The sequence below is a fragment of the Rhinatrema bivittatum genome, chromosome 7, assembly GCF_901001135.1.
Source record: "Rhinatrema bivittatum chromosome 7, aRhiBiv1.1, whole genome shotgun sequence".
NCBI classification, from domain to species: Eukaryota; Metazoa; Chordata; class Amphibia; order Gymnophiona; family Rhinatrematidae; genus Rhinatrema; species Rhinatrema bivittatum.
Genome location: NC_042621.1, coordinates 10481216 through 10745175, shown reverse-complemented (window position 1 = coordinate 10745175; position 263960 = coordinate 10481216). Strand labels below are relative to the sequence as shown.

Here is a 263960-nt window from a genome sequence, read left to right as displayed (position 1 = left end):
CTCCTTTGCGTCTTCTGTGGACCCTCGGAATCTCGACAGTGAGGACCCCCTGTTGCAGCACTCGGCAAGGGAGCATGGGTGCTCCCCGGAGTCGAGGTTTCCCTCAGCCCCCGAGAACAGGCTCTTCCACTGGCTGATCAACGCACCCCCTCCAAAGACGCCGCCGAAACGCTGGCAAGTATACTGATGCTGGCGTCTGTGCGGGTGGGAGACGAGGACATTGCCGCGCCTACTATTACAACTATGTTGGCTTCTAATGGAATGGAAGTGGCTGGAACTGCTTCTCCTTTGTCCTCCAAAAGTACTGGTCTGGTGAGAGGACAGGTTTATTCTCCTTTCAGGGCTGTTTCCTCTTCGGTGGTGCCACTGTTGCAGGAGTCCTTTCAGATGCCCGTTAAGCCGGCAGTTATTACTTTTTAATCATTCTGGGAATTTATGGAGAATTTGGCCAAGATTTTGTCTTCTTCTGTATCTAAAGTGGACTTGGTTATTACTAAACTGGATCCTATGGTTGCGGAGCATGAAAGGTCCACCCAAGAGCAGCAGTTCAGCAAGACATTGCAAAAATTCAGGCGGTTCAGTCTGTCTCTGTTTGGGTTAATGGAGTCCTATCCCGTAGGCTTGAATTGATGGAGAACTCTTCTCGTTGGCTCAATCTCAGAATTTTGAATTTTCCTAAGATTTTGAGCGACCACCCGATGGTTACCTTAAAGTTCTGGGTATTCCACCTGAAGAATCTCCTCTTATAAATAAGTTAACTTTACTGCTGTCATCTTCTCATGCTTCTGCAAATACTTCAGCTGGGAATCAATTTCCCCCTTTGAAGCTCACAGAATTTCTTGAGTCATCTGGTCCGGAAATAACAGACAGGGCTACTTTGCTTGTGTCTTTTGTCCCTGATTTGGATCTTTCTAAAGTGATGTCCCTATACTTTCGGAATTTAAATTCTCCTTTCTATGGCCAAAATCTATGGATTTTTCCTGATATCTCTAGGCTTACCCAGCAAAGGAGAAATGGTTTTTTAGCTCTCAGGAAAGATACCCTTGATATAGGGGCTTTGTTTGTATTTCGTTACCCCTGTAAATGTTTTGTAAAGTTACATTCAGATACTTTTTTTTTTTTTGCTCCTGAGCAGCTACAATCCTTCCTTAATGCTAGGAAAATAATTGCTTCTCCAGTTCTGCCTGATTTTTAGTTATTAGAAACCTTTATTAATGTACTGGGGTCCTTTCTCACTATTAGCCTTTCCTGAGTTCTCACTCCCTAGATTTACTTCCCCTCTCTTTTTCTTTCTGTTTGGGGATGATAATAATGATGATATGTGTTTTTGTTTCCAGTATGTTTTACCAGATATAATGGCAACGTATTTATCTTGAGTTATGATTGTTTCCTTTTCTTTTTTATTATCCTCAAATTGCCTTTGCAAAGATTTATGATATTTTGTATTTTTAAAATTGCATAAATAAAAGGTTAAAAAAAAGAAACAGATAAAGGGGAAAGAAGGGATAGAGATTCGGAGGGAAAGTTTGGAAGTTCTGCTTGGCCATGTGTAGTTTAAAGTGGTGGTTGAACTACTCTTAACAGAAAGCTTGAAAGTAACCTGCATAGAACTATGAACCTTTAGGTTCTTTCCACAAGACACTAATTTTTTTGCACAATAAAGCCTCTGCCATAGGCAGTCTTTCCTCTGTTCTAAGTTGTTCGTGTCCTACCAGACTGGCCACATAGGAAGCCAATGCCCCAAGCTTGAGACTAGGCATGGAGGAGCAGTGGGCATTGTCATAGGTGAACTGTGGTTCACCCACTTTGAGCTCAGGCCCGCCCAGTTATTGTTGCCCAGCGATCTTAGAAGAGAGGCCCTGTTGCAGGGACCCCATGAACAGGCCCGGTGCTGCCAGGCGTGCACCCAAGCAGGGCAGCAACCAAAGAGGGGAAGCGGCCAGGTTACCACTGGTGGACCTGTCACATCGGTGGCCGGGAAGAGAACATCACCGAGAGAGACAGTTCGCCTGCTCCACTACATATGCCGGCCTTATGCAATTCAAACCTCTTGCGGCTAGCACAAGCTTTATGGTGATCTCGCGATGCTGATGTATTGTAGTTATGATATTCTCTGCATTTTTGGAAAGAAGATTCATAAAAGAATAAATTGATATTTGTTTTATTATCTGATTGGATCTGAAGTTTCTTTTAAGTGTTGTTTACTTTTTGCATGATGTGTATTTATAAACTGCAATAAATACAAAATATATTAATGCGGAATAAACAATTTTAAAGCATTAGGCATGATTAACTTCTTAGAAATTAATTGTCAGCTATACTCTAAGGCCTTATTTATCGATAAGAATACGAGTTGTCTGTTAACTGCCCACCCATGTTAACCTTGTCCCCCCTCCCCCCGAAAAAAAAATTCATTTCTGGGGCTACGCCACAGCGGAGGAAGGGGGATAGCTGCGCTACAAGGTTTAAGCCCACCGGTCTTCCCCATCACCCACCACGATCCAACTCCTCGGCTGGCAATCTGCAGCCGCCGACTCTCCCCGCCCCCTAGGAAAAAACGTGCAACCAATCAGCGCCTCGGAACACAAGGATCGTCCCCTCTCCCGTACCGGCCTCCAAAATTAGCCAATCAGCGCCCTAGGGGGGGGGGACGGACGGGACGGACGAGCAGCCTCCCTCTCCCTTTCCCAGCCCGTAGGAAGCCAATCAGAGGCACAGGAGGCGTGGTTTCGAAACCTCTCGGCTGCCCGCCCGGGAAGAAATGAGCTAATCAGCAGCGCCAGAGGGGGAGGGGCTTCCTCCGCTCGCTAAGCAAGGGGGGAGGGGATGTCCTCGAGGCTGTGCTTCGAGGAATTTGCCGCTGTACTGCAGGAGGCTACAGCGCGAGGTTGCTGTGCAAACCGCCCTCCCCCTCCCCCCCGAAACTGGACAGTTAGTGTCACCTAACGCCAGTTCTCATGCGCGCGCGTACACGGCAGCGGGTTTATTATTCGCCTGCCCTGGGCGCAGGCACTGGAGGGGAAGCCCCTTCCCCTCTGCCTCGGGGATGGGGGAGGAGCTGCGTCAGCAGCGCTCCTGACGTCACTCGGAGCCCGGCAGCAGGCAGCATCCCCGCCCCCCCCCCCCCCCCCCCCCCCCCCCCCACCACCTGCCGTCATCCACTAACAAATTCCGCAGTGCCGGCGACGCTGCCGCTGCGCTGAGAGCTCGGGTACTGGGACCTCGGAGCCTCCGAGCCCGGGATCATGCGCGACGCCGCCGAGGTCCCATTCCCGACTGCACCCCGGGCGCTCCCGGCCGTCATTATTGCCTGCTCTGCGCGGGGTTGTTGCACCCCGGGGACATCCGGTGCTAAGTGATGCAGGTCAGCCTGTGACTGCACCCCCAGGGACCCCCCCCCCCCCCCCCCCCCCCAGCCCTGACTACTGCCAGCTCTGCATTTGACTGGACTAAGCCAAGATTATTCCCGGCTCAACCCGTGATTGCACCCTGGGGGGGGTAAACTGCCCTGAATGCCACCAGCTCAGCCTGTGACTGCTCCCTGAGGACTCCAGCCCCGATTACTGCCTGCTCTGCTGTGACTGCACCCCCAGGGGCACCAGTGCTAATTACTAATAGTTCGGCATGTGACTGCACCCCGAGGACACTCCAATTACTGCCGGCTCGGCCTGTGACTTCAACTCGGGGACTCCTGGCCGGGTTTACTGCTGGCTCTGCCTGTGACTTCACCCCAAGGACAACGAGTCATGCTTACTGCCGGCTCACCCTGTGATTGCACTCTGGGGACACCTAACCCCGATCACTTCTGGCTCTGCCTGTGACTGCACACCAAAGTCCAAGCTCCTTTTTTTTCCCCCAACATTCTTCTTGGTGCTTTTAACTCGAGCCACCCCCACACCACTTCCCCCGGGGGTGGACAAGATGGAGAAGGCATCAGTGCACTCTTCCGTCCCTGTGCCGGCCCCACGCCTCTACTTACCTCGCAACTTCAGCTGCAGCGCCGCACTCTATGGCAACCCGTCCGAGCAGCCACCCTGCAGTCCCCAAGCATGTTCAGCGCTGGCTGATGGGGCCCCCCGGCAGCCTCAGGAAGAAGAAGAGGAGCCGCTGTTCTCAGCCGGGGGCCGGCCCGAGGCTAGTGCCCCAGAGAAGCCAAGCCGAGGCCGGGACCCGGGCCCAGCACCGCAGAGCCCAGGCTCCCGCCGACGGGCCAAGTCGCTGCCCACACCGGGCCAGCGCTGTTGCCAGGCGCCCCTGGAGATTGCGCACAGCCCATCACGTCGCAAGAAGGTGCGCTTCGCCGACTCGCTGGGACTAGAGCTCATCGCCGTGCGCCACTTCTGCGATGCCGAGCTGCCACAGGTGCCAGCCCGGGTCATGGCTGGCCTGCGGTGCCGTGAGCCGGCACCAGCTGGCTGCGAGCTGAGTGTGCTGCCGGGGGCACTGCAGTCCGTCTGGCTCGAGCCGCTTTTTGCCACCAGCCCTGGCGCGGCACCCGACTTCATAGAGCGAGTGCGGCAGCGACGGGTATGCCTGGAGGCGCTGCGCACCGACGGCTTTGGCCTGAGCGGCCTGGTGCGGGTGCTGAACGTATCCTATGAAAAGACAGTGGCTGTGCGCTACAGCCTGGACCGCTGGGCCACGTGCACTGAGGCGGCCGCCTTCTACCAGCTCGGCCCCTCTGGCAGCAGTGAGCGCGCCACTGACACCTTCTCCTTCCGCCTCGTGGCCCCGGCGCTGCTGGAGCGCGGTGGCACGCTGGAGTTCGCCATCCGCTACTGCGTGGCTGGTGTGGAGTTCTGGGACAACAACGATGGCGCCAACTACAAGGTGCGCAGCCACAAGCTTCGGGTCTCGCCGCCTGGAGACCTGGAGAGCGCCTGGATTCACTTTATTTAATGCCCTGATCCGCGTCACCCCCTCTCAGGACCTGGAGCCACTTCGTTTAATCCCCCCCACTCCGAGAACATCCACGTCTGATTCATTTAACCCCCAGGGATCTGCCTCCGCTGCCAGCGTCCTCTGGATCGCCTACGATTCCTGTCCAACAGGTGCTTGCTGGGGCTGACGGAGCCTAGGCAGCATCCCCCCCCCCCCCCCCGCCCCTGCTGAGTTATTCCATGCTCGCCTCCTTTCAGTGCATTTCAATCCATCACAAAGACGGGTTTGCTAAACTACCAGCATCGCCTTTTCTCTCTCAGAAGAGCCTATAATTACGTACAATGAACTCAAGTCCATTTTTTTTTCTCTCTCTGTCAAGGAGCTGTAATAATTATGCTTCTAAATTGATCAGTTGAAAGAAAGGGTTTCTGTTAGTTTATTTTTATTTTCTCTCCCACAATGTACATTAAAAGCATAACTGCTATTTCTATAGAGGACCAGGCCGCTGCATACGTCTATTAGATGTCTGTGAAAAGAGAGATGAAGTTTATTTCCTGGTAGGTAGGCTATTTTTGTATGTAACGCAGTTCTCTTATAGAAAGTGCATATATTTTTGAAACCATCGAGAGATTAAACAGTGCGATGATGAGCGACTGGAAAAAGGGGTTGAAAATCCTGTTCCTGTGGTACCAAATAATCTGTCTCTTGTCATCCGTAGACCTCCAGACTAAGGTCGGCAGACTGGGGGAGGCATCTGTGTGTCCTGTGTCAGTGTGTCTGATGGTTCTTAAAAATTCAAGTTTATATATGAGACTAGACCATACTTTGTGTTTTTAAGTATGATTTTTCTATTTTAATATGTTTATTAGAAAGCTCTATATAGTCTTTGTTTCTATACTTGACTGTAACATATAAACTCATTAGAAAGCTAGGATGGAACAGCATATTGAGTAGGGGCTTGTTTCTTACAAACTGCACGTTTACTGTAGAAGGAGAGTCTGGGGGAGGGATCACTATGGTTTTTGTTACCAATAATAATGTGTATTTAAGCAACTGGTAAATGATAATGAAAGAGAAGGAACAAGGGACCGAAATGAGGAGGGGATAATGGGAAAGATGCACACCACTGTTCTGTAGTCTGAAAAATGAAGGGACAAGCGGAAAAAACCCCACACTTTATTTTTTTAGCTTATCTGTGCACAAGTGTAAACTTCCACAAGACACAACCAAATATCCTCGAGTCTATTCAAATATATATATCTGTAAATATATATCTCTATATATTTTTTTGCAGCCCTGGTTAAAAATGGTTGGGGTAGGGGGCAGTTTCCTGGACGGTATAGCTGGCCCTTTGCATAGGGAAGCTGAGCCTGCTGCTGCTAAGACAGAGACCTTTACAAAGTTTAATCTCCTCTTACACAAGCTGAGCCAGCCTCTTCCTGATCTTAGCCGATTAAACATTTAAAGGGAAGGCGCTTACAACATTTGGCAAGCCCAGTAGATGACGGTACCTTCCTCTGCCTGCTTGCCGCCTGTTTTTTTAGCAGAAGTTTGTGAAGTCGGCCTGGGAGTAGAGCTGAAGTCTGCCACGTAAAACCTGGACTCCGATGCTCCATGCTATTTGAGAGAGAGAACATGGAACTTATTAGGCTGAATGTTACAAATTTGTCGTAGAATGCACCTTATAACTTCATGCCAGTCTTGAAACTGTGTGTGGAAAATGAAATCTAGCATGGTTGCAGGGCGCCAAACATGCAGCACACGACTTTAAATTGCATACTCCAGGAAAAGAGGAGGTCCATATTTAAATGGAGAATGTAATAGTTATCTGTCTAAATGGCTTACCTGGCTATATTCAGCTCTTATCCGGCTAAATTCTAGCTGGCTAATAAGTTAGGGGGCTCGAATTTAGCCTGATAAATTAGGGGCGGTCCAGGGGACTAACTGGGAGAAGTTGAGTTAGCCGGCTAAGTCTGATATACAGAGTTAACAGGAGTCAAAGAGCTGTCCTAAAGTTATCCGGCCACAGTTAGCCGGATAACTAATTAAGCTAGCCGGCTATATTCAGTAGTGTGGCTGCACTATTAAATATGCTTTGCAAAGTTAGCCAAACAAGTTTTATCTGGCTAACTTTGCTATCCGGACTGTGTCTGAATATAGACCTTAAGATGTCTTTTATCCAACTTATAAAGTCTAGGGGATGCTCAGTCAAGCAAGCGGTTTGATTGGAGATTCTCCTTCCTAATCCTAAATGCAGTGTGCTCTATTCCTCTGCCAGTCCCATTTTTTTTTCTTTAATTTAACAAAAACTCTCAGCCTACAAAGCTGCCATACCCAGATGCTTTAATATAGGTGAAGGCATGCTGGTACCTGTACCTCTTGCTGTATAAGAGCGTTACTGCTCCCACATTTACCTGACAAGCTCATGCCTCGCTGCACTTCTTTCCTGGTCCTCTCATCCATACAGCGACACTCTTATGCAATAAGAGGGCCTGGTCCCAACATTAATCTACTATCAGCTGGACATAGCATCGGCAAGATGAGAAGGCTGGAAAAACAGAGCAATTCTCCTAGACCCATATTTCTGGTTTTTTTCCCCTCCCCCCAGCATCCTCAGAAAATGTCTTGTTTTGCCCCATCAAAAAAAGTGACAAAGATAATGGTTTCAATTAGATACCAGAAGACAAAATTATTTGAGTAATGCCGTGCGACTGTTTCAGCACGTGAGAGGCACGCGTGTCGCCTGCTGCCTCGCTTGGGCTTCGCTTTGCTTGCACACGAGACCCAGTGCCCTTCCAGTTTGTGCACCTCATTGGCGTTGATGGTATATGCCACAGGGCATGCGTGCATATATCTATCTCGCGTGGGTCTCCCAGGTTGTCTTTGTGGAAGTAATGTCTTGAAAATCCGTTCCTGGTATGCAGTTAGTGTGGTTTTGAAGGCAGCTTAGGGAGTTGGCAGAGAGGGGTAGGGGAAACGCTGTAATGAATGCTAAGGTCCCAGCTGCCTTGTCTTCTGGTCTCTTCTCTTTGAATCCATTCTTGGCATTCACGCTGCGTAATTGCTTTCCATGTGCTGCCTGCGTGAGGTTCTGCTGTTTTTACGTGTATGGGAACGGATAAATTGGGCGTGTAAAAGCGCCAATAGGTCCGTAGAAGGGAAATGAAACCCAGAGAGAAAAAGGAGGGAGTTGTTTTGGTTTTAAATGTCAATTGAATTGTCTTAAAATATATATCTATTTATATATAAAATATATAACATTTTCAGGTCTCTCCCGTGTCTTATTGTTTTGTGCTTTTGCTTTTCAGTTAGGGGGGGAAGGGATAGAGCTCCTGAAAAGTTCCTTCAGCCTGAGCACTCCGGTTTACAGGCGGGATAGTGTGTGTGTGTTAGAGAGAGTGCGTGTGTGTGTGTTAGAGAGAGTGCATGCGTGTGTGTGTGTGTGTTAGAGAGAGTGCGTGTGTGTGTGTGTTAGAGAGAGTGCGTGCATGTGTGTGTGTTAGAGAGAGTGCGTGGTGTGTGTGTGTTAGAGAGAGTGCGTGTGTGTGTGCGTGTTAGAGTGCGGTGCCGCATTGCTTGCTGGAGGTCGTGGTGTTGGCAGCCTGGACTCAGCAGTTTACAAATCTCTTTGCACCAAGCTCAGCACTTAGATGATCTTAGTTTCTTATTTAGGTTGGGTTTGGGAAGATAGGAATTTAGTTTAAAATTGTTCCTTTCTGTCGCTGTAATAAGTGCCATACTTTTTTTTTTTTTTCTGTTTATGTTATTAGATAACAAGCTCTGACCCCTCTGGGCCATATCCATATCATCAGGCATCTTAAAAGCATTCCTGCTTCTTGTATGTGCCACCTGTGGAATGCTGGCATTGGCGAGGGAAGAAGGACTAATAAAGCCACTCGGAATTCAGGCTGTACAACTGGTTTTGCTCAGCATGTATTTCCTGGGTCTGAGGCCTAGACATTCAGCGGTTGAAGGGCCACTTAAATAGAACCTTTTCCTGGAGGTCACTGGCAGTATTTCTTACTGTGTTATGTGACTCTCTGATCCATATTTCGGCAGCTGTGTGTCTGTGGGAAAATTCTGTAGATTGGGCCACCCTGCTTGCTCTGTGGCCATGTGGAAAGTCTCCGGTTCGATCCCCAATTTGGGTGTTCTGCAGCCCCGGGTTGACTGGAGCTGGGGGGTGCTGTGGAGGCAGCTCCTGGGGGGGGGGGGGGGAGTGATAGTCATTGTCAATGGCAACAGCTGGTGGGCAGATGTAGAGCTCCTGCTACAGGGCTCTTGAAGCAGGCTTGGTGCCTGGCTCCCGATCTCAGGATTGTTGTTGCAATGAGCAGACTAGGAATAGAAGGGTGGGGGAAAAATAATCAGGTCAAGGTAAATGGCAACAGAATTCCAGCTCTTAGGTCCAGTTGAGCTGGAATTAAAAGGAATAACTACCAGTGCAAAAAAAAAAAAAATCCATTCTAGACAAGATGCTAGCAAGCTTTCTTGAGCCAAGTGCCAAATAAGAAAAGGGTCGTCCTCCCTCACATCCATCTCCTCGGCCCAGCCACAGCAAAAGCACTGTGCTGCCCCCAGGACGTCTCTTCCCGACAGCCAGTCTCACAAGATTATCAAAGCTCGGCACAGTCAGGAAGTGCTTATGGACGGCACAGAGCTTTGATGGCAGTCAGGAGCCAGAGTTTAAGGGAGAGAGGCGGAAGTATCTTTGTGTGCCGGGGATTGCTGACCACTGCTTTAGACTGTAGGGTCTTTTGGATTTATCCAGTTACTGAAGCATGGTTGGTGGGTTGATCCACTTGGATACATAGAAATTAGGATCAACAGAAAAGCTGGAGGCAAGACCATTTTATTTATGACAAGCTTTTGAGAGCTACGTTCGTTGACCCGAGGAAGAACATAAGAACATGCATTGCTGGGTCAGACCAAGGGTCCATCAAGCCCAGCATCCTGTTTCCAACAGTGGCCAATCCAGGCCATAAGAACCTGGCAAGTACCCAAAAACTAAGTCTATGCCATGTTACTGTTGCTAGTAATAGCAGTGGCTATTTTCTAAGTCAACTTAATTAATAGCAGGTAATGGACTTCTCCTCCAAGAACTTATCCAATCCTTTTTTAAACACAGCTACACTAACTGCACTAACCACATCTTCTGGCAACAAATTCAAGAATTTAATTGTGAGTTGAGTGAAAAAGATTCAAGGTGTGGTCTCACCATGGAGCGATACAGAGGCATTATGACATTTTCCGTTTTTATTCACCATTCCCTTTCTAACAATTCCCAACATTCTGTTTGCTTTTTTGACTGCCGCAGCACACTGAACCCACGATTTCAATGTGTTATCCACTATGACGCCTAGATCTCTTTCTTGGGTGGTAGCTCCTAATATGGAACCTAACATTGTGTAACTATAGCATGGGTTATTTTTCCCTATATGCATCACTTTGCACTTATCCACATTAAATTTCATCTGCCTTTTCGATGCCCAATTTTCCAGTCTCACAAGGTCTTCGTAACTCTCATAGGCCAGTCAAAAATAAGTTGCTCCAATAAAATGATGTTGCCTAAAACGTTTGTTGACCTGCATTGTGCGATATTTTTTTGGAACATCGGGACACGAGTCTCTTAAATTATTTTTGTTTCAGTATTAAAACTGTGTCATGCAGTATGAAATATTGAAAATGTATATAATCCCAAGTGTAACACTATATAGTGTGCCATTGGAATGGAACAGGTGCAAAAGGGCTGTGAAAACTCCATCACGGGGGAGCTGGTGGCAGTAATGCCAATGTAATTGCAGAAGCACTCCCAGCACGCAAGAGAGGGGACCAGCACCGACCTTTCTCAGGCTGTGAATGTGAAATAGCCAGCGTAAGAATGTTGATACAATTGTTCACGCAGCGTAAAACCCTTAGAGGTAGATCTTCAAACGATACGCAAGCGCGTACAAAAGTACGCTGGATTTTATAAGATACGCGCGTAGCCGAGCTGTGCAGCCTGCCTCCGTTCCCTCCGAGGACGCTCCGATTTCGGAGCGGCCTCGGAGGGAACTTTCCTTCACCCTCCCCCCACCTTCCCCTCCCTTCCCCTACCTACCCCCCCCCCCCCCCCCCCGGCCCTATCTAACCCCCCCCCTACCTTTGAAAGCAGGCGTAACTTTGCGCGCGTCGGCCGGCAGCCCCGCTCCGTCCTCCGGTCCCGGGGGCTGGTCCGGGGGCCTCGACCACGCCCCCGGGCCCGCCCCCAAAACACTGCGTCGTTTCGAGAATGCCCCCGGACACGCCCCCTCCCGCCCCTTTTCGAAAGCCCCGGGACTTATGCGGGTCCTGGAGCTTTATGCGCGCCGGCGGCCTATGCAAAATAGGCCGCCGGCGCGCGCGGGCCCTTTAAAATCCGCCCCTTATTGTGCATCATAACGTGACTGGAGCTGCCCTTGCATCTTTGTGTCTCTGGTCTTGTAAGTCTTTTATCCTGGGTCAGGAATTTTCTCTTCCAAATGACAGATTGATCTCGCATTTTTATTTCATCTTCAGTTACACCAGAGTGGAAAATGGCTTTTGAAAATGAAGGAAAGTTAAGTAATGATTTGATTTTAAACCTTTGGCCCTGGGTGTGGTCACTGCTGCCCTCTCCCTCCCCACCCCCACCCCCATGCGTTTGCTAAATCAGCCAATTGGAGGCGAGCAGGAAGTTATGACATGGATGAGCTCGAGCCTCCAGGTTTACATAATGAAGAGCAGAGCCTCAGAATAATTCGGGTCACTGGACCTGTGGACCACAAGCCCTTTGCTAACAATAACTGAGATATTGTATTGTTTTCCTCATTATTTATTAATATTCTAATAGAAGAAATGATGCAGTTTTAATCTAAATAAAGTCAGTGGTTAAAAAAAAAAAAAAAGCCTCTCTTTCGATTGGATGGAGGGCTTTTCATAATTATGGCTTCCAAACTGCTTTAAAAGAAAAATTGCATAACTTGCTTTCTGAAAAATGACCTTCATGCCCGAGACAAATCTCCAATATTTTTATATAGCTTGCAAAACTCCTAAATATATGGCACCTACCTCAGCCGTGGCAGAATTAGTAACGGCCTTTGCATGTTAATAAGCTGTAAGCGGTGGCCAGTGGTCCTGTGTTCAATCATTGGAGATTTTTCTTACAATCTGCTTTTAGTTAAAAGCAACTTATACAACTAACTTTTATTTCATGTGCAGAGCAAAATCGAAGCAATATCTCTGCAAAGCAGTCTGTAAATTAAAATACTTTAGCTTTTATTTACAAATACCTAAATTGTTTTAAATTTATATTGCTAATACTAACAAAGTAATGACACATTGGACATTGCTGGTTATTTGTATCAGTTAATCTTTATAATATTGTAAAAGCATTAGCTTGCAGGATTTAAGTATCTTACGTTCCAGTATTCTGTCTTGCTTCCTGTGAACTGCTGTGATAATCATTAAACGTGTTTGCTTAATCTGCATTTGCCCCAGATCACTGCACTTTTAAGCTGTCCCAAGTCTGTCTTCTGCTATATTTTGGGGTTCTTCCCTTGCACTGTGATTTGACTTGCTAAGGAATCAGGCCCTACAGATGCTCATCAGGAAAATGGAAACTGTAAATCATCAGGCAATAATTAACAAGGACATACCTGACAGATCTGTCCTTAGCCAAGTGTGTGCAAAGTTTAACAGAGCAGAAATCGTCTCTGCCAGGTATTCTGGAGGCTTGCTATGATGGTATGCTGTAGGATGGCAGAGATGGGATGGGAGCTGTGCACACGGGCAACACCAACTTTGCTTAAGAACACTGCGATGCCAAATGATCATTTGTTTCTGTAATAAAAGTAATTACCTCTGGGTTTGCTGTTTCAGGCAACGTTTTCCCTTTCTAGAAGTTTGGTTAGCTGATACTTAAAATGAAAAGTCAGAGCCAGGATTGATAGTTTATTTTTATATACCGACATTTGATCTGAGATATCACATTGGTTTACATTCAGGTACTGAAGGTATTTCCCTATCCCCAGAGGGCTTACAATCTAAGGGGGACATTTATCAAAATGTGGTAAGGTGTTTTGGCATGCGTTAAGGGCTTATTGCATGCGATAGCACCATATTGTATGGTGCGATGCAAATCTGAAAAAGAGGAGTTGGCTTGCCAGTCTGTGAAGTGCTATCACACAGATGTAACACTGATTTTTAACTACACCTTTTAGTAGTGTTAAGCTGTGTGATAGGGTGGTAAGGTGTTAGCACAGAGAGACAGAGAGAGAGAGACTAGCCATAATGTCCTCTCCCTAGATAGGTATTTGTATCCCTATGGTAGGCCCACCTAGTAACTCAAGGTGAGGTTTAGGTATTAGTGTAGGGGGTTAGGGGCCACTTTGACATTCAACGTGAGAATTACGAACAGAACAGTGGTCTCTTGTGAAGATTTGATGACCTTCGAGGTGAGGAAACTCACTCCAAGATGATATTTGTGCAAGGTTCTCTCAACCTAGCTTGATGGACTCTCTACCTGGGTAACATCAAGCTAGGTGGAGAGAACATTGCCCAAATCTCATCTTGGAGTGAGTTTCCTCTCTCTGTAGGTCATCAAATCTTCACAAGCGAGCACTGTTCTGTTCGTACATCTCCCTTTGAATGTCAAAGTGACCCCTAACCTCCTACACTAATACCTAAACCTCACCTCGAGTTACTAGGTGGGCCTCCCATAGGGATACAAATACCGATCTAGGGAGAGGATATTATGGCTAGTCTCTGTCACCCCCCCCCCCCCCCCCCCCCCCCCCCGGTTGAATGCAGGAAATCCAATGTAATTTGCAATAACTTAGGTCTTTGCATAGGTCATTAGTGCAAATTGCAATAAACTGTATATTAGCATAAAACACACCCCTTTTGCTATTACATGCAATACTTATCACATTTTGCTAAATCCAGGCCTAAGTTTGTACCTGAGGCAATGGAGAGTAAAGTGACTTGCCCAAGGTCACAAGGAGCAACAGCAGGACTCAAATCCTGGTCTCCTGCTTCGTAGCCCGCTGCTTTAACCACTAGGCTATTCCTCCTCCCTGTAGTGGAGCTACTGTGAAGTAGGGAGCTGCTCAGTTTCCCAAAACTTTGTACCTGTTTCTTGGATGGGTCATTGCAGGTGAGGCCTTGTTTCCAGTCCACCCCGGGGACACACAGAATCGCTCAACAGCGCCACCCACTGACCGTGCTCACGGTGCAGGTTCCTGGCTAAGGTTTGTTGCTCCCATGGTTGAGCTGGATGGGGAGAAGAGGAGCATTACAGATGGGGGAAGGAACCCCAGGGATATTCTGAATACAGATGTTGGCTATCGTTATAATGAGTTTCATGCTTATATTTTCAAGGGCTCTTTTTCTCAAATGCTTCTTCTAAAATCCCTTTTATGTGAGTGCCTGGCCCCAAGTTTGTAAGTTATTTTTAAAGATACAAACATGGTAACTGAATTGCAGGAGTAAGATAACCTCCCAGAACTAAGGAACGATCAGTTCTCAAAATATAAACTCAGTGTTTAAACTTTGTTTAGAGTAATCTGAGAAAGAGTGTCTATTTTTAACATATATATATTTTTAAATGGTGATAATGAAACACCGTGAAAGTTCATGGAGCAAGAACTAAAGAAAGATAATTCGCTGTATAGCCAAAAAAAACCCAAAAAAACAAAAAGCAGACAGAGCATGTCTAATGCCGGAATTCATCTTCCAGACTATCAAATTCAGGGCTTTGGCACCCTGTCAGATGCTGCTGAATAGACCTTTGTTTTCAGCTTCCTACAATAGGACACAAGCTGTGTGTGAAAATATATTACCCACCGGAGAGGGTACAAGTGAACAAGTACTTGTTCCCATGTAATCTCAGCAGTTTTAGAGATACCTGATGTAGAATTTGATAGCGCCTGCAGTCAAAAATCTGGTAACCCTATATAGTCCTGAAGTGTGAGGGAAGCACGGATTAATTTGCAGTTGCGTTCAGTCTTGGGATATTTTGGGATGTGATGTGATTTTTGTGTGTGTGCCTTGTTAAAGAATATGAGTGGGGGTTTGTGTGAGTGTGTATATAAATATGTATATATAAAATTAGTGGATATTTTTATAAGGTTAATTAAAAAAATTAATAAGTTAGTACGACAAAGCTATTGTAATGACTCTCACATTAAATCGTATTTTTCGATGGTAGTGAAATGGCAGTTGATGCCTTAGTTCACGTAGGTATGAACATTTATTGAGGCCGCTGGTCTGGAAGCCTGGTGACGTGCTGGGGGATGTGATCACAATCTCTTACCTTGAAGGACGTGCCTCGGGGTTGTTCCGGTCAGCACATCGAGGTGTATAATGTTCTGAGTGAAGAGTGCACCCATTCCTTTTCTCAGGGGTGTTGAGAATGGTTGGGGTGGCCACTGTTGGGCCTTGAGTGCCTGGCCCTTGTGAGCAGGTGGGCCTTGCCTGTAGAGGGTACGTGTATTGAGACTGCAAACAATTTGGTGCAATTGTAAATAGTATTTTGTCCCACATGGGGTTTACTCTATAGGTTCTAATCACTTTAAAATTAGAATACTGTATATTCTTTTCCTGTTACAGTGAAGTGTGCCCTACAGGCAGCTTACATTGCTGTAATGAATAATTGGTTTTGAACTCAGAGAGCATCTGTGAGAGGATGTGGTTAGTGCAGTTAGTGTAGCTGGGTTCAAAAAAGGTTTGGATAAGTTCTTGGAGGAGAAGTCCATTAATGGCTATTAATCAATTATACTTAGGGAATAGCCACTGCCATTAATTGCATCAGTAGCATGGGTTCTTCTTAGTGTTTGGGTAGTTGCCAGGTTCTTGTGGCCTGGTTTTGGCCTCTGTTGGAAACAGGATGCTGGGCTTGATGGACCCTTGGTCTGACCCAGCATGGCAATTTCTTATGTTCTTATATAATGGGGATAGGGAAGGTCGTGGCTGACCCATCCTATGTTCCTCATTTTTGTGTGTCTCTTCTGTTTCCATGAAAAACAGGAGTTTATCATTAGAGGATATAATTGTAATTATCCCACCCTGTGCTAAAATGGCGAGTTGGGAGTCCATTGAATTATGTGTGCATGGATTACAGCGTTCACAGTAACCTTGGGTGAGGGGATTATTTCCATTCCTAATACGTCCCCCGGCTGACATGCAAAGAGAGCAGGAAACCACTTTAGTTAGCAAAAGTACAGCAAGGACAATTTGGTATCGCCCTCTGCGCCAGATGCACTAATTATTATTTTTTTCTCATTTTCTGTCAATGGCATGAAAGCCTTAGTCCTTCTTTACCCTTGGTGAGTAAAGCAAGGCTTCTCAGGCTGATCTCCATGGAAATCCTGCTGAGAGAGAAGTTGTGAAAACGTGCCACGATGCAGGTTCAGCCTGTCTTGTTCATTGTTACAATAAAACGGATGCAGCACGATGGGAACTCTGTGTGGTACTGTTGCCCAGCCGACGACACAGTACACACCGGTGCTATATTATTAGAATGATGATACTCATTATCTCTGCTGAGGATCCATCACGATGTTCTCTCCTGTGATTTTATCTGTCGGTCTCCTGCAGCTGACTCGCGGGTTTGAGAACCAGTAACCAGGGTTTCCCCCAGACCTGTTCAGTTGGGTTTTAAGGATATCCTCAATGAATAGATTTAAATGTATCTTGTGCAAAATTCATTGTGAATATCCTGAAAATCCAATTGACCGGGGGGCTACCGGGACAGGTTTGGGAAGGTCCTGCAGCAGGATAAACCCTTTGACGTAAAGACACTGCTACTTCCAGGTTATTAGTGGCAAATGATATGGGGATAGCCTGAAACATCCTAGTCCCACCCCCCAGCTAACAGTATCTGGTTTTAAAGCTGTGCTTGGGTTATGAAAAGCTGATGTCTCTCCAATGTAGTTCCTCTCTAGTGTTGCCAGGGCGATCAAAGTGTCTTAATTTTTCGAACTAGTAAAACTGTCCCCACATCCGTGTGTTATAAAAAGGGACCATGGTGTTTGGGGACGTTTTAGAGTACTAACTTATAGACTTCTACTTCCATCTTCCTTCTTTTGATGATGGCCTCTGTCTCGAAAACAGGCGCCCGCCTATCTGCTCTCCCGTACACTGTCGCAGCCATTTCCATAGCAGCAGGCTCATCTGAGAAAGGGAGCTGGGCTGTCTCGAAAGCTCCCCTCTAACCTCTTTGGTTACATCACAAGTAGATCCAGTAAAAGGGGTCTCAGCCTGCAAGAAATCCAGTGGTCTTCAGGACCAATGCAGCAACAGGCTGTCATGTCACAAGCAGAGCGACCTTACTTAGAGGCACCATCAGTAGTGCTACCATGAGAGAATTTGGAAGAGATGGGTCTTGGTTATTATTATTATTTTTTTAAACACCATTTTACTGGAGCCTTGTGTGTGTATGCATATACATAACTTTATTTTTATACTTTGGGGCTTTTTTTTGACATTGTCTTTTTTTTTTTTATCTTATATAAATGTGAAGGATGTGGAGCCTGAGTGCCCCATGGTGCAATAATGGCAGAGCAGCATTTGCACCTCAGGGTAAAGGGAAGGGCATCCCAACCATCACTCAGCTGCAGCACCTATCGGTCAGACTTGCGAGACCAGGACTGGCACTGCAGTGGCTGCACTGGATGGACCGGGGGGTTGGGGAGAGGAAAGGGTGAGGAGAGAACGCTGGGTAGCTGCAAGTGAAGACTGAGAGCTAGCTGAGTTTTGAACTGGAAGCTGCAGGCTCAAAAAAAGTCAGCCTGTGCAATGCAAGTGCATTGATTTTTACTGCTGCCACCTTCTTTCTGTTTGTATTGTTTGACTATGCAGTGCTTCCCGATATCCCTCTTAGAAAACATTGTGTAAGGATTGTTTTAATGATTACGGTGTAAATGACTGTCCTAGTAAAGGGTTTAATCGGAAACCATGGCAAAAGATGAAAGCTTTTTGTGCGTACACTGTAAGGAAACATTTTCTGTAATGGTTCTGTGCAGCCAATAGAAATGTTGCTCTGTTTCTGTCAAACTATGTCTGTTTGCATTATTTGGTTACTATTAAAATTGTTAAAACCATTGACTGGTTGTCTGCTAATAGATGTTGTTCGTTATTATTATTTTAGCTTTCTGTTTAGCCTATGCTTGTTTCTTCTTGCTTTCTGGCTCGTGATGGTCTTGAGTCAGACCCATAGTGCTGACAAGCCTGGCCCTTGGGAAGAGTACTTACACAATAGAAGAAGTTGAATTGGTCCTTCTGATTGAAGACGTTTCTCCTGCATAGTTAGGCTTCAGGTAGATGTAAGATTGCACCCTGGTGCTTCTTGTAGGCTTCCTTCCATTTTCTGCTGGTTTTATGGGGGATGGGAAGAGACAATTCTATGTAACCAAGATGTCATGCCCGTTACCCCTGCAGGCTCAATGGATGCAGTGGACATCACATCAAGCTTCCAGCAGGGGTGTGAGGGGAAGAATATCAAAGGATAACCAATCTGCCAAATTCCAATAATGACCAACCTGGTAGAGTTAATAGAAACATAGAAACATAGAAATGACGGCAGAAGAAGACCAAACGGCCCATCCAGTCTGCCCAGCAAGCCTCACCCATTTTTTCTCTCATACTTATCTGTTTCTCTTAGCTCTTAGTTCTATTTCCCTTCCACCCCCACCATTAATGTAGAGAGCGGTGATGGAGCTGCATCCAAGTGAAATATCTAGCTTGATTAGTTAGGGGTAGTAGGGGTAGTAACCGCCGCAATAAGCAAGCTACACCCATGCTTATTTGTTTTTACCCAGACTATGTTATACAGCCCTTATTGGTTGTTTTTCTTCTCCCCTGCCGTTGAAGCAGGGAGCTATGCTGGATATGCGTGAAGTATCAGTTTTTCTTCTCCCTTGCCGTTGAAGCAGAGAGCTATGCTGGATATGCATCGAAAGTGAAGTATCAGCCACATTTGGTTTGGGGTAGTAACCGCCGTAACAAGCCAGCTACTCCCTGCTTTGTGAGTGCGAATCCTTTTTTCTTCTCCCCTGCCGTTGAAGCTATGCTGGATATGCGTGAAATATCAGTTTTTCTTTTCCCCTGCCCTTGAAGCAGAGAGCTATGCTGGAAATTCGTGATGTATCAGTCTTTCTCCCATGCCGTTGAAGCAGAGAGCCATGCTGGATATGCATCGAGAGTGAAGTATCAGGCACATTTGGTTTGGGGTAGTAACCGCCGTAACAAGCCAGCTACTCCCCGCTTTGTGAGTGCGAACCCTTTTTTCTTCTCCCCTGCCGTTGAAGCAGAGAGCTCTGCTGGATGTGTGAAGTGACAGTTTTTCTTCTCCCCTGCCGTTGAAGCAGAGAACTATGCTGGATATGCATTGAAAGTGAAGTATCAGGCTTATTTGGTTTGGGGTAGTAACCGCCGTAACAAGCCAGCTACTCCCGTCTTTGTGAGTGTAAATCCTTTTTTCCACATTTCCTCTTGCTGTTGAAGCTTAGAGTGATGTTGGAGTCACAGTAACCATGTGTATGTTTATTGAATAAGGGTATTGTCTCCAGGCAGTAGCCATCATTCTGGTGAGTCACCTACTCTTCATTAGCGGCCTCTTGACTTTATGGATCCACAGTGTTTATCCCACGCCCCTTTGAAGTCCTTCACAGTTCTGGTCTTCACCACTTCCTCCGGAAGGGCATTCCAGGCATCCACCACCCTCTCCGTGAAGAAATACTTCCTGACATTGGTTCTGAATCTTCCTCCCTGGAGCTTCAAATCGTGACCCCTGGTTCGGCTGATTTTTTTCTTATGGTAAAGGTTTGACGTTGCCTTTGGATCATTAAAACCTTTCAAGTATCTGAAAGTCTGTATCATATCACCTCTGCTCCTCCTTTCCTCCAGGGTGTACATATTTAGATTCTTCAATCTCTCCTCGTACGTCATCCGATGAAGATCCTCCACCTTCCTGGTCGCCCTTCTCTGTACCGCTTCCATCTTGTCTTTGTCTTTTTGTAGATACGGTCTTCAGAACTGAACACAGTACTCCAGGTGAGGCCTCACCAAGGACCTGTACAAGGGAATAATCACTTCCCTTTTCTTACTTGATATTCCTCTCTCTATGCAGCCCAGCATTCTTCTGGCTTTTGCTATCGCCTTGTCGCATTGTTTCGCAGACTTCATATCATTAGACACTATCACCCCAAGGTCCCTCTCCTGCTCCGTGCACATCAGCCTTTCCCCCCCCCCCATCGAATACAGTTCATTCGGATTTCCACTCCCCATATGCATGACTTTGCACTTCTTGGCATTGAATCTTAGCTGCCATATCTTCGACCACTCTTCCAGTTTCCTTAGATCCCGTCTCATTCTCTCCACTCCTTCCGGCGTGTCCACTCTGTTGCAGATCTTAGTGTCATCCGCAAAAAGACAAACCTTACCTTCTATCCCGTCCGCAATGTCGCTCACAAAGATATTGAACAGGACCGGTCCCAACACCGATCCTTGCGGTACACCACTTAAAACCGCTCTCTCTTCAGAGAAGGTTCCATTTACCATCACACACTGTCTTCTGTCCGTCAACCAATTTGCAATCCAGGTCACCACCTCGGCACTCACTCCTAAGCTTCTCGTTTTATTCACCAGTCTCCTGTGTGGAACCGTATCAAAAGCTTTGCTGAAATCCAAGTATATGATATCGAGTGCTCTTCCTTGATCCAATTCCTTGGTTACCCAGTCAAAAAAGTCAATCAGATTTGTCTGACAGGATCTTCCCCTGGTGAATCCATGCTGCCTCTGGTCCATCAATTCTCCGGACTGTAGATAGTTCACTATTCTCTCTTTCAGCAGTTATCATCAGTAATCATCAGTAATCATCAGTTATCATCAGTAATCATCAGTTCTGTGTCCCTCTGCAATGGGGTAGGCCTTTGAATAATGTAGGCCACAGACTAAATGAATCTGGTCAGTATGAGTTGGTAGTGCATGACTTTAAATATAATTTGTATTATGTTATAGGCCAAAGTATAGGTGACAGAGTATTAACCCGGAACACAAAACATGACATCACATGGCAAAGAGGGCAGCAACATGGCTGTGGCCCCTAGAAGTCCTGATGAGGGGGCAAGGATGGCAGAGAGCCATAATCCCCCCAAAGAGCAACAGAAGATTATCCAGATGGTGCTCTGAATAAAATAAAAATATTCATTTGGAAATGAGGTTCCACATGCCTTTTTCTTCTATTAATATTTTTCTTCACTTTCATTTTTTCTGCCTATTTTATATTCCCCTCTCAATGAGTTTCCATGCACCAGGTCTCCTTCTGGAACTCTGCCAACCCGGGCCTTAAATGTAGCCCCTAGGTTTCGCCGTTGTGTGATGTCTCTCTGCCCACCAGGGACTGTAAATGCCGCTTCCAAGGCATCCCCCGCGCTGGGGAAAACAAGGTCCCTCTTCACAGTGGTGCCACCAGGCCGGCACATCATGTGTAGAAGCCAAATTTAGTTTTAATCTACGGGCTTTGTTAAGGCCCTCCCGATAATTGTTGCACCATCGGGATCAGTGCTTCTGAGCACTGGTCCCTGGGAGAGCCACCCCACTTATCTAGTTTTTAAGGAATCCTACAATGAGTATGCACGAGAGAGGTTTGCATGCATTGCCTATTCATTGTGCATCTCCTGAAAACCTCACTGGTTGGGCAGCCCTCCAAGGAAGGGTTGAGAACCACTGCCATTAATCATAGCTGTAAAAGGGAAAGGTGGAATGTCCCCCGAAACACGTTTTTATACTTATGATAGCATCTAAAATATCTTTCTTGGCCTTTTACCGTTACCCAAATTTTGCTTCTGCGTTTTGGCAGTCTATTAAATCCACGCTTGCCTCCATTTCAGTTACAGCCCCAGCATACAATCATGGCACAGTAACTTGTTCCTTTTAATGAAGATATTGAATACAAAGTTATTGTTTCCAAGCAGACAAAATAAGCCATTGCTGTCACTTACAGCAACAAAGAGGAATCTTTTTACACTACAACAGTATTTTTCAGCAGGCAGCAAAGGTCCTCCATATCTACACTTTTTATTTTTTACTTATTTTTTTTTTTTGTATTCATTTATGAACTAAACTAACTGATCTTCCTGATCTGGCATTTATATGTGCTTCCTACAGCTTTCTGCAGTAGCATCACCTGCAAAAACATTATGGGAACTTAAGGCTCATAGAAACTAAGATGGCCACCTTCCTGTCAGCATTTTGTGCTCTTTATATTTAAAATTTGTCCTCTAAAAGAGGTAACAATATCAAAATACTTGAGACCTAAACCGTGTAATGATTTTTATTTTTATGCTTTTGTTATTTGTGAAACCTTCCTTTTCAGGCGTTGTTGTGTCTTACAAAATGCGCACGGTCTGCTGTCACAGCCTTCTAGCCATACAGTCTGGAATATCTGTACCTCAGGGGAAGGGGGGAGAAATGTCCCTGGACTGGGTGCTACCTGCTGCTACATTGGAGGTTTGGGAGATAAAATGCAGAGTAATTGAGAGAAGTGATCTAGTCACTGGCTCTAACTGGTTTTTTTTTTTTATTATTATTCTAATTTTGGGTTTTTTTTAATTTTAGTGAAGAAAGTCTAAAAAGTTCTTTAAGGGACCAGAATGGCTCCACGAAATGGTCAAGTTGGTAGGGACTTATGTTTAACCATTTTTACTGCGTTTTCCAAAATAAGATATATAACAGTACATCATATTGAATACCGTGTTCCTTAGGTATTCAGCATATTAATGCAATAACATGTAAGGTTGCTTAGCCACATACCTCTGAACCAAGACCCAACCTCCTTACCCACCCCCCACCCCTAACCAGGAAGTTGCCATGCTGTGACCATGAGTGTCTGGGCATCCAAGATGAATCATAGTGATGAACTTTGAAGTTCAAGCAGTTAGTCATTCAGGATCTGACTGCACGCTTTATGTGGTAGAGCTTGACTATAAGGATCCCAAATCTGCAGGAACTTGCGTCAAAGTCTTGGAGAAGTACGGGCTGTCAGATTCTCCATTTGCATCATGTGATGCAAGTGATTCCGCCAAGCCCAAAAGGAAGGTGCCATCGGTTCCTTCCAATTGAGGAGCATTAGATTTTCCCCCACAAAGCAGGCTTTCATAAACAATAGGCGATGGCCCACCACAAATTCTCAAGGGGGGAATACATTCAAAAAGAAGCAATAAAAGTGCTATTTGCAAAGAAATGCCCAACAAACCAGCCAGGTAACATACAATGCGTCCCCAAAACCACTTAATGAAAAAACAGCCCCAGAACAAATGGGAGAGGGTGCCAACTTCTCGTTTACATTTTCCACAAGTTGCCACCGGTACCAAGGCAGTATGAAATGCCATCTGCGAGGAGATGTACGCTCTCCAGAGGAATTTATACTGCATTTCTCGATAGTAAGAATTAGGGGAGACCACTGCTATACATCTAAAGCAGGCACCCAATTGGGCTTTGGTAATCCAAAATATTCCATCTTTGTTCCATCGTTCCACTAACACAAAATACGGATTCTGAAAGACAGCTTTCCTTAACTTTTTATAATAGTGCGAAAGTGAAGGCACCGTTGCCTTCTCCAAAAGGAAAAAAATCTGCCACTGCTTGGAACACAGTTGGTAGCATACTGGCCCCTGGTAGCGATTTAACATAGTGTAGGATTTGCAGATAGGAAAACACAGATAAGTTCTTCAGACCATAGAGTTCTGATATCATTTGAGGAGTTAGTAATGGCCCTGTGTCATCTAAAATATGACCCAATTGTGTGATACCCTTTACCGCCCAGGTTCTAAATTCTAAAAACTGCAGAAGAAGAGCCCAGTGAAAAATCTAAATTACCTCTCAGAGGCAGAAAATATGCGCATACCTTGGGTAACGACAGCAATTTAGTAAACTGGAGCCATGCTTGCCAGATCGGAGCGATCAGGCAAACTGAAGGCTCAGGTAAGTTCAGTTTATCCATCGTGATCTGCAAGGAGAAGCGCAAGTCCAGGGAGCCAAGAAGAGTTCGCTCGGCTGGAAGACTGATGTAAAAAGCCTCCCCCCAACAGCCATTCCCTCACCACCCGTAGATTACTGGCCAGATTGTATAAATGAAAATCCGGAATGCTAAGGCCCCCGACACCCCATTTGTCCTTCAGCCGTCGGAATGCTATTCTAGATTTTTTCCCCTTCCAAAAAAAATCTCCACATCCCTTGTTCCAGTTTTTTATCATCCTTAGCTGTCAGGAGAAGCAACAAGTTTTGAAAAACATATAGCCACATAGGCAAAATGATCATCTTAAAAAGATGTAAGCGACCTCCCAAAGAGAGTGGAAGAGAATGCCATCTCTGAACTCGGTCTAAGGTAAAGGCCACCAGGGGAAGCACGTTCAACTCATAGAGCTTAGAGTGCTTGGTGGATAAGTTGATACCCAAATATCTTAACTGATCTGAAGCCCAAAATAAAGGAAAGTGACCCTCCCACCTATCGCGCAGCGCATCGGTAAAGGCCAGAGCCTCAGACTTTTCCGGGTTTAGTTTAAAGCCGGAAAAGGGCCCAAACTCCCGAAAAAGAGACAACAGATGGGGCAAGGAATGTTTTGAGTTGGTTAGAAAGACCAGAATATCATCAGCGAAGGTTGCATATTTAAAGGTATTGGTTTGAAAGCCAAAAGAAGGGGCTCAAGTTGTAATATAAACAATAGTGGCGAAAGAGGGCACCCCTGTCTAGCCCCTCGATATATGGAAAAACTCTTGGACTGAGATTGGTTGGCCACAATTAACGCCCTGGGGTCCCGATACAGGAGCTGGATCGCCACATGGAAACGACCCATAATGTTCATCACCTCTAAGGTATGGAACAGATACTGCCATTCCACCCTATCGAAGGCTTTTTTCATATCGAAGCTAATTGCCAAATAGGGCTCCTTAATCTGTGTGCACAGGGCCATTGCAGCCAATACTCTCCGAATGTTTGTGAGCACATAGCACTTCTGCACAAACCCTACCTGGTCAGATCTAATCAAGGAGGGTGTAATTGAGGCCAACCTATCTGCTAGAATCTTGGCTAACAATTTCTGGTCAGCATTTAACAGAGATATAGGTTGATAAGATGTTGGGGATTGTGGATCCCTTCCCGGTTTGGGAATAAGTGTTATGTGAGCCTCATTACTTTGACCAGGGTAGGAGCCTGTGTCAATCAGGGCATTAAAAGTGTTGGTTAGCGGGCCTATCATAGCATCGAGCAAATTTATATAATACTAGGCAGTGAAACCATCAGGACCTGGGGTCTTATAACACTTCACCTGCCAAATAACATGTCTGGTCTCTGCCTCCGAAATCGGCTGATTCAATTGGGTTTGCTGTTCAGGTGTCACTTAAGGGATATCAATCTTATCACAAAACTGTTGACAAGACTCCTTATCCCAATGCTCTGCAGTGTATAGGGTAGCGTAGTAATCCCTGAAAGTCTTTAAAATTGCGGGGCTTTCTGTTATCAGGGGTCCCATCATGGATTTCAGTGTAGCCACATAGCGAGAAGCACGCCGTGCTCTAATTAAATTTGCCAATATTTTTCTGATTTATTTCCCATTTGAAACCGCTTATGTTGATAATACAACAAGCTCTTCTTCGCCCTTTGATGCAATAAGGAGTTTATAGCACTCTGTATGGATAAATAATTATTCCTCTGAGCTGGGGAATTATCGTGTAGTAATGCCTGCTTAGCTCGCTGTAACTGAGAGCTTAAGCTAAGGATCAGTTTGTCTATCATTTTCCTCCGATGTGCGACATAAGAAATAATCTCCCCCCGCATAACCGCTTTAGAAGTGTACCAGTATAGCACCGGGTCCTTCACATGTTGTTCATTGTGGAGAGCGTACTCCTTCCATTTAGCCTGAAGAAACTCATGAAAACCCAAATCTGTGTCTAGATGGTAGGGGTACTGCCATTTCAATGGAATGCGGTTTGCTGTCAACCAGGTCAAATCCACCCAGACAGGTGCATGGTCTGAGAGTATTATAATCAACTATTCCCACGGAGAACAGGCCGGTGCTAATCAGAATGTAGTCCAGGCGAGAGTGAGTGGCATGAGCATGCGAGAGATGGGTAAAATCTCTCGCCGTGGGGTTTAAAGTACACCATGCATCCACGAGATCCAGCTGCGTTCTAGAAGGGAAATGTGCTTACCCCAAGGACCTCGACCCTAGCCCGTCGCACCATCTCTATCCAGCTGGGGATCTTTAATAGTGTTGAAGTCCCCCCCCCCCCCATTATGATGTTATGCTTCATATAAGGCGCCAACTGATCATGAACAGCCTGAAAAAAATATATACACGGATTATTGGGGGGCGTATAAGTTACACAGCCCCACTGTGTTCTGAAAGATTTCAGCTACCAGTATGATGTACCTGACCATGGGATCTTTAAGGTCATGTTTAACAGAGACTGGCAATCTCTTATTTATCAAGATGGCTACGACAGCAGACTTGGTGGTGTCAGAGGCAAAATGTACTGAACCCACCCAGTTACGACATAGTTTCCTATGCTCCAAGTCGGTTAGGTGTGTTTCCTGGAGGAAAACCAGGTCAGCCGATTTCTTTTTGAGAAGGGTGAGAATTTTCGTTCTCTTAATTGGGGAGTTAATACCACATATATTCCAGGAAATCAATCGCACCTTCTGATTAGCCATCTACCCCTGCACCCCAGAATTTAACTGGATTTATTAGAAATAAGTGGGGAGCAAGGACCCTCCCAGCTGAGATCCCCGTTCCATCCCTCCCAGTTTCCCAAGACTCGTTAGTACACAGGCAATTCACATTCGCACCCTGGTCACAGCATGTAAACCCAATGAGAACAGTAACAAACCCCCGTCCTCCCCCAGTCCCTCCCCCCTCCCCATTCTGAAACAGAATCTCATCCCTTTAACTGTTGGAGATCACATCTGTGCCGACAGCTTCTCCACCCCCAACCAACCCACCCGCCCCCTCACCACAATGAACCATTATCTTGATCATATTAACATAACACCCAACTTACAGGACGATACAGAAAAATTCACGGGAGAGCGGGCGAGCGCCCAGGCCACTCTCCTGGGCGCGCCATCCAGTAAATTAATTTATGTAAATGAGGGCCCGCGGTAAAAGGAGGCGCTAGGGACACTAGCGCATCCCTAGCGCCTCCTTTTTGACAGAAGCGGAGGCTGTCAGCGGGTTTGACAGCCGACGCTCAATTTTACTGGCGCCGGTTCTCAAACCCACTGACAGCCACGGGTTCGGAAAACGGACGCCGGCTAAATTGAGCGTCCAGTTTTCCAACCCGCGGGCAGATTTTTAATTTTTTTTTTTTAATTTTGGGGCCTCCGACTTAACATCGCTATGATATTAAGTCGGAGGGTGTACAGTAAAGCAGTTTTTTCTGCTTTTCTGCACACTTTCCCGGTGCCGGCTGAAATTAACGCCAGCCTTTGGGCAGGCGTTAATTTCTGAAAGTAAAATGTGCGACTTGGCTGCACATTTTACTTTCTGTATCGCGCGGGAATAACTAATAGGGCCATCAACATACATTTGCGTGTTGCGAGCGCTATTAGTTTCGGGGGGGTTGGCTGTGCGTTTTCGACACGCTATAAGGGGTAAAAATAGCGTGTCAAAAACGCGCTACCAAACGCGGGCTAACAGTGTGCTCCACCGGAGCGCACTTTACTGTATCGGCCTGTTACAGAGCTTGTGAAACAACATGAGTAGCTTAGGTACTAATACAGCAATGCTTAGGAAGACAGTCCCTCTGCCATTTATCTAAGATAGAACAGCTAAATGGTATTGTAAAATTGTTGCTGATTACTTTCCCAGCAGCGTTAAAACAGGCTGGGAAGAAAGGCTCCAAACTGTCTCACTTGGCAACTTAACTCTAAACAAGAGAAAACATAGAGTACCAGAGAAATGAACCACTCTCAGTGTCTCACCACAGAACCCACAGTAAGGCCCCGAGTTTGTAATTTCAGTGGCTGATGATAGCCCGCCGTGTGAGAGAAGAAACACCCTCTTCCTCAGAAAGCAAAGCCACTCAGAGAGCTCCCGACACAGCTGATGAAGATGCTTCAAAGGCTTTGAGGAATTCCTGGGCTTCTGTAGGATTGTTAAGCCACCGAATGCCTTCCAGAGTGGGCACACGAAGATGAGCCGGGTACACGAGAGCTGCTCTCACCTTCAGAGCGTAAAGCCTGTTACAAAATGGCGCTAGTGCTTGCCACTGCTGAGTGAGGCCGGCCGAAAAATCTTGAAAAACAAGCACCTTAGTATTTTCATATTCCAGCCCTTTCCCGGCGCGATTAGCCCAAAGAATCTCATTTTTATGTTGAAAGTTCAAAATTTTTGTGATCACAGTAAAGCAGTTGCCAAGTCCCGTTTAGGGCCGAGGCAATGGGCCCGCTCGATCCGTAGTGGCCCATGTGAGAGGGGGAGCTCCAGCACTCGTGGCAGTCATTCCTCTAAGAAGGCAGCTAAGTCTCGCTCTGTTACCGTTTCTGGCAGCCCGACGAATCGCAGATTTGATCTGCAAGACTGATTTTCAAGGTCTTCCAAGCGCTCTGATTGCTTTGTGAGCGTAGTTTTAATTACCTCAAGCTCCGTTTGTACTGCAAGATGGTCGGCCTGTACATCTGATATTCGCTGTTCTATGGCCGAGAAACGGGATTCAAAACCAGTGATAGATAGCTGATTGGAAATTGTGAGTAGTTCAGACCCTAAGGCATCTTTTACCGCCAATCGTATCTCTGCCAGTGCCACAGCCGGGGCTGCTTCCAACAAACCACTCTCGTCCTCTAGGGCCTATTCAGCCGAGCAGGCCTTCTGCTTTTCTTTTTCTTTCTTAGTTGTTCTGGAGACCATCCTTCAGCAATCTAGCTGGCAATGTGGTCCTGGCGCTGGGTTGCTTCTATGTATGTTTTATTTCATGGTGGGGCACTTCAGATGGGATGGGATGGGATGGAGGTGGATAGGCTGAGAAGGGGAATCCCATGTCTGATCCCTTCACTGCATCACTTAAGTCTCCTGGTAGGGACTTAAAAAGGTGATCTATGTGAAAAGAGTTGGTGATCTCAGTCTAGTTGCCAGTGGACAAAATCCACCATCATTAACTCAACTATTGTTGGCCGTCTCCATATAAAATAGATTTAAATTCATAAAATGTAACATTAAAAAATAATACTGTTGCGATCCAAGATGGCGGCACGCTGATTTCCAGTGTTAGCAGAGTCTCCTGCGCCTATCGTTTTTGAAATATTTTCTCATCAAAAAATGCCTCCTAAAAGGAAAAATGCCTCCTAAAAGGAAAGGGAAGGTTTGTGTATACCCGAGCGCTTCCCTACCGTCACCGATACAGCAGCAGCCGATTACCCGCTACATGGAATCACCAGCATTTCATCCGGGAACCGAGGAATCCGATGTGCAAGGTGGTGTGAGAGGGCCACTTTTCCTTGCGGAAGAGTCATCACTGAGCCCAGACCTAAGACAGGCGCCCGGGGAAAGGTCGACGGCGAGGTCGGGATCCAGCGCATTGAATGGGAGTATTGCTTCCGGGTTAGAAGCCGAGAAGTCAACGTCGACCGCAGCCTCCTTGGAAGTGCAAGCAACGATGGCGGTCCTCCCGGAGAAGCCAGACACTGCGGGACCATCAGGTACTGGGTCAGAAGAAGGGGTTACGGGGGGACGGGACTCCCTGTGAAGAAATCCTGCAACCTACCAGGGAAGAATACCCCGAATATAGACCCTTGACAATTCCTGTTTGTCCTGAAACCGTAACCCTAAAAGCCCTGTGGGACCTGGTAGCTGGGTTTGTAATTACTTTGAATAATTTCAATTCAAAATTGGATCATTCGGTGAAACAAAGTGACAACATTTCTAACGAGGTCCAGCAACAGGTTACCAATTTGAATTCTAAAGTATTGGGAGTAGAAGCACGAGAAACTGAATCGCAGAGTTTTAAGGCTGCTACTGTAAAAGATAGGGAAGCAATCTCGAGAAGAACTGAGGCATTAGAAAATAACACGAGGCACTTGAACTTGAGGTTTTTGAATTTCCCCAAAATAATGGGGGAAAAGATTTCTGTCTGAGACGCTTGGATTTACATCAGAAAATTCACCATCGATTAACAGCTGTTATTTTTCGCCTAAACCTCGAGCTTCTGCATTAAGGTTAAACATCCCTGGAAACTTGACTGAGTTTCTTGAGGATACTTCTCCCGAAGTGATAGATCGAGCGACCCTTCTTGTTTCATTTATTACAACTGCTGACATACAACTTGTTATGAAACAATACTTTAGTAAATTTCCTGTAAAATTTATGGATGAAGTAATCAAGATCTTTCCAGATTTAGCCTCAGTTACTCAGGTACGTCGTAGGGGTTTTTTATCCCTACGTCAAGAAGTTTTGGATTTGGGATTTACTTTTCTCCTACGTTTTCCTTGTAAATGTTTGCTAAGAAAAATGGAAGAGTCATATATCTTTTTTTCACCAGACCAATTAAAAATGTGCCTAAATTCAAGGAAACCCACAACCTCATCCCCAGTAGGCTTCCATTATAAATATGATTTTTGGTAACAATGGACAAGAGTTTCTAAATTATGTACGATTAATGTTCTATTTATTTTCTCCACGTATTGCTGAGCACAAAATGGTTGTTTTGTGCTAATATTGAAAATTAATAAAATTCACAAATTCCTTTTGGGACCAGCATTAGCTGCTTTGGTACAAATCCTATTTTAGCATCTAAATGCAATCTCCTTGGTGAAAGGGTCATTGCCCCAGTGGTCAAAGGCAGCCATATAAAGAATGTGATGCCTATTACCCCTGCTTTAGGGATTAAAGCTTTAAACAGTTCTGGCAGTCACTAATGTGAGACATTCCCTTTCCTGAGCATTTTATGTCTCCGTGCTTAAAGTATGTCAGGTAGGGTAGGATTGGGGGTCCTGTTTTGCTATCAGAAAGAAAGAAATCTGGATGCTTTCACGCTGATCCCCTGCTGGGTTAGGTGCAGGGCCGGCGCGTCCATTAGGCGAACTTTTGCGGTCGCCCAGGGCGCCGAGGCGTAGGGGGGGACGCCGAAGAGCAGCCTCGTGGTGCCGCAAGCGGGGCCTATCCCGCTCGCGGCAAAGAGAGGCTCGTGGCCCCGAGAAGGTCACAGTCTTTATTTCTCTTTGCCGCGAGCCGCTTGCGGCACCACGTGGCTGCTCTTCGGCGCCCCCTACGGCTCGGCGCCCTGAGAAGCGCACAGTCGGCGCCGAAACAGGTGGTGGGGGGGGGGGGGGGCGGCAGCTCAATGGTCGCCTAGGGCGCCCAATACCCTTGCACCGGCCCTGCTTAAATTGTGTGTTGATGTCTCTCAGATTGAAATTATTGATCTGGGTAAAGATGTTAATGAAATGCTTCACTGGCTCTCTTGCCCGATCTTGAGGGATGGATAGGAATACATAAATGAGCCAAGGTGACGGGCAGCCAAAGTCAATACACTTTCAACCTCTTCAGCAGTTTCACTAGTTCGGCCCCTGGGGAATGAAAGACAAAAGGGGACAGAGAGCCTGGTGCATCAAGCATGTGCCAAACGAGAAATGTTCAGATGCAATGTCATTTATTCCTTCCTTCAACCAAGTCACGGGGCCCCTCGGAGGCAATATTGCAGAGTTTCCAGCACCTCCCTCACTTTACGCCTGTTTAATGCATTTTTCTGAATTTCTTGTGCTTTTAGTGCAGATTTTCACCTTCACTCACATTTTTAGTGTGCGTTGGCCATTTAGTGTGCTTTTTTTTTTCACTCCTGGTCCCTTTGCGTGCCATTAGCTTACTCCATCCCATGTTAACATGATTTTTTTTTCTTTTAGCACACAAGTAAAAGAAAATCTGCGCCAAGTATGAGCACGGGTTTTAACTGTCTGGTTAGGGAGCTATTCCAGGCTTTTGTGGCAACCTGTCACAGAGCCAGTAATAGCTCTTTTCTGCAACAAGCCCAGTGCACCCCTCTCCTGCCATGGTATAAATCTGATTTGTGATATTTTTAATCATTCAGAGGTGTTCACCCCCAAATGGTTCCTGGTTTCACTTTATCTGTTAAATGCCTTTGTTTAATGATAGCTGTGCCCTATTTAAATGGATTTGTGGGTTCAGTTATGCTTATGCTATTCTGTTGGGTGATTTCGACTGTATTGTAATGCTAAATGTTTTGTTATCACAATTTTTAAGCAATGGATTTTATATGTTGATACTGATTCATGTCTCTTGCACATTTTTAGGATCCGATCCTTTTCATCTAGGTAGGTGCCGTGACACAATGCTTTGGTGCTCAGACAGCAGCTTGGTTGTTTTGCTCTAGAGCACTGCTTCTCAACCAGTGGGGTTGGGGAAAAGTTCTCCCTGTGCCCCAGTGCTCTCACCCTGACATGCTCCTCCCCCCTGCACCCAGGCTCCATTCCATTGGACTTTTCAGCTTGGAGAAGAGACGACTGAGGGGGGATATGATAGAGGTGTTTAAGATCATGAGAAGTCTAGAACGGGTAGATGTGAATCGGTTATTTACTCTTTCGGATAGTAGAAAGACTAGGGGGCACTCCATGAAGTTAGCATGTGGCACATTTAAAACTAATCGGAGAAAGTTCTTTTTTACTCAACGCACAATTAAACTCTGGAATTTGTTGCCAGAGGATGTGGTTAGTGCAGTTAGTATAGCTGTGTTTAAAAAAGGATTGGATAAGTTCTTGGAGGGGAAGTCCATTACCTGCTATTAAGTTCACTTAGAGAATAGCCACTGCCATTAGCAATGGTAACATGGCATAGACTTGGTTTTTGGGTACTTGCCAGGTTCTTATGGCCTGGATTGGCCACTGTTGGAAACAGGATGCTGGGCTTGATGGACCCTTGGTCTGACCCAGTATGGCATTTTCTTATGTTCTTATGTTCTTGCTTGCTGCTTCAGCCCCAACTTCCTGTCCCCATGGTAACCAGCACCCAGGAAAACCAGAGAGGTGCGGCAGGAGCAGGGAGTCCAAATAATAAGCAGAGAATGGCAGGGAAGAGCCTCTGCTCCCTGTTCCAGGCCCTCCCTTCCTATCCAATTCCCCCCCCCCCCTCCCCCGCTGTCTGGAGTGCAGGGCTCTCCTGAGCTGTGCTCTGTTTCCTTGAAGAGTTGTTGCTCCAGGCCCTTGATGGCCGTGCAGCAGGGTCTTGGGACTCAGATGACAGCAGAGACGTCAGGCAAGGGTGCAGCCAAGTGAGAATAATTTGTGGGAAAGGAAAGTGGGGTGAATGCCGAAAGGGGGTGAGGGGACAAGGGGTGAAAGTGCAAAAGATGGTGAGTGTTAAGGGAGGATAGGAGTGTTGAATGTGTGGCGGGAGGCATAGGATGCTGACCATTAAGCACTGCTGTTTCTGCAGACAATGAGGATGGAGGGACAGGGATAGGATTGAAAGGACAGGCTGGGACATACTAGGGAAGGGGGAAGGTGGGAAAGGGGGAGGAAGGGAGAAAGAGGATCATGTGTGAAGAGGAAGGGGAATCAGGAGAGGGGGGGACAGAAAAAGGGAGAGAGAGAAGATTACCAGCTACTGAGGAGGAAGAAGGGAGAAAGGACCCTTGATAAGGGATAGAGAAAGAGGACCCAGGATAGAAAAAGAGAGAGAGAGGACAGGAAGACAGAGATGGAGAATTGACTCAGGAACAGGGAGACAAAAGGGAGGAGAGAAAGAAAGGACTCTGGGTTTGACTGTGGGGAATTTTGAGAAATAATGGAAGAGAAGAGGAATGATGAATGGAGGAGAGAAAGAGGAGGAGAGCATTAAGAAAAGAGAAAGTATTGAAATATTCAAGGAACGAGACAAAGAAGATGGAAAAAGGCACTAGAGAGAAAGATGAAAACAGCAAAAGGAACAAAGAGAAGATCTGAGAAGGAGGGGGAAAAAGGCACAATTGCCCTGAAAAGCAAGCTAGAGACATTAAAGGCTGGAAACTATTGCCTGATAGAGAATATTAGTAACTCACCAGTATAAAATATACTGGAACACAAATCAGTCTCTGACCTGGAAGGACTAGAACCTGGTAAATGTGAATTGGTAATTTTACTCTTCCAGATAATATAAAGACTAGGGGGTATTCCATGAAGTTAGCAAGTAGCACATTTAAAACAAAACAGAGAAAATTCTTTTACACTCAATGCACAATTAAGCTCTGGAATTTGTTGTCAGAGGATGTGATTAGGGCAGTTAGTGGAGCTGGGTTTAAAAATGGGTTGGATAAGTTCCTGAAGGAGAAGTCCATAAGCTGCTATTAATCAAGTTGACTTAAAGGTGAATTTTAAAAGCCCAATGTGCGCCGAAATTTGGGGATGCACAAATATCTCGGGCTTATGCAAGCATAAATGCTGTTGAGTGCACATCTTGGAACTTCTCAAAAAGGGCGGGGTGTGGTCTGGGCGGGCCATGAGCAGTACATGGGTTTTTGTTATGGTTTTGAGGTGTTTGAGTGGATTCTTGGGTACTGTGGATGATGACCACGCCCATGGGGAGGAGCCCCATGGGGAGCCACAGTACTGGGCTAGACTCAGAATGCACAAACACTGAATTGGCTTTTATTATACAGCAGATGTATACCACCAGAGGTGGCAGTAGTGAGCAGGTCCTGAAGTAGCAGTCCAGGGACCCTCGGCAGAGGGGACCCGTCTCACCAAGCTGATATAGGGAGGTTCCAGTGTAGGTTCCCCAGCACAGCAAAGCTGTAGATGAGACAGACTGAGAATTAGATTACTCACTAGATGGTAGCTATAATGTTGAAGGTTTCCACCAGGCAGATGTAGATGGTTCCAGGCACCAAGGCAGGGAGAGCAGGCCCACGAGGAGCATGTACCTGAGCCCAGTAAGGCACCTGAAAGAAAAGGAAGGGCCCCCAAGGAGCGGGTACCCAGGTTAGCAATTACCCCGAAGGGCAGAGAGAGAGCTTCCAGTGGCAGCACGAAAGAGGCAGAGCAGCGTAGACTGGACGAATCCAGTCCTTGCTAACTCAATGAGCTAGCAAACAAGCGAAGGCTAAATACCCGGATGTTGTGACATCACTCGAGGGGGATGCCCCCGAGGTTCGCGCCAGAGCTGGAATAAAGACATGGGTAGCACGCGCGCATCCTAAGAGGCCCTTGGGAGGAACATGGCGGAAGGCGACACCGGAGAGAGCGGCTTGCAGACACGGCGGTGGCCATCTTCCCAAGGATAGCGGGGAGAGCAGAGAAAAAGGTGAGGCACAAGGGTCGAAGCCGTCTGAGACCGATGGACGCAACAATACCCCCCTTCAAAGGGCCCCCTCCAGACCTCCTACCTGGTCTTGGTTTCCGAGGATGCATTCTGTGGAATTGTTCAGGTGTCTTGGTTGAGAACTCACTAAGGATTAATGGTTTCAATAGTGAGACATGGAACGCATTATGAATTTTCAATGCTGGTGGAAGTTTTAGACTGTAAGTAAGAGTACCTAGTCGTCGGAGAATGGGGAAGGGTCCAACGAAGCGAGGAGCAAAATGAGCTGAAGGTAGCTTGAGTCTTAGATGTTTAGTAGACAGACAGGCTTTGTCACCAGGCTGGAATTCTGGAGCCTTGACGTGATGAATATTATAGCTTTTCTTTGCTCTTTGTCCTGCTTTATGAAGCATCTCTTTAGTTTTAGTCCAAAGTTGTTGAATATTTTTGGTAGTAGATTGAGCTGCCGGGGATGACACTGAAAGTGGAAGCGGTAAAAGTGGTGATGGTAGTCGTCTGTTGATCCAGTGGATGTTGCTGGATGAGAATTGATGGCAAATTCAGCCCAGGGCAACAGTTCAGCCCAATCATTTTGATGTGTGCCAACATAGGCACGAATGAACTGTTTGAGGGTCCTATTCATTCTCTCTGTTTGCCCGTTTGACTGAGGATGGTATGATGAGGTGAAATGGAGAGAGATATCAAACTTCTTGCACAATGTCTTCCAGAATTTGGCTGTGAATTGAGTTCCTCTGTCAGAGACGATGTGCTTAGGCATGCCGTGTAGGCGAAAGATGTGAGCTATGAAAAGTTTTGCAAGCTCTATGGCTGAAGGCAAGCCAGGAAGGGCCACGAAGTGAGCCATCTTCGAGAAATGATCCACTGTTACCCAGATGGTGTTGTTTCCTCCCGAAAGTGGTAAGTCTACCACAAAGACTGTAGAAATGTGAGTCCAGGGCTCGTCTGGCACTGGCAGCAGTTGGAGAAGGCCCCAAGGATGTCTGGGCGGCGGTTTCTGTCTGGTACAATTGGAACAAGAAGCAACATAGGAGAACGTGTCTTCCTTCATGGTGGGCCACCAGTAGTACTTCTGTAATTTTGCCAGGGTTCTGCGTTGACCAGGATGTCCAGCCAATTTAGAGTCGTGAGCCCAAGCTAATAGCTTTTTCCTTTGGTTCCTGAGTACAATGGTCTTACCCACAGGTACAGGGTGAGTAGCTGACAAGATACCTCTTTTCGGGTTAATGATATGTTGAGGTTCATCTGGTATGTCCTCGGAGAGGAATGAGCGAGATAGGGCATCTGCTCTGACATTCTTATCTCCAGGGCGGTATTTCAGCACAAAGTCAAACCTATTAAAGAACAGGGACCATCTCGCCTGCCTATGGTTTAGGCATTGAGCGTGGTGGAGGTATTCCAGATTCTTGTGATCCGTGAAGACTGTGATCTGATGTTGAGCACCTTCAAACCAGGGTTGCCACTCTTCGAATGCCATCTTTATTGCCAGTAATTCTTTGTCCCCTATGCCGTAGTTCTTCTCCGCTGGCGAGAAGCAATGGGAGAAAAAAAGAGCATGGGTGTAAAGTCTTGGAGTCACCGGACTGGCTTAACATGGCCCCTACGCCGACGTCATAGGCATCGACCTCTACGATGAAGGGCCGGTTTGGATCCAGATGTCAGAGGCATGGCTTGCTTGAAAAAGCGTCTTTCAATTTCTGGAATGCTGTTACTGCATCCGTAGACCAATTGGCGACGTTGGCACCTTTCTTGGTCATTGCTGTCAGTGGGACAGTTAGTGAGGAGTAGTTCTTGATGAAAGTTCTGTAATAGTTAGTAAATCCCAGAAAACGTCTAAGAGCTTTGAGACCTGTGGGTTGTGTCTATTTCTGAATGCTCTCCAGCTTTTGTGGGTTCATCTGGAAGCCTTGATTGGAAACAATGTACCCTACGAAAGGCACTAATTCCTTGTAGAACTCACATTTAGACAACTTGGCATATAAGCGGTTCTCGCGGAGTCTTTGCAACACCCTTTTGACATCTTTCAGATGAGTGTTCATGTCTTGGAAAAGGACCAAGATGTCATCCAAGTACACAACGACACATTTATAGAGTAGATCGCGCAGGATGTCATTCATCAGGTTTTGGAAGACAGCCGGGGCGTTGCACAGGCCGAAGGGCATCACTAGATACTCAAAGTGCCCATCCCGGGTATTGAAGGCTGTCTTCCATTCATCACCAGAGCGAATGCGAACTAGGTTGTAGGCTTCCTTGAGATCAAGCTTGGAGAACATCTTGGCTCCCTGTAGTCTGTCAAATAGCTCTGAGATGAGTGGTAAGGGATAGCGGTCTTTCACAGTGATCTTGTTTAGACCTCTGTAGTCAATGCATGGACACGCAATGTTCCGTTCTTCTTCCCCACAAAGAAAAAGCCTGCTCCGGCAGGAGACTTGGAGGGTTGTATGAAACCTTTCTGGAGATTCTCCTGTATGTATTCAGACATAGCCTTGTTTTCTACCACGGAGAGAGGGTAAACTCTTCCTTTGGGTGGTTCAGTATTAGGCCTCAAATTGATGGCGCAGTCGTAGGATCCATGTGGAGGAAGTATGTCTGCAGCTTCTTTGAAAAATACATCTTGAAAAGATGCATACTGAGGCGGCAACCCAGGCATCAATGGGGTAGTTGGCATGCAGGGTATAGGAGAGACCTCCATCAGACATTTACCCTGGCACTCTGGACCCCAATGTGAAAGCTCCAGAGTGGCCCAATTGAATTGAAGCATATGCTGCTGCAGCCACGGTAGCCCCAGTACTATAGGGTGCATGGCCTTCTCTAGTACAAAGAAGGAAATAGTCTCTGAGTGAAGAGCACCGGTCCGTAAACTCACTGGTTCAGTGAGCTGGGTTACTTCGCCTGGTAAAGGCTCCCCATGAATTGAAGAAAAGAGTAGTGGAGTCGTCATGATGGTGGTGGAAATCCACAAGTGCTCCACTAATCGTTTCAAAATACAGTTGCCTCCTGCCCCTGAATCCACTAGGGCAAGAGTCTGGTATTCTAAAGGTCCGCATATTAAGAATACAGGAAGAGAGAGTGGAGGAGAGGGTGCAGTTAGACCTAAGAAGAGTCCTCCCGCAGGACTTAGGTCTGCCAGTTTCCTGGACATATAGGGCATGTTTGTACAGCGTGGCCAGCTTGTGCACAATACATGCATAGTCCCAACCTCTTCCATGTTCTTCTCTCTTTTGACGTCAGATGACTGTGGCCTAATTGCATTGGTTCTTCATCGCCAACAACTGGATCCAAGGGAACAGGACTGGGAGTAGACTTAACTCGAGTCTCACTCTGAAGGACTCTTTGGGGGGCTTGGCTTCTTGAACCCTTTCATGAAGCAGGCGATCAATCCTGGTTGCCAACTTCACCAGTTCAGCCAAGGTCTCGGGCATCTAACGAGCTGCCAGCTCATCCTTCAAACGAGAATTCAGTCCTTCAAAAAAGAGGGTCTTCAGGCATTTAGGGTCCCAATGTAATTGAGACGCCAGTGTCTTGAATTCAATGGCGAAGTCTGATAAAGGTTTATTACCTTGCTTCAAGTGAAACAACGAAGATCCTGCGATGGTGTGCCGGTCAGGGTCATCAAAAACTGATCTGAACAGTTCAAGGAACCCGGCAAGATCATGTAGGATAGGATCATCACGCCCCCACAGCAAAGAGGCCCAAGCCAGCGCTCTTCCATCCAGATAAGACAAGATGTAGGTGGTCTTGGCATATGCTGTAGGGAAATGATTAGGTTGCAGAGAAAAGTGCATGCAACATTGGTTGATAAATCCTCTACATCTCCACACTTCCCCTGAGAAGCATGTTGGAGCAGACAGAGGTACAATTGTCTTGACTGTCACTTCAGGCGGTGTAACTTCTTTACCTGTGGTGGTTGATGAATTCATCTGTGCGTGCAGCTGATTAAATGCAGCAGTCAAACTCTCCAGCGCGTCCTATTGTTCAGAGATTTGCTGAGCCAGGCCTGCAATGGCCTGTAATGTGGTGAGCTGAGCCGAATCCATGGAGTTAGCAATCTGTTATGGTTTTGAGGTGTTTGAGTGGATTCTTGGGTACTTGTGGACGATGACCACACCCACGGGGAGGCCCCGTGGGGAGCCACAGTACTGGGCTAGACTCAGGACGCACAAACATTGAATTGTCTTTTATTATACAGCAGATGTAAGCCACCAGAGGTGGCAGTAGTGAGCAGGTCCTGAAGTAGCAATCCAGGGACCCTCGGCAGAGGGGCCCTGTCTCACCAAGGTGATATAGGGAGATTCCGGTGTAGGTTTCCCAGCACGGCAAAGCTGTAGATGAGACAGACTGAGAATTAGATTACTCACTAGATGGTAGCTGTAATGTTGAAGGTTTCCACTAGGCAGACGTAGATGGTTCCAGGCACCAAGGCAGGGAGAGCAGGCCTTCGAGGAGCGAGTACCTGAGCCCAGTAAGGCACCTGAAAGAAAAGGAAGGGCCCCTCGAGGAGCGGGTACTCAGGTTAGCAATTACCCTGAAGGGCATAAAGAGAGATTCCAGCGGCAGCACGGAAGCGGCAGAGCAGCGTAGACCGGATGAATCCGATCCTTACTAACAACAAGCTAGCAAACAAGCGAAGGCTAAATACCTGGATGTTGTGATGTCACTCGAAGGGGACGCCCCTGAGGTTCGCGCCATAGCTGGAATAAAGACGTGGATAGCGCGCGCGCACCCTCGGAGGCCCTTGGGAGGAACATGGCGGAAGGCAACGACATAGCTGTTCCGGGGACGCCGGAGAGAGCGGCTTGCAGACGCCACGGTGGCCATCTTCTCAAGGCTAGTGGGGAGAGCAGAGAAAAAGGTGAGGCACAAGGGTCGAAGCTGTCAGAGACTGACGGACGCAACAGTGTTTCAGGACTTGAACCAGAAATTTGCAGGTAAATATTGATGCGATCTGGTGCACGCCAAGGCCCACTGCCGTGTAACTTTACTTCTGCTGTGGATGGCGTGTAAGTCAAAAATAAAAAATAACAAACCATTTTGGAGGGGTTTAAAGGATCTTGGGTAATGGGGGTGTACAGGCTATCAAACCAGGGGTGGTTGGAGGACCTATCTATTAATTGGGCGAACTGGAAATGAACTGGTAAAACGGGCAAATGTGTCGGTGTGTGTCTCTTTTAAAATCCTCCCACAGATGCATTAGAAGTGGGATTTGTGCGCACAGGCGTGTGCACACTTAGGGGCGGATTTTCAGAGCCCTGCTCGCGTAAATCCGCCCAAAACCGGGCGGATTTACGCGAGCAGGGCCCTGCGCGCCGGTGAGCCTATTTTACATAGGCTCACCGGCGCGCGCAGAACCCCGGGACTCGCGTAAGTCCCGGGGTTTTCGGAGTGGGCGTGTCGGGGGGCGGGGCCGGAGCGCGCGGCATTGCGGGGGCGTGTCGGCAGCGTTTTGGGGGCGGGTACGGGGGCGTGGCTACGGCCCGGGGGCGTGGCTGCGCCCTCCGTACCCGCCCCCAGGTCGCGGCCCGGCGCGCAGGAGGCCCGCTGGCGCGCGGGGATTTACGCCTCCCTCTGGGAGGCGTAAATCCCCGACAAAGGTAGGATGGGGGTTTAGACAGGGCCGGGCGGGTGGGTTAGGTAGGGGAAGGGAGGGGAAGGTGAGGGGAGGGCAAAGGAAAGTTCCCTTCTAGGCTGCTCCGATTTCGGAGCGGCCTAGGAGGGAACGGGGGTAGGCTGTGCGGCTCGGCGCGCGCAGGCTATACGAAATCGATAGCCTTGCGCGCGCCGATCCAGGATTTTAGCCGATACGCGCAACTACGCGCGTATCTACTAAAATCCAGCGTACTTTTGTTTGCGCCTGGAGCGCAAACAAAAGTAGGCTGTTCGCGCTCGTCTGAAAATCTACCCCTTAAAATTCAGCACACACATGTGTGCACGGCCAGGCTATTTATTAACATGCGTGCATATTTGTATGTGTGTTATAGCTGCATCCTGGATTTGGGCTAACAAATGCGTGCATGTGTGCCCGCATGCCACTTTAAAAGTTACTGTCCCTGGGAATAGCCACCGCCATTACTTGCATCAGTAGCATGGGATGTACTTAATGTTTGGGTACTTGCCAGGTACTTGTAACCTGGATTGGCCACTGTTGGAGACAGGATGCTGGGCTTGATGGACCTTTAGTCTGACCCAATATGGTAACTTCTTAAGTTCTTATATGTCTCCTACATTGAATTTGTGTGTTGGGAAGAGTTTTATTTTGTTGGCTGATTTTGACTTTCTGGCATGCAGGACATGCTCATTAGCATGGAAGCTTTTGTAGTGGGCCCAAAAATATTTTTGTGCTAAGAAACCTTAAAATTGTGCCATGAAATACAAAAGGTTGAGAAGCCTGTTCTAGAGGGTCAGACTTCACTTTCGATACCGGGATATTGTGACAGAAGTTGTGATGCTTTGACATTTCATGGGACATCTGTGCCTGCTTTGACCTGATTGATTTTGTCTCTGACACTGTTGTTTGATTTTTATTAATGATTTTTCCATGGTTCCTATTTTCTGGTTGGCTTACAAAGACCTACCAAAGTTATTCTATAGCAATGTCAAGTGATCCAGTTCAAGAAGAAAGATTTTTAACCCAAGCCCAGAAGTTTGACATCTCCTTCCTGATCCGTTCTGCTGTCATACTGCTATTAAATGGTAGAAGCAGGCATTACGCCTACCACAATGCACTGGGATATATGTCCAAAAGGTCAGGAGCAGCCTGCTCCCCCCCGTGGATTGCATCTCCTGACAGCTCTGCATAGCGCACAGATGCATCCATCTCCCACGGTGCATTAATGGCATTTGCAGCATTGCCAGAATTTGGGAGGGTAGGAGGGGTAAAGGATGCTCTGTGCCAGGATTTCGTTCATGGGGAAAAAAATTTGATTGAACACCCAAGTCCCCAGTACAATTGGGGTCTTCCATTTCATTTGATTTGATTTATATTCTGCGTTTTCAGGAACTTTAAAGCGGATTACATTAGGTATGATATGCATTTCTCTGTCCCTTTGGGCTCACAATCTTAAACTTGTACCTGAGGCAATGGAGGGCACCCAAGGAGCAGCAGTGGAATGTGAACCCTGGCTCATTAGTTATTTATTTTGGATTGAAAATTTAAAACAAAAAGAAAAGAAAGATGGGTCTATTTCTGCGCAGGCGGCTCTTGCTGGACCAGCTACAGCGTCTTCTGCCCTCGACGGTGGGGGTCGGATCTGCTCTGTGCTGGCACGTGCCACCCTACTCACTTCTCTTACACCTGAAAATAGATCACAGGAAAGAAAAACAAAAAACGGAAGCATGATATAAACTGTGCCAGAGCCATCCAGATCAATCCCCCCCCCCCCCTCTCTTCATTCTGCCTTTTGCTGCAGTACAGGCAAGCGCTGTGAAGCCCAGGGTCTCGGATTCCTGAATTGTGAAAAGCTTTCCACAAAGTCTCAGTCTCCACGCTTTCTCACGTTGGCACTTTGCTAAACGAGAACCTCAAGGGGTGACCTTGAGACAGTCGCAGTGGCTTACCAGTCCCTTCCTCCCCTTCCCTCTAAGCATCCTTGTCTTTCCATCCCCCAATCTGCTGCAGTGTGCCAGCAAGTCCAGTGATTAAAAGTGCTCTAAGCCTGGGTGTAAATTTTAGTCTTCCACTGCTGTGACAGGCTATAAAAAGTAAGCACCACACTATAATTATATTAGCACTGTTTCTCACCTGAGTGGAAGCAGCAGGGGCAGGAAACCAAATAATTAAGAAAGAGTCAAGGTGAGAATCTTCCCAGTGCCGTTTCGCAGTTTATTCTCCAAGATGTGCTGGTCCTTAGAGATGTACATTCGTTTTAGATGAATTAGATAATTTCAACGATATTGTCTAATTCATCCTGTTTCGGGAGCACCCCGAAACGAACAATAATTTGCTGAAATTCTGGAAACATTTTCATTTTGTGTTAGTGCCATATGAAAAAAACAACCCCGAAACGTGGAATAAACTAAGTTAACCGCATGAAAAAAGAAGTACGAACTGATACGATATATAAAAATGATACACATCTCTTGTTGGAGCCAAGGCTGCAGGAGATCATTGGCAACCTGCAACAGAGCATCTCTAGCCTGAGAAGGACCGTGCAGCAATGAATTACAGGGAGGGCTTTTCATAGACTCCCACACGATCCCTGTCACCCTGCCACCTCAGTGTTCTCCTAGCAGCTGGGCCTCATCTATGGCCCCCAGCAGCATCCTCCACTTTGGGAGAGAGCTGGAGGAAGCTGGGGCCCTTACACCTGACCCCGCTCTTTGTCCTGCCACCAGTCCACGATACAGGGTCATCTTTAGACCTCTGAGGTGCAACCTCCGCAGGGCTCCCCTCCCCCCAACCGCAGGTAGGATTGCCAACTGGCTCCAGATTTTCAGGATAGGTTTATCTACTTACCCCACTGCAGCGGGGCCTTGGTAGTTCTGATTTCCCTATTGCCCGTTTCAGGCAGAAGTGAACTTGGCAAGGGTCTGCCGCGGATATTTATCTTGGGATCTGTTTCCGAGTTCCCTACTGCATTTCTTAAGAAAGGCAAGATGAGAGACCCTGTATTAGTGGAGTAAATCCAGGACTGGATCAACATGTTCTGAAAATCTGGAGCAAGTTGGGCAAACCTAGCCATGGGGTCCTAGTGTAGGGAAAACCGTTTGCAGCTGCCTAAAGCCAGCCCTGTCTGTGAATGTGATGGCGCTGCATCCAGATCATAAGAACATAAGAAATTGCCATGCTGGGTCAGACCAAGAGTCCATCAAGCCCAGCATCCTGTTTCCTACAGTGGCCAATCCAGGTCATAAGAACCTGGCAATTACCCAAACACTAAGAAGATCCCATGCCACTGATGCAATTAATAGCAGTGGCTATTCCCTAAGTAAATTTCATTAATAGCAGTTAATGAACTTCTCCAAGAACTTATCCAAACCTTTTTTGAACCCAGTTACACTAACTGCACTAACCACATCCTCTGGCAACAAATTCCAGAGCTTTATTGTGCATTGAGTGAAAAATAATTTTCTCCGATTAGTCTTAAATGTGCTACTTGCTAACTTCATGGAATGCCCCCTAGTCCTTCTATTATTCGAAAGTGTAAATAACCAAGTCACATCTACTCGTTCAAGACCTCTCATGATTTTAAACACCTCTATCATATCCCCCCTCAGCCGTCTCTTCTCCAAGCTGAACAGCCCTAACCTCTTCAGCCTTTCCTCATAGCGGAGCTGTTCCATCCCCTTTATCATTTTGGTTGCCCTTCTTTGTACCTTCTCCATCGCAACTACATCTTTTTTGAGATACGGCGACCAGAATTGTACACAGTATTCAAGGTGCGGTCTCACCATGGAGCGATACAGAGGCATTATGACATTTTCCGTTTTATTCACCATTCCCTTCCTAATAATTCCTAACATTCTGTTTGCTTTTATGACTGCTGCAGCACACTGAGCCGACGATTTTAAAGTATTATCCACTATGATGCCTAGATCTTTTTCCTGGGTAGTAGCTCCTAATATGAAACCTAACATCGTGTAACTACAGCAAGGGTTATTTTTCCCTATATGCAACACCTTGCACTTGTCCACATTAAATTTCATCTGCCATTTGGATGCCCAATCTTCCAGTCTTGCAAGGTCTTCCTGTAATGTATCACAATCCGCTTGTAATTTAACTACTCTGAATAATTTTGTATCATGCGCAAATTTGATAACCTCACTCATCGTATTCTTTTCCAGATCATTTATATATATATTGAAAAGCACCGGTCCAAGTACAGATCCCTGAGGCACTCCGCTGTTTACCCTTTTCCACTGAGAAAATTGACCATTTAATCCTACTCTCTGTTTCCTGTCTTTTAACCAGTTTGTAATCCACGAAAGGACATCGCCTCCTACCCTGTGACTTTTTAGTTTTCTTAGAAGCCTCTCATGAGGGACTTTGTCAAATACCTTCTGAAAATCCAAATACACTATATCTACTGGTTCACCTTTATCCACATATTTATTAACCCCTTCAAAAAAATTGAAGCAGATGTTGGCTGTGTTCCATTAAATCATGTCTTTCTATATGCTCTACGATTTTGATCATAAGAATAGTTTCCACTATTTTTCCCGGCACTGAAGTCTGGCTCACTGGTCTATAGTTACCCGGATCGCCCCTGGAGCCTTTTTCAAATATTGGGGTTACATTGGCCACTCTCCAGTCTTCAGGTACAATGGATGATTTTAATGATAGGTTACAAATTTTAACTAATAGATCAGAAATTTCATTTTTTAGTTCCTTCAGTACCCTAGGATGCATACCATCCGGTCCAGGTGATTTGCTACTCTTTAGTTTGTCAATCTGGCCTACTTCATCTTCCAGGTTCACAGTGATTTCGTTGAGTTCGTCTGACTCATCACCCCTGAAAACCATCTCCGCAACTTGTATCTCCCCAACATCCTCATTAGTAAACACGGAAGCAAAGAATTAATTTAGTCTTTCTACAATGGTCTTATCTTCCCTAAGAGCCCTTTTAACCCCTCTGTCATCTAATGGTCCAACCGACTCCCTTACAGGTTTCTTGCTTCGGATATATTTAAAAAAGTTTTTATTATGAGTTTTTGCCTCTATGGCCAACTTCAATTCAAATTCTCTCTTTGCCTGTCTTATCAATGTTTTACACTTAACTTGACAATGCTTATGTTTTATCCTATTTTTTTCAGATGGATCCTTCTTCCAATTTTTGAAGGATGTTTTTTTTGGCTAAAATAGCCTCTTTCACTTCACCTTTTAACCATGACGGTAATCATTTTGCCTTCCTTCCACCTTTCTTAATGTGTGGAATACATATAGACTGCGCCTCTAGGCTTGTATTTTTAAACAATGTCCAAGCCTGTTGAACACTTTTAACCTTTGCAGCTGCATCTTTCAGTTTTTTTCTATTTTCCTCATTTTATCAAAGTTTCCCTTTTGAAAGTTTAGTGTTAGAGCTGCAGATTTACTTATTGTCCCCCTTCCAATTATTAGTTTAAATCTGATCATGTTATGATCACTGTTGCCAAGTGGCCCCATCACCATTACCTTTCTCACCAAATCCTGTGCTCCACTAAGAATTAAATCTAAAACAGCTCCCTCTCTTGTTGGTTCCTGAACCAATTGCTCCATAAAGCAGTCATTTATTACACCCAGGAACTTTATATCTCTAGCAAGTTCTGATGTTACATTTACCCAGTCAATATTGGGGTAATTGCAATGTTAAGTGGCTCAAGGGAAGCCCCTCCCTTAAGGGGGGATGCCAAAGTCTCAAAACGCAACTCGCTCAGTAGCACAGCTCTGTGGCAATCAGCATCAGACAAAGCTGGGCAAGGGACGGGCTGATGGGAGGCTGCAGGAGGCTTTGAGGGCTGGGTGTGCAACTGCTGTTAGCCCAGGCATGCCTCAGAAGAGCATTCAGGTCCGTAAGGCCCTAATTCCCATGGCCAAATGAGCCATTCTTGGAAAAAAAAAAAGTTGCCTTTCTAGAAACTACTTGTACTTTACATCAGGCCTCTTTATTGCAGGTTCTCAATGTTGTATGTGCGCTGAATGGTTGTGGATGCAACTTCACATAATAATAACTCTGAAACTGTTTCCTGCACAAGCAACTGCAGTCAGGATTTCTTCCCAAGGCAAAAATATATTTTTGATTCAGTTAGACCTGAACTGAGATCTTGGGTCATAAGCCATCATTTGCAACTGTTCAGAGAATTTTATTTCTACAGTTTTATATCCCATCCCAGCATAGTTTAGTCCGGTCAACACAGCAATGGTCCTTGGCCTGGCAGCCGTCCTCTAGGGCTTCCTCCAGAATCTTATAAACTTGGGCTCTAAATTCCCCCCACTAGGTGTCGCCGTTGCAGAATGATGAAGACTCTCTTGGTTCCCCAGCATCCCTGGCCAGGGCTGGTCCAGGAGGCAGAAGAGCTGACCGGGAATGGAACCCAAGTCCTTCACATAGCAGCACCCAGCAATGCCACTCTGCCACTGGGCTGGCCCTCAGCTCTATGCCAGGTAGCTTTTATCATATAAGAATCTAACTGCCTGTATGTTTGGCAAGAGGACAGTGAAGACCAGAGGAGCAGTGCCAGGCATGGGCTACATTAACTTACTAATAAATGTCATGCTTGTTAGGTGTTTTTAGTGTTTAATGTTAGTGATTAAAAATAACTGGCAGCCAGGAAAACTCCATCTGTAGTAGAATGGTTCAGTTTGATTTAACTGAATGGTGCCACCCCCCGCCTCTCCCTGGCACCTCTCTGGGATGTGGCAGAGCCTTCTCCAGTAGCTGCTGGTCTGGTAAGTGACTGTGCTGCGTCTGCTGAGTAATCTTTGGTTTCATCCTCTGGAGATTGCCTCCGTTTGTGGTGTCATTGTGTAACCTTTGGCAGAAATTAGTTCACTAGAGTCGATCTATTTTATTCTTCTTCTCGGCAGCTGGAGCCATTTCCAGTAAAGAGGGTGTTGGAATTGAGTTTTCCTCATGCGGGTGTCTGATTTCACAATTGCTCGTCGTTCTGCAGAATTCCAAGGTGTGCAGAAATTTATACTCCTGGAGCAAGCATCCATGGGATGGAGCTGAAGATCCCTCGAGCTAGCCTGAAATCACAGTAAGAAGAGAAAAGAAAAGCCACTTTAGGGTGAATGTCTATTCTTCAGCCAGCTGGATAAACAAGGGAAGCATAACTGGAAATGTCTGAAACAAAAATGACAATTAAATAAGCTTCTTCATTCAAATCCCTTATTTAGGAAAACAAGATTGGCACAGCGGGAATTTATAAGTTAACTCAAGTAAATGAAATCTCTCTACAGAGCAGGGTCTTGTGTTTCCAGTGAAAGGAGCGTAGCTCTGGAACGTTAATCATAGATATATTGAGTTCATCCAATGAAAAGGTATACCTGTAACTTATTAACTGACCCTTATTCTACACGATAGAAGACAGATCTCAATAGCCATGTTGCTGGAAATTTTTTTTTTCAGAATGTGGAATATTTTGGGCTGGCTCGATGCCATATGGAAGATCCCTGGTTCAGGCCCTGAATCGGGTCTTCTGCTTCCTGGACCAGCTGAGACTACTGATGCTGCAGAGTTAGTGCTCACAACCCCTCCCCCCAGGGGGGGGGGGGAGTAGTGGTCATTGCTTAACGGCGATACCTAGTGATCAGAGTCAGGGTTCATGCTTGTGGGTTTCCAGGAGTCCTGGTGCATGACCTCATGCTCGGTATTCTTGCTGAATGAGCCAGACTAGCTATTTGGAGGGCAGATATAAAATAAAAGTCTTCAGGTTTGAATGAATACGCATGGTGTCAGAGAGAACGTGGAATATTTTAGTTGGAGAACTCAACCCTTGTTTATCGTTATCTTTATTAAAATGTATTAATCACCTAAGAACTAGGCGATATACAAAATAAAAATATACACAAGAATTCAATCAAAACATGTACAGACAACATATCAACATGTTAAAAATTCTTAACAAGTTAGTAACATACAAAATGAACAATTAATAGAATGCCTGCCTGAATAGCCATGTCTTTAGTGACTGCTTAAAGGTCTTTAGATGTCTGCCAATTGAAGCGGTTCAGGGAATGTATTCCAGAGAGCCGCGGCAGCGATCGGAAATGCACGGTCTCTCGTATAGCTGAGCCTGGCATGTGCAGGTGAGGGTGCATCTAGCAGGCCCCTCTGCGAGGAGCGAAGTTGGCAAGAGGGACAGTACAATCACAAGGCGTTGCACCATGGGGTGACAGCAGAAATTAATTGAAAGTGATCACTGCAACCTTGTATTTATAACGCTCAGCTGTGGGGAGCTAATGTAAGTCAATGAGGCCCGGGGTAATATGTTCCTGTCTTTTCGTGCCAATGAGACGCACAGCAGCATTAAGAAGCAGTTGGAGAGGTTTTAGATTAAGGGCTGGTAAACCCAATAAGACAGAATTACAATCGTCCAATATTGGAAGGATAGAAGCCCCTACTACGATTTGAAAAACAATGTGGCTGAGAGGGCTGACCCTTGTGGCAGCCCAATTGGCAACTTGGACCAATCAAAAAATGTATTCTTGCTCAACTTTTATGAAACGATTTGAGAGAAAAGAGGATAACCAGTGTAGAACTGTCCCATATATACCACATTTACGCAGGCGATGTAAAGACTCGCGTGATCGATGGTATTGAATGTGGCTGTAATGTCTAGGGAAACAAGAATATAACTGTTTTCAGAATCTAGAAGGGATAGTATTAACAATTTGGCACTAAAAGATTTTCTGTCGCCATACTGGTGGGGATCCAAGATCTGTTTGTTTTCGATGTAATCAGTCAGTTGAATAAGGGCACAGCTCTCTATCAGTTTACTCAGGGCTGGAAGGGAGGAAATGGGCCTATAATTGTTACGATCGGATGAGTCCAGATTGGGTTTCTTTAAAAGGGGTTTGGCAGATGCTTTTTTTCAGATCATTTGGCAACACCCAACCTACAGCTCGATACTGTAAGGCCGCGGTAGAAACAGTGCGGCAGTGTCAGGCGCACCCTCGTTCCCCGCACGCACAGTTCTCTTCACTAACTCCCCGATACTCTCTTCTAATTGCATGCAAATGCATGCCGCAGCTGCGAAGCCTTAGGCAGGCGTTAGGACCGCGCAACCCATTTTACTGTATAGAGCGCCTATACAGTATCCTGGGTTCGCGGGCCTAACGCTTCACGGCCGCGCTGGTATCTGTTATTTCAAATGACATTTGAAATAACAGATACCAGATGTTCCCCGATGCTCAGCAAACTTTCCCCCAGCCCCCGCTTACCTGCCCTGGCCCCGTCCGGTCTCCGGTCCAGCCCGTCCGGTCTCCTGCAGCCCCGTCCGGTCCCCTCCTCACGAAGCAAAAAAAAAAAAAACAAAACCCGAAAAAGTAGCAAGGCTCGGGCCTGCTACGGTAGTCCCTTCTCCTCTCCCTGCGATTCTCCTCCGTGCGATCCTCCCCTCCCCTCCTCTCCGTGCGATTCTCCTCTCCTTGCGATCCTCCCCTCCTTGCGATCCTCCCCTCCTCTCCGTGCGATTCACTTCTCCGTGCGATCCTCCGCGCCCCTCCTCTACGTGTGATCCTCCCCTCCCCTCCTCTCCATGCGATTCTCCTTTCCGTGCGATTCTCCCCTCCGTCCCTTCTCCCCTCTCCTCTCCGTGCGATTCATCCAGGCAGAGGCTCCCTCTGCCTGGATGAATGGCCGTGCGATTTCAGCGCTCAAGGCAGTCACGGCATGTGACTGCCTTGAGCGCTGAAATCGCACGGCCATTCCTTCACTGCCGTGCATTCATCCAGGCAGAGGGAGCCGGAGGCCGTTTTCGCCGCTGGCTCCCTCTGCCCGGATCCCGCCGCCTGTCTGAGACTATCGCGCGTCCACCCGCCCCCGCCGCCGCTTGGAACAGGCGCCCACCCGCCCGCGGCCTAGATTTTACACGCGACCACTCGCTCCCCGGCTCCCGCCGCCGCCCGCCTGGACCCACGCGGCCCTCCAACAGGTATTTAAAAATTTTTATTTTTTTTTCTGACAGGTTTTATGTGTCCCACAGCATTACATTTTCTCGATCATCTCTGTATCGCTTTTTTTTTTATTGTGTTTTATTGTGTTTCAGTATTTTAAGTGATGTCGATGGGTTTGCTACAAGACTCACAGTCCTAACACCTACTAGGGGGAGGCGGTAAACTAACACGTTAAGGCCGTGGCAAAACAGCGGGTTACTAAGGAGATAATATCAGCGCCCGTTACAGTATCGGAGGGGAATAGCTAATTCCTTCATTATACAGCTAATTCGTTCATTTACATGCTGGGTGCGGAAAGGGTTATGAGTCTATTTTAGGAAGCGCTAAGGACGCGTGAAACTGGAGACTGTATCGCTGGATGGCCTTACTCGTCTGTATTCTGCGCTCCCAGCACGTTACAGATGGGAAATCTTCAACCGCACGTTACTGTATCGACCTGTCTGTAAGCAATGCAAACACAATCAAGAAATATAAAACATTAAACATACCAATAAAAAGAATGTCAAATCTGCTGATAAATTCAGACAATTAAAAACATATAAAAATGTTTAAAATATTACCAAACACTAATAAAATATTTCAAAACAGCAGATAAATCACATCCAATAATTAAAACTAACAAGGATAAAAAAAATCTCTCACTCTCCATACCTGGGAACTTCAAATTTCCAGTCCTCCTGAGACTGTCGTAGATTGGAGGAGGGTGCACAAACATTAACTTCTCTCATACACATATATACAGGTACTCTCACACATGCACATGTGCACGAGCACTCTCCTTCATAGACACACACATACACATATAAACACACAAAACCCCTCTCATACACACACACATACTACCCCTACCCCCTCATACACACATATACACACACACACACACACACCACCCCCACCAACCTCTCATACACACACCACCCCCACCAACCTCTTATACACATATATACAGGTACTCTCACACATGCACATGTGCACGAGCACTCTCCTTCATAGACACACACATACACATATAAACACACAAAACCCCTCTCATACACACACACACACTACCCCCACCCCCTCATACACACATATACACACACACACACACACCACCCCCACCAACCTCTCATACACACACCACCCCGACCAACCTCTCATACACATATATACAGGTACTCTCACACATGCACATGTGCACGAGCACTCTCCTTCATAGACACACACATACACATATAAACACACAAAACCCCTCTCATACACACACACACACTACCCCCACCCCCTCATACACACATATACACACACACACACACACCACCCCCACCAACCTCTCATACACACACCACCCCCACCAACCTCTCATACACATATATACAGGTACTCTCACACATGCACATGTGCACGAGCACTCTCCTTCATAGACACACACATACACATATAAACACACAAAACCCCTCTCATACACACACACACACTACCCCCACCCCCTCATACACACATATACACACACACACACACACACCACCCCCACCAACCTCTCATACACACACCACCCCCACCAACCTCTCATACACATACACACTGTTGCGGCTCCCGGCCGCAACAGGCCTCGGTCGGTGCCCCCTACCTTCGCTGTTGCTGGCCGCAGCCCTGCACGGAGCACCCCGCTCCGCGGCAGGACGACCGCGGCCTTACACGTGGCTGCAAACGCCGTCCTCTTCCGACCGGCGGGGCTTTCCCTAGGCGTGCGCAAGCGGGAGATTCCGCCCTTTAAAGGGGCCGCGCCGGGAAACCTCGGCCCGGCCCCGAGAGATGACATCACTCCAGAGGGGTATTTAAACCCCACAGCAGTCTCCAGCTCTTTGCCTTTGCAACAGGTCGTCTCCTCGGAGTGCTGGTTGCTGTTCCAGAGGTCTCTCGTTCCTGTTCCTGCCTTGATCCTAATCCTGGATCCGTTCCTGCTCCTGCTCCAGTCCTTGAGTTCCTGAGTCCTGTCCTGGCGTTCCAGTTCCTGCTTTCCTGCCCGTGCCTTCGTTCCTATCTCCGGCCTCCTCCTCGTCCTCCAGTTCCTGTGATCCTTTCCTCGCCTTCATCTCCTGGTTGGACCTCGGCGTGTCTTCTCGTCTCTGCCTGCCTGCTGCCCGTCTCGACCCTTGGCCTGGTACTTCGTTCTTGTCAGTCTGCTGCCTGCCCCGGATCTTCGGATTGGGCTCCGTTTCGCACCTCCGCTGCCTGCCCTGACCCAGACCTCTGGCCTTATCTTCATCTTCAGCTTCACCGTCTTCAACGAGGCACCCGCACCTAAGACCTGCCGGTCCCGGCACCCAAGGGCCCAACCTGTGGGGAACGAGGGCTGGTATAATTGAAACTCCTACCGGGTTGTCCTTAGTAGCTCCACCTGCCGGAGGCGAGAGCCATTGGGGGCAATCCCTCAGTGGTGACATCATCACTCGTCCCGGCCCAAGGGTCCACAACCATAACACACACACACACACACCACCCCCACCACCCTCTCTTACACACACACACACACACCACCCCCACCACCCTCTCTTACACACACACACACACACACACCACCTCGATCCCCGGGACTCTGGGCTGCAGCCGTCGCGCTTTACCGCTCTCTCTCTCTGCCATGCTGCACTCTGCGCCAGCACCGCCATGGGACCTTTCTTTTGCCGGCAGGGAGAAACCCTGCCAGCATTGTCACAAAGCTGTGCTGCTGTGGGATGCCGAGAACTATCTTGTGCAGGCAGGGAGACCAGCACATCATAAAGCCTCGCCGCTGCAGGACTCTGGGACCTAACATTTGCTGGCAGGGAGCACAGCCGCTGCACGCTGGGACCTTTCTTTTGCTGGCGGGGAATGGGAACCCCACCAGTATGTCGCCAGAGTTTGCCTGCATGAAGAGTGAGGCAGCTGTGGCAGGAAGGTTTCAGGGGGCAATTTTGCCACCTCAAAATCTTGCCGTCTGAAGCGGCTGCCTCATTATAGAACCACCCCTGGTAGGAGTCACTTCTTGTTCCCTCTCCCCTCTAGTCAGTAGGCAGAGCAGAGCCTGGGGAACCATAAAAGCAGCAGACTGTGTCACCTGCAATCATAAGAACATAAGAAATTGCCATACTGGGTCAGACCAAGGGTCCTTCAATCCCAGCATCCTGTTTCCAATCCAGGCTACAAGTGCGATCCCTATTGCGAATGCCGGTATAGAAAAACACTAAATAAATAAATAAATATAAAATAAATAAGTACCCAAACACCAAGTAGATCCCATGCTACTGATGCCAGTAATAGCAGTGGCTATTTTCTAAGTCAGCTTGATTAATAGCAGGTAATGGACTTCTCCTCCAAGAACTTATCCAAACCTTTTTTAAACCCAGCTACACTAACTGCACTAACCACATCCCCTAGCAACAAATTCCAGAGTTTAATTGTGCGTTGAGTGCCCCCTAGTCCTTTTATTATCCGAAAGAGTAAATAACCGATTCACATTTACCTGTTCTAATGATTTTAAACACCTCTATCATAGCCCCACTCAGCCATCTCTTTTCCAAGCTGAACAGCCCTAAACTCTTTAGCCTTTCCTCATAGGGGAGCCATTCCATTCCCTTTATCATTTTGGTCGCCCTTCTCTGTACCTTCTCCAGTGCAACTATATGTTTTCTGAGATGCGGTGACCAGAATTATACACAGTATTCAAGGTGCGGTCTCACCATGGAGCGATACAGAGGCATTATGACATTTTCTGTTTTATTCACCATTCCCTTTCTAATAATTCCCAACATTCTGTTTGCTTTTTTGACTGCTGCAGCACACTGAGCAGACGATATCAATGAATTATCCACTATGATGCCTAGATCTTTTTCCTGGGCGGTAACTCATAATATGGAACCTAATATCGTGTTTCTATAGCATGGGTTATTTTTCCCTATTTACAACACCTTGCACTTGTCCACATTAAATTTCATCTGCCATTTGGATGCCCAATTTTCCAGTCTCGCAAGGTCCTTCTGCCATTTATCACAATCCACTTGTGATTTAACTATTCTGAATAATTTTGTATCATCTGCAAATTTGATTACCTCACTCGTCGTATTCTTTTCCAGATCATTTATAAATATATTGACAAGCACTGGTCCAAGTACAGATCCCTGAGGCACCTCACTGTTTACCCTTTTCCACTGAGAAAAATGACCATTTAGTCCTACTCTCTGTTTCCTGTCTATCGACCAGTTTGTAATCCATAAAAGGATATTGCCTCCTATCCCATGACTTTTTAGTTTTCTTAGAAGCCTCTCATGAGGGACTTTGTCAAACGCCTTCTGAAAATCCAAATACACCTTTATCCACATAGTTATTAACCCCTTCAAAAAAATGAAGCAGATTTGTGAGGCAAGACTTCCCTTGTGTAAATCCATTCTGTGTTCCATTAAAACATTTCTTTATATATGCCCTGTGATTCTGATCTTTAGAATAGTTTCCACTAGTTTGCACTAGAGTGGTGGGAGGGTTGTGGATAAGTGGAGGCAGGCTACAGCACCAGTCAGAAAGGGGTAAGCTAGGAGAAAGTGCCTATGCAGTGTTGGGGAGGCTTCTGTATGAGGTGACTGCACTGAACTCTGAGAGAAGCAGCTGGCTCTGGAACCAGTGAGTCTCTTAGAGAATGAGATTGGGAAAGAGAGGGGGGCTTCTGCAGAATGGGGAATGGCTGGCAGCAAGCAAGAACTTTACACCATGAAGCAGCTGAACTGGACTGGGGGCACTCACTGTCAGGCCAATATAGTACAGTGCGCTCCATTTAGCCGCGCGTTTTCAAAGCGCTAGCTTTACCCCTTATCCGGTAAGGGGTAATAGAGTTTTGAAAACGCGCGGCCAAACCCCCAAAACTAATAGCACCCGCAACTTGCAAATGCATGTTGACGACCCTATTAGTTATTCCCGTGCGATCCAGAAAGCAAAATGTGCAGCGAAGCTGCACATTTTACTTTCAAACATTAACGCCTGCCGGCGCCGGGGAAGTGAACAGAAAAGCAGAAAAAACTGCTTTTCTGTACACCCTCCGTCTTAATATCATAGCGATATTAAGTCGGAGGCCCCAAAATTTAAAAAAGTTAAAAATTAAAAAAAAAAAAAATGTAAAATTGGCCCGCGGGTCGCAAGACGAATGCTCAATTATACCGGTGTCCGTTTTCCAAACCCGTGGCTGTCAACAGGTTTGAGAACCGATGCCGGCAAAATTGAGCGTCGGCTGTCAAACCCGCTGACAGCCGCCGCTCCTGTCAAAAAAGAGGCGCTAGGGACGCACTAGTGTCCCTAGCTCCTCTTTTTACCACGAGCCCTCATTTGCATACTAAATTGTGCGCACAGGAGAGTGGCCTGTGCACGCGTCGGGAGAGTGGGTGCTCGCCTCGGAGCGCCAGCTCTCCCGCGGGTTTTACCGTATCGGCCTGTGTGTGAGCACATAAGCAGCAGTACAGCAGTAGTATGTCAGAGAGTGAGCGACACATACACCCATACACACTTTGTGAGAGAGTATGTGTGTGGGTATCTTTGTCTCTGACACACTCACCCACACACTCTAGAAAGAGTATGTGTATTTGTGGTTGTTAGTGGGTATGTGCCAATAAAGTTTCTGCAATCTAAAAAAATCTGTTTGGGACGGAGCATGTGTGTCTGATACTGGCATGCAGGGTCAGACCAAGAATCCAGAATATATCTTTGTGGATGGAGCGGGGACTGCAACTCTGCTCACCCATTGTCTCTAGAAAGTATTAAACTTCCTAGTTATTTAGAAAAGATGAAGTTTATTTTAGCTCAGTTCTGCTGGGTTCCAGGGTTGACTTTGTGTACTTTCGGGAGCTGTTGATACAGGTACTGCAGGGAAAGTGCATGAAGTCGTCAGATACCCCATGGGCCAATTTTGAAAAAAATCCCCCCCCCTCCCCGGGCCAATGTTTTCCTGCAATCCGTCCCTGAATACATTTTATTTTGGTCGGTTCAATAAAAAGAAATGACAGTCTCCAACCCATTGCGTTTTTCCTGGCATCTGCATGGAACAAATACTTTTGATCCATTCTGAATCTCTATGAAAAAGAGCAGATCTCGCAAAGCTCTTTAAAATTTCCCTGACTGGTTTTTGAAAGCTCTTAGAATAAAATAAGAGTGGCCAAAAAAACAGGTTATTACCCAACCATTAAACAGCGGTCAACATCGGCACCCCTCCCCCCCCCCCCCACCCCTACCAACCAAAGAACAGCTGCCTTCCTTAGCAACCTGGGCGGGTCCCGACGAGAAGCTGAGCTCCGCATTGGATAGAGCCGGGTGGGCGGTGCTCAGCTGCCCTCTTCCCAATCTCGCATTTATTTCTAATGTCGTTCTGCGCATGTGTGAGCCCGTCCTCTGTCAATCTGCACGTGCCACCCGGTTTATTATGTAAATAGAATCGTGACGTCGAAGCGAGGGGCGGGGCCGAGCTTTCGGTCTGCGAGGTGATTTGCTGCTGGGTGGGGGTTGCGCGTAGCTCGTGTGGAAGACTTAGGTTTGACTTCCTGAGCGTGGTGGAACGGCTGAGGTGGAAGCGTTCAAAAGTGGCTGCTGATCCTGGTCAGATGCTGACTAATTATGTCAAGGAGGTAAGACGGTTTCCTCCTTTTGCACGTGCCACGAACTAGCTGGTAGGTAATACTTGCTGCCCCACGAGACGGAAACTGATTTTTAGGTCTGGTTTTGCTCTATAAGCAGTCTTGCCTTTCTTAGGAAGCGCAATAGGGAAATCCTAGAACTACCAGTCCCTGCATGCAACTGGGTAAAACCAGGACTGGATCATCCTGATATGAAAATTTGGGGCTAATTGGTATTTCCCAAGGCTGGTTTATTAGCTGTTTTCTTTATTATGATCTATCATGATATGCAGTTAAATGGTAGGTTGGTTAAAATTTTTCTTATTCTCCATTGCCTGCCATTTCATTGCTACCCAGGAAGGAGGCTGGACTGCAAACGAAATATAACACAAGACTTAAATGAGTCTGATGGGGGGGTATAGGTTCAGTTTGAGATATTGTTGGGTGAGCAAGATCAGGAAATGTTGTTTTTTCTAAATTCATCCATATTTCTTGTTACCAACATTGTAACTAATGATTCAATGGCTTTATAGTTAAAGATAGCAATCATTTAACGTTTATACTGTATATTAATTAAAATACAAATAGAAGAGGGAAAATCTTTAAACTCCTGCCAATTAACTAGAAAAACCCGTAGAGCTAGATAAAAGAAAAAAGTAAAGGTTACTATTTTATAAAACAAATTACAAATAAAGCATGAAATGAAAAATACCAAGATATAATTTTCTAAAATGTGAGGAAATGGGAATCATATAATTCACCATAGTAATTATATTCCCCCTAAAAAGTTACTGGAAAAAAATTACTTACTACGTTACTTTTGTTAATATTGTTATTGAAACAAGACTAAAAGAGAAAAAATCCTCATACTTAGATGCTAATATTGAATGAAACCAGGAAAGATCATACATTTCAGCATTCATATATCCAATGCACTGTTACATAAAGCTTTATTTGATACTCCCATCTTCCAACATGTTTCTCATCAAAGATATGATTTTAACATTGTACTTGCAAATGCAAAAATTGTAACTTGTGATCTTTATATGGTTTCATTGAAGATGGACACTTAAATGTGTGGTTTCCTTTGCGTTTTCTTCTTTCATCACTTGTATAAAAATATTTTGAGTAATACTTTTTTTTTTTTTTGTAGGGATATACAATTACAGTTGATAAATACCCCATGACTTTACTGTTATATGACAGTGTTCTTAAAATATAGATGGAAAATATGTTGGTAATTTTTTTTGTTTCAGAACTAAAAAAAAAACACAAAACAAAAGTCACCTTTACTGTTTTGTTTAACCCAGCTCTGTCATTGTTTCTTTCTATTAATTAATCCTTCTAGTCTGTGCAAGATGAGTTGAGTGCATAGCTAATTATAATCAGAAGGCTCCTTGGAGATGAGGTCATTTTGAGTGCGATTCATCACATCTGATACTCAGGGGGCGGGCTCTTTGGATGACTCACATGAAAGGTTGATATGTGGTCTAAAAATAACCCGCAGAATGATAATTAGGCATGAAAAGGTTTGGGGGACAGGCAAGTGTATTTGCCCTGTCCCCACTCCCCCCCCCCCCCCCCCCCCCCCCCCACACACACTTCTCAGTAGGAAGAGAGCAGCACTCTTCCTGGCTTTTCATCCACTGCCTGCCCACGCTTACACAGGGCTCCCCTCGCCCTCCCCGAGTTTGTCCCTGCTTCCCAGTTCTTTATTTTTTTTTCTCCATTGTGCTATATTAAACTGGAGTAGTGTTCTGTATCTTTTCAGTCTCTCAGACACCCACTCAGTGGCACAGTTATTGGCACTTCACTTGTTCATTCATCTAGGATCTGTGCTGTGGCTTGCTCTCGAGGAAATAAATTACTGTTCTGTCCTTCAAAATGATTAGCTGAATGTCAAACACACAACTGTGCCGAGCAGTCTCTTAATCTTTCAGCTGAAGCTGTATTTCAGTCTTGAAAGGTTAAATCGCAGGCAGAAAAGAAACGCTCAGCATGGGCTTCATCATGTGGGGGGTTATTAGGGGGTGTGTAGGAGACACATTTTGGGGTCTGACCTCATTGTAATTGTGGCAGGCACCTTTTAAAAAAAAAAAAAAGAAAGCTGCTGTCTATTTTACAGCTCACGGTGTCAGCTGCTCAGTGTAGAGCTGCTGATGAATAATATAAAATATGATAAGCCATAAAATATGTGACATCAATCTGGCCTTGAAAGATATACCGACTCCCTGTCATCATGTAGATAAGATGCTTTGTTAGTACAATTAATAAAGAAGGGTCCATGTTTTAATACCTGCTTTCTCTTTTTTCTTTCAGGTTTCAAAGGAGAGGGTGATTTAAAAAACTGTAATAAAATCAGTACTAAAAGCGTGATCTCTGACATCTCTTTTTTGTTGTTGTTTTTTTGTATTCTCTCCTCCTTGGGCTACAATGAGGAACTTGAGCTCACGTTAGCATCCTTCCTCCACGGGAAGGCTTCAGTCGCACAAGGTCCTGGGGATTCTTCTGTAGTGCAAATTGATTGTGACTCTTTTTTTTATTTGAGCTAATAAGGTTACCTTTTTCCACTGTGACCAAAAATATTGCAGCCGAAAAGAAGACTGTGAGCAGAACCTCTTCACCGGACCCAGAGGGGAAACCGTTTAAACAGCAGGTTGAAGCCTGCAGAGTTTTCCCAGAAAGGCACAAAGATTATATTCCGAGCAGCATGGGATTGGAGAGGCATTTTTTCCAGTGGAGTCACTAACTGAGACAATTAAGAAATGTAAGGGGATGTAAAAAGAAGGCAACTTCTCTGTCGCGAAGACCTGTGCCTCTGAAGCCCATTGTGGCCTGGTTCGGTAGAGGCCTGCGTCTTCATGACCACCCTGCTGTAGTAGGTGCTTTGGAGCTTGGTGTGCCGGTTCTGCCTGTGGTGCTTCGCCAAAGAAAATGGGCACCCTAGTCATCTGGCTGTTGTGGGAAACAGAAAATACCAGCTGTGCCATGCTTTGGGTCGGCTCATCCAGCAGGTTTGGCAGGCCTAGTGTCTTTCGGTCAACTCTATCGTGTCCAGGAACTGAGATCTATTGCACTTGAAATAAGAGCAGGTATCTTGATTGTGAATGTAGCATACGAGCCTTGGATTGGATGACTTGATATTTCTGTCCCTGACAGTATCTCTCTGTTATTCACACAGCTTCTACGAGCCTCACTCAGTAAGTACAGGAGGCATAGGAAGAAGCTAAGTTGACTTAAGAATTATTGCAACGACAATCTATGAAATTTTATATCGTGTGTGTCTGTGTTTTGTATTTTACATCCTCATGATACTGGGGAAACTTTTAATAAAAAGGCTAAAAGCTCAGGTGAGGGGCTGAGGAGGTAGTTTTTCCCTAGACAGGCCTCGTGTCCAGTTGCCCATGTTAATATGGTGCCAGGCTCACTTTGTGAGCAGGCCATGGGAGGGAGGGGGGGGGGGGGGTTAGTGTGATTGGATCTCCATTCAGATAGTGTAGGTCTGAGCATGGTTTAAATTTTAAACCATGGTGGACTGGGAGCTGATTGGCTCCTGGGGGGCTTTGCCTGTAGGGAATGTCAGGAGTTCTGGGTCTTGTGAGGTGGGCCAGAGTTTACTTACTCTGCCATCTCAGTTGCATCATGGTTTGCGGCGCAGTCTTTCTGGTCCAGTTTGCAGTCTGCTGGGTTGTGTTATGGAGTCGGAGGAAGTGGCTGTGGTGGCTGAGGATGTCGTGGAGGAGCGCAGGTTCCTAACTGCAGCAGCCAGGAGTCGTGCTGAGATGAGTGTCTCTGCAGGACCTGCTGGGGGATCTGGCCTTCTAGTAAGGGCGCCCAATGGCGCACTGCCCCGACTTGCAGTTTCAGAGGGGGTGGCAGTTAACCCCGCTCAGCCGGGCCTGGAGGGGAGAGGGTTGCCAGGATGGGCCCGGAGGACAGGGTGTACGCTCTCGCTCCCGTACTTGCGCTGCTCTCAGAAGCTCGTGCAGGGAAAGGTTTTTGCGGCAGAGGCCGCTCACCCCTTCCCAGTGCTGTCAACTCGTTCTGGTGGCACTAGAGGTGTTTCTGGAGCAGTGCCAATAACTCCAGAGACTTCTGCTCAGTGTTTGGCTGCAGCTATCACCGCTGTCAATGTCCCCAATTGCACGTTACCGGCCCCCTCAGTGAGGCGGGCTGTGGATGGTGCTTCAGGCCATTCGATTGATTTGGGAGTTGCAGGGATGGGTAGTTGGGGGCTTCAATGTTAGGGTGGCAATCCATGGGGGATGTCTCGTTCTGGCGCTGAGGGTCTGTTGGGGGAGAGGTATACTGTGGGGTTTTCTAATGCTGCCTTTCCTCTTGAGTGGGGAATGGGTGTTAGGGTACAGTCCACTAATTGTAGAGGTCCATGGGAGGGTTTAGGACTTTATTTTACTGCTTTGGAGGAGGGTCCTGCAGCGCAGAGGCTGAGTCTGGGCTTCCATGGAAGGTTTTCTGCGCAGGGTGGAAGCAGCTGGGGAGGCCCCCCCTTTCTATTGGCCATTTGGGCCTGATTATGAGGGTCCCTTGTTCAGTATCCCAGGCCATAAGAACATGCCATACTGGGTCAGACCAAGGGTCCATCAAGCCCAGCATCCTGTTTCCAACAGTGGCCAATCCAGGCCATAAGAACCTGGCAAGTACCCAAAAACTAGGTCTATTCCATGTTACCATTGCTAGTAATAGCGGTGGTTATTATCTAAGTCAACTTAATTATTAGCAGGTAATGCCAGAGTGGGTAGTGGTCTGTTCCTGGATTTTATTCAGGTTGGGGTCTTTCAAATGCGGGGACTAGGGTGGAAGGGAGTACGGGTATGGCAGGATTTGTTGGCCCTTTGCTTTGGCTCCTTGTGTTCCTTCACAGGATCATATATTGCGAGGCTCGATGGATGGTCTGGGATCTTCACACCAGGAAGGGTGGCGTAATGATCCAGTGTCAGCGGCAGCCAATGCACCTGGTCCTCTGACCTAGGATCCTGGAGCAACAGAATTGAGATCAACACAGTTGGGTGAATTGACCACTGTTTTGTTTACCTGGTTCCAAGGATGTGGCGGTTACATCAGTCCCGTCTTCTTCAGGGGTGAGTCAGTCGGTGGGCGTGTCAGGTATGGGTAAGTCTCTTGCTGCTGGGGACAAATCTGGAGAGTCTGCTAAGAAGCGGGTTAGGTCTAGGCATAGGAAGAAGCAGGATAGGTCTAATTCGTCTGCTTCTTTGTCGTCTACCTCCTCATCATTCTCTTTGGATTCTTCGCATGCTTCATCTTCGGACAGTACCGCAACAAAGGATAAAGGTGATGATGGGTAATTCCTGCATTAGTGACTTTTCTGGAATTGCGGGAGGATGTGCCCAGGTCTCTTAGGAAGAAGCCTAGGTATCATAAGTATATTGATGCTTTCCAACTGTTTAGAGGGTCACAGAGGGAAGAGGAGAGAGAAAAAGAAGAAAAGGAGAGCCAAGCGCTTCCCAAGGACTCAAAAGAAGGTTTCGCGCAATATTTTGAATTGGATACGGTCTTTTCTTCGGTAGTGAGTGTGGTAGGTCATCTTGACTTCTCTCAGTATGGGCCTTTTTTGGCTTACACTGGTGCAAGTTTGACCATCAGTACAGAGTATGAGTTGTGGTCCTGGCTTAATTATGACAAGTGGTTTCAGGACCGTATGGAGGAGAATAAGTTTATGTCCTGGGGTATTCAAGACGTGGGTTTGTGGTTGATGCAGATGAATACAAAAGTTCCTTCTGTGAGCAATGCCGATCATTCGGTTAACGTGAGTGGTCGGCCCTTTCGGGCAGTTCCAGCATCGGGTGGCGATTCAACCATTCTGTGTGTTACTTCTCGGACTGCAAGTTCAGAAATGTCTGTTCTAGTTGTGGAGCAAGTCATCCTGCCTCTAAATGCCTTAAGCAAGCAGGAGATGGAGCCTCTGGTGGACCGTCCATGAAGGGACCTGCAAAAGGAGTCTTTGGAGCAGGAGCCTACCCTGATTCGCGTGGATGCATTTTTGCCTTGGCTTGAGGTTTACTCCAGAGTTGAGACTGCAATACTTAAGAACATAAGAAAATGCCATACTGGGTCAGACCAAGGGTCCATCAAGCCCAGCATCCTGTTTCCAACAGTGGCCAATCCAGGCCAAGAACCTGGCAAGTACCCAAAAACTAAGTCTATTCCATGTTACCATTGATAATGGCAGTGGCTATTCTCTAAGTGAACTTAATAGCAGGTAATGGACTTCTCCTCCAAGAACTTATCCAATCCTTTTTTAAACATAGCTATACTAACTGCACTAACCACATCCTCTGGCAACAAATTCCAGAGTTTAATTGTGCGTTGAGTAAAAAAGAACTTTCTCCGATTAGTTTTAAATGTGCCCCATGCTAACTTCATGGAGTGCCCCCTAGTCTTTCTACTATCCGAAAGAGTAAATAACCGATTCACATCTACCCGTTCTAGACCTCTCATAATTTTAAACATCTCTATCGTATCCTCCCTCAGCCGTCTCTTCTCCAAGCTGAAAAGTCCTAACCTCTTTAGTCTTTCCTCATAGGGGAGCTGTTCCATTCCCCTTATCATTTTGGTAGCCCTTTTCTGTACCTTCTCCATCGCAATTATATCTTTTTTTGAGATGTGGCCACCAGAATTGTACACAGTATTCAAGGTGCGGTCTCACCATGGAGCGATACAGAGGCATTATGACATTTTCCGTTTTATTCACCATTCCCTTTCTAATAATTCCAACATTCTGTTTGCTTTTTTGACTTCCGCAGCACACTGAACCGACGATTTCAATGTGTTATCCACTATAACGCCTAGATCTCTTTCTTGGGTTGTAGCACCTAATATGGAACCCAACATTGTGTAATTATAGCATGGGTTATTTTTCCCTATATGCATCACCTTGCATTTATCCGCATTAAGTTTCATCTGCCATTTGGATGCCCAATTTTCCAGTCTCAGAAGGTCTTCCTGCAATTTATCACAATCTGCTTGTGATTTAACTACTCTGAACAATTTTGTTATCTGCAAATTTGATTATCTCACTCATCGTATTTCTTTCCAGATCATTTATAAATATATTGAAAAGTAAGGGTCCCAATACAGATCCCTGAGGCACTCCACTGTCCACTCTCTTCCACTGAGAAAATTGTCCATTTAATCCTACTCTCTGTTTCCTGTCTTTTAGCCAGTTTGCAATCCAGGAAAGGACATCGCCACCTATTCCATGACTTGAGTTTGGTTTTCATATTCCCTTTTCTGGGCCAATATCAGTAGGGGATGGCAAGAATTGTCCTTCGGTGCAGAACATGGTTAATGTGGTCAGGGATAAATTACAGGGTAAGATTGAATTGAGTAGAGTTATGGGACCTTTTGGGGATCCTCCATTTCAGGGGATGGTTTTGTCGCTTTTGGCGGTGATCCCTAAGAAGGAACCAGGTAAGTTTAGACAGACACATAATTTGTCCTTCCTGGAGGGTAATTGTGTGTATGATTGTATTCCGTGAGACCTTTTGGGTGTGTTTCATTTTGATTCAGTGGTTTGAATGGTATTGCATAATGGTCATGGGGCCTTGATGGCCAAGGTTGATATTGAGTCTGCTTTTCGGCTTTTGCAGGTTCACCTTGATAGTCTTTGTTTCAGTGAGTCCTTTGATTTTGACAAATGCATGCCTATGGGATGTTCCGTTGCATATGTGTATTTTGAGGCTTTTAGCACTTTTTTGTGCATTGGTGGTAGAGCAATAGTCTGGGTTAGCTAATATTGTTCATTACTTAGATGATTTCTTATTTGTTGGAAAGGCTGATTAAGTGAGTGTGCAGATCTTTTGCAGTGCTTTCAGGAAATTGCTGACAATTTTGGCGGGAAAACGGAGGGTCTTTGCACACGGTTGATTTTTCTTGGGAACGAGTTGGGATTCTGTAGACATGATTTCTTGGTTGCCTTCTGACAAAGTGGTAGGAATGAGGGGATTGGTCAAGAGAGTATTGCTTCGTATAAAGTTAACTTTACAGCAGTTGCATTCGCTGGTGGGCAGTTTGAATTTTGCCTGTAGGGTGATCCCTATGGGAAGAGTGATCCTTTGTAGATTGTCGTTCTGGTGTCAAGTAGAGCAATCACCATATTCACATTACATGTAAGATGCACGAGGATTTGCATATTTGGGATAGATTTTTGTCTGATTTTAATGGGTCTTCCTTTTGGCAGTTGGACTCTTTATCGAGCCATGATTTGGAATTGTATGCTGATGCAGTGGGCTCCCTAGGCTTCGGGGCTTATTGTCAGGGTTCCTGGTGTGCGGCGTCATGGCCAGATGATTGGAAGTCAGCCGGAACTACTAGGAACATTACCTTTTTTAGAATTGTTTCCAATAATGGTTGCGCTTTTTTTTTTTTTTTTTTTTTTTTTTTTTTTAATGGAGGTTCTTGCCAGGTTCTTTGGATAATTGCCAGGCTCTTGTGGCCTGGTTTGGCCTCTGTTGGAAACAGGATGCTGGGCTTGATGGACCCTTGGTCTGACCCAGCATGGCAATTTCTTATGTTCTTATGTGTTTCTGAGATAAGGTTGTTTATCTGGTGCGATAACCAGGGTGTAGTTGAAGTCATCAATAAGAGATCGGCTAAATGTGTGGTGATTTCAGACTTGTTGCGGGAGCTGGTGCTCCGTTGCATGACATTAAATGTGATAGTTTGGGTTCGTCATGTCACAGGTGTGGCTAACTGTGTGACTAATTCTCTTTCTCGTTCCAAGTGGCACTGTTTCAGAAGCTCTCTCCAGAGGCAGACCAGTATGGAGCATGGAAGCTGCTGCGAGCATCATTAGCCTCTTCTACTTGGACGAGTTATTTGAATGGTGCTAACAAGGTGGTATCTTTCCTTGCATCCTTGGATTGGCGATGGGTTCCTGTCCCAGACATTTTCTTGTTGCATTTTATTGAAAAAGCTAAGGTGGAAGGTACCTCTAAGGCAGCAGTATCTAGACCAGAGCTTTAAGGCTTTAATGTGCTACATTTGCGCGACGTTAGTGTGTCGCGCGAATGTAGCACATTAAAGCCTGCGTCACAAGCATTTGATGGCACGTGATGCCGCGCCGTCAACTCCGACGCGAGTTTGGGCTTTTTTTTTTTCTAGCGATTCGCTCTTTTTTTTTTTTTTTCAGTTCGCGGGTTGCTTATTATTGGGCTATTTTTTTTTTTGTTTTGTGTTTGGTTTTTTTTTTTTTGCTGTCAATCGCGGGGTTTTTTGTGTTTGGTGGGAGGGACTTGAGCCCAGCTGTCCCTGTGATTGGCTGCTGCTGCCGATGAGGCCTAACCACAAGGAGCACGTGGGCAGACAAGTACTGACTGCAAGCAACAGTGTCTGGTGATCATGGAAGGTTTTATGTAGCTCGGCAGGCTTGAACGCTGAGGGGAGTGAAGCACTTAACTGGCAACAATCACAAAGAAGAGGTACGTGAATGTGGGGGCCAGATGTGCTGGGGTGGGGAGAGGAGTGTGTGGGGGACAGACATTGTTACTCATAAATTATAACAATAACATTAATCTTGGAATATATATTTTTAATATAAAAGGTTTTCATGAGATAGGTTGTGTCATGAAACACTTTATTTATGTATATATTTAAGGAAACATAAATTGTCGTAACACATTTCGTTCGTTTAACCTTTAACTTCTGGTTTGCTAGTAGATTGAATTACTGTGTTATGAAATTATGTTTGTGTAAAAAGTGTGTCGCCAACATGAAAAGTTTGGAAAACTGTGATCTAGACGGTTATCAGGGTTTTCGTTTTTTATGTGGGCTCATGGTTGGGGCTTTCCAAAAGGTTGTTTCCTGGTTCAGCGCTTGTTGCTCGGATGGTTCAGAGGTGTTGTGCGTGGCCTAGATAGGCGGCTGCTCATTACGCATGATATCCTGCTCAAGCTGTGGGATGTTCTTTCGAGCATTTGTATATTTCCATACGAATGATGCCTTTTTCATGTGGCTTTCGTTCTGGCGTGTTAGTGGCCAGGGCGTCAAAAGGGGCAGAGCTGACAGTATTATTAGTTCAGCATGTGACCTTAAGTAATGATTCAGTCATTCTCTATGTCCCTAGATCTAAGGCTGATCAGGGTGGTAGGGGAGTTTCTGTGGTTTTGCAGGCTGTTCTGGGCTTATGAACATGTCCAGTGGCCAGTTCATTGGTTTTACTTGCCCAGATTCAGGCTGGGGGTGCGGGGATGCTCTCAGTTTTTAGTTCATTCTGACCTTTGCCTGCTGACAAAGTATCAATTTGCTCTGGTGTTGCGGTCTAGTTTGTCTGCAGTTGGGACTTGCTCATTTAGGATTGGAGCCGCAACTTCGGCAGCTCGTTCGGGCTTATCTGATGGGGTAGTTCAGAGGATTGGTAGGTGGAGGTCTGATGCATTTAAGGGTTATGTCCGTCAAGGGCCTTTTTATTATTTGTGAGCATGTTTCTAATTGTTTCTTTTCAGGTACTGCATGGTACATGGATTGTTAGACCTTCCTATATCGTGTGGGCTTATAGAAATGCATGCAGACGCCCCTACGGGTCTCAATTGGATTTAATGCGGCGTGATTGTTCACTGGTTGGGGGGCGTAGGGGGATGCTGTGGGACGAACTGATCTCTTGTTTGTGACAGAGTTTGGAATGGCTTGGTCAACCGCATGTTTTGATTATTCACTTAGGGGGGAATGATTGGGGAAGAATGCTGGGACACAAATTCATCAGCCTGGTCAGGAAAGATTTGATGTTTGTTTCCTATTGTTTCCAATCAACAGATTGGTTCTTGGTGGAGCTTGTTGGGTGGTAGTCATATCTGTCATGAGTGATCACGGGACTTAGATTCAGGGCTGTTCCAAGATGAAAAGGTCCATTTGTTTTTTAGCGGTTTTGAATTTGTTCTTGAATTTTATTTCAGGAGGCCTTGGAGGATTTGTTCTGTTTAGGAATTGGGGGCCACATCTTTGGGGTTCAACGTTATTCTGAATTGTCTGCTGACTTTGAAGGTGGTCACGTCTGAACTCTTTGAGGAACAATTGAGCGCAGTTGTCTCCATTCAGCTCCTTGCTGGGCAGTGGCAGGGGTCGTGAGTGTTTGTGAATATGCGGGAACCTGCAGGTCGGGTGGCCTGGTGGTGATCATCGTGCTGGCTGGTGGCAGATGTTCACTGAGAGTTCCTAAAGTTTTGGTTCTGGTGGGCTCGGACACCTGCTTGTTCATGGTAATAAGGCTGTGGCCTGTTGATTCCATTCTGTCTGTCTATTTGTATGGTTCTTTGTACAGGGAGATTCACTCGAAAGAAGCCCCAAATATTCTGTTGTAGCTTCCGTTAGGATGAAGCAGTCTGAACCAATAAAATACGCTACATACCTTGACGTATGTGCAATCTTTTGCATGACATGCAATGCTGTTTTCTGCCACATTTCGAGGCGGCACTCCATGTTCCTGACCGTGTCTAAGCATATCGGGGGGAGTAGCAGCAATTTCACTTTGGATGTTTTCCTTCAAATCTTCCACAGCGCGAGGCTTGTTCCAATAGACCTTTCCTTTGAGCATACCCCAAAGGAAGAAGTCTGACTGGGGTGGCGGATGCGGAGGGCAGTGTATGTCCTGGCTACCCATATTAAGGTTAAAGTGCATTAAGAAAACACTGTGATTTTTTTTTTATTTATTTTTTTTTTTTAAACAGCATTTTGCTGGGTTGTGAAAACAACACCTTCATCTTTGACTCTTGATTGGGTTGGCTGTCAGGTTTCTTTCAAAATATTCTGTTCACAGAGATCTCTTCCCAAAGCCTCTGTCTGGACCCCGAGTCTTAAATGCAGCCAAGCTCCATCCTCCCACTGCCATCCGTGTACGGGCTGAATGTGCCAGCAGTGTTTTTGTCACAATGCCTCATAAAATCTCACAAGCTGCTACTCGGTGCTGATTCTTCCTGCCATGTAGTTTATTGCCAGCCCCCCCGCTCCATCATCCGAACATGCTCCTGCTGGGTTTTTAAGGAAGCAGGCTAATCTTGTTCCTTGAGAAATACTGTATTTCAGATACGTGTGCACCACCCTGCAGCTACCCAGAACATCACGTCAAAGAGATGGCAGTATTGTAAGCCAGCCAGAGAGATGTGGATCTCCATGTGTGGGAGTTTACTTTTATATATGATTGAATGCCAGCATTGGAATATTACAAAAAAAAAATATACATTCAAAGTGCAGTGCATTAGGCAGAAATCTGAAGATTTAAAATTGAGATAGCTAAAGATATCCCTAAACATTTTGTATGTCCTTGAAACCTGCAAGACTTTTTGTCATGGATATATGTGAAATAAATTCTGTGTATACATCTGTCTATATCATGCATTTACAGTCCTATCAGTGCTTGTGATAAATCACATGATTACCAGGGCTCTGTCAAGACCTTGCATGCTTAATTTTTGACCACAGATGGTTGGGCTGTGCTCAAGGTCACGCAGCACTCGAGCCTTGCTCTCCATGCTTCACGCCTTTTGGGCGTCTGGGCCAGCTCTTTATAGCTGTGAGCTGTTTCCTGCATCTTAAATAATCCATGCGATAGAGACCCAGCTGAACATATGCGCAACACTTTTAAGCAGCCATGCCTCCTACTCACACTGGAATCCAAAATATGCCAAAAATGGGATGGCAGGCTTAGCTGTAATGCATGCAAAGAATTGCTGGCGAGCATTTTATTTTCTAGAGCAGTCCCCCTGTTAGAAAAGGACTTTTTTTTTTTTTTTTTTTTTGTTGAAGCCACCTCGTAAATGGGTCTTTTCTGCCTTTGCTCCCAATCCTGGTGCCCAGCCAGCGGTGGGGAAAAGGGAGACTGCAGCCCTGGTGCCTGTTTTTTTCACTTCTCTGCTTTAGTTCTGAGGAAGATGCTTTATATTCTAAAGTGAGATTCCTGCTACTTTTCCCCTGGGCCTGGCAGGGCTGAATCTTCTTGCCAGGAGGTTGACTGTCTGCATTAATATGCAGTTGGGCCTCAATTCACCCAAATTTTATTTTTTGGCTTCTGCATGGCAAACCATGAGAAAAGCTGAATAGTAATTTTATAGCAAAGCAGATAGAAGGGAGATCTACTGGATAATTGGGGCCCAGGGGCAGGGTTGCTTTTAGTGCCCCTTTCCCTGTGCAGGCTTGCAAGCTCACAGATTCACGAACTCACTCAAAAGGGCAGCATGGTGTCTGCTTGGAACCCAGGACAGTCGCCCTGCTTGTCCTCCTCTGGGATAGGTCTGATCACAGCTTAAAAAAATTAAGGTATAGTGAGTACAGGAGGCAGAGCCACCATGGATGCTCCAGTCATGCCCATAACCTCCTAGTCACCTGCAGTCATACACGTTTGCCTCCACCCCAAGCAAATTTACTGCTGCTCCTGCTGTAGGTGGTTTCAGAACACAAATCTCCACCTTTTTTTTTTCTTTCTCACAGTGTCCAGTCCAGTGCGTTCTGACTGCACACAAAACATGTAGCTGTCCGTTTTTTCTTTTTAAGTCTGGTATCCTCTAGTGGTGCCCATTTTGGGTGCTTTTATCCTACCAGGCTGGCATCGGATGAGCAATTTTCTGCAATCTTACAGAGTAGGGCTTCAAGCAACTGCAGCAAACATCCTGCTCATTTCATGGACCATAAACTTTAGAAAGAATAAAAAAAACAAACCACAATTACAGACACATCATAAAATCTTTCAGTCAAGGTTTAATGGTGGCTTATTCAACTACTCTGTCTGTGCAGGGTTGGGTTTTGAGGGGCGCCTTCCCTCACAGGTCTCTAGTAGCACTTGCCGGTAGCATTTTTAGTCTCTGATCGCCTCCTGTCTGCAGGACAGCAGTGCTTTTTACCTGCATCTTCTTCCTTTACCAGCTTCACTTTGCAATCTGAACTGCATAGAGCCAGGGAAGGGGGGAGTTGCACCACACTAACCTCATAATGGAGGAGGCGGACACAGATAAAAAGTGCTGCTCTCCTGCAGGCAGGACCAGAGGGAAGGCTGACGCAAGCGCCTGTAAGTAAGAGGAAAGTGCACGTCTCTGGCTGGTGTGATGGGTACAGGGCCAGTGCAAGGGTAGCAGGTGCCCTGGACGACTTTTCCCTTGCACCTGCCACTCAGGCCCAACTCCTTCTACCTCATTCACACTGCCCACTGTATGCTGCTCACGGCCCGACGAATCTCTACTCCTCATCGCTGAGAAAGTACATCCGCCAATTTAAATTCTGCACCCAGCAATTACAGCTGTGTGGAATTGTGGAAGCTTTTTATTTAAGTTATTAAGTCAAGCTTGTAAGGCTTTCACCCATTTTGGGGGAAAAAAACATTTTTTTATGTGCATTAGAAAAATAATATAAAAATCAATCCATGCATAGAATGTAGCCATTGAGCCTAATGGTAAATGATTAAGACCTGGTGGGCATTGTGTTGAATTCATGCTCCTGAGCGAGGACATTGGATATATTTTCAGCTACTAGAGAGCAGTGCCATTTTTTGCCATTAGGCAAACTAGCTTACCCCTTTTTCAGGCACGGCACCACAAGAACGGATGCGATAAATTGGGGGAGGGGGGGGGAGTTGATGAGATGGCAGGGGTAAGAGAAGTCTGGTCAGTGAATAGATTGGAGTGATGCTGTGCTGAGCAGGCACGGAAGAGGAGAGATGCTGGGCCCTGTGGACGGGGATAAAGAGAAGGGGGATGCAGGACTTGGCAGACTGTGAGAGGTGTAGAGGGGGACACAGATGTATAAGAGGGAGGGTACAAGGTTGAAGGTTCAACTAGGATAGCTGATACTTTGGCAGCTGCTAGAGAACACCACGTTGTAGGATACCATTGGACTTGGTTAATATTGGTGCTATAGTTTACATGTAAACCTCATCCTTGCTTTTGGATTTTATTTATTGGTGAGGTCAATTTTTCTTCATTGTGCATGTTCAAAACATATCTGGTAGTTTGCAACAAGATAGATGGCATGTTTTCTGACCTCTAAAGCAATAAATACGGTGTAGCATGCAGTAGTTTACATTTTCTCTTATACAGAGACTTCCGCATGGTACTACAGGCCATCATACTCCCAAAACTGGACTACTGCAACTCCCTCCTTCTAGGCCTACCAGCATGCACCACAAAACCACTTCAGATGGTCCTTAATGCCTCAGCAAGAATCCTCTCAAATGCCAAAAAAAGAGATCATATTACCCCAATCCTTCTTCATCTCCACTGGCTCCCGATTAAATTCAGGATCCAATTCAAATCCTTAATGATGATACATAAAGCTTTGCACAACATCGCACCGCTCAAGTTAACATTCCAAATTCAACTACACACATCTACAAAACCCACCAGAAGCGCTTATCAAAACAGACTAACCACCCAACCGGCTAAATCCTCGCTGAGGAAACGCGCTCTATCCACAGCGGGCCCTTCACTCTGGAACTCGCTTCCTCCTGACCTTCGCCTTGAACCATGCCACGCTACATTCAAAAAGAAACTTAAGACTTGGTTATTCAAACAAGCATTCCCATAGAACCAAGAGCAGGAAGAAAATCAGTCACATATTTTCCGATCACCCCAGCATATTTCACATAACCTTGTTATTTAACCATGTTATTTTCTCATTAACCCTCATGTTAATTTTACCAACCGCTATTGTATTTTATTTATTGTCATTTTTTATTGCCATTTTTCATTGATATTTATTGTTGTTTATTTATTAATTATTTATTAATTGTTGTTGCATTTATTTTCATTTATTAATTGTTATTTATTAATTGTTAGCATTGTTATATATATATATATATATTTTATTCTGTTTCTTGGATTAACTATGTTCATTGTAAACCGCTAACTTGAAGCGATAGTTACTGTTCATTGTAAACCGGGGTGATATGTATATTATACAGGAACCTCTGGTATATAAATCCTTAAATAAATAAATAAATAAATTTTAAAATGAGCTTTATTTTCCAGTAGAGTCTTAGAAACTCTCTCCCTTCCCTACAAAACACTTGTGGATGGTGTTGCCAGCAGAACATTGACATGTCTGCCTTGATCTCTGGAACTTTTCATTCAGCCCCATTGATACTGCATTGAGACGTGGCCCCACAGCTCTTCCATCCAGAAATGATGCCTGGACTGTCAGACAAATATATTCAACCCTAACAATGCACTCCTCCACTTCTTAAGGCAGGTAAGGAGAGATCCCAAGTGCATCTCATCTTATGTTGCAAGAATGTGCAGGGCAGCTGCTGCAAGTTCCTGACAAGAGAAAGGCAGAGGTCTTTACAAAAGGCGGGCCTACGTGAGAGGCTTTGTGGTAGCCCAGGCTACTTGTGCTCTTTTTTTGCCTGTTCACTCTGTGGGTGCCTACAGTGAGGAAATTCAGCAAATAATTCACATGCACTTGAACTTAAATAAGCAACTGGCATTCCTATTCCTCCAGAGGTGGGTTTTGCTATGTGAAATCACTTTTCACTAGTCTATTTTATAACTAACTGAGCCCTTGCTAGAATATAACATTATGCCTGGCTTTTCAACTATGTAAAACTCATAGTGGTCTGTGAGGCCCTGTCCAGATATACGTGTTGCGGAATGAGTCTCTATTCCGACTTTCACAAGCATTAATTTTGTTTTTTGGTAGACTGGACCTAGTTTGTTTGTTCCTACTGCAGCCAGCTGGCGAAACACAGCCATGTTGGGGGGGCAGCATGACGTATGTATAATATTTGAGAACAAGTGAATAGACGTCGCTTCTTCATGAATATGGTAATTGAGTGATTGATTTACATGGCACAGATTTATTGATTTTTCACACATCAGCACTTTATTATTTGATGTGAATGTGTGTCCTTTACTCCGTCTTTACTTACATTTAAAAAGCAAACCGTTTTTTCAATTAAAGAAAAAATAACCCTATATTATCATAAGGTAATTTGGTGTTGAATAAAGAGCCAACATCAGCCATCACGTTTACAGACTGGCACTCTGAGTTATAAGCTTATGAACAGAGTACTGCAATCTACAAGACTCAAAATAGTCAAGTAAGAATAATTCTTAGGCCTGAGGCAGAAAAAATTAATGCATAACCCTTTAACTTAAAATGACATAGTAATGACGGCAGAAAAAGGCCAAATGGTCCATACAGTCTGCCTAGCAAGCCTTTTATGGTAGGAACTGCTGCACCGTACAGGTTACCTTCAAGCTTTATATTAAGTGTAATAATATTAAAAATCTAAACCAAACAACTGATTACTGCTAGCTACATTTTTACATGGTGAGCAGCCTTCCTGATAATTCAGACAATTGCTGCTGCTTGAGTGAACTTTGCTTTTGGACTTAGCCATAGAAGCAGTCCTGGGCTTTTTCCCTGTCTGCGTATCAGTACCCTGGACCATAAGACTTAGGGCCCAGCGTTGGGTGTCATCTGAATCCAGTTCCCCTTTTTTCTCGAGAGCGATGTTGCAGTTGGGTCAAAATCACGTAAGCTAATTGGTTAAGGGTAATACTCTCCATGCCTATTGTTAGAGATAACAGCTGCTGGTTCCCTTCCATGCACCCTTTTCTAATTTCCAACTCTAGCCTTTAGGGATCCACAGTGTTTATTCCATGCCTTTATAAGTTTGATTACTGTTTTTGTCTTCCTCACCTTTGCCAAAGGGCATTACAGGTATCCACCACCTTCTCTGTGAAGAAATATTTCCTAATGTTTTTCTGAGTTGTCCCCCTTGAAGTTTCATGTTGTGACCCCTAGTTGTACTGTTTGCTTTCCTCCACAAAAGATGCAAGGACCATGCATCACTATCTCCCCAACACCTTCTCTCTTCCAGGGAATACATGTTCAGATCCTTCAGCCTCTCCTTTTAAGTCTTCCAATACAGACCCAACACCATTCTGGTCCACCCTTCTGTGGACAGCCTCTGTCCTGTCACTTTGCTTTTTGAGATAACGGGATCCAGAACTGAACATAGTACTACAGATGAGGCCTCCACCAAGGACTTACACAAGGTCATTATCACCTTTTTTTTTTTTTTTTTCTTACTGGTTATTCCTCTCTCTGTGCAGCCCAGCATTTTTCTGGCATTGGGTATTGACACATCAGTTCATTAGACATCACTCTAAGGCAGTGTTTCTCAACCTTTTCCCCATCGTGACACACTGCTCATTACAATTCACGGCGGAAATAAAAAAATAAAGGTCCAGTATTATTTTTATTGTTAAGAATGACACAAGAGAAAGATAAGTACTCTGTCTGAACAGAAATTGCATAAACAGTAATCATCCCATACCCAAACAGCACCAATTTCCAGCACTCAAACAGTAACCACCTTATCTAAGAAAAGACAACACTGAAAATATTACAGCAGGAGTTAAGACACCAATACACCTCCTATTAGGAAAACGAACCAAGTCAGGCTGCTATAGAGCCCTACACAGAAACTACACGCCAGCAGAAAACCTCACCTGAATCACATGTGCTGACCCTCACCTAACAAAGAATAAAGAGACCAAAACGCATAACAAGAAGCATGCAGACAGAAACTGAATTGGAAACTACAACAAGTCAGAGTCTCTGTATGCAGTGTAATAAAGGAAAAAAGAAACTTATTTATTTATTTAATTTTATTTATTAACTTTTATATACCGACGAACGTTGGGAACATCTCGTTATCCTTATAAAACGTTGGGAACATCACCCATCCTTATAAAACAAATCAAGAATATAAAATTAATAGCAGTAAAACCATAATAATAAAAAAAAAACAGATTTCAAAACAGCTAATGAGTAGAATATCCAATAATGAAAAACTCATATCAAATTTCTAGATATCAATAAAATATTTCAAAATAGCAGACACAGACCCAATAATGAAAAATAAGGACAAAAATGCTTTGCTCTGCATACGTGGGAATGTTTGATATCCAGGTAACCTGAGATTGTTTTGGATTTGCAGGAGGAGGGATGGTTTGCTTGCACCTTTCTCCTCTGTCACACACAAGTGCTCTCTCTCACATTGGCTCTCAATCACACACATACACATGCTTTTTCTCTCTCACTTACAGGCCGATACAGTAAACCACACGGGAGAGCGGGCGAGCGCACAGGCCACTCTCTCCTGTGCGCGCGATTCAGTAACTTAATTTATTTAAATTAGGGCCCGCGGTTTTTTTGATGGAAGCGGCGGCTGTCAGCGAGTTTGACAGCGTCGGTTCTCAAACCCGCCGACAGCCACGGGTTCGGAAACTGGACGCCGGCAAAATTGAGCGTCCAGTTTTCAACCCACGAGCCGTGGGTCCATTTTACTTTTTTTTTTTTTGTTATTTTTAACTTTAACTTTGGGGACCTCCGACTTAATATCGCCATGACATTAAGTCGGAGGGTGCACAGAAAAGCAGTTTTTACTGCTTTTCTGTGCACTTCCCCTGGCGCCGGCAGAAAGTAACTCCTACTTTTGGGTAGGCGCTAATTTCTTAAAAGTAAAATGTGCGGCTTGGCTGCACATTTTACTTACTGTATCGCGCGGGAATGACTAATAGGGCCATCCAACATGCATTTGCATGTTGTGGGCGCTATTAGTCTCGGGGGGTTTGGACGCGCGTTTGACGCGTTTTCGACTGCTTTTCTGTGCACCCTCCGACTTAATGTCATGGTGATATTAAGTCTGAGGCCCCCAAAGTTAATAAGGGGTAAAGCTAGCGCGTCAAATGCGCATCCAAATGCCGGTTAACAGTGCGCTCCACCAGAGCGCGGTGTACTGTATCGACCTGTTATATAGGCTTTTAATCACACATTTACACAGGCTTTCAATCAACACACATGTATGTCTCTTACACACACAGATTCTCATTCACACACACGTGCTCTCTCTCATACTATCATCTACACCGGATCTCAATTACACACAACCACACATGCTCTATTTATACACACAGGCTCTTAATCATACATACACATGATCTCTCTCACAAGGTTCTCAATCATACACTTACATTCATGCTCTCAATCACACACACACATACTCTTTCACGTTAAAAATCTGTTTCACACACTCACTCACATACATGCTGTCTCACACACACAGGATTTCAAACACATATGCTTGCTCACGCTCTCTTTTCCCACCAAACTAGCGGCAGCAGCAGCAGCCTCCTTCACTTCCAGGCCTCGAGAAAGGACTCCCACCTGCTGCAGGGGCTGATGTTGCTCTTTTGCTTCGCACCGTGCTGCTGTTCTTCGGCCCCATGCTGCCTGCACCTCTTCTTCCCATGCGCACGGCCCCTGCGCACGACTTCCTCTTCCGAGCTGTGGGGTGGGGGAGAAGAGATCTGGCTGGTGCGGCTGATTCCAGCTCTCCTGCCACATTCCGCCCAGACTGTTGGCATTTTAAGCCCGGGCAGAGGAAGAGTTACTATTTTGCTGGGGCGGGGGACCGGGAAGTGTGGCGACATCTGTGTGTGCTTGGTGAGTCATTGGTGTGTCGCTGCACACCAGTTGAGAACTGCTGCTCTAAGATACCTCTCCCAGTCCGTGCACATTAATCTTTCACTCTCCCTCACCTACAGCTCTTTTGGATTACCGCACCCCCAGATGCATGACTTTGCACTTCTCAGCATTGAATCCTAGCAGCCAAGTCTAGAACGGGTAGATGTGAATCGGTTATTTACTCTTTCGGATAGTAGAAAGACTGGGGGGCACTCCATGAAGTTAGCATGGGGCACATTTAAAACTAATCGGAGAAAGTTCTTTTTCACTCAACGCACAATTAAACTCTGGAATTTGTTGCCAGAGGATGTGGTTAGTGCAGTTAGTATAGCTGTGTTTAAAAAAGGATTGGATAAGTTCTTGGAGGAGAAGTCTATTACCTGCTATTAATTAAGTTGACTTATATAATAACCACCACTATTACTAGCAATGGTAACATGGAATAGACTTAGTTTTTGGGTACTTGCCAGGTTCTTATGACCTGAATTGGCCACTATTGGAAACAGGATGCTGGGCTTGATGGACCCTTGGTCTGACCCAGTATGGCATGTTCTTAGGTGTGTCCATTCTGTTGCAGATCTTAGTATCATCCGCAAATAGACAAACTTTACCTTCTATCCCTTCTGCAATATCACACAAAAATATTGGACAGAACCGGTCCCAAAACAGACCTCTGTGCCACTCCACTTAACACCGTTCTCTCTTCAGAGTAGGTTCCATTTACCATTACACACTATCCCCTGTCAATCAGTTTGTAGCCCACTCCCAGGCTTATTTTATTCATGAGCCTCCTATGCGGGACCATGTCAAAAGCTTTGCTGAAATCCAAGTAGATCACATCAAGTACTCTTCCCTGATCCAATTCTCTAGTCACCTACTCAAAAAATAAGATTTGTCCAAGAAGACAAATCCATGCTGCCTCGGGTTGAGCAAGCCACCGGATTGTAGATAGTTCACTATCCTTTCCTTCAGTAGCGTCTCCATTAATTTTCCCACCACCGAGGTGAGGCTAACCGGCCTGTAGTTTCCAGCCTCCTCTCTGCTCCCACTCATGTGAAGACCACCTTTGGTAAGTCCCTTTCGGAAAGGAAACCTGATTAGGAAAAATAAGGGGAAAAAAATGATACATTTCCTTACAACGGCAAAGAACTTTATGCCGTAAGGAAAAAAAAATCAAAAGTATGTCAATAAGGAGTAATAAATACAGGGATGTGACTGAAGGATACTTGCAGTTCAAAATGAATTTTACATGATGGGTTTAGCCTGAGCAAGCGAAATGTGCGTAGACAAGAATTGTAAGTAATTGGAATTTCTGCTTGAGATGAGTTCATCTTTGCTCTGCTAACAGTAGTGAAGGCTGTTTTATGACTGCACCGGGAAGGCTCTTTATGGTGCAAGAGCACTGTGTGTGCACCGAAACCTCTGCTTCACTGTTCCACAGCCTCTCTCAAGCAGATATTCCCATTTATACGGGAATGTGTCGGAGATTAATGTCCACAAAGTCAGGCCTGTGTAGCTTTTGGCCTGCTGAATCTCCTGCCCTAGAGAACAGCCGTTTCCTGCTTTTAGCCTCTCCCCTCCCAAGAAGCAAGCAGGGAAGAGGAGTTTGGGAGGGGGGGGAAGGCTATAGGGGACAAAGGAAACATACTTTCCTCCCTAATCCAGCCCCTCCTTTCCTGTCACTGCTGTTGCTCTGTGGGCTGGGGAGGAGAGAGGGAGCACTGGTAGGGAAGTAGTAATGGAGAGATCATGGGGGGGGGGGGGGGGGGATCAGCTTAGGGGGTAAAAATAGGCTTTGGGAGCACAGGGGGAATCACTTGGACAAGTTAGGAGGGTACAAGGGGATCATTGGGGGGGTATGGAGAGGGGCTGGGTGCATGTGTCTGTGTGTGCCAGAGAGGGGGAAGGGTATTGTTTGTATGCCAGATGGGTGGGAGGATAGAGAAGGGGCTGTAGATGCTAGTGCGGAGCAGGGGAGGAATACATCAGTCCCTTGATCTTGGATTTTGTCCCCTAGTGCCTTCCTACATGTCCATGCCCCTTCTACCTCAAATCCATCTGATTCCCAGTTCTCTCTCTCCGATTCTCCCCCTCTTCTCTTCCTTGAAATTTTCCATTTCCCACCCTCTCACACTCCTGCCCCCATTTTTTTTCACTCTCCTGCCTTTCCCATTTCATTGCCAGTCTTCTCACCTCTGCCTCTTCCTATCCAAGATCTCTGTGCTAATGCCTGATATCCGTTTTTCTCATCCAGTAAAACACAAAATACAATGATACAGACACAAGCAAGAGAAAAACTATTGTATTTCTATAATGTAAATAAGAGATGGAAATGTTCACCAGTCTGCTCCAGAATTTTTTTAACTCTAGCTGCAGAATCCCGGTGCTGCTGCAGGAAATTGTAAGGCTGTGCCCTATACCTAAATCTAGGGATGGCTAACTCCAGTCCAAGAGAGCCATAAACAGGCCCAGTTTTCAGAATATCCATAATGAATAGGCATGAGCTAGATTTGCATGCAGTGGAGGCAATACATGCAAATTATCTCATGCATATTCATTGTGGATATCATGAAAACCTGTCCACTGGAGGCAATGCATGTAAATCTCTTATGCATATTCAGTGTGAATATCATGGAAACCTGGCCTATTTGTGGCTCTCAAGGACTGGGGTTGGCCACTCCTGTTCTATTCCTTGTTGTCTGCCCTGGGGGATGGGAGACACACAATAGCACCTAGTGGGTAGCAGAAAAGGAAAATTGGTTCTTACCTGCTAATTTTTGTTCCTGTAATACACCAGATCAGTCCAGACAAGTAGGATTTGCATCCCTACCAGCAGATGGAGGCAGAGAACTAAAAGCTTTGAGGTACTGCTACATACCCGAGATTTTATGTACGTTTTTAATTTTGTAAACCGCCTAGATCCACCACTGTGTGTATATATGGTATATAAAACTTTTAAATAAATATATACATTCTGACAGTTCTTTCCGGTAAGCATGCCAGAACACTGATTTGCTGTAACAGTCTTGAGAACATTAAGGGGGCCAGGTCTCTGGACTGCTCTGTGGAACTCCAGGAACAAAAATTAGCAGGTATGAACCTTCTTTTAAAAGGAGGATTATAGAGCTGAGACTCGGACCACATATCAGCTGACCAATTCCGCAGCCACAGCAGATGTCGAACCAAGACCACCGCGACCATATTCCTGGCCAAAGTCTAGCTCAAGTCATAAAGCACATCAGCCTCATATGCAATCCTGGTCTCCACCTGAGATGCCTGGCTATTAAAGGCAGTGTCTGCTGAAGATTTCTCCTAAGACTTCCAGACCCAGCGTAAACAGACCCTCTACATCAGATTTCCACAGAGCGCTGCTCACAGGCTTGCCGCCAAATTCGCAACCAGAATGGTCATCTTATTAGTGATCGCTGCGACTGAAGCGTGCACCCTCAGCAATACCAGCAGTGGCAGGATATCTTTAGTGAGGGGATACAATTTTGCTACAGCACTAGCCACCTTGGGACTCGCCTCTAGAAAGTCCCATTCCTGGTTCACCAGGTTCTTGATCCTTTTAGGGAAAGGAAAGGCTTTTGGTGGGCCCCAGAGTCCAACCAACACCGGATCCACCCCTTCATTGCCCAACTCCTCCTGGACCACTTTAATTTTCAGTTCCTTCCAAACAGGGAAATAAGTGGTCTCAACTCCTCCTTAGGGAACAGACGAACCACCCGCTGGTCATCTCCCTCCGTTATTGAGGCCTCTTCCAGATCAGCCATGTCCTTATTCCTGTCCTGATTGACATCTGCCGTGAGATCTGCTGGGTCATCCTGCTCCACCCTCAGACCAACCCCTAAAACAATCTTCCGGGTCATCCAGGTCCAAATCATCTGAGCCACCAGGCCCCTCACGATGGTCCAGGCCCATTCGGTGAAGGAGATCCCCTGACCAAGAAGACCCTCGGCCTCTTTGCAGCAGGATGAGACAGCTGACAGAAATGCCCTTTTATAACCAGTGTATTTTCTGGTTTAAGAAGGCCCTTATGCATAAGCAAGACAAATTCTGAGGAAAACTTGTCATCCTCTTCCGTCCGGCCCAGAGCTCGCATTTCCACCCCCCCCCCCCCCCCCCCCCCACCAGGATCGCCGGAGACAACAGGGGAGAGGGGAGTCCCTGGGCTCTGGGGAGTCCATCACCTTCCATGCTGTTGCCCTTCTCCTGCCTGACAGGCTGTTTAGGCTCCCAGTATTGATCACGACAGGGCTTTGGGAACTTGTGGCTCTCCTACCAGCCTCATTCCCCCCAGAGGGGCCCCTCCAGAAACAAATCGCAGCATAGCGCCGCTGCATTCAGCTGTCCCCGAGCCAGGCCACCGGCCCGACAAGCTTTCCCGAGGTGGGAAACCGCTGTTGGCACCATCTTGTCTCCTCACGGCTGGGCCTGGCGCAGAGGAACAGAAGCCGCGTGATTGTGGCATGCGAGAGAGAGAGGAGGGGAACATAGCTGAACGCAGCCTCCAGCTCTCTTGAGCAGCCCTGCGCTAGGAAAATGCTGTCGGAGCCATCTTGTCTCCATGCTGCTGGGTCTGCTGCAGAGGAATAGAAACCACGTGATCGTGGTGTGCAGGAGCGAGGAGGGGAACACGGCCCAACGCGGCCTCCGGCTCCCTGTGGAGCCTGAAGCTGCGAACAGAGAAGCTACACTACTCCCTTCTCCAGCCCTGCCCCGATGATCAAACCAGAAACAGCCCAAGCTGATGCAGCTGTAAGAAAAACGTAACACTTTTTTTTTTTTTAATAAAGAAATAGCAGCCACGGCAAAGGAAGAAATTCAAGCGAAAAAAAGGAATACTTCCCTGCTACTGGCACCACCTCTGGGAAGGAGCCTTCAGGGGATAACAGGGAACCAGGACCCCTCGTCGTCAGACCCCTGGATCTGTTGCGGGCTAAAGCTGATCAGGGATTACTAACCCCCTGCTTGCCCGGCTCAACCTCAGGGATGGCCCACAAAGGAACCTAACACCTAAGGGAGCATCTAACTTTTCTTCTGTCCCTTTTCTTTCTTTCTTTTTAACTGCAGGTTTGCACCTCTGCCATCTGCTGGAGACAGAGAAATACTGAGGGACTGCAGGTGGCACTCTGTTATGTAGCAGTGCCTCAAAGCTTTTAGTTCTCTGCCTCCATCTGCTGGTAGGGACGCAAAACCCACTTGTCTGGACTGATCTGTGGTACAAACAGGAACCTAAATTTCTCACTATACAGAGCCTTAATTAAAAAGAAAACTCTCCATGGCAGACCAAACTTACAGGCCGATACAATAAAGGCACATGGAAAAGGGGCACTCGGTGCCAGCTTTCCCAACCCGCATCCAGCCCCCTCTCCTAGGCACGTGATAAATATTTAAATGAGGGGTCACGCTAAAAAAAGAGACGCTAGGGACAAATTGCACACCCCTAGTGCCTCCTTGGCAGGGCACGCCCAGGAGAGGTGGCTGGACGCACTTTAGGAAAACAGATGCTCCATTTTACGAGTGTCTGTTTTCCTAACCTATGCGCAGCTATGGGTTAGGAAAATGGATGCTTTTTAATAGAGCATCCCTTTTCCTAACCTGACTGCCAGCACTTATTTTTTTTTTTAATCTTTTGGTTCCTCTGACTTAAGTTGGAGGATGTACAGAAAAGCAGTATTTTCTGCTTTTCTGTACACTTTCAGGCTGCTCAGAAATTAACGCTTGCTCTGGGCCACGTGTTCATTTCTGAGCATTAAAATGTATCTGGGGCGACTAGTTAATAGCCTCATCAACATGCAATTGCATGTGATTAGCTCTATTAGTTTCAGGGGATTTGGACGCATGTTTTGAACATGCTAAACACCTTATGATATAAGGGGTTGTGGACACACGTCCAGCCAACCACGGGTTAAACAGCGCGTGCAGCTGTGCACACTGTATTGTATCGTGCTGTTAGTCCCTTATTAAACAAGTAAGGGTTACTCCACTCATTCATTACACCACCCCCACATCTCTTTTCTACTGCAATTAATCCACAACTCTCTGAAGGTTTAGTACTGCATTCATATTATTAGAATTTAAGTGAGCCAGACCTCACCCAGAAATTTAGCTTCATGGCCTCAGCTCCCACAGAGTTGATACTTCCATTAAGCAAACTAAGCAGTTTCCTAGTTGCCAAAATCCCACCAGAAGGATGCCAGAACCAATACCGTCAACGAGCGCTGTGCTGGAGTCTTTGCCAATAGCCGGGGGGGTGATTGACTAAAGGTTTGCCTAGGACACCAAATACTCTTGGCACTGGCTCTGAACTCACACCAATCGCTCACCATAATCTGGTGACTTCCTAGTGCTGTGGACTGCTAGGTAAAGGTGGGCAGCAGTAGGCAAGGCCTGTGAAAGGCACGCAGTTAAAACAGAGATCCAATTGCACCGTGGCAGGACAGAAGTTTAACCTCAGCTGCACGCTGAAGAGACAGCACTGTTCAGGCAATTAGGCCTATACAAATAGACGGCGTCGATCCCAGTGCCCTTTATAATCCAGTACTTCAAGGAAGGAAGGAAGGAAGGGGAAGTGGACAGAAATGTATATGTAACATATTTGAATAGGTTGTGTATATTGAAACAAGGTCTTATTCCCACAGGTGTTATTCTTGACTAGAAATCACCCCTACAGAATCACTGTAGATGTAGGAGAGATGAAGGATGTGACTGACCTTCAGCACCGGCAGTAACCGATAACTGGATTTGGTTGCTCATTGCGATTATGGTGCCTGCTCCTGACCAGCTTCTTGCTATCACCTTGCGTCGTGGCCACGAGGAGGATGGTGGTAGAAGCCAAGACTGCTGCCCCTCATCACTCTCAAGGAGTTTAACGTAGAAAACCTTGAGCCCCCGAATCAAAGGCCAACCCTTCCAACACGGAACGGAGGGGGCTCTGTCATCCGAAAGTGGGACAAGCCCACTGCATACATGAATGATTTAACAGGCAGCAGTGTTGAGGAAGGGGCTCTGACAACACAGAAGGCAGGAAAGGATGAGCAGTGTGTGATGGAAAAACTCCCACAGGGCAATGAATACAGAAACGGAAGACAAGGGCAGGATCCCTTCACAGTTAATACCGCCCGCATTCTTCCACCTCCCTAATTTAAACATAGAGCTTTCTAAAGCCTAAGCCATTAATCTGGCTTTTGCCAGGGGTTGTGTTCATAAATAATTTTCTCCAGTAAACCTGAAAGGACAGGAACAAGCCAGAGGGAGCACAGCAAGTAATTACTGTAGTTGTTGTCTATGAACTCATCCTTAACAGTTTCCTATGAAAACAGAAGCAAGGGGATTTGCCCCAACAGCAAATAAATTAGAACACAGAGTTAACTTAAAACAGCCTTTTAGCCCCGCCAATTCAAATGCTGACCAGATTCAAATGCTTCCTATAGATATGCAATATTCATAGTACTATACACTCCTTGCAGCCCCCACTGGCATCCCTCTCAGACAATCACTTATGTGCTGGGCTGGTGATTACCCCTTCTACAGCTTCTCCAAGGACCCAGCTGATAGAGGAAACAGAGTGCATGGAACCCAAAACAAAGAATTTCTAAAAACGATTTTATTGTGTGACAGACGCACACCATAAACCTGTAGTGAAATACAACTGCACAGAAGAAGCATTTCACCCCAAGTGGTGATTATGGTTCAAGCACCACAAATGTGCTAGCAGATGGCTGTATGCAGGTTTCTCAAGTACTGAAATATATAAAGCGCTTTTATAATTGTGTTTGGACAAAGTCAGGTTGAAGTGCTGCAGTAAAGGAAATTGGTTCCTACCTGCTAAATTTTGTTCCTATACTAGCACAGATCAGCCCAGACAAGTGGGTTTTGCATCTCTACCAGCAGATGGAAGAAGAGAACTAAACATTTTAAGTCACTGCTACTTAACTGAAAGTGCCACCTGCATTCCCTCAGTACTGACCTGTACCCAAGCCAATGTAGAGCCAACAAACTCAAATAGTCTCCCTCATAGGGCAAACAGAAAAATAAGTTGGAGCACCCTGAACTGGAGTCCTTCCCTCCAAGGCTAGAGGCCACCAAAGGTCCTAGAAACCAAACTAGATATGGCCATAATTTCTGCTGAAAAAGTCACACAAATACAGTCTTTCAGAATCAAGGGAATGGGTCCCTGGCCTGATCTATGGTACTAAAGGAACGAAGAGTAGCAGGTAAGCACCAGTTTTCCTTTCCTGTTCATACCCTAGATCAGTTCAGACAAGTGGGATGTACCCAAGCTCCCCTATACTGAGCGAGATCCCGAAAGACTCGCTCTCAGAACACTCACAGATCGCCTCCTCTGGCACTCGTACATCTAGGCGATAATGCTTGGTGAAAGTGTGCAAAGATGGCCAAGTGGCTGCTCTACAAATCTCCTGTGTGAAAACAATTGACACTCCGCCCAGGAGGCTGCCTGCGCTCTAGTCAAATGCGCCCATAACCCCAAATGGAAAGAATGACCTTTGCAAAAAATAGTCTCCTTTAATCAAAACGCTATAGTGGCTTTAGATGCCTTGGTTCCTTTCTTTGCGCCACCAAACAAGAGAAAAAGATGGTCTAACCGCCGAAAGGTATTCGTAATCTTATATCACAACAGAGTCTGCCGAACGTCCAGCCAGTAAAGATCCTTCGCTAGCCATCCTTCCCCCTCCAACCTCGGGAACATCGGAAGTTCCACTGTCTGGTTAAGGTGGAAAGAAGAAACACCCTTCGGTAAGAAGGAGGGCACAGTCCACAGAGAAACCCCATCATCTGAAGTTTGTAGAAACAAAGTCTGCAACTCCAAAATCCGCCTGGCTGAGCAAATTGCTACCAGGAATACTTCCTTTAAGGTAAGGTCCTTCAATGATACCTTCCACAATGGTTCAAATGGAGCACCACAAAGGCTCCACAACACACCAAGTTCAAATTCCACGAAGGACATATCCCATGAACCGGAGGACGCAGATGCTTGACTCCCTTGAGAAAATGCACTATATCCGGGTGAGTCACCATGAAGTTTCCCTCGAAAACGACCAACAGCCGCCACCTGTACGCACAGGGAATTAAAGGAGAGTCCTTTCGACAAGCTCTGCTGCAATAAAGACAGGATGTGTGAAACATCCACCCACAGCACATCTACGTGCCTGTCAACACACCAAGCCTCAAACACTCTCCACACCCCGACATAAGCCAGGGATGTGGAGGATTTCTGAGCCTGCTGTAAGGTAGTGATCACCGGCTCCGAATATCCTCTGGATTTTAAATGTCTCCTCTCAAAAGCCAAGCCACGAGACAAAAGCGATCACCTAATCCGAGAAGATAAGGACTTTGTCTGAGAAGACCCTGCAGGTGAGCCAACCTGAGGGGTCTGTCCATGGCGAGATGAAGCAGATCTGCAAACCAAGCATGCCGAGGCCACTCTGGCACCATCAACCTCGTCTGGATGCCGTTCGATGCACCGCAATACTCGGCCTATTAATGGCCACAGAGGGAACGTGTACAGAAGAATCCTGGTTGGCCACAGAAGAACCAGAGCGTTGATTGCTTCGGCTCCCACCTCTCTTCTGTGACAGAAAAATCTCTTCGCCTTGGCTTTGCAGCGCGAAGCCATCAAATCCAGTTGGGGATTCCCCCATCGGGCCCAAATGAGGTTGAAGGCCTCAGTCAACATCCCCCATTCCCCCGGGTCCAACTGTTGTTTGCTGAGAAAATCTGCTTGCATGTTCTCCACTCCTGCCACATGCAATGCTGCAATCCCCTGCAGGTATTGTTCCACCCAGACAAATAATTCCTGGGCCTCCAGGACTACTCCTAGACTCTTTGTTCCACCCTGACGATTGTCATATGCCACCATTGACGCATTGTCAGAAAAAAACTCTCACCATTCAGTCCTGGACCTGTGGAAGAAAAATTTCAGTGCCTCGTGTGCTGCTCTTGTTTCCAGCCGGTGATCTTCTACTGACTATCACCGTCCTTGGGGTGTCCGCCTTTGACAGACCCCCCCCCCCCCCCAACCGCTGAGACTGGCATTTGTGGTCACCAACACCCAGTCTGGGACATCCAGATCCACTCCCCTCTCCAAATTGGGTCATGACAGCCACCATAAGAGACTGGACCTGGAGGCGGTAAAGGGCAAGGAAACTTCTCCGACAAAGGATCCCAATGGGACAGAAGTGCGCTCTGGAGCGGCTACAAGTGAGCAAAATCACATGGTATCAAATCCAGAGCAAATGCCATGGACCCCAAAATCTGCAGGTAATCCCATGCCCTGAGAACCAGCGTGCGCAACAGGCAGACCACCTGAGACTGTAATTTCAGAATCCTCGCCAGGGTGAGAAACACCTTGCCCAACCAGGTATTGAATCTCACCCCTAGCTACTCCAAAGACTGACTCTGAACAAGATGACTCTCTGCCAAGTTCACAATCCAGCCCAGAGAACATAACATCTTTAGAACCCTCTGAACCGATCGGCCACATTCTATCTCCGAATTTGTCCGAATAAGCCAGTCATCCAGAAAAGGGTGAACCAGAACACCTTCCTTTCGCAACTTGGCTGCTACCACACCATAACCTTTGTAAAGGCTCATGGAGCTGTAGCCAGTCTGAAAGGGAGGGCTTGGAACTGAAAATGCTGACCCAGCACTATAAATCAAAGAAATCCAGGGAGACCTGAAACTCTCCCTGACACATGGCCACTATCACCATCCGTAATGTTTCCATTCAAAAAACGTGGAATCCCCAACACTGCATTGACTTTCTGCAGGTCTACAATGGGCTGAAACATACTCTCCTTCTTGGGAACGACTAAGCAAACTGAAAACCTTCCTTGACCCTGTTCCGCTATTGGTACCAGCACGATTGCTCCTAATCTCTGTAGCTTAAGAAGGGTCTTGAACTGTTTCTTGCCTGCCCAGGGACGAGCAATGAGACTCCATGAAGGCGTCCCTGACTGGGCGAGAAAATTCTGAAGTGTAGCTGTCTCTTATTACCTCCACAACCCACTGATCTGAGGTAATCTTAGTCCACTCTCCGTAAAACTGAGTCAGTTGTCCTCTGACCGCCTCTTCAAGACAGTGAACCAGCCTGGCTTCATCATGAGGTCTTGCCTCCTGTGGTCCCCTGACCAGCTCCCTCTCTGGCCAGTCTTCAGGACCCTCGAAAGGATTGCTGCCTCCCGGAACCTGGTTTCTGCGAGGACGAAGAATCTTTATTGGGACGAAAACGTCTCACATCCCAAAAACACGAATGAGCTGGAAAAGACTTCCTACTGCTCTTCTTATTTATATCGAGTTAATTTTAAATCCTGCAACCTACAAATGCCCTTCCCAGTTCCCCCTGGTCATTCCCCCCATAGCTATTGTTCATTGTTATCATCCTAGTTCCACTATAAAGCATTTCTGCTGTTATGTTTCATTGTAAACTGAAGTGATGTCTCCAACAAATGTCTGTATAGTAAAAACTTTAAATAAATAAATAAATTTCCTTTAGACTCTCTCAAAGGAAAATTGGTTCTTACCTGCTATTTTCATTCCTGTAATACCACAGAGTAGTCCAGACAAGTGGGTTTATTCATCCCTACCAGCAGATGGAGGCAGAAGACAAAAAGCTTTGGGCACTGCTACTTATCCGAAAATGCCACCTACAGTCCCCTCAGTATTGACCTGTACCCAAGCCAAGATAACATAACACCAGCGTGAACCAAAACCCCTGGGATGGATACCCCTAAACTGGATAGCCACCAACCAAAGTAAATACCACCTCCACTAAACTTTGAAACTGTAGAAAAACAAACAATCTTAACAGATTTTTAAAAATACTCTCTTATGAGCGCAAAGGCCCAGCAGCAAAACAAGCAGACTTTCGGCAGGAATACAAAGGGTGGGCTCCTGAACCGATCTGTGGTATTAAAGGAATAAAAATTAGCAGGTAAGAACCAATTTTCCTTTCCTGAACATACCCAGATCAGTCCAGACAAGTGGGATGTACCAAAGCCCCCCTATACAAGGCGAAAACCTGAAAGACCCGCTCTCAGTACAATCTCAAAGGACGTCGCCTCCGGCGTGCCAATCCAATTAGTAATGCTTAGTGAAAGTGTGACATGAGGACCAACCTGCGGTCTTAGATATTTCCTGAGATGACACCAATTGACACTCGGCCCACAATGCCGCCTGAGTGCGAGTAGAATGAGCTTTAAGACCCACTGGTACCGTGCAGCCCTTAGAAACATAAGGCGACGTAATAGTTTCCTTTAACAAGCAGGCTAAAGAAGCTTTTGATGCTTTCTCTCCCTTCTTAATTCCACCAAACAAAACAGATGATCGGATCTTCTAAAAGAACTGGTGACCTTCAAGTAGTGTAACAGCGCGCGTCATACATCCAAGAGATGGAGATCCCTACCCATAGAGGGATCACGAGACCAGTCCGGAAACCCCGGCAACTCCACCATCTGATTCACTTGAAAAACAGAAACCACCTTACGAAGGAATGGGGGCACTGTACGTAAAGACACCTTGTCGGTAGAGATTCAAAGGAAAGAATCACGGCAAGAGAGGGCTTGTAATTCTGAGATTCGCCTGGCCGTCAAATGGCAACCAAAAAGACCTTCAAGGTAAGGACCTCTACAGATGTGCAGCTCAAAGGGAGCCTCACAGAGTACTAGCAACACCAAATTGAGATTCCACTCCGGTCATACTTTCCGTAGAGGTGGAAGCAGATGTTTAACTCCTTTCAAGAAGCGCACAACGTCAGTTTGGGAGACCAACAGCTTGCCCTGCACATTTCCTCAGACAACCCAGGGCCGAGACCTGGACCCCAAGCAAGCTATAAGCCAGCGCCTTGGACAAGCCCTGCTGTAAAAAAGGACAAAATATGCGGGACTCAGACCAGCAGTGGATCCAAACTCTGCTGACCACACCAGGTCTCAAAAACCTTCCACACACTAGAATAAGCAATGGAAGTAGATGGACGTCTAGCCTGAAGAAGAGTAGCAATAACTGGCTCCGAATACCCCTTCAGATGCAACTGCTGCCTCTCAAAAGCCAGGCTGCGAGACAGAAGCGATCCGCCCGATCCAAAAATATAGGACCTTGATGCAGTAGCCCCTGCAAGTGAGCCAGCTGCAGAGGTTCGTCCATTGCTAGATGTACCAGATTGGTGAACCATGGCTGTTGCGGCCACTCCGGCGCTACCAGAACCACCGAACCTGGATGACCTTCTATCCATCTGAGCACGCGCACTATGAGGGGCCATGGAGGGAAGATGTAGAGAAGGATCCCTGTCTGCCATGGACATACTTGAGCATCTAGGCCTACCACCCCAGTCGCTCACCTGCGACCGAAGAACCTTTCCATCTTGGCATTGGCCCGCATCGCCATGAGGACCAACTAAGGAGTCCCCCAATGGGCATAAATTCGATTCCAGGCATCCGGAGAGAGTTCCCACCAACCCGGATCCAACTGTTGCCGGCTGAGATAGTCCGCTTGAACATTGTCTACTCCTGCGACGTGAGAGGCCGCAATGCCCTTGAGATGAAGCTCCACCCACATAGACAAGAGCTGAGTCTCGCGAGCCATCATGGCAGTTGATGTAGGCCACTGTTGTTGCATTGTCCGAAAACACTGTCACCATCTGACCACGAACCAAGCAAAGAAACACCTGAAGGGCCCTGTGCACCACCCGCATCTCCAACCGATTGATGGATCAAGACTGTTCCAAGACTGACCAAAGGCCCTGGGCCAATTTGCCCAGACATACTGCACACCTCAGCCCCTAAGACTGGCATCCATGGTGACCACCACCCATTCTGGGACTTCGAGTGTGCCTTTAGCCCCAAAAGGTAGAGGTCGACCTCCCAAGAGATAAGCAGAATTGTTACCTTCAACCAGCGCAATATGGACGTCTTAAACGCCATATTGCCCTTTTTAGGACCGTTCCAAAGAACGAAGAGATGATCCGACGTCCGGAAGGCATTTGTAACCTCAAGGTAGCGCAAGAGGACCCTGCGCACATCCAACTTCTTCAGGTCCATGGAGGACGTATCTGAGTGATCGAGATGAGTAAAAGCTGGAAGATCTACCGACTGATTCAGATGAAACGCCGACACCACCTTGGGAAGGAAAGAAGGGATGGGCCGGAGAGTGACTCCAGACTCAGAAAGCCGTAGGAAATGTTCCCTACACGAAAGGGCCTGAAGTTCCGAAACCCTCCTGGCGCTGTCCCCCGACGAGTGCCGAACGGTCTGGCTGGGGTGAGTGAGCCGGGCTCCCCGGTATCACCCCGGCTGGGCTCTGGAAAGTGGGGTCCTCAACCCCTAGCCCCAGCAATCTGCTCTACCAGGAGGGATGGCCCTCTCAGGGCCTGGCAGCCTTCTGGGAGCACAGACCTGAAAGAAACAGAAAACTCTTAAGGCTTTTTTTTTTTGTTGAAACTTAGAAACTTAATTGAGCCAGCAAGAAAAAAAGAACAGCACGAACCAAAAACCTGCCTATTTTTCAAATTTGCTAGCCCTCTTCCTTTAAATATTTTCCCTATCCAGGCTGTGAGCTATGCACCCATACCACCTGCTGGAAACAGAGAAATACTGACAGGCTGTGGGTGGCACCCTGGTATATATAGTGGAGCTTATCAAGTTTTGCTCTGTTTCCACCTGCTGGTGCGGTACGTACAGGGAACAGGCCTTCTGCATCAGGCTACTACACGTAGGCTTAAGGCCAAGACCTCAAACACCCTCTTCAATCCTGGATTTCCAGCTTTTCAATCCTGGCTGATCCCATGACCAGGATGGTGGTCTTCTTGGTGTCTAGCGACACTGAAGCGTCCACCTTGGGTAATACCAGAAGCTGTAAGATAACCTCCGATAAGGGATGTAAACTCACCTTTGCCCTTCACCTTTAGCTCTGCCTCTGGGGCATTCTACTCTCTGTTCACCAATTTCTTCAGTTTCTTGGGCAAGGGGAATGTCGTAGGACCAGCATTGGATCCACTCCGTTATCCGAATCCTCCTGTAACACCTTAACTCCCAGCTTCTTCAGGACTTGAGGAATAAGAGGCTTCCACAGCCGGAATCTCCTCCACCTCAGACAAATCTTCTGATTTATCCCTGTTCTTCTCTGGCTCACAGTCAAATGTCTCATCCCTCTGGTTAGCAACAGGGTCTGCTACGTCGTTGTCCTGATTGTCCAGCCAGCCTTCTGACTTATCTGACTCCACTGCCCCATCTGGGAGATTGAGCCCCCATCGCCAGAGAAGGGTCCCCGAATGCCTGACCGGGGACCTCTTTGCTTTCTTAGGATTGGGCTGCTCTTCGTGGTGAACAGTGCGTTTATTTCCCTCATATTTACTGGCTATAAAGGCCTTGTGCAAAAGCAAAATAAACTCCGTGGAGAACTCCTCTCCTTCACTGTTCTCAACGCCAGGCAAATTCAGAGCCTCCTCCCCATGCTCTTCAGCCCTGTCCTGAATCGCTGGAATCAGAAGGGGAGGGAAGTCCTGGGCCTCTCGAGCAGGTCCTTCCATTCTGCTCTTGGCAGCCTTCCTAATCCTTGCTGCAAAATCTCCTCCAGAGCCCTCCTTTACAGGACCCTGGTATTGGGTCCGCAGACTGCCCGCCGAAGGCCCCCACTCCCCCGTAGCACAATCTGCACAGCACATGGCAGAGTTAAGCTGCGATCGTGCACTGCCACGGACCCTGCAGGCTTTCACGCGTTCCAACATCGGCACCATTAGGGAGGGGAAACATGGCGTAGTATGCACCCTGCCTCAGTACTGATTGTAAAAGACAGCAGATCGAGATCTGACAAGAACTCAGCTTAGCGACCTGTTTCCCCATACCAGGCTGCAGCCCTGCTCACAAATAGACTGGGTCCTCGGGAAAGGAGGGAACCAGTACCCCTGGCTTTCCTGCCCCTGGAAGGTGCGGGCTAAAGCAGCCCAGGGATCACCAACCCCCCCCACTCACCAGGCTCAACCTGAGAGATGGCCCATGAAGAAACCTAACACTTCAGGGAGCTCCTCAATTCTTCTGACCTACTCTAATCTCTAATATTTTTTTTTTAACTTCTAACTAGATATGAGCTTTGTACCTCTACCATCTGCTGGAGACAGAGAAATACTGAGGGACTGCCAGTGGCACTCAAGTCCCAGAAAGAAGTACGGAAGACAGTCTATAAGAGCCGGGAGGCAGATAAAAAGCTGTAGACCAGTCGTCTATGTTCTTGGAAATGATTTATTCAGGAGAATATTTAGAAAATAAGTTGGAAATACAAACATCAGTTTTCCAAACGCCCTACTCTGGCCGAGTTTCACCTCTAGAAAGGGCCGCGTCAAGGGCTTTGGCATCCTTTAAAATATGCAAAAACAGCTTTCTTGATTCAGACAGTGTCAGTTCATTAATTAACAATTCTGCTTAAGGAATCAAGTGTTGTTTGGGTGTTACCATCTAGAGTAGTCAAATAGCACTATGACGACCAAGGTAGTTCAAAATGGCCTTGCACTATGTAAGTGGCCATGTGTGTTTACAAATCATATCGTGTTTTTGGAGACAGTGGTGAGAGGAGAGGATATGGTTAATTTGCCTGCCTCCTGATACTGCAAAGCCACTTTGAACTACCTTGTTTGTCATAGTGCTATTTGACTATGCTGATGCAGCCCTTTCTAGAGGCGAAACTCGGCCAGAGTTGGAAAATTGATGTTTGCATTTCCAACTTACTTTCTAAATATTCTCCTGAATAAATAATTTCCAACAACATAGACTGGTCTATGGTTTGTTTTTTTTTATATTTAAACAATTTTTATTGGATGATTTAGCAAATACAAATTAGTAAATACAACCATAATAGCAATCATCAGAGCTATAGAAGACCCACAACCCCCCTCCCACCCTGACAACAGGAATTGAGAAAACAAATGAATAGATGAGTGGCAAAAATACATAACATATCGTTATTTGTTGTGAAAGGTGACAGAAGTACACAGCTTGAAGTGGATCATTCGACCGATGCTCGTCGGGGCATCCCAAGCCCGGAATGGTCTATGGTTTTTTATCTGACTCTTGGTTAGTAGCAGTGCCTTAAAAGGTTTTTGTTCTCTGCCTCCATTTTCTGGGTAGGGATGCCAAACCCACTTGTCTGGACTGATCTGGGGTACGAAGAGGAATATATTTTATGTGGCGTGTAGGTTTTCTAGTCTCTGAAAACACAGTTGGGGGGGGGGGGGCCTTTGTTGGAGCCATTTGGTTTGCTTGCAATTTCTCATGTGTATGCAAAAAATTACTCCATTTTGCCACTGTGATTAGCCCCAACATGGTTTTTAACTTCACCCCCCCCCCTCAATGGTTCCCAGTTTTTACCCTCTCTAATTAGACCCAGAGTCATCTTACCCAAGCAAAAACTCTTACTACTCTCCCACACGCTGCAAAAATACATCCTGGTTTGGTTAGCAGACTGAAACAGGCCTGAAACATCCTTTGCTCTCCCTTCTTGCTTGCAGGATAATCTGGGAAGCAGAGAACGCGCTGCACTCCAACTGCTTCCATTACCTGGCCCGCTATGAGCTACCATCTCGCTAGCTGAAGACCTGCCAGGTAGCTGACACAATGCTGCAAACACAGCCAGCATGGGGGGGGACCAGTCATTTTTTTATTAAAGCAACGAATCCGTCCTCTTCTGCAGCAAGATGGTGGCTTTATCTGTCAGCTGTGTGACTATAGCTCAAATAGTATAATCTATTAGGAATCAGAGGTTCAAAGCAAATTTTGTGTTAAGGAGCTTGTTGTATTGAATACATTTTGTACATAATAAAGGATAAGCCAGGGCACAAAATTTGCTTTGAACCTCTGATTCCTAATAGATTGTGTATTTTCAGAGGGTATGCATGATGTATTTACCTGTATAGCTCAAATAGCTCATGTTTAGGTGGGTAACGACAAAGTCTGCCTTCAAAAAGCACCCACATAATTACTCTGGTATACAATTAGTCATTTATGGGTACTGATAGACAGCTGGAGTATCAAAAGGGAAAAAAAAAAAAGAAAAAGGTATTTTACAATTAGCATAATACCAAAATTAAGGCTATTGCATATCACAGTGTTAATTTCTTTTTTTTTTCCAAGTCCATCCACTCCTGTATTCTATTCTCCTGCAAACAGCATTAAGCATTTCAAACATTTCAATTACAAAATAATTAAGCAGATTAGTCTAAGAAAAGAAACCACTAATCAAGGTGCGCAAGAGGTGCAGATTTTAAGCATTTCTTGTCCACGATCGCTCACAAGCGGTTCAAGGGCTGGTCCTTCACACAGACGCGCCATCCAGGAACTTGGTCGTCTTCTTAAAAGGAAAAACCTTCTTAACTTGGTATGCAAACTTTCAAGTCTTCAAAAATGTCAAACCTTTTGTACACCACTAATAAGGGACAAGCTACGCAAGATTTAAGCGCGTTACACCATCTCGTTTTCAAAAGTTCCAGGTCAGTCTTCCATGGATTTTATGTATTTCTCATACCCTTCTTCGCTCATCAGTTCGTGGAGCTCAGAGGGGTTATCCACCGTCATTTTTATCAGCCAGCCTACAAGATAAGATGCAAGGGGGGGGGGGGGGGCTCATTAAAAAAAAAAAAAAAAGTCATCCATCCTAAAATTATTTTGGTATATATATGCATCCCATTTTACCTAAGCACGCTGCAGCGACTGCCGTGGCAGCTGGCTCAGGAGCTCCAGCTCAGAGCATTAGTGCTTGGACTGGCCCAGAGAGATGGTCAGCAAACCACCGAGCTGGTGGGTCTTGGAAGTCTCACTCTTCAGAGAGCAGTGCCCAGAACTCGCACCAAAGCACGAGAGACTCGGACAGACAACACCTCTGGGTTTCGTTATGGGGGGGACCTGGGTAAGCTAAGAAATCCCAAGGCATATTAACAACTAATCAATTTGGTTCCAAAAATAAGTGGGCCAGAACCACACAATTCAGATTTGGCAAGTGAGCTTGAAGTGATACTACTCTGACCTCTGTGTTTAAATCTACCTTGTAGGCCAGGGGACTTTGTGACCATGTAAAAAGTGTGCAATACTTTTTTTTTTTTTACCTCGCTACGTAAATAAGTATTCACATGAGAAAGTGAGAGGGAAAGCAGAGTTGCTTACCTGTAACAGGTGTTCTCTGCGGACAGCAATATGTTAGTCCACACACATGGGTGACATAAATCGGATGGAGCCTGGTCCACAGCTTTGATCTCAAAGATTCATAACTTTCAAACATGCCCTTCTTAGCATGTGCAGCTGTAGTTATTACACTGACCCCTAGGCAGAGTCCCTCAGTCCATGCTATTTTATTTATTTATTTAACAGTTTTTTATACCGGCCTTCATAGTAAATTACCATATCGGATCGGTTTACAGATTAACAAAAGGGAAAAACAACAAGAGTAACAAATCCACGTAAACGAAAGATAACAATAAGTAGGAATAAGTCAAAAATTACAATCAACAAGGGGAGAGAACTTGGAAGCTTGCAACAAGCTGGAAGGAAGATAGGCCGGTAAAAGAAATTTTACCATAGAAAGTACAAGTTAAAAACTTAGACGGTGTTTTAACCTTAATGACTCAGCTCATAAGTGAAGAAACCAACTCCCAGGGGAGGCGGGTGGATTTTGTGAGGACCAAGCTAGAGACTGTCCAAGCAGGACAAAGCGGGAAACCGCACCGTGCTGAAAACACCACCTCTCTCCCTTTTGCATGCGAGGCAGCTGACCCATAAAGGAGTCCAGGAGGGAAAAGAGTTGGGTTGTACAAAGAGAAAACCGTAGAAAAGACAGACAGACAACCCCAATGCATAGCAGAGGCGCCTATGGCAGGGAAGTGATGCGAGTGTCAACAAGAAACATACTCTGCATCACAGAAAACATTACAAGCAGGTTTCAGATCAGTAAACTCTGACGACAGTAGGTCCAGAACCTTCTGGATACAAGAAAAAAATCTAGAAATGTAAACAGAGAAGAACTCTTGGGCGAAGATCGCATAGTTTCCTTCAGTTTTGCAAAACCACCAAAAAACCACCTGGGGCCCCCGAGAGCTTTCCAGAAAGAAGCGAAGTTCCACTGGCTTCTGAAGGACAGAATGAATCTGCAGAAACGTGCTCCATGTTTGGCTGGTAGGCACATTGCGCAGAAAAACCCAGCCAATGCTTGGAAAAATAATCAGCAATAACTGCAGGGTCCGTGACAGACCCTACGTGCCAAAGCACCAGACATAGCTCACCATGCAGGATAGCATCAAGTTTCAGGGGATGAAGGGCAATCCCTGAATGAGACTGCTAGCCCAAACCCCCAAGCAAGGAGATAAGTTAGGCCTGAAGTTCACCCACACTGCACCCTGTCAAGGGCAGGGCTATCCATCCTGTCTACAGGATAGTTCAGGTGAACAGGAAGGCACTTTGGACAACCCAGGGAAGTGAGAAAAGCTAAAGGCAGTACTGCCAGAACTTGGCAAAGATATAGGGAAAAAGTGGTGTATCTTTCCCTGCAGGTACACACCAAGATATACCATAAATGCCAGAGCTTTTTTTCCCTTCCCCTTGACATTCCAACTAGAAGTTGGATGGAGCGAAGAACACAAGGAGCCAGACCACTGGACTGCAGGGGTAACAAGTCACTAGGTTGTATATCAGAACCCCAAGCAAATAACTCACTGCTAATGCCAGTAAGGAGTTACCCACCGAGCTAGAGCCCTCAGCCTGCTTAGGACAGCTGAAACAGAGCAAATTCCCCAGGGGAAGAAATCCAGGAACACTCCACCAAGAGACAAGAAACTGGAATGCCTCAAGTGCAAACCCCTGTAGAACAGAATTTCTTCACCGGCCTGGATACTCAAAGGGTACCAGGGCAAGGTCAGTGTGATCTCACAACAGACTTTCCACCAACCCGGCTTAGGTATTAATACCTTACTCATGATTATATATACTTCCCCCAAGAAAGCACGCAGTCCAGTAAACAGAACAATCGTTGCATGAACCGCAGACAGCGTTATCCCTAAAATGGGGAAATACAGCTTGCAAGCCACTACAACCAAAGAATAGCATCTCTGCTGCGGGGTCCCTCGTCCCCCCAACTCCTTCAGCCATGGATAGGTTGAAAGGCATATTTGCCAATTAGATGGATTAGAACCCTCCTCACTGAGGTAGGGTCCCGCAGACTAGAATGACTGGCAATAGTGGTCCCACAAAAACCGCCCATTGAGCTCAGCAGGTATCAAAGGTGACTCCTGAATGGGAGAAACCCCAAAGAGGAGACTCCTAGTATGATGGGGAGACTGAATCTGGAATGGCTCCCTTGCAAAACAGACCTGCTGTGAATTCAAACTAAGGAGAGTGCTACCGCCTGACCGGCTCTCGGATCCCATGAGGAACAGAGCGACTGCCAGTCAGAAGCAGTGACATCCCTTCTTCAAGAAACGGAGAACGAGGGACACACATTGTAGGGGTAAACAACCAGGGTAAACCCATAAGGGTCACCCTGGAAACCCAGTTGTATCTCCCCTTCCTGAAGGGACAGGAAAGCAAAGGGAATCGGGGTCTCCTGATCAGGAAAAACTTAACTCTCCAGGTAAGAGTTGAGTTTCAGTCACTGATCGCCGAGGTTCAGAAGTGACCAAATCTGCCATTTGCAGCCACCCTCAGCTGGGGTAGACCACCATGGTAATCAGAGGGACTCCAGCAAAAACAGACTAATGACCTCTGCTGCTGTCCCCCAGCCTACAAGGAGATGCACAGATTCAAAAGAATTGAGGCTCCAGTTCGACAAACTTGCAGGAGCTGGAGTCCCACAAAGGGGATTTCTAACAGGAGGAGTCGAAAGAGCTTTTCTGAGGAAAGGGAAGCCTCCCGACACTACCCTCTTGGTATCCACAGAGTTTTGACCAGGAACGCAGTCTTAGGTCAGTCCTGTATCTGCGGCACACAACCTGTTGTGCTCGCCACGAGGGAAACACACACTCACACGATACAGGACAACAAAGAATGGTGCCCTCCGCTGTAAAAGCATGCTGACTAGTACTCATACAGTGGTATCCCTTCCTATGGATGGCAGCACTCCTATGAACCCACTTGCAGTGCTTGACAGTAGAATCCCATGGCACAGCAAGGTCGGAGCGCCACTTGCTAGAGTCGGCTGCGCACTGCCAAAAAGCAAAGTGAGTGATGGTGCCTTCCTCGCGCTCCCTAGCACCTTATAGTGCAGAACAGACGAGGCCAATACCCTTGACTCGATGATGGCAGAACTCAGACATGGCTGTGTATTGCACCAACAGAGAGAATGCCGCCTGCCAGTGCCCGAGGTGCTTGGAGTAGATGACCCCTGCCGTACCAGACATGCATGCTGTGCTCCACTGTTGCACTAACTCCCAATGGAGTGAATAGGAACAGTACAACGACGGCATCCCCAGTACCACTGGGACTCTGATTATAGCATACTGGTGGGTGGCATTCTAGATGAACACATTCCCTGAAATTGCGTCTAGAATAGCTCACCACTGTTTCCCTCATGAAATGAAAGCAGCGAAGTCCACATCAACCAATGGTGCCCGTGGTGCTCTGCGGTAGTGACCTGTGGCATCTGACTGTACTGCCATTATCACAGAGTGTAAGATTTCCATGTGGAAACTAGTCACTCGCAAATGATGCCTGACCTCAAGACCAGGATGGCATGAAAAGAACCCTCCTCGGGCACAATGAAATAAATAGAATAACGGCCCATATTTTCTTGTGACTTGGGCACTGGAATCAAGGCCCATAAGCTCAGGAGCCTCAACAATGTAATCTCCACTGCCTGCCTCTTTTGTGGGGAGCTGCAGGGAGACGCCATGAAGACATCCCAAGGAATGCTAAGAAACTCCAGGCATAGCCATCCCTTATCACCTCCAGAACCCACTGGGCTGACGTGATCCGGACCCAGCTCTGCTAAAAAAGATAGGATGTCGCCAATCTTCTGCTCCAGGAGATGGGTTGGCACACCTTTATTGAGGGAGGGGGGTGTCGGGAAGCACCGCCACCTGAGCCCTGTCTGGGCTGCCTAGGCCGAATGGACAGGAGACCTACTCAAAGGTCTAGCCCTCTGAAAAGTTGCTCCTCTGTATGGTCGAAAATGTCTGACACCCCTAGCATGGCCTCTCACGCCAAACGAACGCAGTGCATGCTTCTTATCCTCTAGCAATAGAGGAACTTAGGACTCACCCCATTTATTGGCCATTTTTTCTAACTCACTTCCAAATGAGAGATCCTTTAAAAGGTAATTTTGAAAGACTAGATTTTGAAATTGAATCGGCTGACTAATTCCGCAGTCACAGCTGATGCTTGGCCGCTATCACTGAAGCCACCCCTCTGGCAGAGGTATGGACCAGGTTGCAGCCCACATTCACCAAAAAGGCAGCTGCCGGTTCCATCATTGCCCTGGAATTCAAACCAGACTCATCGACCTCCTGAGATAGAAGCACACAAGCATGAGCCATCAGGGAGCAGCAAGAGGCTATCTGCAAATTCATTGCCACTGCCTGAAAGGCCTGCTTGAGTATCCGTCAGTGCCGTTTCTTCTACCAGAATGGTCGTCCACTTGGTGACAGAAAACACCAGCATGTCCACTTTTGGAAAACGCAACTGCTCTCTTGCCACTGGATCCAGGGAGTACAGACCTTTCAAGGCTTGTCTCCCTTTAAAATTAGTTTCCGGAGGTCCCATTCAAGATCAACCTACTCTTGAATAGCATCCATAATGGGGAAGAAACATGATGCTTTATGCAAAGTGACCAAAATAGGATTCTTCTTTGGCTCAGACATGGGATCAGCACCCAGCACTTCTAGCATCTTCAGTGTGAGAGATCAGCACCGGCAACTCGTCTCTATGAGAACATAAGAAATTGCCATGCTGGGTCAGACCAAGGGTCCATCAAGCCCAGCATCCTGTTTCCAGCAGAGGCCAAAACCAGGCCACAAGAACCTGGCAATTACCCAAACGCTAAGAAGAACCCATGCTACTGATGCAATTAATAGCAGTGGCTATTCCCTAAGTAAAATAGATTAATAGTCATTAATGGACTTCTCCTCCAAGAACTTATCCAAACCTTTTTTGAACCCAGCTACACTAACTGCACTAACCACATCCTCTGGCAACAAATTCCAGAGTTTAATTGTGCGTTGAGTGAAAGAGAATTTTCTCCGATTAGTCTTAAATGTGCTACTTGCTAACTTCATGGAATGCCCCCTAGTCCTTCTATTATTCGAATGTGTAAATAACCGAGTCACATACCTGAGACCATGAAGCTAATCTGTGGAACTTAATGGTGACCATATTTTCATATCTACTATATAAGCAAACAGAATTCCACCAAAGTGCTCATTAAGCAATTCACAGTGCTTCCAGAAGGAGAGTATTAAATGTATGGTAATGGCAAGCAAGAAATCAAAAAGCTTACGCTGTGGAAAGGCAAGCTGAAAAGGCAAGGCAGCACTGCGAAGAATTATTATATGGTAAGTTAATGGAGCATTGATATGCAGAATTTGAGAGAGAATGTTCCAAATCTGATTCCAGAAGGCAAGTACCAGATGGCAGTAATATAACATATGAGACAGGGAAGCACTGGGTGCGGGACATGACCAGCAAGCGGGAGAGATTACCAAGTTTGCCCTATACAGTTTCCATGGACTCCAAACCGCTCTGTGAGCCACAAAAAAGGAAGTCTGAGTGAGACCGGAGGACAATGAAGTACATATTAAAAGATCCCAAAAGGACTGCCAGTTAACTTTCTGTGTTAGTGCTCCATAACTTCTGCAATTCCACTGGCAGTCTGTATAGTGTACCTCTAAGGGTTTTGTATATCCAAGAGGCTAGGTGACCCAGTGGACCATATTCATGGTATAGGATATATATGGCAGGATAGTCAGATGCAGATTACAGCAGAAATCAGAAGACAAGGCTCCTCTGAGTTGAAGCCAGGCATAAAACTGAGATTGGGGCAATGAGTAAGCTGCCTTAATATCCATAAAGGAAGAGAGGGAATCCCCTTTTATGAGCATAGATAGATACCAAATACCACAATTTTGCCATATTTTCCAATTAAGACTGTGGTCGCCAGTTTTTAAATAGGGATGAACCACAAAGAGGCCAATTTAGAAAAATGCCAAGGAGAGGGGCTGGAGATGACATTATTCGGTCATATTCAAGGAAAGCTGAAAGAAAGAATGGGGTTATCTCCTAGGACAGGTGGCGAACTCATCCCAACAATGCATTCTAAAGGGAAGGGGAACACCACATCACGCTCAAAGGAGACCCATCTTGGTAAATCTGTCAAGGAAAATAAGTTGGAAAGCCAGTAATACCCCTGTTGCAAAATGTATGCTTGGTGATATCGGAAAAAATCTGGAAAATTAACTCCACTGGCATGCCTCTCCGCCTTCAATTTGGCTACTGCTATACAGGGAGTTTTATTTTGCCAAAGAAAACATGAGAGCAGGCGATCTACCTGTTTATAGAAATCTCTGGAAAAATAAATAGGGATCATGGATAATGCGAAATTCAAGCACTGAGCTAGCACCATTTTAATGGAATCTAATCTACCCCACCAGGTTAAATGCAAAGGGGACCATTGAATAATGGCGTCTTACAGCATTTGTAGCAGGGACGTTTCGCAGTGGGAGATTGTAAGAGGTATATCCATGAAGGAAACGTGAAAGAAGTGCAACATCGTTCTATAAGGTTCTAACCCTAGAGGAATTTCCTTATCCTCCAGGGAGTAAGGATCACCTTCCTCATTTGTGTCATCTGGGTCCCCATCAGCGTGACCCGCAACAGGCCGAGATGTCTTCCGACATTTACCTGCGGCACCAGCTTTGTGGGATTCTGCAGTCTGCGATTCTGAACTTTCAGGTTTGGCCAATTCTACCGAACGTGCTTGTAGAAGGACTGCAGTCCCTAAAAAATTCCACCCCAACTCCCTTAGCCATGGACAAGGCAAACAAGTGAAAGGCATGTTCGCTCAGGTGATGAACTGAAACTCTCCTCAGAGAGGAGGTTCCCACAGGCAAGAATGACTGAAGATAGCAATCCTTAAGGAAGACGCCAACAGAGTCCAGCAGATACCAAAGTGACTCCTGAACGGGGGAAACCTGGAGGGTTACTGGGAAGCAACACTGGATAGACCTGCTGCATCTTACATCCAAGGGAGAATGCTACTCTCGACTGGTGCTATCCCTTGTCCGGGAACGGAAAACGAGGGACACACCTCGAAGGGGTGCACAGTCAGGTGTCCAGAGGGGAACTCAGTCAAATCTCCCCTTCCAGATGGGAAAGGGAAGCAATGTGATTGGGGCCTCCCGATCCCAAAAGACCTACCAAATCCCCAAAGAAGAGTTGAGGCACAATCACCGAGGTGCCGAAGCGACCAACCCACCCACAGGCAGCTAGCCTCAGATAGAGGAGGTCACCACTGCAATCCCCGGAGGGGCCCCAGCTGAAGACGGTCCAACGACCGCTGCCGCCGCTCCTAGCCTCCAAGGAGACGCACTAAGTCAGAGGATCAGGGCCCCGGATCAGGGAAAACCCCCCCCAAAAAAACAAACCTTTCCAGGGACTGAGCCCCAGGGACTGTTCCACAAGAAAGGGGAGTTGGACATGGTAGAGGTCAAAAGATACATTCCTCTGCCGAGAAAGGAGAAGACTCCCGAGGCACTCTCCTCAGGATTCAACTAGGAATGCACTCCTAGGCCAGTCCTGCAGCTGCAGAACACAACCTGTTGTGACCATCCAGAGGGATACCCCCCTCCCCCACACACACCCACAAACACCCAGGCGGTAGAGAGCAACTGGAAGTCCTTTGCTGCAAAAGCACGTCGGGCCGTACTCATGCAGTGGTAACCCATCCATGGATGATGGCACACCTATGATCCTAAGCAAGGTGCTTGTGGGAGAATCCCACGCCCCAGTGAGGACCGAGAACCACAAGTCGGTGGCTACACACTGCCTCATTACCAAGCACAGAGTGCGTAATGATGCCTCAGCAATATGAGGTGCAGACTGACACAGAGGCTGAGACCATGACGAAAAATGGCAGAATCCTAGTATGGCTGGAGGTCTGCACAGCCAGGGAGAATGCCACCTGCCAGCATCCGAGGCACTTGGAACAGGTGCCTTATCTTTCGCAACTGCGCAACCTGAGCTTCAATGTCACAGTAACTCCAGCAGAGTGGAGAGAACATTGTGACGGCGCCCTCAGCACCACTGATGCTCTGGGTAAGGCATGGTGGAGGGTGGTGGTCTATGGCGGCACCCCCTCCAATACCTGATAATGCTTCTCGAGGCGGGCCCTTGAAACTGTGTCAGAACCGGCTATCTACGAGTCCCACAGGGATTGAAAGCAGCGAAGTCCCTGGCGATTGCAGGTGCTTATGGAGTACTGCAGACATGTCCAGTGATCTCCAACTGCAGCCACAAGTGCCCAGAGCAGTGATTGTGCCCGAAGGGCCCAGCGGTGACTATGCCCGTAGGGTCCACGGCACTTTTGTGTTCACCAACGCGAAGCCACCACAGGGCACCCAACGTCTCTGCATCCAGGGCCTTGACTGCGCTAAACCAAACTATAATCACTTTGAAGGTATATAGCGCCGTCCCTGGCACCACAGGTACCCATGGGCGTCAACCACCTGGGGGCCCCCGATGGGGACTTGGTGCCCGAAGGCAATCAATCAAAGAAGCCATGGGCATCTGCAGGGAAAGGCCCTGCAGCCTACCCACAGATCACAGATGCCAAAAAGAACAGATGACTGGCAGTGACAATGGCAGTTGCCCTCAACTCACTTATTCGTCCAGGCATGTTGATGTTACAAGCTCGATGGCCTCGCAAGCATTACGGATCACGAGAGCCTCGCTAGCGCCTATTAACACTGACGGTGTACGCATCCTGGCAGGTCCTCCAATGCTGGGATCGTCGGCTGAAGGGACAGCTCTGAGCTTTTCAGTGCTCCGAGGTGGACACCACCCAGGAGCCTTGAGGTCATCGACCAGTGCATACAGATGCACCAGTGCACCTTGAGTAGATGGCTACCCCTGCGCTCGATCTGTAAGAGGCCAAAATCCCTTGCCACCCGAGGGCTGCAGGGTCACACGGGGGCTTCAAAGAGCCCCGGCAGTCGATTGGTCTCAGGGGCGACAAAGGGTGCTCAGTGGCGACCCCAGTGCCTGGTCAGTGGAGCTCGATGTAGTTGAGGTGGTAATGAGAGGCATCGGTGGTCCGAAGGCCCCTACAGTGGCCCCACACATCGATGGCCTTAAGGGCGTCAATGGTACTGGGGCAATACCACATTCGCAATGGCATTGGGGTCATGCTGGCACCGAGGCAGCGCACATCAACGACCTAATCGGGGGGGGGGAGGGGGGGTGTCGCAGCATGAAGGGTACGCGTGCCTCGACAGTATCAAGGGCTGCTGCATCAAGGATGATTCACACCTTGACAGCTTCAAGGGTGGCCATGCACACACCTTGAAGGATCGAGGGCCCCGCAGGCATTGAGAGCAACACGGGCATTGATGGTACCATGGTCATTGCGGCATCGAATGCAGCGAGGGCTCCGCGGCATCAAGTGTGTCACACTGTGGCACACTTGATGCCGCGGTGTGCCACAGTGTGGCACACTTGAGGGCATTAACTTGTGCTGTATTCCGCCCCCTCAATGCCCAAGCTGGTGCAGCGAGACTCCAGTTCTACTGATGCCAACGGCACAGAAGGCCACTAGGGATCATGGGTGGTCACGCAACCTCGATGGCAATGAGGGCAACCCTGCACCTCAACGGTGTCAAGGGTGATCATGGTACCTAAAGGTGGGCCTGGTCCCAGATATCGATGCGTTGGATGAACGGTGCATTGGTCACAGCTGTGCACGGGCAGCCGTTCATGGGCATGGCACCGAGTTGCAGCAGCAAGCTGCTAGCCCAAGCTCCGCTCACCCTCTCTCCCAAGGAGACTGCATTGCTAAGGCTGGCAAGCAGGAGAGGAGGCAATGTCATCCAGGGCTCCCGCCCGTGGAGACTAGCTCCTTGAGATGTGGAGAGGATGAGCTTCCCCCCCCCCCCCCCCCTCGAGAACAGCATGGTCCTCAATCCTTCCACCGTCCAAATCCATCGATGCCAATCGATCGGTGAACCGCCATAGAACTCCAGCCTGGGTAGAACTCAGGCGAGTCCCCAGGCTCAGCGGCCTACACGGATCACCGGACTGCACAAGTCATTCCTGTCAGCACAGTGGAAAAAGAGAAAAAACAGACAGAGCAGGGAAAGGACTCAGATACTTAAAAAAAAAGTTTTTTGTAACAGACTCTACCATGCTGCACAGGAGAAAGCCCACCATGTGGCCGGCAGACATTTGGAAAGAAGAGGAAAAATAGAAGAATAAAACTACCTTAAGAAAAAAGGGAAGAAAACAGCTGCAGCTCTAGAAAAAAAAATCACTTACAAAAACTGTGAGAAGAGAGCAAAGCTGAATACCGTGAGCACATGGGGAAAAAAAGAAAAGAAAAAAAAAAAAAGAGAGACTGAGGAATTCTGCCTAGGGGGCAGGTTGATGACAGCAGCTGCAAATGCTCAGTAGGGCATGTTTGAAAGTTTTAGAATCTTTGAGATCAAAGTTCCATGCCAAGTTCCATCCGATGATGTCACTCGTGTGAAGACTACATCCTGATGTCCTTGAAGAAACAGGAGTATAGCAAGAATAGGTAAGGGAAGAAACTAGTGTGTGTGTGTGTGGTGCGCGGGGAGAGAGAGAATGCGCCCATACCTGTGAAAGGAAAATTAGTTCTTAACTGTTAATTTTCGTTCCTGTAGTACCACGGATCAGTCCAGACCGTGGGTTGAGCCTCCTGTCCAGCAGATGGAGACAGACCAAAACTGAAAGGGTATCCTATATCCGGATAGAGCCCACCCTGCAGCCCCTCAGTATAACCATTGTCAAAACAGAGAAACACAAAGAACAAGATCAAGCAACCCAAAAACTCAACTGAGTAACTCTACAACCTTTGAAGGAACTCTGTAGGAAAAAACGCTCTTGCATATACTTGGTCAGCAAAACCAATGCTTCCGTGTCCTGAAGATAAGAATACAGTCCTGGTATCTGGAGATCTGTAGGAAAAGCTTCGAGTGGACGACGTGAAAGAAAACAGGGAAGGACGTCTGGACTGATCCGTGGTACTACAGGAACGAAAATTAACAGGTAAGAACTAATTTTCCTTTCTCTGTAGGTACCCGGATCAGTCCAGACCATGGGATGTACCAAAGCTTCCCTAAACCCGGTGGGACAGAGACAGTCCCGCTTGAAGCACTTGCCGACCGAAAGAACCAAAACCTGGTGCTTGCACATCCAGCCAGTAGTGTCGAGCAAAAGTATGCAGGGACGTCCATGTAGCGGCCCTGCAGATCTCTTGCGGAGAAACAGATTGACTCGCTGCCCAGGAAGTAGCTTGAGAACGCAACGAATGAACCTTTAGGCCCTCAGGAACCGCCTGACCTTGACAAAGATAGGCCGAGGAAATTGCCTCCTTCAACCACCGAGCAATAGTAGTCAGAGGCCGGTTTGCCCCGATTGGGACCACTCCAGAGAACAAAAAGATGATCGGAGACCCGAAAGTCATTGGTAACCAGAGACCCGAAAGTCATTGGTAACCTGGAGATACCGAAGTAAAACGCATTTAACATCAAGCCTGCGAAGATCGCCTCCAGCGGTACCTGCAATCTCCTCTTGAGAGAATGTGGGAAGCTCCACCGACTGGTTGACATGGAAAGTGGAAACGACCTTCGGCAAGAAGGAAGGAACCGTTTTGAGAGAGACTCCTGAATCGGAGAACCGCAGAAAAGGCTCCCGGCAGGACAAATGCTTGGATCTCTGAAACCCGCCGAATGGAACAGATAGAAACGAGAAAGACCGCCTTGAGCATGAGATCCTTTACCGTAGCCCGACGGAGGGACTCGAACGGAGCCACACAAAGAGCCCGAAGGACGAGATTAAGACTCCACGACAGACAAGTGGAGCGAGCGGGCAGCCACAGGTGCTTGACGCCCTTCAAGAACCGAACCACGTCCGGGTGAGCTGCCAAGGGATGACCTTCAACCCTACCGAGAAGGGAGCCGAGAGTGGACATTTGCATGCGCAAAGAACTGAAGGAAAGACCCTTGGAAAGACCCTTCTGGAGGAAGGAAAGTACCAATGAAATCGGAGCGGAGCGTGCCGAGACACCCGATTCCGCACAAATGGTCTCAAAAACTTTACAAACGCGTACGTAAGCCAGAGAAGTAGACTGCTTATGAACCTGCAGTAGAGTGGAGATAACTTCCTCCTTATAGCCTTTATGCCTCAGGCATCTCCGTTCAAAAGCCAGGCCGCTAGACAAAAGCGATCGGCCTGGTCAAAAAATATGGGTCCTTGCCGAAGCAGACTAGGAAGATGGCCGAGACGAAGAGGCCCGTCCGTCGCCAGGTTGACGAGATCCGCGAACAACGATCTGCGAGGCCATTCGGGTGCTACCAGAACCACTGGCCCTTGGTGGAGTTCTATTCTTCGGAGAACTTTTCCCACCAGGACCTGGAGGTAGTCCCACGCCGTCGGGAGCAGAAGCGAGAGAAGGTTTCGCACCTGGTCGATAAGCTTGAGAGCCCGAGCGCAAGGTAGGGACAACTTGCCGATCCGAATATTGAAGCATGCCCCCAGGAATTCCAACACCTGGGAAGGTTGAAGATTGCTTTTGGGAAAATTGACTATCCACCTGAGGGAGGTGAGGAGAGAGTTAGGACCCGATCTACCGCCTGCCGGCAGCGAATCTCCAACTTGGCCCAAATGAGCCAGTCGTCCAGATAAGGATGGACCAGGACACCTTCTCGGCGGAGGGCAGCCGCCACCTCCACCATGACCTTGGTGAAGGTGTGCGGCACGGTGGTCAAACTGAAGGGTAACGCCCGGAACTGAAAATCCTGGTCCAGGATGTGGAAGCGAAGATACCTCTGGTGATCGTGGCGAATCGGAATGTGTAAGTAGGCCTCTGTCAGATTGAGAGAGGCAAGGTATTCGCCGGGATGAACCGCCGCAATGACCGTTCTCAGAGTCTCCATGCAAAAATGCGGGATCTTGAGGGCCCGGTTGACCCTCTTGAGGTCCAAGATCGGACGAAAAGCATAGTCTTTCTTGGGCACCACAAAGTAGATGGAATACTGGCCTGCGCAGAGTTCCTCCTCCGGAACTGGGACAATGGCGCCCAGACTCAGGAGCCTGGTGAGTGTTTGGTCCACCACCTCCCTCTTCAGACGACCGCAAGGAGAGACTACGAAGAGGTCTGGTAGATCTTGAGCAAATTCTAAAGCATAACCTTCGCGGACAATCTCGAGAACCCACTGGTCCGACGTGATTTTGACCCACTCTTCGAGAAACAGGGAGAGACGACTACTCAAAAGGGACAGAGGAATGGGTCTACCGAATTTCATTGTGGGGCGGGCTTTGGGGTAGGATGCTGGGAAGCCCCCTCGCGGAAGGGCCTACTTCCACGAAAGGGCTGGGACCAAGATTGAGACCGGAAAGAATAGCCTCTAGAGGAACCACCACGCCCGCGAGGCGTATCTCTCTCTGTTGACCCCGGAATCGAGGACGGGAGGGCGCAAACGACCGAGATTGTTTCGGACGGTCCTCAGGCAGCTTATGAACCTTGTTTTCCCCCAAGGAATTAATAAGCTGCTCAAGTTCCTCTCCAAAGAGCAACTTACCCTTGAAAGGCAACGTACCCAATAGCACGGGCATCTTCTACTGCTGCTTCTGTTATTGGCCTCCTCCCGTCTGCCTGTTTTCACAGGCCAATGGGAGGCCTCCTCCCTTCTTCCTGCCAGCACAGTCAGGAAAAAGGGAGGTGGCATACCACTGGTCCGCAAGTGCAGGAAGAAAGGAGACCTCTGATTGGTCACAGGGAAGGGAAAAGGAAGGAGGCATTCAATTGGCCCATGGAGGCCAGACACCTTCTAAGCTGGCTACTTCACCAGGATTGTGGCCTAGTCGATGGCTGTCTTTGTCCCACAGGCTGTGGTCTGCTCTGACTACATCTCCGTTAGCCACGGAAACGTGATCGGGTGGAAGGAAAACCCCTGGAAGGTTTTAGCCTGTCCTCCGGGAGCTTATGACTCTGCTCTCACCCAAGGATTTAAAATCAACTGCTCCAAGTCATCCCCAAAGAGAAATTTTCCCTTGAACAGCAACACACCCAACTGAGCTTTGGATGATACATCTGCCGACCAGTTACGCAGCCAAAGGAGCCGCCTTGCCGAAACTGCTGATGACATGGTGCGAGATGAGGTACGAAGGTCATATAGAGCATCAGCCCCATATGCTATAGCTGCTTCCAAATGTTCCGCCTGCTCAGATTCGCCCGGGAGGTCGGTCTCTGGACGTTAACAATTGTTGGACCCAGCGGAGACTCGCCCGGAGCATGTAGTTACTACATACCGCCGCTCGTATGCCCAGAGCGGACACCTTGAAGATACGCTTGAGGAGAACTTCCAGTTTCCGATCTTGAAGATCCTTGAGCGCTGCTGCTCCTGCGACTGGGATTGTGGTCCTTTTAGTGACAGTTGAAACTGAAGCGTCTACCTTAGGGGACTTTAACAGCTCCAGAGACTCTTCAGTTCAGGGATACAGCTTATCCATAGACCGACCTACTCTCAAGCCGGCATCTGGAAGATCCCACTCCCGGGTCATTAGCTGCTGGAGCATGGGATGAAGAGGAAAGGCTTTGGTGGGAGCCCTTAGCCCTGCCAGGACCGGGTCCACGGAATCCTGTGAAAGAGGATGCTGAGGAAGGTCCACTCCCAGCTCCGACAATACCGAGGGAATCAGAGGTTCCAACTCCTCCCTGTGAAACAGACGGACCACCTTCGGAACGTCCCCATCCAAATGAGCCTTCTTTCCCAGGTCCTCCTCTGATGCCGTGCCGGGCGGAGGCAAGCTAGCCGACAGCGCGTCAGTAGCTCCAGTATCCGCAGTATCTGGAATGGTGGATCCAGGTGCAGTAGAAGGACCCCGCAATTTAGAGACCTGCAGGGAAGCCGGAGCATCCAGTCGCTTGGCCACTTTGTTGGGAGGTCCAGAAGGGTGGTTCAAAGATGAAGCCGTACCCTGTGAAGCTAAAAACGCTTTGTGCATAAGGAGCACAAAATCCAACGAAAAGGCATTAGAGCCAGCCTTCCCCCCCCCCCCCCCCCCCGGGGGATCTGGCACCCCGCCATCAAAATTGTCCTGTTCTTGATCAGAGTGATCCCCAGGACTGGCAGAGACAGGGGAAAGATCGGGCGGAAGCTCTCCTGTCCACATTGCTCTGGTGTGAGCCTCTGCAAAAGTACTCAAAATGGCTACCATTCCCACGCTGAGGGGAAACAGATTGGCCCGAGGCTCCAGAGGTGCTGATCTTTTAATTCAGTGGGGGGGGGGGAGGGAAGAGGGAGAAAGTGCACATGTACTTACACAGGGGAAATGAGGAAAGGGAGAGTGGATTCTCCTCCCCCCCCCACTGCAATACCTACACACTCCCTCCCGATACCAGTTACACATCCACCACAACACATACACACCATTCCCAGACAGTGGGGAGGAGAGGAATAGTAGAGAATGTGGAAAGTGCAATGAAGAAAGTGTGCATGGGGGTAACTTGCTGGTGTGGTGGCTACTATCCTTAGCAAAGTGCATGGAGATTTCTACCCTTAACCAATAAGCCTTGATGCTTTTAATACAGCTGCAACCTTGCTCCCCACTTTAACGGCAGGGGGAAGAGAGGAATTGGATTTAGACAACCACCAAGAGGGCCCAGACTTCTATAGCCTAGGGATACTGATACTCAGACATAAGTGAAAAAGCACAGGATTGCTTCTATGGCCAAGTCCATAAGCAAAGCACATTAAGCAGCAGTGTCTAAAGTTTCAAGAAGGCTCATCACCCAGTAAAAAAAATGTTGCTAGCTGAAATTTTTATGGGTATCATAAAGCTTGGGATAAGTGCAGGGAATGGCAGTTATGGCCCCTTAAGAAAAACATGGGGGTGGCCTGCACAGAGTGGCAGTTACTAGCTTGAAAAGCTTGTTATGCAGACGGGATGTGACCCTTTGGCTCTTTTTCTGTCGTCATTACTACCTGGTTAACAAAATCATAAACAAGCAAGGGGAGTCCCAAAAGTGCAGCTGCAATTTGCAGAAACGCAGAAGGTAACCTACGGCTGCGTGTTTAGTCTCAGAGAACAAAGGGAAGGGCTAGGACGTCCTCTTACCGTCCTTGTAGCAGGATTTGTTGACTAGTCCTGGATTTTCCACGAGAGCCGTGTTAATTTCGGTTACTTCTCCCGTTAGAGGGGAGTAAAGCTCGCTAGCTGCCTTCACGCTTTCCAAAGCTCCAAATTCATCTGGTGGCAGCAGAGGAGGGGCAGACACACACACAAAAAAAAAAAAAAGACATGATAAAACCCCGTTTATTTTCTGCAGGAGGCGCAAATACAGAAAGAGTTTCAAAAGAATGAGGAAATGTCGACCAGAGCTAAATTAGGTAAGCGGTGGCACGGGACACAGCTGGCACAGATGCAAGGCTGCAGCTTTCCATCGCATCTGTAATGGGGAGGAATATACTAAGATTCACCGCAATAACCAGCATCTTTATAAACGTGCTCCTGTATAACAGCGCACGGCCCAAGGAGAGCGAATAATGGGTGTTAAAGCACTATCGCAGGGTAATTCATATTAAAAGGAAAAGCCACGCTGTGTTTGATTTATATTCTGCTTTTTTGGCACCTCAGGGTAGACTACATTCAGGTACTATAAATAGATAGGCCCTTCACATAAATAAATATAAAAGTTATTAACAGAGGTGAAAGAGACGGGCAGGAGGAAAAAGGTCCCGGGTATGGTAATAGTTCAAGCACTGAAAAAATAAATAAATAAATTCAACACATACTCACCTGCTTTATTCAATTTTGTACCGACTTCTGGAAGACCGCAGTACACCACATCTCCTAATGCTTCCTAGGGCCAACATAATGACGTCAGCAGCCACCATGGAGTTAATGCTACTAAAATGTTAACATGGAACGAGGAAGTCTACTGCCTGGGAAACAGATACTGAAAGCTGGCGAGCATACGCTGAGTCCCTGCTGCTTTCTGAAAACATGAACAGGATTTACTCTCTAGGGCCTCCACAGTCCTGGCCTGCAGGAAAGCGATGCAGAGATGGACCCAGGTATTCCTGAAAGAGAGGCACAAAGACCCCAGCCAGCCGTTCTGTCAGCTTCAACCCGGGCCAAGGCAGCTCCAGAAGCCTTGACTAGCCCGTGGCTCACAGGACTGCAGACGAACTTCTCTTCCGCTGGGCAGCGCTCAAGGCAACATTAGAAGCAAGAGCCTTGCAAATAACCCAAACCGATTGCACTCGAATTTCTATCAGCTACCAGAAAATCCCCCCAAAAAGAGAATTAAACCCCAGTCTGCCTTCATTGGAAAAGGAGCCTAACATCAAAAAACAATTTGGGAGGGCAGGGAATGAAATCAGTAGAACTAGGGGTCATGAGGACGACTCAGAACCAATGTCAGGATATATTTCTTCACGGAGAGGGTAGTGGATGCCTGGAATGCCCTCCCAGAGGAGATGAAGACAAAACACTGTGAAAGAATTCAAAGGGGCATGGAATAAACACTGTGGATCCCAAAAGGCTAGAGGATGGAAATGAGGAAAAAAAGAGTGCATGGGGGTAGCTTGCTGGTGAGGCTGTTACTTCCCTTAACCAATAAGCCTTCATTACTGTTGATGCAACTCCATTATTGCTCTCTGTTTTAATGGACCATTTGGTCCTTTTCTGCCGTCATTTCTGTTTCTATACATGCAACTCGGGCAGTGCTGTGTACCGGAGGGTACCCAGTTCAATTTGCAAGTTGCGTTTTCTGCTCCTCAGGTGGACTGGGGCTAGGCATGCTACAGAGGTAGCATTCACAGCCTTCCTTCTCCTCCACCTCGCCCTCTCACCCCAGTGGTCATTGCTCAAAGGTGACCCCCTAGTGACCAGATTCAGGGGTTTCAGGGGGGGATCGGGGATCTCTAGTGCAAGGCTCCTGATTCAGGGCCATGGCTGCAATGACCAAGCTAGATATAGGGGAGAGAGGGTGGTTGGGGGGGGGGTATAAAAAGAGGGGAACCCCCCCCCAGTTAATTGCAAGTGAAGGTTCTTGGTGCTGGATCCCAGCCCGGGCTCTTGATTGAGCTAAAGGAGGAAGAGGAGGAGGGGAAAGCTGCCAAGTGCAAACCAAAAAAGGAAAAAAAACAAAAACAAAACCAACCCACAGGTAGGGGAGTGCTGAAGCAGCACTAGCAGTAACTTCAGAGAAAGGTCCAAGTCCAAAGCTTGAAGCACTGATTATAGTGTTAAAAAAAAATCCAAAGATCAGGGGCAGGAACAGAGATGATTTACACAAACACAGCAGGGCAGAAAGGTCAACAGATAACTTACCTGCGCAAAATTGCTGATTCCTACTGTCCCGATACCATTTTCCACAGATATCCATTCATGCTTATCTGTGAATTTACGAGCTAAAAAGAAACAAACTTAGTGTTTTACTTTAAAAAAAAAAAAAAAGAAGAGATGTAAAAATAATACAGTTGCTGTGGGATAGAGTTTTGGTTTGTTTTTTTAAACAGACATGATGGCCTGATAAAACGAGGATGTCACTTTGTTGATTTTGGCACTAAGATTTGTGCATAACAACTTGTAATGTTCAGCCTGGGTCAGCATCAGAGGAGGCTGAATACTTCAGATTTTCCCTATCCAAGCCTCACTCCACTAAGTGCTTTAATGGGTGAACCGATAGATGCTTTAACACCAAAACAAACACAAAGACCACTAAATGACTACATATCCAGTGCAGCTTATCAGAATTACTTTCCAAACCAGTGAAAGCAATTCCGATCATGAAGTTTAGTCAGTGATGGCGGCACCACTCTAGGACCGAGAACCAATAAAAACGCTTTTTACTGCAACATCAGACAAGTTAAATCACAGATACACAGCAAAAAAAAAAAAAAAAAAATGTATATTCAGGACCATCATGCGAACTACTAAATGTATCTGTAAGCAACATGAAGACTTCCGTGCTGCTTCTTAAACATTGTTCTAAAAAGCACAAGGATATACAGTGCCGAATGCCTCGATGCACATCGGGGGGAGGGGGCAAACTACACGAGTGTGTGAATACTTTGGGACCAAGCCATAGAAATGCAGGATCAAACCAGATTGCAAGAGGTCTAGCGGGTCAGGAGGGTGCACACCCAAGCTCATACACGCTTTTAGTAGTGCAAAAAGGGTCATAACTTCCGAAAGGTTCCATTTTTCTTTACTCTTGAATTAATAGTCTATCAAAGGCTTGTCAAGCTTTTCCCTGTTCCCCCCCTTCCAATACAGAATGGGAGAAAAACCTTAGTAAATCAGGCACCAACTTCATACTGAGTACACAGTGCGTCGCACGCTTTGTGCTGTGGCACATACAAACCAGCACTCCAAGGTACGTGGTAAGTAGACTGGAAGTCACGAGGAAATGTTCATATTTGTGGGGCACCATGAAAGACTGCAGGAATCAGCAAGCTCAGGACCAATGATTATGTTTTGTTAGAAGAAAAATAATAGAATGTTAAGGCTGGACATCTGACAGCAGCTGAAGGTTTCTCTCCACCTGGGGTCACTACTTTCACTTACAAAGAATGAGCTCAAGGAACTTCATTTGCAACTAGTACTCCTGGGGGATGTCTGTGCAAAAAACAATTTTAAAATTCTGCACCAAAATTTGAAATCTGCAAAATTCTGCATACTTTAAATTGGTCAAAATAACAATATACATGACAGTCTAAGTAATTAATTTAAAATGTAATACACAAAAAAAGTTATTACTTAAAGATGCAGAATTTTAAATATTTTGAGCAGAATTTCTCTAGAAATTCACTTAAAGTCTCTCTTCCACCCACTCTCCCCTGGCCAGTCTCCTGTCACTTTGCTCTCTCAGACCCCAAACTCCTCCACCTGTCACTATCTCTCTCCTCCCCCTCTAAGCTCAATCCCTTTCACTCTATCTCCACTCCCAGAGTTTGACCCCTCTCAGTGCTGCCCCTCACAAAGCTCCCTCTATCCCTCTCTCACACACACCCACACAGGCTCTCTTTCTCCCTCAAGCATACACCCTCACACAGGCTGCCTGTGTCTCTCTCTCACACATCCCTGCACACTGGCTCTCTCCTGCTCACTGCAGTCGGGGTATAGGCTGGGCAGCTTGCATCAGGGCTCCTTCCAGACACCTATCATGGGGCCCTGAATCCGGTCACGTCATCCTTAACCAATGATCATGACTTCCTCCCTCCCACCAAGGGACTGTGAACTCTGTGTCCACAGCATCCCAGCCATCAAGGGGAGCGGACAACCCAACTCTGGGACCTTCCACATGGCAGTGCACAGCACTTACCACCTAAGCCACTGGGCCAGTCTCTCCTTCCCTCATCAATTGTGCACTGACAGAGGCCTAAAAAGTACACTAAGCACTTGGGAGAAATTTGGTATTAATGGACAGTTTTTAGGATGATGGAAGGCCAGATGACAAGAGATGAAGTGTTGAAACTAAAATTAGCTCCTCTCCCCACCAATTCCTGAGTTTACCCGGACCAAGTGTCCTGCTTTGTAAATAAATATAGAACAGTCCTGTGTTCTAAGAAATGATTCCATGTCCTGCTCAGATTCTTACCACCCTTCTACCAGGTTCATCTCAGTTTCTTGGGGCAAAATAATTCTTCTCCCAGGAGGTTCTCTTTGTAATCAGGACAGAATGGAAAGGGGAAAAAGATACAGCCTCCAGAACAGTGGAACTGCATTTTTACTAGGTCTCCATGCTGCTGCCTGCCCTCACTATCAGGAAGGGAGGGAGACAGGGGAAGGTCTTTGAAACATGTTCAATGTTTAGTGCAGCTTTTAATGAGGGGTTGTCCTGCATTCTGGGGATACAGTGGACACCCCATAGTTCCCAACTTCCGCATGCATCATCCCTTTTTGCAATAAAATCCCACAGCATCCCAGGATTATCCCCTTGCTTTGCCAATACAATAATGCAGGACCCCAAGTCCCAGAATGCTGGACCATAACAGGCTTAAAAAATGAAGCCGACTAGCACTTCTAATTAAGAAATTTAGGAAAAAATGCTATGAATATTAAAATGTATGTATTAACGGCTTTTCCATCATTTAGTACAGGTGGGCCTTGGTACTGTAAGAATACTTTATTTAGCCTTCCAATTTAAAGATTTGTGTTGCACAGGTAGTAATAACTCTATAGCATCGCTTCTGGCTGCTCCAGAGCGGCCCACATGTCGCATAAAACCGGAGTTCAGACAGTGGCAACTCTGAAATGCAGGTGCCCCCGTTCGAGCGACTACTGGACCCGTGCAACAATTTCCAAGAACTTTTGTTTTGGGTGTGCGGGGGGGGGGGGGGGGATTCGGTCCAGCCACATAGTTCGGCAGAAAAGTCACAGAAGGCTCCAGACCGGAGCTATTTGTTAACAAATAGATATTATTTTTTTTAAACTTCGCCCCTGACTGCAGGAGAGCAGGGGATTGCAAAATCAGGAAAACCACTTCGGCCCCCATGCAGCGACCATAAACGGAGACGAGGCGAAAAGAACGGGTGCAGACTCGAAAGATGGGGGGGGGGGGGGGGGGGGGCAATTTTTGCAAAGTGGCCGGACCTGGCGCGCGCGCGCGTTCCCCAACCACTCCAGAGTAAAGCTCACCGGAGAGCAGCGACGAGCTGGTGCGCAGGGTCCGAGCGGTGCACGCCCGCCACGAGAGCCGGTAGACCGGAGCGAGCAGCGGCTGGCCGGGCAGCAAAACCACGGCGGAAGCCCACCATGACTTCAGACCGTTCCGCACGCCGCTGCATAGCGTTCGCGCCGCCATCTTTCCGCACGTATCGCGCGCGCGCCGGCACGCGCGTGAGAACCCCCGGGAGCGCGAGCTCCGTGCACGCGCCGTCCCAGCTGAAACCTGTGTGGAAGAGCGCCAGGCCCGCCGCGCGCGGGAAAGTAACCACGCTCTCTTCCAGGTCCGTACCAACAATTTGATCCACGCTTGGTTTTGATCTGTGTGCGTGCCTGGATTTATAGTGATTTTTTTTACCTCAGAACTGGCAAATCCAGGCATGCAGTGGAAGGCAGAACCGGAACTAGATCAGATTCGGTTCCACCTGAAGCGAAGTATTAACCCCTACCACCCACTCCCATCCTGCCCAGCTGCTTACCAAAGAACGATGGTAGTTGTTAGTAACCTCTCCTTACCTTCAACTCTGTGGCCCTTTCCTTTTTTTGTTTTAGATTTACTCTATATTTTCAATATTGTCTTACAAAAAGTAATAATCTGTGCACTTTCATTTGTGGCATACAAAAGTGTCCCTCCCCCCCATTGGTGTTAGCTGACGTTGGATATGGGGGAAGCTGGGCTCCTTTTCTCTTTGTCCTTCAGGGCCAGAGCCGGTGCAAGGATATTAGGCGCCCTAGGCAAATCTGCCCTGCGCCTCCCTCCCCGGTCCAGGCCCCGACCTCATTCACTCAGACACACACTCAGGGGGTAATTTTCAAAATGAGTTATGCGCATAAATGTAACTACTATTGTAGCAATTTTCAAACGCTATTTACTCACGTAAAGTGCATTTATGTGAGTAAATCCTATGGACAATTCAATGGCATATATTGTAGCAATTTTCAAAAACCCACTTACTCGAGTAAAGTGCATTTACTCGAATAAAGCCCAGTTTTACTCAAGTAAATGCTTTTAAAAATCAGGCCCTCAGGTTCTGTCTCATTCGCGCACCCTTAGCGCCTATACAACTCTCGTCCAACTGCGGGTTATACAGTGCGCTCGGCTCCAGTGCATGCATATGGACCTGGTATGGAGGAAAGTTCAGGTAGAAAGAGGATATTATTGTATTAGTTCAAGGCAAGATTAAAAAAAAAAAAGAGAAGAGTGTTTAGTGTTCTTTTGATGACAGACAGTGAAGGTGTTGGTTCCAGAGATGAGCAAGAACAAAAGCAGGAGAATGTTTCATGTGAGGTGTGGTAGGAAGTTATTTGTAAGAGCAGCAAAGCCAGGGAGGTAGGTGTCCTCTGGAGGGGGATGGGGGAAGCTGAGCTAGTTCAGACCCGAGATATTCTTACCTTGTGAAATAATTCATTTCACAGAAATGCAGGCTGACGGCTGGGGAAAACTCACAGACAATGCTCTGCCTGGTTCTCCGACCTATTGCTGTACATCGGAGCCTACTCAATCTCTGGCTTCGCCTTTACTTACCCACATTGATACATTTCTTAAAAAAAAAAACAAACAAAAAAGGGCATCGTACTGGGTCAGGGCCAGCGGCAGTCGCCACCTGCCCACTCTGGCTGTGGGGGGGGGTAATAAAGTATGCTCAAAGGGGGATTCCAAGTCGGTGACCTGGCAGAAGATCACTACTGCTTACCCACCCCCAAAGACCCTCATTCCTGTACCGGCTGCACTGGGAAACTGTTCCATGCATCCACTCATTCTTCTGTGAATTCCTCATATGATGACTCTTTGTAGAATTTCCTCCCTAAAAAAGGCCTGCATTGAGTGCATTATGTACACCTTTCAGGCAATAATAATTCACACCAGGCTGGTCGGTTGTAGGGCTAAAATGAATTGGTAAAACTATCCAGAGGCGCACCGGTGAAATCGTGGAGAACATGACCATGTATCCTACTCACAATAAAACAACTTTTTTTTTTTTTTTTAAGTTGATTTCGGGCCTGTGCTACGAGTTTTGTGATCATGCCAGCTTAGTTTAGGGCTGTGGTGAAAATATGCTTTCAGTTTTAAATGCAAATCCAGCCGAACAGGAACTGCATGCAGTACCAAAAAGCAATAAAACATCTTGCTTTTTAGTTTTTCTTTTTATTTTTTAAATAGCTGCTAGAGTTTAATGAAAGATTTAGAAGCTAAGACGATAACTTTGAAGCAGCTGCGCGGGCACACGTGTATTCGCGTATGCTGGCTGGCGCCCAAAGACGCGGCCATTTTATAACACATGCACATACGATATAAAATTGGCTGGATGTGCGCGCAAATGCCAGCTCTACCGCGTAAGTGGGGAGGGGGATTTTATTAGATACGTGCGCCAACGCAATAGTCCTTTTTCCCAGTTTGCCCAGTTAACGGATCGGACTTTCTAACCCCCCTAGTTTTAAAGGCTCCTTTCTCCCCTGTTGGATAATGACCCTTAAAACCCCCCTGACTAGCCCTGATTTTTTTTATCTTTTTAACTTACACACCAGCCATCGCAGAAGTAAAGATACGCGGTAGGGACCACGTCTTGGTCTTCCCCCTGACACGCCCAAACCCCCACCTACGTCCCATCCTTTTTTGAACTTTTTGATTTGTGCACTTACCTGGAGATCTGCACGTGCTCGGGTGCTTTTTAAAATCTGCGTGGTGCATGCCAGCTGAGAGACGTGCGTAGGGCTTTTAAAATTTGCCTATAATTTTGTAACAGTCCCCGTAAAATTGACAGCAAACAGTGCATAAGTTACACCAAAGCAAACTTATGCATGCAAAGTCGCTTTGAAAATTATCTCACCAAAAATTACCTGCACACAATTACACCTACTAATTTGTGGGCAGAAATTTTTCTTGCACATATATCTTTGAAAACTAAAACGTATGCGTGTAAATGCAATCCCCTGCCTGGCCACATCCCCAGGAATGCTGCCCCTCAGGCCGGGTATACTTACATGCATTCATGACGTGTGTGTGTGTGTAAGTTTAACTGCATATCTGGCAGACAGTTTTGTAAAAGGCCCATTTCCACGGGCAAAGCACTGTTTTACCAGCAGAAATGCCTTTGAAAATTATCCTCTCAGTTACATAGATTTTGATTCACCCAAATTCATTTTGGCCTCTAAAGGGGCAACCAGTGGTAAAAATCAGAACTAGGGGGGGTTAGAAAGTCCGATCCGTTAACTGGGCGAACTGGGAAAAAGGACTATTGCGTTGGCGCACGCATCTAATAAAATCCCCCTCCCCACTTACCCGGTAGAGCTGGCATTTGCGCGCACAATCATATAAAATTCATATAAAATTGTGTAAAGTTTCCCATGCAAAAGACACTTTAAAGGGCAGGTGTGCTTTTGCTGATAGAGATCAGGGCTTTCACTAACTTTAACACTTTCCTTAACCTTGTACAGCATTCATAGCATCTTTCTTTTTCCTATTCCAAGCCTTTTTTTCCTTTCAGTAGCAACTTTAACCCTCTTTCTCACACACATTCATTTGGTCACACCTCATATTTGCGTGCCACATACTTTATACATAAATGTAAACCTTGTCAAACATATAAGCCTCTCAGCAGCACACAACAAACATCCATGGGACTATGGATATACAAGATGCATGGATCTTGTATATCCATATTGCATCTTGGCATATTGCAGTGCTACCTTAGCAATCCTTACTGATTATTCTTACTATTAGTCCATAAAATCAGTTCTGAAGCACACCAGCTGCTGAATACACATAATTCACACCCCTTCTTTACACCACTTCTGCTCCACTTAAGGTCATTACTCATATATGTTCTGCCATATATAGCCTGATACAAAACAGGCCATACATGAACTAAAGGCACATATTAGCTAATTTACAGAAAAAGACATAAAAATAAATTTAACAGCTTCTTATGTTGTAGATTGGTGTGTAGCTGAGCTGTTCCCATGCTTACTGCTCTCTATTAGGCTGCGGAGCCACTGCTCCTTCTCCTCCAACCAGATAACAAGTTATACAGTTCAGAGTGGGGACCAGTCTAAACACCCATATAAATGGGGATTATTTGGTTTTGCTGAAATATATATCACTATCAACACAACTCCCCGACTGCCCCTGCTGTTCTATTTATGACAAATCAAAAAAACAAAAAATGGAATAGCCCAAACTAATTAAATCCAATTAACTTACCCTTTGTTCCATCAATATTATTATGTGATTTATTTACATTTTTCTGCCCCATATTCCTGCCTTGTCCTTTGTTATGTCAGTGTATATATAAATACTTGCATTTGATTTTAGACCTTAACATTTATTTTTTCTATAGTCTTTAAAATTTATAAATTTGTTTATGTACTTAAAATAATATTGATTGAATAAAGGGTACGTTAGTTAAGAACATAAGAACATGCCATACTGGGCCAGACCAAGGGTCCATCAAGCCCAGCATCCTGTTTCCAACAGTGGCCAATCCAGGCCATAAGAACCTGGCAAGTTCCCAAAAACTAAGTCTATTCCATGCTACTGTTGCTAGTAATAGCAGTGGCTATTTTCTAAGTCAACTTAATTAATAGCAGGTAATGGACTTCTCCTCCAAGAACTTATCCAATCCTTTTTTAAACCCAGCTACACTAACTGCACTAACCACATCCTCTGGCAACAAATTCCAGAGTTTAATTGTGTATTGAGTGAAAAAGAACTTTCTCTGATTAGTTTTAAATGTGCTACATGCTAACTTCATGGAGTGCCCCCTAGTCTTTCTATTATCCGAAAGAGTAAATAACTGATTCACATCTACCCGTTCTAGACCTCTCATGATTTTAAACACCTCTGTCATTTACTGTTTGGGCTGTTCCATTTTTTGTTTTTTTGCTGAAATATACATAAGACCTCTGAGCCAGGTTTTATAAACACAGTACATGGTTAATTTTTATTCGGAGAAGCTGGCGAGTATCTTTCTGCCAGAAAGTTTTCTAAGCCCTGAATATGGGTGAATCAACCTCAAAGCTGTACTCGCAGCACGGCTAAAAAAAACCCAACAACTCAGAAACAATAGTTAGGCAGTCTTATCGTGCTTTCAATAGTGAGCCATTTATTAAGCATTCTACCATAACAGAAAATATGGGCAGTACAAATGCCCCGACACAGACAGGTGTCTAACCTTCCACGTGACTTTTTAATAACATTCCCAATTGAATAGCCAACAGAACAATAAGAAGAATAAGATGGGGGTTCGCTTACGGAGAGATTTAAATGCATCTACATTTAGCCACAGCTGAAAATGGAGTAAGGATAAAATGCGGCACTGCCTATAAGCATTATCCTATGAGCCTCGCCAGCTCTCAGCAGTCACTCGTCTGTGTTAGCAGAAGAGGCTTTCACATTGTCATCATGTGGAGCATTCTCTTCCTTTTTATATTTAACCCCGAGGAAGCTGCAGATTTTCATCAACATCAGATCCACGATCTCTTCCTCTTCCGAAGCCTAGAAAGAGATGGCAATGTTAGAGGTGAACCAGAAGTACTAGCGCAGCGTCCATGTCGTTAGCCCAACAAAAAGGCTGCGTGGCCTGCAACTTGTTCATTGACCTTTCCTTCTAAGTATTTAAGTGGGCTATCACGGCAGGCACATGGCTTATCATACTTAACGGATTTGTTTTGTTTTTTTGTTTTAACTTAATGCATTCTTAGGCAGCTTGGTGGTGCGGTAGGTTTCTAGACGCCATGGTAGGCTTAGTTGGGAAAACATTTGATCCATGAGAGAAACAAAGAGGGCAGTGAGACAGGGGAGGAAGCCATTAATGATTATAGTCTTCAAGGGGGACAGGGCAGAGCTTCCAGAAACTGTCAGGATATGCACCATGAATATGTATGAGAGAAATCTGCGCACAAAGGAGAGCCAATATATGCAAATTTATCTTTGGCAGCAAAGTAACAAGGGAGCTAAGGAATTGCCTTGCGCTGTAACTTAACCACTTATGCAGACACAGCCCCCTGCTCTGTAGAATTCCTCAGTAGTGTGAAGTAACTTTGAAATGGTAAATGGGCAAAAATCAAAATACTCCTGGATGTCACCAGTCAGGGGCCTGGACCCTTGGAGTTCTGGTGATTATCGGAGAAGATCGCTGGTGAAACTCACAGTCCAGACAGAAATAAGAGGCCGTGCTGAAACGGAAGCTGAATTTTCACAGGGCCTGGCCTGATGGACCCTGTGGAGACTGAGGTCAGGTTTATAGCTGGGCAAAGACAACAGAGGTGCTGCAGCTCGGCCATTAGGAGGCGCTCTCCCTTTCGGCGCATTGCTAGAGCTGCCTCCATTGGACCAGAAGCCTCTTGGTTCCAGCATCAGCTGAGATACGTTTCCACTTTCAAGTTACAGGCCAGGTTTATTCAGAGGGGATGGGAGGAGGAGTTGCCGAATCCTCTTCTCAAACCCATACCAACTGAAGATGATATGAAGTCTGTGGGAGCCAAGCTACACCAGGTCAACAAAGGGAACCTGAGCTTGATTTGGAGAAATGCTAAAGCCTGTTAAAGAAAATGCTGCAAAATGGGATATGAAATGCTTTTTATTTTTTCCATAGCTTTAATTAAAAAAAAACAAAAACAAAACCCTCAAATGTTTGCACAGTGTCATAAAGAATAAAAAGAACAATAACATTAATTGGTTTAGGATTAAATTAACGCACCTGATAATGTTTTTGCTCCTCGCTGAAAGCTACCAGAATAACTGATATAAACAGATTCAGCACCACGAAAGTCATGAAAATGATACAGGAGCCAATCAAAAAAGAGCCTAAGATCGGATTGTAATCCAGAACCTAAAGTGAACAGAAAGCAGACCTGGTTACATTTTTTGTAGTGCTAAGGACCCAAAATTATAAGACTCCCAGGTGTTCTAAATGCATTCAATTTAAAAAATGTCAAATGTACTTTGCAAATTAATTTCTGTTTCCCGTTGATAGCAGGGCTGAATCAGCCATGCTGTCTTGGGCTGTCCGTCAAGGCCCAGGGGGCGGAGCTTCTCAAAGCTATTACACAGAGTTTAGCTCTGTGCGGCTGCGCGTGAGTTCCCGCGCAGGAAAAGCAGATTCTCCTCAGTCTGTTTTTTCCACGCACGGGAACGCACGAGGAGCTTCGGATCTCCTCAGGAAATTAGAGAAAGGAATATTTTCTTCAACGACAAAACTTAGAAAGTAAGAAAAATGAAAGAGGGAAGAGTGCCCAGGCCATCGGGTTTCAAACCTTGTGCCTGCGGCAAAATAATGTCTATAACCGACGGCCACTCTGCCTGTTATGTGTGTCTGGGCCCAGCCAAGAACAGGCAACCTGCAAACACTGTGGCAGAATGTCACCAAGGTCTCAGCGCCAAAGGGCAGAAAAGATAGAAAATCTTAAACGAGCTCGGTGCTCTTATGCCCCCCCCCCCCCCCCCCCCGAAGCACATTCTTCGCCGGGACCGGAGAAGCAACAAGCGCCAGTTCCAAAAAGAGCAGCCCTTCCTCCTCGGGCATGGGTGAGGGAGCAAAACACCGTGAGCACTCTCATAAACAGGGCCATTCTCCAGTGGGGGCATCTGAGCCACGATCGACGCAGCCACCGCATATGTCCAGCTCAGCGCAGTACTCAAAGCTGACGCATCTGTCGACGCAGACGCATCCTTCGGTGCCGACGCATACATCAAAAAGGTCACAGAGCTCGACGTGACCACATCAATCGACACACTCCTCGATGCCGAAAGGGCCAAAGTTGACGTGTCCCACAAAAGGCGCATAAGTAGACGCTTAGCACAACAGACCTACCAAGGACGACACAAGAAAACACAGGGGAGACACTCACCACCCAACCGACCATCTGAACAGGTCCCAACAAAACATTCTCGGGTAACTCCACATCTGCAGACCACCCAGCACATCCACGACCACACCAGGTTTCACCTCTAATGTTAAGCTCTGGCCGTGATAGATCTCCACAGTCACAGATGGCTTCGGAAGACGACTGGGTGCAAGTTTCCTCCCTTTCATCTGATTCCTCATTGTCATCCTTGCAAATATTTTCCGATTTATCCTCAGTGTCGCATACATGGCACATGGGCTCACTTTTACAGGAACCTATTCATAAGAGAAGGAGGCTAGAAGACAGGATACTACCGCAACCTGACCGACCGGAACCACTAGATTCCGATATCCTACTCGCAGCCATATCTCAATCAGTTCCACCCAGAGTAATACCTTCTCAGATGCTGGAACTGGCACAACAAGCGATAGCACAGATTTCTACTGTGCTCACTGGTCTCTTTAGTTCAATACAATCTGCATGTCAGCTGCCTCAGCCTCCGCCCCAAAGTCCAGTGAAGTCTCCATCTTATTCAAGAGAACAGTCTCCTCAATGATCCAGAAGTACTTCTCCATTATCACCTGCTCCACTCTCTCCGGTGCCAAATCAACCGACACAGCCAAGTCCTCGCATGGTACTTCAACAGCCAGTTTCTATACCATCTTCTCCTACCTCCTCAACAGGATACCCATCAGATCCTGCTGAGGAACCACAAGAACCATACTCCCACCGGAGGATCTTACCTACCCAAAATTCATTGATAAGGTGGGTTCAGCTTTACACCTAGAGGTTCAAAAGGTACCAGACCCTCGGTCAGAGTCACTAGGTCTATTGTTAAGCGCCACACCATTTTTTATGGTGCTTATGGCCAGGGAGACAAGAACACTTAGATTTTAGTAGAAAGCATAATTTTTTATTTTTTAGTATAAGTATTCTTGGGAGATGCAGATGCCATGTCTCTTACACACTGACTACCAGCATCTCCTCGTATACATGAAGTGATCCTTCTTTTATAGATAGCATTCAATATTGTGGAAGATTTTAGTGTGCATGACTGCCCAAAGAATCATTTACATGGGTTGTCATGTCAACCACATGATGACTATCTCTGAACTGCCCTGATTAGTTTTCCCAGGTGTGGGGCTCATTAGGTGGGGCACATTTACCAATCACTCTCTAGGTAGTTCTTTGTTCTGTTAGAATCTTGCTGGTCAAGGTAATTAACACATGGCTGTGTTGAGAAAGAGTGCCTCTGTAGTGTTCGTATGGCCTGAAGGTCCCACCATTGGTATCTCCTTTGTTAAGTTCCCGCTGTTGCTTTCTTCTTTGTGACCCTATGAATAGGCCTCACCTTTCTGGTGCCAGCTTGACTGCCTTTATAGATATCCAGGGAAATTCTGCAAGTCATGCTCAGAAAGTCACTTAGAGTTCATTCAGCCCAGGTAGGCTAAAGAAAATAGAGGATTCTGGGGATTTCCTTCTCCATGTTGGTTTTCTGTTCAGGCCCACTCATCACTATTAAAGATTTTTTACCTTCCCACTGAGCCTACTAGCCTTCCATCACACAAGGTTCTTGACGCAGTGCTAGAAAAATCTTGGGAAACGCCTTTTAACATCACGTCAGCGTCTAGGAAGATAGATCTTAAATACAAGATGAAACAGTCACAATTTTATGCATTCCCACAATTACCGCACCAGTCTATAGTGGTTGAGTCAGCAATGCAATGTGCTAAAAAGACGAGAATGCACTCGAATGCCCCGCCAGGGACAGACCATAAGTACTTGGATGATTTTGCCAAAAAATCTTTCCAGTCATCAGCGCTGGGAGCTCCTATTGATCAACACCAGTTTTATATTGTCCAATACTTATATGACTGTTCACAACAAGTTAAGACCCTAATTCCAACTTCCGATTCAACATCAGGTCTCCCTCAACCAATACAGGATATGGAAGAAGGTTTACGCCACCTTCTTAGAACGGTGTATGAATCATTCGCAACATCTTTCCAAAATTCCGCATCTGCAATTGCAGTGCGAAGAATTGAATGGCTCCGATCCAGTGCCATCTGGGAGGATGTGCACAAATTAGCGAATCTTCCCTGTCATGGTGATAATCTGTTCGGAAGTCGTTTACAAGAGACGGTATTGCAATTAAAGGAGCAATCAGTGGTGGTTCAGTCACTAGTCAACCCTCCAGCATATTCTACCTTTACCAGGTGTTTTTATGCACCGCCTCGGCAACCATACCAGAGGAGGCAATTCCGGCCATATCCTCCATATCGTATACCCTCCTATCAACAATCACAGCAACTGTAGATTCCACAACAACAGAACAGACACGGAAGACCTAGAGCCTAATGCACACAGGGACAAGCAACTGCATCTACTCCTAAGACTCCATCATCTTTTTGAATATAGCAAGGCCACCACCACACAATATAATAGCGGGCAGAATAACATCCTTCTTCCATGCTTGGACACAGATCACTTCCGACCGCTGGGTGTTAGATATAGTACATCAGGGATATTGCCTCCATTTTTCATCCAACCCACCCCTTCACTCCCTAACCTATGCTAAGGGAGGCAAGAGAAACCACTTACAATTAGCACAGGAAATCACTCAACTCCTCAAACAACGCACAATACAGAGCATACCCCATACATCATGGGGCACAGGTTTCTACTCCCCATATTTCCTCATTCTCAAGAAGGTGGGAGGTCTACGTCCTATCTTGGACTTGTGCATACTGAACAAGTACCTAGTGAAGGAAAAATTCAAGATGGTTTCCCTAAAATCCATCCTTCCCCTCTTCCAACCCAACGATTGGATGTGTTCACTAGATCTGAAGGATGCATATACTCACATTCTGATGCATCCTACTTCATGGCGATATCTGTGCTTCCAATTCAACGGCCAGCACTACCAATACAGAGTACTTCCGTTTGGACTAGCGGTGGCACCCAGAGTTTTCACAAAATGCATGGTAGTGGTGGTGGCCCATCTAAGGAAACAAGGGATCCAAGTATTTCCATACCTGGACGACTGGCTTCTGGTGGCATCAGACCCGGAGACTCTTCGGTCTCAGGTTCACCTGACAATACGATGTCTCCAGACATTGGGGCTGGTAGTAAATTTTAAAAAATCCAATCTTATCCCATCACAATCCCTTCAGTTTATTGGGGCTCAGCTGATAACATATCAAAGCAGAGCTTTTCTTCCACAGGACAGAAAAATGACACTCAGAAAACTATTAAGGAAGTTAAGGATAACAGCGCGGCCGACAGCATGTCAAATTCTAACTGTCCTGGGACATATGTCAGCAGCCATTATACAGTCCAAAATACTCGGCTCCACATATGCAGGCTACAATAGGGTTTGAAGAGACAATGGTCACAACACCGTCAACCACTATCGCTAGTCATTTCTCTAATGCGTGAGATGACTATGGATATAGATTGGTGTTAAGAAAATGAACGCTCACCAAGGGAGCACTTTTCCGAACACTGCCTCACAATGCGGTACTCACCATGGATGCTTCCAACAAGGGTTGGGAAGCCCATCTCGACCATCTCGAAACACAAGGTCAATGGTCCCAGCGAGACAGCACATACCAAATAAACCTACTGGAACTCAGAGCCATCAGGAACGCCCTCAAAACATTCCTTCTACAATTGCAAGGCAAACGAATCATGGTGTAAACGGACAATCAGGTCGCCATGTTCTACATAAACAAACAAGGAGGGTCAGGTTCATGGATCCTTTGCAAGGAAGCGATCCTCATTCTGGAATGGGCAGCACTTCACTCCATTTACCTCCAAGCGACATACCTACCAGGTATAGTCAACACTCGGGTGGACAGGTTAAGCCATATTTTCCATCCACACGAGTGGTCATTGCACCAGCAGGCCGCAGACCAGATTTTCCACCGCTGGGGCATACCATCCATAGACCTAATCACCACAGATCACAACAAGAAGGTGCATCGGTTTTGTTCACTATGACACAGTCCTCACAGGATAACTCAGGATGCCTTCCTGATTCCTTGGACGGAAAAACTAATGTATGCCTTCCCACCGATTCCTCTTCTTACTCGAACTATTCAGTACATACAAGACAAGGCGAACCTCATCTTAATAGCACCAGCATGGCCCAGGCAACCTTGGTACACTTACCGACTCAGACTGTTGATAGACAATCCACTTCAACTAGAGGACCGCAACAATCTCCTATCGCAGGAACAGGGTTCTCTACTACACCCTATGTACAAATCATTACACCTGACAGCATGGAGATTGAACGGACATTACTAACAGAAATGGGCTTATCCTACAGTGTACAGAACGTCATACTGTTGGCCAGAAAACCTTCCACACGACGTAATTCCATTTCAAATGGAAGAGATACGCTACTTGGTGTACAAATCACCATTTCGACCAACAACACTGCCCCCCAGAATGCCTGTTAGAATACCTACACACACTTTATGCAGCAGGACTCGCGACAGCTTCAGTGCGGGTTCACTTGAGTGCAATCGCAGCCTTGCATGTGCTCCATAATGGTCAATCCATTTCCACTCACCCAATGGTTTCTCATTTCATGACGGGCCTCTCACCTTTGGCCCTCAATCTCCAAAACCGCCAATTCCATGGGACTTAAACATCATACTGGAACAATTCATGTTACCTCCGTTCGAACCTATGGATACTTCCCACATTAAATACCTTACATGGAAGGTAGTCTTCCTGGTAGCCGTGACTTCAGCACGAAGAGCCAGCGAAAGTCAAGCCTTAGTACATTACAGTCCATATCTAGAATTCTACCACTATAAGTTAGTACTTCGCACACACCCCTCCTTCCTACCGAAAGTAGTTTCTGCCTTCCACCTTAACCAATCCATCGAAATTCCAATGTTTTTTCCAAAGCTACATCGAAATGACACAGAAAAATTACTACACACTTTGGACTGTAAAAGGGCATTAGCCTACTACAAGAGCAGGACTTGAGTAGAGGCTAGACCATCTCAACTTTTCCTTACATTTAACCCTAATTTTCCAGGCTTACCTGTTGCCAAGAGAACCATATCCAGCTGGATTGTTCAGTGGATAAGATTTTGTTATGAGAAGAAGGGACTCCAACTCTCTTCAACACCAAATGCCCATCAGGTGAGGGCAGTATCCACTTCAATTGCCCATCTAAGACAGGTTCCGCCTATTGACATATGTAAGGTGGCAACCCGGTCATCTCTACATACCTTCACATCGCATTATTGCCTAGACCAGCAAACAGCAGAAGATGCCAAAGTGGGCAGAGCAATACTCAACAACCTTGCGAAATGAACAGTAGTTGCGGGCTGTCCACGCTCCAAGGTCACGCTCATCCAAAAGGATTAGACAAGTGAATTTCGTGACCGTCAGCTTGGGACTCCCAAAACAGCATGGCTGATTCAGTCCTGCTATCGACGGGAAAAAGCAAGTTTGCTTACCATAAACTGTGTTTTCGTAAATAGCAGGATGAATTAGCCATGCTGACCCACCCGCCTCCCTGGACAGCCATGCAAGAGGACACATCAAGTTCATCTATTACTATATTACAGACTGAGGAGAATCTGCTTTTCCTGCACGGGAACTCATGTGCAGCAGCAGAGAGCTAAACTCTGTGTAATAGCTTTGAGAAGCTCCGCCTCCCGGGTCTTGACGGACAGCCCAAGACAGCATGGCTGATTCATCCTGCTATCTACGGAAACACCGTTTACATTAAGCAAACTTGCTTTTCTCCATGTCTCCTTTTCTTCAGCTGGTTAAACGTGTGGAATTCACCCTGAATTCGCCAAGAATATCCTGGCTCTTTACTGCTTGTCGGTTGCTTGTCCCAGGCCTCCATGCTGATGATAGTGGAAGCAGAAAAGTGCCAGGTAAGCAACCATGACCAAACCAGGAAGACCTTTGCTGGCAGTTAACACCCCATACCCCCCTGCTTCTGCCATGACTGGAGAACAAGAATGCCACACCTCCTGAGACACGATGGACCTATGAGATTCTCCATATTGCCAGTTCAGAAATAGAATTGCTGCTATTTGTAATAGATTCAATTTGTCCAAATGTCTCAATAGTTGTTGGTCACTGGAGCAACCTGGACATTGCCCTTGTTGTTATATATGTACAGTGTTTTACAGAAGCAAAAGTCTGTCCGTGCTGCTGCCCTTTTTTCAGTTGGATTACTCATTTTTGTCACATGCTTGATCCCAGAGGATGGATTTTGCTCCAGAGTAAGGCAGATAAAGAAAAGAAAAGAATGCTTTCCCTTCAGTAGTCAGCTTGAGGCCCCAGGAAATCCTGAGGTCAATATTCAAAAGCCATTCAGATAGATAAGTGAAAAGTTATCCATCTAAATGGCTAACCAATGATATTAAAAGCCATGTACGGCTAGAATTTAACCGCATACATCGAGGGCAGGTGGGAGGCATTTCAAGGAGGAGCAGAGATAGCCGCATAAGTTAAGCGGCTATCTCCAATATTCGGAGTTAGCCACTTAAATTATGCAGCTAACTCTGGTCGCCATAGGGCTGTCCTAAAGTTTGACATATAAACATATACGGCTAACTTTATGATATCTGGGTATATTCAGCAGCGCTGATGAATATACCTACTAGTTAGCCGGATATGCATGATGTGTTAGATGTTAGTGACAGTACTAAAAATGTCATTTTATTGGCATTTCATTCACTATATAACTTTCTGAAATTGTTTCAGATCTTAATGTATAACGAGACCAGGCTTTCTCACATCAGTCTAAGGGCCTTGTTTACTAAATCTTTTCCTCATAGACACAGAATGGGAAAAAAAGCCTTATTAAATCCGGCCCTAAGTTAGGAAGGAATTGAAAAACAACTTTAAGAGAAAACTATTTGCCTTGTATTGAGGCAACTGAGAGAGGATATAATAGAGATTTATAAGATCATGAGTGGGGTGAAACAGGTAAATAATCATCCCTTATTTACCCTTTCAGATAATACTAAGACTAGGGGACACTCTATGAAACTAACTGTAGAAAGTATTTTTTTTCACTCAATTCACAATCAAGCTGTGGAGTTTTTTGCCAGAAGATCTGGTTAAGGCATCTAGCATAAAAAGGGCTTGAGCAAGCTCCTGGAGGAAAAGTCCATAAACCATTATTTGCCAGGTAAATTTGGGAAAGCCATCACTATACCTGTGAGTGGGCAACAAGGAATGGATCTACTTTTGTTTTTTTTGCTGGCTGCTTGTGACCTGGATTGACCAGGGCTGCATGGACCTTTTGGAGCTCCTTGGTCTGACCCAGCATGGCAAATCTCCCATTCCTATGTTCTTAATTTATGACATCATGCAATAAATCAGTTGTAAGAATACAGTCCGACAGGTCAATAAATCAGGGCAGAGCAGTCACTGGACAACACGTTGCCCTGGGCTAGGCTGCTTTTGGCACTTCCTACCCAGGCTCATGTGCTGGCAGACTCACAGAATAGCTCGAAGGGACAGCATGGTGCCCTCCCTGGCTCGAAGTTTCAGGCAGTTGCCCTGCTTCTCCCCTCCTTGAGATGGCCCTGCACGCGGTATTTTACTCCTTGTGGTACACCAACGGCACAGTGCAATTCTTATTATGACAAGCGTACCTCCTCGTAGTTGAAGATTCCCAGCTGAAGGCTGACCATTGTCTCAGCCGAGTCAAAGAGAGTTTTATAGGAATAAAGCTTCCAGCCGAATATCAGATTTGCCTGCAAAGGTTAAAAAAAAAACAAAAGCAAAATAAAACAAAAGTCTCCGATGATTCTGAGAGAATGTTTTTAACCTGTCGGGAAGGATTCGTTTTTTCATTGTTGCAGGACTGGCTGCAGATGCAGAGTGCTTTTTATGTATCCCCCCCTGGCTTATTGGGTAGTGGTTAGGCAATCAGAGGGACTCCAAGGCCTTCTGGTCCTCTTGCCATCTAATCAGCTCTGTAGCTAATTCTCAAAAATGTAAATTCAAAATACATTGTGAGGGCCATATTCAAAAGCATTTAGCCAGATAACTCAGAAGTTAGCCAGCTAAATTAATATTTGGACACATATTCAGCTAAATTCTAGCTGGATAATACGTCAGCAGTTAGAATTTAGCCAGATAAGTTGGGGATGTTCCAGGGCCATAACTGGGAGGAGTAGAGTTAGCCTATTAACTCCGATAATTACAGTTAGCCAGATAAGTTAGCCGGCTAAGTCTGGTTGGGTCAAAGAGCCGTCCTAAAGTTAGCCGGCTGGCTTTAAGATAACCAGCTGTATTCAGTAGTGTGGCTGCACTATTAAATATAGCTCCAAAGTTAGCTGGATAATAAGTTTATCCAGCTAACAGGGTCATTCATCAAATCACGTTAGGGCCTCATCGTGCGATAAAAGGGGCCTAACACACGATACACGCGCAATGTTTATTCTGTCGCACATTTGTATGCAAGTTTCATGAATATGCAAAAGCTAGCTTTTTATGCAAATGAGGTACTCCTACTGCATGTCATGAAAATTTAACACACACTAATACGGGATTTAACATAGGAAATAACACCGCCTTTTTTTGTTCAGTAGAGTGGAAAAAGGTTTTAATGCAGGAAAGCCGCTTATCACGGGTTGCTGCTATAATGATGGCTATTATCGTGAGCAGTAAAACAAGGGCTTTTCTGACACCTACATAGCCCTGCTGAGCTAAAAAAAAACCCTCTTTTCTTATCTGCCCTGTCTTCCTAACTTTCTATGTGTTAGAGGGAAATTTAGTAGTAGTGGAATACTGGCTGCTTCACTGGCCCAGTTGTGGGATGGAAGCGGAATTTGCGTGAACAATCAGGCCGACTCAGTACGGTGTGCTCAGGCCGAGCGCACCGTTAGCCCCCGTTTGGATGCGCTATTATTACCCCTTATACAGTAAGGGGTAATAGTGCGTGGAAAATGCGCGTCCAACCCCCCTGAAACTAATAGCGCCCTCAACATGCAAATGCATGTTGATGAGCCTATTAGTCCCGCGTGATACCGAAAGTAAAATGTGCAGCCAAGCCGCACATTTTACTCTCAGAAATTAACGCCTGCCCAAAGGCTGGCGTTAATTTCGGCTGGCACTGGGAAAGTGTACAGAAAAGCAGAAAAACTGTACCCCTCCCTTCTGTACCCCTCCGACTTAATATCATAGCAATATTAAGTCGGAGGCCCCCCCCCCCCCCCAAAAAAGGCTGCCCGCGGATTGGAAAACAGACGCTCAATTTTGCCGGTGTCCATTTTCCGTGGCTGGCAGTGGGTTCGACAACCGACGCTGGTAAAATTGAGCATCGGCTGTCAAACCCGCTGACAGCCGCCTCCTTATTAGCGCGGGCCCTCATTTGCATACTAAATCGCGCACCTCGGAGCGCTGGCTCTCCCGCGCATTTCACTGTATCGGCCCGAAAGTGCATTACTTTTCAAACGGAGCACACATGTAAGCGCTTTCAGCCTATTTGATACCATGCGCGCATATACACATGTATGTAATCCAGTCGCCGCAGTCATCATAACGAAAGCGCGTATATACGCGCATGGTATCAATTAGGCTGGAAGCGCTTACATGTGTGCCCTATTTGAAATGCACGTGCACATTTGCGTGCAAATCCTGCTTCCATCACATAACTGGAGGATGTTAAGGATGGGATAGGAGGTCGTGTGGATTTGTTCAGGGCTACGGGAGGGGGGCGGGTGTTGAGAGGAAACAAGAAGATGAAAAAGGCAAATGTGTGTTCCCCGTACATACCCAGATCAGTCCAGTCTCGTGGGTTTTGCCTCCCTGCCAGCAGATGGAGACAGAGAAAGTTTTACTGACGCTGTACATAACCCAGTGTGCCACCTGCAGCACCTCAGTATTTTCTCTGTGTCCAGCAGATGGGAGATGGTGCAAAACCTGCAGTTTTGCAGTTTAAAAAAAAAATAGATAATAGAAGAAGAGAGAGAGCCTTCCTCCCTGGAGGTTGTTGGGTCCTGGTGAGACCATCTCCCTTGGTTTGAGGCGGATGAGCTGGGGGTTGGTGACCTTTTAGTATGCTCAGTCCTTCGATCCGTGGGTTGTAAATCCGGTGGTTCAGATCCCTCCCCTTCATGAGGCTGCTGAGGTGGCTCGAGGCCCTGTGAAGCGGTTTGGCAGCCTGTTCCCACTTGCAGCTCTGTGTTCTAGCCTAACCCAGGGAATTATTCTTACCTTGTTTTGGTGATAAAGTTTAAAAAAAAAGGTTTCCTGCTTTCCTGCTTGGGGCGGCTGAGGTATTATTTTTAGACCGCTTTGTTTTTTCTTCTTGGCGGCAGTGCATGCAAGGTGGGCGGCTGTTAGGGTAAGGATCCCCTGGCCACGTATAACGTGGTGCGAGGCTCGGTCTGCTGTGCTTGCGGGTTGGCTCGGTCGCGGCTCAGTTGGGCCGGATTGTGTGTTGGCTGTTTGTCGGGCGGTGAGGAGTCTTCGGAGGGACCTGCCAAAACTGCAAAAGAAAAAAAAAAAAAAAGCAAGCTCCCATTCGGGGGGGATCAGTCAGACCGCATCGGCAAGTCAGCGCACACAGCTAATGGTGCCGAAGAACCGATGCAGGAGCGGTGGAGCTCATGTTGTGTCGCACGTGCGTGTGGCTCAGGCACACTTGGTGTGCGGCCTCAGGATCTCCGTGGAGAGGTCAGTCCCTCGGGGACGACGATGCAAACAGTGAAGCGCCGGGGCGACCGCGGGCTGGTTTCTTGCGAGCATGGAAATGGCGGCCATTTTGGCAGAGGCAATAAGAGCTTTGGGGGAGATGAGGGATCCACTCCTACCCTTTCCCCGGCTTTCGGGAGGCCCACAGGACTCACCTTCCTGGCATGAGAAGCCCAAAGACTCACCTTCCTAGTCTTTGGGCTTCTCATGCCAGAAAGGTGGCAAGGGGGAAGCATCCATGTCCCCATCAGGGCACAAAGTTGCCCACATCCTGTAATAATAAAAAAAAAAAGCCTAAAAGGATCCGGGGTGTGTGTGTGTGTGTGTTCTAGATTTGGCTTCATGTCCGCATAGTCCCTTGGATGAGGGCCTGGAGGAGCGGGCTGTGGGGTAATGTGGGACAGATCCACTAGGCTTGGTGTTCCTTAGGCTTAGGGCATAAGGAGTGAACCACAACAGCAGGAGATTTCTGTAGGTATCAGCCCCAGTGAAGAGTCCCGTGCGAGCCGAAGGACAGCGTGTGGCGGGAATTCGGCACGTTCTGAGATTTCAGATTATACAGGGTTTGCACCCTGGGATTCCCGGATGCCTGATGAGACGGGTCCTGCCAGAGGCATGGAGAGGTCCTGCTGGCTGAAGGGGATGGATATCCCCGTGTTCTTCAGGAGCGGTGCATCAAGGTTCACAGGAGGACTCTGACCCGTGGAGAGCTGATACTGTCTTACAGCGGTTTCGTTCTGGGATGGCTGGTGTGTTCTAGCATCAGCTTTTAATTTTCATAAGTTAATTAGGGAGCGGGGTCCGCTACATTGAGAGATGTGTAGCTTTGCCTCAGGAGGAGGTTTGAAGTCTTGGCCCTGAGCATAAGGATTGTGATTTGCAACAGTTTTATGCAGAGAACATGTCTGCATTGGAATTCGCAAGCTGCATCAAGAGTGGCAGCAAAAAAAAAGGTTAAAGTGATTCTGGTGTAAGGCTCAGATGCTTTGTGCGGCCTGGTCAGGTCATCTTATGGGATCAGGATGTCTGTGAGGTCAACCAGGAGACTGCTGTGGTTGTGCGGCTGGTCGGAGGAGATGGTCCAATTCTCAACTGGGAGCTCTTCCTTTTAAGGGTAGGCTCTTGTACAAGGATGACCTGGAGCATCTGGGAGATTCCAAGGTACAGGTGCATAACTTGCCAGAAGACAGGTCTAAGGGCCTTTTTTTTTTTGGGCTAAAGGTTCTTCAGGTCCTCACAGGCAAATCGCAGCCAGTGCTCAGTCCTGGGGAGGCACCTCCCTGAGACAACCCAGGTACAGAAACAGGTGGAGTTAAGGGCCTCACAGTCTAATGAGGACAGTCTACTAGTCAGTTGCCATCGGAGGGCGTTTCACGCTGTTTTTTGCAAAGAGTGGGTCGAATTAACAAGGGCCAGTGGTTCCTAAAGTTGTTAAAAAATGGTTACGTGTTTTTTTAATTTGCTCATCCGGTTCGAGACACTTAGGTGATTTTCACTTGCGCTTCTCTCGCCAAGTGGATCGCCGTTCAGGAGATGCTGGATCACTTCTGGTGACCAGGGGCATGAGAGCCAGTTCCCTGAGAGGAACAGAGAACATGTTGATGTTCCATTAGTTTTCATCGTGCCACAGAAGGAGAGGACTTTTTCATCCAACTTGTGATTTGGAGAAAGATAAGTGTGTCTCTGATCCTCTTTTCCAGAGGAGGACTATGGCCTTTCTCGCTTGGACAAAGGCTTATTAGCATATAGCCAACAGGTCGAAGCATCAGCAGTTTTCTGAAGTTTTGCTTTTAAGTATCATTGTCTGTTTTTTCAGCCTTCCCATTCGGAGTCATGCAACTTTCCAAGGTGAGGGCTATTGGGGCGGCGGCCCTACATAAGAAGCATGTGCTGGTGCATTTATGTTTGGATGATTGGCTCTGCCAAGCGAAGTTAGATCTCTGATGGCAGTTGGTCAGAACTTGCTGAGGTGGTTAAAGTCTTCAGCTGGATGGTGAATCTAGCAAAGAGATGCAAGCAAAGTAATAAAGTCCCAAACTTTAAAGTAATTCGTGAAGAAAATGGTTTTTAATTTTACATTCAAAATGGCAACTCCATTGCTCATCTGTCAAGACAACACAGTTCTCAATAGGGTCCCCCGACACAGACCCGTGTTTCGCCAAACCCGGCTGGACGGAAGGGACAATGAATTTTTGGTGAGATTCTTAACAACTAGAATAAAAAACAATTTTGACAATGTAAAATAAGGGACCAAACAATAAAGATGGCATACTGTTCAAAATTATTTAGCCAATAGAACATACCTTATGTGCGCTGTTACATTCGAACAGTCAATGTAGCAAGGAGAGCAAGCAGTGAAAACAAATCCAGACGTTTAAAGGGACTCAAGTTTAGGCGCAAAAAACATAACCAATGAGAGAGCAGCAACTCAGAACAACATTGACCAATCACAAGACAATGTTGGGATATACAGTGAGAAAGCAAAAAACAGCAATTTAAAGAAAATATTGTCATTCTATTTCGTTATTCAAACCATGGGGTGTGAGACAGTTTAATCTATAGATCCATTTCTGCTCCCTGTGGATCAATATTTCAGAAAAATTACCACCACGGGGCGGAGGAGGCAACACGTCAATTACATAGAATTTCAAATCGTGTTCACAGTGTCCAGATGAGAGCCAATGAGATACTAAAGGGACTGTGTCACGTCCAGTCTTAATATTTGAATGGTGTTCAGTGATCCGAGTACAGATCGGGTGGAAGGTTTGCCCATGTATAATTTTAGGCAAGGGCATATAATCACATAAATCACTCCTTTTGTTTGGCATATAGCAGAGAATTTTAATTGAAACTTGGCATGAGAGGTAGGATGTTCAAAAGTCACTAAAGGTGAGGTGTGGGAGCAGACCGAACAGTGTCCGCAAGGCTGATGACCTGAAAATCTTAGAGTCTGTCAGTGTCTAGTCATTTAAATGTGAGTGAACTAAAATGTCTCTGAGGTTCCTTCTCCAGCAAAAGAGAAGTGAAGAGGATGTTTGAAAGTTTTGTATAGAGAAAGTAGGGACCAATGACGTTTAATAATGGTAGTGATATTGTGTTCATGGGTTGAAAAAGATAATATACAATTTATGCAGTCATCAGATAGTTGGATCTCTGGGCAGAGGAGGCCCAGGGGTTGGTTCTCTGGGTGGAATATCATTTGAAGACAATGGAGGCGTCTTACATCCCCAGAGTATTCAAAGTTCCCGCGGATTTTCTGTCTGAGAAAATTAGACCCCGAGGAGGAGACAATGTGTCTCATCCACCAGAGATGAGGATATCCCCATATGGACTTAATGGCGACCAGACAAAACTCCATGGTGGCTGCAGCCATCAAGGAAAACATGATGCCGAAGGTTCGATGCTCTAGTTCTAAAATGGCCTCAAAGAATTTTCCTTTGTCTTCCCTCCTTGGCCTCTATTGGGCAAGGTGTTACACCAGATAGTGGATCATCCAGGCAACGCCAGATAGTAAAGCATTCAGACAATGTAATTCTCGAAGCTCTGGTGTGGCCTCATCAGCGGATCTGCTCAACATGGCCATTGACAGGCTGCTGAGATTCAACCACCTGTTGGATGTTTTCCATCAGGGCCCAATTTGTTCACACTAGGCTGTGCTCTTCTGTCTCGCAGCTTGGCTTTTAAGAAGAGAAGATTGGCATGGAGGGGATATTCCATAGCAGTTATTTCCATTTTATTGCAGGCCTGGTAACATTCTGCATTTTTAGCATATGTTCGAGTTTGAAGGGGCTGTGAGTCCTGGTGTGTGACTATCGGAGAGCAACTAGTTCAGACTGCTGTGTCACATATCTTGACCTTTCTCCAAGAAGATTTGGTCAAAGTTATGGCTTTCAACTCTTGAGAGTCTCATTAGTGGCCTTGGGGTGACTCCATGGTAAGATGCAGGGGTATCCTCTGTAGGCTTGTCTGGATGTCTTGCGCGTCCTTCGGGAGGTTAAGAATTTGCATCCTCTAGTGAGGAAGATTTGGCCATCATGGAATCTTAGTCTGGTACTACGAGGAATGTGTGAGGCTATGTTTGAACTCCTACGGAGGACAATGTTAAAAGCTTGAGCACTTGAGAGAGTTTTTTTCTACAGATCTTGAATTCGGGGATTTTGTGGCGTATGGTACCGTCCTTTCTGCCCAGAATAGCTTCAGTCTTCCCTCTTAGGAAGTGCAGCTTCCATTCTTGACAGATTTCGAATTCTCCTAGCCTCTTGCAAGAGAGAGTAGGCTCTTGGATATTTGACAAGCTTTTTTGCGTTATCTGAAGGTTACTATAGCTTTCTGTAAGTTGGATGATCTTCTTGTGCTCTGTAGTGGTCCAAAGAAAGGAGGCAAAGCCTCCAAAGCTACAATTGGACGGTGGCTGAAAGGGACGGTTGGATCGACTTATATTTATAAAGGTTGCCCTGTGCCTGAGGGTTTGAGAGCTCTCTCGACTCATTCTCCAGCAGCCCTTGGGCAGAATCCCAATAAGTGTAGCCACAGGAGATTGGCAGAGCAGCTATTTTGAGTTTGCTACACACTTTCGTCAGGCATTATTGTTTGGATGTTGGAGCTCCGACTTCCATGATGTTTGGTGAGAGTGTTCTAAGAGCGGGATTCTCAAGGTCCCACCCAATTTGATGGAGCTTAGGTAATCCCAGGAGTCTGGCCTGATCTGGGTATGTACAGGGAAAGAAAAATTGGTTCTTACCTGCTAATTTCTGTTCCTGTAGTACCACAGATCAGTCCAGAGACCCACCCTAATAGTAGGGGGAGAGTCTTCCGTTTATTCTGTTGGGTATATATACTACAGAATTGTTGGAGCTCTTCAATGCTATTCTCTTAAGTTATGTTGGGAACAAGTTTTCCAATTTGGGCAATCTCTTCTTCCTCCTACTTGTTGGGAGGGAAAAGTTTTGTTTAGGTTTTATTTGGTGGTGCCTTCATTTTATCTTCGGTACACGTCAATACTGAGGGACTGCAGGTGGCACACTAGGTCATGAACAGTGTCAATAAAACATTCTCTGTCTCCATCTGCTGGTAGGGAGGCAAAACCCAGGAGTCTGGACCTGTGGTACTACAGGAACGAAAATTAGCAGGTAAGAACCAATTTTCCTATTGTTTTTATGATTTGCCGTTGGAGTGCATAAGAGACACTGTACTTTGTAGGTTTGTGTATTCGTTAATAAAAATTTTTATACTAAAAGGGACACGTCCAATGCCATTACCAGTTTCACCAGTTTGTTCCCAGTTTGCCCAGGCTAGGGATAGGACTTCAAAACCCCCTAGTTTATTTGTCTTTCTTTCCCCCTATTAACCCCAACCCGTAATAGCCTGATGATTAGCCCAGAATATTTCTTTTCAGACTTACACGCCATCCATAGCAGTTGTAAAGTTACGAGGCAGGGGACCTCCGATGTGCGCATTTGTGCTTAAGTATATACACACACATCTATTGGCCTCCCTCCACACGCCTATGCCCCACCCCTATTTTGATACATTTGCATGTGCGCATATCAGGACATACTCGGGCGGTTTGAAAATGCATTCTGCACGTACCGACCTGAGTTATGCGCGTATCTCCCAGTTTGGATAAGCGACGTGCTATTACATTGCTCACTGTAATACTACATCCCCCGATGCAAAAAATTATCTTGGGTTACGATTTTTTCTTATGCGAAGAGGAATCTTAAAAATTTTCCTAATCACTCCTTTTTTTATTGCGGCTAATATGCCATATTCCCATGATAAATATAGCTATTTTATGAATCTAGGCCTAACTTTGTTATCTGGACAGTGACTGAATATGGACCGCTGTGTTGATAAATTTTATTTACCGCACGTTCCCCCACTCAATAAATCATTCTGTCAAATTTCTTTTGTTGCTAATATATTTCTTGGCTCAGTGAGGAGTTTACACATTTCAATCTCCTGCCTTTTTCCAGAGATCAGAGTGGAGAAAACAGCCTCTATAGATGACTATCTTAATGTAAGCAAGTGGGATAATTCTGTGAGATTATACCATAGGTGAAATGTTGTGCACATTAGCTAGCACAGACCACCGTTATCTCCTAGGCTGTGTTATTATCTCACAGCACAATAATCCCAGGTTACATTATTACTGTTATAAAATTGTTACTGATTAAATAACTACTTGTATGGTTAGGACTTTTCAGCTTGGAGAAGAGACGGCTGAGGGGATATATGATAGAGATGTTTAAAATCATGAGAGGTCTAGAACGGGTAGATGTGAATCAGTTATTTACTCTTTCGGATAATAGAAAGACTAGGGGGCACTCCATGAAGTTAGCATGAGGCACATTTATAACTAATCGGAGAAAGTTCTTTTTCACTCAACGCACAATTAAACTCTGGAATTTGTTGCCAGAGGATGTGGTTAGTGCAGTTAGTGTAGCTGGGTTCAAAAAAGGTTTGAATAAGTTCTTGGAGGAGAAGTCCATTAATGGCTATTAATCAATTATACTTAGGAAATAGCCACTGCTATTAATTGCATCGGTAGCATGGGTTCTTCTTAGCGTTTGGGTAATTTCCAGGTTCTTATGGCCTGGATTGGCTTCTGTTGGAAACAGGATGCTGGGCTTGATTGTCCCTTGGTCTGAACCAGTATGGCATGTTCCTATGTTCTTATGTTCTTAGAGTGCTCCCAGCTCAGAACAAATCTTGGTTATAACCAGGGCTACATTAATCTCTGGTGTTCTTCTAGGCCCAGGAGTAGTTGGGTGAGGGAATGTCCCCCTCTAAAGTTGCAGGAGCAGGGTGAGGGGAAGGGGAACCCCCTTGGAAACCGGCAATGGGGCGAGAGAGGTGCACCAGAATCAAAAGGCGCATCCCTCCTGATGACCCTCTCTCACCTCGGACCCGCCACTTTAAAGGCCCACAGCGCCTTCCATCTAATGGGAAGTCTGGCCCAGGTTATAACAAGCCAAAATCAGTATCCCCCAAATAAGTCTGGCCAGTATTTCTTGCACAAATCACATTTCTGCCACAACAAATCCCTCTTATAAAAAATTTCTTGGCTGCCGGCCCATTTTATTTTGGATAAGAATCACTGCATGAGCAAAGGCAATCACTTTAAGTTTTTAGGATGTATTCTGAGCTTTCTCCCAGTTTGTTCTCACATCACAAATTATTAATTGATAGACTTGTTAAGTTATCCTTAATGGCTTTAATGGTGCACGACACCGCTATGTGAATTCTATGACACATGCAGTACACAGGATATGTTTTCATGCTGAGCATTATTTATATCAGACTGTGACGGGTTAAAAAAAAACGGAGACCCTGAAATGCTTTCCACTTTCAAGAGGGTGAGTTATACACCATGGCCGTCCTGCTGGTCCTGACAGTCATTCACCCTCTGCCATCACCATTAGTGTTCACATACAAGAACAAGACTGCTCCTTCTACTAACAAAAAAAAACCAAAACAGTTGTAGGACTCGCCCATAGTGACTGCTTTTCTACAAGCTAAAACGATGGGCTCACAAGATACTCACAGCTGTAGAATAAGCCAGGAACATGATTAATATAACTGTGATGAACCCAGAGATGTCACCCCAGGCTCTCCTGAGAGTGGATGTGATCATGTTGAGCTTGGGATTCAGTCTTAAGAGGTGCCAGAGTTTGACAGTGGACAGAAGGACTAGGAAGGCGATCAGGTAGCCAAGGATTGCATCGGCAGTCGCCGTCTCGTTGAAGTTCACATATCTTGAAGAAAAGCAAGAGTTAAACAGAAGATAAATTGTATGGGACAGAAAGAGAAGTGCTTGCTGAAAATATATTGCTCCTACAAATGGCATGTAATGAAGGTGTTTACAGCAGTACATAAAATATTGAATTCAATAATACTAGTACAAGCCTAAAGAAGAAACCAAACCAGTTTGGTGAACTTTGAGCAGCTTCAAACCTGTGGCAGGTAAGAGGAGTCATCTTGGTTGAATTATGTCCTACGCCTCTCCCTTGTTAACCCAAGGGCAGTTCTGCAGCTTTCCTTGTGTTTGTATTGCTGACAGAGATAGATACATAGCAAAAAAAAAACCCAAAACTAAACATGGGATGGTCCAAGAAAAAAAAAAAATGAAGTATTTACTCATTCTTGTGCTTCTGGTAGTAACTGATGTCTCGTGTCCCCAGAATTGTCCTCTTCACAAAGACCGAAAGAGCGCTCCAGCTAATTAATATAATGGCCAGCTCTAGTAAGTTCCACTTACTGCGGAAGTAGCTCCATTTTAGCCGCTTCATCAGTTTACCCTATGAATGCACAACGTGAAATGTTAGCATGCTGGACAGCAGGTCAGTTATGTCAGTGGTTGAGAATTCAGAGGTTTACTGTAGGCCTCCAGTCTCACAAGCTGTGAGTCTGAAAGTCTGGAATAAGGTACAGGTGCAGAAGCATTCTTTTAATAAAAAGGACCATACGCAAGGTTACGACGACTTCCAGGTAAACTTGCCAGGACAAATCTATCACTCATGCTCTCCTCCTGTGTAGACCAAGTATTTTTTATAATGGTTGCATTTTCAAAAGAGTTTCTCTCATTTTCGTATCTGCAAAATTCCTTTTGAAAGTAGGGTTCTAGGGGGTAGATTTTAAAAGGCCCGCATGCGCGTCCATGTGCGCGCGGTTCCCAGAGCGCGCACATGGACGCGGCTTTTTTTTTTTTTTTTATAACATGCGCGTGTCAGCGTGCACGTTTTAAAAATGTGATTCTGGATTTTAATGTTCGCGCGCACATGTGCGGGCGGGTGGCCTCCTCCACGCATGGGGGTGGGGGATTTTAAAAGAAAAACTCAGCGACGCAATCAGGCCTTTGCCCAGTTTCCTAACCCTAACCCTATGCTTTTTTCCCTCTTCCACTTTCCTCCCCGCCCAGACCCCGCCCCCAACCCGCCTCTTTCTTCAGGCCCGGCACTTCTGCGTCTATCAGGAGTTATGCGGGTGGCCGGGTCCTTTCTAAAATGTGCTCGGCGCGCGCAGGGCCCAGCCATGCATAACACCCGGTATTTGCACGCCAGGGCCTTTTAAAATCGACTTGTAAGCGTTTTGGTCACTGCTTGGAACTTAAGTAGAAAAAAACCCCCCAAAGTATTATGCCCACTCTGTCATTCTTTCAACTAAAGAACATTTGTTAAAATTAGAGATGTTTGTGTATTTAAAAAAAAAAAAAAAGGACTAAAACAATGCCTGTATGTACCTTATTTTCTGTTTAGTGGTGTTCCATCTTAGATCTCCAGATTGCCTGCTTCAGTTTTTAGTGAAATGTATTTTATAAACAGCTTTCTGTAATGAAAAGTTACTCCCTTATGTTTGCAAATGAGGTTACCAGGAGCTCTAGAGCACCAGTAACAGAGAAAGCCAGTTTTGAGTTCATGGATTGAATTCTGGGAGTACTTTTGTTTTCACAATGAACAGCAAGGCTACACATCCCAAAATGCACAGGGCTATCTCAGCTGTTCTTGAGAACCTGGTGCCACCTAGTGACTTTCAACAAATAACTTTTTTTTTTGTTGTTGTCATTTCAGATGGAGAAATGAGACAACACAGATGTCACAAATATCATTCATGCTGTCATGCAATTTTAAAACAGCAGCCCAGCTCATATTCTTTTTGTTGTTAGCCAAAGTATAAAATACATTCATGCCATATTTTGCAAAAAAAAACCAATACGTGTCTGTACATTTAGGGAGTCATTTCCTGACAGGGGGGATACGATAGAGGGGGTCATTTACTAAGGTTTTTCTCCCATTCTATGGGGAAAAGGCTTAGTAGATCAGGTCCTTAAATAGGTGGCAAAATTGCACGTAAACTCACAGATATTGTACAAGTGGACTTAAAGCACATAAGTCCGCTTTGAAAATTATCCCACCAAATCTTCCCTCACACAATTACCCCTGCTAAAGTATGTGCAGAATTTCTTTTCTGGAAAATTCACACGCATACTTTAGAAAATGCACACGTGTGTGAGTAAGTTCAAACCCCACTCCTACTGCGCCCCTGGGAACACCTCTGCTCAGTCAGGGTAAAGTTAAGGATAACCATAACATGTGCGTGTAAGGTTACCTGCGTATTGGGTGGGCAATGACTTTTAAAACTGCCCTTCCTGTATGCAGGTAAAAGTGCATGCATAGTTCCATAACCCGCGTACGTTTACTCACATTGCAGTGGAGGTAAGTCAGGGGGGGAGAAAATGCTTTTATTTTCTGAAGTATGCGCATTGTTTTAGTCAGAAGAGTATCTGTAGAAAACGCAGGCGGAAAATTCTGCAAGTACTTTTTTTTCCCCCTATGTCAGTTTTCAAAGTGGAAGTATGGCGTGCCCTCTTGCTTTTGAAAATTTGTGCCTAGTGTGTGGATACAAAGCACTAGGGATATGCATTTGTTTCTAATGAATGCAAAAAATGCCACAAATCGGGCCATTTTTTAATCGTTTGAAATGGAACGGACCAAAAATAGCCTCCCACAAAAATACCCCAAACGTTTTGGGTATTTTCATATTCATGGTATTAAAAAAAAAAACAAAACAGGCCTCTGGCTGGGCCTAGCTCTGAGCTGGATCCTTCACCCTCTCCATTTACAAGTGGTAGGGCTGGGGATCTTCCACCATGGCTACCATTTACCCCCTTCCCAGATCCTGGTTTGAAGCGGGCAGGAACGATGCCACTCAGTCCCGTGCAATGGTTCTTTTGTTTTGTTTTGGGGGGTTTTCCTTGTATAATGTTTTTTTTTTTATCAGTTTGGCAAATGAACCGAACCAAATCAAATAAAAATGAGCGCCCTCCCTCTCCAAATGATAAAACGAATTGAACCAAACATTTTGGGGCTGCACTGCCCTAAGAAGCACTGGAAAATTTTGCAGCAATGCCGGCAGTTTCAAAATTGCCCCATTCCCATAGAAAAACCCAAGTGCAGCTGTGCTTGGAAAGTTACAGGGGAGGAGGAAGGAGGAGGCAGAGTCTGATTTCCTGCTCGCCAGGCTCTGCATTGATTACCTGTGCCACCATGTAGTAAGTGATGAAAAGGAAATAAATGACCTCAGCGGCAACAACAAAGATGTGCAGTCCATCAGTGTAGGGGTAGAGACGGACGCTCTGCAGCTCAGAATGTGTAAAAAAGGCTCCTGCAAAAAAGAGGGCGGTCAATTCTGTAATTGTTAGTTAAGAGTAAGAGAAAAGATTCTGGGGTTTTGATTACTGATAGATGTTTCATTTTCTTATTCTATTTTTTATGTGTAATTCAGTTTTTGTTGTTTTTTTGATTTTACAATTTTAATGTTATGTTAATTTTATGTTATTTTCTCATTGCTCTAAATTTGTGTTTTTGCATGGAATAATGATTGCATTACATCTTTTGATTGTGATGTGATGGTTTTATAAATTGCTTCCAGTGCTTTTCGAAGCGATTAATTAAATGGAAATAAATAATAAATAAGATGTCATCTGTCCATTCAGTGAGCTTCATTTCTGCAGAGGCGAATGTATAGCCTGGTTAGCAGAACTGCATGTGAGCGTGGACCAGGGGAGATCATATCCGATATCTGCTTATCCACGGACTCTTCCTCTCACAGTACATCAAAGGGTGATGGGAGCATGTCTGGCTCTTCACTCTGTGGTTACTGAATAAATACAGAGTTTCTGTCTTGATTCATATGCGGTTTCTGCTTCCTTGCTGTTCCGGTTCACCAATCCCTTGCATCCTTTTTTTAGCTTGGGTTGGTCTGCTCATCTGGGGCCATAGCAGATTTTCTCATGTTGGGGTGAATTTTGAAAATGTTTACGCACGTAAAATTGGAAGTTCTGCGTGTAGGTAAGTAGTGTTTTGCAAAAGCCCAAAGTGCGCATGTGCTAGCAGTGTCGTGCATTAATGTTAAAGAAAAAAGGGGCAGGGTTTGGAATTTTACGTACACATTACTATTTTGTATACGCCTTATACCTGCTAATGGACTTGCATAATTGAAAATCGCACTTGTCTTTTGTCTGTAGGAGGTGAAGGGGAACTGATGGGTTTCAGGGTGAAATACTTGGGGTGTCCGTGAACTGGTGAAGGTCTGGGTGAACTGTTGGAGGGTATCTGTAAACTGGTGAGTCCAGGCACGCACATTTTCAGAAGTGAAGTATGCTAATGTTTCATAAAATATTTGCTTCCACACATAAGTGACAGTTATGTTATGCATACTTTTATGAAATAGTTAGGGAAATATGTGTCTCCCAATATTACAGACCTGCACACACACACTCAAACATACATGCATACTTTTGGGGAAGTGATACATTGTAGTTTATAAACTGTGATACCCCTGTGAAGGGGGTTCTAGATTTGAGAATCCTGCACCTTATTGGATATGCTCCAAGACATTACTCTGCCTACGAGGGTTCTAGGTTTTACAATCCTGGGCCCTAATAGGATACACTGGGGATGATGCAATAAGACTAGTTCTGAAATCGGCGCAGATTTACTACATGTATTTTTTTGAGCATTCAGGTGTGAGATGTAATAAGGGGATGGCATACAAATTAGATCCGTGCAAAAAAAACATGTGCAAGACCAAATACGCATGCCAATATCCGCATAAAAGCCCTGATGCAGAAAGCCGCAGGAAAAACCCCAAACTAAAATGGGCACAACTGAAAAAATGTTAGACTTACGAGGGGTATTTCTAACTTACTGCTGATTACATCAGCCTCACGTTTTTCAAAAAAATATATTGTTTCAGCTCCTACCATCACTTTTTCTCCATTGCTGGCATCAATATGGTTGTGTGTCTGTGCAGCCTTTTCCTTGCCGGGTGCCCGGGGTTGCTTGGCATGGATCAACCCCACTGGGAGCGAGCTGGAGCTGGGACAGATGGACTGGCGATCTCGGGGGGCTACAGACAAGCCTGGAACTGCAGAGCTTTCACTTAACTCCTGCCCTGACTCAAGCACTAAAAAACCCACACTAACCAATCCCTCATAACCCGTGAATACATAATTACCTCCTTTACATGCCATTTGCCTGCATTCAAGCAAAACTTGCCGTGGGTTATTGTAGGGCTAGGTGCGTGTCTTTTTTCGGCGCTAAATGCGTTATTACATATGTGCAGAAGATTAGTGCGGAAAACTATATGTAATTACCTGCGCAAAAACCCGCAGCAAGTTTTGCACAGCTTATTCCATCTCTGCCTGCTAGGGTTCTAGGTTTTCCAGTTCTGTGCTCTAAACAGATATGCTGTCTGCTAGCACAAATTCATCTGTGCAGGAATAGCACTTCACTTTTCTTAGAACATAAGAACATAAGAAATTGCCATGCTGGGTCAGACCAAGGGTCCATCAAGCCCAGCATCCTGTTTCCAACAGTGGCCAAACCAGGCCACAAGAACCTGGCAAGTACCCAAACACCAAGAAGATCCCATGCTACTGATGCAATTAATAGCAGTGGCTATTCCCTAAGTAAACTTGATTAATAGCAGTTAATGGACTTCTCCTCCAAGAACTTATCCAAACCTTTTTTGATCCCAGCTACACCAACTGCACTAACCACATCCTCTGGCAACAAATTCCAAAGCTTAATTGTGCATTGAGTGAAAATATTTTCTCTGATTAATCTTAAATGTGCTACTTGCTAACTTCATGGAATGCCCCCTAGTCCTTCTATTATCCGAAAGTGTAAATAACCTATTCACATCTACTCGTTCAAGACCTCTCATGATCTTAAAGATCTCTATCATATCCCCCCTCAGCCGTCTTTTCTTCAAGGGCTTTGCGCACCATCGATATTCACTTCAGTCCTTTGAGGACCACAACCAGTGCGTGGTTTTCAGACCAGCTAAAATCTGCAATTAGTAACCTAGGCCAAATGTAAGGGGTGAATTTTAAAAGCCCAGTGTGTGCCAAAACCGGGAGATGCGCAAGTATGTCCGGCTGGTGCGCACTGAGCGTGTTTTAAATGCCGCCCGTGTACATGCGTCTCTCCTGATATGCACACAAATAATAAGTGGCAAAAAGGATGGGGAGTAGGCGGGGTCTAGGAGAGGCATGGGTGGGACATGGGCATTCCGGGACTTTTAACATAAAATATGCGCATACGTATTTACACACAAACTCGCGCTGGGATCCCCTGCCATGTAACTCCACTATTGCTATGGATGGCGTGTAAGTAATAAAATAAAAAAAATCTAAGCTAGTCAGAGAGGTTTTTGGTGCTAAGAAGGTAAAAGGGAGGATACTTAACTAGGGGGATTAGGAAGTCCTATCCCTTACTTGGGCAAACTGGGAACAAACTGGGGAAATTGGCATTTGCATTGGCGCTCGTGTACACTAAATTCCCCTCGCTTATAGGGTTGAGGTGGCATTTGCACATACATGCGTTCGTTCATATAAAATTGTGTGCACATATACGTGCATACAGCCTATTTTATAACCATGCACACATATACACACACGTTATAAAAAAAACAAAAAACGGTGTCCTTTGGCGCAAGTTGGCATATGCGTGCACATGTGCGCCTGCATGCTGGTTTCAAAGTTATCATCCAAGTGAATACAATTGATGGAAGTTCATTGTGGGTACATGCTAAAATCCAAACCAAATTGCAGCCCCCAGGAACTGAAAGTGAATACACCTTATAATATATGAACAGAAGGGCATGTTCTGCTAGGATGAAGTCTTGTAGTACACCTCTATTTCTGGATAGTTGAAGCCTGAACTATCCAGATTTCAGCAGAGACTGTATTTTTTTTTCCTGACATCCACTTTCCAATAGGGCAGCATGAGTACACTGTCCGGTATGATATGTCCTTAACATGCTGGAAATCCGTGCGGGCGCTCACCTAAGGCGTTGCTCTCAAACATTATCCTGATGATGCAGAACAGATTCACATTGGCATTGTAAACTGTGAACTCCACAAAGACAGCTCTCGTGTACGTATCCAGCCAGACGTTGTTATAAAGTTCCTGGAGAGTTCTAGAAAAAAGAAAAGAAAAGAAAAAAAAGAGTGAAAAGTGCACAAGAGAACAAACAATGCTTTGAAACAGCACATCCTAATTGGAATATGAATGCAAGATGTGATATGGAGGAAATTTTTAAAGCCTTGTGAAGCTGGAAAATTGGGCATCCAAATGGCAGATGAAATTTAATGTGGATAAGTGCAAGGTGATGCATATAGGGAAAAATAACCCTTGCTGTAGTTACACAATGTTAGGTTCCATATTAATGCTACAACCCAAGAAAGAGATCTAGGTGTCATAGTGGATAACACATTGAAATCGTCGGTACAGTGTGCTGCGGCAGTCAAAAAAGCAAACAGAATGTTGGGAATTATTAGAAAAGGAATGATGAATAAAACGGAAAATGTCATAATGCCTCTGTATCGCTCCATGGTGAGACCGCACCTTGAATACTGTGTACAATTCTGGTCGGCACATCTCAAAAAAGATATAATTGCGATGGAGAAGGTACAGAGAAGGGCAACCAAAATGATAAAGGGAATGGAACAACTCCCCTATGAGGAAAGACTAAAGAGGTTAGGACTTTTCAGCTTGGAGAAGAGACGGCTGAGGGGGGATATGATAGAGGTGTTTAAAATCATGAGAGGTCTAGAATGGGTAGATGTGAATCGGTTATTTACTCTTTCGGATAGTAGAAAGACTAGGGGGCACTCCATGAAGTTAGCATGGGGCACATTTAAAACTAATCGAAGAAAGTTCTTTTTTACTCAACGCACAATTAAACTCTGGAATTTGTTGCCAGAGAATGTGGTTCGTGCAGTTAGTATAGCTGTGTTTAAAAAAGGATTGGATATTTATTTATTTATGTATTTATTTTATTTATGCACTTCTTATATACCGTGGGTCAGAACACATGATTCTATCGTTACGGTTTACAATATGACTAAAAACAAGTAAGAGAAAATACAATAAAATGAATAACCAATAAGAATAATTAATTAAAATTAAACAAAATAAACTAAAAGACTAAAATCTAAGCTAAGATTAAAATAGTTAAGACATAAATAGATAAGAAATAGCTGATCTCCTACATTGTGAGATCTGCATAGAGAAAGTGCTATTCTTGCACATTCCCAAAGATTTCATGTGCCAATCACTAAAAAGTATTTTTTTTTCACTTTTCTGTCTGATCTTAGTTTTCTAATCGGTTGGTCACAGGCTTTTTTTCCCCCACTTTCCCTTTCTTATTTTTTTCCACCTTCCCTTTCTTATTTTTTTGCCAATTCCTTTTATATTGTCTTTTTTTCTATTTCTTTTCTCTCCATCTTCTTCCCTCAAACACACAGTCAGGTTCTCATTCTCACGCATTTCTCTCTCTCACACACACACACACACACTGGCTCTCACTGTCACAGGCTCTTTTTCATACAATCATTCATACACAAGGTCTCTCACTGGCACATGCTGTCTGACTCTCACACACCCAGGCTCTCTCTCACTCCCACATGCTGTCTTGCTCAAGCACAGGCTCTCACTGTCACATGCTCTCTCTCATACAATCATTCATACACACAGTCTCTCACTGGCACATGCTTTCTCACACACACAGGCTCTCTCTCACTCCCACATGCTGTCTTGCTCAAGCACAGGCTCTCACTGTCACATGCTCTCTCTCATACAATCATTCATACACAGTCTCTCACTGGCACATGCTGTCTGACTCACACACCCAGGCTCTCTCTCATTCCCACATGCTGTCTTGCTCAAGCACAGGCTCTCACTGTCACATGCTGACTCTCTCGCACACACATACATAGGCTCTCACATGCTGTCTCTGCAAACATTCAAGTCCTCACTCCCACACGCAGCCTCTCAACTCACTCTCACACACAATCTCTCAACTCATCTCATACACACACACACTCTACAGATCCTCAGCTTCTCTCTTACCTCTGGGCCTCCTCTTCACAGGTCACCGCAGGATGGGCTCTGCAGTGGCCCTGCTACCGGGCCTCTTCCTCTTCTCGGGCCGCTGTGACTTGGGATTCACGGCGGCCCGTAAGCGCTGCTCCTCTTCTGCACTCGCTGATGCTCCTCCTCCTTCCTGCCCGCACAGCTCCGGAAACATTTTCTTTCGGGACAGTGCATGCAGGAAGGAGGAGGAGCACCTGCACGTTTAGACGCGACCTTTTTCTTCGGGCCGTGCTCCACCACGGCCCTGCCGATCTTCTTGCTGTGTGTATCCGGCACACAGCACAGCACGCGGCTGATGCTCATCCTCCTTCCTGCCCGCGCGGCTCCGGCAACGTTTACTTCCAGCCGCGCAGGCAGGAAGGAGGAGGAGCATCAGCATGTTTAAATGCGATCTTTTTCTTTGGGCCGTGGTGACGTGAGCTCCAAGCTTGACCTCTGCCCCCCTGATCATGCTCCGAACCATCTCCAGACCTCAACCTTTTGCTTCACCAGACCACCTTTCAAACTATTTGCTGACTCTGACTGTCTTTTGCCTGTGTCCGCCTGCTGACGGTGGGAATTGGGCCCTGATTTCCCGGGGGTACCTTTCCCACCTCGGTCCAAGAGTCCACAAGTCCTCATTTCGTAACAGATTTCCAAGACCATGGACTTGGCGGATTTGTCTGCTCTCCAGGCTATACCCGGCCTGGCCCAGAAGATCCAGGAGAAACAGCGATTCCTGGAAACCTTGGCTATTTCCATTGAACGACTAGGTGCTCGTCTGGATTTGCTACCAGCGGACTGGACTGCCTTAAAGTCAGTTCCCGGTCTCATTCAGAAGCTTCAGAAGCTCCAATCAACGCTAGATCTGGTAGTGGTGGATGAAAATCATCTTGCTGTCCAGTAAGACCTACTTACCCAGTAACGCCCCACCTCTATTCCCCATGGCCTTCGTATTCGCTGCTGATTCAGCTCAGACAACCACGAGCAGAAGTATGGAAATCACAAACTCGGAGACATAACAGCTACTGTGTACCTGGTCAGGACACAGTACTACCCCTCCCGTAGCCCCTGAAGCAGGCACGAACGTGCCGAAACATGGCCCATGTCGGGCAAGCAGACGCGAACCCGTGAGAAGAAATAGAGACGGATGCCTTGATAAGTATTTATTCATAAGCAACGGGGAAATAAGGGGTTTTTATGAAAATAGCTTAAGAAGAAAAAATTGAAAAAGAAAAATTGTTTTCACTAAACTTGGATAATAAAGAATAATAGACGGGGCGAAAGAAAAGGACACCCATCAATTGGTTGTCCTTCAATAGAGCCACCGTACATAAGCAACACCATAGCACAAGTATTCCCTTGTATTGGTGCATGTTGGAGTATTAGTACTGGCATTAGTAGCAAGGATTTACTTAATATTTGGGTACTTGCCAGGTATTTGTAGTTTGGATTATTCACTGTTAGAAATAGATGGACCCTCAGTCTGACCCAGTATGGCAACTTATGTTCTTATGTTCTAAAGCCATGCTTAAATTCGCAGACACGGGTTACACCCTGCAAAAGGAAAGGTGTGACTTTGTGCGGGTGAGCATGTCTGGGTGTGCTTCTGCCTAATTTTCAAAACTAACAGGTGTGTAGATGTTTGCTTTGAAAATTGGTGTATCTTGTGCCTGCATCTGCCTGCCTAAAGTACCTGCAATACAATGCAATGACCATCTCTGAGAGCAATTTTCAAATTGCCCATGGACGTGCAGAGTCAGAGGGTACTGTTTACCCATGGACATTTACACCAGTTTTCCAATTTTTTCCTTTGAAAAAACTGGAAAACTGGTGTAAATGTAGTGCGGGTGCTATTTTTTTTTTTTCAGCTAAACAACCAGGGTTACCTTTTGAAAATTAAAAAATATGCACGTGTGCATCCCTTATTCCCCCTTTTGCTGCTTTAAACAAAAAAGAATAGACGCTGCCCCCTGCCCCTTTTCCAGCCGTGGCTCATCATTCCGCTATATTTGTAGTGGAATGATAAATCCAATGGTCAATTTGTCATTGTTTGCACAAGAGACATGTTTTTGAATCTCTTTGATTTTGTGTGATTCATCATGTTAAAAAAAAAAAAAAAAGACGTGGAGGGAACAGGGATCTCCTTTTAAAATACTTAGAACAAAAATGAATGTATAAACTGTATACAAACAGTGGAACCGAAAAATCTGAATATATTTGTGCCATGGGTAGTGTTTCTTTAAAGGGATAAATAGGTTTATTAGTGGCTGGCGATAGTAAAACATTATTGACTAATTTAAAATTATTTTTTTTTAGATCAGTGTTTCTTTAAATACCCTTTGCTGTTTGTGCACACCATTTTCTTTGGAAGAAAGAGTAAGAGGTTGGCTACCAGGAAGGCTATAAGAGTGAGACTTTTTAGTAAATAAAACAATTTTATCATATTTCTGTGCAGCTAGGGTACAATCAGTTTCTCGTAAATGTTTTTATTTAGAAGTGAATTTTTTATTTGGAAGTGCCCTGATGTAGCACGGATGTGAAATGCTAGCTGCGTTGGCATTTATAAGAGTAGCGGCTCGCATGACATTTGTAGGATCAGCGATTTTTGCATACTGGGTTCAACATCAAAGACTGATGTCGGCAATGGTTCGACTGAATTGAAACTCTGAAAGTACAGGTTAAGTCATTTTTTAGAGAAAGGTGGACTGGGATTTAAAAATTGCTAAAATATAAATATAGGGGGTTTTTTTTGGAGGTTTTTGTGACTAGCATGTGTAGCAGTGCTGCACATGCTAATCACATGCAGCCTTCCGCAGTGACGAACTGCGGAAGGCTGCTTTCCAAGGTCTTTTCCAAAAATGTGCTAAAATATGTTTTGAGAAAATGTAGATGCACAGAACACATAACTGGTCGTGAAACATATTGGTTTTGACTTTCTCATGGTTACTCCTTTTCCTTTTTGGTCTTGGAAAATTGCCCATCATAGCAGATTCTCTGTGTGCTCTTCTGCATAATATAGTACCAGGGAGTTCCTCCGAGTGCATGGAGGGAATTAAGATAGTAACATAGCGAATGATGGCAGATAAAGACCACATTAAAGAACTGATCCATTTTAATGAAAGAGCTCTGTGCATTTTTTTTTTTTTTACATTAATAACTCCTTATTTTAACACATTGCATGTCAATGTACCAGGAGATTCGAGTAATTGTCATCTTGCACAATCTGCTGACTGTATTAAATCCAAGGAGCTTGTCTTGATTGAAAAGGACCAAGCGTTAGGGGAATTAGGAGTCATGCACAAGAGGATTACCTGGACGCATTCCTTGCATTATTTTCTAAGTGCACGACATAGCCTCCTCCCCTGTACATGGCCACTTTGCCCCAGATTGGATGGCCTCTCAGCTTGGACTGGCTCTGGTAGCGCCAGGCAGGGCTGGAACTGGAGGAGTTATTGGTGGCATCAGATACGTTCCAGTGCTCCACATAGTCTGACCTGTCTTCTGTTTCTAGAGAGTAAGCCGCGTGGCATTCTTTGATGGAATTCTGTAGCACGTGAGCAATTCGGCAAGAGTCCATCTTAACCCTCACTTGCCGAATTCGGGCACCACCAACTAGCTTCGAGTTGCCATCTGTAACAAAGCCTGCAATTAGAAGGAAAACCGTTTAGAGGTAAATTTTAAGAACCGGGAGCGGGCATGCATGTGCACGTGTTTGCCAGCTCACGCACACGGACGCAGCGATTTTAAGACCTTCGTGAGTATTTGCGCGTATACGTGTGCGTGTTTTAAAATCGGCTATTCGCGCATACATGTAAGCACGATTTCATATTGACGTGGGCATAAAATTCGCCTTGGGGGGAATTTTACTAGACACGTACGCCGACGCGATTACCTCTTTTCCCAGTTTGTTCCCAGTTCGCCGCAGCAAAGGAGAGGACTTGCTAACCCCCCTACCTAACTCAACCTCCCTTTTACCCTATTAGCACTGACGCTTGTGTGCATAAAGACTTATGCACAGACTTCATGGTACAGATCCGGCCCGCTCATGCCCCGCCCAATCCACACCCACTCCCCGCCCCTTTTTGTGAAACACATTTTTGTGTGCATTCTGGGAGATATGCGTGTACTTGTGTGTTTTTTAAAATCAGCACAGCGCGCACCAAGCCGAATCACATGTGTACCTTCCAGCCTAAGGGGAAAAAACTGCTGATATTTGCGCACATGGCCCTTTAAAAAGCCGTTCAATATTGAAAAATATTCCCCCTCTGTAAGTCCATTGGTATAGTGTTTATTGCATTCCGGCTAGTTCAAACTAGCTAGCTAAAGATCACTGACACGGTCATATTTGGGAAAAAAATGTACCCAAGATGCCATAAGATTGCACACAACAGTTAGAGAATTTAGCAATGAGCTCCTAATACCAGGATAACTTCCATATAAATTTTTGATTAATGTTGTGTTGGCCCAGGTGAAGAAATCTTGGTAGCTATAGACATCTTGTAGCCCATTCGTGAAGCTGCTTTCCAAATGCTTATTCAGATAATAGGAATTAGGGTCCCGCTGGCCGTAAGCCACCAACAGCAGCATCCAGAGAAATCCCAGGTAGGCTGGAAAGAACAAAAGGTACGATGTTAGTTAATGCTGGTACTTTCCATAAGTAAGCCAGACTCATACAATCTTGAATTATTTCTGCAGCAGAATGAAAGCCTGGGAGGTTTTCTCCTTTTAATGCAATGAATTGACAAGGAATGTGGCAATAGATATCTTCTTTTAGTCAATATTGGCCCAAACTTCTGATGTCAGGCTTTGCTGGAAGCAAAGCCCTGTAATTATTTCCTTTGAAGTCTACATTTTAGTTGTATCTTTGTATAAATGAAACTTAAAAGGCTAGACATGCTGAGCAATTTTCAAGGTACATGCTTGGGGAAAACATTTGCATAGTTTTGTTTTTCTTTTCTATTTCTTTCATGTCTTTTCTACATTGTAGTGCACACTAAGGGGCAGACTTTCAAAGCCCTACGCCTATTTTCAAAAGGCCCGGTGGCATGCATAAAGCCCCGGGATGCATGTAAGTCCCGGGGCTTTAAAAAAGGGGCGGGGCGGGGTGGTCCGGGGTCGGGGCAGGGCCGGAGTCTCCAGGCACAGCGGTTATTTGCTGCTGTGCCCGGGATCGCGGGCCGGCCATTGGCCGGCACACACAACCTACGCCTACCCGGAGGCAGGCGCAACTTATAAAATAAAGGTTAGGAGAGGTTTTTAGGTAGGGCTGGGGGCGGGTTAGATGGGGGAAGGGAGGGGAAGGTGGGGGGGGGGGGGCGGAAGGAATGTTCCCTCCGAGGCCGTTCCAATTTCGGAGAGGCCTCGGAGGGAACGGGGAAAGCCAGCAGGGCTCCCCAAGGGCTCGGCGTGCGCAAGGTATATTGTGCACCCCCTTGCGCGTGCCGACCCCGGATTTTATAACATGCACGCGGCTGCACGCGCATGTTATAAAATCGGGAGTACATTAGTGCGTGCTGGGTTGCGTGCACAAATGTACACCCACGCGTAGGTATTAAAATCCGGCCCTAAATGGTTTAATGCAGAAATTAAATGAAATGAAAAACTGATTTTTTTTTGTTTGTTGTTTCGAATTGGAAAATGACACAAAAAACAACAAACATGGGTGCTTTCAATGTCTTTTTCAATGACCGCACATCGCTACAGTTTCCCAGTCATAAAATCTCAAGAAATGTTTGGCCCTAAGTATAAGCATCATATCTGGAAATTTGCTTCTACTGCCGAGTCATATGGAAGTAATTCAAACAAACATGTAAGTGCCGAATGGCAACAAAGGTCATCAGGAATGGTATTACCTAGTATTTCCCTAATCAGAGCAAACACCTTCTGCTCCTTCATGTAAATATTCTTCATCTTCTCAATGTCTGTTGGAGGAGGTGGTTGGTAGATGTTATTATCGCTGTCTCTTCGCGTACCGAACAGGATATTTGAGTCACCTGCAAATCGCAGCAGCAAGACTAATATATTAACAATTTGCCACCTCAGCAATTTAATTTTTTTTATGCAGTCCTTATGGATGGATAACTGGGTCAATACTGTGTTAAACTATCATAAGCGTTTGTTGAGAATGAAATCAAAATATTGTAGCTACCATTTTGGTGGTTGGGGTAACTTGGGCCATAGCGGCTTAGAAACAGCCAGAGAAATAAGGAGGCAGATTCTGGCTGTTCCTTAGGTGTATTTTATTTATAGTGGAGAAACCAAAATCAAAACAGTCAGTGCAGCTCACCTTAACTTCAGGTAAGATACAGTTCTTAAACATAACAGGTCTTGGCATATGGTGGTTCTCTGCCTGCTCCATGGAGCCTGTTTAACCCTTCCAGGCCCTGTGTTCTTAAACTCTGGGGAGGGGCTCCTCCCTTCATCCAGGAATCCCTGTGGGTCTGGATTTTAAGGCGGTCCGAGCGAGACAGCTGTGCCCCGGTCCTTTAAGGTAGCCTGAGGGAGTTTTATATATTCTCCCTCACAAAGGATTTCTCCTAAGAATATTTCAATGTTTTGTTTGATGCTAGGTAGCAAACCATGTGCAATTCTTTTTAAGCTTGTTTCAAAAATTTGAAAAGCACTATTAATTTCAAAATGTGGCCATCTGTCTGTCACAGGGGCAGTCCAGACTATGGTGCTGAACAGCGCTAAAACGTGCTTTAATCCACCCTCCACCACCGCCACCCATTTATCGGTCATTTTATGAATGAATTGATGCATACACTGGATAGAAAAGACTGCTTTTGTGGGGGTGGCTTGATATAACATTACACTGCCACAGTAAACTCATTACATGCTGCCAGAAGGGATCATTTGAAGCAATATTTAGCCTTAGCAGGGCTGGTGCTTCCACAAGGCAAACTAGGCAGTCGCCTAGAGAGCCAAATCTTGAGAGGTGGCAAAAATCTCAACTGTTGCTAGCAAAGGCCATCCTGCTGGTGAGAGAGGGGAAAATGAATGCTGGGGAGGGGGTAGAGAGAGAGGGGGGGGGGTACTGGGGGTAGACAGGATACTGGCACTGCAGAAAGAGGGCAAAAAGAGTAAGGAGATGCTATGGAGGGGAGACATGGAGGGGGAGAATATGAGATTGCGAGAGAGGTTTTCTGGCAGAGCCAATGGCACCAAAGTAGGGAGCTGCCGCCAATAACTGCAAGACCAAGGTATTTGCATAGGGCACTTGATACCCTTGCATTGGTTCTGGACATTAGACATACTTATTGGGTGCTATTATAAACTCCATAAAATACTGCACTTTTAGCAAAGTTTAAAATTCAATCTTTTCATATGGGGAAGGATGGATACTCATAGAAACATAGAAACATAGAAATGACGGCAGAAGAAGACCAAATGGCCCATCCAGTCTGCCCAGCAAGCTTCCCTCATTTCTTCTCTCATACTTATCTGTTTCTCTTAGCTCTTGGTTCTAATTCCCTTCCACCCCCGCCATTAATGTAGAGAGCGGTGATGGAGCTGCATCCAAGTGAAATATCTACCTTGATTAGTTAGAGGTAGTAGGAGTAGTAACCGCCGCAATAAGCAAGCTACACCCATGCTTATTTGTTTTTACCCAGATTATGTTATACAGCCCTTATTGGTTGTTTATCTTCTCCCCTGCTGTTGAAGCAGGGAGCTATGCTGGATATGCGTGAGGTATCAGTTTTTTTCTTCTCCCCTGCCATTGAAGCAGAGAGCTATGCTGGATATGCATCGAAAGTGAAGTATCAGGCACATCTGGTTTGGGGTAGTAACCGCCGTAACAAGCCAGCTACTCCCCGCTTTGTGAGTGTGAATCCTTTTTTCTTCTCCCCTGCCGTATAAGCAGAGAGCTCTGCTGGATGTGTGAAGTAACAGTTTTTCTTTTCCCCTGCTGTTGAAGCAGAGAACTATGCTGGATATGCATTGAAGTGAAGTATAAGAATGGAGTGATCAAGCTAGTTGAAAGGCATCAGGAATAGAGGAATACTCAGGGTTAAATGTAGGGTTACAAGGGTGAAAAAAAAAGAAAAATTGGGATTGATATTTTCATGTCATTGTATAGTGATGTTTGTTACGTGGTTCAGGATTCTATTCTGATATACCGAAATAAACAAATTTTGAAAAAAAAATTCAACTTTTACTGTAGATGCATTTCCTTGCAATAGTGAGAGCACCTATTGGAGACCGTGTGCCCATTAGTCTGCCTGTCTATACGCGTGATTGGTTGTGCAAATGCGTGGTCATGCATCCCCTTACTGAAAGTTGGCATGACCATCACAGGTCAGGCAGAGGGGGAGCCAGGAGACCATGCTGCGTCTCCTGCCACTGCTGCAGAGAGTGGGAGGAGAAGCAGCAGGAGTTGGCGCTGCTGCCAATACTTCAAATATCTGCCAGTGCCGCTGATGTGTTGTTAATAGGGGAACTGGAGAGGTGAGTGAAAGGAAATGTGACTCTGTACAATGCCTGAAACATGCACGCTCCAACTTGTTTAAATTGACAGCCCTATCAGAATGCAGGAGACCTTTTGTTCAAGGAAAATTCTTTAATAAACATTTGCATATAAATGATATTTGACGTGCACGAATGACGCACACATTCACTGTAAAATGAATGTTTCATCAGCACACTGTCCAATTCAGCACATGATCTTTCAAATTTATATTTATAAAGGTATAAGGGTGTTGAGAAAAACTGCTGTCAGTTTGCTTATGCAGTTTTGAAATTATCTTTTGCCCAAGGTTTTAATTTCCGGTCCTCTTCTTTGCCATAACAGGATGAGATCCCGTGATGGCCTTGCAGCTCCGGTGTCTGACAGCCCTGGTTGGGTGGGCCTGAGCTCAAAGTGGGTTTGTCATGGCCCACCTAGGCCCACCCGTGGCTATGCCACTGGTACAGGGGCCCACCCCTAAACTGCATTTATAGGAAAAGTGACTCTGACAGGTCATGAGGAAGAGGATCAACGAGATAAAACTAGATCAAGGATTTGCTGCACTTTGCAACATCACAGACATGAATGAATAATCGGGAGCAATATTTTATCCTCAGTAGTTACCTAATCCTGACAGAGGTCCATCAATGGTTCTCTCATCTCCATCTTCATGTTCAACTTTCTTCAAAACTAGTGCAAAGAAGGCTGCAAAGCCTAACACCTGCAAAACAATCACCTGAAATTATGGGATGCACTTCCCTTAAAAACTCCCTGCTCGAGGGCCAGACCGAGTGCGAGTGCTGTGCAGGCAACATGGGTCTGATTATCAGGCCGGACTTCTGCTCTTGGGCCTGGTCAAGGGTGGGGGTGCTGCAGTTAACATTTGCAGCTGTTTAAGGAACGAGCTTTAGTTTGTGGCCCCTGGCTGAGGACTGTGGCTGTGATTGCTGAATTGATATGTTTTTTTTTTTTGGAGGGGGTGGGAGTATAAAAATAAGTGGATAAACCTTGGGCAGCCTGAGAAAGGAAAATTGGTTCTTACCTGCTAATTTTCGTTCCTGTAATACAACAGATCATTTCAGACCAGTGGGTTGTGTATCCCTACCAGCAGATGGAATCAGAGAACAAAAACTTTGGACACTGCTACATAAGAGAGAGTGCCACCTGCAGACCCTCCGTATCGGCCTGTACCCAAACCCTTGAAACTAAACTTCAACCAAGGGCGATCCGCCCAACTAACCAGAGGTCTAGGTCACCTGAAACCAACAAAACATACACCGGTAAGCCACTGGCCCTGCTGTTTAATAGAAATCCAATCATTCCTTCAGAATACTAAAAGCTCCACAGGCTGTCTTTCGGAGTCAGAACGGGATGGGCCTCTGGAATGATCTGCTGTATTACAGGAATGCAAATTAGCAGGTAAGAACCAATTTTCCTTTCCTGTACATACTCAGATCATTCCAGACCAGTGGGATGTACCCAAGCCACCTTATACTGGGTGGGCCTTCAAAAGACCTGCTCGCAGAACACTCATCGAAGGACGCCTCCTCCTGTGCCCTGACATCCAAACGATAAAACTTGGTGAAAGTGTGAATGGAAGACCAGACAGCCTCCCTACAAATCTCCTGTGGAGAAAGAAGTTGACACTCCGCCCAGGAGGCTGTCTGTGCCCTTGTGGAGTGGGCTCTCAACCCCCACAGGAGCCTGCTTTCCTTTAGAAATGTACATGGAAGCGAAAACCTCCCGAATCCATTTAGAAATGGTAGCTTTTCATTCTTTGTCTCCCTTCTTGGCCCCGGCAAATAAGACAAAGAGATGGTCTAACCATCGAAAAGCATTAGAAACCTCCAGATAGCGGAGAAGGACATGCCACACATCCAACAAATGCAGATCCCTCTCCCGGGAGGAATCACAGGACCAGTCCGGAAAAGCTGGAAGTTCCTCCGTCTGATTGACATGGAAAGAAGAGACTACCTTGGGCACGAAGGAAGGAACTGTTCGCAAGGATACCCTATCCCGGTAAATTCTCAAGAAAGGGTCTCTACAGGATAAAGCTTGCAGCTTCGAAATCCTCCATGCGGAACAGATAGCCACCAGGAACACCGTCTTCAGAATCAAATCCTTCAATGATGCCCTCTTCAACTGTTCAAATGATGCTTTGCATAGAGCGCGGAGTACCAAATTTAAGCAGCTACCTGAACTCGAAGTGAATTAAAGTCTACGCCTTTAGCTAACCCCTGCTGCAAGAAATCCAAAATCTGGGACACCCCCACAGCCACGGGGCTCAGGTTCCTCTGCCAGCACCAACCTTCAAACTCGATGGTCGATGGTGTATGCCAAACTCTGGCATACACCATCGACGTAGCAGGTCTCCTAACCTGAAGAAGAGTGGAAATTAACAACTCAGAACCTTTCAGATGCAACTTCTGTCTCTCAAAAGCCAAGCCATGAGACAGAAGTGACCGATCCGAGAATATAGGCCCCTGACGCACAAGGTGCAGAAGATGAGCCAGACGAAGAGGGCCGTCCTCTGCCAGTCAAACCAGATCTGCAAACCAGGGACTACTGGGCCACTCCGGAGCCTTGAGCACCACGGACCTGCGATGCGACCCTATCCGCCTGTGAATGCGGCCTATGAGAGGCCACGGGGGGAAGATATAGAGAAGAAATCCCATGGGTCATGGACACACCAGAGCATCGAGCCCCACTGATCCGAGTTCCCTCCTTCATCTGAAAAACTGAACCATTTTTGAGTTGACTCGAGTCGCCATCAAATCCAACTGCGGAGCGCCCCATCTGGCGCAAATGTGATTCCACGCCTCAGAGGACAACTCCCACTCTCCAGGGTCCAAGCACTGTTGTCTGAGAAAGTTCACTTGCACGTTTTCCACTCCCATGACATGCGGTACGACGATGCCCCCCAGATGAATCTCTGCCCAGGCGAACAAACATCGCGCTTCCAGCACCACTGCAGGACTCCTGGTCCCCCCTGCCTGTTGATATATGCCACCGTGGTTGCGTTGTCGGACAAGACGCGCACCATCCGACCCCTGACTAAGGGCAGGAACACTTGAAGGGATGGTGAACTGCCTGGGTTTCGAGACAGTTGATGGACCAATATTTCTCCAACATTCGCCACACGCCTTGAGCGGTCTTCTCTTGACACACCGCTCCCCATTCGGAGAGGCTGGCATCTGCAGAGATGACCACCCAAGCCGGGAGGTCCAACTCAACCCCTTTCTCCAGGTTGCGACGCAACAGCCACCAAGAGAGACTGTGTCTGGGTTCCTGAAGAAGAGGCAACGGAATATGGAACTGCTCTGATACAGGACTCCATCTGGACAACAGCACATGCTGTATAGGTCTCAAGTGCACAAAAGTCCAAGGCACCAGCTAAGGCCTAATACCTGAGTCTGTAACTTCCGCACTGTGTCGCCAGGAAGACCTTGTCCTTTTGCTTGTCGAAACGCGCTCCTAGGTGCACCAGGCATTATGTGGGCACCAACTGGCTCTTCTGCAGATTGATGACCCAACCAAGAGACCATAGGGTGGTCATCACTCTCTGGAGAGATCTCTCACAGTCCTCCTGAGACTTTGCCTGGATGAGCCAATCGTCCAAATATGGATGCACCAAGATCCCTTCTTTGCGCAGAGCTGCTACTACTACTACTACCATCACCTTGGTGAACGTGCGAGGAGCCATGGCCATCCCAAAGGAAGAGCCCAAAACTGAAAATGCTGACTCAGCACCTCGAACCTCAGGAATCTTTGATGGTCCTGCCGAATCGGAATGTGCACATAAGCCTCCGTTAGATCTAAGGACGCGAGGAACTCCCCTTTGCGCACTGCTGCAAGCACTGTTCGGAGCGTTTCCATGCGGAACTTGGGAACTCGTAAGCACCGGTTCACCTTCTGCAAGTCAAGGATAGGACGAAAGGACCCTTCCTTCTTGGGAACCACGAAGTACACCGAGTACCGATCCTGGCCCTGCTCCGCAGGAGGGACTGGACAAATGGCGTTGAGATTGAGTAACCTTTGGAGAGTCGCGCACACGGCCTCTCGCCTGCTGCGAGAAATCACCTGAGACTCTACAAAAGCGTCCTGAACTGGAAACAAGAAATCTGGAGCGCAACCATGCCAGACTACCTCCAAGACCCTCCTGTCTGAGGTAATCTTCTCCCACTCCTCGAATAAGCTGGATAATCTGCCTCCTACAGCTTCTACGTGAGAGTGGGGGCCCCTGGCCTCATTGGGGAGGTTTACCGCCTCCTGAGCCCTGACCTGTACAATCTCTGGGAGTCCGACGACCTCCACGAAAGGACTGCAGATGACCCAAGCTTTGCCTGGACCCAGGGGGAGAAACAGGTTTACCAGAACGAAAACGCCGAGAATCCCTAAAACGAGCTTGTGAAGGAGAAACCTTCTTACTCGGTTTCCTATCTTCCGGCAACCTATTGCCCTTAGTCTCTCCCAATAGTTTCACCAACTGGTCCAATTCCTCCCCAAACAATTGGACCATTGAAGGGGAGATTACAGAGCTGCGCCTTAGAGAAAAGGCCGCCGACCAGTTCTGTAACCATAAAAGCCTGCGAGCCGCCACAGAGGAAACCATACTACATGCAGAGGTGCAAACCAAATCATAGAGAGCATCCGCCACATAAGCCACTCCCGCCGAAACACCGCATCCACTCGCGGCACTTTCAAAAGGTCCAAGGTCTCCAGAGAGAGGGGGTAAATTTTTGCCATCGCTCGGCCCACTTTCAAGCCGGAATCAGGAGAGTCCCACTCCCTTGTCACCAACTTCCTGATCTTCTTGGGCAAGGGAAAAGTGGTTGTCGGTCCTTACAGACCATCGAGCACCGGATTGACTCCCTCACTATCCGACTCTTCCTGGGAGACCTTAATCCCCAACTCTTCTAAAACCTGGGGAATCAATGGGCGCAGCTCCTCCAGCTTGAACAGCCGGACAACTCGAGGGTCATCCCCCTCCAGGATTGGGAATCCATCCAAGGCCAGGCCATCCGTGTCAGGATCTCCCAGGTCTGGGGAGGGATCAGATCCCGGGTCTGTCCCCTGAGTGTCTGGGGGGGCCACCTTGCAGCGCTCGCATAGCATCCCCACTGGAGGCTGGGTCACCCTGTGCCAGATGGAGCCCCAGGGGCCACAGGGGATCCTGAGGATCCTGAGAAGAACGTTTGAATCCCCTGCTGGATGGGTCCGCCTACCGCTCTGCTGCCCTTTTAATTCCGGATCTCTGATTGGCCAAAAAGGCCTGATGAAGAAGCAGCACAAATTCAGGCAAGAAGTCCACAGGCTGCTTCCCCACCCCCTGCGGGGGCTCAGGCTCTACAGTGTCGCCCAGAGGCATGCAAATTAGCTCCATAGGGTAAAGGGGGGAGGGGAATCTCCCCCCCCCCCCCCACCCCCGGCACCACAAGGTCAGAAGCCTCGACTTTTGAGGCAGAGGCAGGAGGCCCGGCCGAACGGAGGTCTTACCTAACTGAGCTGCCCCCTCCCAAGGGGCCCTCCTATCCCGACCCGCAGTTAACACAGAGGGAGTGCGAATCCAACCTGCCCCCTGCTGCGCCACATGCGCCACATTCGGCAGCCTGCAGCAAACCGCGGGAGAGCTCCGACGAAAATGGCACCCACCAAAAAGGAGCTGCACTCGGCCACCCGCTGGTGGAGCAAAGTGCCTGCGGGCCAAGGCTTCGGGGCCCACAGCTGCCTGCCCCAAAAGCGTCACTCACACCGCGGGACGTGAGAAAGAACCAGCGCACGCCCCGAGAGAGCAGAGGGAGCCTCCTCCCTTCAGAAAGCCATCGCGTCTGATGTCGCACCCGCCCGAAGCCCCGGGCTGCCGACCCTCACGCCCCAGACACTGACCGGTCTCCTCCTCGGGCCGCAGGACCCACTGTCCCAGCTGGGCCCCGACTAAGTCCAGAGGCCTCCCTGAGGAACTTCTTAGGTTCTGATTAAATCACTTTTTTTTTTTTTTAAATAAAAACTTTAGCCAACCTCAGCAGGACCAGAGGAAACCGAGAACAGCTTTGGAGGCCGAGGGAACCAGAAGCCTCTGGTTATCAGGCCCTCTGGCAGGGTGTGGGCAAAACACAGTCAGGGGTATCTAACTCCCTGGACGTCCGGCTCCACTGGAGGGATGGTCCGCAACGGTGCCTAACACCTCAAGGAGCAAAATCTCAGCTCAGCTAATCTAAACTAACTACACTTTTTTTTTTATTTTTAACTAAACCCTAGACTGCAGGTTTGCATCTCAACCATCTGCTGGAGTCAGAGAGCTACTGAGGGACTGCAGGTGGCACTCTCTCTTATGTAGCAGTGTCCAAAGTTTTTGTTCTCTGACTCCATCTGCTGTTAGGGATACACAACCCACTGGTCTGGAATGATCTGAGTATGTACAGGAATTAAGATTCATGGTGCCATAGCCTGACAGAGGTTGGTTCTGATTGAGCTGAAAGCCTAAAAGTACAAAAGGGAACTGCCAAGCCAAAAAAAAAAATTACAATAAACCCAGGAGAAAGCAAGAGTACCAGCCGGCAAGAGAATGGAATTTAACCTCACTGCTTCCCCTACCACGTCACGGCATGAGATCCCTTGTCCCGAGTCTATGTTAGGTGTTAGGAATGTTACCTTTAAGGGCTGCGTGATGAACAGGCTCTCAAAGAAGGAAATTGCCATGGAGATAAGCCACTTGATGGAACCGTCTTTTCCGTAATGCAAGCCGTAGAGCATGGTGAAAAAGCCGGAGACGCTGCTGGTCGCAGCTACAAGAGACCAGCCCACAAAAACAAACCACCAGGGCAGTCCTTTGGCTGGCGTGTCTTTCTTACTCTCGCCGGAGAGACTGGGAGTCGAAGAACACCTGCAGGAACAAGCAAAGGTATTTCATCAATCAGCCCGATACATGTCTGCAAAACAGAGGACACTGAGTGGAGCCGCTGACCTAATTTCCTGTAAGATTGGTTTATGGTTTTTAAAAATTTGGTGGCCAGGAGAGATAAATGAAGACAAAAACATCTTGGTTTCCATCTGGGTCCTGGAAGCACAAAAGGATAAAGCAGACTAAGGTCACACAGTCAGTGGCCAAGGCAGATCTTGAACTCATCTTGTAGGATCTCATCAGAATCACAGGCCAGAGTTTCAAGCACCGGGCAACTCCTTTTTTGCCTCCAAGACTGAAGAGAGTTAGCTGCTTTTTTGCAAATATTTGAAGCTCCCTATCGTGAGAAAAAGCACGCTTACCACGTTGGTTCTCAGAAGCACCACTGATGTAACCATAGTTCTTGTAACACGTGAGCTTTTGCGACCACGCAAAGTCCCTTCTCCAGATGTGAGATATCACAGCCTACTGTGAAATATGTACGTGTTATCATGTACATTGCTTAGGCTGTTGTGTTAAATGATAATAAAGGAAAGGAAAGTACTAAGACTCCAGCTTTCTCCAGAACCAATATTGCCAATCCCACTTCTCCTTTTGCAGACTGAGGTTCGGTGAAATCTGGTTTTAGAACTGTGTTGGCAGGGTGGCGAGGACGTGAAACAGATAAAATAAAATGAAAGAAATATTGAGTGTCAGAAAGGGGCGCAGACCTGACCATGGGACATTGATGCCAGGCTAATAAATCTGATTTAATGTAACTAGAATCCCTTAAATAGGATGCATTATTCTAGAGTCTGTTAGGGGGACCTAACGATCTGGGTGGGGGGGGGACTTATCAAAGTGCTTGGTTTCATAGTTTTGTGATGCAGTACAACAGAACGACCACTGGATGGCAGTTTATATGAGTGAATCTATTATTTAATGTGTGTTGAGGCTGAAGTTAAGTTGCTTAAGTATTTAAAGGAATGTGCACAGTGCACCTAGCAGCGACCGGGCCCCTGGTTTGGATTAAATGAAGCGGCAGAAAGGCAGACGTTACCTCTCGCTGGCGGAGCCGGAGAAGACGCGACTCTCCAGCAGGCCCTTCATGTGCTGCACCTGCCGGACGGCCTGGCTGTAGCTCTGGGGGTTCTGGAACTTGCGAGGCCCCAGCAGCTCCAGCTCCTTCTCCACATGCTGCAGCTGCAGGTAGAGGTAGCGACTGTGCTCGCTGCGCCTCAGCTTCTCACTCGCTCCTTTCTCTGGCGTGGGAGTGGGGCTTCTTGATTTTTCTCGAAGAGATGGAAAGAGAGAGAGAGAGAGAGAGAAAAAAGACAGCAGAAGTTGAGAAGCAGGATGTTTGAAACGGACCCTGTGTCTAGGATTGCATTTGCTGTTATAGAAGAAAAGATGGCTCATGGCCAGGTTTTCAGCAAGATGTGTTTTACTCTATCACAGAATTAGTGCTGCGTGCATAAATGATGACAAGCATTAACATAAATGATGTCACAGAATGAGGATATGTGCTGGCACAGCTTCCTGATCAGGCCAAGCTTTCTGTTCCTCTCAGTCTATAGCACTGGCATTGCTATTGGGCTTTACCTTTTAAATCCACAGACCCCAGAGAAAGGATCAAATGTTCCTCCTTCTTTTTGCTTTCATCGTAAAACTCCTGCCCAGCTCTGTTCTGCTGACAAATGATGTCCTCCACTAAAGCCAAGAGTTGGTTGATATCTGTAGATTTTCCAAAATCCACTTTTGACGGTGGCAGGGGGGTTTTCAGGGTTTTAAATAATGAATTGCCAATCCTCTTAATATCCTAAAGGGATGGAAATAAAAACTTGCACATTACACAAAGGTGCCTGGTGGTCCATATTACAAAAGTGCTTGTGGTAAAAAGACAATTAATTCTTTGCATTATTAAATAAAATAATTTGTGCTAGAATTTGGTTCAAGTTGTTCAATCTCATAGAAGAGATAGTGCACGTGTTAGCTGTCTTCCACTGATAGGCTTCAGTAGAAGAGAGCTAACCTGGCAACGAACTGCCAGTTTCAGTTATCCATAATGACTATGAAAGACAATGCTACGGAGGATTTGTCAGGAGCCTTCACTTTCTCCCTTCTGTTTCTATTTCCTCAGCTTTGCAACACCCCTACATTTGGGGCATGCTTCATAATGACTATTGGTTATCCCATGTTAATTTCATAGCTTTGTACCTGAATTTGCTGTACCGTTCCTGACCATTGCACTTACCAATACAACTAATAAGAAAGAGTATTTCACTATCAAAGTGGGTAGTCTATCTGGTGTGTTAAAATTATTGTGATAAAAACTCTCATGGCTGCAAAAAAAAAAAAAATTCAAGCACATCTCCCTGAGATGTAGTTAAGTTTTCTTGTGATAGTGGCTCTGTGAGTACATCCATGCATTTTAAGGCGTTATTTAGCTAAGTGAACATAGGCAGTGAGCTAGCTGATTTAAATAATCATACAGTTCATTACCTACTTTTGCAGAGCTTTTGCACCAGCATTTGCAATAGCTGAAATAGCAAATAAGATTCACAAACACAAGGGCATGCAATACGTGCCATTTTAGCGCATGTTAACACTTTTGTGAATGTCGGTGCAATTTAGTACATCAGCCTCTGATTCTGCTTATTTAGGTGCTCTTGTAGTATTAAAGTATAATCTGTTCATTTTCTTACAAACTTGAAATAGTTTTCCCCCTTTGTAAATGTACTTTCTGAATTTTACATGCAGTATTCCCTGCCCAACAGACTTGCCTTTATCACAGCCTCAGGAGTGAGAGAAACGCTCAGAGTATTCTGAGGGGCGGGAGGCACGTTTGGAGACACACGACCACTCTTGCCTTGCTTCTTCTCTGTCTGTTCTTTCGATTGCCGCAGGCGGACATTTCTAAAGATCTGGACAATGAGAAGGTTGATGGGGAACATGAGGATGGAGCTCTCAAACCCAATCATCACTTCCTGCCAAGTGAATTCAATCTTTCCTGAAAATATCAAACAGAGAAGCGAGAAAAGTTTAGAGAGCAATTGTGCCTTGATTTGTATTTTTTTTTTCCATTTCGCTCATATTTTAAGCATTTATAGGCTCTGTAACTGTTTATTAGCATTTTAACCAATGCTCAGGGAAGCATTGTAGGAGAGAAAAACTCAGGTAGATGAAAGGAGAGGCAACAACTTGTTCATTGCTAAACAGCTGGAGTGGAAGAGATGGGACCGGAACCTGAACCTCCACAATTCAGGGTTTGGTGTCTGAACCACCAGACCGGAAGGCTAGACCATCTAGAGAAGATTTGTGAAAGCCTGAGTGTATCATCTCTTCAGTACATCTGGACCTCATCTGACATCGCATCTCCTAGATACATAGATACATTAATGACGGCAGAAAAAGACCAAACGGCCCATCTAGTTTGCCCAGCAAGCTCCCACACTTATTTTCCCATACTTATCTGTTTCACCGACCACCAAGTTCAGGGCCCTTTTTGGTAATTGATTTGAATTTCCTGCCACCCCCTGCCGTTGATGCAGAGAGTAATGTTGGAGTTGTATCAAATGTGAATTGTAAGGCTTAATGGTTAAGGGTAGTAACCACCGCATCAAGCAAGTTACCCCGACTGCATAGATCAATGCCTTGTTGGATGCTGTCTGAATGTAAATCCTGTTTTCCACATTTCCCCCTGCTGTTGAAGCAGAGAGCAACGCTGTATGCATTCAAAGTGAAGTATCAGGCTTAATTGGTTTAGGCTCATAACCGCCGCAATAAGCAAGCTACCCCCACGCTTATTTGTTTACCCAGACTGTGTAGTTCAGTCGTTGCTAGTTGTTGTCTGAATGCAAATCCTCTTTTCCACATTACTCCTTGCCGTTGAAACAGAGAGCAATGTTGGAATTGCATTAACCGTGTGAAGGCTTATTGAGTAAGGGTAGTAATCACCAGGTAATAGCCACCATTCCAGCAAGCCACCCCCATGGCAATACTCTTCATTCCCATCCTCTAGCTTTTATGGATTCACAGTGTTTATCCCATGCCTCTTTAAATCCTTCACAGCTTTAGTCTTCACCACATCCTCCGGAAGGGCATTCCAGGCATCCATCATTCTCTCCGTGAAGAAATACTTCCTGACATTGGTTCTGAGTCTTCATTCCTGGAGTTTCAAATCGTGACCCCTAGTTCTACTGATTTTTTTCCAATGGAAAAGGTTTGTTGTTGACCATGGACCATTAAAACCTTTCAAGTATCTGAAAGTTTGTATCATATCACCTCTGTTCCTCCTCTCCTCCAGGGTATATATATTTAGATTTTTCAATCTCTCCTCATAAGTCATTTTCTGAAGACCACATTTTTTAGTCGCCCTTCTCTGTTGAGGATTTGGGTTAATTACTGCTTTAAGAAAACTGCCCCATGTTGACTAGTAACTGGAATAAAAAGGCCCGGAGAAAAAAATATATAACTGTCAGCCCAGAGACAGCACAACAGAGGCTGTGTGATAGTGTGAAAAGAATGGTACAGAGTGAATGTAAGATAAGAAGGTGCCAAGATGGGAAGCCACAAGAACAAAAGAAGTACTGAGTAAGCATAATATATGATGTCTAAGATGTGCATGAAGGAAAAGTACCAGTAAATGTAGGGGATGAGAGAGGGGAGGGAGAAAAAATGTGCGAGCCATGTTTAACAGTGTATAAAAGACTAATGCAAATTCAAAATGATGAGTAAACTGGCATTGCTCAGAAAGCAGTTCATTCTGTAAACTGGGCTCCGTTTACTCCCTTAAGGAAACACAATCTTGTTTCCTTCAGTTTCCACTATCAACTTTTTGTATGTATAAAAAAACAAACCTGCCGGCGATTATAGATCTCTAAGCTACTTAATAAATGTTATGTTTTGAAACTGAAAGCCTGTTTCATCACTGGCTTTGTGCCCAGCACTGGGGAGGAAACCAGGCAGGGATAAGTTTCAATATTAACATTTTGGTAACAGAGGATGGTTCTGAGCACGGCAGGACCGGTCGGGACCGCGAATATGACTGGCAGAACTGGTCGGGACCACGGGTACGACTAGCAGGAACTAACGGAGCCACGGGTACAATTAGGCAACACGTGAGGTACAGGGGACACACGTGAGTATTTTTTATTATTTACATACGTGAGTATTTTTATTTACATTTATTGTAGCTTGAAGCTGGTAATTTGTTGTTATTTTTTAAAGTTAATTTAAGCTTAAGTTCATTATGTTACAAGGTACAGGATCCCCCAGTCCCCTTGCATTGGTTTGCAAATTATTTCCACATGAAGTTAAAATAATTACTAAGCATTGTAAGAAATGGGCAGTGTGGGCGGAACAGGATGCATTTATGTGCTGGCCTGAGGACGGCAGCTTTTCAGCCCCGGTTCTGCAACAGTTGCTGCAATTTATTAAGCATAGAAAGTCAGGAAAATCCTTGACATGACATTTGCATTATTTTAATATGTTTATGGTTACACGGGAGCATAAGATGGGCACCAGGTCAGAATCCCCGGGTTCAGAATCTGTTCCACGCTCCCCTCCCCTTATGAGAGCAAGGATACAGGAGTCACTTTCAAGGTTCCTGATAATCAGAATCAGCTGCTGACTTGTGCGGCAGGTTACCAGCCATTATACCCCGATTTGAAACAGGAAGACTCATTAAGCGATGGTAGTTCAGCTATAAATCAGGATTTAACCTTGGTTGGGCTCTAATGCAGGGAGCCTTACATTTACAGCCTGTTAGTTTTTCTAGTCTGTAATAAGATTTGTATGTTGCTCATAGCAGGCTAGTTTTGTTTGAAGACTGTAGTTTCTCAGCCCCTGTCTTACATCAGTTGTTAGCAAGTAAAAGATTCTCTATGGCCAATTGTCCAGCATACTTAATGAAAGCTTATTAAGAGTGATACTGGTTTGTTTGCCTGTATATTTGTTAATAAATTTGTACCGGAACACATTACAAAGAGGTTTAAGACAGCAACAGTTAGTGAATTTAATTTAGTAGATTGTTTAAGAAAAGTTTGGTTTCGTGGACTTTCTCTTGATGGCTAGCATTGAATCTGAGCAGAACCTAATAAGGTATGGTTTCTTTAAAGGATGGGTAAATAAATACCTGTATGTGAGACAGATAAGGAAAGTGAATGGCTCTGGTCGAAAAAATAGAGAGAGAACAGCTGTCTTGTCCATTTTTCTCTGCATGTAATGTATGTTTTTGGTCCTGAATCAGACTGGACTGCCTGTTATAAGACTGTGTTCATAAAATTTTGATATTTTTATCCCTATTATATGTAATGAAATACTATAGATACTATTTAGGGAAAGAACCTATGTGGCAGAATAAGTTGAAACATGCAGTTAGTTTCTGAGTGCCTTGCTCTTTGAACAAGGCAGATGTTTGTAATTGTTTATACAGAGATCTATCTGATAGAGATGAGATAAGATTCCTTTTTACTTTTCTGCTTTTTTGCCTTCTTTGCTTAAGAACATAAGAATATAAGAAATTGCCATGCTGGGTGTTGCGTCCGTCGGTCCTAGACGACTTCGCCCCGGTTGCCTCACCTTATTCATGGCTCCTCCCGCTTACCTGGGAAAGATGGCTACCGCTGCGTCTACAAGCCGACCTCTCTGGCGTCCCGGAACGGCTATGGTGCAGCCTCCTGCCATTGCTCCTCCCAGGTACCTACTAGGGTGCGAGCGCACACACAACCCACAACCCACACACAACACACAACCCACAACCGCGCGCACACACAACCCACGTCTTTGTACCACCCTTGGTGCGAACCTCGAGGGCGTTCCTTCATGCTGACGTCACGCCATCTGGGTATATCACTTTCACAGATTTGCTAGCTTGTCTACGCTACTCTGCCGCTTCCGTGCTGCCGCAGGAAGCTCTCTCTCTGCCCTTCGGGGTAACTGCTAACCTGGGTACCCGCTCCTCGGGGGCCCTCTGCTTTATTTCAGGTGCCTTACAGGGAACAAACACTTGCTCCTCGAGGGCCTGCTCTCCCTGCCTCGGTGCCTGTACCTTTGACAACATACCTGGTGGAATCGCATATAAACAGCAAATGCCTAGGGGTAGATTTTATAAATCTGCGCCCGTGCATACTTTGGTTCGCGCACCAGGCGCAAACAAGAGTATGTGGGATTTTAATAGATATGCGTGTAGCCGCGCGTATCCATTACAATCCGGAGTCGGCGAGAGCAAGGCTGCCCAAAATCGGCAGCCTGCGTGTGCCGAGCCGCGCAGCCTGCCTCTGTTCCCTCCGAGGCCGCAAGGTTTGCTGGACCACCCGACGCTTTTGACGTAACCGCACGGTGAGACCAGGAACCGTGGACGGAGATGGCGTGCAAAATCTAAAGCATTGCCGTGTTTTATCACAGAGAGCACCCATTGGTCCGATGTGATTTTGGCCCATTCCTCGTAAAACAGAGACAGTCTGCCCCCTACCACTGGAACCAAGGAATGGACTGGCTGGCCATCATTGTGAGGCTTTCCCGCCTGAGGAAGGCTGGGAAGAGCCAGGTCTGCCGAAACGCCGCCCCCGAAGGGTTAAGACCATGCCTGCTGTCTTCCTGAACTCTGACGAAAGGAAGAAGCGGGTGTACGGGACGCTCGAAATCTTCGACCCCCGTGGAATTGGGTCCTGGAAGAAAAGGCACCCCTGAATCTTGGTCTGTCTTCCGGCAGCCTGTGAACCTAATTCTCGCCCAAAGACTGAATCATGTCTTCCAGCTCCTTTCCAAATAGTAGCTTGCCTTTAAAAGGCAAAGATCCCAACTGTGATTTGGAAGAAACATCCACCGACCAGTTCTGTAACCACAATAATCTCTGGGCTGAAACAGCCGAGACCATGGAGCGAACGAGCCACAGACAGATGTAAGCCATCTTTGACAAAGAGCTTTTTACTGTTCCATACACAGCCCCAGCCCCCAATATATCCAAAACTTTGTTCCTTACACCAGGATTTGAGCCATACATTGAAGTTATCAATATGACTTAGCCTCTCCTTCCCCTTTCCATGAACAGGTAACACTTCTGAAAAGGCAATGGTTGTCGCCAAGTGACTAATCTGCTTCGCTAGAGACTGGAAATCTCTCTGTACCTCTTGGATGCTGTTTCTAGCAAGGTTGTTGGATCCCAGATGGATGATAATATCAACTTTAGAGTCTTTGCTTTCTTCTTTGATCGCTTTGTCTATCTGAGTAGCATTTCTGCCAGCCGATGATCCTGGAAGGCTTTTATTTGTAGTATTTCCCTCGAAAAGGGTTCCCAAATTAGTGCCTCTGATGACAGTCACCCAGCACAATGAGCTTTTTCCTTTGGTTATTGATTGTATTATGGAATTTCTGTATGTATTGGGTTTCTTCTTTCTTTTCAGATACCACTTCAATCTCTTTCACAAGAGCTTCTTCATTATCTAATACAGAGAAGGCATTTTGTACTTGTGTCACTTGAAAGAGCGTGTGTCACCACATCACAGGTCTTACTCTACCAGAGCCCACTGTAATCCCATTGCTTTTGGGTTCCTTAACGCCCTTTGTGAGGGGGGGGGGTAGACATGTGGGCTGCACAGTTGTGAAGAATGGGTGTCTGTGGGTCACAGATCTTATCTTACCTGAGCCCACTGTAAACCCCTTTTTCCTTGACTTTTGGTTTTTCTGTGGTAATGGGGGAATTAATTCCTGAATACTGTAAAGTGGGTGAAACTTTCTTTATTGTAGCTAATTCAGCTTTAACTTCAGCCAGCTCCTTTTTCAAGGAAGAGAGTTCTGAACAAATGGGGCAAGCCCTAATTTTCCAGATGATTTCCCCTTATTATAAAGGCTCCACAATAGTTACATTGGATAGTCCTCATTTTGGTAAATTTATTTTATGGATAACACCTGTCTACATCACTGCCATGAAGCCATTGGTCCAGTTCAGAGCCCAAAACCAGTACTTATCTTTCTGTAAGGCTGCACATTACTCTAGGAGGTCAATATTCAGAAAGATGGCAAGCAGCCAATTTATCCCGGTAAAGTTCCACGCATCACTTTTCTCAGATATTCAGCAGCACTTATATGTACATCAGTCTGCCACTGATAAAGTTACCCATGGAACTTTACCCAGATACATTTTCAACAGGTATTTTTCCAACCAGACTTGCGCATGTTACTTTTTTCTCTGGATAAATTCGATTCACGTGAAAAACTATGCGCCCAAAATTTCAAACATCAGGTTTTGTTTGGGTAACTTGAAAAGTTACCAGGATAAAACCTTTGAACATGGACCTCTTTATTAACAAAAAAAATGAATGAATTACCCAAGTCCATTTTCTGCTCAGCGGGATCCATGGGCACACCCCAGAACATGATGCTGGTCAACATTGTGCAGAGCAGAAGAGAAAAGCAGCAGGACACCCTCTGGACCCGGGTGAAGGAGCTTCTCGGGGATCGACTGAACACGGAGTACCAGATATGACTATCTCTGAAACCTTGGGTGGTCTTCAGGAAAAACAGGTTGCTAGGGGAAAAGAAAGGCTCGATGTGAGATGCTACCTCGCCATGGTCTGCTCCTTCCTTGTTCCTGCTCCCAACCATATCCTTTAGCATCTCTGCTCACAGTTTCTCTAGAATGAACCGTCCCTTTTTATTAGATAGGACAAGCCCTCATTTTTATCAGAAAGCCAATTTTCAATATTGCTCCTCCAAAACAAATTCTCCTCCTCCTGTGCATTTCAATTGGAGAGCAAAGTGTGTGGCTTACTTCCCCCTAAATGTCCCTCCTGGGAGATTTCACAGCTTTGTAATTGTGAATTGCTCAACATCTATACTGCTGTACGACGGCCGTGCATTGCCTCTTATTTAGTGCTGTCAGTAATATGTCCTACAGTACATCTGTCCTGCCTTCTCATTCGATTACATCCTCTCTCTCTCCTGTGTTCTCCTGCATGCAGTGATGTTATCCTTCCGTCCTCCACTTACAAGTCGTGACATAACCTCTTCCTCTTCCCCACTTATGCGAGGGTGAAGCTTTGGGATACACCTTCCCACCCAGAGTTACTGGTCTTGTTTCTCTCCTCCTTCCCTAGCTACTTGGCAAATCCCCTCTTTCCCTCCTCCCCTACGAGTAAGGCCAGGAATGGCACTCCTGGTGAGCTTCCTGAATATGCTGCACCACCGGGTCTCTTTCTACAGAGTTCCCACTGTGGTATGTTGGACATTAAGAAACATTTTCAAAGGGATTTCTGTGGGTAAATGAGGGGAAAACATTGCCCCCTCCTCCCCACCATTCAGTGAAATGGGTGTGCACAGTCCATAGCATGAATACTTACCCCTGCATGGAAAAGGGGGCAGGATTGGGTTGGGCCCAGTAAAGTATGTGGGGAGAATTCATTTTGATACCCTTGCGCTCTCTTCGCCCCCCGCGTGCTTTGCTCCTGCACTGTACACGGGGTAAAGGCTCCCCGCAGCACCGGCCCCCTGAGGAAACCTTCAAAGAGAAATGCCGCTGGGAGGTTTCCTTTGGAAATCGGCTTGCGGGCCCCACGGGGAGTATGAAGATTGCCCCCCCCCCCCGCCTCGACCTGGCTAAAAGTCTGCTCCTCGTTCTGCAATGCGCCGGCCTTTAGCCACATGGAGGGGAGACATTCCCGGGGCCAGGTTGAGGTTGGGGTGGAAATTGACATGCACAGATGGCATTTTCCACTCTCTGTGCATTTATTTTCCATTCCAAAAAAAAAGGCCAGCAGGAAAAGCAGGCATCGCTGTTCGCAGGCACTGTGTACCCTCCAATTTTACGAGGGCCCGGTTTCCTAACCTGACCCACTGGCAAGTTTTTTATTTTTTTTCCCTTACTCCTTTTTTCCGTTCCTTCTACTTAATATCGCCACGATATTAAGTCAGAAGAACCGAAAAAAGGAACAGTAAAGCAGTATTTTCTGCTTTTACGTTAACTCTAGGGGCTTCTCAAGAATTAACGCCTGTTCCGGGGGTAATAGGTAACAGCCTCATCAATGTGAATTTACATGTGATGAGCGATATTAGCTACACGATGGTTAGGGCGTGCATTTTGGACGCGCTGATCCCCTTTATTGCATAAGGGATTTTGAATGCGCGTCCAAGTGTGTGTTTAGCAGTGCACTCGGCCAAGCGCATTATATTGTATCGGCCTGTAAGAGATTAACTACTTCTATTTCCTAAATCTTTGTAGCATTTTCAGTACAATGGTGGCAAATGTTATGCAGTCAAATGACCAAGTGAATCTGACATTATTATTTCCCTTTCTTTCAATGTTTGCTATGAACCCCGCCCCCTCAAAAAAAAAAATTTACAGTCAGCAAGCATGGTCAGAAGAAGCTGACGGGAGGGAAGCTGAAAAGGATCGGGGAGGATACCTGGAACAGACTCCAGTAGAAGTTAAGGAGCCAAGAGCACAGTTCTGGAGTTGATTTTCTTTGTTCTTCACTTCAAGATGTTTTATCAGAAACCATCAAATTAAAAAAAATCTAAACTAAACTGGCAGAATTCAAGCATGCACGAGATAGACACAAAGAAACCTAGTGCTGAAGGGAGGGAGAAGATTGCAGATCAACTAAGACATGACAGCAAGGTAGGCTAGCACCTATGGGCAGCCTGGCTAGACCAAGAGTCTTTATCCATCGGGGTCCGTGTGGTTTTATTACCTGAATTGTTTCAAGTCCTGTTCAGTTGCGGTAGTGAATACTTTATCAAGGACACACTCCCCCACGTCAATGGAGAGCCAAGAATTACAGAGGAAATACCATTTCTGATCCAGGGCAGGGTCATGGACCAGCACCCTGTTCACATACCTGCCGAAGAAAATCAAAACACTGAATTTGTGGGGAGCATGGCTTCGAAGGTGATTCTCAAATGTGACGCATCCCAGGCAGAGAAATCTAACAGCATACAATACAATTCAGACTACATTGAGCTCACAGACAATGCTTTTTGCAGCTGATAACGACTGCCTGGTTTATCTTGGCTCCCCTGTACTGGCAGTGGAACCTGTGGGGTGCGAACACACAGCTGTGAAACAGGGACAAGTGGATTTGGCTCTCCTCTGAGCTACTTGCTGTGAGTTACCACCTAAACTTTGCTAGAAATATGAATGCAAGGTGAGTGTCCTGTTTACGAATGCCTTCTTATCAATATAATATTTATATTACTATTAAAATATTTCATTGATAAGAAGGCATTCGTAAACAGGACACTAATTGCCTATCTTGCACTCATACGTTACAGAATTTCTTGTCTATCATCCTCTAGTACCTGCCTACCGGTAGTCTCCCTGATCATGAATCCCACAAAACTTGTCCACTTCCAGGCGACTTCTGGCCAACTGGTGTTATACCGACTCTTAATTGAATATATATATATATATTTGCAATTTCCCTCATCTCTATATAATAGCACCCCGTAGGGGTGTGCATTCGGTCCCTACGTATTGGCAATCTGCAACAGATGTGGCCATATTCGTTGTATTCGTGGGGAAGCAAAACGTATTGCGATTCCCCACGAATAAACGAATCTTCGCCGAATTATTCGGCCGCCTAAAGAAGCCAATTTAAACAAACCCCCCACCCTCCTGACCCCCCCAAGACTTACCAAAACTCCATGGTGGTCCAGCGGGGGGTCCGGGAGCCACCCCCTGCACTCACATCCTCGGCTGCCGGTTTCAAAATGGCGCCGATAGCCTTTGCCCACACTATGTCACAGGGGCCACCGGTGCCATTGGTCAGCCCCTATCACATGGCCATTGGCGCCATCTTGTGCTCCTACCATGTGACAGGGGCTGACCAATGGCACCGGTAGCCCCTGTGACATAGTGTGGGCAAAGGCTATCGGCGCCATTTTGAATAATGGCAGGGGACGGTCCGAGTGCAGATCGCTCCCAGACCCCCGCTGGACCACCAGGGACTTTTGGCAAGTCTTGGGGGACCCTCCTGACCCCCACAAGACTTGCCAAAAGTCCAGTGTGGGTCCGGGAGCAACCTCCTGCACTTGGGGCGTCGCCTGCCATTACTCAAAATGGCGCCGATAGCCTTTGCCCACACTATGTCGCAGGGCCGACTGTCGGAAATCGACATATTAACGAATCGGGGCGCCTTACGGCCGAATGCAACATATCCGTCCCCCGACGAATCCGAATCCCAAATGCAACATATGGCGTCCCTCTGCACATCCCTAGCACCCAGTGGCATGTAACATATACGTTAAGCCTGAGAATTGTGCGTTTTATTTTCTTAGTTTTAATATTAACTTGACCCTTTTTAGTTTTATAACCCAGTATTTTATTCTTTCAAATATGTAAACCGTTGTGACGGCATGTCTGAAGGAAAGTATAGAAAATTTGATAAATAAATAAATAATCCACTTTGGGTCTACCTTTAGGAAAAGGCAGAATCTCAAATGCTATAGATATTTTAGGAGAAAGAAGGAGGAGTGAACAGGAGTTTTTGATGTATTTTAGGATCATTTTATGAAATGTCGCTATTAGTTGTAATCTTTTAAGTTTTATATGTATCTTATGTTTTACCTGGCTGTTTTACTGTTTATAATGTATTTATTGCTGTGAACTGTTGCGATGGAACCCGAGTGACGGTATATAAGACCCAATAAATAAAAAAAAATAAATAAATATCATACTAAGACCTAGATGCATCATTTCGCTATAAACATAGCAAAAATAGCACTCGGATTAGAAAAGGGGCGTGGTTAGGCTAATTTTCCTGATACCTCATCGCATAGGTGTTTACCAGAACGTGCGAGACATTTATCACACCCCATGTTATTTTCACAACGCACACTGAGTAATCCACCACAACTGTGTTACCAGCCGAAAAGGTTTTTATCGCAAAATGGCGGTTCGGGCTGCTGGAGAGAGAGAGAGAGAGAGAGAGAGATTGCAGCTAGCTAGAGAGTGCATCAAGCTAGGTAGCAAGAACATGGTACATATCTACTCTTCTTTTACCTTTCATCACTCCAAATCACATTAATCTTCACTGATGGCAACTGCACTGTTTGTAACTATGACTGTGCATGTCAAACTGCCCCCCCCAAAACCCACCCCACCCCACAAACCTCACCCCGAGTTCATAATGCCCCCTTTTATAGTGGTATCAATAGTTAACTTATATGTGAGCCTCCACCGATGTGCTCTCTCCCTCCTTTTCGGCATAACGCACACCTGCGTTGCTGTGCTTTGCTTTATCGCAACCCTCATTTCCATTTTCTCCGCCCGAACTCCTCCCACTCGCATACTAATTTTAAATTTGCGTGCGCATTTTGCGCACGATAACGTCCCAACGCATTTTGGTAAATGGCCCCGTAAGTTGGCTTGGTCTCTATATGCCTTTAATTCTTCTTTTTATTGTACGTGTTCCTTAGTTCATTTACAATCCAAATGTATCTCTCTGCCACCCAGTCTGGCGAGAGACACTCCTAAGTTAAAAGGGGCATGGAGGAGCAGCCGAGCTAAGAACCAGGGTTCAAATCCTGTTTCTCCCTCTGATGCTCCTTATGTCCCTGGGGCGAGTCCTTAGGTATAAATGTAGGGACAGGGAAAAATCTTATGTAGGCGAATTTGAAACCTGTCTTGAGCTTGGAGTGGGAAACGTGAAAAACCCCAATCTAAAATCCAAGACAGGAAGAAATTTCCAAACAGAATGCAAGTACGTGAAATGTTTATTTAAATCTCTTTTCAGTGTTAATAGTAGCAGTAATAGCTTATAAGGCAGCGTTGAACAGAATGGTATTACCCCGCCTGCCTTCAGCTCTCCGCACGTCTGCCGTGGCGCTGGCTGTTTGGAAACGCTCAAGCTGCCGGTCATCACTAAAAAGATGCTGCCCCCGTAATTGTTAGCAGGAGTTCTCGGGCTGTCTGGCCTTTCTTACCAGGAAGGATTGTCCCCACTATTGTCATGCCACAGTCTGATGCGCTGCAAATCTCCAAGTGGAAATAAGGTGGTGAGCAAGAAAATGTCAGTCCCGCCGCGCTCAAACACGGACTTGTCTGGGTCATACAAATGATGAGGCTCGCTCTCTCCTTCAGAACCATAGAGTGTGAGAGTTACCTGGGAAAAAAAAAGCGTTTTAGGGAATATACATGCAACTATCATAAGAAGTGCCATCCTGGGTCAGACCAAGGTCCAACGAGCCCAGCACTCTGTCTCTGATAGTGGCCGGTCCAGGTCACAAGTACCCAGCAGATCCTCGAAGGTTGATCTTATTCTTGTATCTCACTCTCAGGGATAAGTGCTACCTGACTAATAACTGTCTATGGACTTTTCTTTCAGGAACAATCTCCAATCCTCCTTTGAACCCCGCTGTGTTAGTTGCCTTGACCACATCCTCTGGCAACAGACTCTATAGCTTGATTGTGCGCTGAATGAAAAAATACTTCTTTTCATTTGTTTTAAATCTGCCGTTTGCTGGTTTCATGGTGTATCCCCTAGTCCTAGTGTTATTTAAAAGGGTGAGCAACTGCTCCCTATTTACCCGTTCCACTTCACTCATGATTTTATAAATCTGCCATATCCCCTCTTGGTCTTCTCAAATCCAGGCTAAAGAGCCCTAATCTGTTTAGCTTTTCTCCACAGGGAGCCTTTCTCTTTTTCCTTGTCCTTCTCTGTACCTTTTCTATGTCTGCTATGTCTTTTTGAGATGTGGCGACCAGAACTGCACACAATATTCAAGGTGCTGTCGCACTGTGGATCTATATAAAGGCATTATGCTATTTTCAGTTTTGTTCTCTATTCCTTTCCAAATGCCTGAAAATTCAGACTCTATGCACCCATATCTGTTATACATACTCAGCAGACGGTTTACTGCTGTCTGTACCTTGGATGTTGTCTATAGATTGTATGATGCTATTTCTATCTTGAATATATCCCATGGATCATCTGATGCTATCTGTAGCTTGGATATTCTCTGTAAAACATTTAATGCTTGACGCTTTCTGTACCTTGGATGCTCTCTGTAGAACATCCCAGGTACAGCTAGGCATTGAGAGACAAAATAATGCACCCAAGATGGAAGAAGCAAGATTTGTACCCCTCTCAACTGGTTCCTAGCCCATCACTCTAACTACTACACGATACTCTTTCCTAATATCTTGCATCTACTATACAGAATATTGGATGCTATCTGTGCTTGGATGTAGTCTACAGAATGTTGGAAGCTGGCTGTACCTTGGATGTAGTGGCTGCCCCTCTGCGATGTCCAGTAAAAATGGTCACTAGGTAACGATATTGAGCAAATGGATCATTATCTTCCAACACTGTTATCTGTACCTGCATGGATTTAGACCATTATGTGAGTCTCCTCTACTGACAACATTGCAGTTCTACCGCAGCAACAATGATGTATAGATTGCATATGCAATTATGAACTAGTGAATTTGTCATGAGTATATCTCATTGACTTTTGGATATTCACATGTTCACTATGGCACTATCATTTAAGAAATAAACTACTGATATCAAAGTTCTGTACTAGATACTGCAAGAAATACATGCAAAATGTCACATAAACCTTGATATGACAACAAAAGAAGGTACTCTCCAGTATTTGTTAATTCAGTCATATAAGGGCGAATTTTTAAAGGGCCACGCACAGCACCATATGTTATAAAATCGGTGCAACCATGTGCACGTGCCGGGAACTGCGCGCACATGGACACGCGTGCGCTCCTTTTAAAATCTACCCCATAATTAACTAAAAAACAATATAGGAGGTCAGTAAGTAGGCCAATCACATCACATGGATGCTCAAGCATAAAAGTGAAACTTTAATCCTGGCAAAAGAAAAGCACGTTAGCTAGTAAAGAAGCTGGAATCCAGGCCGCAACAGTTCACAGGATAGTTGTACAGTTGTGTCAGTAAAGGTAGGAGTTGTGGGCCAGAAGAGAGACAGGATGCATGTTGCGCTGGGGGTCAAGACCGGATTCAGTATCCTGGAAGGTGCTGGGCGTGCCACTGAGCTAAAATTTAAGGTGAGGCAGTGGCAGCTATGCCTCTCTACAGCTGCTTCACCTTGTTGGGGGCACAAGAATAAAGAAAGATATTCTTTTTCATCTGTGTAGCTACTGGATCCCTAGTAAGACTGTGAGTATTAGCCAGAGAGATTAAACCTGGTAGAAGGAGGAATTTGTCCCGTTGCAACAGCTTACCTTGGCGTTATCCTGAATGTCTTTTCTTCTAGCCCAGATAGCAATCAGCACGTAAAGGACAAAAATACAGCCGACAGTCGTGACTACCACGGGATTGTCCACGAACGTGGCGAACAGTTCTGCTGTCTTACTGACATCAATGGCATTGGGCATGACAAAGAAGGAACTGCCGAAGAAGGTCAGATGTGTACAGAGGCACTGGGTACTCCTGGGGGTAGTTTTTGGGCCAACCTAAAAGCCAAAAACAAGAACTTCAGTACCAAGATAAGAATTTCTTGGGGCATTGTAAATACTTAGTAATGTATTGAGTGATTATATATATCATTAGAATTAACATGAATAAAATAGAGAACATTCTGGAAATCCTCTTTTCAAACAATAATGTACCATAAATATAAGAGCCCTTACAAGCAATTCTCTCATTAGACCATGTTAGAATGCCACAAGGCTTTACAAATGTCAAAAAAACCTACAGAACTCAATATGAATATTATGCATCCTAACTAGAAGTGCGTTGAATCATTTAGCAAAGGGCCTTGTTTCCAAAAGCCTTTTCTGAAAGAACTGAAGAGAGAAGTGACAGATATTCAGCAGATGCTGGCACAGCACTAATTGTATCGCCATGAAGTTAACAGCACCCAGTCATTTCCAAAACTGCATGATATAATATATAGTGGTGACAGCAGATAAAGACCAATGGTCCATCCAATCTGCCCAACAAGTTTCTTATGGTAGTAATTTCCGCCCTGTGCAGGTTAACTCCATATTTATGTTATGGGTAGTACCTGCCTCTCCCTACAGGTTACCCCCATGTTTCTTTTATGGTAGGAGCTGCTGCTCTGTGCAAGTTACCCTCATGTTTCTGTTAAGGGTAGTAAATGCCGCTCCGTGCAGGTTACCTCCATGTTTCTGTTAGGGGTAGTAACTGCCACTATGTGCAGGTTTTCCCCATGTTTCTATTAGGGGTAGTAACTGCTGCTCCGTGCAGGTTACCCCCATGTTTCTGTTAGGGGTAGTAACTGCCACTCCATGCAGGTTATCCCCATGTTTCTGTTAGGGGTAGTAACTGCCACTCCATGCAGGTTACCCCCATGTTTCTGTTAGGGTATTAACTGCTGCTCTGTGCAGGTTACCCCCATGTTTCTGTTAAAAGAAAATTATTCCTTACCTGCTAATTTTCGTTCCTGTAGTACCATGGATCAGTCCAGACTGTGGGTTATGTCCCCCTTCCAGCAGATGGAGTCAGAGCAAAAACTGAGAGGGCGGACCCTCATAACTGGTGCGCCCTCTGTAAACCTTCAGTATTAAGAATATCCAAGCAATAAGGAAAAACACCTTGGATGGATCAATACAAATTGAATATCATGGATCAATACAAAATTGAATATCAACTGTAAACAAGTCTAAGCAAAAAACTTGTAACCTGAACTCTTAATCAGTCCCAAACCGATCCTGAAATAATTACACAGTCGAGCTGAAAGATTATCCCAAAGAACCCCGAACAATCCATAGGGTGGGTGTCTGGACTGATCCATGGTACTACAGGAACGAAAATTAGCAGGTAAGGAATAATTGTCTTTTCCCTGTACGTACCAGGATCAGTCCAGACCGTGGGATGTACCAAAGCTTCCCTAAGTAGCGTGGGCCACTGATAGCCCAGCTCGAATGACCTGAGCCCCAAAAGGAGCCCACGATCGATGGTTGAAGATTCAAGTGATAGTGACGCGCGAATGTGTGGAACAACTTCCACGTAGCCGCTCTGAAAATCTCCTGCGGAGAGGCCACTCAGCTTTCTGCCCAGGAGGCTGCTTGAGCTCGGAGAGAATGACCTTTATACCAACTGGTGGTGGACGCCCAGCGCCAACGTACACCGTAGAAATTGTTTCCTTTAGCCAGCAGGCAATGGTGGTTTTAGAAGCCTTGTTTCCCTTCTGGGGACCACTCCAGAGGACAAGAAGGGATCTGATAAACAGAAGCATTGGTAGCCTCCAGACATCGAAGGAGGATGAGCTTGACATCAAGGCGTCTAAACTATCTGGCATCCTCGTCCTGGAAGGATGGCAGCTCCACCAACTGATTCAAATGAAAGGACGAGACCACCTTTGGTAGAAAAGATGGTACGGTACACAAGGATACCCCTGAATCCGTGAAGCGTAGATAAGGCTCTCTACTGACAAGGCTTGAAGCTCCGAAATTCTGCGAGTGGAACAGATAGACACCAGGAATACTGTCCTGAGAGTGAGGTCCTTGAGGGTAGCTCTCTTAAGAGGTTCAAATGGTGGATCGCCTAGAATTCGAAGGACCAAATTCAAGCTCCACGAAGGGCCTAAATTGTGCATCGGTGGCTTCACATGCTTTACTCCCTTTAAGGACCGGACTATGTCAGGGTGCGATGAAAGAATAGTTCCATCCTGATGATGGAGGGCACCAAGGGCTGCCACCTGTACTCTGAGGGAATTGAAGGCTAATCCCATCTCTAGACCTCGCTGCAAGAAAGATAAGATCTGGGGTATTGTCGCATGACGTGGAGAAGGTTGTGTGGACTGGCCCCAAGACTCAAAAACATTCCAGACCCGGACATAGGACATGAAGGTGGAAGACTTCCTAGCCTTGAGAAGAGTGGAGATAACAGCTTCTGGGTACCCTCGTCTTCTCAGCCGGCGCTGCTCAAAAGCCAGGCCAGACAGAAGCGATCTCCCTGGTCAAAAAATACTGGGCCCTATCGGAGAAGGTTTGGCAGATGTCCCAGCCAAAGCGGGCCGTCCACCGCTAGGGTTGACCAAGTGTGCCAACTACGGCCGTCAAGGTCATTCCGGAGCTACCAATCATGGGCCTCTGGTGACTCTCTATTCTTCGGAGCACCTTTCCCACTAGGGGCCAAGGCGGAAAGACGTAGAGCAGGAGGTCCTGCGGCCATGGGAGGGGACTAGGGCATTGACGCCCTCTGCGCCTTGTTCTTCTTCTGCAACTGAAGAAGCACGGAGTCTTTGCGCTCCTTTGAGTGGCCATCAGATCGAGATGGGGAGTCCCCCATCGCGTGAAGAGGAGTGACACTGCTTTCTGGACAGCTCTCTCTCCCCGGGAACTAATCGTTGGCGACGTAAGAAGTCCGCTTGAACATTGTCTACACCTGCAATGTGAGACGCCGCCAGATGGGACAAATGGAGTTCTGCCCACGGCATTAGCTTGTTCGTCTCCTGAGCGATATGGAGACTCCTTGTCCCTCCCTGACAGTTGATGTACACCCCTGTCGTTGCGTTGTCAGAGAGGATTCGGACTACTCGGCCTTGGACTAGAGGCAGAAAGCGCTTCAGCGCCAGACGAACCGCTCTTGTCTCCAGACAGTTGATGGGCCACACTGCCTGAACTGGCGTCCACTGCCCCTGTGTCGATTGGCGTCTGCACACAGCCCCCCAGCCGGCAAGGCTGGCATCTGTCGTAATGATCACCCACTGCGGAACCACTAGGTCCACTACTCTTAGCAAGTGATACAGGTTGAGCCACCAGGTCAGGCTGTCCTTGGCTAGAGATGATAGCGGCAGCAGAGTCTGAAATTCCCGAAACACCGACTTCCAACGGGAGAGAAATGTTCTTTGCAAGGGACGCATGTGGGAAACGCCCAAGGCACTACATCTATAGTGGAGGCCATGGAGCCCAGCACCTGGAGATAGTCCCAAGCAGTGGAACTCGGAGGTTCCGAAAGCACTGAATCTGAGAGAGGAGAGATTAGGCCCGATCCAAACAAAGAGAGACTGTGCCCACTTTGGTGCCGAAATGAGCTCCCAAAAAGTCGAGTGACTGCGCCGGAGTAAGGCTGCTCTTGGCAAAATTGACGATGCAGCCTAGCGATTGGTGGAGAAGTAATACTGTTTCCACTGAGTTCTGTCGCAAATCCGTGGACTTCACCAGGATGAGCCAGTCATCCAAATAGGGATGGACCAGAATCCCTTCCCTTTGTAGGGCCACCACCACCATAACATTGGTGAAGGTGCGAGGAGCGGTCGCAAGGCCAAATGGCAGGGCCTGGAACTGGAAATGCTGCCCTAAAATCTTGAAGCGGAGGAAGTGCTGATGCTCCTACAGGATGGGGATATGAAGATAAGGCTCTGTAAAGTCCAAGGATGTGAGGAACTCTCCCCAGTGTACCGCGGCAATCACTGAGCACAGGGTTTCCAACCTGAAGTGTGGTATCTTGAGAGTCCTGTTGACCATCTTGGGGACTACGAAGTAGACAGAATAATGGCCGAACCCTTGTTCCAGTACCAGCACCGGGAGAATGGCACCCAAATCCAGGAGCTGATTCAGTGTTTGTCGCACTGCGCACTGTTTGATGAGACCGCACGGAGAGAAGACAAACCTGTCTCTGAGAGGTCGAGCAAATTCTAAAGCGTAACCGTGCCGTAGAATATCCAAGGTGATTTTAATCCACTCCTCGTAGAAGAGGGAAAGATGTCCTCCTATCCTGGGAACCTATCCCGGTCTCTGACCTCGAAAGGAATGAGACCTTGACTGCGACCTCGAAGAGGGAGTCCTGTGAGGCACCGGACTAGTCTGATGACAACGCCGTTGGCCTCTGAACTGGGTCTGTGTAGTAACGATCTTCCGGCAATTTATGCACCTTATTCTCTCCAAGCAATTTAATGATCTGGTCCAACTCATCTGGGGTGGACCCATCAATGTCCCCGTCTGCATCCCCAAGGAGAAGGTCCTGCAACCCAGGGTCCAGCAGATTATTTTTTTTTTCATTTTTTTTTTATTTAAAAGTATTTATATACCGCTTTTCAAATAGAGTTTTGTCAAAACGGTTTACAAATATAGATAAAAACAATGAAAATAAAATTAAGAATAAAAATATACATAAAAAATAATAGCTAGATAAATATTAGCGAAAACAATTTTTTTTATAAAATGAAAGAAAAAGAAAAGAGGTGACTGTACCATGATGAGAATATGGAATCTGGGAGTGAATGTCAGGTGGATGGGATTGTGGTAGTGAGAGATAGATTTTTGGTAGAAGAATATTGTGATGGAATATTAAATGCGAGTTGAAAAAGATATGTTTTTAGAGACTTTTTGAAGTGATGAGGATTTGATATAAGGCGAAGGGGATTGGGTAGAGAGTTCCAAAGGGATGGTCCTGCTACGGAGAATGACCTCTTTCTAGTGATGTCTAATCTGGCCTGTCGTGGAGATGGCGTATCTAAAAGGTTTTGGGAAAGCGATCTTAAGTGCCAGGTGGGTTTGTAAATGCAGAGTAATGAGCAAAGCCAAGTGGAAGAGGGGTTATGAATTAAGCTATGAATGATTGAGAGTACTTTATATTTTATCCTGTATTTTATGGGCAACCAGTGAAAAGAATATAGAATGGGGGTAATATGATTACGAATGGAGATGCCTGATAATAAACGTGCTGCACTATTTTGAACTAATTGCAATGAATGTATAGAAGAGTCGGGCAGGCCTAAGTAGAGAGCATTACAGTAGTCTAAGCCAGAAAAAATTAAAAGATTGAAGAACAGATCTGAAATCACGATGAAACAAAAGTGGGCGAAGACGCTTTAAGAGTTGAAGTTTGTAGAAAGATTTATTTGTTAGGGAAGAGATCTGCTGTTTCATGGATAAATCAGTGTTTATGATTACTCCAAGATTTGTTGCGTATTGAGTTATTGGGATTGATAAACCATTAATTGTCAAGTGTGAAGGAGGACCTATAGAAGAATCTGTAATGGATGTTAAATGTACTACTTCAGTTTTTGATGGATTGAGTTTCAAACGGTTGTGAGACAGCCAGGAGTTAATGGTAGATAGATAGAGTGAAACCAATGATAAAGTATCAGACCATAATGTTTTATAGGGAACAAGAAATTGAATATCGCCTGCGTAGATTTTGAATTGTAGATTAAGAGAGGATAATATATGACATAGCGGGAGGAGATATATATTAAATAATATTGGAGATAATGATGAACCTTGAGGGACGCCAGATGAGATTGTGTATGAGGTAGAGGAATGATGGTTGATATTAATCTGCTGGGGGCGGTCGGTAAGAAAAGATGAAAACCAATTTAATACTGTACCAGTAATACCTATAGCTTGAAGACCTGAAATGAGAATAGGAGCTAAAGACCCCGAGACATTAACAGCTGTCCGTCCTGACTGTCCTCTAGAGGGATCCAACACCCCTGATGGCCTGGGGACCTTTGCTGGTATAAATCCCTCCTCCTGCCATTCAGCCTCCGCTTCTGAAAAAAGCTTTGTGCATTAAAATCACAAACTTAGAAGACAAGGCCTGCTGTCTCGGGGAGGGGCCGCATCGGGAGGAGAGGCAGGCTCTAGGTCAGCTGGTTGCACAGGGCTTAAATTCAGTGTACTAAAAGTACAAAATCAGTAGTAAAATGAGAATTCCCTTCCCCCGTCTGGCAAAGAAACAGGTGCAGCAGGCTGGCTCTCCACATGTGGATACAAAATAGAAATCGAGGCATCGGGAGGGAGGGGAGTGAGGAGCTGCCGTGGGAACGGCAAAGTCCTTCCGTGCCCGACTGCTGCAAGCGGGAGATAGAGAACTGCTCTCCGCTCCTTCCCCCGTAAGCTGCTGGTCCTTGTACAGGGTACCGATTAATAAAAAGTAAAAACCTTTCCTCTTTTTACTTTTTCTTTTCCCCTCCAGGCAGCTTTATTTATTTATTTTATTTAAAATTTTTGTATACCGCACAATGGGTAGGGGACTATCCGTCTAGGCGGTTTACATACTTGCACATACATAAATAAGCAATACATAAAATACAAACAAATTAAAAATTTCATATACAAACAAATTAAAATTTATGAAAATAGACAATTAGATTAACAATCATGATGTAATGTGATAATCCTTAGTATAAATTATATGCGCGGGTGAAAAGGTGAGTTTTTAGTAATTTCTTAAATTCTGTATGGTTGGCTGTCAGGCGGATATGTTTTGGGAGTGTGTTCCACAGTATTGGGCCGGCAACAGAGAATGCTCGTTTACGGGTTAATGCTAAGCTAACGGATTTTATTGTGGGTACTAGTCAAGGGAACGGAGTTGTCTGGTCGGTCTATAAATTCTTAGTAATGAACATAGCCAGATGGAATTGGTATTGTAGAGCTTAAAGTGACAGAGGGATTTTACTTCTCTGATGAGAGACCTGAGGTATGAGACTTCTCAGGGATGTTAAAATGACAGAGGAATTTTACTTCTCTGACAACAAGAGACCAGAGACTTCTCAGGGATGTTAAAATGACAGAGGGATTTTACTTCTCTGATGAGAGACCTGAGGTATGAGACTTCTCAGGGATGTTAAAGTGACAGAGGGATTTTACTTCTCGGATGAGAGACCTGAGATATGAAGCTTCTCAGTGGTCTTAAAGTGTCAGAGGAATTTTATTTCTCTGACGAGAGACCTGAGGTATGAGGCTTCTCAGGGATGTTAAAGTGACAGAGGGATTTTACTTCTCTGATGAGAGACCTGAGATATGAAGCTTCTCAGTGGTCTTAAAGTGTCAGAGGAATTTTATTTCTCTGACGAGAGACCTGAGGTATGAGGCTTCTCAGGGATGTTAAAGTGACAGAGGGATTTTACTTCTCTGATGAGAGACCTGAGGTATGATGCTTCTCAGGGGTCTCCACAGGGAAGGGACTGGACCACCCCTCCCTCTGCACCCAGCTCCTCACAGGAACAAGAAATTCAGCGCTGCTACCTGTCAGAAACGACCCGCTCTCCCGTTCAGTCAGAGGAATGGCGCGTCTCTGCAACTGTTAGGCTGCCCCGAGGAAGAAACGGCATCTCAGAGCAGCAGGGGGTCATGGGGGAGAGGTTGGACCACCAACATTCACCCATAAGGCAGCTGAAATATTGGCTGTAAGAAATAAGTAAACACTTACCCCCAAAAACAACAGAATAACATAAGACGGAATATACAAGACAGATCTGTCACTGAAAACAAAGTTCTGCCTGCAAGTCTCCAGAGAAGCTGAACACAGGCTGCTTTTTTTTTTTTAAACTTTATAACTATGATCCATCCAAGGAAAGAATTAGAGGAAAACAAAGAATAAAGAAATTCTGTAAACTATCCTCTCAATGAACTGGGGAACCGAAGGTGCAACTGCCATCTACTGGAGTCAGAGAAATACTGAAGGTTTACAGAGGGCGCACCAGTTATGAGGGACCACCCTCTCAGTTTTTGCTCTGATTCCATCTGCTGGAGGGGGGACATAACCCATGGTGTGGACTGATCCTGGTTCATAGAGGGAAGGGGAGTTACTGCTGCTCCATGCAGGTTACCCCCATGTTTATGTTATGGGCAGTAACTGCTGCTTCGTGCAGGTTACCCCCATGTTTCTGTTAGGGGTGATAACTGCTGCTCCATGCAGGTTTCCCCCATGTTTATGTTAAGGGCAGTAACTGTTGCTTTGTGCAGGTTACCCCCATGTTTCTGTTAGGGATAGTAATATTAACAATCAAAAGCAAGCAACTGTCAAACCCATACCAAAATTACTTCTAGCTAGAGTTTTACAAGGTGAGCAGCCTTCCATAGAATCCTCTTTCTTGATAATTCAGACAATGCTGTTTCAATGTGCTTTTCTTTTGGACTTGGCTGTAGAAGCAGTCCTGTGCTTTCCCCTAATGTCTGCATACCAGTACCCTGGACCACAAAAGTCAAGGCCCAGCATTGGCCGTCATCTGAATCCTATTCCCCTTTCTCCCCCTGCCGTTGAGACAGAGAGCGATGTTGCAGTTGCGTTAAAATGATGAAAGCTTATTGGTTAAGGGTAATAATCCCCATGACTTCTGTTAGGGGTAGCAGCTGCCGCTCCATGCTGGTTGCCTCATGCACCCTTTCCTTAATTGCCACCTCTAGCCTTTAGGGATCCACAGTTTTTATCCCATGCCATTCTGCACCATAACAGGAAGGGGCAAATACACTGCTAGCAGCATGAACATTTCCTGCATTTATTTTGGTGCCTGTCCCCTGAGATCCACAGCAGAATCCCACAGAAATAATTTATTTCTCTTTACTAGGAGTGTACATGGAAAAAAAAAATCCATTCTTTTTTGTTTTATTTTCTATTTATTGTTATTTTTTTGTTTCATTTCTTTTCTAGAATGACAGAAATAAAATGGCTTTATGTTGTTTTATTTCAGATGCATCATGCCTAGCTCTCACTGAGGACCTTCTGCTTGGTAATGCATAACACGTACCACCTGAGCCATCGGGCTAACCCAGTATGAAACGTACAGTAGTAGTGGTATGGACTGGTTTCTTAATTTCCAAGTAGAAGACCTCATGGTAAGAGTCGCTTTAAACAATCTACTCACGTGACATCCAGCACTGCTCCAGTTGCTATGGAGCTCGTCCCAAAATACACACTGGGAGGTGAAGCAGGTGATGGCTAGAGTTATGTTGTCTTTGTTGGGAAGGTCTTCTTCTGGGTCATGTCTCACTGTTAAGTAGTAAGTTCCTTCTCCATAGAGCAGTTCTTCTGGACTGAGAACCCAAGTATGCCCCTCATCTTAAAAAGAAACAGTTTGGTTACCATTGTGAAGTGAAAACTCCGCAGCAGCAAAATGTGCTCTGTGCCCTTTACAGGGACTCCCTGCAGCCCCTAGTATATGCAGGAAAGGCTTTCTGATCAACCCTGCCTGACAGCTAATTATGACTCCCAACAAAGACTAGTGGGGTGAATCGCCGAGTAAGGATATTTGTTATTTATTCTGAGAAATGACACCCATTTGTGAGAAAAGGATCTTGAATCGAGCAAACTCAGTCGCAAGTGCTTCTAATGTCAGCTTACCGGACAACGTCAGGACTCAGAGACCCTGCCGCCTCCTCTTACCTCCGGTAAACTGCTTGTTAGGTAGATGGGTTTTAACATCATAGCTTGTCTCATTCGGGTGATACCCATATCCCAAGTACAGCATCAGTGGGATCTCCCATTCTAGCTCTAAGTGGATCACAAGGGAGGCATTGGAGGAGGTGACGTTAATTTGCAAAGCAGAGAAGTTTCCCAGATTCAGCAGACTCCTGTCTTCTTGAGGTACAGACGCTCTTGGAAGAATTATCTAAGCATAAATACACAGAGAATTACATTTTAATTTAAATTAGCACATTTCCTAGCTGCCTTTTCAACGATTGCCCATGGCAGGGCACAAATTAAAATGCCACTACATCAATATTTCACACAGTATTAGAAATTACAATTAAAATGCTTCATAATACATAAATATACCAAATTGAAAAACACCAAACACAAACAGAGCCAAAAACATATAACTTAAACTTCATTCATCAAAGCACTTAAGAACATGCCATACTGAGTCAGACCAAGGGTCCATCAAGCCCAGCATCCTGTTTCCAACAGTGGCCAATCCAGGCCATAAGAACCTGGCAAGTGCCCTAAAACTAAGTCTATTCCATGTTACTGTTGCTAGTAATAGCAGTGGCTATTTTCTAAGTCATCTTAATTATTAGCAGGTAATGGACTTATCCTCCAAGAACTTATCCAATCCTTTTTTAAACACAGCTATACAAACTGCACTAACCACATCCTCTGGCAACAAATTCCAGAGTTTAATTGTGCGTTGAGTGAAAAAGAACTTTCTCCGATTAGTTTTAAATGTGCCCCATGCTAACTTCAAGGAGTGCCCCCTAGTCTTTCTATTATCCGAAAGAGTAAATAACCGATCCACTTCTACCTGCTCTAGACCTCTCATGATTTTAAACACCTCTATCATATCCCCCCTCAGCCGTCTCTTCTCCAAGCTGAAAAGTCCTAACCTCTTTAGTCTTTCCTCATAGGGGAGCTGTTCCATTCCCCTTATCATTTTGGTCGCCCTTCTCTGTATCTTCTCCATCGCAATTATATCTTTTTTTGAGATGCGGCGACCAGAATTGTACACAGTATTCAAGGTGCGGTCTCACCATGGAGCGATACAGAAGCATTATGACATTTTCCGTTTTATTCACCATTCCCTTTCTAATAATTCCCAACATTCTGTTTGCTTTTTTGACTGCCGTAGCACACTGAACCGACGATTTCAATGTGTTATCCACATGCAGGTGTCAAAGACATAGACAGTAACACAAATGAACTGGATGTGTCACAAGTCATCAGTACATCAAAACAGAAGCCTAAATACAAAAAAACACAAGACAACACTTCAAATATAAAACAGGTGCCAAACCAAACTTCTCAGCTCCTAAATCAAGATTAAACACTCGGGTATGGAAAAGTCTCCTTCATCTCATATCTATCAGAATTTAGATATTACTTTACCATAGGAAATCGTTTAGGGTACATTCTCTCCCCCACTCCTAAAAATCATTTAGAAAAGAGCCCATTGTTTTTATCTGGGGGTTTTTTCTGAAAGGTGGAGAGTTCCACAGGCAGAAAAAGTTCTTGTCCTAGACTTCATTTGGCGTAACTCATGTATCAGTGGACTGCTCAACAGCCGGTCGTGTGCAGATCGCAACGTTTTCCTCAGAGTGTACCAGTTCAAACAGGTTTTGAGTTACTGAGGACCAATATTGTTCAGAACTCTAAATGTAAGAGTGAGTAACTTAACATGAGTGCACAACCACACTGGCAACCCATGGAGTTCACAAAGACACAAACTACCTTAATAAGGTTTTCTTTTCACATTTTAACATGCAAGATGTGCCTCTTGGCATGCAAGTGATCTCTTATCCCCCCCCTCCCCCCTATGAACTGACTGCTGATGCATGTGGGAAGGAAATTGAAAGAGTGAGCTACGGTGCATTCCAACATTCTGTATGGTCAAGGACACGCTGACAATACACATACCCTGTAACATATCATTACTCATGTCTTAAGTCCAGTCATCCAAGACAGGCAAGTTCTGATCTTGATATAACTCTTCTCGTGCTCAGTAGTAACAATGGAAACTTGCTACACTTCTAAACCAATGAAATATGCAGCTTCTTGGCCTTTTTTGGCCATGATCAGATATAAGATCTAGATTATGCAGCTTCTTGGCCTTTTGGCTGACCCTGAGAACCTATGCAATGTGGGTGGGGAGGAGTGGGGGTTGGGAAGATGATGGCCTGCCACCTGATTCCACTGGAAGGATGAAGCTGTTTGGATTCTGGCCTAACCAGGTGGATTAAACCTGCTGAAAAAATAAATGTATGTGCCCAGTGCATGGCATGATTGGTAGGATAGACAATGGCGATCAATTTTCAAGGAGTTTAGGCTTCTAACTGAGAGTTCGGCTCCTAAGTTGGCCCTTTTGAAAATTTACTAGGACTGAGTCCTTAAATTTAGGATCCTAATTTCCTAGTGGGTGGCTACGGGGGCAGAGTTAGCATGGGGGAAAGAAAGTTGGGTGCCTAGCACTGATTTAGGCCATTGATTAGCGGTGAAAAATTTAGGCCCACGAGTTTTAGGGCCCTAAGTGTAGGTGAATTTTAAGCTGAAAATGGGCACCTAACTTAGCAGCCTGAATTTAGGGACGCAACATTTTTTGAATATCAGCCTCATGACATCTGACTTCTCCCTCTGATTGGTTGAAACCCTGTGACTCATGCAAAGACTTTCACTGATTGAAAGAGGAAGAGCCAAATAGGGAATAAGCCAAGCCTGGCTACATAGCTGGCTAGACACAAACGACTGTGAGCTTCCCTGTGTCTATGTGTGTTGGTGAGATGGGGTCGGGGGAGTAGGTGTTTGCTATGCATTGAATCGAGTGCCTCCCACCTACCCTTGAACTGATGCGAGATCTGTCTTCCAGGAGTGACTCCACTTACTGCCCTTATAAAACAGAGAGCTTTATGGAGGGAAAACCCTTTAACTGCTTTATCAACAATAAGCCAGGGAGATCCCAGATGACTGTGCGCAGAGCGGAACTTTTTGGCACAGTCATTTTCTGTCCAATCACAGTCTTTTAGTGTTATGACCATTGGCTGCGGGCGGCTGCGGCCGACCCAACTCACATTATGTATTGCACTGCTCTCCTCTCCAGGTGAACTTGTAGCTGTAGCTAGTTACCATCACCGCGTACCTCCTATCTCTTGAGACTCCTCGTGGCGGTTGGGACGCCGCCGACCTACACACCAATCCAGGCCTTCCTAGGCACACACCACCGAGCCTCACTTTAAAGGCACAATGGTGGGAACCTCAGGGGCATCCCCGACTGATGACATCACAAGCTTGGGATTTATAAGCACCTCCCTTGGCAACGAGTTCCTTCGCCTCACAAGTGCTTGTTCCTGTCTCTCCGGACCCGTGGTTCCTGCTTTGGATCTCCACCTGCTGATCTGGACTCTGACTCGGGTACCCGCTCCTCGGGGGCCTGCTTGCGCTTCCTTTGGGAGACCTGGTCTCCAAGCTTCCCCGCTCCTCGGGGTAGCTCCTGCGCTCCTCATTAGAGTTCCTGCCTGCTCGCTCCTCCGCTCCTTGGGGTTGCCTCAAGCACTGCCTATCAGAGAGCCCATCTCTACGCTTCCCCGCTCCTCGGGGCAGTCTCTACCTTACCACACCGGAGTCTACGCTTTCAGCCTCTACATCACTTTATCTGAGACTTGATTCTACACTTCCCCGCTCCTCGGGGCAGTCTCAACGCCTTTACACCAGTGGCTTTGCTCTACGCTTCCCCACTCCTTGGGGCAGCCTACGTCACTACATCAGAGACTTGACTCTTCGCTTCCCTGCTCCTCGGGGCAGCCCCTACGTCATCACCTGTTGCCACGCTGTCCCACCCCTCGGGACAGTCTCTGCATCACTCCTCCAGAAGAGCCTGTCTCTGCTCTCCCCGCTCCTCGGGGCCTGCCTAGTGCTCCTCTGTCTTGGAGGTTCCTGCTCTGGCACTTGTAGCTCCTGTCCTGCCTCAGTACTGTGACTCCTTCGTCCCGCTCCTCGGGACGCCTCACAGTATCTCTCAGTGCAGATACCTGCAGTCACGTGGCAGTGACACAGGTCGTTCTCTCTCTACTGAACTACAGTCATGTCCCCTGCTACAGCTGACCTTGCCTCCCGATGGTGAGGACCCGTGGGGCTCCATCCTTCAGGTAGTATCAACCTCCACCTCGGGCCAAGGGTCCACGAAACCCACGAATCCTAACATTTAGTTTTCAGACCCATTTTCTAAGTATCTTTGCTCCGTTCGGTCTCCTCCCTCGATTTCTTACTGTGTGTGGAGGGTGAGAGAGGCCCGATGTTCAGACTGATCCCTAAGTATTTTACAGTGTGCAAATGTTTTTCCTAGCCTATCTCTGCCAGCCACTCTGGCTACTTCGGCATTATTGTACTTGCCCTTTGAGCCACTAGCGGTTTCTCTCCTGAGCTTAACTTACCTCAATATGCTCTTTCAGGTCTGTGACGGGTATAACGGAGCCCTCAGCACTGGTGAGGCTCAATCCTCCCACAGCTCCGCTGATCTCAAAGCCATTGCTGGAGGAGAAGGGATTCAGAGCAAAGCTCACCATCTGCAACAGAGCAGGAAAAAAAATAATGATGTTATCCTACTGTCTTCCAGCATATTATTTACAAGATATTTAAAAAAAAGAGGTGGGGGGGGGGGGGGGGGTTTGCCTTAGTGGCTGTCATAAGGAGGGATCAATCCCTGCCTTAGGTCTTCTGCTCCCTATAGTGAGGGAGTCATAGCCGCTGTGCAATGGCGACACCTAATGGTCAGATTTAGGTCCCACAACTGCAGGGCTCCAGAAATGTTCCTGGGTCCCTACCCCCACCCCAGCCAAGGATTATCACTGCGAAGAGTTAGGAGGGGGATATAAAACAGAGGAAAAAAAAAATCCCCAGCTAAGTTGCAAATGAAGACATGTGGCACCACACGCCAACCGAGACCAATTCCTGTTGATCCAAAGGAGCAAGATTAAAAACAATTCCATTATGTTGCGTGGTTTGCATTCAAACCACCAGATGGCGTCAGACTCACAGACTCCGTGGCTTTTAGGACGCCGTGTCTCTGGGAATAATGGATTTATGTAAGGACAGTGACCAGGGCCATGAGGCTGCTCCAGAGCATCAGGGAGACAGAGCCAAGCCTGTTGCTATCCCCAGCGAGAGTGGCACCTTTAGTAACAAAGGAGATGGAAACAGAGAAGGATGATTTGGCCCGCCCAGCCTGCCCACTTGTCTTATGCAATGGTTGATTTCACAGCCATGTCTGAGGATTCAGAGTTACTGCAACCTCTAATGTGGAACCGTGGCAAACTGGTCTCCTCCAAGCTCCAGTTAAGAAGCTGCTTTATTCCTTTCATCCTGCATTTCTTTTATTTATTTATGTTATTTAATCAGCAGCACCTTAACTGACAATGAAAAAGAAAATGCTGAAGAGAACAGGAGGCACGAATTAATCAAATCCCAAATGCCAAGAGGCTGAAACGCTGCTTTAACGATAGAATTTGCTTTTAGCTTGAGAGTTTTGCTCCATTGCTGTCAGGCGGAATACCACAGACCACGTGAATAGGCTAACATCAGTCAACTTCAGCCAGTGCAAGAGCTGGTGCTGCCCCTGAGAAAGGTGGGCGAACATAAACCAAGCTTTGCGGTGGTAGGAGCGCTTCCAACCTGCTATCAGGGGCGGACCCAGGCTTGTCACTCTGGGAGACTCCACACTCCACCGTGGCCTCCAGAGCTGTGGTCTGGCATCATTCCTGTTTTGCATAGTTCCGCTTGGCCCTACCTATGAGTTCCCACGTTCAGCTACATTGAATATGGCCCACGTGTGCGGCCTTTGCCAGAATGCACCGTGGCAGTTCAACGAATAATCCTTCTTCTCGGGTGTGCTTTGATATACCTGATACTGCAGCGACAGTCCCTCGCACGTATGCACCTTGAACTTTGCCAGTAGATGTCCCTTCCCCACCGGGATTCATTGCAGCGTCCCCCAGCTGCTGCCAGTCCAAGGAGCAGGGTCCAGGAGCTGTACTTTGATTTCCTCTGTGTATATTTGCAGCACTGTCACGGGGCCATCAGCCCAGCCCAGCCCTGAAGCCCTTAAGTGACACGGGGTGAATATTACTGCTTGTCATATGTACGTCTAAATGCTGCAAAATGCACCACAGGCACACGTGTCCGTCAACCGATCAGCATGCCAGGCAAAGTCAAGGTGCAACCTGTATGTTTCACTGTCAAAATGATGTTCTTACAGTGGGACAACATGTGTTTACTTGCCCTTAAATCCACGATGGCATCACTTTCCCCTGGGACACTGACGGTGGCAAGAGAGGGCAGAGTAAAGCTGGCAGAGCTGGTGCTAGTGACACTCACGGAGGTGCCATCCAAGCTGTCCGTCTGTAACCTGTCCAAGAAAAAGAGAGAACCCCACAGTAAGAACAGGGAGGGCGGGGACAGAGAGGAGTGGCGCTCTGTTGCAATTAGTTCTAGGGACGGGACATAGTGGTCACATTTGAAAAGCAGGGATTTTCCATTATTCCCTTAACTCACCCAAAAAATTAGGGAGCCCGGCATTTAACTTGAGACGTTGGGCCTGTAAGTCTGCATTTTAATCATTTTTGTCCTGTGGCAGGCAACTATGCTATCAGCGCAGCTTCTTCCAGGACCATGAAAAGATGCAAATGCCGTGGCTGGTCCGAACTGATCCCACCTCCTTACTGGTGATGGAAGCGAACCACACAGCACTAAAGTGACTGGAACCGCTGGTGCCCACTACCCAAGCTGCTAGTCCCAGCAGAGAAATTAAGGATTGAGCAGCCACGGAAACAGGACTCCCTTCTAACCCTCTAGTGCTGATCCTTCAGAGCAAGGTTGATGGACTCAGACAAGCTCTCACCAGCATTATCTTGGCTGGACAAGCTATGTGCATGCATAAACGGGCCATCAGGTCACAGGACGACCGAAGTGATATACTCTACAAGCACACCATAGTCACTAAATAGGAAAGGAGAGATGCTCTGAAATGCTTTGCTAGCTCTCATTAAAGGGAGAGTGTGATGGAGTATTTTCCCTGTGTGGGACCAGGCATTTAGCCCGATCCACCTTCAGTCCTACAGAGGGGGAGAGCTCTGTGGGCAGGACCCTGCTGGGAGGGAAATAAGAGTGTAAGCCCAGCCCCCCTGCCGGTCTCCAGGAACAAGGAGCTCCTGACCCTCTCTGAAGTTGTGTTGGAAGCATACTACAAAGATAGGCAGTTATTGTTGGTGTGATTTTCTGTTTATGTTAATAAAAGTTAAGATTGCATCGGAAAAAGGCTGGAGATGGTGTGGTTTTCTGCTCCAGCCCAGAAGATTTGCTCGGTCATCCTCACAGGGGGCCACTGCTAACCGGATCTCGTCCCCTTAAAGATCTAGAGCATAAAATGGTGTAGCTATGAGCTGTTCTTCTGGAGTACGACTAGTAAGATATAGGGAAAGCAGAGAGAGCATTGCCACAAAAACCACCAATCCTTGGCCTGGCCCCAGCATACATGACAAGAACAGCTCAGCTACAAATGGCGAGTCATGTGTGGTTTTCTATAAAGCTTTCCAACAATTATGCTTGGGCTGTCTCATACATCCTGTTTCACAAAGACAAGACAGGCTTCTGTATGAGCCATAACAAGCTATACGTCCATGCAGAGCACTGACATGTTGCTGAATTACACCTGGCCTTGGGGAATAAGTGGCAAATGAGGGCATACACTGATGTCTCAAGCTCCGCTTTTTCACATACGTCATCTGAATGGCCTAGATACTGTTTTCTTTATATAAAAAAAGCCTTTGCTAGATCAACACAATTTTAGGGTGGTCTTCCAATCACTAATAAGCACCTCTTCAGATTATTGTGATGCCTTATATGCTGGCCTTCACCCTCAGACCACTACAGATGATCACTTTTCTACCCTGTTCGATGTCAACCGATCTGATATGGTCATTACCATGAAGGTCGGTATAGAAAAGTGTTAAATAAATAAATAAATAATCCAAAACGCTGCTGCACGCCTTCTCACTGGCACCAAGAAAAAACATGGACGCCTTACTCCAGTTCTAAAATCTGCATCCCATCCAGGACAATCTCGCATCTTTAACTCGTAACCTGTTGCACCACACTTCATCCCCATGGATCAGTAGTATCCTCAAATTCTTCTTGGAATTCCCTCCCTCCAAGCACACCAGAAACAGCTTTCTCATTAGCTGGCCCCGGCCCTCTGGAATTCTCTTCCACAACATCTATGTACCTTGACCGATTCGAAAGAATTCAAGGAGGCCCTGATTTTCAATTGTTTTTGCCTCACCCGTGCCTGCTAGCCAGACTCCTCCCCAGTGCAGTTTTTCTGTTCTTAGGCAGACTCCTGACTAGTGGGCGCGACGGCCTTTTATCATTGTCCAGGTTCTACATTTTGCTTAATCTTGTTTTGTTGCATTTTCCATTTTTATGTATGTTACTGTGTTACCCGCCCCAAGCTTCGGAGGATGCGGGCTACAAATAATTTTAAATAAATAAGTACATTATTTAGAATCCTAGAGAGACAGAACTGAAAGGGACCTCGAGGCCCCAGTCTACCACCCTGCCTCCAGTTAGGACCCACTGCACCTAAAAACCACCCCAGAGAGAAATTCGTGTAACGAGCTCTTAGAAGCCTCTAATAATGCAAATTCCTCCATCTTCCTAGGTAACTTGTTCCAGCGATGGATCGTCCTGAAACTAGAATTTTCTTCCCTTGTTACGCTTGCTCACCAGCCTCCAGATAACCCTTGTTATGTATTTCAAGGCTGCTCTCTGCAGCTAGGTCACTGCTCCCCTTGAACAGCAGTGCCCGTCTCTCTGTATGACCTTTAACCTTCTTGCACAAAGCTGTGGAGACGTTAGTGGCCAGCACCCAGGCAGTGGCTCTTCTTACCTGTTTATATACATGGCAAGCGAGGGAGCGGTCAGCACCATTGGCTGCTGGTCTGGCAGCTTCCCTATCAGCAGTGCACTCTGCAGGTTATCCACCGTGCTCAGCAGCTGGTGAGACACCAGGCTCTGAAAGGGCACAGAAGAGACAGATTTTGTTCTACTTCATTTGCATTTCAAGTGAGCAAAGTGCAAGCAGAAACCAGTAACGGGCTCCTACATTTCCAGAACTGACAACGGAGTCACTGAGATAGCAGGTACTGCAGAAGTGATGGAGGGGAGAGGTAAGGGAGACGCAGCTCCTTGAGTGTCTCCGAGGCAGAAATGCTGCTCAGAGGCACAATCACAGGCTCTTTGTAACATTTACCAGTTGCAGCCGGCAACACTCACCCAGCAGCAGCCGCATAGCATTTGAGCCGTCCCAGCACATTGCTCTGGCTCTTCGGGGAAGACGCCACCATCGCAACGCTGCTGCCAGCAGCCCCTTAGGCGCATGCATGTGGACCACTCTTAAAGCGCCTGCAGCAGGAAACTGAGAGAGGCGCCCAGGGATGATGTCAGCGCTGGCTGGGTACTTTAGCCCGGCTCTCGCTCCCAGCCAGCGCCTCAGCAATGGGTCTCCTGCCTTTTCGTGCGGTGCGTGTTGCCTCATCGTGATCCTGCTTCCTGCTTCCTGCCTGCCTTGCCTCATCTTGTCCAACCTGCCTTATCTCATCCTTGCCCTGTCCAGCCTGCTCCAGTCCACCCTACCTAGCCTGATTTCACAGGTTAACCATTGCTTCAAACCTGGACCATTCTCTTGCCTGCTGCCTGCCACTGACCATTGCTTGGGACCTGGACCATTCTCTTATCTGCCGCCAGTCACTGACCATTGCTTTGGCTCTGGACCATGCCTTGCTTGCCGTCAGTTCTGACCCTTGGCCTGAAGCCGGAGATTGGCTGACTGCTGTCTGCCCTGACCTCAGCTTAGCCTCTGATTCTTCTTCTTCTGTTTGCCCTGTGGGACTATCACCTAAGTCCAGCCAGCCCCTGGAACCTTAGGGTTCAATCTGCGGGGAGCGGGGGCTGGTACAGGTGAAGCTCAGTTCTGTCCCGGCCCAGAGTGAGTTCGTCAGATGTTGGCGTGGGTCTACTGGCTTCGCTTATTAGGCTGCACCAGCCACGCCATAGCACAAGGATCCACTCTCCTTACTCTCTTGTAATGACCTGTGCCAGCCCCCCAAAAGTTCAAACTAATTCTGAACCAGGAGCTGAGCTAGAAGAAGCCCAAATAGGAACCAGATGGACTTCTCCGGCTAATCACCAGGCTCTCTCATTGCCTGCAAACCACGTGCACGGCCAAAACTCTAGGACCCTGCTGAAGAAGTTAGCAAGCTGGGATAGAAAAAGTCTAAAACCAGGTTGTCCCAGTAAAGACAATGCAGGTGGGGCCCAATATTCAAAACACATTCAGCGCTATCCAGCCGGATAAGCAGGTCTTGTGCGGCGAAGTAGTGGCTGCTGAATATGCGCTTGCATTCAGTGGCCGCCACTTAGCTGTATAAGTCCCTTATCCGGTTAAAAGCTGCACGCACAAAAAGTAGGACTGTAGTAGGCAGAGTGAATTAGCCATATAGCTTACACAGCTAACTACTGATGTTTGGAGTTAGCCACATAAGTTTACGTCTACGTTTAGACGCCTATAGAGCAGGTATAAACGTAGCTGGGTAGACTTATCCGGCGAAGTGCACACATATATGCAAATATGCAGCGGCTTTGCCGTGCCGCTGAATATACATCGCAACTTAGCTGATTTAGCTCCATCTGGCTAAGTTACTTACACAGCCAGCTTTGAATATCTACCGCATGGTAACTCTGCCAAAGAGCAGAAACACATAGGTGACCTCAAATGTACAGAAAGTGTATGAAGCGCAGCGCTGTGAGTGGAGACGGGCTGTGACTCTCCTGCTGTTTGGCGCAGTACCTGGGTCGTGCCACTTCCGACGGTCTCATCCGTTCCGTTTTTCAAAGTGGCTTCCAGTACGTTGTTGACTGCGTTGAAGAGGTAGCCGGTGGCGTCTTTCCGCCTCTGGTCCCCCTCCCCATCCTCACTGCTGACGCTTAACAGCATCTCGCTCACATCCTTCAGTGTGCCGCTGGCTTCCACCTGGAAAAGGAACAGGAAAGGGGCTCTCATTCCAGCTAATGGCCGAGTGACAGCCGTGAGTGTATGGCTTTAGGGTGGACCTACGATGGCACGAAATGGTACTACTTTCCTCTACAGAGAGGAACTGTGGTTTCCATCGTGAAGACCCAGCACCAGGCAAAGACTGAGACCTGAGCCTGGCACCCCACGAGGCAGGAAATAAAGTTTAGTCTCAATATTTAAATGTGTAGACCTGTCATCAGGTCTGAATATTCAAACGTGTAGGCCAGACAGAGCTATGGAAAAGGCGGTGCACTATGTCTGGGTTTAGATTTACGGCATAGCAGATAGGACACCATACATTAGGGAGAAACCTTGTGATCAAAGAGTTCGTGTGACCTCATGACCTTACTTTGGGAGGGAAGAAAGCTTTATCAGTGTTACTCGGGTCCCTCAGGTGAAGATATTCATATCAGAATAGGACTGTATACTTTAATTCTAATATTACTTTCTTGCTTAGTACAGCTGTGAATCTGATCTCGGCAGCTGTTAATTCTCGTTTTCCAGTTTTCTTGCTCAGCGTTTTGTTTTTTTTTTAAGTACTAATTTATTTTATTTATTTAAAAACTTTTCTATACCGTCATTAAGTTAAATAACCATCACAACGGTTTACAGAAGGGCACGATAATGAAAAATATGGGTGGTATAGATAACAAATTAATCATGTGCCATGATAGTACGGTAACAATTTAAAATAATAAACTTAGTGTGTAAGTAAGCCTGTTTGTTAGGAACATATTAGGCAGTTTGATTTTAACATTAATTTGCTTTTGTAGGTTAAAAATAGCAACTTCTAGCTGGGTGCGTCCTTATCCATCAACTGTTTTTTTCCTTCTCTTTATCTTTATAAAAAGCTTGTTTACTGTCCCATCAGTCTTTCACTGAAATTCAGGCCCTGGGGCCTTATTCAGAGTGTAGTGAGCAGCTGCTTAAACTGGAACAAGCTGAAGTCAGAGGAGATATTACCACGACAGTCAACAAAAATACATCACTAACGCAGCCCTATGGGAGAACAATTACAGTTCCATGTATCTATGTGAAAATCGCTCAGCTTATGATTATTCAATAAACATAAAGAATATCAGAGTTGCCAGCTAAGCCCCAAGTGATGCTTACAAGCCTGGTTTCTTTTCTTTCTAGATTAGTACTGACAAAAACAGGAGGAATTTCAGATTACTTAGAGAAGAGCTTTCATAAGCCAGTACTAGATCAGGAAGTGCATGCAATCAGTGACTCTTTTATTTGCAAGAAAATAACTAAATATGTTCATTGATGTGCCTCTTGGTTGAGCAAGAGTGTCAGAACGTCTCTGCTTTGCCTCACAGTGCTGAGAAAGCATTCGAGCCTGGGTGAGCCAAGAGGCACCTCAACCGATATGTCACCAGGAATCTTTTACAAGAGGAACTTCGTTGGCTGTTGCTTTGGTTCCTTGGGCACTGAGACCTTTTCCTCCCTCATAAAATACTGCAGGGTATGTCTGGGAGACCTGGGGGCCGCATCTCTCTGTACCTGTGCGGTGGCCGAGAGTTCCTCGCTCTTGTGAGTGATCTCTTTCAGCACCTCCGACATCTCAAGAGCCGTCTCCATGGAAGTGACGTTCACTGCAGACAGGGTCACCAGCATGGCTTCTCTCAGCTTGAAATGAAAAGAGACGATGAGAGAATGGACAGTAAAGCTGCAGTCAGAGCAGACTACACTGTGAGGGTTTTATCTGGAAGTCTGGATAGTCGCCAGTCTCCCAGTTTATGGGTAGCATTGTCTGACTCATCTGAATATTTTCTTACATTAGGTATAAATAATATTTTTCCCTCTCTGACTGTGACGGCAATGATAGGACAGCTGTCATGCTTTTGTCGATATATTGCTTCATATTCATTTGCAGATAAATTCCTATGTTAAATTTAAAAAATACTAAAAATCTGTTCCTTCCTAGTTCCCCTCCAGAGTCTGCAGGTCAAAACTGTGCAAACGGTCTTTGTACTAAAGTGGATAGGGTGAAAATTACCCCAAACCAGTATCTGGGAGGCTTCACATTGTGGGGGTTTTCAGTACAAATACAATAAATAGTTCAGACTTATTAGTAGGTGTTGCAAATGGAATTTTGACTTCATGCATGGGTGCTAGTCCTCATGGCTGACAAAAGCTGCAACAGACTTGGGTGCGTTTGCTTGCTCCCTTGGTGCAGCCACAGAGAGATGAAATAGCCTCTCCAGAACCTCTTCATATTGCCAGGGCCTGAAACGTCTTTGCACTCATGCCATGACCGCCTTAGGGCATTGCCCAGTGAAAGACTTGCAAGCAGTGCCATGTTATTCTATTTTATCCTGTTTTGATGCCTGCCTGCAGGGTAAATATTCTGCCTGCAGCCGCTGTCAGTTTCAGGATTTGGATCATTAAGACCTTGCACCAGTTTGGCAGGCCTCTTCTACTTTGGCTGGGTCTGTGTGTGGAGATGTGGCTCAGAGAATGAGGCAGCCCTGCTGCTGATGAGCTCTCACCAAAGGCCTTCTCTCAGTTACTTCTTGGTGCTGGCAGTTCATTCTCAGGATACCAGGGCACCAGTCACAGTCCCATGCCATCGTCTGCAGTACTGGTGCAGAGGGCCTGGACTAACCTCCTTCTTGGTGTCTGTTCGCAGGGAAGTGTTCAGACTTTCTTCCTGGCTCCTGTGATTAAGGACGGAAGATACAGACTTATAGAGCTGTATCAGGGAAGTCCCACTGTCCTCTCCTTTCAGAACCGTATTTGCTTTCTCTGATACAACAGATAGCAAAGTCTGGTTGCCACTATTCAAGTCTTCATTTTTCACCTGGAAGCAAAAAAGAGAAAAGGAAAAAAGAAACAGAGATACAAAGCTAACACCAGGCCTCAGGAACTCTTGGATCCAACCCTCCTCTAAATCTTCTGGGATTTGTAATTCTGCTTTTGACAATACAAAATCCCTACATGAAGCCTTAAATGTGTCTGATTATTGGGCATTAGGAAGTCCTGTCACACTCTTGTTAAGGGTCCTTTCATAATCTTATCAAAGTTCCCAGTTGCCCTTGAAAGACAGATCCATAGTAACATAGAAAATGATGGAGGATAAAGACAAAACAGTCTATCCAGCAAGTTGCTTCATTCAGGTTACTCCCCATGCCTATTGTTAAAGATAGCTACTGCCACTCCGTGCAAGTTACCCCCATGCTTATTGCTAAAGGTAGTAACTGCCACTATGTGCAAGTTACCCCCATGCCTATTGTTAAAGGTAGAAAATGCCACTCCTTGCAGGTTACACCCATGCCTATTGTTAAAGATAGTAACTGCCACTAATTGCAGGATAAACCCATGCCTATTGTTAAAGTTAGAAACTGCCACTCCTTGCAGGTTACACCAATGCCTATTGTTAAAGGTAGCTACTGCCACTCCGTGCAAGTTACCCCCATTCTTATTGCTAAAATTAGAACTGTCACTCCATGTAGATTACCCCCATGCCTATTGCTGAAGGCAGTAACTGCCACTCCTTGCAGGTTACACCCATTGCTAATGTTAAAGGTAGTAACTGCCACTCCTTGCAGGTTACACTCATGCCTATTGTTAAGGGTAGCTACTGCCACTCTTGCAAGTTACCCCCATTCGTATTGCTAAAGGTAGAACTGCCACTCCATGCAGGTTACACTCATGCCTATTGCTAAAGGTAGTGACTGCCACTCCTTGCAGGTTACACCCATCGCTAATGTTAAAGGTAGTAACTGCCACTCCTTGCAGGTTACACCCATGCCTAGTGTTAAAGGTAGCTAGTGCCACTCCTTGCAGGTTACATCCATGCCTATTGTTAAAGGTAGAACTGCCACTCCATGCAGGTTACCCCCATGCCTATTGCTAAAGGTAGTGACTGCCACTCCTTGCAGGTTAAACCCATGCCTAGTGTTAAAGGTAGTAACTGCCACTCCTTGCAGGTTACAACCATGCCTATTATTAAAGGTAGCTACTGACACTCCTTGCAAGTTACCCCCATTCTTATTGCTAAATGTAGTAACTGCCACTCCGTGCAAGTTACCCCCATGCCTATTGTTAAGGTAGTAACTGCCACTCCTTGAAAGTTACACACATGCCTATTGTTAGGGTAGTAACTGCCACTCCTTGAAGATTACACCCATGACTATTGTTAATGGTAGTAACTGCCACTCCTTGCAGGTTAAACCCATGCCTATTGTTAAAGGTAGTAACTGCCACTCCTTGCAGGTTACATCCATGCCTATTGTTATAGGTGGTAACTGCCACTCCTTGCAGGTAACACCTATGCCTATTGTTAAAGGTTGTAACTGCCACTCCTTGCAGGTTACACCCATGCCTATTGTTAAAGGTAGTAACTGCCACTCCTTGCAGGTTACACCCATGCCTATTGTTAAAGGTAGTAACTGCCACTCCTTGCAGGTTACACCCATGCCTATTGTTAAGGTAGTAACTGCCACTCCTTGAAAGTTATACACATGCCTATTGCTAAAGGTAGTAACTGCCACTCCATGCAGGTTACACCCATGCCTATTGTTAAAGGTAGTAACTGCCACTCCGTTCAAGTTACCCCCATGCCTATTGTTAAGGTAGTAACTGCCACTCCTTGAAAGTTACACACATGCCTATTGTTAGGGTAGTAACTGCCACTCCTTGAAAGTTACCCCATGCCTATTGTTAAGGTAGTAACTGCCACTCCTTGAAAGTTACACACATGCCTATTGTTAGGGTAGTAACTGCCACTCCTTGAAAGTTACACACATGCCTATTGTTAGGGTAGTAACTGCCACTCCTTGAAAGTTACCCCATGCCTATTGTTAAGGTAGTAACTGCCACTCCTTGAAAGTTACACACATGCCTATTGTTAGGGTAGTAACTGCCACTCCTTGAAAGTTACCCCATGCCTATTGTTAAGGTAGTAACTGCCACTCCTTGAAAGTTACACACATGCCTATTGTTAGGGTAGTAACTGCCACTCCTTGAAAGTTACCCCATGCCTATTGTTAAGGTAGTAACTGCCACTCCTTGAAAGTTACACACATGCCTATTGCTAAAGGTAGTAACTGCCACTCCATGCAGGTTACCCCCCCCATGCCTTTTGTTTAGGTTGGTAACTGCTGCTCTGTGCAGGTCACTCTCTTGCCTTACTTATATACAAACCAGTTAGATCCTTGAGGTCTGTGAACAAAAATGTATTAGAGATTCCATCAGTAAGAGCTGCCCATTTAGAATCAACCAGAGAGCAGGCCTTTTCCATCAAGAGCTCAAAACTCCCTGCCAGATTCCCTTCGTATTATCACCTGCCAAAAAACTTTTTAAAAGGCCTTGAAGACTCATCTTTTTAAAAGTGCTTTTACATCCGTGAGAGCATCTCTCTTGCCAACTACACCTGGCAGACCTATTTGTACCCAAAGACATGGCTAGGTTAGTATAGTTTATTACGTAGTGTGTGTTTTTAGTTTTATTATTAATTTATATAGCTGTTTTTATTGCACTATTATCAGTTTATGTATGCTTTTCCTGTACCCCGCCCAGAACATTTTGTATGTGTGCAGAATATAAGCACTTTTAAATAAATAAATGCCTTCTGTTAAGGGTAGTAGCTGCTGCTCTGTGCAGGATACCGCCACGCAGAACTGTTACACCTAAAGTTAACATAGGTCACCCCATTTTTTTTCATTTCCATCCTCTAGCCTGTAGGGATTCGCAGTGGGCCAGATTTTAGTAGCTACGCCCGATTTCATAACATGCGAGCACAAGGGCTCGGCGCGGGCAAGGGGGTGCGCACTTGTGCACCTTGCGCGCGCCGAGCCCTAGGGGAGCCCCGATGGCTTTCCCCGTTCCCTCCAAGGCCGCTCCGAAATCGGACCGGCCTCAGAAGGAACTTTCCTTCCGCCCCCTCCCCCCACCTTCCCCTCCCTAACCCGCCCCACAGCCCTATCTAAACCCTCCCTGACCTTTGTTGAATAAGTTGCGCCTCCTCTGGGCAGGCGTAGGTTGCGCGCGCCAGCCAAGTGCAGGCACGCGATCCCCCAGCATGGCCGCTGTGCCAGAGGCCTCCATCCCGCCCCCGGACCGCCCCATCCCGCCCCTTTTCTCAAGCCCTGGGACATACGCGCGTCCCTGGGGCTTGCGCACGTCACCGGGCCCGTGCAAAACAGGCTCGGCGCGCGCAGCAGCGGGTTTTCGGGGGTTACGCGCGTAACCCTTTTAAAATCCGCCCCAGTGTGTGTAACCCATGATTCCTCTTCCCTTCACATACTGTACCTTGACCGTTGCAATGGTTCTCACGATGTCACCTAAGTTGTTACTAACGGTAACGGTGATGTTTAAAACAAATTTATTTTTTTCTTCTCCAAGTGGGAGGTAGACGGACAAAACTTCAGAATCTGAGCCACAGTGTAACAGGGAATCTGAAACGGGAAGAGTGAGACAGAGCTCAGTACAGTTTTCTGTCTCTTAAGTAACACCGCTATCCACGCCCAGTGCATCAGAGTAACATGAGGGCACCAGGGGAACACTGAGGTTATATTATTCTGCCCCCCCGCCCCCCCAGCATTCATGGGTGTCCAGGGAAGGCAATAACAGAAGTCCCGGAGTGGTTGGCGATCAGGATGAGATTTCCTGAATCAGGATTTGCAGTCATCGGGATTCCACAGTGATGGTGGCTCTGAGGTCTGCCTCCGGCAGCGGGTCACTCTTCCTGCAGGAGACGAAGAGAAAAGCCAGGAGCTGGCAGTGGCGAGAGCTTACTTGGCCTGGGATAGAAGCAGTAGGAGAGAGGAGGGCATGAGTCGGCAGGGATGCAGGCGGCAGAGCAGGAGATCTTGAAACTTGTCAGCACGGATCCTTCCTCGGGTGTCACTGTGCAGACCGGTGCCACTAGCGAGGACAGGGTGCTGACCACGTATACTTCCTCCCCATAATTATTCATGTTCAGAACTGAAGGGGGACACAAAGAGGAAAGGATAACTTAGCAGCTTATTTTATTGAACCATTTCCCGAGAAGCAGAAAATGCCAAGAGTGCAACATAAGAAGAGCCATGCTGAGTGCAATCAAAGGTCCATCGAGCCCGGCATCCTATTCCCTTTTCCTATGGTGGCCAATCTGGGTCACAAGTACATGGCAGATCCCAAAGAGCTGATCCATTCATTGTAAACTGTTGAAGCTGATGGCTCAATGCATTTAACAGACAGCTGTACAATGAATAATTTGGAGTGTTTTCTTGGACACAGCAATTCATTGCACAACCCAGTGTTCACAATAAGAAGTCTCATGAAGACGTGCCTCCACCAGACACAACTAAGTGATACTGTGCTTCTTCTCTGGGATGCTGCCGCATATCTATTTACAGGTGACACTAACATCTGCAATTTTCCAACGAAATGAGAACAATGTGATCCAGAAAGGCCTGAGGACCAGTTGGGACAGAGTGTCTGCGCTTATTATCTGAATTCCTTCAGAATTCCTGTCAGGTATCCATCTTACTCCTCACCTAGGTGAATCTTGCTCAAGACTGGAATTCTCCTGCCCATGAATGCTTCTTTGCTGTTAACTGTTTGCTCCCTGCCCGCTCTGGTTACTAGTGTTACAGACTTTTCCTGTGCCTCTTAATTCCTGCGAGGAGGTAAGGTCTGCCTTTGTAAGCCAGACCACTGTAACACTCTGCGGGACTTTCAGCTGTGGTGAGTGTGACTCCTACCTACCTCTTCCCTTTCCACCAGGAAAGGGACCTGGGGGAGATGATATCTGGTGTCCCCAAAGCTGCCAAGCAGTGTGACAAGGCCAGGGTGAAAGCCAGAGGAAAAGTGGTGTAGAAAGGGAAGCTTGATAAGTTGACAGAAATAAAAGAGGAGATAATGCCTGTGAACAACTTGTGGTTGAGGCCTCATCTGGATTATTGTGTCCAGTCCCGGAGGCCACATTTCTAAAAGGATACAGGCAGCGTAGAGGCTGCCAGAGTAGGATTCCCAAAATGGTGCACCATAAGCCCTGAAAAGAAGAATATGTATACCCTAGAGGAGAGGAGGGAGAGGGGAATATGACAGAGGCTTTCAAATACCTCACAGGTATAAATGCACTGGAGGCAAACCTTTTTCAGTGGGAGAAAGTTCTGGAACTAGGAGGTCAAGATATCAGGCCGAAAGGGGGTAATATCAAGAAATTTCTTCACAAAATGGGTGATGGATGAGTGGAATAACCTCCAAGTCCAAGTGGTGGGGGATAAAAACAGTATCAGAATTCAAGAGAGCCTGGGAGAAGCACAGAGAGAGTGAGGGTAAAGATGGAAATAGGGGGAGGTCTGTGGTATTGCAGCAGAGGGATAAAATGGGCAGGCTGGATGGACCCTGGGCTCATTATCTCAGGAACTGAGGCCGGGCTCTTCTGCTCTTGCACAGAACTTTGTTTGAAAGCTCCTGCTGCTTGGCTTTGCCGCCTTCAGACTGCCCAAAGCTGTAGCCACGCACCTGTCACTTTAATTCGAAAGGCCACTTCTTGGTCCTTCAGGAAGGAACTGTTCAGCGTCAGGGTGGATGAGTTGCTTTGCAGCAAAGACAGGGAGCTCGGCCTGAAACCAGGCAAACTGCACACCGGAGAGAGTGGGCTGGTCTGAGAAAGCAAAAGGGAGAAGGGGGAGAGTGACCTCATGAGGGCAATAGAACCTTGTCGGGTCTTCCATTCTCCTGTGACCATCAATAGCCCTTGCATTGCCAAAACAGTGAAACAGAAATATAAGTCCCATCTCCTAGCGGGGTTAGAAACTGCCATTTGTTTCTTGGTCTGACGGAATTTTACAGGGAAAGATTCCACAATCAGCCTTATGAATACTCCAGGACTCTGGAGTATTAACCTTCCTCTGTTTACAAAAGCTGTTATAAGATCCTGAACGGCCAGGAAGTCAGAAGTCTGCAATCACCACCCCCCCCCCCCCCCCCTCCCCACTCCTGTCTTGTGTGGGTACAGTTAGGGCTATATCTGTCATCACTTAGCCTTACAGACTGTGATCCTCGAGTTACCTGGCACTCTCTAACAAATTATAGCACAGAACCGCGTAATCGTATCGTGTGTGCATATCTACATATAAAATCACATAATATGTGTAAGCCCCACTCCAGGTTATTTGACCAAGCAGTGGCAAGGGGATCGCTATAGGGAAGTTGTTATAATATTAGAGACCTCGTTCACTAACAACACTGTAGGGTCTGGGGAAACAAAAAGTACATTTTCCGGAGCCTACATATGATAAACCAATTAAACATACCTTCTTCGGAAAATTGTTATCCAGATACCAGTTGTACATGGCTCCAGTGCATTTTTCACAATTGACGCTAAAGATCATGTCTTCATTTGTATTCACTGGCTTACAGTTTTTCTCACAGCTACAAGAAAAAAAAAAAAAGGTGTGGTATAGGCAACTCCGATCCTCAGGTGCCACAAGCCGGTCGGATTTTCCTGGTAACCACGTGGAATATGCATGAGATTCATTTGCAGGCACTGCCTCCGTCGCATGCAAATGCATCTCATGCATATTCATTTTGGATATCCTGATTTTCCCAGCAACGTTAATGTATAGTTGTGGTTTTCTCTTCTTGACTAATTTTCGCCCTCCCCCCTGGGAACGCCTCCTTTTACTGTGGATAAAAGAGTGCGTGCCATGCACAGTAAGGGCCTGATTCATCAACGTTCCCCATAATTATTAAATTTATTTATATTTCCCTTACAGTTCCTGTTACACCCCACTCTCCCCCTTTCTGCTCATTCCATGTTATTTACCCCTGTTTTTTGTAACTGCTTCCCCCCTTGCACAAGTTTAGTTATACTGTTCATTGCACCCCTTGTTCTATGTGAACCGGCATGATGTGACTTGTTCATGAATGCCGGTATATAAAAAAGCTAAATAAATAAATAAATAAATAAATATTCACAGACTGAGGAAAAAAGGCCTACGTGAATCAGGCCCATAGCAGGACCCAGAGCCTTGATGGTATGTTTGAAAAACATATTATGGGCCAGATGTACTAAGCATTTTCCTCATTAGAAATAGAATGGGAGAAAAATGTAGTATGTAGGCCCTTATGCCTGCATGTATGTACCCTGATTGGTTTAGTTTTTATGTTACTTGTGAACTGCACTCAATAGATAATGGTCAGTAGTTGCAGTATATTAAGATTTTTTTTTTTTAAATAAATAGATAAATAAAAGTAAAGTTTGTTTCTCTATAATTGCAATGAGGTTTCTACTGGAAAACGTTCTAGATTGCTTTGTGGCCTAACAAAGAAACACCTTCACACGTTGGACAGGCCTCTCTCTACAGCCAGCACCATGCACTCAATTGCCCCATGCCAAATCCCCTCAAACTGCCCTCACCACTACCTCGCAAGTGGCACCACCCAATCCGTGGCTGGCTAGCCCTGGACTTCCTGATTTTTCAATTGACAGAAGCTGAGGTGGCAAATAGTGCAGTGAGCCTATACACAGAACAGAAGTCTAGATATAAAAATAGACAAAGGATTCAAATATAACACAGACCCTCTTCCCATGGAAAAAAAAGGAGAGAACTTCATTGAATAGTGACTGTTCAAAACACTTCATGCCACTGAATGCGCTAATTAGCATTTCGAGGTCCGGAAACATTTTAGGCAAGTGACCTGGAACTGTCGACAGCAACCTCATCTCTAATGTGATGACATCAAGAACAGGGCCTGGTGCCAGCCCAGCCTGACCTGATCACTGGGCGAAGCTCCACCTTGGCTGTCACATACAGACATTGCTCTTCTTCTCGGTCTTTCTGTTCGCTGGTCTTGACCAGAGCTTTGAGTGTCACAGCTGAGTTTGGAGGGGGCAGGCAGACAGACGGGATCTTCAGCTCTTCCCTGTTGATGTGGATTAGTTGCTGCTCCACACATTCGCTCCATCTGGGCCAGCAAGACCCTGAACAAATATGTTTTGGAATATGAGCCAGAAGTTTCACGAAGGTGGGAAAAAGTACAAATGCAGGATAGTACCCAAATACTGCCCAGGCTTTCTAAAGTGATGCTGTTTATTCACATTGCCACATGGGAACAGCACAAGAAAGATTAAAGCAGCAGGCAGTAAACTCCTGGTAACATCAACGTGTTATTTCTGCTATAAAAAAGACTCTTATTAAATGTGTCAACATAAGAACATAAGACTTGCCATATTGAGTCAGACCAAAGGTCCATCAAGCCCACTATACTGTTTCCAACAGTGGCCAATCCAGGTCACAAGTACCTGGCAGGATCCCAAGGGGTAGAGAGATCCCAAGCTGCTTAGTCAAGAATAAGGAGTGGATTTCTGCAACTCGCCCTTAATAATTAATGGACTTTTCCTCCAGGAACTTGTCCAAACCTTTGCTGAAGAGTCCTAACCTCTTTAGCCTTTCTTCATAGGGGAATTGTTCCATCCCCTTTATCATCTTGGTCGCCCTTCTCTGTACCTTTCCTAATTCTGTTATATCTTTCTTGAGATGTGGTGACCAGAACTGCACAGAATACTCAAGATGAGGTCACACCATGGAGCGATACAGAGGCATTATGATATTCTCTGCTTTATTCTCCATTCCTTTCCTAATAATCCCTAGCATTCTATTTGCTTTCTTGACTGCTGCTGCTCACTGAGCAGAAGATTTCAACCTATTTTCAACAATGACACCTAGATCCTTTTCCTGATTGGTGATTCCTAATGTGGAACCTTGCATTGTGTAGCCATAATTTGGGTAACTCTTCCCTAAGTGCATCACTTTACACTTGTCCAAATTACATTTCATTTACCGTTTGCATGCCCAGTCTCCCAATTTTGCAATGCCCTCTTGCAATTTCTCAGAATCCTCTTGTGATTTAACAACTTTGAATAATTTTGTGTCATCAGCAAATCTGATCACCTCACTTGTTGTTCCCATTTCCAGGTTGTTTATAAAGATATTAAAAAGCAATGGTCCCAGAACAGATCCCGGGGCCACTCCACTGTTCACCTTACGCCATTGGGAAACCTTTTAGCCCTACTCTCTGTTTTCTATCTTATAACCAGTTTGCAATCCACAATAGGACACTGCCCCCTAACCCATGACTTTTTCATTTCCTATGAAGTCTCTCCTGAGGGACTTTGAGAGACTTAAGCATCTTCTTGAATAGTGAAAGAAATTTCCTTTAGTCCAAAAATAGCATTAAAAAGTGGTAGTGGTAGCCACGGAGGCCAAGGGCTGGTATATTCCAGATGCTTTAAGCAAGGACCATGGTCCAACCTATTTTTGGCATTATGCATAGAATTTTGCATTGGATTTCCAAGGATGCCTATGGACTGGAGGACACTTTTTTCATTATTCCAAAAAAATCATGTTTTCATTTTTTCTATTGAGAAGTCAGTTGGCATGTTGGAAGACAGTGAACTGATTCCTGCATCAGTTTGACTAAGCAAGAAAACATTTGGCCACATTTACTGCAGTAATGGTAGAGGTGAAAGTACATCATAGATAGTGCCCATTGTTTTTATGATGAACCCTACAGAAACTTGGAGGTGATATAAATCGACTGTGAGGCCTAAAACAGGACTGAGAAGTCAGCCTGTTGTATTTACATTAGATCTGTGGGCATGGGCATGTTGCTATGTGCCAAATTAAATTATGCAAGCCCAGGTTTAACTGCACTGGCAAAACATGACTCAGCAGCAAAAGACAGTGTACCTACCACACGACCACGTAAAATTAGAATTCAAGTCTTCTGTCCACCGAAGAGTAAGACTGGTAAATGGATCCACATGCCTTCTAGGTTCGATATGTATCATATATCTTCTTTGATCGCCATCCTATTCATTCCGACAAAAAAAAGAATTTAACATTTTTCAGTTCAAAATATGGAAAGGGCCTAGAGATGTACATTTAACACATACACACACATATATACGGTATATATATAGTTTTATTTTCTAATAATTTCCTCATTCTCTGTTAGATTTTCATTACAATATTTAAAATTTCAGAGCTATTATGTTTTAGAGCTACAAAAAAAAAATAGGGCTCTCATCTACAAAATTTGGAGGTGGGCAAAAAATATCACACACAGAATCAAGCCTCTGTAGGCTATAGCTGAACAGACCTTGAGCCGACCCAAATATTTTTGTTGCAGCAGAAAGAACAAATTCTGCAGGGTGGATATCTTCGGATCAGGTCTAAATTCTAAAACAATTTATTTAATGTATCACGTGAAGTATTTATTTGTATAGTATGGGTTATATCTATATACTACTTCCTTGCTAGTGACGCTCTTTTAGGGCACTTCCTGTTGCCTCCACATATGGTAGATGTTTCTTTGTAAAGAGTAAAAGTCACAGTTTTGCAAAAAAAAAAATAGTGTTTTTTATTAAAGAATAGCGAGACACGATCTAAAATTGAAGCAAAAGAATGGCAGGAGTTGTCAAAATGGCCGCTTTGCGGGTGCTGTCAGGCAGGCTGCTCTGTCATGTGCTCAGCACTGGTCTGGGGATCCCTTCCCTGGGCTACAGGAAGAGAGAAACAGCGAGTGCGGGCTCTGGTATCCCCTCCTCAGGGTCCAGCAGGAGACCAGAGGCAATGCAGGCCCGAGAGGAGATGGGAGCCAGTGGGACCCAGCGATACCCTTGCCTAGGATCATCGGGGAAGGCCTGAGGATCCCCTCCCTGGAGCCCAGGTGGGAAGAGACAGGAGTTATACCAGCCTAGGAATGCTGGGGGCTCGGTGGGGGGAACACTACCCAAAACCTTGAGACTCAGCACGGGCAACATTTTGTTTCAAAATTTACTTTCCCGGTTTTTTTTTTGCGAGTTTCCACTTTTTTCATGTTTTCATGCAAAATATTCCGCTTATATTAGAGCAACCATGCTAAGCAGATCCCAAATAAAACACTTATAATCCCATGTAAAATAACACAACACATTCCAATAAACTTAAAATCTTTACAGTGCTGATACTCACCTTTCCGTTGCCACCCCTTGATTTCCCTTGGCTGTCAGGAGACACTGTCCAAGATAATTACAGTCAGCGCTTGACTTACATCACAGTCTGCAGACTTGAATACAGCATTATGCAAACGAGCTTGTAACTGCACTTTATTTATTTTTTCTTAGAATTTATACGCGGATGGAAGTTTGCAGAATGGGTTCAGCATGGGCGGCACTGGGGCAAGCATCTCTGAGCCCTCCAGTTAGCCTCAGTCCTGTTCTGCAGGCCCTTCCCTTTAGGTGTGAGGACACTGTTGGATCCCATTAGCTATCCATGATAGATCAGCACCTGCACATGTTTCTGGAATAATAGGTTTAATTCATATCTGTTGCTTCTCTCTCTCAGCTGCAAGTGAGTTTGAAGAAGCAGCATTCCTCATGCATTCCTGCAATACTTCCGGAAGTTTCCTTATGACATAATGAATGAGTTGCAGTAAACGAGAGAGATCCTAGCACACAGATGATAATGACATGGTATTATTATTACCTGAAGAATTACTGGCGCGTACTGTGATATTTCCTACATCAACGCTCACGTTTGAGTAGGCGTTCACGGCTAGAAGCTTAAGAAGAAAGGAACCTGGAATGGACAAAGTGAAAAAAAAAAGGCAAAACTCGTTTTAGGAAGACTGTTCAGCTGAGTCCTCACGATACCAGGTGGAATTAAATCTTTTCCTGCAGTGTCGGGCTGATGCCTGACTCATTCTTTTCACGATATGTCAACAGAGAAGATTCACAAACCCAGACCCAGTAAAGTCAAAGGGGCAGGTTTAGGTGACAATTCCAAAGCTGCTTTTAAAAGTACCTAAAATGTAACAGATTCATACAGCAACTGCGTTGAGGACACAGCACCCTGCTTATGTCCTTCACAAAGACAGTTGATTTATTTCATGGTAAACTTAGGCGTCAGTGTTGTGTGAGCCATGGGATATTTATACGTTATATTTGGGTGACCTTTTGCAAAAAGTGTTCAGAAAGGGTTAAAAAGTGGGTTTGGGTACTACGTATCGTCACGCAGGGGATCTGACTTGATTCCCTGCCTTGGCTGGGGTTGCAGTGAAAACAACATTAACAGGCTCTGAAGGGGAAGAGTCCAAGCCTTTGCTCACTGGTGACCTCTAGAGGCCAAACATGGGATTCATGTTAAACTGAATTCTGGGGGGAGCTGCAGTTTTTGTCCCTGCAATAGCTGGCTTACTGGAATGGGTATAAAATAGGGGGAAAAAATCAGGGTCAAAAACCTTTTTTAAAATGTGGTGCAGTAATGGAGGTGAGAGGTGCTGCTTTTCGTAAAGTGATGAGGAAAACACATATTGGGTTTGCCATGAAAGCCAAGAGAGTGAAAAGCATGTGGGGCTACACATGGTTAACAAAAACCTTTGCTTTACTTTTGAAATTAAGGAAAAAATAACATTTTTCATCCTTTTCTAGCTGCATTGTTTACACTTGACATGTCTATGATGCTAGGGGACATTATTAAAGCTGCCTCACGATTTGGTTCATGCTTGGAGATGCAATGAGTTGACTTGGAAAGAGTTCCTGTGACTGCAAGATTGGTTTGAGCCTTCTCAGCCCACCAGAGCATGAACGTAAGACGGGAAAGTGATGTGTTGTGTCGACCTGACAAGGCTCTGATTTATTAGGCGAGAAAGTAAAATGAAACCATAAAGCGAGAGAGAAATAAGCCACGGCACCTTCCACACGAACAGGGACACCGTACACTCTTGGCTCTCTTCCGGCACTTTTTTCCAAATGATAGAAAGTTCCGTTGAATCCTGTAATCTCAAACTTCAACTCTACCGGTGCTCCATGGGTCACGGAGACGTTAACCTGCAGCTCCGTCCCCACTTCCACGGTTTGGGAGGCAAGTGTGGCCTGTAGGCCCGAGACCGGCTCCACCAAGTGAACAGTCAGAGCCTCAGAAACCTCCTCCGTTGTTACGTTACTGGACGCACGAATTGTTAACTGGTGGATTCCCGGACCGAGTAACTGCTGAGTGGCGTTGTCCAAAGTCACGTTGTGTGGTTCCATGCCCCGTCTTGCAAAGAAATCAACAAGTGTCACGTTGCCTGCTGATACAGAGCAGTTCACATCCTTTCCTGTAAAAGCCAAAGTACACCCCATCTTAAATTGTGTCGACTGAGGAATAAAAACACAAACACAATATCTGTACATCTGTGCTATTCAGTGTTGCCAGCTTGTAACAGCTATTCTGAATGAATTTCTGTATCATTATTAAACAAAATATTTTTTTTAATATATTATATATATATATATCGGATGGTATCTTTTTATTGTACTAAACATGTCTTAACTATCTTTCCAGATCTATGCTTCCTTCAATATGTCAAGTCAGAATCTATTAGCCTGTGAATACAACACACAGCAATTTCAAATAACATTTTCAAAGAGAATTACGAAAAATAAGAACTGCAGTCTTGAGGCGATCTTTCCTTATTGCAAATTCAATGATATGATTGTACTCATCCCCCTAAACATGGAGCTGGGATGTAGGATGGTAATTAATGAGCAACTTTTCACAATGATCTTCAGGCAGGGACAGCTAATTTCCTACTATCTGTGTGGCCACCTAACAGCCACATAGCTCAGTGACACATGCCACAACCAGCCCGATGGGTCACCGTCACAGTGGAGGAGTCAGAAGTTACTGGAAGACACATATTTATGCATGATCCCACGTCTCTGTGCCACTGAAAAATGAATATATACCATTATTCCGGGAGCTAGAATGAGGTGTTTTGATGTAGCAGCAAGCCCCAGGTCACCTTCACAGGCTGCCAAACTCTTTCAGATTGGAGTTCACTCTGCTGTCTGAGCTTGCTGGCGTTGACATGTTAACAGTACTTAGCACATTCGCTACAGCTAGTCAGAAGCTTAAAGTTGTTATGAGTCATCTTGCTGTATGTGGATATCGCTCTTATGCTAATATAAAAAGGCAAGCATGAAGGCAGCATTAAAATGTGGTGCAGCCCTGGAGGAGAGAGGTGCCGTTTCTCGCCTTCTGGCAGCGAGGCTAGCACGTGGCAGGGTGCACATTAAGGGCCCGAGAGATCCAGATTCTATGGGGCCTCTGGAAGGTGAGTAGTGGAAAACGATCTGACTAGCAGGGCCTCTGAGTCAATTGCTTTAACAGAGGAGGTGACTTCATTTTTACATTGATAAACCACCTTTTTTGAGAGCTCAACACATAGCGATAATAGCATGAAAACAAACATCTTTGACAAAAAAGAGCACACAAAAAACCTCAATAAAAATACCGAACTAAAAAAATCTAAAAGAAAAGCATAGAATAAAAAAATAAAGAACATAAATCACAGTGTTAAGACATAAATAAAAGCATTATAGTGATTTTTAACATGTTTCTAAAATGTATAAAGCACTATTAATTTTGATATGGGTACCTGGTTGTCTGTATGTTCCTCCATCTGTCATCTCCAAAGAGCAGAGGTTTAGCAACTGTGAGCAACTCTATAGACCTTCCACTGGTTAAGATCCATGCTTTAATAACTCCCCAGTTTTCATGTTCTCACTTGTTTTATTTGCAAAAGTTGACAAACAACTTTTGGCTATAAATTTTTCCAAGTTTTGAATCCGGGTAAATCAAACTCTAAAGGTTTTAGATATATCCTACGGGTGCGGCAAGAGTGCGAAAGGCAGAATATTTGGATCATTCCGTAGGATGGCAACACAACACTATTTTAGATCTGAAAAATCCTTCTCTTCCTTGTCCCTGACACCTTTGGGTGCACATAACTTTACCTGTGGATGGATTTAGGAAATGCATGTAGACTCTTACCTCCATTCAGCAGTACCTGTATCCACAGGGTCTCTCCATAGAGCGTTCTGCAGTGAGCGCTGTCCTGGGACTCACGCGCGTTGTAGCAGCCGACGATGTCCACCTTGTCCGTGTTACCCCGAACGGTCACGGTTTTCTGTGCGGCCACGTGCCACTCACTGGTTGTGCACTCCACGAAAATGGTGAACTGGCCGGGGGCGCTGAATCTATGAGTCACGCTGCTTGATAAGCTGCAGGCGTAAACAAGAAACACTTTCAGGCCGATGCAACATGGGCGCGTGAAAAAAATGGGCGCTCAGGATTGAGCACCCGCTTCCCTAACGCGCCACCCGTCCACCTCTCCCGAGCACGCAGTGCAGTAGGCTAATGAGCTGCTTCATTAAAAAGGAGATACCAGGGGAAATTGTGCGTCCCTAGCATCCTCAGCATCCGGCGCCAGGAGAAGTGACTGTGCATGGGTAAGGAAAACGGACACTCAATATCAATTCTGTAGCAAAAGGAAGTATAGAGCTTTAGTATCTGAAGATTTCACTAACTGGAGGATTCTTAGTGAAAAATGTGTTTTCCTTCTATCTCCAGATTGAAACTAGGGTTTCTGGCAAGTTCCCAGAATTCATTCCTGGGCCTTCAGCCGCATAGCAACACTTTAACCAACAGTAAAACTTTCTTGTCTCTCTAAAGTGGCTGAAAACCAACCCCAGGCTTAAACAGCAGCAGTACTAAACCTATGCAGCCCTCTTAAAGGGATACACCCCTATTTCTTCAAAACCCAGAGGGGCTGTTGCAATGAGCTGCACGTAAATATGTGCATCCAAACTGGGTGCTGGTTCTTTTTTAACATGCACACAGCCACGTCTCCCGGGCGCCTGGTGCAGTATGGTAATGAGGTGCTGTGCTAAAAAGGACGCGTTAAGGATCGATTGTGCGTCCCAGCGTGTCCTTGGCACGGGGCGTCCGGGAGACATGGCTGTGCGCACAGCCACGGGTTAGGAAAAACGGACGCTGGTAAATTGAACGTCCATTTTCCTAACCCGGTCATGGTCAAGACTTTTTTTTTTTTTCATGTTGCTGCTTTCTGTGGTTCCTTCTACTTAGTATCGCAACAATACTAAAAGTAGGAGGAACCACAGAAAGCAGATTTTTTTTGGTTTTTAGTGAGCCCTTGACACTCGGCAAGACTTAACACCAGCTCTGAGGCTGACATAAAATTTGCCACATTAAAATTGTGCGTCGGGCGCATGGCAATTTTTTGCACTTAGATGTGGTGAGCGCTAATAGCTACACACAAGTTTGGACGCGCGTTTTAGACATGCTAATCCTCTTTTTGCATTTGGGGTTAGCCTAGTGCATCCAAAATGTGAGACCAGTCACTGGTTAAGCTGTGCGCTAGCCTGAGCGCACAAAAATGCATCGGCCCCAGAATGCTGAACTAATAAACCAGCTGGCTCCATAGCAGCTCATTCATTCCGATCGAGCGATTCTCCTCTACATCTAGTCAGAAAGTAGCAGCCCACCCCCCTTCTCTCTCCAAGCAAAGTATTAAGAAAACGAGTTTTCACTTACTTTTGCGGGTGATAGGGATCAATTGTATTTCCATCTCCTGTACTGATCGTGCAGGAGAGATTTCCGGAATAGGGGGTGAGCAGCCATTTTAAATTGATTGTTACGTTTTCAGACACCAAACACTGATCCGTCAGAGTCAATTTTAAGCCTGTAGAGCATCATGTAAAAACGGTGAGGGTACGTAGCTTCTTCATTGGTTTTTTTTTCTGGAAATCTCATTAAAGTACTCAGTAATAATGATGCAGCAAAGGAAGGGGGCATTATATGTTTCAAAACAGCTAAGTACAAATTCACATTTTTTTTTTTAACCATTGCAAAAGAGGAGGGTCTGAAGAGGAACGTGGCTTTATATCCTAAGACTCTGAGTGCTGGCTCCACCCGTGCAGATCATTCAGTAACTATTGAAAATGTGGAAAATGCGGATTGTAAATGACTAACTTTGGAGGGATATTCAGTAGTGCAGCCGCACTATTGAATATAGGCGGCTACGTTTAGGACAGCTCTACAGCAGAGTTAGTCAAATATCCAGCTAACCTAACTCCTCCCAGAAATGCCCCAGGAGCACGCCCCTATGTTATCCGGTTACATTTTAGTCGGATAATGAGATATCTGTCTAAAATTTAGCCAGATAAATACCCAAAATATACAAACGTCAGCATTTATCCGAATATCCAGCTAAATACCTCTGAATATGGGCCTTTAAATATTTTGCATTGTGAATAATTCACAGTGGGAACTCACTGCTTTTATTTTATTTTACATAAAAAACATTTGCTGTGGAAATTTAATGTTGAATATTTTCCACCTACGATTAACATCTGTCAAGATTTCTTATTAATGAATTCAATTTCATGTTTTCCCAAACTTGACAGAAATCTGATGACATCCTTGCAATTTTCTTTCTTTCTTTACAGAATCAAAGGTTACTCACTGATATGATTTTATGAGTTTCTATGAGTTTGGGGTGACATAATAAGGTGAAATTAGTTATTTTTTGCAGATAAATCTCCACACCAAAACCTTCCATTTTTTAATTTTCTATTTAAAGCTTTGCCCAGCCATGGTGGTTCTTGCTGATTGATAGTCACTCCTCTTAAATGTGACCTGTCACTAAAATAGATGAACCAGGACATTCCAGATAGCAATGAGTGCCTTTAAAGTATATTCATGGGTTCAGAGGCCCCCAGTTCAGAATCTGCACAGAGATGTGAGCAGTTCCAGGGAGCCCAGCTCAGAGTAAACATCCTCTCTATTTTGTTCCTGACCCAGCATGAGGAATTTCACCAAGTCGCTTGTGTGGGCCTGCTTCCAGTCCCTTTGGAGTAGTGTGCACTACAATATGCCCAGCAGAATCTCTGCCTTTCCAGAAATTATATTTTGTTTATCATCTAAGAACTATGAGTAACTCTCCTGTTCCTGAAGGAGGATCAGGATCACCAAGCTTAAAGACCTAAGCACTTAAGGAAATCGCTAGGTAAGAGGGATAAAGATACATCAGCTCATGGAGGTAGGGACCTCAGCCAGTACTACTGAATTCCTCCCTGACCAACTGAGAGTTTGCATTCTATTTTGGGCCAGACAGATCTGAATGTGGCTATTGGGACGTATTGGTTGTTGTTGTTGATGCTACTGTTTAATAATGGAGGTTACCACTGTGACAAAGCCAGTGGATGGGACCTACAAATATCTTCTAATGCTGTAAATAAACGCTGTACCTTGTGGAAACCTAACTATGACTGTGTGCCTAGATTTTTTTTCAAGGTGCTGGTCTAGGGAGTGAGACCATATGCAGGTTGCTCTGAGCCAGTTTCCCAAGCAGGGCAACAAAGGAGAGATTGCTTTTGCTGTGTTGTACTCTGCATAGGGCAGGTTTCCTGAGAGAGAGTGGAAAGGAAAATTGGTTCTTACCTGCTAATTTTCGTTTCTGTAGTACCATGGATCAGCCCAGACTCCTGGGTTTTGCCTCCCCTCCAGCAGATGGAGACAGAGAAGTTTTAACGGACTCTGCCCTATACCCTGACGTGCCACCTACAGTCTGTCAGTATTACACTGTATCCAAGCAGAAAGGTTAAACCATAACTTCTACTATAACCAAACTTCACCCCCTTGAAGAGCAGAAGGAACGAAAACTTGTAACTGAATGAACCAAACCATGCCTGTACTCCTACCCTGAAAAGGGGGAGCATATTGAATGAAAACATCTGAAAAATCAGTATGAATTAACACCGGCTGAGCGGACTCTCCTTTTCCCAAGGGTGGGGCTCTGGACTGATCCGTGGTACTTCAGGAATGAAAATTAGCAGGTAAGAACCAATTTTCCTTTCCCTGTACGTACCAGGATCAGTCCAGACTCCTGGGGTGTACCAAAGCTTCCCTAACCAGGGTGGGACTGAGAGAGTCCTGCTTGGAGCACACTAACCCTGAAGGAACCGGGCTCCGGAGCCCAGACATCTAGGCGGTAATGCCTGGCAAATGTGTGTGGAGATTTCCACGTAGCCGCTCGACAAATTTCCTGCGGCGACACCTACTGACATTCCGCTCACGAGGTTGCTTGTGATTGAGTAGAATGAGCTCGGAGACCAACTGGAATCGGTCGACCTTGAACTAAGTATGCGGAAACAATAGCTTCCTTCAGCCAATGTGCAATAGTGGCTCTTGAAGCCTTATGGCCCCTTCTGGGACCACTCTACAACACGAAAAGATGATCCGAGAGACGGAAACTGTTCATAACTTCCAAGTAACGTAACAACATCCCTTTCACGTCCAACTTTCGCAGGTCCCTAGACTCAGAATTAGAAGAATCTATGCCTGCAAAGGAAGTGAGCTCCACCAACTGAGTCAAATGAAAAGAGGATACCATCTTCGGGAGAAAAGAGGGAACTGTTCATAAGGAAACCCCATTCTCCGAAATCCTTAAGAAAGGCTCCCTGCAAGATAAGGCGTGAAGCTCCAACACACGACGTGCTGAGGAGATAGCTACAAGAAAAACAACCTTCAGTGTTGCTCGCTTCAGCGGCTCAAAAGGCGCATTACAGAGGGCATGGAGGACTAGATTCAGCTTCCCCAAGGGACAGGGACTCCAAACTGGAGGACACAAATGCTTAGCCCCATGCAGAAAATGAGTCACATCTGGATGAGATGCGAGACCTACTCCCTGTACCTTCCCCCGAAAACACCCACCTGCACTCGTAGAGAATTAAAGGCCAATCATTTAGCTAGTCCCGCCTGTAAAAAGGCCAGAACATCTGCAACCGAAGACCTAGATGGCTCCATGTCGTGGTCCAGACACCAGGCCTCGAAAATACTCCAAACTCTAACGTACAACCTGGAGGTAGAAATCTTACGGGATTGTAAGAGCATGGCAATCACTGCATTAGAGTAACCCTTGCTCTTTAATCTCCACCTTTCAAAAGCCATGCCGCAAGACAAAAGCATTCTACCTCTCCGAAACAAACGGGTCCTTGTCGTAGGAGATTCGGAGATGGAGGAAATCTCAGCGGACCGTTTGCCTTCAGATTCAGGAGGTCCGCAAACTATGGATGCCTCGGCCACTCCGGCGCCACAAGTTTCACCTTGCCCAAATGAGCTTTGATGCGGCACAGAACCTTGCCAACTAACGGCATGGTGGAAAGACGTACAACAGAATGTCCTTTGGCCAGGGAAGGACCAGAGCATCGACTCCTTCAGCTCCTGGTTCCTGTCGCCGACTGAAAAACCGAGGAGCTTTGGGATTGTGGTACGTTGCCATGAGATCCATGGCGGGTCTGGACCAGCAGTTGCAGAGGAGATGAAAGGCTTCTTCAGAGAGTTCCCACTTCCCTGGATCCAACTGGTGGCGGCTGAGAAAGTCGGCCTGCACATTGTCCGTCCTGGCAATGTGAGAGGCTGATATCTTGTACAGGTTTTGTTCCACCCAGTTGATCAGAAGTTGAGCTTCTGTCGCCACCAGACGACTCTTGGTTCCACCCTGACGACTGATGTAGGACACCATCATCACATTGTCGGAGAGAACCCTTACCGATCTTTCTTCTACCAAGGGAAGGAGGGCCTGCAGAGCGAACCGCACCGCCCTGGTCTCCAACCGATTGATCAACCAGGAGGATTTGGTTCTTGTCCACGACAGTCCGCTCCCCAACCGGAGACACTGGCATCGGTGGTTACCACTATCCAAGAGGGAATTTCCAAGTCCACCCCCCCATCGCAAATTGTCCGGACAGAGCCACCACGGCAGACTAGAACGTGCCGAGTCCGTCAGCAGTAGGAGAAGATAAAACTGCTCGGAGAGTGGATTCCAACGGGAGAGCAAGGCAGACTGAAGAGGCCGCATATGCGCAAAGGCCCATGGCACCAGATCCAGATTGGAAGCCATGGAGCCGAGAACCTGCAAATAATTCCAGACTCTGGGAGGAGGCATGGACCGTAAGGACTCCACCTGAGGGAGAACCTTGGCCAGTCTCTCCTCGGTATGGAAAACCTTGCCCAGGAGCATGTTGAACCAAGAACCCAGAAACTCTAAAGACTGGGAAGGAATTAGATGACTCTTGTCGGGATAGACAACCCAGCTGCAACACTCTCTGAATCGCCGTCCGGCACAGATCCTCCGATTTCGCTCAAATCAGCCAATCGTCCAGATAGGGATGTACCAGTATCACTTCTCTTCGAAGAGCCACCACTACAACCACCATCACCTTGGTGAACACCCTGGGCATTGTCACCAGACCGAAAGGCAGTGCACAAAACTGGAAATGATGTCCAAGAACTGCAAACCTCAGATACTTCTGATGATCTGGGTGGATAGGTATGTGCAGGTATGCTTCCGTCAGGTCTAGGGACGCCAAAAATTCTCCCCTGTGAACAGACGCTATCACCAAAAGAAGAGTTTCCATGCGAAACTGAGGCACTTTCAGAGTTTGATTGACACTTTTTAAGTCGAGGATAGGACGGAAGGTGCCCTTCTTTTTGGGTACCACGAAGTAGATGGAGTAGCGACCTCGCCTGAGCTCTCCTGTGGGTACTGGAACTATGGCCCCAGGTCTTGCAAACGTTGTAGAGTACTTTGTACTGTCTGACGTTTTTGGTGGTAGGAGCACGGAGAGATCAGATAGCGTTCCCGAAGCGTCTGAGCAAAATCTAAAGCGCAGCAGTGTTCTATTATGTTTAGGACCCATTGATCTGAGGTCAAGTTGGTCCACTCCCCCAGAAAGAGAAACAACCTTCCCCCTATTTTTGGAACGGAAGAGTGAACCAATCTCACTTCATTGAGCGGATTTGAGAGCGCCATGTGCTTGAGGGGCTCTGTCCCTGCCAGGACATCGGCCACGACAGGACTAATTCCAGGAGTGTTGCCGGGCTGGGCCCTGATGAGAGAAGGACCCTGTAGACTGTAAAGAACGAAAATGATGGTTCCCCCGAAACCTAGAAAGTTGTGAAAAGGATCCTCTGGACCTGGACTTGCCTCTGGCAACTTATGGACCTTGTTCTCCCCCAGAGACTTGATCATGTCCTCCAGTTGCTGGCCGAAGAGCAGTTTTCCCTTGAAAGGCAAGGATCCCAGCTGAGATTTAGAAGAGACATCCGCCGACCAGTTTCTAAGCCAGAGGAGTCTGCAGGCCGAGACCGCGGTCACCATAGTTCTGCCCGAGGAACGGAGTAGATCATAAAGCGCATCAGCACTATAAGCAACTGCTGCTTCCAGGCGACCGGTCTGAACTGCTTCCGCATCGGAAAAGGATGCCACCGATTGTAAATGCTGTGCCCAGCAGAGGCTGGCTCTGAGTGCAAAGCCGCACGATCTCCAAGTGCAGAGACCTCAAAACTCTTCTTAAGGAGCACCTCCAATTTCCGATCCTACAAGTCCTTAAGCGCTGTTGCCCCTGTCACCGGGATAGTGGTTTTCTTTGTCACTGCAGACACTGCAGCATCCACCTTGGGCACTCGGAGAAGTTCCAGCACTTCTTCCGGCAAGGGATACAGTTTATCCATAGCTCGACTGACCTTCAACCCCAAATCTGGAGTATCCCACTCCCTGAACAACAAGTCAGTCACCGACATATGGAAAGGAAAGGACCGAGCGGGGCCCTTGAGACCCAGCATGACAGGATCCACTCACCCATCTGATAATCCCCCTGAGGGACTTCGATCCCCAATTCTTCTAGGATCGCTGGAATGAGGGGCCCCAACTCATCCTTCCGAAATAAGCGTACCACCTTGGGGTCATCTCCCTCGACTGTAGGAGTGCCTCCTTGCTTGGAGGCCTGTCCCTGCGGATCCTTTTGAGGGGACTCTCCGCTCTAGGACTGGTCGGAAGAAGAAGTGTCGTCCTGGCAGGATACTGAGCGAAGAGGACGTTTGGCCTTTATGGTTTCCAATCCCCTGAGAGACTTGTGATGCTTGAGGGCCACGGCGGTCCCTTTTTCAGCCCGTGATGCCACCGTAGCCAGTCGAGGGACCTTACCCCCCTGACGCTTTGCTGTTTTCCGGGCCTTAAAGGCCTTGTGCAGGAACAACACAAATTCAGAGGAGAATGAGGAAGAAGACCCCTCCGAATCCTTTCCTTGGTACTCATCCGAAGATTGCTCCTCATCAGCCTGCAATGCACCCCCTGCAGAGGCTCCAGGCCGTGGCGACAGAGGCGGAGGAGAACTCTCCTCCCCCAGTGCAGCTTTTTCCTGTTCTCTAAAAGTCCTCAAGATGGCCTCCGTTCCCGTGCTGAGGAGGAACGGGTCTGAGGACTGGAACTGCGTTTTCTTTCAGGCCTCCCAGGCTTGCGGCGCGTTTTGGCACAGCTGTCGCGCGATTTTTCTGTGTTGCCCTTCCTGATGTGCCCTCGCCTCCTGAGAGGCAATCAGAACAAATGCCGGCCCGGGAGAGGTGTGTGCGCGCTGCCGCAGGCGGAACGGGCCGCACCACGCAGCATGACAGGCCAACAAAAATGGAGCCCGGGAACCTGAGATGAGTGTCGGAGCTAAAATCGGCCGGGGACTCAGCCGATCACTGTCAGCCGGCGCGGCGATGGGGAGGGAGGAAGCGCTGGGCCGGAGGAAATGCTAGAAAAAATAAAAGAACACTTCCCTTTTTTTTTTTTTTCAAGATGCTTAATTTTCCTCCCATTGAGGGTGAGTGACTCGGGCTCCCCGGTGCCACCGTCAACGAATGCAGCCACTGGGTTCTCAACCCTCTGCTCTTGCCAGCCTCAAATACCAGGGGGGATGGTCCCACCAGGACCTGACAACCCCCTGGGAGGCTTAAAAGACTTCCTTCATCTTCTGCTTGATTTCTTTTTTTTTTTTTAATTAATCTATCTGGCAACCAGAAATCACTAAACTAACTACACCAGACTGAAGGATTTTGCACCTCCACCATCTGCTGGAGACAGAGAAATACTGACAGACACCTGGCATAGGGCAGAGTCCGTTAAAACTTTTCTGTCTTCATCTGCTGGAGGGGAGGCAAAACCCAGGAATCTGGACTGATCCGGGTACGTACAGGGAATATAAATGTTATAAATAAATAAATACAAAAGGGTTTGGACTACCCTTTCCAGTAAGAGAATTCACCCACCCCCAGGTCCACTACACCCTCTGTTCAACCAAGACCACTAAGAACTCTACTACCCCTGTAATTGGGACATACCCCCAACCTGGGGGTTCCATTAATATTTGACTAAAGAAAATATGTGTTCCTCATCAGAAGGGAACATCAGGCACAGAAAGTAAGGAAGGCACAGCTAATGACACCTGTAAAGTACAATGAGTACAGGATAAAGGCCAGCATGAGCATCCTCACCACTTACAAAAAGGGATGATGTTCTTTGATCATTGACCTAACAACCAGCGCTCTAATCACAGTGAAGATAGGGGAAACTGGAAGTCAACTGAGGCATTGGGAGCAAAACCAGCCCTGGCTCAGCTCGGCCCCTGGTCTCCTGTGTGAAACCCGTGAACTAGCAATAAGGCCAGCCAGTATTCACAAATCACTTAAGGTTAAAAAGCTGTCATTCATTTACTTATTTTATTCACTGTTTGTGTTTTTTGGAAAGGCTAAAGAGAATCTTGTCACATGTGATTCCTTGGAAATGTCAAGTTAGAAGTTAAGACGGGGTCTGCCTTCCCCTGCCTGTATTCTTCACCAAGTGTAGAAGCTCAGACACTCAGAGAGCTACTCAGGGGGATACTGCTAGTGCTTACCTTCCATGCACTGGTACGTAATGGACAAGTAGTTCCCCAGGGTAGGACAAGGATCGCCAAAGAGGGCCGCATCTGCTGCCACCTGGCACGCCTGGAGCCCATGGCATTGCCCTGGAAAAGATGACACATTTCACTTGCTCTAGCAATTTATTCTCTAATCTCGGGGGGGTTACATCTCTTCCCACCCCAGCTCATACATGTTGACAAGACGCGGGCATTTTAAGAAATGCTGCCCAGGTTTAGAATTTTAAGGGCCCCGCCACGCCTATGGCGTGGCATCGTATGACATGGTCCTTCGTCCACGCTGCTCGGTCCTGCTGTGGCCAGAGGGAAGCTGTGCATGTTACAGGAGCCAAGAAGAAGGACCGCAGAAGCAACAGCATTGACACCTGCCCGCTGTGCCAGACCGTGCCGCACACTCGGTAAAAAAAACCAGCCATTGCGCCACGGTCAAAGCCACGACATTCTTTTCCATCCTTGGATGGATTGTAAGTTTGGGCTTTCTAATGCATTTTGGAGAATGCAGAGGAAGGGAAGCTGATAATGAGACCAGTAGTGGTCTAGAAACAACAAATCTTATATTACTTTACCCAACACTTATTTCATAATAGAAGTGAGTCACTAGGGGGTTGGGTGTGATGATATTATGATGGAATCTCACCCTCTGAGGAAGCACAGACACAAGGAGAGGGCCAGCATAGCAAGCTCACAAGGCAGCAGAAGGAGTTTGTCATTTTAGTGTCTGCAGTACAGACAAGAGCAAGGCACTCATCCCTTGGCTAACATGAAATCTGCTACCTGCCACTTGGTCCTTGACGCTGATCCAGCTGCACTCTTCCATCGACTCGTGCTCCGAAGTGATCTCCAGGGTGCAGAAGTGAGAAGTCTTGCGGCCGTAGAAGCTGTCACTGATCTGGATGACCTGTCCCGATTCGCACTGGGCAGTGGCATTGTAATAATCACAGGCGATGGCTTGACCAGATTCTGAGGTAAAGGAGCAGGGCAAGCTTTCACCATCTGAGTCCCATGACAAAAGACGCACGGGTGCACACAGGGCCTTACACATCTAGCACATGGAGAAAGTCTCACAGTGTGAGGCTCTGCTCTGATGTCCAAGCAGGCTGTGAACCCTGCCACAGGAAGGAGTAGCGGGACCTATCCAAAAGGAACTCCTCTGGTGTCTCCATCTACTGTCACCTGCTCTCTGCCTTCTTCATGCCAATCTTTAAATCTGGCCCCAGCTCTTCTCTGCAAGTCTCTCCATTAACTTTTCACAGTTCATATTTTCTATATCTATTCAGGAACATATTGTCTTCTAATGGTTTGTTTATTTTGGGTTTTGTTTTTTTTTTTTTAAATCAGAAAGTTCTACTATGACATCAGGTAAAGACAATGTAGCCCTGTCTGTTCCAACGTTTTATCTACCTACTGCAATACCACAGATCCTACCTGATCTCTGCTATTATCCTCACGTCTGTACCCATAACAGTCCCCTGGAGTTTGCCATGCAACCCCCACCTGCCTTGGGAGAGTGCTCCATTCATCCACCTCTCACCCTTTCTTCCTTATGCTGCTCCCGCGTCTCCCCCATCCCTCCACCTCAGTCTCATATCATCTGTGCCAGTGTCCTTAGAAAGGAAAAGCATATTTACCTACCAAACTCACAGATGAAGTAGAACTCCTGGCTGCAGTTTTCAGTGGCTCCCCAGCGATAGCCAGAATGCTTCAAAATGTAGCCACACTTGGCTGAGCTGCCAATTGGTGGCTCGCCGTTATGCCAGTTGCTGTAACTTACATTTGAGCTGTCTAACCAAGCCATGGACCCTGCGGAAAGAAACATATATGTTCATTCAAATATTAACTCCCACCAATGTAAGGCCCCCCCCCTCTATATTTAGCCAAATCAATTACCCTAGCTCAGGGAAATGTAATGGTATGGTCCCTATGATGGGATGAGAATTGATCTTGTCCAGTAGGGGGTGTTGTCTAAATATTAGGCGAAGAAATCAAATGTGTACCAGGATCCATGAGAGAATTCTGGAGACTTCTCCAGGAGAGCTGAGAGGCCTTTTCTGAGAAAAGGGTGCCAGAAGAATTGGGAGGCAGTGTGGGGAATCAGAATCACCCCAAAACCCTTTCTTCATGCAGGACCCCCTAACCAGACACAGGCCTAAGCAACAGGTTTGGCACCAGGAGAAGTTGCCTGCAAGCCAGTAGACAGACCTACCCAGTACCAAAGTATCTACATCCATGAGATCCGCGAGAAGACACCATCTGGGGGCACTGGGATCTCTGATCAGCTTTTAATTGTGCTCTAATGGGAGGGGAGGAAGAGATCCCACATTTTGGCAGGGTGGTCGGACACGAGCACACTGCTGGATCTAACTACAAGGGCCAAACGCTGCCCTAAACCTAAGGAAATCCCCTGTGTCCCGGGACCCAGTACCTAAAACCACACTGAGAGGCAGGGAGAGAGGAGAATATGCCTCCTCAGCACTAACAGGAAAGCTGAATGTAAATAAGCTGAGTTGATGTAAGTCACCAGCCCAATGAGCCACGTGTCTAATTATCAGTGCCTCTGGGTTCCTGGGTCCCAATTCAACACTTTCAGGACCCCTAAAGCGGGACCCACTCCCTCTGTAAATGTGAGAGGGGAGAGAAGGGGTTGGCTACACCACTATAAGTTATTTGTACAAGATGCCAGCTGTTTCATAACATGCCCTAAGGTCCCACTGAGAAAATTTGTAAACTCTCAAGGAGAAATCAAAAGCCCTGAGACTGAAATCCCCTGTGGCAACGAGCTGGAATAGCGTGCTGGCCATTAATTTCCAGGAAAGACACGGACTGTAAACAAACCAACATATAGCAAACTTCTGTTCTCTATCAGCGTGCTCAGGCTCAGATAAGAGCCCACCACAAATAAGCTGCTTTTCCATCCAATCACAGAAACACAGAAACAGAGACGATGCCAGCAAAAAAAAGGACCAGCTTGGGGCAGCCACTATCACACGCATAAAAGTCTGCTGATTGGAAATGAATTAATGAACTAATTACACAGTATCTGAATTTTCCAGGCTGAGCAGAAAGCCTTGTAAATTTAAATCACGGCCCTTATCATGAAGGGCCCGGCTCAGGAAGTGACATCTAGGGAGCACCCACAGACAGCGGAGGAGTGAGCCCTAAGGGTATAACGGCATTCGCCCTGTGCCGCCTCGCACATCCTACAGCCTCGGCTCCCTAATGGTTCCCAGCTTCTCCGGCATCCTTTTCAGGATATTCCCTGCGCAAGAGGGGTTAGCATAGGCTGGGGCCTCCTGCAAACGTAAACCCTTCTCATGTGTATTCCCTCAAGGCTATCCTGAAAACCCCAGCGGTCAGTTGTGCCGACAGGACATGGTTGGCAAACGCTTCCCCCGTGGCTGGGCTTTTGGAGAGAGCAAGGTCTGAGTAAGGAACATGACTCCATTTTCAAAGCTGTTCCTCCATAACTGTGCCTGTAGACCTTGAGCAAGCCACTGCCTCGGTTACCCACTCAGAGGTGAATTTTAAGAGCCGTGCCTGGGCGCACATGTGCTCACATTTGCCGGCTCGCACACATGGACGTGGCAATTTTAAAACATATGTGTATACATGCGTGTATACGTGTGCCTGTTATAAAATCAGCTGTACGCACACAATTCTATATTGACGCGCGTATATGCGTGCAAATGCCGCCTTGATTGCGTAAGTGGGGGAGGATTGTAGTAGATGCAATTACCTGTTTCCCCAGTTCATTCCCAGTTAGCCTCGGTAAAGGAGAGGACTTCCTAAACCCCCCTAGCTAACTTGCCTCCCTTTAACCCTATTAGACCCAACGCTTAAAACCCCAGGGGTAGATTTTCAAACACGGCGCGTTCGTGTACTTTTGCTGGTGCATCAGGCGCCAGCAAAAGTACGCGGGATTTTAGTAGATACGCGCGTAGTCGCGCGTATCTACTAAAATCCTGGATCGGCGCGCGCAAGGCTATGAATTCTGTATAGCCGGCGCGCGCCGAGCCGCGCAGCCTACCCCCGTTCCCTCCAAGGCCGCTCCGAAATCGGAGCGGCCTTGGAGGGAATCCTCTAACGCCCTCCCCTCACCTTCCCCTCCCTTCCCCTACCTAACCCACCCCCCCGGCCCTGTCTAAACCCCCCCCTTACCTTTGTCGGGGGATTTACGCCTCCCGGAGGGAGACGTAAATCCCCGCGTGCCAGCGGGCCCCTAGCGCGCCGGGACGCGACCTGGGGGCGGGTACGGAGGGCGCGGCCACGCCCCCGGACCGCCCCGGGCCGTAACCACGCCCCCAGGCCCGCCCCCAAAACGCTGCCGACACGCCCCGAAAACGGCGCGGCGCTCGGCTCCGCCCCCGACACGCCCCCCTCCGAAAACCCCGGGACTTACGCGAGTCCCGGGGCTCTGCGCGCGCCGGTAGACCTATGTAAAATAGGCTCACCGGCGCGCAGGGCCCTGCTCGCCTAAATCCGCCCGGTTTTGGGCGGATTTAGGCGAGCAGGGCTCTTAAAATCCGCCCCCCACTGAATAGCCTAGTTTATAACACCATCCATAGCAGAAGTAAAGTTAAGCAGTAGGGGACCCCAGTGTGCGCTTGTGCATGTAAATACTTATGCGCAGAATTCATGTTACAGACTCAACCCGCCCATGCCTCACCCATTCCCCGCCCAAGCCCCGCCCAGACTGCACCCGTGCCCCACCCCCTTTTTTGAACTTTATGATTTGTGCACATACCGGGAGATATGTGCATACTCGTGTGCGTTTTAAAATCCTCATGGTGCATGCTAGGCCGAGTCACGTGCATATCTCCTGGCTTTGGTGAGCATGGGGCTTTTAAAATCTACCAGTTACACTGTAAGCTCCTTGAGGCAGGGACTTATCATACCTAAATTCTGATAATGCTGTCGGGCCCAGCACTACTGGGTGTGCAAACCATGCAAACTGCACAGGGCAGCACACCCAGGGGGGCAGTGTTGGGAGCAGGGAGAGGCCTGTGCAGCTGCTGGTGGACCCAATCCTACTGGCAGCAGGTCCACACTCGCAATTCAGAAAATGAAGCCCATCTCACAGCTCCTCCTCATGTGCCGGGCTCCACGTTACTCAACATTTGTGATACTAACACTTCCTGTATGCTCATCTTGCGATGCAGGAGATGAGCATACAGGAAGTACTAGCACCACAAGTTTTGAATAGCGCAGGGCCAGTATGAAGGAGGAGCCGTAGAATGGGCACCAGCTCTACAGCAATTCCTGCTCTCCCCAATGATGGAGGCACAGGGTATCAGCAGCAGCAGAGGAGAAATAAAAGGCCCCATGGACCCTACCTGCCAGGATTGCATGTTTATGTGTGTTTGTGGGGGTGTGGGGGTGTGGGGGTATGAGTGTGTGTGAATGGGAGACTGCTTGGAATGGGCGTATATGTGTGTGTGTGTGTGTGAATGGGAGCTTGCCTGGGTGGGTGTGTGTGAATGGGAGCCTGCCTGAGATTTGGGTGGGTGTGAATGGGAGCTTGCCTGAGATTTGGGTGAGTTATGGTGTGTGAATGGGAGCCTACCTGGAGGTGTGTGGGTGTGAATGGGAGCTTGCCTAGGTTGTGTGTGTGTATGAAAAAGAGAAAATGGGAGACTGCCTTTTTTTTGTGAGGGTGTGTATGTGAAAGAATGGGGCTCTAGATGGATTCCAACCTGCCAGCAGCCAAAATGAAAAGGAGGGCCCTGGGGTTACTGGCGGATCCCAACCAAAGAATATCTGGAGATAGCTGTGAGAGGGGAAGCATGTGTGTGTTTGATTATGTTTATGCATGTGTGAATGAGCTGTACAGATATATATATTTATTTATTTAATTTTAATTTTTATACACCGACATTCTTGTATAATATACAAATCATACCGGTTTACATTAAAACAGGAGATGCAGGAAAAAAAAGTTACCTTTGTCAAATACATTTAACATTAATAACAATGAAAATTGTTAACAAGGGATAACAACTATGAAAAAAGAGAAAGGTAAACAAAAGTGGAAGAAACATTGAAGAAAAAAGAAAAAAACCAAGGGTTGCACGAAGGGGTGCACAAAGGGGAGTGCCCCTTTGTCGCTCCCCTTCGGCAAGCGATGCCCGGCGCGCAACGCCAGGTGGAAAGGGGCCGTTTACCGGCTCGACGCTGGGCTGGATGACATCACAAGGGGGCGGGTCTCATGCTCACTGTTTTTCTTCATAGCGATCTCCATTCACATTTTAAAGCTGATTTTTTTTCTTTATATATATATATAAAAGACACTCTAAAAAGAGTGGGATACTGCACTTTATGTGTTGCAAAAAAGTTTTTTATAATCACTAAAATGAAATCTTTTATCAAAAAAGAATTATTTATTACAAAAAATGTTACAAAAAATGTTTATTTAATCATGTGACAATATTAGTTTATATTTAAATGTACATCATATTCACATCCTCTGTTAATTAAAAAATTACAGTTTTCATAAAAATACAAACCCTATAGTATATATCACATCAGATCTCATTCATACCTAATGTTACCCCATACTCATACATAACTCCATTCATAACCCACACTATACCAATCATTCTATAAATTAGCCCAATTTAAACATTAAACTCCTCCTTCCAACTTGCATATAACAACAATTATTAACCTATATCATCAAGGTGATATCCCTCAGATCAATTATTGTGATGCTACACTTTATCAATCATGACACAATAACGGTGTTCCTCTTGCCTGCTGTAGTAACGTCCCGACAAGGCCCTTGTTTCGCCCAATTGGCTTCCTCAGGGGAATAATCGAATGGACAGAACACCTCAAACCTCGCTGATGCAACTTGCACACCCTGCTCGCTATAGCGGGAAAAATTGAACTTCTGCCTAAAATTTACCAACATGTAAAATTCTTGAATGCCTTGAAGCTTATAGAAAATTAATGCATACACTGCTTTGATTACCCACTGCTCGCTTATACGACTGCTCGGCATCTCACTTTCCCAGGCTCCCGTTCTGACACAGGAAGCTGAGTGCGTTCTCTCCTGATGAATGCAATATGCTCAACGGCACCACCGTGCTCACCCCTAAACTCTTACTTCCCTCGGCATCTTAACGTCCTCTGAATTATATATATATATATAAGAAAGAGAGAAGAAAGTTTGTGAACCCCACTCCCACTAATCCACAACACTCTCAGGGTACTGGAAATAAAAAATTCCCAGGTATGGAAAGCATGAATTTTTTTTTCAGGTCTTATTTGATGTGTCTGCTATTTTTAAATATTTTACTGGTGTTTGGGACATTTAAAATAAAAATTGTAGTTAATTATTCAGTCTTTTGTTCATCAGCTATCTTTGAAATGTTATTAGTATGTTTTTATCATTATTATGATATATTTATTATATTTCTTGATTTTATTGTTTAATGTTTGAGGAATGGAGTTGGTTCTGTTTTTTCATTGTTGCACTGTATAGAGAGCCTGGCTCCTTGTGGTTTCCAGTTCAGTTTTTGTGTGTGCATTTTATTTTTACTTTTATAGTTGCTCTATTCTATATTTGGTGAGGGTCTGTTTACGTTCTGCACGTGTGACTGAGGTGAGGCATTCTCCTAATAGGAAGTGTATTAGTGTTTTAGGGTTTCCGGGGGGTCAAGCCCCCATCCAACACACATCACAATAGGCCTAATAGCAGATGGGTTCCAAGTGTCTTTTTTTTGCAGGGATTTCTGGTTGGCATCACTGCAGTGCATGTAAATATAATGTAAGTGATGTTTTTACCTCAGAATACTGTACTTTGATATTTTTCATGTAAAATTATTATAAATGCAAAACTCTTTACTGTGTGTATGGAGAGGACCGGGGGAAGGGGTGGGGTGTTGCGTAAGGCTATAAGGTTTGCCTAGGGCATCTAATACCCTGGCATTGGCCATAGATTCTGGGGCAGGGGGTGAAGACCCGGGAGTTGGGAGAGGTGTCAGGTTTTAAAGTTTGTATAGCTGGAAGGAGCTGGGATTTTTTTTTTTCGGCCAGCCCAAGACAGAGACTGAATGAACTGGGGGGGAGGGGCAACACAGTACATCTTTGCAATGGGCAGCAAAAAACCTAGCACTGGCCCTGAATGCTGGAAGCCATCTCGAGCATCGTTTGGAGAGGCGGGCGAAAAATCCCAAAGTTATTTCTAGGAGAGAGCCCTCATCTGGCCATCCTTACCTAGCCAAAGGTGTCGAGGGATGATTTTTTGTAGTAATGCATTTATAAAGCTGGTGTGAGACAAAGTGCTAGGCAGAGTTTATAAGCAGTACAGCCAGCTACTGAAAATTCAGTTTCATGGGAATAAGTTGGATTCCTGCAACATCTTTCATCTGATAATGATCCCAACCTGCTCTGCTTCAGAAATGTGTGTGCAGCTCCTCGAAGGTGAACGACATGGCAGCACATTTCAGACACAGCAACTGCAGAAGAGTTCACAAAAGGCAGAAAACTGGGTGTATTGCTGTTCACCCAGTTATAGCCGCAGGAGATAAAGTTCTTTCTCCTGTTTGGTGTCTATGAAAACAGTGTTTATTAAATAAGACCCAGAGAGATTATTTTTTTTTTGTATCATACATCAGTGTTCTCCATGCTACAAGCCCACACCTCTTCCCTGGTAAGGGGGAGGTGGAATTTGAATCTGGAGTCCGGGTTTTATAGTTTTGTGCTTTAGCCAGCAGAGTAGCTTTAGCCACCAGAGTAGACCTTGGAGATGCTTAGACATCTGGAAATGAGTGCAGAAAGACACACTTTACTGTTCCTTTATGTTTGTAGGTATGCCGTGAAATGAGAAAGAAAAAGGTGACAGCAGTGAAACAGAACTGCAGGGGCGCGCAGAGTGGCAGCCACTCCCCGCCATGAAGCCGATCAAAATGCGGTCTGAGTGCAGTGATATATGACTCTTTCCTGGCCCTCCTTCCATGCTCTATGAAACGAATGAGTCTGACTGCAGTGATATATGACTCTTTCCTGGCCCTCCTTCCATGCTCTATGAAACGAATGAGTCTGACTGCAGTGATATATGACTCTTTCCTGGCCCTCCTTCCATGCTCTATGAAACGAATGAGTCTGACTGCAGTGATATATGACTCTTTCCTGGCCCTCCTTCCATGCTCTATGAAACGAATGAGTCTGACTGCAGTGATATATGACTCTTTCCTGGCCCTCCTTCCATGCTCTATGAAACGAATGAGTCTGACTGCAGTGATATATGACTCTTTCCTGGCCCTCCTTCCATGCTCTATGAAACGAATGAGTCTGACTGCAGTGATATATGACTCTTTCCTGGCCCTCCTTCCATGCTCTATGAAACGAATGAGTCTGACTGCAGTGATATATGACTCTTTCCTGGCCCTCCTTCCATGCTCTATGAAACGAATGGCTCTTAATCAGCCATCGTCAGCATGGCATTATCTGTTATCCTGCAGGCAGGCAAGAGGCATGTGCAGAGGGCAGAGAAAGGAGCTGTCGTGCTGAAGAAGGGCAGCAACTTAAGTCAGAGTGAAGCAGAAAGCAAGCGGAAAATGCAAGTATTTCCCCATCTCATCGCTTTCAATAACTTCTTCACCTGCTATTTACCACAGCTGCTAAATTGCCATCGCTGGAAGCTAAAGTGTCCCCTTAATAGGTACAGCAGGGGCGGTGGCAGCACGAGCTTTCCCTTCCCCTGCCCTGCCAATGTGTCCTCACCTCACTGGAGGGCTGAGATTTGACCTGACATTGGCAACAGCTCTAATCAGGATCATAGGTGTATTATTGATGCTTGATTTTGCGGGGATTTTTTTGTGACATGGGATAGGAGGCCACCAGCTCCTTTCCTAAAGGCCATTAATTGGCCTGCTTAGGCCAGCTTTGAACCAGGGACCTAAGAGGTGAAAATCTCTCTATCTCCCTTCAAATTTATTATTATTATTTATTTGTATTCTGCCTTTCAGGCACTTCAAGGTGGATTCCATGCAGGTACTATAGGAATTTCAACGCCCCCCCCGAGGTCTTACAATATGAGTTTGTACCTGAAGCAAGGGAGAATGGAGTGACCTGCCAAAGGTTACAAGGAGCAGCAGTAAAATTTGAACCCTGGCTTCCCTGGTTCATAGCCTGCTGCTATAACCACTAGGCTACTCCTCCACTCCCAATCCAACAAGTGGCCCTGTCCCTTTTGTTCTCAGTTGCATCATTAATAATGATGATGCCCATGTAACAGTAAACATGAACAATTATACGTGGCATATGTGCAGAATGCATCAGTGATCGTGCTGGGTGCCAGCCCCAGGCAAAGGGGGCGAGTCAAAATGTTTCCTAGAGAAAAACCCTACCTTCGTCCGTTTCATTGTAAGAGAGGGTGTTCCAAGCCAGCCCGATCCACCACTCCCTGTCCTCGGGCACCTGTCGCTGCAGAAATCCCTGCGTCTCCTCGTCCTGGATGAAGGCGAGATGGCCCCCTCCCCTCTCGCACCAGCTCTCGGCGCTCTGGAAGCTGCGCTCGTGCTTGACAAACTCGTAGCAGGAATGGTTGAAGGCCGCTTGGTACTTGGCGCAGGCTGCGCCCTCAGGCTCGGGATCGGCGTTGGCATGGAGGGCAAGGGAGCAGAGGAGAGCGATCGGGAGCCACATCCTTCGCCCAGCTAGCCAGGTCTCTCTCCTACTGATGCTGTCTGCAGAGCCACTGCTTACCTCCCTCAGTGTAATCCAGAGTAGAGAATGTCTCGCCGCCTGTCATCCAGGCTTCCTTAACACGACACCCCCACAACGAAAGGAAGAGGCTGGACAGCCTAATAAATCAGCCAGAGCATTGTGACTTGGAAGTATTAATGAAAAGGTGCCATTTTGGCTGTTATGGATTGCTGGACTTATTGTACAAATGTCTTGCTAAATTCAAATTAAGCCATACAGTGGCAATTGAAATGTCACACTGTTCATGTACTCAGGTGATAAGGTAAATGTGTTACTTTCATTGTCAAACTGTGCATGTGTTATACTGAGATAACACTTCCCTTGCATCAGGTATGGATAAAAATCCATAATAAAAAAAAAAAAAAAGATGATCCAACAGGCAGAAATGCACTGTGAAGCTTTGGGTGGATGCTAATGCTCATGGGATGGAGAGCAAAGGATCATATGGCACAGGGTTCAAAAGATTACAGTCAGAGATAAGACAAACTTCCTTATACATTGCCTCTGCCATCCAGCCAAGGTGCCCGAATTCTGAGTTTTGCCACGTGCTGTTCATAGTTAAGAAACAGCACCATCTGCTGAGCTCCTTGGCAAATCCTTTGTGGAGTTCTGAGAACACTTCTATCCTTCCACCCAGGAGCCAAAGGCTAGTCGCCACTGTCTGCATCTTTCTTTCCCTCCACACAATGCCCAACCAGAGAACTGGAAAAAAAAGCCCAACCAAACACTGCCGCCTAGAGAAAAAGAGCACCGAGGCAACGCCAGAGTTAAAGTGCGACCGGCGCTCAGAGAAACAGGCCCGACTCCGGCCCACAACTGATAGCTGAGGCACTGGCAGGGCCGAAGCAGAGGAGGCACTCCCTCCCCCCCCTCTGAAGAAGGAAGAGGATGCCAGTGCCAGTCATCCTGCGCCTACCCACCCATCGACCACCCCTCGGCCCTCCCACCACCGCCACCGAGGGAAGAAGAGCGCCGAGGCAATGCCAGGGTTAGAGCGAAAGCAGCGCTTAGAGAAACAGGCCCAACTCTGGCCCCCAACTGAGTGCTGAGACACCGGTGGGACCGGAGCAAAGACGGAGCTCCCTCCCCTCCCCCCCCCCCTCTGAAGAAGGAAGAAGATGCTGGCGCTAGCCAGCCTGTGCTCACCCGCCCATCAACCGCCCCTTGGCCAGCCCACCACTGCCACCAAGGGAAGAAGAGCACTGAGGCAACGCCAGAAGTGCTTGCGCCAGCAGGCGCGTGCCCTTGGCGCTCACACGAAGGAGCTTGACAAAGGTGCTTGCCCCTTTGTACGCGCCCAAAGTGAAACCCGAAGTGACTATTTAATCCCTCCCTCACCAAACAGCCATTATAATGGAGCCGACTCACGTTATCGAAACCATCATAGGATGGGGAATATATGGAAATCTATGGAGAACCTCAAAATGCAAGCAAAGAAAGAACGTAAAGCTAATAAAGCTAATCTACCCCTGTAATGTCTTCCTGCCTTACACTCCTTTTATTGAGTGTTCAGTCACTGTAAAAAAAAATCCCACTGATAAATGATCTGCTAGAGGAACTAAAGCCTACTATCTTCTGCATTACCGAAACCTGGCTGAAAGTCAGAGATAATGTACTCTTAAATCAAATTGATCACCCCAACTATGATAGCTGTTGCATTCCTGCTTGCGGGCCCAGTCGCTGAGGCCGCCAACATCCACTTTGTCTCCTGCGGCCTGCAGATGTCCTGGTGCGGCCCATGTGACCTGGAGGCCGCCGCCGCGTTTCCTTGCAGCAGGTGCCGCCCTCAGTCCTCCTTTGAGCGGCAGGAGCCACCTCCAATGTCGGGGTCTGGCCCGGCTCCTCCTCTTCTCAATGTCGTCAGCAGGGCCGCTGTCCAGGGTCCTGCTGTTTCCTGCTCCATAGGCACGGGGCTGCGCCTCCTTCTTAGATTTAAAGGGCCCGTGGACGGATATGCCCTGGGCCCCACCTGGAACTCCTCCCTGGGTGTCTTCCTTCTTCAGCCCTATAAAAGGGCCCTGCAGTCATTCCTTCTTTGCCTTGGCAATGGGCTAGTCCTCCTTAGGACTCCTGCTTCTTGCTCCTGCCTGGCATTTCCTTGTTCTTTGTGGGATCCCTCGTTGTCTTGTTCTTGGTCTCGCCTGATGTTCCGTGTTCCAGTCCTGATGTTCCTGATGTCTTGCTCCTGATGTTCTTGTCTTTGTCTCTGCAACCAGTTCCCAGGTTCCTGCGACCACCTTTCCTGGCATGCCATCGTCGTGGTCCGTGACCAGCCCAGCTTCATGGTACAAGCCTTCTTCTCATCCGCAACACAAGTCTCCGGAGGGTCATCCTTCCTGAAGCCAAGTTCCGTCTTGGTCCTGTGTCTTGAATTTCCCCGTTTGAAGCCAAGTTCCGTCTTGGTCCTGTGTCCTGAATCTCATTCCAGCCCTTGAATTCCCTTGTGCCTGCTTCCGTCCATGACCAAGACTTTGCCTGAACTTGCTCCGCTTCAGCGTGGCCTATGACCAGCCACAGGAGGCTGTGTAGGGTGCATCTCAGTGCAGACTTCCACTGAATCTTCGACATGTTCCAGTCTCAAGTTCCACTTCTTCTCCTGGAGTCTGCTTCGCGCTTAGCATGGTCCGCGACCAGCCATGGGTGGCTGTGTAGGGCGTGCTGCGATGCAGTTCTCACCCAGTACTTTTGTCTGAATCCTTGATCCGAGTCCTTTCAAGTTCCAAGTTTCTCGTTTGAGTCTCCACGTTCCAAGTTCCTCATCTGAGTCTCCACGTTCCAAGTTTCTAGTCTGAGTCTTCATGTTTCAAAGTCTTCATCCGCCCTTGTCTCCTGTCCGGCCTGCTGCCTCTGCTGTTACCTAGCAGCAGGTCCGAAGGGGCTTGGAGTGGTCAGAGGACCACTCAGAGACCAACCTTGAGTGCTTGGCCTCATTGAGGCTGTGCAGGTCGGTGGGGGCCTGGACTCCTGGTCTCAGCCCAGATGGGACATCATCTCACCTGCCTCAGCGCTTGCTTGGAGCTCCTCTCCTGGTTCGCCGAGGCACACTTCTCTTGTTCTCGCGCAACAGCTGCTCATGGCCTCCCGCACGCAACATCTTGCCAAAGCTTGTATGCGCTACAATAACTTTCACATCCCCAGACCTAAACGTAAAGATGGGAGTCTACTAATAATCAGTAAAAAAGAACTTAAACCTTATAAAGTTGAGATCAGCCCTCCCTATGAGGTGGCAATACTAAAATCACCACAACTAAACATAGGAATGGCCTATTGCCCCCCTGGAATACTCCAAAAAGACTGCTCACCACTAACTGAAATATTCTCTCAAGCATTTCCTTCACCTGACTCCACACTAATCGTAGGAGACTTTAACCTACATGCAGATAGCACACCTAAAACTACAGCATGTGAAATCTTTTTAGAAACTATGGAAACAATGGGTTGGTCACAATTTGTAACCAACTCCACTCGCAAAGCAGGACATATCCTTGACCTAATATTTGCCAAACACAATAATTGCCTAATCACTACTTCCCACAATATATTACCTTGGTCTGATCACCAACTAATAAAGGCAGATATTACCCTCCACAGCACACAGCAAACTAATTCATATAATAATCAATCTTTCACCTACAGGAAAAAGGTAGAATAAAAAATACTTGAAGAATCAATTAAAAATAAAATAATTGAATTTAACTAAGATAAAGCCTCCTCAGCTCTTGACTCCTGGGATAAAATCGTCAATGAAATAGCCGATAACCTAGGCCAGTGCTGACAAAAATGTTCCAAAAATAACATAATACATCTAAACAAAAGAAACCATACTATAACGAAGAGCTAAGACACACTATACAGACACTGAGAAAATTTGAAAAACAATGGTGGAAATGCCAATCCATAGAATCCCTAGAAAAATAGAGATCCCTCCTGACAAAATACTGTGAACAAATCAATAAAGCAAAAAAGACTATTATGCTAAACAGATACATGGTGTAATATTCAATTCCAAATTACTCTTCAAAACTGTTAAAAACTTAATCAAGGATCCATCTTCCTTCATCTCGAATAACGACTTCTCAAAGAATTTCTGCCACTTCTTTGTTAAATAAAATCAATAGGTTAAAAACACAATTCCCTACCTGCTAACCAACAAAAGAACCAGAAGGAAAACATGGGCAAGCAAAATGGAACACATTCAACATAGTATTTAAACTTGAAATTAACCAAATAATTACAAAAATTAAGCCTGCTATCCACCCACTGGACCCAGTACCCGCAAGTTCCCTGAAAACAATACACAGCGTAATCACTTCAACAATCACAATCATAATCAACCACTCACTGTCAAAAGGATTGGACCCTGCTGGGACAAAACAGGCTGTGATTAAAACCAATCCTAAAACATAAAACTGGCAGAATTGATGATTGGGACAATTATCAACCAATATCCAACCTGCCTTTCATTGTTATCCCAATTAGAAAGCCACCCAGAAGACAATAATTTTTCTATACCCAAACCAATTTGGATTCATAAAATATCACACAACAGAAACCCTACTCATTTCCTTAACCAAATCTATACTACAAGGGTTTGACAACGATGAATCCTATATCCTGGTACTAATTGATCTAACAGCAGCCTTCGACACTGTAGACCATACCCTGCTATACCATCAGTTGATAAAAATTGGAATAGACTGGAATGTTATCAAATGGTTTTCTTCCTTCCTAGCTGATAGGTCATTCCAAGTCAAACTGGGCAATCACATATCTGACACCTTCCCAATCAATACAGGTGTCCCCCAGGGTTCAGCACTCTCAGCAACACTATTCAACATTTATCTGCTGCCTCTAGGTGTATTTCTAGTGGAACTAGGAATCAACTTCTTCCTATATGCAGACAATAATAAATTCTACATTCCATTCGACAAACCTCAAACAATTTGTTAACACCACTAAGGAATGCTTCTTCAAACTGCAAGTCCTAAAAAAGCTGAAACCCCTCCTTCATTTTCATGACTTCCGTTTGGTACTGCAGTCAATCATTTTCTCTAAAATTGACTATTGCAACTCTCTGCTTCTTGGCCTTCCTGCAAATACCATCAAGCCCCTACAGATATTACAGAACTCTGCGGCCAGGATTCTGATGAACACAAAAAAAAGAGATCACATCACTCCCATCCTCTACAACCTCCACTGGCTTCCCATCAAATTCAGGATCCTTTACAAAGTCCTTACCATAATTCATAAAACCTTACACAATCTCTCCCATATTGAACTTACCACCCATCTTCGTCCTCACACTTCCTTCAGACCGATCAGAAAAGCCTATCAAGGCACTTTATACGCCTCTCCAGCAAAAACATCCCTAAAGAAACGAGCCCTATCTACACCAGGCCCGCCTCAATGGAACGCCCTCCCATCGGATCTCCGTCAAGACCCCTACCCGATATCTTTAAAAAAAACCCTCAAAACGTGGCTTTTTAGAGCAGCGTTTCCAGACCGAGGACACCAGTTCATAATCGCTCGTTAACACGACCAATTCACGCTAGCATGCCTTTACCTCGTGACCATCTATGCTCCTACCTAGGATCTACTTTCAATCGATCCTACCTAGTGTATTATGTCACTGTTTCCTACCTATCATCTAATTTCAATCGAACCTCTACTATGAGTGTAATGCTCCATTGTACGTCAAGTTCCCCTAGTGCGGGACCCCAGTCCCTGTCCTAAGTCTCAGATCACCTTCAGATACGCACTTCTATTTATGATCCTTGGCCATGCCTTGGAAGTTTTTTCTACACCCTTCTGCCAGAATGATATTTCTCCCCCAGCTCATCAATTAGCTTTTTTGTGTTTACTAATTATTTCAAGTTTTCATGTTTTCAAGTTTTGACTAAGTATCCATCAACCCATTTTGAGTAAAATCGCATAACTCTACAGATTACTTCAAGCCCACATCCTATCTAGTTACTTGTTTTTCCCTTGTTTTATTTTCAACGTCTCCCTCTTATTTTCAACGTTACGCACATTTGCGAGGTTTTTTGTTCAAAGTTCACGCATTGTTATCTGTTCTATGTAACGCTCTCATGCGATGTTATTGTTTCATTGTAAACCGGTGTGATTTGTATGCTATACCGGAATGTCGGTATATAAAAGTTATAAATAAATAAATAAATAAATCATTTAAAAAACCTGCATCGACTCTGTCAACATACATGAAGGCAATACAACAAAAATATCTCAGATGAAACTAACAATAAACACAAAAAGAAACTGAAAATGTGTGGTTAAGGAAAAATTCCTCGATAATAATCAAACTGCAAACCCTAGACCTGGGAAATTTTAACATTACTCCCTCAGATCAAGTATGGGACCTAGGAATACAAATCGAGGAGAACTTTACAATGAAAAAGTACAAAAGCAAATTAATTAAAACAAGATACTCCAAGCTGAGAATATTACACCGGCTGAAACCAATACTAACAGCCTACCTTCAGGACTATTAAAACCACTACAGTTACTACAAAATGCCTCAGCTAGACTCTTGCTAGGGACAAGAAAATTTGACCACATCACCCCCTCGCTGATAACACTGTACTGGCATCTTGTACAATCCAGAATTCATTATAAAGTATTAACTCTAATTTTTAATATCATAACCAACATTAACCCATGCTTAACAGGCGTGACACTTTATCCATACACCTCACAGAGAGCCCTTAGATCGCAAAACAAAGGACTTCTAAATGTGCATACAACACGGAGCACACATCTAACACAAATAAGCGACCAAATGTTTTCCATAGTGGGCCCCAAGTTATGGAACTCTCTTCCAGAGTCATTACATCTGATAACAGAAAGAAAGAGTTTCAAACGTGAACTGAAAACATGGCTCTTTTGAAATGCATATGATTTAATGTAAAATGCCAATATTCCATTAACTTCTCGGTCAAAACCATAGATAATGTTAGTAGAATGAGCAATAAGTATTGAGCGATGTAAGGTGTAACATGACAACTTACTGATTAATACGTGAAGGATAATGAAATGGAAATTATGGATTACAAACTACTATCATAGCACCTTAATCTATACATGATGTTGATATGTTATCCTAGAATATGTATTTGCTGTTATGTTGACCTAGAATTTGAATGATGACACGGTATATGAATGTTGACCCAGAATATGAATGCTGATTTTGTAAACGGTTATGACCTTCTTTTGGAATGATGGTATATAAAATGCCTAAATAAAGTCTAGAGGACGTGAATGAAGAGTGGGTGGCTCGCGGGAATGACGGCTACTACCTGGAGATAATACCTTTATTCAATAAACATACACACGGTTAATGCGACTCCAACATTGCTCTAAGCTTCAACGGCAAGAGGAAACATGTAAAAAAAGGATTTGCATTCACAAAAAAGCGGGGAGTAGCTTGCTTGTTACGGCGGTTACTACCCCAAACCAAATAAGCCTGATACTTCACTTTCAATGCATATCAAGTAGAGATGTGAATCGGAACCGGAATCGATTCGGATTCCGGTTCCGATTCACATCGTGGGTTTTTTTTCGTCCGGCCCGATCGCGGTTTTAGCGGCTGCGCCCGAGCCAATAAACAAAAAACCCACCCGACCCTTTAAAACTAATCCCTTAGCTTCCCCCACCCTCCCGACCCCCCAAAAAACATTTTACAGGTACCTGGTGGTCCAGTGGGGGTCCCGGGAGCGATCTCCCGCTCCTGGGCCATCGGCTGCCACTAATAAAAATGGCGCCGATGGCCTTTGCCCTTACCATGTGACAGGGTATCTGTGCCATTGGCCGGCCCCTGTCACATGGAGGGAGCACTGGATGGCCGGCGCCATCTTTAAAAATGGCGCGGGCCATCCAGTGCTCCTACCATGTGACATGGGCCGGCCAATGGCACTGATACCCTGTCACATGGTAAGGGCAAAGGGCCATCGGCTTCATTTTGATTAGTGGCAGCCGACGGCCCGGGAGCGGAAGATCGCTCCCGGGACCCCAACTGGACCACCAGGTACCTGTAAAAAGTTTTTGGGGGGGGTCGGGAGGGTGGAGGAAGCTAAGGGATTAGTTTTAAAGGGTCGGGGTGGGTTTAGGGGTTATTTTTGTGTGTCGTTTTTCCCGTCCTCCCCCAAAACGATAAGAGAACCCCCACGAACAATATCGTGGGGTTTTCCTATCGTTTTGGGGGAGCCCTCGATTTCTGATGATTTTGAAAATATCGACGATATTTTCAATCGTCCGAAGCCCGATTCACATCCCTAATATCCAGCATAGCTCTCTGCTTCAATGGCAGGGGAGAAAGACTGATTCTTCACACATATCCAGCATAGCTCTCTGCTTCAATGGCAGGGGAGAAAGTCTGATACTTCACTTTCAATGCATATTCAGCATAACTCTCTGCTTCTACGGCAGGGGAGAAAGACAGATTCTTCACACATATCCAGCATAGCTCTCTGCTTCAATGGCAGGGGAGAAAGTCTGATACTTCACTTTCAATGCATATTCAGCATAACTCTCTGCTTCTACGGCAGGGGAGAAAGACAGATTCTTCACACATATCCAGCATAGCTCTCTGCTTCAATGGCAGGGGAGAAAGTCTGATACTTCACTTTCAATGCATATTCAGCATAACTCTCTGCTTCAACAGCAGAGGGAATGAAGAAAAGTGGATCTATATACAGACAACAACCAACAAGGACTGAATTATTTAGTCTGGGTAAACAAATAAGCATGCGTATAGTTTGCTTATTGTGGCAGTTACTACCCCTAACTAATTAAGCTAGATATTTCACTTAGATGCAGTTCCAACACTGCTCTTTACATTAATGGTGGGGGTGGAAGGGAAATAGAACCAAAAGGCTTCTAAGAGCCAAGAGTAACAGATAAGTATGAGAAAAAAAAAGTGCGAAACTTGCTGGGCAGACTGGATGGGCCGTTTGGTCTTCTTCTGCCGTCATTTCTATGTTTCTATGTTTCTATAAATAAATAGACACTAGACTGAAAATGGAAGCCATACTGTAAAAAGCCAATTTTAATATCTATTATGTACTTGCATTGCCATATCGCTGTAAGTTTGTTCATTGCTGATCTGTTTTAGAGCATCATCAATTATTGGCATGGTCTGGCCGGGGGGACACCCAAACCTTTTGGGAGCTTTGCCGTGCCCTAGAATACAAGGATGAGTTTTTGCTGACTGCAAAACATGGGCTAAACAAGAACCATAACATGACAGGAAATACGTTTCTGTTCTCCCTTGGAAAGAATTATCCACATCACATGAGAACAGGCAAACGTCAACAAGAGCCAGAGGTCGCTGCTTGTCCAAAAAAAAGAGCAGATTAAGCCTGCTAAAAAGGTTCATACAGTTACAGGAGCGATACTGTGTTAGGTCAATGCTCTCCGATCCTCTGCTCTTCACAGATTGTCAGCATCTCCTTCCTGTAAACACATTCTCCCAGTCCTATTGCACTCATCACTATTATCCTCATATATTGAGTTTGCTAGAACAGATACTGAATACTGTATGTGTACAAAACCATAGTCTGCTCTGACATCCTATACTCAAGTCTCATCTAGATCATGGTGGTCACCGTGTGGGCGAGAAGGAAGTAGATAGCGTTAAAGTTTTGTGGTTTGAGATCCCTGTATCCTACAGAGGCTCTGAGAGACAGAAATGATTCAAGTATATATATATATAAATATCCCAGCTCAAGTTTGACAGTCTTGGGATAGTGGACAGAGACACACATGGGATAGTGAACAGAGACACACATGTGTTTGCGCAGCAGTGCCTACATATGCCACATACACCCACTGCTGAATACGTACAGAAACATATTTTGCCTTTCACTAAACTTAGGCCACAAAATTTATTTTAAAAAAACAAAAAACAGTTTGTAGCAAAATACTGCAGAAATTGTGTGGCACTGACTTGATTCTTACTACTGAAGTGCACATAATACCACTGGCCCTCAGCTGTCTCATGCCCTGTATACGATACATGGTCTCCAGTGCATTACAGTCCTGCAAAAAACAAACTTCCACAGCCCACTAATAAAACACACAGCTGCACAATGAATGAGAAAAATAGCATAACCTTGACTATCTCCAGTTAGCTGAGTTAACCTGGAATCACTTTAGCTGTCAGACGTACACAGTAATCACCCTTACTGTTTGTGCTCTTCACTTTCAGCCCTGTAAAACCTCATTTAACTTCATCCAGTTTGCCAATATACAAACACTGAAGTAAGCCTGAAAGATTTCTGGACCTTTCCCTTCTTCTCACATGCCTCTAAATCTGGGTTTATTGGTTCTCTTCATACTGACCAGTTGCTTGAGTCTCGTGGAAGAAAGTCAGAGCCCTTCTCCATGTCTACCAGAAACTAAGGGAGACCTTGCTCTCTGCTCCATCTGTGAATGTGAGCAGATACAGAAGGGGTCAGGAATACCAGTTAATACTGGTTTTGGAACACATGGACTATCTGGTACAGGTTAACAAAGGTAGGAGCCCACCTAATAGAGGAGTAGCAGCCTAATGGTCACAGTGATGCATGAAGCAGCAGCAAAACCAGAGTTCAAGTCCCACTTCCCCTGCTGACATATCACATGGCCTTGGCTAAGTCACTTTTTCTCCCTCGGGTACCCACTTAGATTGTAAGCTCTTTTGGGGCAGGCACTTATTGTACCTGAAGTACTATTCTGACAACATTGACTCATACCGTCTGAAAATCTGAATCCATGCAAATATGTCATTCTCCAGATCTCACAAGCTAGCAAGATCAGAAATTATTTGGTGTTTCATGAAGAAGCAAAGGTCTTACAGCATTTGTTTTACCAATTTCATGTTAACAAACAAGCATCCCCTTATCCTCGTCCAAGAATAAATGAATGTATGTGCAGGTTTGTCTGGGGAAGCCGGTATATCAATGACAGATGAAATGGAATGCAACATGGCAAGTGGCATGCTTGCTTGCTTGCTCTAGTTTTGCATTAAAAAGCTTGTTTCCTGAGTCCCTACATAGTTCTGCAGAAAAACAGATGAACACAGGGTCCTTCTGTCTCTGAAGAACATGAGCTGGGGGACAGATAACCTGCTTAAAGTTCCAGATTGTAGAGATGCTGCAATTGTATTAGAACCTTTTATTGCTGACCATATCTCACATGCATTTGGTCTTGTTGACAGAGATCTAACAATATTGAACACTTTGGTCCATGGCTTCTCTCAGCGTGGTTTTCTTTTTTCGCTCAGCAGCAGGAATTGCTTCCTCTTATAGGCTTCACTTAGGAGAAGCGTGGCATGGAACAGGCGATCGGTCAGTTCTTCATGGAGGCTGAGGCTTGGAAGCACCAGTACTCAGTAGCTTGCCCAGAAGCTCTGCTGTGCAGAGAACCCATATGCTGGGCGGGGGTGAGGAGGGTTATATTTGGTGTTGGTCTTTCTAAGGTATTATTATTTTATTTGGGTGTTATGTATTTGTTTGATGTATTTAACTTGCATTATTCAAAATGAGTTATTGTATGTTTATGATTAATTGATGTATTGTTATGTGGTCAATGTATAGATATGTAACTAGTTTTACATTGTGATTTTATTTAGGGTCTAATTTTATGCTGCTTTTTCTATTCATTTTGAAGCTTTATATTGTTGTACTTGTTGTATCTCATTATGAGTTAGCACTAGAGTCAAATGGAGCAAATAAAATAAAATAATAATAACCTGGGTTTGATTCTTGGGTTGAGTCTTCCATTCCCAGGGCTGGGGAGTGTTCAAAGCCATTGCTGGAGAGTCTGCCTTGTCCATTACTCAACAGTGATACCTGCTGGCCATACTCAAGGTGCAGGGATGCCATGGTCCGGAGGGAGCCATGTTCTGTGCAGAAGGATCAGCATTGCAATGGCTGGGGTGGAGGATATAAAAGAAGTGACAAAGGTCAGCTCTGATTGAACTAAAAACCCAAAACAGCAGAGTTCAAAGAACTTTTTGAACACTGCAATTTACATGGAATATTATTTCTTTTTCTTTTTTTTTTTTTTTTACTTAGCATTTTTATTGAAGTTTATCCGAATTTAATCATGCAATAAAGTAGGATATAACTCTTCACACCATCAAAGCATAACCAATAATCCTACATACTCCAGGGAAGGACCTATTGTAGGTGGGCTTACCTAGCCCCTGATTGGCCATGAATCTTAATCAGGACATCATAGTTGTACTCTAGGCAAGCCTGGAACTGGATTTATCGTCCAATGACTGAGGATTACCAGCAGAACAATGTGGCAAACTAGTGGAATGACTGCCTCTAGTTAATGCTACCACTTCACTTTTGTGAGCACTTGAACAAACACATCCATTATATCAAAAGAAACAACACAACTGAATAAATTATACAAAGCAGAGGACAATATTGCAAGACACCTCTAGACAAGAGAGATATCCTGGAAAAGCCCTTCATAGCAAGCCAAATATCCCCCCAGAAACAAGATTACTTATTTATTTACATTTATTTTTTGGCTTCCTAAAATAGCTGAAGGCAAGATACAAACATGAATCATAAAATCAAAAAATCAAAATAAAACAATTGTAACAGTCAATTCCACCAAAACTAGTAAAAGTAATATAAGATATAAAAAGGTAAAAGCAAAATACAAACATGAACAAAAAAGAATAAATGTAGAGCATCTTAGACCTTACTAAATGTAAATGTGGATCTCTTGCTTAACACTGGGAACCTTCTAGCAGTGGGAAATCTAAGGGGTGAATGTGTTTCTGGTGAGTGATGGTGAATATCTTCCCCAAAACGGGATGGGAGTATAAAAATGCCTCCTCCAAGGCAGCAAAGGGAGTTGGTTGGTTGTTGAAAGACCGGTGTATTCTGTACAGAAGAAGCTTGAAGATTAAGGTGCTGGGAAAAAGGGAAGAACGATGAGGAGAAGCTAGCCTGGAAGGTCTGCGGGAAGAGGAGAGCCCTTCCTAGAGTAGTCCGAACTGGAGCACCTGACCACCAGAAGCAAGTGGGAAGATTTCAGTAGGTCAAGAAACTGAAATGCGAGTAAAACCAGAAAGAACAACAGAGATTTTGTAGCTTCTTCTGGGAATCAGCAGTGAACCTGTGGGAGAAGGGACATCGTTAATTCTTGAAGAGACTTATAGAGTATAAGATCTGATTATTTGGGGACTGACTGTGGAGGAATTTTGAACTTTGCACTCTTGTGTCTGGACTGTTCTATCATTTCTGCTGTGGACTTTGTTTTGTACTGGCTCAAACAGGGTTTATTTTATCTAAGTAAACTTTTTTTTCCCTGTTTGTAGCACACCGTGATCTGGCCTGTATTTTGTTTTGGAGATAACCCCCTGCCTCCATTCCAGGGGACCCAGAAACTCTTTTCCACCAGCCTAGTCAAACCAATCCAGGGCTCTCCAGGGCCGGGAAGTGGACCCCTGGCAAAGAGGGGGTGGGGGAGTTTACATAAATACCAAAGTATACACAACAATAAATGAATAAAAAACATTCCAATAATAAGACACGAGATAAAAATGAAATAAAATCACAGAACAGCAGAAAAATAATTAACACATTAACCAAATGTCTTCATAATCAGGTTTTAGCTGCATGGCTTGAATGGGTAAATCATCCTGATTTCCTTTGGAAGTAATTCCAAAGCTACAGCACTGCATAGGAAAAAGCTCTTCTTCTGGTTTGGCAGCACCAGAAGATTTTCCTTGGCAGAGGAAAGTGCCCTAGAGGATATATACAAGGCTAATACATTCTTTAAATAAATTGGGCTCTCATCTCAAGTAGTACCTTTAAGAAGGCATCTTAAACTGACTCCGAAAAGACACTGGTCACTAACGTAATTTGCTAAGGCTCAGGGTTAAAAAGGTCAGAATATTTATTTATTTTTTATGTATTTATATTTATATTCCACGTTTTGCACTTTTTTCAGCGCTTCAAAGTGGATCAAATTCAGGTGCTGTGGGTATTTAAGACCAAAGAGTGATCTAGCTGCTGAATTAAGGACCAGTTGGAGCTTCCTTATAAATGCCAACGTAAAGTGCCTCACAATAATCTAATGTCAATGTAACGAGCACCCGAATTAAAGTAGCAAGATCCTTATTATCTAATGACTTTCAATTTATGGATCTGCCCCAATTGTAAAAAGTAAAGCAAAACAATCTTTTCACCACAGCTGCAATCTGAAGCTCCATATTCAGCAGAGGATCTACGATAACATCTAGGATTCACACTTGAGATTTAGGGAAAAAAGAAACCCCCAACTCAATTCAGGGAAGCATACATTTCAGAGAATACACCTTAACAACTAATGATTAGAAATCATGCCTCACCCCCGCCCTCAACCCTCTCACCCTGAGTTTTTAAAGCATGGACAATATTTAAGGGGCAGTTTGTGATCACATGATATGCACAGAGAGGGTCGCATTAGCACACACATATTTGAATCATGTGAGCTTAGACAGCTAGCAGGAACTGCTCTCCACACATGAGGGCGACCAGTAGTGACTTCAGGTGGGCTAGCAGGACTGGAAATATTTCACTGCACAGAACAATGAAAGGGACCAGTGGGAGCACACGTCTGAGAATGTGGAACTGGTGAAACTGATCTTTCCACTGCTATTATGATCCAGCTAATTTCTAATGATGCAATTTAGATCTTATCTTAATTAGAAAAGTATCCAAAAGAATTCATGTTTGATAAGATATATTTCCTTGGTAATAAATTAACTTGTTTAACGATGGGTAGGTGCCAGCCTGCCAATGAACCAATGATTTTGCAACTGAGTCAATAACCACCTAGGCCTTGATCCAGCATAGCTCAGAGGTTACAGTTATTAACAACTCTGGATTTTGACAAATGATCCCAGATCATGGCATACAATGCAAAATGCAAGCCATCTCCGAATGGGCCATTGACTTAACAAGTTATATAGCAGGGTAGCAGGCAATATTTTATGTTTCAACACAGGGGAGACAACTGTGCTGCAAGCTGGGTGGGTTTTCAGGATGTCCACACTGAACATTCATGAAATGTATCTTGTGCATATTCAGTATACCTGTATTGAAAACCTGACTGGCTTGTGGCACTTAAGGACCAGAATTGCCTAGCCCTGTTTTAGCATCACATGTTCTTCTGGCAGCTAACTGGTATAATAAAATAGGGGAAAACAAACCTATTCCAAATGGGTTATGAAAAGATTTGTAGGAATGCACCTTCAAAATGAGTTCCAGCACAAAAACAATTGTTCAATGTCTCCGATTCTTTGTCAAAACAGAGTGAGGATATTACAAAGTAAATAATGATTATCCCTTCAGTCTGATGGTGTCTACTAAATCCCCAGGCTCTGTATCTGGAGGAGGTGGTGAAGACAAAAACAGTAAAAGATTTCAAAGCGGCATGGGATAAACACTGTGGATCCCTAAAAGCTAGAGGATGTAAATGAAGAAAAGGGTGTATGGGGGCAACTTGCTGGTGCAGCGGTTACTACCCTTAACCAATAAGCCTTCATACTGTTGATGCAACTCCATCATCGCTCTCTGCTTCAACAGCAGGGGGAAAAGAGGAAATAAGGAATTAGATTCAGACAGCAACCAACAAGGACATTGATCTGTACAGTCTGGGAAAACAAATAAGCATGGGGGTAACTTGCTGATGCGGCAGTTACTACTCTTAACCAATAAGCCTGATACTTTTGATGCAACTCCAACATTGCTCTCTGCTTCAACAGCAAGAGGTAACGGGGAATTGGACTCAAACAGCAACCAACAAGGGTCCTGACTTTGACAGTCTGGGAAACTGATAAGAATGGAGTTAACTTGTATAGCACAGTAGATACTATCAGAAGCTTGCTGGGCAGGCTGGATGGACCATTTGGTCTTTTTCTGCTGTTATTTCTATGTTTCTAACCCTCAGTCATAGGCGGCAGACTATCGAACTTCCTTTCAGATAGTACTAAAGTTGCAATCTCACCCAGCTCAGCCCAAATAGGTGGATGCAGCCCAAGTTTAGTCTTGTATGCACATAATTGTAGTTTGATTTCCCTAAAAAAAAAAAAAAAAAATCATTGGACCACATCTCCCTGTAGCAACACTACTTGGTTTGCCCTTTACAGCTAATTCAGAACTTACTTTCTGGGACTATTACGTGAGAACATATTTCACCAATTTTGCAATCACTCCACTGGCTTCCAGTTCAGACATGGATTCAGTACAAATTAGCCATGATAATATTTAACTTCCTGTTATAACATTTAGCTGGCCATGGGACAGCCCCGCGATCAGCCACACTCACTCTCAAACACTGCAGCTCCCCTCACAGTAAGGATGCTGCCATGTTGCCTCTGTCAGGATCCCCCCCAAGACAGAAAAATAGGTGCGGTGCTGAGAGATGATGTCAGCGTGGACTGGGGATTTAAACTCCAGCCGCACTCCCAGCAGGCGCCTCAGCAACAGGTCCTCTTGCCTTGCAGTGAGTGTATTGCTAGTTCCCGTGCCTTGTCTCGCTGTCCCAGTGTGAGCTTCATCTTCCTGCTGTTTTGCCTTGTCTGCTTTGGGCCCTTGCTTCGCCTTCCTTGTCTTATCCTTTCTTTCTGCCTTGTCCTGGTTCTCGGAATCCTGTCTTGCCTTGTCTTGTTGTTTAGCTGTCTTACCCCTCAGTGTCTCATCTCTGTCCATCTTGTCTGTCTTGGCCTGATTCTCCAGTTTTGACCTCTGTCTTGGATTCTGACTTCTCTTGTGGATTGCCACCTCCCCTGAACCTTGGCCTGGATCTGGATATCATGTGCTTGCTGCCTGCCCTGAGCATTGCCCATACCAGGACTCTCTCTGTCCATTCTTTAAGGAACACGCCTAGGCCCTGTCGACCTCTGGAACCCAAAGCTTAATCCGTAGGGATACAGGTGAAATGCCAATTCCAGTCCCAGTAAGGACATATCCACCAGCTGTCAGCAAGGGCCTAGTAGGTTCGCCTACTAGGCTGCGTCAACCACGCCACACCCGAAGGGCTCACATTTGTGACATCTGTATATTATCACTTCTTGGATTGCCTTTACACTGAGATTCTATATACTCGCCAGGACTCTCAATCTGCTTCCTAATCCTTACTGAAAGTCCCATCTCCCCAAGTTGTTAGGTTATTGATTACCCATGAAAGATCCCTTTTAATTGCCGGACCTACATTCTGGAATTTCCTCCCACTTCAGCTATGACTCAAAAATCTTTAAGAAAGAATTGAAGACATACTTATTTACTGTCATTTTTCACTAGCACTCTGTCCAGCTAGGGTCAGCCCTAGTCAATCTACAAACTGCTGTGATATCTCAAGCACTCTCATAATCTCAAATTGTATGACCAATAGTTACTCATATAATCTGTTATCTCCTTTCAGTTTCTTAGCTCTCCTACCCTTCTTTATGATATGCTACCTTCGGCATTCTGCTGCATTTATTTGATTTGTTGTATGTTTCTTAATTATTTTATGCTGTTTTACTTTCATGTATAATATGTGCTTAAGTTCTCTTCCCCAAACTTTGGAGGGTGTGGGCTACAAATAATTTTAAAATAAATAAATAGGCCTGGCTCAGCCTCTTTGGGTTGACCTGTGTGAGGTAGCGACCCTAGATACAATCCATCTCTGGCTACTGTTGCGCTGGAGGTGGACCCTTAGCCTGGTGCAGGATTGGTACGGCCCTCTGGTCGGACCCAGAGAGCGCCTGCTACCAGGAGGCAGAGCATAGGAGGAGACAGAGGCTACCTGGAGCTTCGCCAATAGCAACCCGGGGTTTCCGCAGGTTGAGCCCTTGGGTACCCGGGCCGCCTGGTCTTAGATGGGCCTCAGAGGGTGTCACAGAGAGGAAGTGCAGGGGA

The 263960-nt window shown here is 46.0% G+C and overlaps 3 protein-coding genes and 1 long non-coding RNA gene across 4 annotated transcripts; 1 reads left to right on the top strand and 3 right to left on the bottom strand.

The window, feature by feature from the left end:
- The first annotated feature begins 3129 nt into the window (after positions 1-3129).
- LOC115095001 (protein phosphatase 1 regulatory subunit 3E-like) lies at positions 3130-6799 on the top strand. Its single transcript, XM_029608139.1, has one exon. The coding sequence runs from the start codon at positions 3922-3924 to the stop codon at positions 4897-4899; it is 978 nt and encodes a 325-aa protein (XP_029463999.1). The 5' UTR covers positions 3130-3921; the 3' UTR covers positions 4900-6799.
- A 40129-nt stretch (positions 6800-46928) lies between these two features.
- On the bottom strand, positions 46929-57082 carry LOC115096094. The gene is made up of 2 exons (XR_003857960.1): positions 57001-57082; positions 46929-47838 (listed from the first exon to the last, which is right to left on the bottom strand). It is a non-coding gene; the product is annotated as an uncharacterized LOC115096094 (long non-coding RNA).
- Positions 57083-85458: 28376 nt separating this feature from the next.
- Positions 85459-119032, bottom strand: GCSH (glycine cleavage system protein H). The gene is made up of 5 exons (XM_029608138.1): positions 118730-119032; positions 115418-115497; positions 113879-113942; positions 113198-113329; positions 85459-96459 (listed from the first exon to the last, which is right to left on the bottom strand). The coding sequence occupies exons 1-5, from the start codon at positions 118893-118895 to the stop codon at positions 96362-96364; spliced, it is 540 nt and encodes a 179-aa protein (XP_029463998.1). The 5' UTR covers positions 118896-119032; the 3' UTR covers positions 85459-96361.
- Positions 119033-123861: 4829 nt separating this feature from the next.
- On the bottom strand, positions 123862-245991 carry PKD1L2 (polycystin 1 like 2). Its single transcript, XM_029610621.1, has 43 exons — positions 245694-245991; positions 236977-237144; positions 236119-236304; positions 235321-235431; positions 227135-227282; positions 225572-225801; positions 223449-223853; positions 222242-222334; positions 221729-221772; positions 220467-220584; positions 218487-218694; positions 217025-217142; positions 216231-216372; positions 214515-214703; positions 214029-214174; positions 210382-210576; positions 209277-209402; positions 207546-207728; positions 205587-205711; positions 202922-203048; positions 201079-201210; positions 196604-196829; positions 196086-196279; positions 186748-186978; positions 185768-185869; positions 184473-184651; positions 181241-181387; positions 178880-179079; positions 172334-172560; positions 171153-171369; positions 170611-170842; positions 169322-169553; positions 163295-163391; positions 160077-160217; positions 158646-158831; positions 157536-157866; positions 152151-152284; positions 148335-148462; positions 145439-145599; positions 144846-145056; positions 134251-134352; positions 125455-125586; positions 123862-124250 (listed from the first exon to the last, which is right to left on the bottom strand). Exons 1-43 carry the CDS (start codon positions 245989-245991, stop codon positions 124116-124118), a joined length of 7437 nt encoding a protein of 2478 aa, XP_029466481.1. The 3' UTR covers positions 123862-124115.
- Between the last annotated feature and the right edge of the window lie 17969 nt (positions 245992-263960).

Excerpts from the sequence above, each read along its gene's own strand:
- PKD1L2 (XM_029610621.1), bottom strand. The coding sequence starts at position 245,991 with ATGTGGCTCCCGATCGCTCTCCTCTGCTCCCTTGCCCTCCATGCCAAC. Across the intron at positions 221,773-222,241 it reads ACGCGCCAGTAATTCTTCAG|TGTCTCCTGACAGCCAAGGG; the intron begins GTAATAATAATA and ends TATCTTGGACAG. Across the intron at positions 186,979-196,085 it reads GGAGCAGTGCTGGATGTCAC|GTTGGCCCAAAAACTACCCC; the intron begins GTGAGTAGATTG and ends TTTGGCTTTTAG.
- LOC115095001 (XM_029608139.1), top strand. The coding sequence starts at position 3,922 with ATGGAGAAGGCATCAGTGCACTCTTCCGTCCCTGTGCCGGCCCCACGC.
- GCSH (XM_029608138.1), bottom strand. The coding sequence starts at position 118,895 with ATGGCGGCGCGAACGCTATGCAGCGGCGTGCGGAACGGTCTGAAGTCA. Across the intron at positions 113,943-115,417 it reads GAATCAGCAATTTTGCGCAG|GAAGCATTAGGAGATGTGGT; the intron begins GTAAGTTATCTG and ends TGTTGGCCCTAG. Across the intron at positions 113,330-113,878 it reads TACAAAATTGAATAAAGCAG|ATGAATTTGGAGCTTTGGAA; the intron begins GTGAGTATGTGT and ends TGCTGCCACCAG.